The sequence below is a fragment of the Ostrinia nubilalis genome, chromosome 9 (assembly GCF_963855985.1).
Source record: "Ostrinia nubilalis chromosome 9, ilOstNubi1.1, whole genome shotgun sequence".
Lineage (NCBI taxonomy): Eukaryota > Metazoa > Arthropoda > Insecta > Lepidoptera > Crambidae > Ostrinia > Ostrinia nubilalis.
The window spans coordinates 1,232,910-1,476,702 of record NC_087096.1 but is presented as its reverse complement, the minus strand read 5'-3'; the positions used below and the strand labels follow the sequence as shown (position 1 = coordinate 1,476,702).

Sequence of the window (243,793 nt, the reverse complement as noted above, 5' to 3'; positions counted from 1 at the left end):
ATATGCACACGTCACTACTCTACTTGTGACTCTATGGTCACTCTTTTAGCCCGGTCAAGTCAGAAAATCCAGGTTATAATAATTCGCATAGAGCTGAAAATTTGTGTGAATGTTGAGAACACTATCCTAAATGAAATGTCAAAAGTACCCGACGATCCGTCATTTAAAAAAAAAGTTTTCGAAGTCCAAGTTTTTTGCATTTTTCCGTCAAACAGTAAACTTATCATAAGAAATGATAAGAAATAGTAGTAGATCATAAAATTATCTATTAAAATTGTCTTTGCCCCTTTTTCCTAAGGGTCACCGTTTATGTGGTAACGATGCAAAAAGTTGGAGAATTTGCATTCTGTTAACTACTCCACAAGTCCACAACTTCAACTCTATTGAAATAGTTTGGAATTGAATAGGATAACAAATACATCTTAAAAAAGGCCTACTGGGGAAACCTGGTAAAAAAAATGCGCCAAATAACCCTCATAGGCGTTGTGGAAACATGTGCATATAACGAGAACATCTTAACTAACTTTTTGAATCGTTCTACCTCATAATCGGTGACTCTTAGGAAAAAGGGGGTAAAGACAATTTGATTAGATAATTTTATGACCTACTAATATTTCTTGTCTATTTTTATGATAAAATTATTACTTGGCCGAAAAATGCAAAAACTTGGGACTTCGAAAACTTTTTTTTTAGATGACGGATCGTCGGGGACTTTTGACATTTCATTTAGGATGGTGTTCTCAACATTCACACAAATTTTCAGCTCTATGTGAATTATTATAACCTGGACTGTCTAACTTGGTCGGGCTAAAAGAGTGACCATAGAGTTACAAGTGGAACAGTGACGTGTGCATATAAGAGCTTTTAAATATAATCGACACGAAAACTACGAATCGTAGAAACTCACGGTGCAGTCCTTCGTCAATGTTCCACCCATTTTTCGACAATTAAAGATGACAGACGACATTGAGGTTGATCATTTTATATTCGACGTCGAAAACACATCATGATAAAATGCTGAGTCGTGGCACGAGGCGATATCACATTGGATTTATGTGTAAGACCGATATGAAGAAAACACTTTTTTGACTCTTCGGATCATCAAAATTCAGAAACGCTGACTCTTAGAAGAAAGTGTATAGACAATTTTGATAGATAATTGTATGGTCTTAAAACTTGTCATACATATTTTTGTGATAAAACTTACCGTTTGGCTGAAAATCTCAAAAACCCGTATTTTTTAAGTTTGACCTTGAATTTTTTTTTTAGCACATGTCGGATCAATGGGGACTTTTCACAGTTAATTCATAATGGTGCTCCGAACATTCGTACCAATTTTCAGCTGTATGCGAATTATTGCAGGGTTCATGTCTAATTTGACTGGACTATTATGGCTCCCCTAGAGGGTTGCACGAATATTTGGCTATTGCAGATTGTTCAGACCTCATTGGCCTTCTGCTGGCTGTTATCATTTGCGTTCTTAAAAAAGACGTTGCTATGGCGACGGCGTCTCGGCGTCATGACGACGTTTCATTTACGTCAATATCATCCAACAAGTGTTGCGTTGTAAATTATGTAAAAAATAAGGATCTGTTTCAATTAGGATATTATTTGAAAGGTACAGTGCTCTTTTCAGTTTATACTTTGTGTAGGTTCGTGACGGAGACGATTAAAGTGTAATAAAATCCATAAACATGTATTTTTTATGAATGTCTTGATATCGTTTCTTCATCATCAAACAGAATTAATATAGTTATAAGTTTATAACTGTTACTAGTGGAATATCCTAATTCTTATAAGGAAAAGTAAGAGAGATACCTGCTTAATTTGTGTTGGCCACGGATCGGCGATTGATCACGAGCATCGACCAAACTCTCCATATCGCAAAATAAGTATGAGATGTAATCACTCTTCGTATTATGATTTATGAGGAATTAAAAGTGTAATACTTAAAGCTCTAAATATGTTTTTACTCCATGCAGTACAAGAGTAGTGTAGTGATTTCGATAAAATAATCAAACGTATACCTACTCCTCTTAGATGACTAAGAAAGAAGGCGACCTCAACCCGTCTGTCCTGGATGGGAAGTGTAGGTCAAATCATCCACAAGAGAGAGTCGTGTCTCGTGTTCCTGCACTGGAGACTAATTGACCCGATGATGATGATCTGACCGTGGCGCTAGGGCAGAGCACTGGCACTGTCCCTCGCGTGTCTGTCACCAAGTCACTGGAGAAATCCTGAAATGACCCCATGATGATGATTTTTGATCGTTGCTTATTCTTATGTTTCTGTGACAGAGCATAACCCCGTCGCCTGTCTATTTCGATCTGTCACAAATTGCTTATTACAAAGTGAATGTCAAGCGGAGCCCGCAAGCATCCCAGCGGGTCTACCGGAGAGATTAATTTACCTACACTGGAAATATCCTGAAATAACCCGATGATGAATTGATCGTTGCTCAATATGGTAGCTCTCTGAGACTCTGACGACTGAGCCTGGCGTCACCTGTGTGTATTTCGGTCTGCCATTAATGATTTGATCGTTGCTCAAAATGGTAGCCCTCTAAGACTAACTGCATCTGGCGTCACCTGTGCGTATTTCGGTCTGCCATTAAATCTTTATTAGAAAGAAAAGAAAGAAAGAAAGAAACATTTATTGCCATGGACATCACAAAAGACAAAAGAGGTGAAATAAAAAAAAAGCAAATAAGACAGAGGTGACATAAAACATACAATGAATGAGCAAGTTTAGTAAACTAAGCAGTGCCACCCTGTCGCACAGCGATGCCCATCGCAATGGGACCCCACTCAGCATATGCCGTGGCCCCCGGTGAGGGAAGCCACGACGCTGGTTTTCAGTGTGCCCCATGCCGAGTGAGAGTCACGGACACTAACCTATACTGCATAAAATATACATACATATATTACAGTATAAAATGTCGAGCGGAGCCCGTAAGCGTCCGCGCGGCGGGCGCGCTGTGGACACAAGCGGCGCGGCGCCTTGCCCGCCGCGGTTCACGGGAGGCCCGCGCCGGCAGCGGCCGGTGCCGGTGCTGCGGCGAGCTGGCTACGACCACGAGTTGGATAGGGACAGCGAGATGCTGAGGGCTACGAGGAATTATTACCCTGAAGGTGGCTTTTACTTTCATCGTCATCCCGTCAGCCAATCATAGTCTATTGCTAGACGTAAGCCTCTCCTTAAGAGTGCTTTCGCCCTTCTATCTTTTCAATGATTTTATTCAAAACACTAATGCCCGTTTTAACCATCAATCCCTAATTTTTAAGTGACCCCTATGAAAACAAAATTCCTGTTATGTGTTATACCATAGGGGTCACTTAAAAATTAGGGATTGATAGTGAAAACGGGCATAAGATCCTTGTTATACAATTTATCTACCTTTTAAGCCCACTTATGTACTAAATCGTGTAGCTACGCTCTTTTGATAACTCCAACTGGCCGATGCCGGTAGTCAGGATAGTAGCCTGATTTTATCCTACAAGGAAAATAATCTGAAGATAAAATATGCTTAATTGGTCACTCCTAAATACAGTGGGTGCACTTAGATAACCACATAGTACGCATGCAAATCTATTGGATTATTTCAGGGGAGGGTGATGGCGGTTGCAGCGAGTTCCCGCCTCTGATGCAGAGAAAGTCCTGGACGCGAGGAGTGCCGTATCGCGACAGTTACGATCACTCGAAGCCGGTGGACTCAATCGGTTAGTTAGAATTCCCATTTACTTCATGATCACAGCTAAACTGATCGGTAAATATGATTTTAAGTAGCGTTGTGCTACCTTTGAAGAATATAGTATTTGCCACAGTGGATGCGTTTTACTGGCAGCGGTCAGGTCAAAGTGAACGCAGCCCGCATCATGCATGAACATCATTGTCAATCTCTACACATTTTATATTGATGCGATCTGACAGTGCGGGCACGACCCAAAATAGCAAACTGGACAGGTTGCGATTATTTGAACTGTCCGCTGTTTGCAGAACGCATCCAAATGTGGCAAATCCTTACACATTGATTTTAATTGACAGATAGCTTTTGATTTTACTTTTTAGGCCAGTCACAGTTCCTGAGAACACAGTCCTATTCCTGAGATTTAAACGACTGAGCGTTGTTTTGTATACAAACTTAAGTAATAGAAACGTATTGTATCCTCAGGAAACTGCCACACGCCCGCTACGAAAGCAATGCGAGTGCTCAACATGCCTCCAAAGAAGCGAGTGCCACCGGTACTGTACGGCCCTATAGGCCCCAACGGAGAGATGCAGTTCCCGCCACTCAAGTCCTGGGTCGAGCGCGAAAAGGAGAAGCAAGAAGCTGCCCAGAGGGAGAAAGAGAAAAACAAGCTGCAGAAAGGTAAGAATGATCTCTATTCATATCCATGTGTAGGACCAATGTCTCAACAGAAAGATTGAGTACCCTCCTCTCACATCCTGGGTCGAGCGTGAACAAGAGAAGCAGAAAGGAATCAGGGGTTACCAACCAGTGGTCCACGGAACACCGGTACCTAGTCCGCAGCAGCTAAATATATGGTCCACAAACGATTTCTTAAAGGGGGATCACTGCTTGGTGCTATGATTAATAGTTTAGTCCTGAATTTCAGAAGACTTTTGAACTTGCATCTTCTGTAAATTTTTTTTTCATTCAGATTCAGTTTTCAGTTAAGAGTGCTTTCACAGTAATTTAATATATTTTCCTCGTATATCAAGGTCCCTGCGAACAACTACGTAACAACAAAGAGGTCCCTATTCCAGAAAAGGTTGGGAACCACTGCTTTAAATAATAATCCTCCGTCGCTCTAACTAGCATTTTGCTGTAGTACATAACAAGTAATCAGATTTCAAGATTTACAGAAAGACTCGATTTTGAATAAACTCTATCATCTCCCAGCAGGTAATGTTCCCGAGATATCACAATTTGAACGTCAGATTTATTGATTTTCCGTCCGACGACGACGTCACTGTTAATGACGTCACGTCTAGAGCCGCGTCCACACGAGGCGCATGGACTCGCGAGGCATATTTGACATCTATGTCTTCTAAATTTACTAAAATAATAAATAAGATTATTTTTACATTGCTGTATTTAATTTTATCCGTTCTTCATAAATGAGTAAATAATTCTTATAGTGCCAGTCCCCCGAGATATTTCATCATGCTAGACGTTTTATACCCGTTTTCACCATCAATCCCTAATTTTTTGGTGACCCCTATGGTAACAAATAGCAGGAATTTTGTTGTCAAAGGGGTCACTTAAAAATTAGGGATTGATGGTGAAAACGGGCATTAATTTTGCCTTTAGGGTTGGTGCTTCTTGAAGATTTGGTTTCTGGAGCATACGATCGGAAGAAGGCGGCCGAAGCAGATGCGAAGCGCAGAAGAATCGAGAAGAGACGGCAGGAGAAAGCAGAGGCAGAAATCGCAGCTGAAATAGCATTGAAAAAGTAAATATTTTATTTAGGTGTATTTGGGAAACAAACAACCATTTTAATATTGGACATAAAATCTTTTAATCCATATAATGTAAGAGACAAAAGTAAAGACAAAAGTAACAAATCCAGACTCGATACCAAAAAGGATCGTCCGGAGTTTCATCGTGGAAAGGACATAATCTAGTGATCAGATGTCCGAAAATCTTATTTTTAATTTTTTTCACAGGTAACAAGTACAGAACACAATTTATTGCCTTTACACAGAACATAATATAGCCTTTTTCTATCAAAATTGCATTCCCATGAAGGTTTCACACAACGTTTTCGCCGAAAGTAGTGAAGTTATTCGCCCGCCCCTATAAGAGCAGAGTGGCGCAGTGGAAGCGTGCTGGGCCCATAACCCAGAGGTCCGTGGATCGAAACCACGCTCTGCTAGGCAAACGGCATATGTAGCTAGTTTTGGATTCCTCTAGGTACTCGTACTAGACCCAATTCAAGCTACATGCCGTTTCTTTTCGCCAATATTTCTTTATAATAAAAGGCATTAACAATTTTTTTTTTATACCACTATTGTAATTTTTTTTTTTCGAATCCGATTTAGGTGCTCGATATTTTGGAAACGAGGAATGATAATAATATGAAAAAATTGCGAATAACGCCCCCTGGAAAATTTAGTCAACTACAATTGAGAATGTTACTAGGTATGCAAAATCACTTGAAACCTATGTTACAGATAAGCTTTTACATTTACAAATACATTAGTTTTTATTTCATTCAAAAATACCCCGTAGTTATGATTTTATAGGCATTCAAAGTTCGCTTAAATATTGAGTCCCGCCGACGGTCACGTGACCCCGCATGACGTACATTCACAGTGTCCGCTCACTAGAAAACGGATATAAACATACTTAAATACCTACATTTTTTTTTTGTAAATACAAACTTATTATAGCCTGACCAGGAACATAAAAACCCTCGCCATGTTGCGGAAAACTAATGGTACTAATTTCTTTTAATGGCAACAGTAACTGAAAACTTCATTGACATGTCACCTTGCATGTCAGTCTATTGCTGTCAAAGTGTAAACAAACTTTATTTTAAATGTGCGCAATTGGTTTTATGAATTAAATTGCTAAAATATTTTTATAGTCTTGAAAGAAAAGTGGTTCACAATGTGTTAAAGTATTTGTCGAAGAGAAATACTAAGGGTTCGGACAATATTTTCATTGAATAATGTTTCCGACAAAGGTTGTCAAATTGACTGACATGTTTATCGTATAGTACAGTCCACTATGAAAATTAGCTGTGGTTTGTTTCAACTACCTATTTTAAAATTTTTTGTCACTTTCTAAGTGTTGAATTTTATGGGATTGGGAAAGAAGTACCGAGTTTGAAGCGTTCATGAGCAGACATTGCAGTTGAATATTCAAGTTCTGAATTTGATTATTGATGAATAATAAAATAAATTCTACTAGCTCGATTGATGGTTTCATTTAATTTATTTAAATCAGGTCACCTATAATACGGCACATATCTTGTAATTGTAAAGTGTTTATTTAATAAAAGTATTTTCAATTTCATTTTCATAATAATATTTTTTCGTTAATTTATGAAAATATCAAATTAGCCCGTAATCCTGAATCCTGATACATAAAGTTAGCCTATTAATTTAAGGTACGACTGTACTCAGTGTTGCACTATCAAATGCAATTGCCGCGCCTCTATGCCAGGGTTTTTATGTTCCTGGTCAGGCTATACACATATTTACACCCAGACCCATCACAGAAATTAAAATTGAACCAAACCCAAACTTAATGCGATTGTGTCGTTTTATTGCGAATTACCTTCCAGCTCCATCATTAGACCCTGATTACTATACAGTGTGAGTCACGTTAAAGTGTACATATGAAAATAGATGAAACTAGACCTATTTTTATCGACAAAAAAGAGGTCAAAATTTTTTTGAGATTTTTTTTTAATTTTTTATAGAATTTTTTTTCTTCCAATTGCTTATTGTAAAGAAAACGTAATAACTTTTAAACTAAGCGGTATTTCCTGATAAAATAAAAACAGTAATAATGCTAAATAACAGGCGATACTAAAAAAAATACACAAAATACACAAAAAAGGCCAACAAATAATAAAAAATGATACTTTTTGAAAAAAATATGCTTAAAACTTCGTATTTTTTTGGTTATTTGATAAATTTAATAAAAAAATGCCCCTATAACGGGTAGTTTTTATTACTTTGTATTATTCTCTATCGTATTATCTTTGTAAAACCAAAAATCGCATGTCTCTATCCCTATCACAACATTTGCTATGATCGTTTGAACAAAGGCCTGCCACAACATTATTCTCCACTTACAGGTAGAAACAATTTTAATTTTAACTAAAATGCTTATTTTACTTCGAAATCTTTTGTTTTTATTTGAAATCTAACTTGTCTTTATCAAAATTACAAATCTAGAGCCATTTTCAGTTGCGTTGTTAACGAAGCGTTGAATGGCGCGCCCGGAGAGGCTTAGTTCAAACGATCATTGCAAACGTTGTGATAGGGATAGAGACATGCGATTTTTGGTTTTACGAAGGTAATATGATAGAGAATAATACAAAGTAATAAAAACCACCTGTTATAAGGGCATTTTTTGGAGAAATTTATCAAATAACCAAAAAAAACACGTATTTAAAAGCAGATTTTTTTCAAAAAGTATCATTTTTTATTATTTGTTGGCCTTTTTTGTGTATTTTATGTATTTTTTTAGTATCGCCTGTTATTTAGCATTATTACTGTTTTTATTTTATCAGGAAATACCGCTTAGTTTAAAAGTTATTACGTTTTCTTTACAATAAGCAATTGGAAGAAAAAAAATTCTATAAAAAATTAAAAAAAAAATCTCAAAATATTTTTGACCTCTTTTTTGTCGATAAAAATAGGTCTAGTTTCATCTATTTTCATATGTACACTTTAACGTGACTCACACTGTATAGAATTAAAATACTCATCAATACAAAACGAACGAGCCCAAACTCGATGCATTTAAGTCGTTTTATTATAGAGTTCCTATGGTCACCTTCCAGCTCCATCATCAGATCAGCTCCATGTCATCATAATATTGCATGGTCATCCAAATCACATGTGTTTGCGAAATTTCAGCTTAATCGGTTGCCTGGAAGTGGGTCTTAATTCAGCTTGCAAGATTCCACCCATACAAATATGAGCCAGTCACTGTAATATGACGTCACGCGCATAAAATGGCGGGCCGGCCGCCGCCCGCACTTTTAAAATTCAATATCTTGGAAACTAATTGACGTATCGAAATAATTCTTTCACGTGTATTTTTTATTTTTAACAGTGAATACAGAAAGCTAAAAAACAAAATTAGTGAACATTCTTCATTGGAGCCTAAAACAGACGATCGGTTTAAGATTTTGCCCTGTAGCCTCCTTTATGAAAAAAGTGAAATAATTTTTCATTTTGTAACCAAATGGTGACTTTCTCGTCGCTAAGCGATAATGTTTTTCGTAAATTCATTTCTAATGCTTGATAGTCGTGTGAGGCATGAAATCTGTGAATTTTTTGCTTGCTTATAAGATGAAATGTTTTAGGTAAATAAAATTATATTTATCTAACGAATTCGAGTGAAGCAAACAATTTTTTTCGACGTTTCTTTTCAGCATTTACTAAAGTTTTTCAAAGCACGCAGCGCGCTGGTAGGGTGATTTATTGAATTAATTTTTTTATGGGGGCAGATGGTGCGCTTACCAATAAATCAATCAGCTATTATCTGGTTGCAGACATTTAGCCAAGCTGGAGTTTGAACTACCGAGAGACCCCGACCAACAAAAAGAGGAAATGCTGAAGACCACGGAGGAGGAGCACTACAGATACATCCACCCTAAAGACTTGGAGAGGATACAGTATTATCTGACGACGGTATAAATAAGTGCACTATTTGTTTACGAAAGACCCATTAACAGGTCTAGAAATTATAAGTTATAATTTCGCTAAAATCGAGTGGCAGCGGGCGAGGCACATAGCTCGTAGAGCTGATGGCCGCTGGGGCAGGAAAGTTCTTGAGTGGCGACCACGAGCCGGAAGACGTAGCGTGGGCAGGCCTCCCACTAGGTGGACCGACGATCTGGTGAAGGTCGCGGGAGGTGCCTGGATGCGAGCGGCGCAGGACCGGTCTTTGTGGAAATCCTTGGGGGAGGCCTTTGTCCAGCAGTGGACGTCTTTCGGCTGAAACGAACGAACGAAGCTATAATTTATAAAATTTGCAATAGGCATTATAACATTTTTCACACCCTTTGTCCGTCTTTTATGCTGAAAGAAGCAAATAAAGGAGAAATATGCAAACATTAAGCCTCCTAAACCTCTGGTAAATTAGAGAACTCTGTAATTTCATTCTTTAAACTCTAATCACTCTAATGTCATAAAAGAGTATTTGCTTGTATACTGGGGTTCCACCTGGGAGTGTAATCCAGAACCTCCCGAGTTAAGAGAGACTGATCCATGAAGTGTGCATCATCCATACATCTATTCCAGGCCCTAGTCGGCAAGCACTTGCCAGAGTACCCTCAGCACCTGTACAAGCGGGCGAAGTTGGAAGTGGACAAGCAGACGGCGGCCATCAAGAAGCGCCTCCTCATCCTGACGTATCAGGCCTGTGTGCGGCAGAGCGAAGCTGATATTAAGGAGTTCTTTCTCATGGCTATGAAGAGGTGCGTTTCTTATAATGACTGTAATTGCTATATTTCACCGGGACACCATGGCGGCGCAACCAGTCGCCGCTACCAACAAAATGTATGCAGCTTTGCGCAACCAAACGGACACCAGGTGAGTAACTCTCTATAGAGCTGTATACATTTTGTTGGTAGCCGGCGACTGGTTGCGCCGCCATGGTGTCCCGGTGAAATATAGCCCCAATGCTTTGGAGGCGTATAGGTGCTTGCGTAGACACTTGCTTAGTAAAAAGAATGTGATCAAATTGTACCCTTCTCAAAAGTTTGCTTTGATTTTCTTTAGGTTTTAGGTTTCTTTTGCTTTTTGGCCAGTCGCTTTGCTGTCCCCTGTCTAATTGTTATAGCTAACCAACACTATTGCTTGTTGCTTAGCTAGAGGTGCTCAACTTCGATCCCCCTTGACTTGCTGTTTATTATTTTTATTTATTTTTAAAAGATTATTAGCAATTTGTATAGCACAAATTACTAATAGTCCCGTTAGCCCCTCGTGGTAAGCTAAATAAGCTTGTGTTACGAGTGGGCTCACCACAATAGTCAAGCGCCGCGGCGGTGGGATTCGAACCCTCGTTCCTCGGATCTCGAGTCGGCCACTCCGACCCCTTCACCGTTCGGCTATCGTGGCTATAAAACTAGTGGCTATATATTAACTTCATGAGGTTCACCATGCCTACGGCTTTTAAAAATCCATTAATCGATAAAGCACTGCAGTGAGCGTAAGCAAATTTTTCGTGCTTCAGTATCACCGGAACAGGGGTACAGAAAGCTGTGAAATCGAAAATTTTTCTTTGTAGCAATATCGCACCTATTACAACTGTCTAAGGCCCAGAACACACGGTGAAACGCAATTGCAATGAAACTGCAACTTTTAGGTACTTTTGAGTTGCATCTAAGTTTCTGCCATAGATTCCGTTGAGAGACCACACATGACTTGGACTTGTTTTCCTTGGCTGCAAGTAAAAAAAGTTTAAAATGCGTAAGGCTAGTTTTCCGAAACTCACAACCTATGTACAACTGGTCGCGTTATGTGTGGTCTCTTAACGGAATCTATGGCAGAAACTTAGATGCAACTCAAAAGTAACTAGAAGTTGCAGTTTCGTTGCAATTGCGTTTCACCGTGTGTTCTGGGCCTAAGATGTCTAGTTTGATAGGCATGTCATTTGGTCATGTCTCCACCCTTTGACAATAGCCGTTATCCTCAGATGCCTGCTCTCCTACATCCTGGAGGACCCAGCGGAATGCGAGCGCCTCCGTATCGCGTTCTTACCAACTCTGTGGCCGGCACTATGCGTACGCGCGCCCGTAGCGTGGCACGCGGACGCTGTGCGCGCGCGCCACTCGCTGCACTACCGCTTCTACCAGGGCAACCCTGTGCTGCTCGAGCTGCGACGCATCTGGCACGACAGGTGACGAGTGTGGTCTTATTACCGTATCAGATACCCCCACTTATCAATTAATGGATCTTTCATAGACAAAAAAGTGCTTCTTCATATTTCACAATCAGTCACCGCCTGAAAATTAGTCTCTAGTGCCCGTTTTTACCATCAATCGCACATATCGCAGGTCTTTTAAAGACCTCGGAGGGCACTTAACCCTTAACCAGGCCTAAAAAATAATAATTGGTTTTAAATCATATCTTCAGCATCTTGGTTTTCAATCATACGCAGCGTGGGACGTCCACCCACAAGGTGGACCGACGACATCATAAAGGTAGCAGGAAGGCGCTGGAAGCAAGCCGCTACCAACCGGGTAACATGGAAAGCGTTGGGGGAGGCCTATGTTCAGCAGTGGACGTCCTATGGCTGAGATGATGATCATGATGATGATGAATCATATCTTCATAGCATCAGGTTCAAATTGACGTGGTCTCTGTGGATACCAGAGCCTGGTTAATGATTAAGTTTATAAACATATACTTTCATCAGCCTTCTATCAGCGAATCACATGACGTATAGTGACTACACCCCTTTTCCTAGAAAACTCGCTCTATCATAGATCACATGGTCACAATTCAGATGATAAGATTGTGATCAGAAGCAAACCTATTCAATATAAACAAATTCATATTATCTTACACGCACACAATTAAAAAAAAAATTAACTTTTCTCTGCGAATTTACTACTTTTGCTGTCTAGTTCAATTTGGTATCAGATGTTTCAACTTCAGTGAAGCTGGACTTGTTCTCCAGTTTATAGTAAAGTCTGTCGCCCGTATTCACAAACATTACTATGAGGTCTCAAATTGCGCGTGGACGCACGGGGTGACACACGGACCAATCACAGAGCTCTATTCAACGCGTTCAATGCGTTTGATTTGCTGCTTCACTTAAGCAAGCATCGTTTGTGTATACGGGCGTGTGGCAACTTCCTCACATAATCCCCCATCATTCTCACACAGGTACCAAAACATGTTAATCTGCGACATGAACAAGATGCAAGAGCACACACCATTCCCGCAATACATCCCGGAGTTCACGGAGCGGCTCAACAAGCTGTGTGCCGAGACTCGCGCCGAACTCCTGGACAACTGGCTCATAGACGTGGCAGATACCATGATCAAGATGAGGCATCATTGGTCGATATATGTCGCGAAGAAGAAGAAGGAGTCTACGTTTCAGGTGGAAGCTTTCTTCAGGCAAGTCTGCACAAGTTTTTCTTTTTAAAATTGTTTTGCTGGCCAGCTTTTGATCTTAGCATTGGTCAAGGAAGCATATTAAAACTAAAATAGGTAGCTACATTAGTTAAAAATTAATTGACAAAAACGTACTCTTGCAGATCTATCCATGCACTTATGTCGAGGCAAGTGCGAGACTTGGTGGAACGAAGCGTGTATCATTTTGCAGAATATTTCAAGTACTATTGGGTAAGGGTTGTTATTTTACTTGTGATCTTTTGTCCAGTAGTGGCTTTAATTTTAAATCTTATTTTTGGTCGAGTAAAGGCACAAATTCATTCGACTAAATGTGGCATGGCCTTCCAAGTTGCTATTCCGCCTTTTTTTTTTTTATTTTTTTTTTTATGTGATAGGAGGCAAACGAGCAAACGGATCACCTGATGGTAAGTGACTACCGTCGCCCATAGACACCCGCAGACCCAGGGGCGTTACAGGTGCGTTGCCGGCCTTTAAGGTAAAGATACGCTCTCCTCTTGAAAGCTTGCAGGTCGTATCCGTCCGGAAACACCGCAGACGACAGTCCATTCCACAGTTTGGTTGTACGGGGCAGAAAGTTTCTAGAGAAACGTACTGTTGTGGACTGCCAACCATCTAAGTGATGGGGGTGGAAGTGCTGTCGGGTAGATCGGTGGCGAAAAGTGGCGGCAGGAATAAGTCCGGATAATTCTTCGGAGCACTCCCCGTGATACATGCGATAGAATATGCACAGTGAGGATACATCTCTACGCAGCGCCAAGGGGTCAAGCCGATCCGAAATGTCCTGGCAGTCAACGATTCGAGCTGCTCTCCGTTCAATGCGGTCCAGAGGGAGAAGCTGGTACTGGGGCGCACCTGCCCAAAGATGAGAACAGTATTCCATATGAGGCCGAACCTGCGCCTTGTAAAGTTGCAGACGATGGGCTGGAGTGAAATACCGTCTCGATCTATTGAGCACACCAAGCTTCTTCGAGGCTAATTTAGCCTTACCCTCTAAATGACCACGGAACTGGACTTCGCTCGATATGTCGACACCAAGGATTCCGATATTGGCTGAGGCAGTTAGGGGAGTGCTCTCGAAACAGCGGGATACGACAAACGGCAACTTTTTGGCGGTGAACGCGCAAACTTGTGTCTTTGTAGGGTTAAATTGGACCAAATTGCGTCGACCCCAGTCTGAGACCTCCTTCAAGGAGGTTTCAATGTCGGACACAAGTTTGTTACGGCTCTCAATGACGTTCTCCCGAGAGATATTTGCGCGGCCGGTATAAGCGGCATCAACCGTGCTGTCGTCCGCATAGCAATGAATGCCGCTAATTTGCAGCATATCATTGATATGCAGAAGGAAGAGCGTAGGCGATAGCACACAGCCTTGGGGGACACCAGCATTCACAGACATAGAGTCTGAGCATTTACTGTCGACAACGACCTTAATGCTTCTGTCTGCTAAAAAGCTGGCGACCCATCCGCATAATTTCTCGGGAAGCCCATAGGAAGGGAGCTTCGAAAGAAGCGCTTTGTGCCAAACCCGATCGAAGGCCTTCGCCATATCCAAACTGACCGCCAATGCTTCCCCCTTAGTCTCGATCGCCTGTGCCCAACAATGTGTCAAGTAGACCAGAAGATCACCAGCCGAGCGACCTCCACGGAAACCGTACTGTCGGTCACTTAGCAACTGGTGGGCCTCTAGGTACCGAAGGAGCTGGCTGTTGATAATGGATTCCATTATCTTCGAGAACAAGGAGGTGATTGCTATCGGCCTATAGTTGGACGGATTTGAGCGGTCACCTTTTTTAGGGATCGGGTGCACCAAAGCTGTCCTCCATGAGGTCGGGACTATGCCAGAGAGGTAGGAGAGCCGAAAAAGGCGCGTTAAAACCGGTGCTAACTCTGGAGCGCACGTCCTCAGCACGATAGGAGGGATTCCATCGGGCCCACTCGACCTATGGATATCCAGGGAAAATAGAGCCAGGCGTACTGAGCTTTGGTGGAACCGGATATCCGGCATACAGCTCTCACACCTTGGTATAATCGGTGGCTCATGTCCCCCGTCATCCAGTGTCGAGTTGGACGCAAAGAGTTTGCCCAGAAGATCGGCTTTCTCCTTTGCATCGTGGGCCAACGAACCGTTTCCCATGTGCAGGGGTGGAAATGATGGCGTGCAGAAATTTCCTTGGATAGCTTTGGCAAGAGACCAGAACGCACGAGTTCCAGAAGGAAGACGCTCTAGCTTCCCACCAATTCTACCAATGTGCTCCGACTTCGCCCTTGCAATGACTCTTTTGAAAGACCTAGAGGCAAAGTTAAACTCCTTTTTTAATGCGCTGGTGTTTTCATCCCGTAGCCTCGCTGCATTTGCCCAGGCTTGGTAGGATTCCTGCTTCCGGCGTAAAACCTTTTTGCAGGATTGACTAAACCAAGGCTGAGATTTGCCACCAATGGGAACAACAGAAGACGGTATGAAAAGTTCCATACCCTGCAGCACCACATCAGCAACAAGATCAGCAACGACGCTGGGATCATCCTGCGTGAAGCAAACCTGCCTCCAGGGGTAAGATGCGAAGAAGGACCGCATCTCATCCCAGTCTGCTGACCTGTAGTGCCACACGCGGCGACTGCATGCAACTCGTGGTCGCGGCGAGCACGTGAGTGGCACCGTACTCCGGATAAGGCAATGGTCCGAGGAGCCCAGAGGGGCGCCAACGGATAGCTGATAGCCATCCGGATGGGAAGTCAGCAGAAGGTCTAACAGTGAAGGTTCTTGGCTCTCTACATCTGGGATTCGCGTGGGCGTAGTAACCAGTTGTGTCAAGCCATATGCGAAGGCGAAGTCGTGAACAGATCTCCCTGCATGATCGGTTTTGCTCGATCCGAGCCATTCGGTGTGATGGGCGTTGAAATCGCCAAGTATCACGATCTCTGCAGAGGGGATCTGCTGCTGCACTGATTCTGCAGCCATTTGGACGTGCTCAATGAGTCGGTCAGTTTCGGCATCACCGCTATGGGACCTATAGAGGCAGGCGTAGACGCGGGGGTGGTCATCGCTGTCTACGCGGAGCCATAAGGTGGAGAGGTCCCTGCTTTCGAGGTGGCTGAGGCGTCGAGAACTGATATTGCCCCCTACGTACACGCACACCCCGGCCCTAGGCACAAAGGCATGTTCCAGTTTATACCCAGGGTAGGAGAGATAAGATGTGTCCGCAGGAGACGATATCTGAGTCTCGGTTAAGAAAAGCAAGGCCGGCTTTGCTGTCTCAAGGTGGTGGTGAACAGCATTGAGGTTAGAGTGTAAGCCCCTGATATTGCAAAAGTCCACGGCCAGCGTGGCAGGGGGTGCCATGGTAAATTTGCTCTTGCCCCAGGTGTTGAGCGCGGTTTTGCCCTCCCCAGAGTACGAGGGGCGGCCTGGGCATCCACGCTCAGGTGTGTTGTGTCCTGAGCATGGATGTCCAGGGAGGGATTCTCCAACGCTAACGCAGCTGGTACTGGGGTAAAATAGTTTTTAACTGCGCTATCATTAGGAGGTGGGGAGGGGGGGGGGGGGGGGGGTTGGGCCTCCGGTACCCTCACTCACTCGGCGAAACACAACACAAGTGCTGCTTCACGCCGGTTTTCTGTGAGGCCGTGGTATCACTCCGGTCGAGCCGGCCCATTCGTGCCGAAGCATGGCTCTCCCACGGTAAAAACCGCCTCTATCTAGATCGCCTGCACCTGTATTTGATACATTATTTGACGGTATATTGTTTTAAATTTTCATAATCACTATAACCGTCTCCGTGACCATGGCGCTTGCAACAGTGCCGAAATATCGAAACTCAAAATTATGGTACATGGTAGCAATCCCGTCAGTAATAAAATCATTATTTGACGGTGTACCCCCTAGCATGGCCGTAGCTAGGGGGGGGCATTGTGGGGCAATGCCCTACCTTGAAACCACAATGCCCTACCTTAAAAATATCTAAAACTAAGATAAATTATTATAATTAAATTGTTTGTTCATAGTTTGAGAAAAAAAATGTAGCGATAGGTATCTAAGTTTGCAACAAAATTTATAATGTGATGGTAAGACTCTTGTATTGGTTCAAACTAAAGCCGATGAAACGGAACGCACCAATGACAAATGTCATGATGACATTTTGCTGAATAAAAACAAAACGTCAAAACAAAAACAACCTCAAATGGATATTGTTTATATTTTATTGAATTTCAGGTGTTTTATCAGTGAATGCAAAAAAAAGTGTTACATTCTTTGTTCTGTGTATAGATGGCATTCGAAGCGCCATCTCATGAAGCGATGGGTTTATACAAAGAATTAGAATAGGGCTATAGTTATTATTCTAAGGGTTTATAGGCCTTTTCATCACAATTTTTTTTGTGCGCATACGTTAGCATCAGCCATTTTTTTCGTACTGTTTTTTGTAAACAACCATGCTAAAGTGCCCGCTACACGCGAAAATATTAATTCAAGTCGATTAATTGTAAAAACATAGAAAAAGAAATAAAGTAGTAAGTCAAAATAACCGTTTTTTTATAATCCATTATAATAATTTTGTCAGTACCTATGTTATAGTGATACACAATACAAATCATTCAAAACTAATACATACTGATTTAACAATTTTCATCTTATATAAAACTCTATATATTTCTATATAAGTGATTCTATATATTTTTTATATAAGTAAATCTATAGAAATATTTTTACTCGATTATTCATAATTGCATAATTTTTTTATAATTATATTATCTCGTATTAAACGTTTTATTTATGATAAAAGCTACTAAATATATTTACATTTGTCTAATTATTAATGTCATTTGTAGCCTCAAAATATTAATGACTTAATTTATTAATTACTTCCATAGTAATACTTAAGTTAACTAAAATATATTTTCAATTACAGAAGAATAAATGAATTGACATTATTAATTAGAATAAAAGTGAAAAAGTTATTTTTTTTTATAAGTTTTTAGATTAAACTTTCGATGACTAACCTCTCAATCAGCTAATTTTTTTTCCCTTTTTGCGGACGCCCATGACATTTTAGCCACCTTTTCAATTGTTTACAATTGTCAACAGTTGAAGATTCAACTGAATTATGTCCCTTTCACGTAGGAGTCTGAAAGGGACACCGTCTTATCTAAGAGCGAGAAGGCAAGATCTGGATCGTGATCCAGATTGAGCGTGTACTGGGCGCCAATATCTGTGTGATGCAGAGGGAATCCCCGTACCATAGACTGCAATATGGGCTATATTGCAATCTATGGTACGGGGAATCCCCTTTTAAACCTGACCTAAAGATTGATTATGATTGTTTGTAGTTTGGTTAAGTGAAGTGTACGGTGAAGAGTGCTTTAGACAAAAATCGATACAATTGTTATTTGTATTGCTATAAATTGAAGATTCATTTATTTCGCGATGGATATGTTACGGTTAATGTGATAAATTGAAAATTATTAATAATAACCGGTTATTATGAATAATTACCGACAGTCGCGGTAAAAGTGATAAATTAATCACATTTAACAGTGATTATTTAATAACTCGACCTTAGTACTAACAAATTTCATAAAAGAGAACAACATCTTGTGTACGTGCTCGTGTACAGCCAAACTTTTGAACGTTTTGATATCATATATTAATATAATTTGGCATAATGAGTTTGGAATGTTTTTTGCATAATATTACCTTTCCATGATGCCTATAACTTATTGTTTTGATTTAAAGTGAAAAATAGGTTAAGGTGCGGCGGGGGTGGCCCTTGGGCCACCCCTAAGCCGCCTATTTAGTTTTATACACACATAAATGACCTCATATTAATCACATTTACCAAATCATGCGGTAATTATTCATAATAACCGGCGATTATTCATAATTTTCACATTTATCACTTTGACCGTAACAGATATACGGGCTTTCTTTGGAAAAAAACGAAGACTTGAGGAGCAAATTGACCACGAAAAACCTAACTGTTCAAAACAGGTGGAAGCACCAAATACAATCGCTACTCCTAGTTCCGTAGCAACAGGTAACGTTAGCTATGGTATTCCGTCTGATATTGCACAAATCGGAGAACCAATAGAACAAGTTGTTTTAGACACATATCCAAAACAACACAACAGGGCCTTTGTTTCCGATTGGTTCAAGCGTTATAAATGGTTGCAGTATTCTGTCGAGAAAGATGCTGCTTTTTGCTATCCATGCCAGCAATTTTTACCTCATGGAAGCAAACAGACTTCGTACACTTCCACAGGATTTAGAAACTGGAAAAATGCCACTGATTCTAAAACTGGTTTTCCAAAACATGAAAAATCAATTTCTCATATTCAAGCTATGTCGATGTGGCAGGAGAAATTACAAAGAATATCTACATCTAGCAGTGTTGAAACGTTAATAAATCAAAAAGTATTAGAAAATATAGGTATTATGTAAAGTCTATCATGGAAGTAATACAATTTCTAATTGTCAACGAATTAGCTTTGCGTGGAAATTATATTTTGGAAGAAGAAAAAGAACAAGGATTATTTCAGAATTTATTTGAATACACATGTATGAAAGATCCAAATTTGAACGAGGTTCTCACTCATATACCACAAAACGCAACATATCGTTCACCCGAAATTCAAAATTAAATAATTCAAGCAATGGTTCAAGCGGTACGAAGTTCCATTGTCAAAGATATTAATGAATCTGACGTGAAATGGTTTACTCTAATGGAAGATGGGACGAGAGATAAAAATAACCGCGAAAATATTGCATTAGCAATACGCTACGTCAAGGATGGTGTCGTCAATGAGTCGTTGCTGATGGTTAAGACTACTGAAAATCTTGATGCAGCCACTTTCACGGAATTAACGTTAAATACTCTCACGGAAAATAACATTGACCCCTCTTGTATGCTTAGCCAATGCTATGATGGCGCAAGTGTAATGAGTGGGAAAGTTTCAGGAGTTGCGACTAGAATAGAAAATAAATTGGGCCGAAAAATTCCTTACGTCCACTGCTATAACCATCGCTTGCACTTAATAGTCATCAGGACTATCTCAGAAATGACTTTTATTCGTTTATTTTTTGACCAATGCATCATGTTACATGAATTCTTTCATCATGGCAAAATAGCTGCCTTATATGATGGAAAAAGGATTGGCCGACTCCTCGAACAACGCTGGTCTGGACATTTAGCAGTTACAAAAGTTGTATACGATAATTATTCATCGATTTTGCAGACTTTGAAAGAAATTAAAAATGGCAGATTCAACGGTGATGACGTCGCCAAGAGTATAGGTATTAAAAAAGTCATGCTTGATCTGGAATTCCGAATAGCCATGGTTGTGGCCAAAAAAATCTTATCCACGCTACAACCTGCAGACGCAGCTTTGCAAGCCCGAAGCGCAGGATTAAAAGATGCCATAACAATCATAAAGTGTGTCAAAGATGAAATTATTAAATTAAGATCAAATCAAATGTATAATCAAATTCTGGAAGAAGCTAAGTCTTTAACAAGCAATGACTGCGGCGAATCTGAAAATAGGACACAGACCTCGAAGAGGCAAGTAAAAAAACCAAATCGGATGGATGACTATTTGACGTACACCCCCTGTTCCTCCGCCAGACAAAATATAGATGAGAACGACGAGCCATTTAAGTCTGAGTATTTCGAAACGTTGGACATTTTAATTGCTGAATTACAAAGAAGGTTTTCGGACAACGATGATTTAATTAATTCGATTGCAAGTCTTGATGAGTTGGATGTAGATAAAATGGTTCCACTGAAAAATTTGGGTAAGTTTAAAAAAAAAAAATAATTCAAAAAAATTGTCATGTTCAATTTACAATTTTAACAAATTTTTCAGGTCTGAAAATTCCATCAAGAGAAGAGGCTAGTGTGGTTAAAGCTTACTTGAGTCGTAACGAGGATATAATGGAAAATACATTGCAAGTTTTGTACAGGCAACGAGAGGCGTTCAAAGATACATATGAACTTTTTGCGTCTGTGGCGACCATAGGATGTAGCACTGCAGTGTGTGAATCTACGTTTTCAACTTTAACTGCAATCAATAGGCCTCAAAGCACAGTAGATAAATCAAACAGTACGGAAGCTTCATACAAACGCTCGAAATCAGACTCACGCACACAGACGCACGCTTTACACGAGCTCTAAGCGGACCTCGCAGTCCATCCGTCGCGAGTGTCGCGCGCGTTGTGTTTTTAATAATAATTTTAGTGCATGCACTGTCCGCTGTATTTTTAAAAACATGCCACGAGTGTATTGCGTAGTATACGGCTGCTTGAACTCGGCATCTTCAAAACTAGAACTTTCATTTTTTAAACTTCGTATTAATTCTGAATTGTAAAAATGATTAAATATTACTTTTTAAATAAAGTGCTTACATCTAATTTAGTAATAGTTCTTTTAAATTACGTAATTACGCTTTTTAACAATTTATGTGTTCTATTTGATAAAGTAATTTGCTCCGCGCGCTTTTGTACTAAGTGATGAACTGTATTTAAAATGAGGTAATAGCTATGTGAAAGTAAGTATCCGGTATTTTATTTATGAGAATAGAATATCTTCTACCGGCCTCTAATAGTACTTAATCAATTTATTCGATTATGTATTCGATCATTATAGAACCTAATTAACGTTTTATTTTTTTGTTAACTACTTAGTCAATTTATTTATTCCATTAGGTATTTGATAATTAAAAAACCTAAATAAACGTTTTAATAAATAAGTAAGTCAGAGCCTTATTAATTTTATAAAGATTAAGAGTGCCAACCCTAACACTCAGTTGAAGTGTAGGTATTTAACTCGCCGAAAGGGCTAAGTTTCCGTACTGCTTTAGCTCATATATCTACTGTGCTCAAAGGCTGTCAATGGGTCACGAGAGAATGGCTGGTATGGTATTTCTGGCCTTTGAAAAAAAAAGAACAAAATCAGTTGATCTGAACGAAGTTCTTCGCATTTTTAATAACATGGCGAATCGTAGAATTCAGCTGTTTTAAATGTTTTTTATTATTATGTTAGTTAATTATTATAATAAGTACGCAAAAACAATGTGATCTTAATGATATTTTTGGTCGTTTCTATTTACTCGTATCACCCCACCCAATAATTAATTATTACCTCACTCTCACTCAGACGTGGATCTCTACATCCAAATCTGGAAGTTCAACCATCTTATTCACTTGTTCTTCATCATTGAGGATTTAATAGTTCTTAGATCCATGCTCATGCACTGTCACAGTAATTATTTGTCTACGAATAACTATTCACATGATGGTGATATACATGGTGATTGATTTAGGAGCCCGTGTTTCGACGGCAGATCAAGATAATTTTTTTACTTCCGCCCTACCTGTAACTAATGCTGCCCTACCTCAAATTCGACCCTAGCTACGGCCCTGCCCCCTAGTCAATAGCTTGTATCCTGTAGCCACTAAACTCTAGCCCCTCACTTTACTAATCCCATCTCTCGCTCCCACGACTGCAACTTCTTTAAAGCCAGGATTCAGTTTAGCCTCCAATCAAACTGAACTGGAGACGGGAACATTGTTTTAAAGGAGAATGCCCAAAAGTGGTATCGCTCGAAATCTAATTGTACATTGAGGGTACCACACCGTAAATTCCTTTTTTCATTTGTAATGATTTGCGAAAGTAGTAAGAAATTGTAAAACCTCCGGAATAAAATCCGATTTTAATAAAAAGTATTGTAACAATGAGCTGCAATCAGCAACACCTATCACCGAGCAACGACACTACGTAGTTCGCACGGTTGTCAATAGATGGCGCTGTTCGTAGTTAGCTCGCGATATCATTTGATTTTTTCCTGTCCTTATGTAGTCAGGGCTAACCACAAATCCTTTTCCCCTTGCAAAATGGTATAAATAACATTGGTATGCACGCAAGATTATTTTGTGTTTATATCTGATCCTTATCAAATAACGCTAGCTTTGGCGTAGCTAGGGTTTTTTTTAGGCAGGGTAACTATCCACAAATATAAAACAAGTATTCTAAGGTAAAACCTGTAGCTATGCCAATGGACACCATTCATTTCACTTAAACCAAAATTACGTCAAAGTCCGGAGTTTTATAAAAAAAAAATAACTGTGCCAAATAGTCCTGTATGCATACTATAAATTAAGCTTTATTCGATTAATGTACAATGAATTTGATAGCGATACCAACTCCCATAGTCACTTGGGCATTCTCCTTTCATGGTTACTAAGATTTTTTTTTCCTTTTATTCTATCTGCGATCAGCTATCAGCCTTTATCAGATTGGATGAATTTGTGAGTGTGACAGTTCTGGTTCTGCACATCCCATGATGTGTGTCACCTCGATTCCTTTACAATAACTCTTCAGATCGATGCTATTCGCTTTCTCCTGAGCCTGAATGTAGAGTTCTCAGAATTTAGAAGGGATGCAGTAAGTACATTTTCTTGACGCTGAAGTCTTTGTTTGTAAGCTTTACAGGACTTTTCTACAATCTCTTTGACGTTTGGTAACTCCAGGTCACTAAGATAATAATTATTATTTACGGAAATAATATCGGAAACTCAAAATTAAGGTACATGGTAGCAATCCCGTAAATATTAATTATTATGGAAAAGGGAACGTCTTAAATTTGCTATAGTAAGAATAAGAATAAGAAAAAACTTTATTTGACACAAAAAGAAAAAAAAAAGAAAAAACAGAACAAAGGGACTTAAAACTATACACGCATATTTTTGTGCCAAAAAGGCGCCCGCTCAGCATTAATCGAGCCACGCGTGCCCCGACGCTGGTTTTCAGCGGGCGCCTCTCCAACCAACATTATAAATTAAAAAAAAAACAGTGTTTTATATTTTCTTTTTCATTTGTCGTTAGGACGGCAACAACTACAGCGGCACATACCGCGACTACATGTTCATCAAGCGGCCGCTGCTTCGCATCCGCGTGGTGGGCGCGCCTGGCTCCACCAGCATCGGCTTCGAGCCCACGCTGGAGCAGGTCCGGCAGCAGATCGTCAAGTGGGTGCACGCCATCATCAACGTCAACTACCAGCTGCCGAGCGTCGACAGCGTCATGTACCCGAGTGAGTGGTATATTTGTGACGAGCCGAAATAGATACGCGCCATGGAAAAGTCTTATCGACGATTTTGGAAAACAATTGTAGGGGCTTATCGTGCGTCGGTAAAACGCCATGGTAAGTTTATCGGGGCGCGCATATTAGGCCTAAAAACCACAAGTACCGCAATTACAAAAGTTCATCAAGCGGCCAATGCTTGATATTAACCTTTTATATTCGCGTGCGTAGGTGTTGTAATTCGCATCTCTCATTCATGGCACTTTAGCGTGGACACAACTTAATATTAAGCAGATGGAAGAGGCATCATCATCATCATCATCATCATCTCAGCCATAGGACGTCCACTGCTGAACATAGGCCTCCCCCAATGCTTTCCATGTTACCCTGTTGGTAGCGGCCTGCAACCAACGCGTCTGCTACCACCTTCTGGGTGGATGGCACACGCTGCGTTTTCCGGTGAAAATTGCATGATATTAACCTTTTATATGTGTGTAGGTGTTGCACCTCTCATATTGAGCAGATGGATAAGGCAACATCATTTTCCTACTCATTGCTATGCTCTAGTGGTTCACAGCTGGACGTTAACCTTCACAATTTGTAAATTACAAAGCACGATCTTCCATTGTATCATCAAGTTGCTAATTAAAATTACGTCTCTCTTATTGCATCCAGATGTGGTACGACCGCAGCCGTACCTATCAGCAGTGTTCCCTGACGAAACCTATATGCTGGACGTCGTAAACGAATGCATCAAGCACTTCGGCTCCAACCGCGCCGGGCCCGCGCGCTACCTGTCCTGCTTCCAGGACTACTACTATATCCTGGATGGCACTGCGCATCAGGATCTGCTGGCGTTCTTTGCGCAGGACCCCGCGCCGTACCTCAAGGTACTCACGTACTACTTAAAGTGTTTCATCAACATCATTTCAGCCATAGGACGTCTACTGCTAAACATAGGCTTCCCCCAATGATTTCCACAAGCGCCTTCCTGATACCTTCATGAAATCGTCGGTTCACATTGTGGGTGAACGAACTACGCTGCGCTTTCCGGTACGTGGCCTTCACTCCAGAGCCTTTCTGTTCCATCGGCCGTTGAAATTGTTTGAAGACCTCGCAAAATTCATTAAATTCTGCTGAGCAAATAACATGTCGTAGCTTGGGGACCTCACAAAATCCATGATCTAAAGCCCGGTCGCCGAGCACGTAGAATTTCGTCCAATGACCCCAAGCTACCCATGTTGCTGTCGCGCTCACACACTCACTGCAGCCGCCCGTCGCATAGTCGCGACAACAATAAGGATGGGTAGCTTGGGGTCATTGGACGAAATTCTACGTGCTCGGCGACTGGACTATAGAATGAATCATTTATTCCGACTATCACACGATCTACTTGGCACCGAATCCGCGAAGCACTTAGCGCAGTACAATGTGGACGTACCCCATGTGATCAGAGCGTAGTGGATCATCCAGTATGGATTTCGGGTCATGAAAAGTGCGATGTTTAATTTAATTTAGTTTTATTCAGAAAACAAACAGCTTACAAATTCATAAATTGCATAGTTACACTCCTTGCCAAAATTTTATTGTAAGTACAAGGTCTCAAATTACTTGCAATCCTTGACGTATGCTGAAACGGAAAACCTGCTTCAACCAATTAGGTAACTGTAATATGGGCAGATGGTTCATTACTAACACACACGCACACTCACTCACATACACCTACACTCACATACACTCACACTTACATACACCTACACTCACATACACCTACACTCACATACACTCACACTCTCATTACACTCACTCTCACATCACTTACGCTTCTCCTTATACACACTCTCTTTCAATACTCTTCTAGTTTTTTGTCTAGTTTTAAAATAACTTTAATAAATTCTATGTGCTCCGGCCATTATCGAGAGAGAAGTGTACTGGCGCTCTGTAGTACAGGCTTCTCGCCTAGTTCAGACTCCAGTTCTCTCACAATCTTACCCTGTTCAATTAGTACATAGCAATTTGTGTTTTACTGTATTATTGGAATGTGAAAGAAAGAAATAAATGCTTATTTTATTATAGTTACAGTGCAGTTGGTTAAAGTTATGTTTTCACAAGCTATGGTCACATTCTTCCAGGACTTTTCCGCCCGCATCTACATGTACGAAGAGCTCCGCGACGAGATCCTGTTCCTTCGGCGGGACATCCCGCTCAATATGGTCATGCTGGACTGCGGGCCCATCAACGACACCATGTGGGGCGTGGTGGACGGGCTGCGCAGCCACATCGTCGACCACTTCATCGCCGTCAACCGCAAGTGGAACCGCGCGTGAGTACACTCGCACTGCTTTTATTTATTTATTTATTTAAGGATAGTACAGAGCACAATATCAATCTGTAATAACAATGTTTTTTAGTATGTTATATAGTTTTGCATGACAAGCATCGTCTTAAATGGCAGATGGTCAAGCACAAGATGCAAATTCTTCACAGGGTGAAAGTAATCGCTATGTTCGTGCATGTACCTCTTTTTCTAAATAGAAGACCATCAAATGACCCGAAAAACGTAGTGTAGGCAGACCTCCCTCTTGGTGGACTGACATCTAGTGAAGGTCGCGGGAAGCATCTGAATGCGGGTAGCGTAGGACGGGTTCGTTGCGGAAATCTTTGAGGAGAGGCCTTTACGCCAGCACTAGACGTCATGTGTTTGAAAGGATGTAGATATCCCAGTGTTTACATTATGCCACTGTCATCTGTACGTCAAACTAAACGCGGTGGCCTCTTATATGGTATGTAATAGATTTAGCAACTAAAATGACGTATAGTCTCATGTACTGTCTTCTGTACATTGTTGCACACGATAACCGAACGGTGAAGGGGTCGAACTGGCTGACTCCGACATCCGAGGAAAGCGGGCTCGAACCCTGCCGCCGCCTAGCCTATTCGTAACACAAGCATATTTATCTTAGTACGAGGGGCTACCAGGACAATTATGTACTAATATTCTTAAAAAAAAAAGTAAAGTATCAATAACTAATGTTCTCATCAGCATCTGCAACGTTTACGAGGAGATGGCGGCGCGCTCGTCCGAGAGCCCGGAGACGACGGCGCAGCTGGTGGAGCTGGTCAACTACATCCAGGACTGCCGCGACTGCGCCATGTTCGACCTCAAGGAGAAGTCGCGCACCACCGCCGAGTACGTGATATTCCTGATGCAGCACGCGCATTTGAACTGTGAGTATGTGTATTATGGTCGTCAGCATCTACAGCTGGTGGAGCTGGTCAACTACATCCAGGACTGCCGCGACTGCGCCATGTACGACCTCAAGGAGAAGTCGCGCACCACCGCCGAGTATGTGATATTCCTGATGCAGCACGCGCATTTGAACTGTGAGTTTGTAAAGCCATAATATCAACCAGCCCCCCTAGACAAGAGGCAAAACGTGATGTCGAAAGGCCGTTTTTTGTATGGAGTTACATCGCTTCGTGAACGGCTTCGATTTTTGATTCGATCAAAAGGTGCCACTTGTCTCTAGACCTACTGAACTGGGGAGTGTAGGACAAATCCTCGGTTTTGATTTAGAGAGGGTCGTGGGATCTAAAGATCCCCATAGAAAGTCTTGGAGCTTGGGACCAGTCCCTATGCTTTGAGGCGATCTCGCGCTCGTCCAAGAGCCCGGAGACGACGGCGCAGCTGGTGGAGCTGGTCAACTACATCCAGGACTGCCGCGACTGCGCCATGTTTGACCTGAAAGAGAAGTCGCGCACCACCGCCAAGTATGTGATATTCCTGATGCAGCACGCGCATTTGAACTGTGAGTTTGTAAAGCCATAATATCAACCAGCCCCCCTAGACAAGAGTAAACGTGACAGTTGTAATGTCAAAAGGCCGTTTTTTGTATGGAGTTATATCGCTTCGTGAACGGCTTCGATTTTTGATTCGATCAAAAGGTGCCACTTGTCTCTAGACCTACTGAACTGGGGAGTGTAGGGCAAATCTTCCGTTTTGTCTTAGAGAGGGTCGTGGAGGGTCTGAAGTTCCCTCATGGAAAGACTTGGAACTTGGGACCAGTGCCCATGCAAAGGCATGTGTTAGCGACCCCGCACACTAATCAGCGTATGAATACTCTTGGCTGCCTAGTTCGCGGGCTCCCTTTTATGTTGGATTGGCTGCGGTAGTCAGGCTGCCTAGTGAGCGGGAGGCCTTAATGCCTGAATGTCACGTTGATCTCATGTACACCATCAAGTCGCAGATTAGGCACTCAGCATAATAGTAAACGAGCCACACAAGTGTTTCGCTGATAAGCTACGCACTTAAATCTTGATTGGTCTTGGTCAGTTTTGTGAATCATACTATGCATTTCTTTCTTCTAGTAAATCTCCCTTCTAGTCATTCAGAAAACCTTACCTAGCTGTTATTACACATCTATAAGATTAGTGTTAAAAAGTATGTTTTCAACAGTCGAAGACATAAACCTGAACACGCGCGTTTTCCTCTGGCCACTCGATATGGAGGAAACCATCGACCTGACCCTCAAAACCCTCTACACCAAGAAGACCATGGCTGAAGACAAGCTGCGCAGCCGCAAGGCGATCTTCGAGGAGAAACTGAAGCGTCATGAGAAAGACCTGGAGCTGTTCCGAAGGTTCGACCCACCACTGCTGAACCTGGATTTGTTGAGAGATGTGGTGGGAAAGGTCGATGAGATCTTCAAGAATTTGATGGTGAGTTTGGCTGTGCTTATTTATTAAGATTTTTATGTATGTGTCACGAACTGGACATAATTTTTGTACAGAAACACTTATGCCCGTTTTCACCTTCAATCCCTAATTTTTAAGTGACCCCTATGGTAACACATAACAAGCATTTTGTTTTCATGGGGGTCACTTAAAAATTAGGGATTGAACGGGCATTAGAGTATTTCAGAAGTTTTCGCACTATAAGGCCAGGAACGCACTATGCGGTTGGCCGGGGTGCGGTCAGCCGTCCGGTTAACCGCAGTCAAAAATGTGTATTGAAAATTTGTTTTTATGCGCACTATCATGCGTCTGTTTCAATACATATTTTTAGCGGACGGCTGACCGCATTCCTGCTGGTCGTTACAGACCTAAGATATGCTTTTTTATTAACAAAAACGCTGGTTTTCTGTAATAATAATTGGTATTAAATCCGCTATTTGTATTGCAATCATCGATATCTCGGCCACAAGACGTTTACTTTTAACTTATGCCTCCCTCAATGATTTCCAGATTGGCCGTTTGATAGCGTCATTTTGATTATTGGTATATTATTACAATAAAATGCAATGCATATGCATACGCTATGCCTTAACACGAGGCTATAGAGAAATTAAACTACTCTTAGGAAGACAAATACGAAGCGGACGACATAATCAACGAGGAGCAGCTGCTGGATCAAGAGCTTTCGGTGTACTTCAGCCTGCAGACCATGCTGGCTGGCATCGACCCCTTCCACAAGCTCTGGCACACCTCCTTCGACTTCTACGACGGCTACGAGAAATGGTAACCGATCCTTTGGCTCCGAAGGACACTGTCGGGTTTTAGTGGATAGCTCCCGACTTTCTGGAGGGGAGAGTCCCACAATGCGGTCAAGCTGTAAATTCTGGCTACACAGGAATTGCAGCGGTGGGAATGGAACGTGGAAATAGTCCAGTAACCGATGATGTTGACTTACAAACGAGATGTGCTTAGGAAATAGAGCAATTCGAAATACTAAAACATTTTAGTAAACACTTCAATTTGACTTGTTCTGCAAACTTCAACCCCTTCTTATTTCCACCGTGTAAGTGGCATTCATTTATTTTAGTGACTTTCAGCTTAACTTCGCCTACGAAGCACGTATGTAGTTTATTGAAATCTTCATTAATTGAGTCATCTGCGTGCTCATCTAGATTACATTGCAGTTTTTATCCGGGAGCAACAAAGGTCTAAGTTTATTCCTTCACCTTCCTTCTTTTATTTGGTGATTGTAACAAGTTTGTAACCAGGTACCACGGCCCATTCCTGGGTCTGGACGCGGAGCAGATCGCCGAGGACGTGGAGGCGTGGTGGAAGCTTTTGTACAAGCTGGGCAAGCAGCTGTTTGAATACCCTGGAGCCAAGCGTATCGCTGATATGGTGCGCAACAAGCTGGAGAAGTTTAAAGTGCTGCTGCCGGTGCTGTGCGCTATATGTAACAAGGTAAGTGAACCTTCTTTTGATGATTGCATAGTTAGAGTAGGCGCACACCGTTGATTTTTGGTTGGCCGATAGTTGTGCCCGATTTCAAATTGTATGAAGAATCGGCCAAATCGAATCGGCGTAGTGTGCGCACTCCCATACATGCCCATACTGATCAACAGCCCGACTAAACTATCGGCCGACGAAAAATCAACGGTGTGCGCCTACTCTTACTGTTTACTGACTGCTTATCGTGCCTAAGGGCCCTCGCCCGCGGCAACTTTTTACATAACGACAGCATCGCTACTAACAAGCGTTAGTCGCATTTGCAACGCACTACGGAAGTGTTGCCAACGCGCTACTAACGCGCTAAAACAGTGCAAAACATCGCCGTGGGCGTGGGCCCTAAGATAGTTTAGAATCACTTCTTATTAAATTAAACAGACCATCAGTCACAGGACGTCCACTGCTGAATTCCCCATTGATTTCCAGATTCTCCGCTTGGTAGCGGTCTGCATCCAGCGCTTTGCTTTCAGAATTCCATTTTATTGTAATCAAGATGAATAGCATTTTCAAGATGCACCAAAACTACTTCTTTATACCACTTGCTTTGTGCGTATGAAAGATACTTAAGTGTTATTGGTCCGAGGTCGTATAACCTGGCGTATAATCCCATTTTGGAATTGCCAGAATCCGTATTTCATTATTATAACATGACCTCTAACATGGCCACCATTACCGGCAAATATGCGAACTTGAGCCACTTTTTTGACTACTGAGACTAAGGCTGGGTTGCACCATCTTACTTTAACTTTGACAAACGTCAAAAATCTGTCAAACTCCATACAAAAAACGCCGGTTATCGTCATATTTACGGTCAAAGTTAGGTGGTGCAACAGCCTATGTCAATAAGAGTTTGAAAGCTTCGACTGAGATGCTACGACACCATGCTGAGTGGATACCTTTTCAGTATCATTGTAATTACCTTCTCATTAAATAAAGTATCATTGTAATTACCTTCTCATTAAATAATGTTAAGTACCTATTGTAAGTGTATTGTCGATGATACTGAATAAACATTTTTCTTTCTTTTCTTTCTTAATTCATAGGGCATGCGTGACCGCCACTGGGCCAAGATCAGCGAATTAGTGGGCGTGGAGGTAGCACACGGTCCCGAAGCCACTCTAGCTGACATGGTGGAACAAGGCGTGCACGTGTACGCGTCGCAGTTGGAGGAAATCGAGCAGTACGCCTCCAAAGAGTACTCGCTCGAGCGCGCGCTTAATAAGATGAAGGAGGAGTGGTGCGGCGTCAAGTTCGAGGTCGTGCCCTACAGGTAACTGCAAACCAGTGGCCTAATTCACGCAACAAAACTTCAACGACATGCAAGCGATTTGATCGCTGGAGTCACTTTTCGTATTCACGTGTTAATCGCCCAATTTTTTGAGTCGATTTGAACGATCTATTGAGTCATTGTTCTATTGAAATGACACGTGAATACGGATTTAGGACTATACACAGTACGATCGGCAGTGGAACATCTAATACACCTTCCAATGATGTTATACTGACATCTTTACTTTCAACCAAAAGTCGGCCACTCTGGATAATGGTATGCTTGAGGGATTTCCACAACAAATGATCCAGCGCTGCCCGCCTCCAGGATCTTCCCACGATCTTCTTCAGATCGCTGGTCTAACGAGTGGCTAGGGTCCGCGCCGTGATAAAATCTTATCAATGATTGTAACCGTCAAATGTATGGGCTTATCGCGTAAGATCGTTAAAATGCCTTTATAAACGTTTATCATGGCGCCTAGGCCTACAGGTCTTTGTTAAGACTCAAGAACTTCTGTCCCAACAGCCATCAGTTATACGACCTGTGTACCATTAAAGTTTGGCAGTTCAGCGGGCTATTTCCGTTACATTGGTTCTTGTACAGGTCTCTTACACAGTAAGTTAGAACTAGCACGTAATTAATGATTTTAATATAATGAAATAGAAAATATCTGACAATTATCTGGTTTCTTCTACCAGAGACACGGGCGTGGGCATCCTGACGGGGCTGGACGACATCCAGCAGCAGCTGGACGACCATATCCTCAAGTCGCAGACCATGCGCGGCTCGCCCTACGTCAAGGCTTTCGAGGCAGACATGGTGGCCTGGGAGGAGAAGCTGATCAGCATGCAGGATATCCTGGACCAGTGGCTGCAGGTCTTTGTCTTATCAAATAGGAATACGGGACTATTCCCACCTCTCTTTTCCAACCACTGCAGCTCCTGTGTAGCCAGGATCTACAGCTTGACCGCCAATAAAAACCCAACCAGTGAAGGTCAAGTTTGTCATCAAATAGGAATGACGAAATTAATGGACTCCCCATACTAGTCTTTCAAGTGTTGTCGTCTGCCCAGAAAATGTTGACACTGCGCGAGCGCTGGCAAGACGTCGTTCGAAAGATGCTAGTGTGGGAGTTTGATGTATTTTATGCATATTATACGTGACCAAATATTTTTAACGCAGTCTACAAGCGCGACGTCTCCGTGTTTTTGACAAACAATGCTTGCGTTGCGCACGCGACGCTACGTGTCACTGATGAATATGACACGTAGCGAGCATGAGTAAAATGAGCTTGTTTATTTTCTCTACCGACGAGAGTGTCGTTCCCACAGAGGAACAGGTAGAGTCTACCTGTTCCTCTGTGGGAACGACACTCTCGTCGCCAGTTTCGTGCCCACAGACTCACTGTCACAGAGTCAATTCAATCAAAATTTTATCAAAACTTCTTCGCTCGTGTGCCGCAGTGCCAAGCGACATGGATGTACCTGGAGCCGATATTCTCTTCCGAGGACATCATGCGTCAGATGCCGACCGAGGCGCGCAACTTCCGCGACGTGGACAAGGAGTGGCGAAGCATCATGGGCGCGACCCAGAAGGAGCCGCTGGTGCTGCCCGCCACCGACTACCCGGGGCTGCTGAGGAAGCTGCGCTACAACAACGCGCTGCTCGACGACATCCAGCGCGGGCTCAACGACTACCTCGAGAAGAAGCGGCTGTTCTTCCCCAGGTCAGTCGCTCCAGGAGTGGCAGCATCATGGCGCGACCCAGAAGGAGCCGCTGGTGCTGCCCGCCACCGACTACCCGGGGCTGCTGAAGAAGCTGCGCTACAACAACGCGCTGCTCGACGACATCCAGCGCGGGCTCAACGACTACCTCGAGAAGAAGAGGCTGTTCTTCCCCAGGTCAGTCGCTCCAGGAGTGGCAGCATCATGGCGCCACGCAGAAGGAGCCGCTGGTGCTGCACACCTCGAGAAGAAGCGGCTGTTCTTCCCCAGGTCAGTCGCTCCAGGAGTGGCAGCATCATGGCGCGACCCAGAAGGAGCCGCTCGTGCTTTACACCTCGAGAAGAAGCGGCTGTTCTTTCCCAGGTCAGTCGCTCCAGGAGTGGCAGCATCATGGCGCGACCCAGAAGGAGCCGCTGGTGCTGCCCGCCACCGACTACCCGGGGCTGCTGAAGAAGCTGCGCTACAACAACGCGCTGCTCGACGACATCCAGCGCGGGCTCAACGACTACCTCGAGAAGAAACGGCTGTTCTTCCCCAGGTCAGTCGCTCCAGGAGTGGCAGCATCATGGCGCGACCCAGAAGGAGCCGCTGGTGCTGCACACCTCGAGAAGAAGCGGCTGTTCTTCCCCAGGTCAGTCGCTCCAGGAGTGGCAGCATCATGGCGCGACCCAGAAGGAGCCGCTGGTGCTGCCCGCCACCGACTACCCGGGGCTGCTGAAGAAGCTGCGCTACAACAACGCGCTGCTCGACGACATCCAGCGCGGGCTCAACGACTACCTCGAGAAGAAACGGCTGTTCTTCCCCAGGTCAGTCGCTCCAGGAGTGGCAGCATCATGGCGCGACCCAGAAGGAGCCGCTGGTGCTGCACACCTCGAGAAGAAGCGGCTGTTCTTCCCCAGGTCAGTCGCTCCAGGAGTGGCAGCATCATGGCGCGACCCAGAAGGAGCCGCTGGTGCTGCCCGCCACCGACTACCCGGGGCTGCTGAAGAAGCTGCGCTACAACAACGCGCTGCTCGACGACATCCAGCGCGGGCTCAACGACTACCTCGAGAAGAAACGGCTGTTCTTCCCCAGGTCAGTCGCTCCAGGAGTGGCAGCATCATGGCGCGACCCAGAAGGAGCCGCTGGTGCTGCACACCTCGAGAAGAAGCGGCTGTTCTTCCCCAGGTCAGTCGCTCCAGGAGTGGCAGCATCATGGCGCGACCCAGAAGGAGCCGCTGGTGCTGCCCGCCACCGACTACCCGGGGCTGCTGAAGAAGCTGCGCTACAACAACGCGCTGCTCGACGACATCCAGCGCGGGCTCAACGACTACCTCGAGAAGAAGAGGCTGTTCTTCCCCAGGTCAGTCGCTCCAGGAGTGGCAGCATCATGGCGCCACGCAGAAGGAGCCGCTGGTGCTGCACACCTCGAGAAGAAGCGGCTGTTCTTCCCCAGGTCAGTCGCTCCAGGAGTGGCAGCATCATGGCGCGACCCAGAAGGAGCCGCTCGTGCTTTACACCTCGAGAAGAAGCGGCTGTTCTTCCCCAGGTCAGTCGCACCAGGAGTGGCAGCATCATGGCGCCACGCAGAAGGAGCCGCTGGTGCTGTACACCTCGAGAAGAAGCGGCTGTTCTTCCCCAGGTCAGTCGCTCCAGGAGTGGCAGCATCATGGCGCGACCCAGAAGGAGCCGCTCGTGCTTTACACCTCGAGAAGAAGCGGCTGTTCTTTCCCAGGTCAGTCGCTCCAGGAGTGGCAGCATCATGGCGCGACCCAGAAGGAGCCGCTGGTGCTGCCCGCCACCGACTACCCGGGGCTGCTGAAGAAGCTGCGCTACAACAACGCGCTGCTCGACGACATCCAGCGCGGGCTCAACGACTACCTCGAGAAGAAACGGCTGTTCTTCCCCAGGTCAGTCGCTCCAGGAGTGGCAGCATCATGGCGCGACCCAGAAGGAGCCGCTGGTGCTGCACACCTCGAGAAGAAGCGGCTGTTCTTCCCCAGGTCAGTCGCTCCAGGAGTGGCAGCATCATGGCGCGACCCAGAAGGAGCCGCTGGTGCTGCCCGCCACCGACTACCCGGGGCTGCTGAAGAAGCTGCGCTACAACAACGCGCTGCTCGACGACATCCAGCGCGGGCTCAACGACTACCTCGAGAAGAAACGGCTGTTCTTCCCCAGGTCAGTCGCTCCAGGAGTGGCAGCATCATGGCGCGACCCAGAAGGAGCCGCTGGTGCTGCACACCTCGAGAAGAAGCGGCTGTTCTTCCCCAGGTCAGTCGCTCCAGGAGTGGCAGCATCATGGCGCGACCCAGAAGGAGCCGCTGGTGCTGCCCGCCACCGACTACCCGGGGCTGCTGAAGAAGCTGCGCTACAACAACGCGCTGCTCGACGACATCCAGCGCGGGCTCAACGACTACCTCGAGAAGAAACGGCTGTTCTTCCCCAGGTCAGTCGCTCCAGGAGTGGCAGCATCATGGCGCGACCCAGAAGGAGCCGCTGGTGCTGCACACCTCGAGAAGAAGCGGCTGTTCTTCCCCAGGTCAGTCGCTCCAGGAGTGGCAGCATCATGGCGCGACCCAGAAGGAGCCGCTGGTGCTGCCCGCCACCGACTACCCGGGGCTGCTGAAGAAGCTGCGCTACAACAACGCGCTGCTCGACGACATCCAGCGCGGGCTCAACGACTACCGCGAGAAGAAACGGCTGTTCTTCCCCAGGTCAGGATAAAATTGTAGACATGTCTACAAGTTTAAAAGAATCATTCTGCATTCTTCTTCTTCTTCGTCGCTACAATCTTGCCAGAGTGGTCGTGGTCGTCACACCAGGTCCGGTGGCAAGTCTCACAATCCGTCGCCATTCCTCCCGCACTGCAGCTTTTCTTGTGCACTCGTGGAGTGGACCATTGAGTGCGGTTTTACATTCTGCATTACTGAAGAATAAAGCGTGACAAAGTCGACTCGAAAAACAAGGCTATGTTAGAGACTACTTAAGACGACGACAGTTTGTTTTGTTCGTTTCAGTCAAATGTTGACGTCCACTGCTGGAAAAAGGATGAAAGACTTGGACTCGCCTAAAGATTGCCTCCTGTCACATAAAAAAATGTCCAAGGATTTCCACAATACATTTTCACTTTCTTTAGTTATTTTTAATTATGTGACGCATGGTTTATGTCAAATCAAAAAGGTTCGTGAACATAAGCGCAAAATGAGTCAAAATACCCCCAACCCTTATCTGCCGATTACATTTGGACCATATTTTCTCACTCCCGGTTCTCGTATAGGTTCTTCTTCCTATCAAACGACGAGCTACTGGAGATCCTGTCGGAGACAAAGGACCCGATGAAAGTGCAACCTCACCTGAAGAAGTGCTTCGAGGGCATCTACACGCTGGAGTTCAACGCCAACAAGGAGATCGTCGGCATGGCGTCCGCTGAGGGCGAGATTGTTAAGCTGTCCACCAGCATTCAGCCGGCAGATGCCAAGGTAAAGTATTAAAGTTATGTTTATAATAGCTGTTGCGAGTGCACTTGGTTTTACTAAGGGTCGTTCCACTACCGACGCTGGTGCTACTCTCCTCAAACATATTTTTGGGGCTTGGGAGGATTCTCAGAATGCCTTAGGGGTGTTTTGCGACCTATCAAAGGCTTTCGATTGTGTTGAACATCAAACGCTAATTCGAAAACTAGAATATTACGGAGTCAGGGATTCAGCACTTTCATTAATTCTATCGTATCTCAGTGGCAGAATTCAAAGAGTAGATATAAACGGAACTATTTCATGTGGGTCACCCGTAAAAATGGGAGTTCCTCAAGGGTCCATTCTGGGTCCATTATTATTTCTCATTTATATAAATGATCTTCCATCATTTGTAAAGAACTCCTGTGAAATCGTATTATTTGCCGACGACACATCTTTGATTTTTAATATTAATAGAAACAAGGCTAACTTTGACGATGTAAATGATGCACTATCAAGAGTTCTAAGTTGGTTCACCGCAAACAATCTGCAGCTCAATGCTAAAAAAACAAAATGTATTAAATTCACTCTGCCCAACGTAAAATCTGTTGATACCCAAATAATATTGAATAATGATACAATTGAGCTTGTGGATACGACGATATTTTTGGGACTTACACTGGACTCTAAACTTCAGTGGGGACCCCATATAACAGCTCTAGCAAGTAGGCTTAGCTCAGCTGCTTTTGCAATTAAGAAAATAAGATCTCTAACTGATATTCCAACAGCTCGCTTAGTTTACTTTAGTTACTTTCATAGCCTGCTATCATATGGAATCTTACTATGGGGAAAGGCAGCTGATTTTGAAACTATATTCATCCTACAAAAAAGAGCTATTAGGTCCATTTATAAATTGAAACCAAGAGCATCCCTCAGGGAGAAGTTCAAAGAAATTGGTATTCTCACGGCCGCCTCACAATACATCTTAAATTGTATTATATTTGTTCACCAAAATATAAATAAATACTTGAAAAATAGCGACGTTCACAACTTTAACACGAGAAACAAAAATAAATTAGCTATACCTAATCTTAGACTTCAAAAAGTATATGGTACTTTTATGGGACAGAGTATTCACTATTATAACAAAGTTCCTGAAGACTATAAAAAACTACCCATTAATAAATTTAAAAGTATAGTTAAAGAACACTTACTAAAAAAAGCTTATTACACTACAAATGATTACCTTAATGATAAATTACCTTGGAAATAAGTCTCTCAGGCTCTCACAATGTACCTAATTAATTGTATAGATACATTAGTTGCCATCTCTTTCTATTGTATTATGGTGCCTTGCTTTTCTGTCTGGAGTTTTCATACCTTGTCTACTAAATAGTTTTATATCTGGCACTTAGTCAGAAGGGTATCTTGGACTTGTCATGCTCACTAAAATGTCTTTGGGGTAGTGGCGTGTGAGGCGGGTCGCTACATTCCCTACAATATGGTCGAGTGAAGCGATGGCTGGTTCACACGTCATGTCTGTGAACAGGCGCTGCCTTCGGGGACTGGTCAAGACAAGATATACCTACCTTAAATTTTTTAACATAACAATTAACAATCAACTTAGACAGTGGCACGGCACTAAATATAAGCACAGAATAATAATAAGTACTACGTACATTAGTTTTTCTTCGCGAAGGTATTCAAAAAAATGTATGCTCAATGTCATCAACAATATGGTGTAATTTAGCTTGTCTTAAGAGTCGAGCACCGTTTTGTTGACATACGTCAGTGATCGGTACTGTCTTGATGCCATAGGGCTGACTGCTACAAGAAGCTACTGTGTCGCCATCTAGCGCACCACACTTGCATTCACTGCTCTTCGCGGCAACGCGCAGCTACATGCGGCCGCCAGTTATATAGTGTAAGAGCTAGCACCTAAATATTTTATAACACACATAACTGTGACAATTTACTTCACGTGGGCGAAGCCAAAAAGCTAGTAAGAAATAAAAATTCAATTCAGTAGGTATTTCAAACCAAATTTTATTACATAAACAAACATTATACTAATTTCATTATGGGCCCTTAGTATGTGAAAACTGCAATTGACGATATTTCGCACAGTTTTCAATATTATGTATTACAGAACGTATGTGTGATGGGATGATATTTTCGAAAACACGATTAGAAAAAATTTTTCTCGAAAAAAACATTTACCACTGGATTTTTTTATAAAAGTTTAATATGACCGTGTTTTACAATAAAATTCCTATAAAATCACAAAGGTATCATGTTTGCCTCTTTGATTTCCTGGCTGTTTTAGATTTCAAAAACCTAAATATATTAATTTATTAACTTTCTGATAAAAATGTGAATGGCTCTTACGATGTCCCCCCCTTAAATCAAAATGTCTTTATTTGGTCTATATGCCCATCATCACTACGTAATAATTATAAAAAAAGTCGCTTTCCTGTCTGTCTGTCCCTATGTATGCTTAGATCTTTAAAACTATGCAACAGATTTTGATACGGTATTTAGGGTTCCGTAGCCAAATGGCAAAAACGGAACCCTTATAGATTCGTCATATAGTCTGTCTGTCCGTCCGTATGAAACAGCCATTTTTTTCCGAAACTATAAGAAAAATACTGATGAAACTTGGTATGTAGATGTATTCTGTGAACAGCATTAAGATTTTCACACAAATTAATATAGAAAAAAGCAATACATTTTGGTTTTTATTAAACCCATACGTGTGGGGTATCTATGGATAGGTCTTTAAAAATGATATTAAGGTTTCTAACATCATTTTATATGTATGTACATAACATTGTACATCATGAAAACTTCCAACGAAAATTGGTTTGAACGAGATCTTGTAAGCAGATTTTTTTAAATATTTTTGAAAAAAATTTAAAGTTTCTACTTATTTCCTCATGTACGCGTAGAGGTATTAAATTGAAATTCATTATTAAAAAAAATACGCTGAAAAGCTTTCAAACATAAAATTAAAAAATCTACTATACCTAAGTAGCATCGCATACGAAATGAAAACATAGAACGTTTTTGTGCACTTTTTAAAATGAGTTAACCAAGTATATGGCTATTAGACTTGCACACGTCCGTCCGTTTTTTGTAGAATTAATATAATTAAGTAACATTTATTTTTTGCATTCGGCTCTTGGTCTAACCCAAACGAAAAACGAACAACTAATGAACAAAGTTGATAAATTAGTAATATGTAAATAATGAATTTGTTTTACGAGCTGTCCCGGCGTACTTCGTACCGCAAATTAATATAAAGTTGTTTAAGTGATTTATAAAATCGCAATATTAATTTTTGAAAGTAGGGTCATTGTGCTGGTTTTCTATCTAACTTCGGTTTTCGTCCATTTCACTGAGCTGCCATAAACACATGCGTAAAATTTGAATGCAAAGTATTGTATTCACAGAAGGCAGTAGCCATCCCGCGCTAGTTTTGTTGCAATCTATAATGCCTAAGCAACAGTTCTACCTAAATATTGAAAACTCATAGGCTTGTGTAAGACTTATTATTTTTATTCTACATGTATCATAATATAAGCTGTATGTTTTCCTAATAAAGAAAATAAAAATAATAAATAAATGAAAATGTAATTTAAAAAGTAGTGAGTTCCAAAAAATTACGTAAATGCGCGGCCATACACCGGTCACCGGTACATTGCAGAAATCATCATCATCATCGCGCTAGAAAAGAAACGTGCTGACAGGAAAAGTTTTTGGCACGTATGTCTAATTGATAGCATTATAAACACAATTTTAAGTGTTAATTAAACTTCTTCATACAAAATTAAATCTTAGATGACTAAGGGTCATTTTTTTAAAGCATAGCTCAGGTCATATAGCAGGCAAATCAACTCGGAAAGGGATCAACAACGTATCGCCTTTTGTGACATGGAGTTAATAGTGGAGAGGAAATATAGATCTATACAAAAATTCGACAAATTAATGACAAACAGCTGTTTATCTCTTTCTAACTTACCCCTGGTGATGTATAAAAAAAAAGAAATAGATAATGTTTGGTCAGTACTCATTCTGGCAACATTTTCATGTGACGTCACTAACTACCTGACTTGTGCCGAGTAGGTACCTACATACAAGATTTAAGAAAACAACATATTTATAGTAGCTGACAACTACACGCACACACACACACACACAAATACCTGTCAGCTGATTGCCTATATTGCGGCCATGTTGTTTTCTTAAATCGTGTATGTATTTATAATGCGTGTAAGTGTGTGCGTAATGTACCGAGTACGTTTATTTTAAAGTTACGCCAAGTCCATGAGACATTGATATACGTCAGTGTTTTGCGAGCTGTCATTGCCCTTTGCGCGCTGTCATCGGCGAGGCAAGGCGTTTACGTTACGGCGCGGATTGTGTGTGCGTTGCAGTATGGACTTTAGTTGACTGCCTTTATGAGCACTCGAACGACATAAAATAATATGATACATTTATGTAAGGGTATTTTAAGATCACAAAGTTGGCAACTCCGATAGTTGGACGAAAACCAGCGCAAAGACCCTATCCTGTTTGACACCTATAATTATTGACAATAGCTGGCTCGGCGAACTTCGGCAAACTAATGTGTGACGTGAAGTGCCAAATCGCGGAAAATGTCGGAAGAAATACATGAATTTGCATGAATTATCATGAATAATAATAACCACTTATTTACCTCTCAGTGTCTTCAGGCAACTTAAAAAAGTACATTGTGTGTTTTTATTATTATTTAGGCAGTTAAATACTGCACAGTATTTTTTACACAGTATTTTTTTATTTTTTTCCATAATACAAGAGTACGCGTGCGTGTGTCAATGCTCGCTCGTATCTCGTATGTGACGCCTTGTCGAATCGCCTCCTGTAAGTAGGTGGGCTATCGTGCGTGTTTTGTTTTCGATGTGAACTCGCGGAGATGAACAGGCCTGATATAAGTATATACAATTTATTTAAAACTACCACACGGTTTTGTTATGGTGCCTTGCTTTTCTCTCTAGAGTTTTCTTGCCTGTCTCCTAAATAGTTTTATATCTGGCACTTAGCCAGAAGGATATCTTAGACTTGTCATGCTCACTAAAATGTCTCTGGGGTAGTGGCGTGTGAGGCGGGTCGTTACATTCCCTATAATATGGTCGAGTGAAGCGATGGCTGGTTCACACGTCATGTCTGTGAACAGGCGCTGCCTTCGGGGACTGGTCAAGGAAAGATATACCTGACATAAAATATATGTATCAAAACGCAACAATTAACCTAGAAATTAGCACGGCACTAAAGAAATATATTCAAAACTGCCACGCGGTCTCGTGCTAGATGGGCGTCTTAAAGGCCACCTTCTATCAACGGGAGCGCGTGGTAAGTAACTTGCTTCTGAATGTATGTAACTTCCTACTTTTTTATATTTTTTTATATTTTTAAACCGGCAGACAGTGGTGACTGAGTTTGTTGCGGCGCTTCTTCTCAGCACTTGCCAAATGTTTGTCTCGAAGCGCTGGTAGGGCAAAAAAAGAATGAGACATGTATAGGCTCCTTAAGAGCATTTGACGATTTGCAAGAACTAATTTAATTAGTCTAAACAAATAAAGATAATTTTGATTTTGATTTTTGATTTTGATTGGTTCAGTATGATTGCAAGAGCGGTCCACCATACACGGACCGCTCTTGCAATCATACTGAATTAACCGTGCTGCCAATCCAAGCAGTCAGAACTACTCGAGTGGTTAATTGTGTTCGTGGAATAGTGTAGATTTCTACATAGTCGCAGTTTGAAGTTGTCGATACTCGATACTACTGCTTCAAACTATCCGTGTAAGATTGGCCTTACTTATCATGACTAAGGGCCCTCGCTCACGGTGAGTTTTTGTAGCGATGCAGTCGATGACAGTTCGCGCGAACTGTCATGGGTCGCGTGACCTTTACGCGTTGGAGTGATTGAAGTATTAGGGCTGGCGTTTTTTTCAGCACCACATCTTGAAACTCCAGTTTGCATCTATACTCATAATATGGGATGTCTGATTCTACACTCGTGAGCAAAAATATGGAATCATCCTATTTGTTTCGAGCGATCACAAAATCTAAATGTCTAATTGAAGACAGATAATAATAAATATCCTTGGACATTTTACACTGCGCTTCTAGTCCCAAACTAAGCAAAGCTTGTACTATGGGTACTAGACAACGGATATGAATATACTTAAATTTTTTTTTTTTGTATATACATACTTATTATACATAGAAAACACCCAGTCCAATACAAAAAAATATGTTCATGCACACAAATGTTTGTACTATGCGGGAATCGAACCCGCTACCTCCGGAATAGTAGTCCGTTTCGAACCACTACAACAAACGGCCGACAAAAAGGTGATATTGTAAACTTTAAATTGATACCACAGATACATACAGAGTCATTCGTTCTTAAGATTGCTCGGTACAAATTACAAGAGGGTGGTTCCATACTTTTGCTCGTAAGTATATTTGTTTATCCAGGGCATGGTGGAGCGCTGGCTACAGCAATTAGAGCAGCAGATGATCGTGAGCCTGCGCGACGTGGCCTCAGAGGCCATTACGGCGTACCCGCTGACGCAGCGCGAAGACTGGGTGCTGGTGTGGCCCGGACAGATCGTGCAGGCCGGCTCCTGCGTGCAGTACACCACCGAGGTACGTTCATAATAGGCTAGTTTCTTAAAAAAATTTTTTAGACCGTCATGTTAAATATCAAAAAATATTGGACACGTATATTTTTATTTGTCAATCTAACAAATAATTACATAGTTATGGTGCGTTGAAGTTCCGCACGACGTCACAACGTGCGGCACTTTTATGCACGCATTGACGTCACGGGCCTCTTCTTATGAATATCTCTTATCTCTTTAAATTTTCATTAGTTTGAAAAAGTGAAAAATACGTGTAGAGTATTTTTTAATAAGTTAACTGACGGACTAATTAAAACTTGCTTTTTGACTCAGGAAACATCCCTATAAGGCCTCAGCGTAGAGTTAAGCGGGCAGCGGGGCGGGAGCGGCGGCGGCGCGGGAGCGTGGCGGGCAACGCAGACCCGTTCTCGAAACAAGCGGGCAGCTCGCGCGGCGCTTTAGCGGCGACATGTTGTGTTCGGGGTTGTGTTGTCGAGATATTTGTTTTTATTCGCAAACGAAATGTTTGAACAACGGCGACAATTTTATTTCGATTCAAATTTATTCCTAACGCTCGATTTATTGTGGGCAAAAGCGCCGCTGCCCGCTCGTTGCCCGCTCCCGCCCCGCTGCCCGCTAAACTCGAGGCTGAGGCCTAAGTGCACCACTTTCACTTTTGTCGATTATTTTGCGCTTAAAACGGCCTCTACGTGTTGGATCTGTATCCCCACGCAAGCCTTATAAAGGACCGGGCCACTTTTGACCCGTGAGCTCCAAAGCGTACAAACATAATAATAATAAAACGTTTATTTCAGACATAGATCCATAGGTGTTAGTAACATGATAATCTTAATCTAGTGTTAGTAATAAGCTAATAACAGGTAGGTAAATTTATGTAATATGCCTTCCAGTGTGACTCCTGCGCTATAGGTATTCATAGCGAATAACCGGAGCATGAAGCTGCATTAATATAAAATAAAAATTTAAATTCATAAAATTCATTTATTTTTGCAAATAGGCTTTAAAAAAGCGCTTTTACACGTCCCAATATTAACCCTACCACTGCTTCGGGACAATAAATGGGCCAGTGCTGAGAAGAAGCAGCGCAAGAAACTCAGTCACTATTGTCAGCCTCCTTTTCAAGGTTTTACAGTCTTCAAAATATACAAATTATAGTCATAAGTATTAATGCGAGCTAGGCAGTTAAACATTCCAAACATTTTTATCCTTTATATAATCATCAACTTTATAGTAGCCCTTTTTCATTAAGGTGCTTTTGATATGTGCTTTAAATTTATGAATGGGCAATTCTACAACAGTTTGTGGTAATTTATTGAAAAGTTTAATACATTTCCCCATAAATGAATTACCAATCTTGTGCAGTCTGAAATTTGGAACGGCAAGTTTATTTTTGTTTCTTGTATTGAACTTGTGTAAATCACTCTTTCTAGTAAATTGCTCTATATTTTTGCGAACATATAAAAGGTTTTCATAAATGAACTGTGAAGCTACTGTCAGTAACGATATGGTCCAAATAGTTGTTAAAATTTCTTAGCATCTAGAGTTGCTTCTCAAAATAAATTGTAAATAACTTGAAACATACAGCCGAACATAGAACCTCATCCTTTTTTGAAGTCGGTTAAAAAATGGAACTGCCTAAGGCCGGAATATAATGGTCCCAGCTTGATGAATAAGCTGTTGGGATAAGTTTATTACGTTTGAATCACAAATCAATAAACACTGATACGTCTCCGCCTTTTGATGTGATTGAATGACACAACGACGGAGCTACTCCCCAAAAAGTTATCCGAAGTTTCGGAACGTTTCCATCGTTCTCACGAGATGCCTGTATATCGCTCGATAGTGACAAATAGACCCGGAATTCAATAATAGTGTTACGTAGAAGCCCCACAAATTCTGAGGGATTTATTTATTTATACTTCAATCTTCAATGCTAAAAATATTAACATTAGGCGAATTTAATGCCATAAGGCATTCTCATCCATCAGGGATAGGTTGGTTTTCAACTTAAAATAACGAATTAAAAGTTCCATGTTAATCTTTTTACCAATTCGATTAAGTTTTTTGTTTAAAATTCATAAATTCATAAAATTCATTTATTTTTGCAAATAGGCTTTAAAAAGCGCTTTTACACGTCCCAATATTAACCCTACCACTGCTTCGGGACAATAAATGGGCCAGTGCTGAGAAGAAGCAGCGCAAGAAACTCAGTCACTATTGTTTGACAATCAGCTTCCATTTCACTCAAGAATCAGACTCAATAATTTTCTATTATGCACTACGGCTGTAGCGCCTGTAGCGTGATTTGTATCTATGCATTTTCGCAGGCCATCGAAGCGATCGAGACGCAAAGCCTGCCCGAACTCGTCGAGCGCAGCACGGCGCAGATCACGGGCCTGGTGTACCTGGTGCAGGGCGAGCTGGAGCCCGGCAACCGCATCACCGTCGAGGCGCTCATCGTGCTCGACGTGCACGGTGTGTCTTGTGTCCTTGTGATAAGGATGATTTTGCTGCAGAAAGCTGATGAAGATGGTATCTATAGCCTGGTCCGGGAGCACGTAGAATTTTGTCCAATGACCCCAAGCTACCCATCCTTATCGCTCGCGCGTAATTATGTTGCTATCAGGCTCGTACACTCACTGCGGGCGCCCGTCGCACAGTCGCGACAGTAATATAATTACGCGCGAGCGATAAGGATGGGTAGCTTGGGGTCATTGGACAAAATTCTACGTGCTCCCGGACCAGACTATAGTCTCATCCGCTGACGACTGTACGATTGAGTTGGGATTCTTCGTCCCTAAAGCTAAATTCTGCCAACGATCCGTAACTCTACACCAATAAGCGTTTATTTTGCCAGTCCAGACAATCTGGGCTTTTATTGACTCCAGTTTCTTCTCGCTTTTTTCGGCCTAATGAAACTGGTGGAGGAGTTACCTTTATAACGATTACGGTTTCGCCTGAGCATATGGAAATATGATTCGTGTCCCGAGGCAAATAACTATCGATATGTAGTTTTTAGGACGGTTTCGGCACAGGTTGGGCTTATCATCGTCAGAGGTATGTTTGCTTTGCTATATGGAATTACGTCATAATTACGTAGAACCAGGCCTGTTCATCTCCGCGAGTTTACATCGAAAACAAAACACGCACGATGGCCCACCTACAGGATACTATTCGACAAGGCCTCACATACGAGCGAACATTAACTCACGCACGCGTATTCTTGTGTATGATGGAAGAAAATAAAGAAAATGGTGTACTAAATACTGCGCAGTATTTAACTGCCTAAATAATAATAAAAACACAGAATGTACTTTTTTAAGTTGCCTCAAGACACTGAGAGGTAAATACGAGTAAGTAGTTAATATTATTCATGATAATTCATGCTAAATCATGTATTTCCTCCGCCATTTTCCGCAGTTTGACACCTCACGTCACATCATTTTACCGAAGTCAGCCCTATAGCTTCAGCGCAGTGCCGATCACTGACGTTTGTCAACAAAATGGTGCTTGACTCTTGAGACAGGCTAAATTACACCATATTGTTAGTGACATTGAGCATACATTTTTTTAAATACCTTCGCGAAGTAAAACTTCTGTACGTAGTACTTATTATTATTCTGTGGTAGAACATAGGACATGCATCGGTCCGTATCTCATGTCGCACGTCATTTCATTTTCTATTCCACCTCCAGGTCGTTCGATCCTAGAAGAGATGGTCAGCAAGAATGTACAAGACATAACGGACTTCAACTGGATCTCGCAGCTACGCTACTACTTCCGCGGTGACAAGATGTCCTGCTCCATGATCACTACCGAGGTGGAATACGGGTTCGAGTACCTGGGCAATATTGGCCGATTGGTTGCTACGCCGCTTACTGATCGCTGCTTCAGGTAACGTTGTGCGGGCTTTGATCACAATAATTTAAATGGTTAACATTCAATGGTCAAAAAAACTTATGAAGGTAGAGGGTGGTTCTGGGTAGGTACTCCTCGTTGAATACGGTTAGAGTATTTCCAATCAGTTGACGAACAAAATAACTACAAAACTTGTCTTCTGATTCATTGAAGTATTCTTTTAGCGAACTTGAAATTGTGAATTAATGGTATTAAGTATTTGTGCTCAACTGCCCTATTGACGCCAACTTGGTAAATGGAACTATCGCATTTGGCCCTCTTTTGGCTTCAGTGCCCACCAGTTGGCGCTATTTTCTTAGTCACTAGTGAGTAACAAGACTTTATTGGTCATTGTAACGTGAGTAACAAGACCTTGTTGGTCATTGTAACAAAATACCATTGGCGCATATCGGCGAGCGCAAATACAGTAGCCTTCATAATGCTGGACTCTAGGTAACATTTTGAATAAGTTTCGGATGCCGTAGAATATTTACTTTCTTATCCTACAGAACCCTAATGAGTGCTCTCAAGTTGAATCTTGGCGGCGCGCCTGAGGGCCCCGCTGGCACGGGTAAGACGGAGACCACCAAGGACCTGGCCAAGGCGGTCGCCAAGAAGTGCGTCGTCTTCAACTGCTCCGACGGCCTGGATTACAAGGCGCTTGGCAAGTTCTTCAAGGTACGACTTCTTCTTTTCGTGTCGACAACAAACCTACACAGTGTCAGCCCAAAACTCCGCCACAAGAGTGGCGTTGTCAGCAGCACTCATCAAATCCTCCTGAGTGCAGTTACTTGTAAGAAGCGGCAGAAGCCGTGAAACGAATTACTGCACCACGATTACAAACCGAAGGTACGACTGACTTAGACTATACTATAAATTAAAGTTGGCTTTTTTGGAAACTGGCTTGTTCGGGAGACTGATGCCCGTTTTCACCACCAATCTCCCAATTTTTAAGTGACCCCTTTGAAAACAAAATTCCTGCGATGTGTTACCATAGGGGTCACTTAAAACTTAGGAATTGATGGTGAAAACAGGCATTAAAGTCATAGAACTGCTATCTTGCTAGATGATTCTTGAAGACCCTCGAAAGCTGTATACCATGGCTCAGAGTAGCGGAGATATAGACTGTGGATTAGCAAGCTGAGTCACAAAGCAAGCAAAACTGACGACTGATGGGGCAGAAAGGTTTCTGGATTAGAGGTCACTTACCGGCAAGTGCAGCATAGGAGGTCCACCCTTAAGGTAGTCAAATAACCTCGTAAAGGTTACAGGAATGCGCTGAATTCAGACCGTTGTCAACTGCCCAATCTGGACATCATTGGGGGAGGCCTATGGTCAGTAGTCCATCCTGTGACTGAAATGATGATCGATGGGGCAGCGAGGTTCTGAAACGGACACCATGTACCGCAAGTGCAGCATAGGATGTCCACCCTTAAATGACTTCGTAAGGGTTGCAGGATTGCGCTGGATTCAGACCGTTGCCAACTGCCCAATCTGGACATCATTGGAGGAGGCCTATGGTCAGCTAGATGTTATGGATATCCGTAACCGTAACCGAAACTTTCGGATATCCGAAACCGTAACCGTAACCGATTCAAAAGTTTCGGATAGTTTCGGATGTATGCAGTTTAAATAGTTATATGTAAAGGCATAACAGCCTGATTTATCTTTATAATGCTATCTAGTATGAATTTTTATTTTTTATTACTTTTTATTCGATGTAAAGTGTGCGGCCATGAATGAACCGTGTTGAACAACTAGCAAATTGCATTCTAAAGCACAGATATCCGTAACCGTAACCGAAACTTTCGGATATCCGAAATTAAAAAAACATCCGTAACCGAAACCGGTATAATATTATTCATATATCCGTTACCGTATCCGTAACCGAAACTACATATCCATAACATCCCTAGATCAGTCCATCCTGTTAATGAAATGATGATTTCATTACATTTCACCAATCGCTAGGGTCTAGCCCAGTCAGGCGCGTGGGCGTGCTTCGACGAGTTCAACCGGATCGACCTGGAAGTGCTGTCGGTGGTGGCGCAGCAGATACTGTCCATCCAGCTGGCCATCCTGCGCCGCGAGAAGCGCTTCGTCTTCGAGGGCACGGAGATCAGCCTCAATCCTACTTGCTCCGTCTTTATTACTATGAATCCTGGGTGAGGAAGTTTTTCAACAAAATAACTAATGTTTTCAATGAGGGCTATTACAGTTTAGTGCTCAACAGTTGGCGCCACTGTAGAATAAGGTCATGTAAGTGCTAGTGGTAGTAGTGCGAAGACATTTGCACTCACCAGGGTGGCGCCACGGTAGAGTAGGGTCATTTCAATCGCCAGTGATGCCAACTGTTAAGTATAAAAACGATAGCCTTCATTGATTTTACTCAACTCGTTCGTTTTTAACTTTAAAAATTCATTTGTCAACTGTGGCAGGCATGTCAGGTTGGCAATGGATTTATTATAATATAATCATACTTATACCCAGTTACGCCGGACGTACGGAGCTCCCGGACAACCTCAAAGTGCTGTTCCGGACGGTGGCCATGATGGTGCCGGACTACGCCATGATCGGCGAGATCACGCTCTACTCCAACGGCTTCGTCTGCGCTGGCCCGTGAGTTGATTTTACCGTGTATACTAATTAGCTTAAAATGATTTCATTGTACTTTTATCGAGTGATCACTTTTACATTTATTGATGAAGAGGTAAAGACCTTGAATATATTGACATAAGAAATCAAATCAAAATAAGAAATTCAACTGTCAAACTGTCCTTAATTGTCCACGTTACTTGCTTCGGAAGGCACGTCAAACTATCAGTCCGCCTGATTGTCGTAACGAATCATTGGCTAAGAACAAATGCTCCAAAACTTATGATATTTGGAGACAACTATTGAATATCGCAATCATTTCCCTGTCGAGGTCTCAAAACTGTGCCAGAAGACTATTTGACTTATTTCGACCGTCATCGTGTCCCGTCCAGGCTAGCGCGCAAGATCGTGCAAGCATACAAGCTGTGCTCGGAACAGCTGTCATCTCAAAACCACTACGACTACGGCATGCGAGCCGTCAAATCCGTGCTGCTGGCCTCTGGAGCGCTCAAGAAGAACTACCCCGAGAAAGACGAGGCGCAGCTCGTGCTACGGGCCATCATCGACGTCAACATGCCCAAGTTCCTGTCGCAGGTGAGAGCTCGCAGCAGCTATTTCTAAACTATGCTATTAATCCTCCAAGGCCCGCGAATCTAGACACAATAGATAAACAATTGTTATGACATTAATGAATGCCGGCTGGGACTCAAGCGGTTAATGATGGTACGGGCTCCTTCTTCTTTGCCTGCTGGCCCATTACCATTTTATTTGAAAGAAAGAAAGAAAGATACATTTATTACAATGGACATCACACAAATACAGGCAATTACATAGACATGACAGTGGTACATAATAATGGAAGAAGAAAAAATAAAAACAAGAGTAAACTGAGCAGTGCCACCCATTCACCAACATGACCACTGCAACGGGACCCCACTCAGCATATGCCGTGGCCCACGGTGACGAAGGCCACGGCGCTGGTTTTCAGTGTGCCCCATTTGGGGTCGGCCCTCCGCGTCATGCGTCTCCAGGCGGCTCGGTCCTGGGTTGTGATGGTACGAACTCCTAAAGCCACCAAAAGTGACAAGCTGGAGCGAAGAGACGCTACGTACACGATATGCTCGGAGTAACTTTGGTACGTGACCGCTGCAAACTATAGTCTGGTCCGTGAGCACGTAGAATTTTGTCCAATGACCCCTAGCTACCCATCCTTATCGCTCGCGCGTAATTATATTGCTATCGCGCTCGCACACTCACTGCGGGCGCCCGTCGCACAGTCGCGACAGCAATATAATTACGCGCGAGCGATAAGTATGGGTAGCTAGGGGTCATTGGACAAAATTCTACGTGCTCACGGACCGGGCTTTAGCTGTGCTTAGAGCAGCTATGGCACAAACAAAACCGTTGCGTAAATGCTGTGCTCTGAGCAGCTGTGGCGCGTAAATGCTGTGACTTTGGAAGGCGCGTGGTAAAATGTAGGCAACTTGACCGCCAATAGATGTCTTGGACAAATTAAATACTGTGGAACATCACGCTCTGCAGCTTACGTGAAATATCTTAGACACATTTAAAGGTACGCCCGCTCAGAGCGAGAGCTATCAGTATATTCCGTGACTTCTAAATACTTGGCAAACATTACACTCATGAACTAGGGGCTTGGTGTGAGTTTACATCGAACGTATTCGATATCGACTGCGTAAAAAATGACTTTAAATCTATGATGGTTTTACAGCGTCCCTAGCGGAGACTTTCAAGAACTAAAATTTTCATAGGTTTTTTTGCCGTTACGTTATACGTTTGATGTAAACTCACACTAAGCCCCTTGAACTTGAAATCAAAATGACGGTTTTAAGTTTTAAAGGGTGACTTTTTCAAGCGAGAAACGTTTGAAATACCTGTTACTTTTATCCTTCAGGACGTGCCATTATTCGCGGGTATCTACTCCGATTTGTTCCCTGGGGTGGAGATCCCTCAGCCAGATCGTGCCGAGCTGCTTAAGTGCATCAATAAGGACTTGGAAAAACGCAACTTGCAGCCAACTGACTGGTACCTGGAGAAGATTATACAGGTGAGAAATAAACCTCTCAATTTACAGTGGTCAAAAATTATTGTCTGTTTCCTATTGGTCGTCTCTTGACTTGATGTTTTATTTGCAATTGCTTTAGTTACAATTTACGGATTCCGGCATATTTTCTAGAAGCGTCGTAGCGCGTATGCCATTGATTTGACGCTCAGAAACTTGCTACCGTAATTTTTCTTCTCCATCGTAGTTTTGGTTATGGCCATGCGTATATGTCCCTAAAATGGCTAGCATGGGAAGGATTGGTCAATTTCTCCATCTCCATCTGGCGAATTGGAGAGGATCTTGCTCAAGCACTGAAGATAAAATGATCAGATGATGACCAAAGAGTTCAGAGAGAGCTTCGCGTTACAGATCTACGAGATGATGCTGGTCCGCCACGGGTTCATGGTGGTAGGCCCACCCATGGGCGGCAAGACGCAGGCCTACCAGTCGCTGGCCGACTCGCTGCGCGCGCTTCAGCTGATGAAGCCGCCGCCGCGCCACAAGGAATTCGGCGCCATCTACCGCATCCTCAACCCCAAGGCCATCACCATGGGCCAGCTGTACGGCTGCTTCGACCCCGCCTCGCACGAGTGGTGAGTGGACCAGTGGCGGCCAGACGCAGGCCTCCCAGCAGCTGATGAAGCCGCCACAAGGAGTTCGCCATCTACCGCATCCTCAACCCCAAGGCCATCACCATGGGCCAGCTGTACGGCTGCTTCGACCCCGCCTCGCACGAGTGGTGAGTGGACCAGTGGCGGCCAGACGCAGGCCTCCCAGCAGCTGATGAAGCCGCCACAAGGAGTTCGCCATCTACCGCATCCTCAACCCCAAGGCCATCACCATGGGCCAGCTGTACGGCTGCTTCGACCCCGCCTCGCACGAGTGGTGAGTGGACCAGTGGCGGCCAGACGCAGGCCTCCCAGCAGCTGATGAAGCCGCCACAAGGAGTTCGCCATCTACCGCATCCTCAACCCCAAGGCCATCACCATGGGCCAGCTGTACGGCTACTTCGACCCCGCCTCGCACGAGTGGTGAGTGGACCAGTGGCGGCCAGACGCAGGCCTCCCAGCAGCTGATGAAGCCGCCACAAGGAGTTCGCCATCTACCGCATCCTCAACCCCAAGGCCATCACCATGGGCCAGCTGTACGGCTGCTTCGACCCCGCCTCGCACGAGTGGTGAGTGGACCAGTGGCGGCCAGACGCAGGCCTCCCAGCAGCTGATAAGCCGCCACAAGGAGTTCGGTGCCATCTACCGCATCCTCAACCCCAAGGCCATCACCATGGGCCAGCTGTACGGCTGCTTCGACCCCGCCTCGCACGAGTGGTGAGTGGACCAGTGGCGGCCAGACGCAGGCCTCCCAGCAGCTGATGAAGCCGCCACAAGGAGTTCGGAGCTATATACCGCATCCTCAACCCCAAGGCCATCACCATGGGCCAGCTGTACGGCTGCTTCGACCCGGCTTCACACGAGTGGTGAGTGGTCTAGTGGCGGCCAGACGCAGGCCTCCCAGCAGCTGATGAAGCCGCCACAAGGAGTTCGGCGTCATCTACCGCATCCTCAACCCGAAGGCCATCACCATGGGCCAGCTGTACGGCTGCTTCGACCCCGCCTCGCACGAGTGGTGAGTGGACCAGTGGCGGCCAGACGCAGGCCTCCCAGCAGCTGATGAAGCCGCCACAAGGAGTTCGCCATCTACCGCATCCTCAACCCCAAGGCCATCACCATGGGCCAGCTGTACGGCTGCTTCGACCCCGCCTCGCACGAGTGGTGAGTGGACCAGTGGCGGCCAGACGCAGGCCTCCCAGCAGCTGATGAAGCCGCCACAAGCAGTTCGGCGTCATCTACCGCATCCTCAACCCCAAGGCCATCACCATGGGCCAGCTGTACGGCTGCTTCGACCCCGCCTCGCACGAGTGGTGAGTGGACCAGTGGCGGCCAGACGCAGGCCTCCCAGCAGCTGATGAAGCCGCCACAAGGAGTTCGCCATCTACCGCATCCTCAACCCCAAGGCCATCACCATGGGCCAGCTGTACGGCTGCTTCGACCCCGCCTCGCACGAGTGGTGAGTGGACCAGTGGCGGCCAGACGCAGGCCTCCCAGCAGCTGATGAAGCCGCCACAAGGAGTTCGCCATCTACCGCATCCTCAACCCCAAGGCCATCACCATGGGCCAGCTGTACGGCTGCTTCGACCCCGCCTCGCACGAGTGGTGAGTGGACTATAGTCTGGTCCGTGAGCACGTAGAATTTTGTCCAATGACCCCAAGCTACCCATCCTTATCGCTCGCGCGTAATTATGTTGCTGTCGCGCTCGCACACTCACTGCGGGCGCCCGTCGCACAGTCGCGACACCAATATAATTACGCGCGAGCGATAAGGATGGGTAGCTTGGAGTCATTGGACAAAATTCTACGTGCTCACAGACCGGGCTTTAGTGGCGGCCAGACGCAGGCGCGTTCATCACTATCATTCATCATCATCGGCCAGTTGGACCAGCAGCTTGTATCTGCCTCTATGAGGTCGTCTGTCCATCATGTGGGTGGACTACACTGCGCTTGCCGGTACGTTTCCTCCACTCCGGAACCTTGCTGCTTCATCGGCCGTTAGTTCTGCGTGGTATGTGCCCTAGCCCATTGTCACTTTTGCTTACTAATCATGGCGTGCGATTATATGAACACAAAAATTCACTTTGAACTTTAGAGGCAATTTGTGTTGTAATGCGAGGTTTAGAACAGCAATAAAACTTGCAGAAGTTTTTTTTAACGGAAGCTGTAGATCTTGGCTACACAGGAGTTGCAGCAGTGGGACCGGGAGGTGGGAATAGTCCCGTTCCGCAAGCTGTTTAACACTGTGTAAATAGCTGTGACAAGCCAACTTCTGTAAGATTTACATAGTGGTGACAGCTTGCGGAAGTCAACTTCTGCAAGTTTTATTGCTCGCTTTAAGGTAGCCTTTCGAACTAAGCGTCACAGACGCTGCGTCTTTATCTTTGGTCTTGTGCCACTAACGCCGCGTCACTAACTCGCTTCGAAAGGCTACCTTTAAGACCAAAGCTCAAGACGCTGCGTCTGTGACGCTTAGTTCGAAAGGCTACCTTTAGACGTATGCCGATATGACTCCTTAGCATACCGGAGTTAAAGTTCAAAATCCATTGTTGAAATTACTTAATTTATGGTGTACAGGTCCGACGGAGTCCTAGCCATAGCCTTCCGCGAGTACGCCATGTCGATCACTCGCGACCGCAAGTGGATCCTGTTCGACGGGCCCGTGGACGCCGTGTGGATTGAGAACATGAACACCGTGCTCGACGACAACAAGAAGCTGTGCCTCATGAGCGGAGAGATCATCCAGGTGGGTCAAGGGTTCGGTTCCTGGCTGAGGCAGTCGGTTTATTGAAAAATAATGGGATTTAGGCACTGAGCAAGGTGTCCTGGTTCTTTTCTTTATTTATTTTTATATTGGGCCCGAACGAAACTGGACGATCCTATGTTCGTCATATTATGTTGATAGATCATCTCATTATCATTATCTTAACATCAACATGCGAAAGTAGGTGAGCCACGCACGATCAAAAGCTGTTTTCGTTTATTCAAACACTAGCTGTGCCCGCGACTTCGTACGCGTGAAAACCCGTTTTCGCAGCATTTTTCATTTTTGCTCTGCACCTATTAGTCGTAGCGTGATGGTATATAGCCTATAGCCTTCCTCAATAAATGGGCTATCTAACACTGAAAATTTTTTCAAATCGGACCGGTAGTTCCTGAGATTAGCGCGTTCAAGTAAACAAACAAACAAACTCTTCAGATTTATAATATTAGTGTAGATACTTATATAAACTTACATTAAATGTTGTTTTTAGATGACTAACAAGATGAACTTGATCTTCGAACCAGCGGATTTGGAGTTTGCTTCTCCGGCTACGGTGTCCAGATGTGGCATGATCTACATGGAGCCTGAACAACTAGGTATGTGAAGTCAAAATTAGTCAAATTAAATTATCGACAACATATTTTACGTATTTGAGGCGATTACCCTAACTGCAATGTTCTGATAATTCGAGAACCCTAGTTCCATTCCCGCCGTCCCGCTAACTATTGTGGTAAACCCACAAGCATACACATATTTTAGCTTATCTGGAAGGGTCAACTGGTTAAGGCTACATAATTCTACAAATACTAAAATTTTACTTGAATAATTTTCAGGCTGGCGAGCGTTCCTGGAGTCGTACAACACGCACCTGAGCAAGAAGCTGATCCCGGAGCAGTTCGAGCTGATCCAGGAGCTCATCGACTGGCTCGTGCCGCCCATCTTCGAGTTCATGCTCGTCAAGTGCCACCACTTCGTCGTGGTCGGCGAGATCCACCAGTTCTTTGTGAGTGTTGTGTGAACCTATGACCACAGAATAATAATAAGTACAGAAGGTTTTCTTCGCGAAGGTATTTAACAAAATGTATGCTCAATGTCGATAACAATATGGTGTAATTTAGCTTGTCTCAAGAATCGAACACCATTTTGTTGACAAACGTCAGTGATCAGTACTGCGCCGAAGCCATAGGGCTGACTTCGGTAAAATGATGTGTGTCGTGAGGTGCCAAACTGCGGAAAATGGCGGAGGAAATACATGAATAAGCATGAATTATATTTAGTGTTTCTATTATTATTCAGGCAGTTAAAATACTGCACAGTATTAATTACTCCACCGTTTTCACATACATAGTTTATTTTCTTTACAATGCAAATGGGTGAAGTATACACGTGCGTACGTCAATGCTCGCTCTTGAGTGTCCTGTCGATTTAATATCCCAGTAGGTTCCGTCCCGCGTGTTTTGTTTTCGATGCAAACTCGCGGAGATGAACAGGTCTGCTATGACTATGACTTAAGGAAGTTACCCCATCTGGTATCAGCTTGGTTTTGAAACTAATTTGTTATCAGCAACAGTAAATGTAGCTATTTGGTAACCTAACTAACTAACATCACAATGGCGCCACCATTATTGTCGCGTTTCTATCTGTGTTGACAAGTTGTAAAACGATCGAACGTATGTCTTTTTTACAGTCGTTCACGCGTCTGTTCACGTGCCTACTCGAAGGCGAGTCGCAGTTCAGCACAATGTGGTTGCAGTGCACCTTCGTTTTTAGCCTATTGTGGGGATTATGCGCTACACTCACAGGTAATTATTTTACAAACAATGACGATTGTATTCCATCCGAAGAAACATACAATACCATAATAATTTCGTTCGTTCTACTGGTTCTATACAAACTAAAAGACTTGGGGACAATGTTATGTACCAGTTTATTGGCATTAAAGATTAAATAAATACAGGTGACAGCCGCAAGCAATTCGACTCGTTCTTCCGCAAACTCCTGGATGGCAGCAATGCGGCCTACCCCAAGCCCAAGTCCTTCAAGCTTACCAAGAACCAGCTGTTCCAGGATAAGGACACGGTGTTCGACTACGTGTATGATAAGAGGAACAACGGCACCTGGATCCCCTGGGTCGATCTGGAGAAGGAAGTGCCTTTGGCTGCTAACGCGAAGGTAAATTATTAATTTTGTCAGTGAGAAATAATTTTAAAGTAAACTGAGACTCTGGAGTATTTTTATTCATATCTTGAATGCTAATGGCTTTAGTGATAAAAAGGTCTTAAATGAAAAACTTGTTGTCATAAAACTGATTTGAAAACTAAATAGTAATTTGTACCAACATGGAGCAATAAAGAATTGAACTTGAAACTTTAACTCTGTTTTTTCAGGCTTTTTTTTATTGAGTTCGCGAACAAGTGATGTTATTAGCCGCCTTTGCCATGCATGTCTCTATGTCTATGGTAATTGACTAACTACCTCAATATTTATGGTTGACTGAAGGTGAACGAGCTCATAATCCTGACGAATGAGAACGCGTGTCTCCGCTACTTCGTCTCCAAGATGGTGAAGTCCAAGATTCCCATCTTACTGGTGGGCCCCACCGGCACCGGCAAGTCCTCGCTCGTGCTTAACTTCCTGCTCACGCTGCCCAAGGAGAAGTACATCACCAACACCATTAACTTCAGCGCCAGGACCACGGCCAACCAGGTGGGATGGTAGAGCCTTATATTCCAGCTAGTTCTAGCCTGTATCCCCAGATAATAACAATTTTGATTTCATCATCATCATTTCAGCCATAGGACGTCCACTGCTGAACATAGGCCTCCCCTAATGCTTTCCATGTTGATCGATTGGTAGCGGCCTGCGTCCAGCGCCTCCCTGCTACCTTTACGATGTCGTCGGTCCACCTTGTAGGTGGACGCCCCACGCTGCGTTTTCCGGTACGCGGCCTCCATTCCAGAACCTTGCTGCCCCATCGGCTGTCAGTTCTGCGTACTATGTGCCCTGCCCATTGCCACTTCAGCTTGCTAATCCGTCGGGCTATGTCAGCGACTTTATTTCGTTTACGGATTTCCTCATTTCTGATTCGATCCCGCAAAGAAACAGCAAGCATAGCCCTCTCCATAGCACGCTGTGCAACTTTGAGCTTCTGTATAAGGCCTATAGTGAGAGGCCACGTTTCCGAGCCATAAGTTATCACTGGTAACACACATTGGTTGGAAGTGCTTGTACAAAAACGCAAATTTTGACATATTCATCTGAAATGTATGATAGGAACAATCACTAAGAAATAGTTTTGTTATTAATTTACATTTTATTTTACAGACCCAAGATATCATCATGTCAAAAGTAGACAGAAGACGTAAAGGCGTATTCGGACCTTCTATGGGTAAAAAGGTAAGTCCAAAAGTTCTTTTAATATATCTTAAATGTTTTCGTTCGTTCGTTTCAGCCGAAAGATGTCCACTGCTGGACAAAGGCCTCCCCCAAGGATTTCCACAGAGACCGGTCCTGCGCCGCTCGCATCCAGGCACCTCCCGCGACCTTCACCAGATCGTCGGTCTACCTAGTGGGAGGCCTGCCCACACTACGTCTTCCGGCTCGTAGTCGCCATTCAAGAACCTTCCTGCCCCAGCGGCCATCAACTCTACGAGCTATGTGCCCCGCCCACTGCCACTTGATTTTGGCGATTCTTCGGGCTATGTCAGTCACTCCGGTTCTCCTACGGATCTCCTCATTTCTGATTTGATCACGCAGGGAAACTCCGAGCATGGCACGCTCCATCGCCTTTTGGGTGACCTTGAGCCTTCTTACAAGGTTTTATGAACATTAAATTTTACCGGACGCATTATTAGTGCGCGTACATTTACGCAGCTTGTATGTGTAACATTGGCGGAACAAATAAATGTCACTTGTCAATTTTCACCTTTCTTTTGCAGTGTGTATTATTCGTGGATGATCTAAGCATGCCTCAGAAGGAGCAGTGGGGAGCGCAGCCGCCGCTGGAGCTGTTGCGGCAGTGGATCGACCATGGCCACTGGTACGACCTCAAGGAGATGGTGCGCCAGGAGGTCGTCGACGTGGTGAGCCTATAGTCCTGTACCTCTATTACGAAAAACTTTCGAGTTCGTTTCGTTGCGTATTCAAAGTGTCATCGAAAAATTTTGTATGAAAAATTAAACAGCGCCCCCTATATTATAGCCGCCCTAGGGGCCATAAAAATTTAGTATGAAAAATTAAACAGCGCCCCCTAGGGCGGCTATAATATAGGGGGCGCTGTTTAATTTTTCATACAAAATTTTTCGATGACACTTTGAATACGCAACGAAACGAACTCGAAAGTTTTTCGTAATAGAGGTACTGGTGTATCAATGTTACAACTGCTCTTGTGCTTGGCCAGATGGCTGAATTTATGAGAGATCTTTGTCATAATGTTATCTAGAGTCTAGACGAGTATAGCGTATAGCCCCAGTATTTTACGGTGGGCACACGCTCGTCATAAAGACTTTATGTGCGCCTTAACGTAGGATTGACTCGCGTGATACACGCTCCCGGGGCGCTGGGTGATATGGTGACATCCCGGCTTCAGTTTGTTTAACCGCATGATGTACCGTTATGCGACCCGCTGAAAACTAATACTCGAAACTGCGTGTAACCCATAGCGTGAATTTTTAAATTGATGCGTGCCAATGCTGCGGTCTGCTCATGGCAGGCAAAATATAACGCGTGCAAAACATGTGAATATACTTTAACTCAATCCTAAAAATGGGTCTACGCCAGACCAGCCGTGCCAAAATTCATGTAGTGTGGATCGACTTACGAGTCTCGAACGTTTTGCTTATACTCGCCCCACACTTTACACCGCGAGTAGAGCTGAGCCCCGATTACGGTAACTTTTAACGTCTCCAATCCAGACGCGCTTCATCGATTCTGCGATACGATGGGTCAAATCAGCTGACGTACGCTGTTTTGATCATTACGCTGACCAATCGTATCGCAGAATCGATGAAGCGCGTCTGGATTGGAAACGTTAAAAGTTACCGTAATCGGGGCTCTGCTCAACTTACGCTCAGTTCATGCTCGGCTAGTCTAGCATAGCCCCACGTTTAAATCAATCCTTCGCGGCAGTTGCTGGTGTCAGCCATGCTGCCTCCTGGTGGCGGCTCCAACCTGATCTCTTCGCGGCTGACGCGGCACATGCTGCTCATCACGCTGGACTCCTTCGAGGACAACACGCTCAACAAAATCTTCTGCACCATCATGGACTGGCACTTCACTAAGGGATTCACTGACACACTCATGAGGCAGAGTAAGGTAAGTTGTTTCCCGGGAAAAGATGTCTAGAACTACGTAATGTCAAGGCAATAGAGCAAGACATAAACATTTATATTTATGTTTCCTCCACACGTCTCACGTCTTTTTTTACCAGATGCAACTGGGGAATTTGACCTACACTGCCCATGGTAGACAAACGGGCTTACCTGATCTAAAGAATATCAGTTTAAGTTGATACATATCCGCTTAGATTAGTGCCTTTTTATATTCTTCCGTAAAATATCATCCGGTGCAAAATTTCAGTCCCTAGCTGTTTGCAATAGAACTTAGCGAAACATGCTGCTACGTCTCTGGTTCTAAGAAGGATATAAAACATACTTTACTTTAGCTAAATCGCATACTCCTCCCCAGACGGTGGTGTCAGCCACGATGGAAGTATACAAATCAGTAGCGTCCCAATTCCTGCCAACTCCAAGCAAGTGCCACTATCTGTTCAACTTGCGGGACTTCGCGCGAGTCATCAAGGGCATTCTGCTGGTGCCCTCCAGCCACATGAAGGAGATGAATAAGCTCGTGCTGCTGTGGATCCACGAGACCTACCGCGTGTTCTACGACCGCCTGGTGGACGACGCCGACAGGTGAGAGGGAACACAGAAGCCCACACCTGTCTGAGGCATCCTGGTGGTCCCTGCAGCCACATGAAGGAGATGAATAAACTCGTGCTGCTGTGGATCCACGAGACCTACCGCGTGTTCTACGACCGCCTGGTGGACGACGCCGACAGGTGAGAGGGAAGACACACCTTACCGAGGCATCCTGCTGGTGCCTCCAGCCACATGTAGGAGCTGAATAAACTCGTGCTGCTGTGGATCCACGAGACCTACCGCGTGTTCTACGACCGCCTGGTGGACGACGCCGACAGGTGAGAGAGATGGAATATACCATCGTCTCGGCACAAGGCAGTAGCGTCCCAATTCCTGCCAACTCCCAGCAAGTGCCACTATCTGTTCAACTTGCAGGACTTCGCGCGAGTCATCAAGGGCATCCTGCTGGTGCCCTCCAGCCACATGAAGGAGATGAATAAACTCGTGCTGCTGTGGATCCACGAGACCTACCGCGTGTTCTACGACCGCCTGGTGGACGACGCCGACAGGTGAGAGGGAACACAGAAGCGCCTCACCTGTCTTAGGGCATCCTGCTGGTGCCGTCCAGCCACATGAAGGAGATGAATAAACTCGTGCTGCTGTGGATCCACGAGACCTACCGCGTGTTCTACGACCGCCTGGTGGACGACGCCGACAGGTGAGAAGGATGGAATATACCATCGACTCAGCCATAAGGCAGTAGCGTCCCAGTTCCTCCCAACACCAAGCAAGTGCCAATACTTGTTACAACTGCAGGACTTCGCGCTCGTCATTAACTAAGAGAGAGAACACACACAGTTTCACAGTTCAGGTAAGCAAGCTGCTATTAAACGACATTAATTTGACCAAAATGTCTATCCACTATGGATAGGCATCCAGCTTTGACTATAAAAATTCATTGCAAATTGTTCAGAAAAGACATCAGCAGGCAGTTAGTCTCAGTTAGCTATTATAGAAAAGAGTTTGGAAAACGCTTTATGCGGGTAGGATGACTGTCGACAATGTAGAGATGGCACACCATTGTTTTAATAGGCTTAAACTCGCTCGTCTTAAGCCTAGGCGCAGACCATCGATTTTTCGTCGGCCGATAGTTTAGTCGGGCAGTTGATCATTATGGGCATGTATGGGAGTGCGCACACTACGCCGATTCAATTTGGCCGATTCTTCATACAATTTAAAATCGGGCACAACTATCGGCCAACTAAAAATCAATGGTGTGCGCCTACTCTTATAGAAAAGAGTTTGGAAAACACTTTTTGCGGGTAGAATGACTGTCGACAATATAGAGATGGCACACCATTGTTCTTATAGGCTTAAACTCGCTCGTCTTAATCCTTCTTAATATAAAAATCACATTTGTGTATCACAGACAAAAGCTGTTCGAAGTGGTACTGAAGGCGGTGTACGGCAACTTCCGCGTGCACATGGACCAGGTGCTGCAGGAGACGGGCTACATCCCCGAGGGCGAGAAGCTGGCCAACAAGCACGCCGCCAACATCTTCTTCGGGAACTACATGGAGCCCGACGCGGACCCCAAGGTTTATGACCAGGTCAGTGGTGTATTCGCCAAATTCTCAGCATATACTGGCCCGAGAAAATTTCCAACGACGAACTCTTGGAACGCTGCCACGAAATTCTGATAGACCAGCAGATCAAGCGTCGCAAGAGGAACTAGATCGGCCACACTCTCCGAAAGGACCTCGATCACATCCCCAAGCAGGTTCTGTATTAAAACCCCCAAGGAAAACTCAAGCGTGGTTGCCCCAGCAAACTTGGCGGCGCACTGTAGCAGACGAGGCGAAGAAAATTGGCAAGACTTGGAGCGAAAGCGATGGAGGACTGTTGTGGACGCCCTATGTCCCATCTAGGGGACATAGGACCTTAAGTCAAGTAAGTCAAGTGGTGTATTGTGTGATGAATTGGCTCTTCGAAGTGGTGCTGAAGGCAGTGTACGGCAACTTCCTTAGGCTTATGATCAGGTTAGTGGTGTGATGATGATGATGATTCATTCGACTAATTTCGGCCATCGCGAGCACTTCGACTCCTCTCTTGGCGGCGCTGGCGCTGCCAAAGATGGCTTATGTTATATATGCATACATGTATGTATACCTAGGTTAGTTGCGCGGCTGCGCCCGCGGTTTACTATGAATAAACGCCAGTGCGTTGACAGCCGTCTATAGTTTTACTCGTGCCCCTCTCGCCTCTCATACTTAACACTGGCGACGTTTCTACCCGCGTTGCAACAAAAAAAAATGTCGTTCTCAAATTTCGGTGTATTATCGGTTTTTGATCATGAAGTACATACATGGAAGACGTACAAATGTAGGTTAATGCAATTGTTTATTGCAAATGACATCGGCGTTGAGAAAGATCCAACGGGAGAGAGAAGACGGGCTATACTCCTCAGCGCACTCACGGAAGGCACGTACAAGCTCGCAGAGGATCTTGCGTTGCCCAAGGAACTTCACGAGGTGCCCTTCGAAGACATCATAAAACTACTCGACACCCACTTTACACCAAAACAAGTCGGATTCAGCGAGCGTCATCGGTTTTACGCTGCCACGCAGCAGGCCACAGAGACACCGTCGCAGTGGGCCGCCAGGTTACGTGGCCTCACTTCACATTGTGGGTTCACGAATGTTGAGGAAGTGTTGAGGGACCGGTTCATCATGGGCATGTCTGCGGGACCCGAAAAGGAAAAAATGTATGTGCAAGAGCTGGAGGGTCTGACTCTGACCAGGGCCGTGGAGCTGGCCGAGGGACTGCGGAGCGCGCGGGCCGCCGCCAGCGCCGCCGGGCCGCCGCCCGCGCCCGCCGACCAGCTGTACAGGATCGCGCGCCCCGCCGCGTCCGCGGCGCCCACCGGGCCGCGTCGTGGAGATCGTGAGAAAGTGAAGTGTTCGGTGTGCGGTTATAATAACCACAAAGCTGAAGCGTGCCGTTTCGCTAATTATTCGTGTCGAAAGTGCAATAATAAAGGTCATTTAGCGCGTATGTGCAAAAAAGTGAACTTCGTTGCTACGACCACGAGTGAGGTAAACGAGGGCGACGACGACGACGGTGAGTTATTTAATATTCGTTCCGTCAAAGGTGAGCCGTTAGTTGAGTCGGTATGCGTTAACGGGAAACAGTTACAATTTGAAATTGATAGCGGCTCGGCGGTGACTGTCATATCGGAAAGAACCTTTAGGTTACATTTTGCGAATGTACCATTGTCAAAAACAAATAAAAAACTTATAAGCTATACGGGTGAGGTGCTGGCATGTGAAGGCTGCGCGCGAATGTCTCTGCGGTGGCACGACCGTACGCGCGACATAGATGTGTACGTGGTGCGAGGCGGTGGGCCGCCGCTACTGGGGCGTGATTTTATAGCTCAGTTCAATTTACAACTTACTCCAGTACACTTTTGTGATCAAGATAGTACCACTATTAAATCATTTCAATTACGGTATCCCGAATTATTTTCTGGTAAATTAGGTAGATTTAACCTATATGAAGTAAATTTAACACTAAAAGAAGGTTCCAAACCCATATTTTGCAAAGCGCGCCCTGTGGCTTTTGCATTAAGAGATAAGGTAGAAAATGAATTAGCACGTTTAGTCGAATTGGGCGTGCTTCGGCCGGTTGATCATTCAGAGTATGCGTCACCGATCGTGCCGGTATTAAAGCGCGATGGCTCGGTGCGTATTTGTGCTGATTATTCTGTAACTATTAACAAACAATTGAACATCGATCAGTACCCGCTGCCGACAGTAAACGAGTTATTTTCTAAGCTTCATGGGGGGAATCAATTTACAAAATTGGATCTTTCCATGGCTTACAACCAATTTTGTCTTTCTATGGACTCCCAAAGGCTAACATGCATAAATACGCACCGCGGTTTGTTTGCGTATACTCGCTTGGTGTTCGGGTTAGCCAGCGCGCCGTCAATATTCCAGCGGGCCATGGAAAACTTACTTGCAGGCATAAACGGCGTGCTCGTACTGCTTGACGACGTCCTCGTGACTGGACATGACCGTTCTGAACACCTGGATAGGCTAAACCAGGTGCTATTGAGACTACAAAATGCAGGGTTAACGTTGCAACGTGAAAAATGCGATTTTTTTCAAAACGAAATTAGTTATTTAGGATATGTGATAAACAAAGAGGGATTGAAAAAATCAGCGGATAAAGTGAAAGCCATAATTAATGCAACGACTCCAAAAAACGTTAGTCAACTGCAATCGTTTTTGGGACTAGTAAATTATTACAGATGTTTTATTCCCGGCGCATCCAGTATTTTAAGCCCCTTATATGAACTGCTAAAAAAAGGCAAAAAATGGTGTTGGTCTCATAGTGAGGACGAGGCATTCAATAAAATAAAAAAAATGCTAGCGTCAGACCAAGTTTTAACACATTTTAATCCCCATGCTACAATTATTCTCACAGTGGATGCGTCCCCTAACGGTTTGGGTGCAATTTTATCACAAAAATGTGAAAGTGGCATAGAAAAACCTATTTCTTTTGCATCTCGTACACTCAATAATGCCGAACGCCGATATTCACAAATCCAGAAAGAGGCTACGGCCATTATATTTGGAGTCAGGAGATTTCATCAATATTTATACGGGCGGTCGGTACCGTTTGTTCTGCGCACTGATCACAAACCTTTACTTTCAATTTTTGGCCCACATAAAGGTATACCAGAAGTCTCTGCAAATCGTCTTCAACGATACGCTCTATTTTTAAGTGGATACAATTATAAAATTGAATATATTAAGAGTGCAGACAATACCGCTGACTATTTATCGCGCGCTAGTTTGCCAAACGTAATAGAAAACGAGTTGGCGGGAGACGCGGCAGCCCGCACACTTCGCGCAGAGGCGGACTTATGCGACCGCGCTGCTTACGTATGCTTCGTCGTGCAAGGCTCGCTCCCGATAACTATAAATGAGTTACGCGATGCAACTAATAAGGACCGTAACTTAATAAAAATAATTAAATATGTACTTAATGGTTGGCCGAAATCAGTTTCTGATATTGAATTAAAACCGTATAAGTTATGTCAACAGGAACTGTCTTATGAAAACGGGTGTCTAATGCGTGGACATAAAATAGTTATTCCTGAATCATTGCGCGGAGTAATCTTGTCAGAACTCCATAAATCACATTTAGGTATAGTGAAGACAAAAGCCGAGGCTCGAGCCCGCTTTTGGTTTCCAGGAATTGACAGTGCATTAGAACAAATGATAGGCGAGTGCGGCGTGTGCGCACAGCTGCGTGCGTCGCCGCCGCGAGCGCCCGTGTCGCCGTGGCCCTACCCCTCGCACCCGTTCCATCGCATTCATCTCGACTTTTTAGGTCCGATTAACGGCCGAACGTACCTTGTCATTATAGACGCTTACACTAAATGGCTAGAGATATACGAGATGAATGCCTGCACGACGACTAATGTAATAGACAAATTATATGAATTTATGTCTCGTTTTGGGCTACCTCACACCCTGGTAACCGATAACGGGACATCGTTTTGTGCTCAAGAGTTTAAAAAATTCTGTGAATTAAATGGAATTTCCCATATGACATCACCGCCCTACCATCCAGCCAGTAACGGTCAAGCAGAATCGTACGTAAAAATTGTCAAACGTGGAATAAAAAGTAGCTTGCAAGATAGTAACAATTTAAGGGAGAGTAGATTAAAATTGTTAAAGTATATTTTTGACTATCGCAATTCCGTCCATTCAACAACAGGAACGTCCCCGGCTCAACTAGTGTTCGGCCGTAAACTGAGGTCGCGGCTCGACCTCTTGAACCCGCGTCCGCCGCCGGAGTCGCCCTCCTCTGCCACACTCGTTGATCATGTTGTCTCCAAACAGTGTTTGCAAACTAAACTACATGGCGGTAAAAATAGAACATTTACCATAGGACAATATGTGTGGTACATGAAATTTTCAAATAATAAAAAGTTTACTTGGATGAAGGGAGTTATTGTTAAAGCTTTAGGGAAAAGGTTGTTTATGATTAAAGACTGTATAACTACAAATTTAATAAAAAAACACGCAGATCAAATATTAGATTATAAAGGCTCAAACTTTGAATCAAACGACCATTTACTAAAGGGCAGCGACGAGTGTACCTATGACCATAATAATCTGGCCGACATTATTGCAACATCACTACCTGAGCCTCAACCAGGTTCTCTAGAAGCTGACGAAATATCCAGCTACGGAGGGGAGGAAAGGGAAAGGGATGAAATAGCGACTGCATCGTTGTCCCCACCAAGCGGCTCCTATGTAAACATGGATAGAGGCGTCCGACGGCCACCAGAATCGGTTTCTCCGCCATCCTCGCCGGTCGATACAGAAGTGCCGAGTGGCTCGTTTGTGACCATGAACAGAGGCGTCCGACGACCACCGGAATCGGATGACGATGATTTTTATGATGTTGCAGAAGTCGAGGAAGCGTTACCCAGAATCGAAGAGAGGTCAAAACGCGCTCGCCCTGTTGTAGACTATAAGCGTTTCTTTTAATGTTATCATACTTGTTGGGGGAAAAATGTTATATATGCATACATGTATGTATACCTAGGTTAGTTGCGCGGCTGCGCCCGCGGTTTACTATGAATAAACGCCAGTGCGTTGACAGCCGTCTATAGTTTTACTCGTGCCCCTCTCGCCTCTCATACTTAACAGCTTACGTAGCCGATCTTCGCGGCAAACCATCTGAGCACGCCGCCATCATAATTACAGTGAATGGCGACAGATACTAAGGTTTATGGTGTATTGTGTGATGGATTGGCTCCTCGAAGTGGTGCTGAAGGCGGTGTACGGCAACTTCCGCGTGCACATGGACCAGGTGCTGCAGGAGACGGGCTACATCCCCGAGGGCGAGAAGCTGGCCAACAAGCACGCCGCCAACATCTTCTTCGGGAACTACATGGAGCCCGACGCCGACCCCAAGGTTTATGACCAGGTCAGTGAGTGAGGGCATTGCATGATATTGTTTTTTCCCATTTTGCACACATTAATATTTTGTGAGTCGCTTTTGTATATCTTTTCTTAGCATAGGCGCAGACCACCGACTTTAGTTGGTCGATAGTTGGCCCCGATTCTGATTTGTATGACGAATCTGCCGATACCATCTGTGTAATGTGCGCACGTTCTTACATCTCCATACTGATTATACGACATACTACAACCCGACCCAACTATTGGCCAACTAAAAGTTGGTGGTCTGCGCCTAGGCATAAATCTATACAGGGTGTCCCGTAATGTAACGTCAAGCCGGAACTGGGTGTTGAGGCAAGTTGTGCTGGTTATCAGAAAAATATAAAAAAAAATCTATGTGGCATATTTAAAAAATAATAGGCATTTAAAAAAAATCAAAAAATTCTACTCCAGGTGACGGTCCTTTTGCTCGTGTTGCCACAAATCTTCACTTTTTCCAAATTTTTTTTTTGTTATGTAACCCTGAATAATGCTTCTCTAAATTTTTATCAAAATTACAAAACCAGCTGCTCCAGCTTGGACGAAAAAAATACATTATTCCCCAAAAAAATTTCAAAATAAAAATTTTGCCTAGTTTAAACTGACTGTACTAAAAAAAAAATTGTACTACGCGAGTATGGCAAGTGACGTCATAATTTGGCGCATTTAGTAAGGATTCCAAAATGGTATAACACTTGGTAAATTCTTGCTGTAATTGTCCACAATTTTTGGTTTTTTGGAAATAATCCCATTTTTAACTTTATCTACCTTGGTTAAAAATTATTATTCTAATGAAACCAAAATTCAAGTTTCTGTGACTGACTACCGTACAGTCAGTCACAGAAACTTTTGTCACCATGACAGTAATTAGTAGTTGACATACTGTGACAAAAGTCACCCGTGCGCGCGCGCCTTTACTACCTGCCCTGCCTGCACTTGTACTTGGTAACAGGGATAATAAGGATATGAAGTTTCGGTTATGCATACGGTTACGGATATTAGAATAATATTATGCCGGTTTCGGTTACGGTCACGGATATGAAATCCTTTCAGATTATCCGAAAGTCTCGGATAATTTCGGTTACGGAATTATTAGAATTTCAAAAATGTAGGTATAATACAAATAGCAAGATGCTGCGTGAGCGTGACCCACATAGCTACTTTATGTACCAACTAAGACGACACCTATGTATGATAAAGGTAAAACAGGCTGGCATATTAGATGGTGCCAGCGAATGCCAGACAAGTTGGTAACAAATATTAAGATTTAAGGTAAAATTCCAAGACGGGCCGCAGACCGCAAACTGCAACCGCAAACTGCAAAACTATGAAATCGGCAGCGCGGCATTGCAGCTGCGGCGTGTATACTGCAAATTTCATAGAGTTTTGCAGTTTGGCCTTTATCCGAAACTATCCGTAACTTTTGAATCAGTTTCGGTTACGGTTATGGACATTTTTTTATTTCGGATATCCGATAGTTTCGGTTACGGTTACGCATATCCATAACATCCCTGCTTGGTAAGATGGCCCTCTCCGTCCCGCTCATACCTTTTAAAATGGCTTCTCCACCTCACTTAAGCCAGAAACTTAAATTTTGGGCACATTAGAATAATATTTTTAACCAAGTTAACGGGATTATTTCCAATAAACAAAAATTGTCGACAATTACAGCAAGATTTTACAAAGTGTTATACCATTTTGGAATCCTTACTAAATGCGCCAAATTATGACGTCACTTGCTACACTCGCGTAGTACATTTTTTTTTCAGTACAGTCAGTTTAAACTAGGCAAAATTTTTATTTTGATATTTTTTTTTGGGAATAATGTATTTTTTCATCCAAGTTGGAGCAGCTGGTTTTGTAATTTTGATAACAATTTAGAGAGGCATTATTCAGGGTTACATAACAAAAAAAAAATTTGGAAAAAGTGAAGATTTGTGGCAACACGAGTAAAAGGACCGTCACCTGGAGTAGAATTTTTTGATTTTTTTTAAATGCCTATTATTTTTAAAATATGCCACATAGATTTTTTTTTATATTTTTCTGATAACCAGCACAACTTGCCTCAACACCCAGTTCCGGCTTGACGTTACATTACGGGACACCCTGTATAGTTAGATTTCTGATTAGGTTAGTGTATTGTGTAATCAGGCAGGGCTACCGTATTTGAGCTCATTTACTGTCGCCGCTGGCGCTGGGCTTAGTGATAAGAGTGCATTGTTCACTAGGGGTGACTTCCCTAAAAAAACTGGAAAATTGGATAGGAACAGGACCTTACCAGCACCAAGTGGTGAGAACTGGAAGAGAGTGCTTTGTGAGGCAAACAACAATATCATTTTTAGGATAAAGTTCCATTTTAACAAGTCTTTTCTTTTCTTCTCTTCTCCTGCACTGACATTACCTACCTTTCAGAGACCCACTGTTAGGTCTCTTCTCACAGTCAGAGGACTTGCCTTTCTATCCCAAATATAGATCACCGGCCAATCTGGATGTCACTGGGTGAGGCCTATGGTCTGCAGTGGGTGTACTCTGAAATGATGACGATGATTATGCCCACAGGTGATGGACCTGGACGACATGGCGGTGAAGATGGAGTACTACCTTGAAGAATACAACGTTGTGTCGTCGTCGCCCATGGCTCTCGTCATGTTCCGATACGCGCTCGACCACATCTCACGCTGCACGCGCGTGCTACTTCAGGATAACGGTACTGTCTAACTAATGGCCTGATTACCAAACACCAATATACATTCTCGTTACCACAAAGGTGTCCCAAAAACTCTTTGAAGTTCCCACATCAGACAAACACATTATAGCGCCTGTCTTGACATATCTTATAAACTTATCGTTTGAAACAGGTCTCTTTCCTAACGCACTAAAGTTATCTCTAATTAAACCCATTTATAAAAAGAGTGACAAAACGAACTTGGGAAATTATAGACCCATAGCATTGATACCTATAATTTCCAAAGTGTTTGAAAAAGCAATGCAAAAGAGGATAATGAACTTTTGTAAGAAATTCAATATAATAACTCATGAACAATTTGGATTTCAACAGGGCAAATCCACCACGCTAGCTTGCTTTAACCTTGTTCATAAAATTGCTTCTGCTCTTGATCGAAAACATCACTCAACTGTACTCTTTTTAGATATGTCGAAGGCTTTTGACTGTGTAGCCCACAATATCCTCTTAGCCAAATTAGAAAAATATGGAATACGTGGGAAAGCACTATCTTGGCTTGAATCATACTTGGAGGATAGATCTCAATGTGTAGAAATAAATAGGGAAGACAATAACAATATTGTGACAACACACCGCTCTAATTATAAAATAAATGGAATAGGAGTACCCCAAGGTAGCGTACTGGGACCCACTCTCTTCCTTTTATACATAAATGACTTGCCTAAATTTACGAACCATAACTGTATAATGTTTGCTGACGATATATCTATAATAATTGACTCTAATCTTAGTAACCTTGACAACTATGAATCTGACATCAATAATACAATTAAACATATAATAGAATATCTTGACATGAATAATCTTAAAGTTAATTTATGTAAAACCAAATATGTGCAATTTAATGTAAAAGGACGCAAGGAAATTGACCTTAAGCTAAGACATGATGATCTTAGTATTACAAAATCAAATATCATGACATTCCTAGGTATAGAATTAAACGAAAGCTTAAACTTTAAAAATCATATTGACAAAGTCTGTAACAAGGTAAATAGATTTGCTTACGTCCTTCGCCGCTTGACATATAAGACAACACTGAGCATTACGCTATCAGCTTACTACGCCTATGTGGTATCTACCATTAACTACGGACTCTTAATTTGGGGAAACGGTACAGATGTCCAGAGAGTATTCATTGCACAGAAAAAATGTATTAGAGCTATCTGTCGCAGAGGACCCTCTGACTCTTGTAGGCCTCTATTCATTAAACTGCGAATTCTTACCGTCCCTAGCATGTACATTCTAGAGAGCTTCAAGTTTGTTATAAAGCATCCTCACCTATTTTTAAGGGCAAGGGATATATACCCAAGAAATACTAGATTTCCAAGCAGACTTGTAATAAATTTTTCTCCAAAAACCTCGCTATACAAAAAAAGCTGCTACAGTATGTGCATAAAAATTTATAATAAAATCCCAGAGATATTTAAGACAGGGTCAACTAATGCAATGATACGAAATCTCAAAAATTGGCTGATAGACTGCTGTATCTACAACATTAATGACTTTTTTAATGACCATTTTGCATGCTAAAAATGTTAGCAGAATAGTAAGCACTGTGTAAATTATATTATAAGACCTCATATGTAAAATACCTATTCTATGCAATAAATCTTTGAATTTGAATTTGAATTTGATAAGTCGAATCAGTAAGACAACAAACGAACCTGCCTAGGTGATTTTTATTAAATTTTGGCCTGAAAAGACCCGGATCATAATTAATATTATTCAAAGGCCAGCAATTTTACAAAAAGACATAGTTGATGATTCCGTTCTAACGAGGGCATAAGATTGGCACTAAGATTTTGACCCATTTAGCACAAAGCAAATGACGAAAGAAGAGTGAAAGAAGCTCATACTAATCGCAAATATTTTTAGGAAATTTGCTACTGGTCGGTGTTGGTGGCAGCGGCAGGAGCAGTGCGGTCAAACTGGCCGCCAGTATTCTGGAAATGAATGTCATTCAGGTAAGCTGGTTTGATTATCTCAATAATCTATGTTTGGACGAAGAGATGTCTCAATGGATACACACATATTGATGAAGTATCACATATTTACTGTAGATTATAGAGCAGTAAAGTTACACCCACTTCTTACTCTCTTATAAAGTTGTTAATTTTAACTTTCATACTGTTAAAACTACTAGTTTTCGTTTACTAATTTCGTTACTAGTAGTTACTAGTTTAGGTTTTGTTATCTTTCTCTTGCACCAAAACTTTATCATGAAAACCTGTTTTGTGAATGTGTTATAGCATCAGCACCTAGACGTGGGCATTGCAGGGCCTTTCTAGGGTCTTTGTAGAAATCTCTGGTAGAGGTATTTGTCCAGCAGTGGACGTTCTTTGGTTGAAACTAAAATCAAAAATATAGCACCAGTATTCTGATGATGAACACCTCTGTCCATCAGATCGAGATCTCCCGCGTGTACGGGCAAAACGAGTGGCGCGACGACATCCGCAAGCTGCTCATGAAGGCAGGCATCATCGGCAAGCCGCTCGTCTTCCTCTTCGCCGACAACCAGGTCAGATCATATCTACGACTAGCCCGCCGTTTTACCCCCTTAGGGGTGGAGTTTCGTAAAATCCTTTCTTAGCGGATGCCTACTTCATAACATCTACCTGCATGCCAAATTTCAACCCGATCCGTCCAGTGGTTTGGGCTGTGCGTTGTTAGATCACTATGTCAGTCAGTCAGTCAGTCACCTTTGAGTTTTATCATATCTATGATAGCATTCCCACAATATTGAATACAGACAGTGCCTAAATGAGTAGTTTCTCGGGGAAGCGGAGTGAGAGAGGTGTGACATGTGATGTAACAGAGCAGTCAGATATGTATATCGATGTCTGAAGCACAAGTCTCGCTGACGTTGAGAGCCTACGCTAAAACTTCCGCAGGCGCTCACACGCGTATCTATATCGACACGAAAATAGTGTATGAAGCCCAGTGTGGGGTGGATGCGGGCGACGAGTTTTTACATATGGTGGGGCGTGGTCGCACGCCACGGCTGTGTTTATAATAGGTGCTGTTTACAATAGGTGAGCGTACTATCGGCAACAGTGTTAACTGCCCATTGCCAGTCATGTCATCTCGTTCTATCGCAAAGAATCACCATTTGATTAGAGCGAGAACAAAAACGGAAATGGATAGTTAACAGTTTGGCCGTGTGTACATGACGTACTGGCACCCGTCCGTGCTAGCTCCGTGTACCCACGTAAGTTTTAGAGTAGGCACTACAAGTATGTCAGCTATGCGCTACACATGTATTGATATTTCAGCTCATAGACAACACCATAGCTTTCCCATAACTAATTATTACTGGCAGATAATGTACGAGGGCATGGTGGAAGACATCAACATGCTGCTGAACACGGGCGATATCCCTAACCTGTACGGCATGGACGAGAAGGTCGAGATTCTGGACAAGATGCAGACCGCCGTGAGAGAGGCTGTAAGGACTTTGAAATTCTGCAGTACCTAAATGGATAGATATACAGGGTGGAAACGATAAGTGATCTCACTCGATTATTTCTAAACTATACAAGATATCCAAAAACTGGTTACTGATCCTGAAAGTGCTTTATGAGCTCTATCCAACGGTACCAATAATATAGGTTACCAAATAAACTGGATCTATCCGAAAATTCAATGTTTCCGGCTTCCATACATTTAGTAAAACCACATAATATTAAAAACTATACAAGATATCCAAAAACTGGTTACTGATCCTGAAAGTGCTTCACGAGCTCTATCCAACGGTACCAATAATAGGTTACAAAATAAACTGGATCTATCCGAAAATGCAATGTTTCCAGCTTCCATACATTTAGTACTGCCACAGTCATGGCACTCATGTCTTGATAATATTATAGCAAGTAAAGCCTAAAACCAATGTTTTTCATGAATAATTTTAAATAAGAATGCAATTTGGAGTTCAATGTAAGTGTTTATTATTGAATAAAAAAAATTAACACTTCTAACATTGTGTGGCTGGCATACATTTAGTATGGAGCCTGAAAACATTGAATTTTCGGATAGATCCAGTTAATTCTGTAACATATTACTGATACCGTTTGAAAGAGCTCGTAAAGCACTTTTATTATCAATAACCAGTTTTTCGATATCTTGTATAGTTTAGAAATAATCGAGTGAGATCACTCATCGTTTCCACCCTGTAGATAGTTATAATGTAGATATTCTTAGGCTGAGTTGCACCATCTTACTTTGAGCGTAACTATAACGATAACCGGTGTTTTTTGTATGGAGTTTGACAGATTTTTCACGTTTGTCATAGTTAAAGTAAGATTGTGCAACCCAGCCTTAGTCTTTATTGCACAAAAGTTGCAATTCGGTTGATTAAAATATTATTATTCGGCATGTGACGATACACAGCATCTGGTGAGAGATGCGTCTACTTCCGGTGTAGTTTTTTACCATTTTATACCTTAAATGACGTCATTTCCGTAATTAATTAATAGGAATTGATTATTATGTGCATACACCTGTGAAGAGAGGTAAGACAGATTATTTTACAAATCGCAAATACATTCGCTAATACTTTTATTATACCACGTTGCTTGTGTGGGGGATCTGACACAAAGCTTGGTTAATTAGTTTCGCTACCAAGGTTGTCCAGTAGAAGTGTGACAACATGAGAAATTTCTTGGATAAGTAAGCAGATGCTCTGTAATGAAAGTCATAAAACCAATCAATACGTTTATGTCTGATCGCCATCGCGCTCGCGGACTGAACGCGTTGCTTTGGTCGAACTTTACTTTTCGCCAATTAGGCTTTTAAAAAGCCTATTTTGTGCTTCATTGATACTGTATTCAATAACCTAATTTGAACAATGTTTTTTCCAACGCTTACCATTGGTCCTCATCTGAAACGTAAGTACCATCTTTACCACATTTTTTCTCACCAAACTACTCCGAATCTACACCTTATTATGGCCATTCCAGGGCAAGAAAATGGAGACGACCCCGCTAGCTATGTTCGGGTTCTACGTAGACCGCGTCAAGGCCAATCTGCGCATCGTCATGGCCATGTCGCCCATTGGAGACTCCTTCCGCAATAGGCTGAGGATGTTCCCCTCGCTGATTAATTGCTGCACTATTGATTGGTGAGTTTATTCAAGTTCTTATAAGATTTTAAACTTTCGTTCCATTTCAACTTACTATTTTAGTAAGACACGGGCCTTAACGTCAAGCCGTGAGTACATAATGTAACTCATTAATAAACGTCGCGTTAAGACCCGTGTCTTACTATTTTAGTCAAGTTCTTGTTTGACAAATTAAAGAAGTGGTATCCAGGGGGAGAGGGAAAGTGTAGGACCGCGGGTCTCTCTTATTTTGTGTAATGTGACATTAAGTTTTAATTCAGATACATATTTATTTATTTTTTTGTATTGTGGATACTGTTAGTTTAAATAACAGTAATGCTCGAAGTTTCCCTGCGTGATCGAATCAGAAATTAGGAGATTCGTAGGAGAACCAGAGTGACTGACATAGCCCGCAGAATCGCTAAAATCAAGTGGCAGTGGGCGGGGCACATAGCTCGTAGAGCTGACGGCCGCTGGAACAGGAAAGTTCTTGAGTGGCGACCACGAGCCGGAAGACGTAGCGTGGGCAGGCCTCCCACTAGGTGGACCAACGATCTGGTGAAGGTCGCGGGATGCGAGCGACGCAGGACCGGTTTTTGTGGAAATCCTTGGGGGAGGCATTTGTCCAGCAGTGGACGTCTTTCGTATGTATCGAACGATTGTAGGAATTACTGTCCGCTCGCCTGCAGAATCACCAAACAAAGTGGCAGTGGGCGAGGCACATTGGTAGCTTACAGTGATAGAAATGATGGCTCTTGAGCTAAATAAGTTCTCGAGTGGCGACCACGGACTGGAAGAGGTAGAGTGAAGTGAGTGTGGGTGAAAGCGTAAGACCAGTGGCCTAATTCACGTATTTTGACAGTTAAGATCTCGCTGACGTTCAGAAGTCGTCCCATTGAAAAACAATTATAAATCCGTATTCACAAGGGTCATTGTGATAGAACGATTATTCGATAGGATCGCAACTCAGTGTATTGTTGTCGTTTAAGGTTTGGTACGTCGTCCCATTAAAAAACAGTTCTAAACCCTTATTCACAAGGATCATTTTGATAGAGCGATTACTCGATAGGATCGCAACTCAGTGTTTTGTTGTCGTTGAAGTTTTGTTACGTGAATAAGGCCAATTGTTGTATATGGAAGTCCTTAGGGAGACCTTAGTTCACCCATGGACGTTCTTTGGTTAAAATGAATGTACAGACGACGGCACGTCAACGTAACCACTGCGGGTTCTTGTGCAGTTGTATTAGGGGTGAGTTTGCAACAAAAATGGGTAACCTGATGTGCTGTCGTGTGTACTTTTCGCTTAGGTTCACGGCGTGGCCGGCAGAGGCGCTGGAGCGTGTGGCATCCATGTTCATCGCCAAAATGGAGAACGTAGAGGAAGAGCTGTGCACGGCCTGCGTCGAGATGTGCCAGCTTTTCCACATCAGCGTCGTGGCGCTCAGCGACAGGTAGATCTAGTTAAAGTCATTTTTTTTTATTTGCATAGACCAGTGTTTTTCGACCGTGGGTCGCAACCCCCCAGGGGGTCGCTGAGCCTCTATAGGGGGGTCGCGAGAGGTCGCAAAGACTACCTCAGTAAAAAAAACAGTAAAGTAAAAATAAAGGTACAAGTTTTGAAATGGGATGTTTTTCCCCACTTCCGTGATAATTCTAAGACAACTTAACCGAAAAGCAGGAGGGGGGTAAAAAAATGGGTCACGTCATATGGGTACGTTCCCTTGCCACATGCCTTTGAAGTCTTGTCATACTATCTTATTACGACAGACAGAATACGGTTGACAAATTCAAAGGTAGAATGACATTTTCATACTTTTTATGTTTACTTTGTAGATTCTACTCGGATCAAAAGCGTAAAGTGTACGTGACGCCCACCAGTTACCTGGAACTCATCAAAGCTTTCCAGAGCCTCTACGCTTTGAAAGTGGACCAGATTACCAAATCGAGGATCAGGTAAGTAGTCCCAATTAGTACTAGGGTTATAAAAGTCATAATATCATCACTTACCATCAGGTGAGATACAGGCCAAGAGCTTCCTCGTTGTGGATAAAAAAATATTATACATGAAATCCATTCTGCTTATTGATAAAACTACGCAGTATACCTGGTTTTCCTGGTAAACACTTCTAGCTAATTTCGGGAATCAAAATAATTGGTAAACATCACAACAAACCAAAGTATCCACAGTATAGGTGGCGCAGTAAGAGTTGAAGCGATCAACACAAGCAAAGATTTGTATCTGTATACGCTTTTCGCGCTGACGTCTCGCGTATTCTGACTGATTTTTGTGTTCTATTTAAGTATGTATTCGCCTCAACTTTCGTTGCGCGACCTATAAATTGGTAATTTAAGGTAATCTTGTAATTTATTGTGTTCCAGATACGAAACAGGTCTAGAACAGCTGGACTTCGCGGCAGGACAGGTGGCGGTGATGCAACAGAACCTGCGCGACCTCCAGCCTCTTCTGGTGGAGACCTCGGACAAAACCGAGAAGCTCATGATCAAGATCGAACAGGACACCGTCGTGGTGGAGAAGCAGAAAGAGGTAGGAAGTTCCCCAGGGAACAATTAACCAAACTAAGGTCCAGAACACACGGTGAAACGCAATTGCAACGAAACTGCAACTTCTAGATAAATAAATAAATATCTTTGGACAATCTCACACAGCGCCATCTAGCCCCAAAGTAAGCAATTAATATGCTTGTGTTATGGGTGCTAGCTTAACGGATATACTACTTATACAGGGTGTTAGGTAAATGGGTATACGAGCCGACACTAGCCCATGTTAACATGGTCATATAAATGGTATGGTGAAGTCAGAAAATTTATATCTTCATTTTAATTATTTTAATTTTCATACAAATCGGATTTTAAAAAATATTTTGTATGAAAATTAAAAAAATTTAAATGATGATATCGAATTTCTGACTTCACCATACCATTTATATGACCGTGTTAACATGGGCTAGTGTCGGCTCATATACCCATTTACCTAACACCCTGTATACTTTAATTAAAATTCATCATTTCAATTTCTGCCCGGCCGGGAATCGAACCCGGGACCTCTCGGCATAGTAGTCCGTTCTGAACCACTACACCAAACGGCCGACAATATACAGTGTGTCCGGGCTTGTAGTGATCAAACTTTAAGGGCGTAATCTATGGACAATTTTATCGATGAAAATACTTCAAATTTGGGGCTTGACCCATTTCTCGCAAAATTACGAGGATTTAAGTTTTTAATTTTTAGTTTTCACCTCTTCCTTCAAAAACAAGTGAAAGCGTGGGTAGCTTAACACTAATAAGCAAAAATTTTATATCATGCGATAGCCAATAAAATTATCTATTAGCAGAAGTAGAAAACAGATACAAGTTTCATACATTTTAAGGGAGTAAGAATGGATTTAATTAGAAAAAAACATGTCTTTTTTCACTTCTTTTTCAGTTATTTTCCAACACAAGAAAAACCAGGTCGTTAAGGTATGTTTTATTTGCATTGTATTATTAGTATTTGAGCTATTCTACAAAACGAATGTAAATTTATTAGTCTACGTCTATTAGTTTCGACGTAATTGTTGAACAAAGATACCCCTTCCCAGCGGTTTCCATAGTAATCAGAATAGGTTGTGTGATTCTTTCAGGCAGTGCATTTTCGCATGTCGCGTGCGCTATGGAAACCGCTGGGAAGGGATATCATTGTTCAACAATTACATCGAAACTAAAAGACGTAGACTAATAAATTTACATTCGTTTTGTAGAATAGCTCAAATACTAATAATACAATGCAAATAAAACATACCTTAACGACCTGGTTTTTCTTGTGTTGGAAAATAACTGAAAAAGAAGTGAAAAAAGACATGTTTTTTTCTAATTAAATCCATTCTTACTCCCTTAAAATGTATGAAACTTGTATCTGTTTTCTACTTCTGCTAATAGATAATTTTATTGGCTATCGCATGATATAAAATTTTTGCTTATTAGTGTTAAGCTACCCACGCTTTCACTTGTTTTTGAAGGAAGAGGTGAAAACTAAAAATTAAAAACTTAAATCCTCGTAACTTTGCGAGAAATGGGTCAAGCCCCAAATTTGAATTATTTTCATCGATAAAATTGTCCATAGATTACGCCCTTAAAGTTTGATCACTACAAGCCCGGACACACTGTATAGATACTTTTGAGTTGCATCTAAGTTTCTGCCATAGATTCCGTTGAGAGACCACACATGGCGCGACCATTTCAAACCGGTTTCAAACTGGTCTCTCTCTCAAAAGTAACTAGAAGTTGCAGTTTCGTTGCAATGAGGGTTTTCGCGAATGAAAAATCCGCCAGATGGCAATACGTAGACGCGAAGTCCAAATGCTGCATGATTGGTTATTTTTGACATGACATTGACAGATATGTCAAAATCCACCAATCACGCAGCTGTCAGACCCCACATCCACGTCCCGCCATCTAGCGGATCTTTCATTCGTGAAAACCCTCTTTGCGTTTCACCGTGTGTTCTGGGCCTAATACTTCACAAGTTAGTTTATAAATTGTCCAAATGTAAACTCATCTTTTTGGCACTTTACTTTTTGATTGCTTCGGAAGGTACCCATAGAGTGACGATTCGAAAACCGTCTGAGGAAATAGTCCTATGACAATTTAGCGACCATTTTTTAAATCCTGAAAGCAATGATAAAGTTGTATTGACTACTTTAAAAGCTCTGACTTCTCCTCCTCTCCGTATCTTTTTTACACCTGCAACTTGAAAGGTTCTTTTACATAATAATTAAATGTAGTTCCTTCTAATCATTAAGGTATTGCTATCTTCCCCCAACATTAACAGATCGTAGGTGCCGACGAAGCCCTAGCGAACGAGGCTGCAGCCGCAGCTCAAGCCATTAAGGACGACTGCGAGTCGGACCTGGCTGAAGCAGTGCCAGCGCTGGAAGCCGCTTTATCAGCGCTGAACACGCTGAAGCCTGCTGATATTACGCTTGTTAAGTCCATGAAGAATCCCCCAGCTGGTGTCAAGCTGGTGATGGAAGCTGTGTGCGTCATGAAGTCTATTAAGGGGGATAGAAAGATGGATGCCAACGGTAAGTTATGTTGTGCGTCCAATGTGCTTTTGAAGCCGCTACGCCCACGCTCAAAACGCTTGCTAGCTAACAAATACCTCGTCAAGCCTATGAAATGGTAAAACTCCAGAAGAGCAAATGGACTAAGGGGCTGGAAGATGAACAGTAATGCTAATCAAAGACCAATGACAGGTCGCGCGACCTATGACAGTTTACGCGACCTGTCATTTCCCTATGAGTGAGCCGGCGATGGCGATCTGCACGCGTTGGTGTGGTTGAAGCTTAATTTGTTTATTTTTATTTTATTTGTTTAACAATGTACCTAAAGCCTGGTCCGTGAGCACGTAGAATCCCGTCCAATGACCCCAAGCTACCCATCCTTATCGCTCGCGCGTAATTATATTGCTGTCGCGACTGTGCGACGCGCGCCCGCAGTGAGTGTGCGAGCGCGACAGCAACATAATTACGTCCGAGCGACAAGGATGGGCAGCTTGGGGTCATTGGACAAAATTCTACGTGCTCACGGACCAGGTTTTAATAATAATAGTAATTTCAAAGTACTTCAGACACGATATGATAAAGTTAACTTCTTGAATAGTAACTTCTTGCTGGTTGTTTGTTCTAAAACTTCAATAAACATCTACAGGCAAGCCCTACGAAGACTTCTGGGGCCCGTCGCAAAAGATGCTGGGCGACATGAAGTTCCTGGAGAGCCTGAAGAACTACGACAAGGACAACATACCGACGGCCGTCATGAAGAAGATCAGGGACAAGTGAGATATAATGTTGATAACATTTACAGTGGACACGCACTAGCCACGTGAAATTAGCACCACCGACCATCCCCATTCCTCCTGAGGATGCCATCAGGACATCAGGCGTTCCAAATCCCTAGCTAGCGTGGAAATTATAGGTTAGTGATGACTTGATGATGCTGATAAATGCCTTGGTTTGAGCAATTTTGCCTATCACACCTCGAACTTTATCTTTTTTTCTTAATTTACTAGTTTTAAGTTATGCTTCAGATTTTATACGTGTAGCTTACACTTGGATAAACACATTCTAGTCCTAAACCCACAGGATCTAAGAAATCCAGTGACTGTGACTAATCATTCTTAGAGCCAAAGCATACGATACGATGCCGGAGCGGTGTCGCTGCGTCGCCGTAAGGTGGCGGTTCGCATCGCGACAGAGACAGGAGACCGAGACGCGAGACCGAGACGCGAGACCGAGACGGGAGACCGCGAACGTTACTTGACTTTAGACAATTTATAAGCGACAGTTCGCAAGCGAGACAGAGACAGACAGGTCTCTGCCTTAGTCAAGTAACGGTCGCGGTCCCCCGTCTCGGTCTCGCGTCCCGGTCTCCTGTCTCTGTCACGATGCAAACCGCCACTTTTACATAGAAATATCTGAGGCGGGCACACAAGCCGTGCTGCGCCGCGCTGCTCGATATGGTGAAATCTTTGCGGTGCGGCGCCGCAACGCATCGTGTGCTTTGGCTCTTACTGATTCGTTAAATACAGATACATCCCGGACCGCGAGTTTGACCCGGTGGTGATAGCCAAGGTGTCGTCAGCCTGCGAAGGGTTGTGCCGATGGGTGCGCGCCATGGACGTCTACGACCGAGTCATCAAGGTCCAGTTTACAATGAGACTTTATTGTTACTCCTTTGGGAAGTAGGCAGCATTGGAAAATTCCATATGTAGCATAAAATAGCTGCAAGTATATTTGTTTATTTATTAGAAAAAGTACACCAACACTCCAACAGCAGTACCTCTAGCATGAAAAACTTTCGATTTCGAATCGTTTGCGTATTCGAATCGCCATCAAAAGATTTAGTAATGAAACTTAAACAGAGCTCCTCTGAAAGTGACTTAAAGTGAACTCAATGTGATAAATGGTAGCACAAAACTAATTTTGACAGTCAAAATTGTCACGTTATCGTTGAATTCGAAGGTTGAGTATCGAATTTTATCGAATACGCAAACGATTCGAAGACGAAAGTTGTTCATGCTAGAGGTACAGCACACATAAGACATTCGTTGTATATGTTACTGTAAAAGCTCGAACTACGGTTAATCTTAAGATTTAAGTGTAAGTCTTAGGATTTACCGACATGAGTTGGTAAATGTAAGTATTTCTGAAAATACGACGACTTTTTCGAGCATTTACCATTTGAATTCAGTATATGCTAGGTTTTACCTCTGTCAGCTGGTAGATGTTGGTTTTAGGAATAAAACAATGAGTAATTCTTAATTACTTACTTTCATCAACTATTAGACAAAACAGGTACACAGTATTATAAAGGTATCATAATATGATAGTAATAAGTACAAACTAATACCAACTTATTTCAATTATTTGCAATCATTTCTTTTTCTTGTGTGTTGGTGTTCACATTTTTACGTTTCCCGTTTTTATTCCTTCTGACTCATTACCAACGATGTTGTTTTCGTAAAAGTTTACAGAACTTTTAATTAATAAGATTATAACAGAAATGATAATACCATGGAGTCCATGGGATTATCATTTTTGTTATTTCGTCCATGGCATGGACGAAATGTGAAGTGGAAAAAATCGGAACTATAATAACCCAGCATTGATAGTAGCGCATACCTGTAAATATCATAATTATCTAGCCTATCTAGGACACTGAAATTTTGTACTGCATGCATCCTACTAATATTATAATCGCGAAAGTTTGTGTGGATCAGTTCAGTAGTTTTTGCTTGAAAAGAGTAACAAACAGTTACTCTTTTCAAGCAAAAACTACTGAACTGATTTAGATGAAACTTTACAGTATTATTTTATATGACATGATCTTACGTTGCTAAAGAAAAAACAAGGCAGTGGCATCATGGTTTGTTTAATTGTATTAAAATGAAAAGTGATGCCGTGGTCTTTCTTTTTAGTTCTTAAATTATTCGTATATTAAACAATACAAAAAGGCTGCGCTCGTGTAATGCGTAGATAAGACCGATTGTTACCTGTCAAAAACGCTTGTTTTGTTTTTCAACATTTACCGTGCCATTAATGTAAATCCTAAGATTTACCAACGAAATGGTGGTAAGAGTTCGAATCGTAAACCTTTTGGGACATTTACCATTAGGAATTGGTAGATCTTAGGTTTTACTGGAATATCTTAGGATTTACTGCAATTCGAGCTTTTACAGTAACATATACATTATCAGGGTTTATCAATTAACCGAAGACCAGCTTATTTTGAGTGTAGTAAATCTAAATTTTGGTAGTAAGTTATGAAACAGTCTTAGAGGATCCACGCTTACTTATCAAACATGTTCATTCTTAAAAATCTTAAATTATAGGATTGCAGTAAAATTGTTGATACGATAACCTTGGGAAGTGAGTTTCTTACCTTACTATTCCACAATGAACGGTCCTGCGCTGCCCGCATCCAGGCTCCTCCCGCGAGAAAACCTTTGTCCAGCAGTGGACGTCATTTGGCTGAAACGAACGAACGAACCGTACTATAGTCTGGTCCGTGAGCACGTAGAATCAAAATCAAAATCAAAAATATTTATTCAGTTTAGACCACAAGTGGCACTTATGAACGTCAATAGAAAATAATAAAAAAGAAAAGGTAGCCCTTATGGGGCACTTTACATGTCTCCTTATCTTTTGGGCCCTACCAGCGCTTCGAATTCGAATTTTGTCCAATGACCCCAAGCTACCCATCCTTATCGCTCGCGCGTAATTATGTTGCTATCGCGCTCGCACACTCACTGCGGGTGCCAGTCGCACAGTCGCGACAGCAATATAATTACGCGCGAGCGATAAGGATGGGTAGCTAGGGGTCATTGGACAAAATTCTACGTGCTCACGGACCGGGCTTTAGTCTCATGACAATCCACCAAATTACTTGGTTCAATCCTTGCCACCTGATCATTTACGATTCGTTTCCGTGCAGGTGGTGGCGCCGAAGAAGGCTGCCCTAGGCGAAGCAGAGGCCGAGCTCCAGATGCAGATGAACACGCTCAACGAGAAACGCGCCCAGTTGCAGAGTGTCTTGGACAAACTGCAGGCAAGTTGCAGTCTAAAAAATATCTTAAACTAGCTGACCCGGCGAACTTTGTTCCGCATTAATGGCATTACATAGTTGTCATTTGCGTTTTGTTATTCCAAGTCTGATTCTTTTTTGTTATACCACGTTTTATAGTGACTGACGTTTCATGTCAAGTCACACGGGAATGCTGTCGAACAGGATAAAAAGTATCCTATGTCCTTCTCCTGGCTCTAAACTACCTCCCTGACAATTTTCAGCTAAATCGGTTCAGCCGTTCTTGAGTTATAAGTGGAGTAACTAACACGACTTTTTTTTATATATAGATTAATAAATGGAATTGTTGACTGTCCACATCTTCTATCTAAACTCAATCTTAAAGTTCCCTTCAAATATCCTAGATATCCAATCAAAATCCTGTGTCCGCCCTTCAGAAAAACGGTATCTGGATCCTACTCCCCAATATCTAGACTCTGTAAATTGTATAATGAGTACAGCACTGAACTAGACTTATTTGGCATGTCGATTAATAAATTTAGGCGTCAAGCACACTTATTAGATTAGTAGATCAATGTCTACAGGAACATACCTACTATTACTTTCATTATGCATGCTGTGTTTGCCCATTTTATATATTGTACAATTAGAAATTAAGCTAGAATTTAGTAATATAATACAAGTATTATTGTACAATTGTTGGCAGACCAATAAAATAAATAGATAAATAAAAAGTTGATAACAAAGACTGGCAGGCAAGTTACAGGTCCAGGTTGCCCACAGATAACGGCACAAGCCACTGTGACAGCTTATGCACTTTGTAATAGGTGATATTTTGTAACAGAGCATAATTTCGAATTTTTACCATACCATACAATTTTCTGTTCATAATTAAAATAATTTAAGATTTCATGGTTTTCCTTTAATTTGAGTTATCAAGTTTGTTAGAGAGATTTCATCCTTATACTTAACCCTAACGATCGATGCAATAAAAATACAGAGTATCATTTTTAACAGATTTTAGTTGGTTTGATTCCCGGGTGTGGCAAGCAAATTTTTGGAAATCTTTGAATACAGTTCTATTTCTTTTCAAAAATAAAAGAATGTTTTCTTTGAGAAAAAAAATCTATCTACAAATACAATATTAAGAGTACTTTCCCTCCAGGTGGCATCACAAAATTCCACCCTGTATACCTATCGATAAAACGTGATGGGCGGGTACAGCATTCGCGCTGTTGTCACGCGGCGACTGGTGGTATATTTGAAGCCGCCCTAAAGCGAAGGCGTGCAAACGTTTCTACTTATTTGCACAACATAATACACAATTTATTTATTTAAAGACTTTATTGCACACACAACAATGTTCTGTACAAAAAGGCGAGCTTAATGCCATACGTTATTCTCTACCAGCTGACCTTGAGCAAAACAGAGATATTGAGTAGGCGGTGCTAAAAAGCTACAAAAATGTACACAATATAATACATAAAATATTATAATATATATTTATACAAAATATATACATAAATACATACATATAATTTATATAAAATGGATGACGAGAGGTAAGGGAGGATAGGAGAGGATAAGGGAGAAAAGGAGAGAATAAGGGCACAATATGGTCCTGCAGTGGAGACTAAATGATCTGATAATGATGGTAACACTCTTCTTAGGCCCTGAACGACGAGTTCGCCGAAATGACGCGCAAGAAGAAAGGTCTAGAAGACGAGATCGACCTGTGCTCGACCAAGTTATCGCGCGCTGAACAGCTCATCGGCGGGCTGGGCGGCGAGAAGGCGCGCTGGACCGACCTGGCGCACCAGCTCGAGGAACTGCTAGGGAATATTATAGGTGGGTTCCGTACACTAAAGCCTTGGGCAGACCAAACGCGGGGCAGTAGCAGCACAGTTTGAATGCGGGCCCGCGCAAGTTGTAATACATGAAACTCTTTGAAGTGTGTCACACCAAATTTGAACGCGGGCCCGCGCTCCAACCGCGCCGCACTGCAACTGCCGAAATACAAACGAGGCGGCGCGGGTGCAGGACAGAAGCGGCGCGAGCGCGGGCCCGCGCTGTTGTATTACTATGGCGGCCATATTAGCATGACACAGCGGACGCAGGGCGGCGGCAGCGCGTCGAAAGCGGTTTTCGAATATTTAAATTTTTGACAACCGCCCGCGTTTCAACTGCTTTGAAACTGCGCTGCTTTCAGTGTGCCTCAGCCGCGCTGCAACTGACCCGCACTGCTTCTGACCCGCGTTTGGTCTGTGGAAGCCTTAAGGGTGCCAAAACGTGCCAGTTGGGAACCTATTAATAACTTATACAGGGTGTCCCAAAAAGTAGCGTCAAGCCGAAGCCCAGAGGTAAAGCATCACTAGGGCTACCGAAATCACCGCTACTTTTGATACTTTTCGAGTTATGTTTTTTTTTACAAGAATAGGATTTTGGTTTACATTCGTGTTATGGATGTAAATACTTATGAATCAGATAGGCCTAGTATTCATCTAATAATTATAAAAAAATCAGGCATGTACCTTGTCTATTCACGCCACAGTGACCAAAATAGTGCCTAAGCACAGAAATTTACAACAATCATAACTCGAAAACTATCAAAAATCGCGGAACATACATGGGGGTGATTCGGATAGCCCTAGCGATGCTCTATCTCTGGACTTCGGCTTAACATATTTTTTGGGACACCCTGTATACTAGGTCTCACGCAAAGTATACGATTAAGAGCGTCAAACACTTCAAAACCTAAAATGACTAACTACACTAGCGTCTTCCTAGCGTTGCGGTCTCGCGAGCGCGCGCGCATTTTCGATGCGGCGTCGTTACAACTTTTTTTTCAGACAAGTAACGAAACCTCTTCACCCATCTATGCAATCCTACGCTAGGCAGCAACTCAGCGTTGGCATTACGGCGCTGCTGCTTAGGCGTTCGAAAGACGCTAGTTTGAGGAGGCCTGATTGAAAACATTCATTTTCTTTCTTCAGGAGACGTGCTTCTGTCAGCCGGGTTCATTGCATACCTCGGACCATATACCGTCAACTATAGACGGGAGATCGTGCAAATCTGGAATACGCGCACAATTGAATTACGTAAGTAAATGTATTTAATTTTATCAAGCACGTGCAAATTTTTCATGGTTCGGACTTCACTCCAGAGTGCCTTGACTAATGCCCGTTTTCACCATCAATCCCTAATTTTTAAGTGACCCCTATGGGACAAACTTGACCTTCATTGGTTGGGTTTTTATTGGCGGTCAAGCTGTAAATCCTGGCTACACAGGAGTTGCAGTGGTGGGAAATAAAGGTGGGAATAGTCCCGTATGGTAACACATAACAAGAATTTTGTTTACATAGGAGTCAAAATTATGGATTGATGGTGAAAACGGGCATAAGAAGAGGAGAAATTAATTTAATTTGAACTATGTCTCCAGAGATTCCGTGCTCCGAATCATTCTCTCTGATGACTACACTCGGCGAGCCGGTGGTGATCCGAGCGTGGAACATCGCGGGACTGCCCGTGGACGCCTTCTCCATCGAGAACGGCATCATCGTGGAGAAGTCTCGCCGCTGGCCGCTCATGATCGACCCACAAGGTATCGCGTCAGATAATCATCATCATCATCCTCTCTGATGACTAAAGCCTGGTCCGTGAGCACGTAGAATCCCGTCCACTGACCCCAAGCTACCCATCCCTATCGCTCGCGACTGTGCGACGGGCGCTCGCAGTGAGTGTGCGAGCGCGACAGCAACATAATTACGCGCGTGTGATAGGGATGGGTAGCTTGGGGTCATTGGACGGGATTCTACGTGCTCACGGACCAGGCTTTACACTGGGTGAGCCGGTGGTGATCCGAGCGTGGAACATCACGGGACTGCCTGTGAACGGCATCATCGTGGAGAAATCGCGCCGCTGGCCGCTCATGATCGACCCGCAAGGTATAGCCTCAGATAATCATCATCATCATTCTCGCTGATGACTAAAGCCTGGTCCGTGAGCACGTAGAATCCCGTCCAATGACCCCAAGCTACCCATCCCTATCGCTCGCGCGTAATTATGTTGCTGTCGCGACTGTGCGACGGGCGCCCGCAGTGAGTGTGCGAGCGCGACAGCAACATAATTACGCGCCGCAAGGTACACACCGTCAATAGGGTACCCATCTCTAACGATCCCGTGTTCAGAGACGTTCTTGCTCGTAACGATGTCAGGACGGCTGCACCAAAACGCTGCTTACGTAGTTTCGGGTCTGTCTGTCACTGTCGCTCATGCTGCATCTCGATTTGCGTGAGATGGATGGCAACATTTGTAACTTCGGATAACGTTTTTTCAGAGTAACCCCGCCTAGCGTTTTCATTAAGCCGATAGGAAACATGTCACATTCTTATCTAGCCTTGGCATTGAATCATCCAGTGCCTTTTTTATTTCTACCAAATGCCGTCCACTGCTGTATAAAGGCCTTCCACAGATTTCCAGAACTCAATACTCAATAGTTTATTGCTTCCATAATGTTTACAAAAGGTAAGATACAATTATGGACCCTGTCGGGCACTGCATTTTAGGAGAGAACTTCTGGTTCTGCGCTGCCCGCATCCAGGTGCCTTCAAAGACTTTTACTAGATCGTTGCCATTTAGCTTATTACATTTTAGTCTTCCGAATAACTGAAAGTTCATTTCCTGCTTCCAGAACAAGCGAACAAATGGATAAAGAACATGGAGCGGGAGAACCAGCTGAAGGTCATCAAGTTAACCGACCCCAACTACGTGCGGGTCCTGGAGAACTCCATCCAGATGGGATTCCCCGTCATCATGGAAAACATTCGCGAGCAACTGGACGCGGTGTTGGAGCCCGTTCTACTTAGGAACGTGTTCAGGTGCGTTCTCTGCCAGTCACACTATGAGCCGAAGCTCTCCATCCAATGGTGTGGTGGTATCACGAAAAATTGACCCGGACATTTCTACCCTGATAACTCAATCTCATGTCAACTCAACCCTTTTTTTTTCATCAGGAAATGCATGAAATTGCATACCCACTGGCCCAGGGGAACCAGTGGGTTATGTAAGGCTCTCCCTGCTAGATGGGCAGGGCCTACTCACTAAAACCTGACGGTGTCCTCCCGAAGTCTTTGGGACGGTGCTGCGAGTTATTGTCCGAGCTAGACGGCCTAGACATTCTTTCGCGGCTCCGCCCCAGACTGTGGCTGGCTCTGTTTGAGCAAGCGACGACTGGCTTCAGGGGAGTAGTACCTCCCCTGGTCTTCGCTAACGGTGCGCGTGAACACATGCGCGCGCCGCCGCCACGGGGTCAACTCAACCCTATGACAACTGAACTGAACTGAACCCAACAACTCGGCCCAGACAATTCGACCCCGATAACTGAACTCGTGGAAACTTGACCCCGACAACTCATCCCTAGGAAATCACTACCCTGATGAGTTATCGGAGTAGTGATTTCCTATTTCGACTCACAAAAACTTGTATCAATAAAATATCAATATGAATGTCATGGTCATATGCGATTTGTGAGTCAGGCGAGCTCTTCATATAACCGCTTGGCTGCAGGTCGGGAGGCATCGACTGCTTGAAGCTGGGCGACAACATCCTGGAGTACAACCACAACTTCCGCTTCTACATCACCACCAGGCTCAGCAACCCGCATTACTTGCCAGAAATCGCTGTCAAAGTAAGTTCCATTCATGCTCATAAAAGTCTACTTCTAGGGTTGTTGCACTTGTTGCCCACAACAGCCCGTCTTATGAAACGACGCTCTAAGCTCTATTCAAACCTAAGTGTGGATTTAAGCATAGAAATGCACGTTCCAAATATACATACACCAGGAGGGGCTCCTGTTTCTGTAGTGGAGACTGAATGCGCCTGAATTATGATGCTGATCATTTTCAACAGTCAATATCTTTATTGCATTCCATTCCATCCATAGAGATAATAGAGAGATGCCAACTAATGCACTGAGTTCGAAACTCAGTGTCGCATTAGAAATTCATACACACAAAGTAATCAAAATATGTGCTCATTATCAACTGACTGCGGTATCAATACTCAACGTTCGAATAGTTAGTACTACGTAAGCAATGTAAAATGTTTACATTATGACGTCGTTGCTGTCATCATTGCTTTCACGAGCAATGTGTTCTGTTTTTGAGCATATTGCTGCGACACCGGCCCCGCCCCCTTATCACATCTCCATTTAGTTTCTGTGATCTGTGATTCCATCCCATCTTTATTGCCAGGTGACGATGCTGAACTTCATGATCACGCCGCAAGGGCTGCAGGACCAGCTGCTCGGCATCGTGGTGGCGCAGGACCGGCCCGAGCTCGAGCTCAAGAAGAACCAGCTCATCGTCGAGGGTGCTAATAACAAGCGCACGCTCAAGGAGATCGAGGACAAGATATTGGAGGTATAAACAGGCCTGTCGATCTCCGCGAGCTTGCATCGAAAACAAAACACGCGCGACTACCCCTCCTGAGATACCTAATCAACAGGACTATCACAAGCGAGTATTGACACACGCACGTGTATTCTTCACCAATTTGCATTGTAAAGACAAGAAACTATATGTAAAAACGGTGGTTTAATTAATAGGTACTGTGCAGTATTTTTTAACTGCCTAAATAATAATAGAAACACAAAATATAATTCATGCTTATTCATGTATTTCCACCGCCATTTTTCGCAGTTTGGCACTTCACGTCACACATCGTTTTACCGAAGTCAGCCTTATGACTTCGGCGCAGTACCGATCACTGAAGTTTGTCAACAAAATGGTGCTCGACTCTTGTGACCAGCTAAATTACACCATATTGTTATAGACATAGAGCATACATTTTTTTAAATACCTTCGCGAAGAAAAACTTCTGTACGTAGTACTTATTATTATTCTGTGGTATAAATTCCATCATGTTGACCAGCAGTTTTATAGTTGATTTTAAACCTTATGTTTGAAGTTTAAGGTTCAAGAAAAAAAATTTATGGAGTCGTTTTGTGTTAGGCCCAGAACACACGGTGAAACGCAATTGCAACGAAACTGCAACTTCTAGTTACTTTTGAGTTGCATCTAAGTTTCTGCCATAGATTCCGTTGAGAGACCACACATGACGCCACCAGTTTGAAACCGGTTTGCAGTTTCGTTGCAATGAAGAATGTTCACTAATTTTGTTTTTTAGCTTTCTGTATTCTCTGTTAAAAATAAAAAATACGCGTGAAAGAATTATTTCGATACGTCAATTAGTTTCCAAGATATTGAATTTTAAAAGTGCGGGCGGCGCACAGTGGTCTGAGAATGAAGCTCCCATACCATAGAAACTTAATGTCAGAAATTAATAAATAAAAATATGTATTGTGTTTAGTATACCTCCCTTTGTTTTACTAATATAGTATGAAGAGTGTGAGTAGCTCCATGTGTGAGAAAAAAAATATTTTTATTTTTTTTGTATGGAAAAAAACACTTAAAGTGGATTTTTTTTAAACTGAATAGAACTGAAGGGCTGGTACTCACATGAACTATTGCACCATACATGGCGACCAAGATGACATACAATTCTTGTGCCGTTGGTTGCCGCTTTGCATGTAGCAAGCTTTGGAAATTTTGAATTTTCGGTAGGTGATCTTTCAAGTCTTTGATGTTATTTTATGAAGTTATTCACCGCTTTCAATACGAGAATAGTATATAAATTAATACTCATATAACTAGGAATATACTAGGGGCATTTTTAAATAATTTTTATTTTGAAAATATAAAAAAAATAAAAGTTTAATCATTGAATGAAGCAACCAACCAGTTGGTAACTGACATTGTTATTAGTTACTAACCTGCTAATGACGTTTTAATGAAAATAATAGAAATCAATATTGATTAAATAAACAACTTAAAAAATCGAACTGCGTAATAGGCTAATAGAATTACATTTGAAATCGGAAATAATTCCTACAAAAGATTTTATTGTTTTAATGGCTTCATTTGTTACCCATTAAGACTATCCTAAGTTTTCGACTTCGACGGAGTTGTGCTTAAGTGGTGGGGCCCCCCGAAAGGGGCGTTTTTTCGGTTTTACGGTTATATCGCGTAAAGGACTTACCCTTTCGAAAACTGGTCTTCATGACAGTTGAAGGGCATTTAATCCTGCATTGAATGAGACCAAATTCATATGTTTTGGACAAACCGTTCTCGTGCTTATCTTCGAAAAAGTACAAAATGTACGTATATACAGGGTGGAAACGATAAGTGATCTCACTCGATTATTTCTAAACTTCACAAGATATCCAAAACCTGGTTACTGATCCTGAAAGTGCTTTACGAGCTCTATCCAACGGTACCAATAATAGGCTACAAAATAAACTGGATCTATCCGAAAATTCAATGTTTCCGGCTTCCATACATTTAGTAAAACCACATAATATTAAAAACTATACAAGATATCCAAAAACTGGTTACTGATCCTGAAAGTGCTTCACGAGCTCTATCCAACGGTACTAATAATAGGTTACAAAATAAACTGGATCTATCCGAAAATTCAATGTTTCCAGCTTCCATACATTTAGTACTGCCACAGTCATGGCACTCATGTCTTGATAGTATTATAGCAAGTATAGCCTAAAATCAATATTTTCCACGAATAATTTTAAATAAGAATGCAATTTGGAGTTCAATTTAAGTGTTTATAATTGAATTAAAAAAATTAACACTTCTAAAATTGTGTGGTTGGCATACATTTAGTATGGAGCCTGAAAACATTGAATTTTCGGATAGATCCAGTTAATTCTGTAACCTACAATAGATACCGTTTGAAAAGAGCTCGTGAAGCACTTTCAGGATCAATAATCAGTTTTTCGATATCTTGTATAGTTTAGAAATAATCGAGTGAGATCACTTATCGTTTCCACCCTGTATAATTAATGACCCTCTCTACTTCCAATGGCTCGTCACTCGCAGGCTCTCCGACTCAACCAGTTTAACCCTGTCAAGGCTTAAGAGCTGCATGCACCTATCCTTGTTCGTCCCAGCCGTTCTTTAACTGCGGTTACTGCACCTCTTCCTTGCACTCTCCTGAACGACTCTGTGTTACCAGGCATTGATTAGGCAACGTATCGAATGGCTGAGACGAACAAGGATAGGCGCATCCAGCTCGTAAGCCTTGACAGGGTTAAACTGGTTGAGGCGGTCCTTTTCAAAACTTGGACGTGGAGAGGATCATAAATATACGTACATTTTGTACTTTGTCGAAGATAAGCACGAGAACGGTTTGTCCAAAACATATGAATTTGGTCTTATTCAATGCAGGATTAAATGCCCTTCAACCGTCATGAAGACCAGTTTTCGATAGGGTAAGTCCTTTACGCGATATAACCGTAAAACCGAAAAAACGCCCCTTTCGGGGGCCCCCACCACTTAAGCACAACTCCGTCGAAGTCGAAAACTTAGGATAGTCTTAATGGGTAACAAATGAAACCATTAAAACAATAAAATCTTTTGTAGGAATTATTTCCGATTTCAAATGTAATTCTATTGGCCTATTAGGCAGTTCGATTTTTTAAGTTGTTTATTTAATCAATATTAATTTCTATTAATTTCATTAAAACGTCATTACCAGGTTAGTAACTAATAACAATGTCAGTTACCAACTGGTTGGTTACTTCATTCAATGATTAAACTTTTTTTTTTATATTTTCAAAATAAAAATTATTTAAAAATACCCCTAGTATATTCCTAGTTATATGAGTATTAATTTACATACTATTCTCGTATTGAAAGCGGTAAATAACTTCATAAAATAACATCAAAGGCTTGAAAGATCACCTACCGAAAATTCAAAATTTCCAAAGCTTGCTACATGCAAAGCGGCAACCAACGGCACAAGAATTGTGTGTCATCTTGATCGCCGTGTATGGTGCAATAGCTCATGTGAGTACCAGCCCTTCAGTTCTATTCAGTTTAAAAAAAATCCACTTTGAGTGTTTTTTTCCATACAAAAAAAATAAAATTATTTTTTTTCTCACACATGGAGCTACTCATACTCTTCATACTATATTAGTAAAACAAAGGGAGGTATACTAAACACAATACATATTTTTATTTATTGATTTCTGACATTAAGTTTCTATGGTATGGGAGCTTCATTTTCAGACCACTGTGCGGCGGCCGGCCCGCCATTGTATGCGCGTGACGTCATATTACAACGACTGGCTCATATTTGTATGGGTGGAATCTTGCAAACTGAATTAAGACCCACTTCCAGGCAACCGATTAAGCTGAAATTTCGCAAACACATGTGATTTGGATGACCATGCAATATTATGATGACATGGAGCTGATCTGATGATGGAGCTGGAAGGTGGCCATAGGAACTCTATAATAAAACGACTTAAATGCATCGAGTTTGGGCTCGTTCGTTTTGTATTGATGAGTATTTTAATTCTATATAGTAATCGGGGTCTAATGATGGAGCTGGAAGGTAATTCGCAATAAAACGACACAATCGCATCAAGTTTGGGTTTGGTTCAATTTTAATTTCTGTGATGGGTCTGGGTGTTAATATGTATAATAAGTTTGTATTTACAAAAAAAAAATTATTTAAGTATGTTTATATCCGTTTTCTAGTGAGCGGACGCTGTGAATGTACGTCACACGGGGTCACGTGACCGTCGGCGGGACTCAATATTTAAGCGAACTTTGAATGCCTATAAAATCATAACTACTGGGTATTTTTGAATGAAATAAAAACTAATGTATTTGTAAATGTAAAAGCTTAACTGTAACATAGGTTTCAAGTGATTTTGCATACCTAGTAACATTCTCAATTGCGTTTCACCGTGTGTTCTGGGCCTTAGGTTCACATTAACGTGCTAGTATTTTTCACATCCGAAACCATAAGAAATGAGGGAAAAAATGTTGTTAGTCGTCAGTCATTATTATAAGATCGTTTAATCCACGAAGACGCGCCCCACCACTTTTTGGTCAATCCGAGCGTCATTATTGTAGTGTGCGTGTGCACTCATGGATAATTATCACGCACACTACAATAATGACGCTCGGATTGCTCGGATCAAACTCTCCGAACCCCGCGCTTCCCTCAACCAAAAAGTGGTGAAACGATCTATACTCAACCTTTACTAATTTCAGTAGTGACCATATTGTAGACTCTGACTACACAGTTGCTGTGGTGGAGATTAGTCTCATAGAAGAGGGGGGTTTTAGATTACATCATTTATTAATATTGAATACCGTTTCTTCAAATAGTAGAAATCTGTCGAAAACCTATGGCAGTTAGCATCAAACTCTTATCAGAACTCTTTTATCACCAATCCTTACTTTCCTTTGAAACAAATATTCTTCATCCAGGTGCTATCATCAGCCGGCAACATCCTAGAGGACGAATCTGCCAACCAGATCCTATCCTCATCTAAAGTCCTCTCGATCGAGATCGAAGCGAAGCAGGCGTCTGCAGCGGTGACTGAGAGAGAGATCGACGAGGCGCGGCTCCTTTATGTGCCTGTCTCCAAGCACAGCTCCGTGTTGTTTTTCTGTATATCAGACCTGGCTGCCATCGATCCTATGTACCAGTACTCGCTCAACTGGTGAGAAATAAACGTCATATACATTTAGAGCTTACGCTAAAACTTCGCGGGTGCACGAAGCGGGTGCCCACCTATTTATGTACGCTCGCGGCGTCCACCCGCTCCCCGCCGCGCGTGTGCAATACCACGGTAATAATATCATACAGTATTGTAACTTCACATAAACCGACGAAACGCGAGCTTTCCTTCGAATTTCAAATCTCGGGACGAGGTTGAGATGAAAAAGTTAGGGGTTTCGCGAATGTGCCGAACGGACGTCGATGGCCTAGTGTTGAAAATGACTAAGGACTGACCCGCCTGAAATTAAAGTAACAGGTCATTAAGTACCTACTCATTATGATTAGTAGATTCAAAATTATTTTAGTATATTTTTTTAAATTAAATCTACTAATCACAAAACAACACGCATTTTTATCCTATTCCATTCACAAAGTATTTTGTTTGTCTAAATAAAAAAAAATTACAATCACAAAACTAGACAGAAATTCTAAGTAGGCAGATGTAATTAGAATGGGTACTGTAGGTGAGCAGCCCTATCGCATGTTGTCATACAGTGACGTACCGCGGGGCTGTTGACATTTATTTCAAAAATATGGCCGAGTTGGAATACTGTATAGATAGTATTACCGTGGCAATACTATTTTTCCATTCAGACACGCGTGCGGGCGCTCACGTGAGTTAGCGGTGGCCCTAACACACATAACAGTATCATAAAAAGGAGAAACTCAAGAGGACATCGATTCCCCCAACCAGATTCTGTCTTAATTGAAATACAACCAGTATTTGTCCATAAAGTCGAGGAATCTTTGCATTGAAAAATCATTTTTAAGTTGATGAATGATAACCATAATAGTTTTTGCAATTCACGAAGGCGAGTGAGCTTTACATGTGTGGTGGCTCACAACTGTTAGTTTTTCAAACATTTTGACAGACATTACATGACATTACACTATCGTTATGTGCATGTACACGTACACACACAAGTAAAGCTCACTCGCCTTCGTGAGTTGCAAGAACTATACAAAAATAGATGTAATGGAAGCCGCTGCCAACCGGTCAATCTGGGGGAGGCCTATGTTCAGTAGGGGAAGTCCTATGGCTGAAATGAAACAAGTTGTAAATCAAGTTATATTCGTTCGCAGGTTCATAAACCTGTACAACCAGGCCATCATCAACTCGCCGAAGAGCGATGATCTAGACGAGAGACTTTCGGGGCTCAACGCGTTCTTCACTCGCAGCATCTACGAGAATGTCTGCCGCAGCCTGTTCGAGAAGGACAAGCTGATATTCTCGCTCGTTCTGACGCTGGGAATACTGAGAGCTAAGGTTTGTGTTTAGAGCGACGACTGGACGAGAGACTGGCGGGGCTCACGCGTTCTTCACTCGCCGCATCTACGAGAACGTCTGCCGCAGCCTGTTCGAGAAGGACAAGCTGATATTCTCGCTCGTTCTGACGCTGGGAATACTGAGAGCTAAGGTTTGTGTTTAGAGCGACGACTGGACGAGAGACTGGCGGGGCTCACGCGTTCTTCACTCGCCGCATCTACGAGAACGTCTGCCGCAGCCTGTTCGAGAAGGACAAGCTGATATTCTCGCTCGTTCTGACGCTGGGCATACTCCGGGCCAAGGTTTGACAGGATTATCAATTGTCTAACCTTTAGATGCAACATGGGCAGACTTCCCTCTCAGAGAACTTATGATTAGTGATACGGAAAGCACCTAGATGCTGACAGGACAGTCATGTCCTTGTGAAAATACTTAGGCCTCCCCTAAGGAGTGGACCCTTTTTCAAGCAGTGGACGTCCTTTGGCTGAATCGTTGATGATGAAACTTAAGACGTTCACTTTTTCTCTAATGTGTGGGTTACTACCTACTACAACACTTGGGCTCCGAACCCTGATTTATTTGACTTTATGAAGCTGCTGTTTAGGTGTTGTATATCTTCTAGGCAGCCTCTGGATGCACCTTTAAGTTATCATATTAATATGATCTTATCTGGATTGTAGCAAAACGCAAGCTTACTCATTTAACCCCCATCTTCCATTACCAGGGCGCGATAGACGATGAGATGGTGGGCTTCCTTCTGACGGGCGGCGTGGCTCTGGAGAACCCTTACGAGAACCCCGCACCCACCTGGCTGACTGAGAAGGCATGGTCCGAGATCGTGCGCTCCAGTAACCTTGCCGGGTAAATAAATAAATAAAATCCCACCCTTAGTCAGGTTACGTCAGGATACAGTCACGCGTCCGCCCGCGGCGGATGGTACGGGCGCAGGTCACAAGCTAGGTGTTGCTTTGTCTAGTGCAGTGGTTCTTAACCTTTAGTCACGAGGGACCGTTTTACCAAATTTTTGTCTTGTCAGGGACCACTTTTTTTTTTCAAAATCCTATGAAAGGGGAGGTCGATTTGTCGCCCACTGTGCGCCGTTTGCATTGTGTTGACTCGACTCATCACATCACGTCATTTGTTTATTACGATGTCTTCGTGGACCACTTGGAATGCCTCCAGGGACCACCAGCGGTCCGCGGACCACCGGTTAAGAATCACTGGTCTAGTGAAAACTCCCGCGAGTAACACCCGTGCTGATTTACAATCCAAACAGGTTATCCACGTGCTTACGAGGCGCGTGTACCACCCGCGTGGACGATCTACGTGATTCTGAAACCTCCCTTACAGTGTGGATTCTAGAGACTATATTTTTTACCTACAACTGGCAATCTTTTAGTCTGCATCTCATTTGATGGAAAGAGATGATCAGGCTGGAAGTGGAAGATAGCTTCACCCGGAACCCGTAATCACAGAGAAACTGGCTATCTTACTTTCAACCGCCTCAAACTGCCTGTTACGGCAGCAGGGTTAGATGGTAACTAGCCAGGCAGACTCAGAACAAGCAATACCATCAACTAAAAAGAACACGTAATTTTGTCCCCACTGAGAATTGAACCCGGAACCTCTGTAATCCAACTACATATTAGGGAAACTGAATTAGAACACATGTTTTGGCAGCCTTCGCGGCTTCAAGGAGAATTTCGAGCGCAACGTAAAGGGCTGGAAGGACTTCTACGACTTGTCTGCGCCGCATGAGAACACGCTGCCACCGCCATACGAAAACATCAAGGGTATTCCCAAACTCATCATACTGAGGTCAGTCTTTGATATCTTGCTTTAACTAGAAGAATTTAAGATAAGCTTCCATTACTACACAATGTTTATTGTTCCATAATGTTTAATGGCGTACCTATTTGCCACAATAATCTTAGCCATATAACATGCACACAGCTTTGCTTCGGTTCAATTTATGCACAACCATAAAATCTAATGCTTAATTCATTTCATTTTGCGGATGTTATATTTACAGTGCGAATGAAGTCAGGAAACATATACGCTTATTTAGAGGAGCATAGTGCAATGAATAACCTTAATAGCTACTTTATTTGTACTCGCAAGTTAGCGCCACTACCGAGTAATGTTCTGTCACTCGCCACTGGCGTCAATTTACTGAGTTCCTCCTGGTCTTGCTGCTTCAGCGCAGTGCACATCAGAATTTAGCATCACTGTCACTATTGTCAGTATTGTCAGGCCAGTTCATCTCCGCGAGTTTACATCGAAAACAAAACACGCACGATGGCCCACCTACAGGATACTATTCGACAAGGCCTCACATACGAGCGAACATTGACTTACGCACGCGTATTCTTGTGTATGATGGAAGAAAATAAAGAAAATGGTGTACTAAAAACTGTGCAGTATTTAACTGCCTAAATAATAATAAAAACACAAAATGTACTTTTTTAAGTTGCCTAAAGACACTGAGAGGTAAATGAGTAGTTAATATTATTCATGATAATTCATGCTAAATCATGTATTTCCTCCGCCATTTTCCGCAGTTTGGCACCTCACGTCACATCATTTTACCGAAGTCAGCCCTATAGCTTCGGCGCAGTGCCGATCACTGACGTTTGTCAACAAAATGGTGCTTGACTCTTGAGACAGGCTAAATTACACCATATTGTTAATGACATTGAGCATACATTTTTTTAAATACCTTCGCGAAGTAAAACTTCTGTACGTAGTACTTATTATTATTCTGTGGTATTGTCACTAGCGAGTGAGGGAACCTTACTCGCTAGATAGCGCTATACCCTAGCCCTCGTTGATTTTAAACGTTTTATCAGATGTATCCGCCCGGACAAGCTGATTCCGCTCGTACAACAATACGTGGTCGAGGAAATGGGTCGGGTGTACATCGAACCGCCGCCATTCGACCTGGAGAAGTCGTATAATGACAGCAACTGCTGCTCGCCGCTCATCTTCATTCTGTCGGCTGGCTCCGACCCCATGTCGGGGCTCGTCAAGTTCTCCATGGAGAAGAAGGTCGTCAGCTTCGAGACCATCTCGCTGGGACAGGGGCAGGTGTGAACTACTGCTGATTTCTTAAATCATAAAGCAAAAGATTTTGAGCTGGAGGAGTATTAAAAAGATCGCTGCTCGCCATTGATCCTTTTCCTGTTAGCTGACCCCAATAACATGATAAGAAGTTCTCCGTGGTCCCTAGCTTACGGATCATATCTTTGCGATGAGAATGGTTAAGCTAAGGGATAATCATTTATCATTGGGGCGAGACTAGATTAGATTTTTTTTTAATCGTTGCACGGCTTTTTCGCTCTCTTATAAGCTCGATAGGTCCTCCTCTTCGTCGTATTTGATTGATGCCACAAACTTAAGAGAATAAAACATTTAGAGCTAAAGAGATAACTACAGGGTGTTAGGTAAATGGGTATATGAGCCGACACTAGCCCATGTTAACAAGGGCATATAAATGGTATGGTGAAGTCAGAAATTTGATATCATATTTTTTTTTTTTTAATTTTCATATAAAATAAATTTTATAAAATGCGATTTGCATGAAAATTAAAATAATTAAAATGAAGATATCAATTTTCTGACTTCACCATACCATTTATATGCCTATGTTAACATGGGCTTCTGTCGGCTCATATATCCATTTACCTAACACCCTGTATACAGACTTATCAAGATAGTCTCTTATGAAGAGAGAGATCATAAGCAGTTTGGCCAAAAAAAAACTAAAACCCAACTACGACAAAAAACGACGCTGAAAAGTATAAAACAAGATTTTCAGAATACTGAACTGAACAAAGTTGCTAATGTAGTTGCATAGTAATTTTCATGTTTGGAAAGGCGTAGTCACACGTTGTCAAAGTGCTACGGTATATGTAACGTGTGACTACGCCTTTCCAAACATGAAAATTACTATGCAAGTACACATGAACATACATACATACATACATACATAGCCTGTCAAAATCATAACCCTCCTTTTGCTTTGCCGTAGTCGGGTAAAAATATGCTTCTTTTCCTAATGCTCAAAATCTTCATGTAAAATATCTCTTGTACTACCCCAGGGTCCCATAGCAGCGAACATGATAAACCAAGCCATCCAGACGGGCGGCTGGGTGGTGCTGCAGAACTGCCACGTCATGGATTCTTGGATGGGCGAGTTGGAGCGCATCTGCGCCGAGGTCATCGTCCCCCAGGCCACGCACCACAGCTTCCGATGCTGGCTGACGTCGTACCCTAGTCGGGCGTTCCCTGTCACTGTGCTCCAGAACGGTCAGTACCATAGAGATATAGAGAGATGCCAACTAATGCACTGAGTTCGAAACTCAGTGTCGCATTAGAAATTCACACACTCAAAGAAATCAATATGTGCTCATTATCCCCTGCGGTATCAGTACTTAACGTTCGAATAATCTTTAGTACTACGCATGCAATGTAAACTGTGCTGTCATCATTGCTGTCACGAGCAATGTGTTCTGTTTTTGGGCATATTGCTGCGACACCGGCCCCGCCCCCTTGTCACATCTCCCTTTAGTTTCTGTGATCTGTGGTCAGTACCTATGAACCAATGTCAGTGTTTCAGCCCAAGCCAGATCATTTTGCTACAGCAACACGTCTACACCTGCTATTACATACTATCAACAATTGACGAGACGTCCTCGCCCTTATTCTTGTTTCGTTTGTTTTGCGATAGATATGACGTAGTTCATAATACAAGCACCACAGCTTCCGGTGCTGGCTGACGTCATACCCTAGTCGGGCGTTCCCTGTCACTGTGCTGCAGAACGGTCAGTACCTATGAACCAGTGTGTGTTTCAGCCCAAGCCAGATCATTTTACAACACGTCTAAAGCCTGGTCCGTGAGCGAGTAGAATTTTGTCCAATGACCCCAAGCTACCCATCCTTATCGCTCACGCGTAAATATGTTGCTGTCGCACTCGCACACTCACTGCGGGCGCCCGTCGCACAGTCGCAACAGCAATATAATTACGCGCGAGCGATAAGGATGGGTAGCTTGGGGTCATTGGACAAAATTCTACGTGCTCACGGACCAGGCTTTACATTTGCTATTACATACTATCTACGATTGCCGAGACGTGCCTCCTTTCTATATTTAGTTTGTTTTGCGATAGACATGTCGTAGTTCTAATACACGCACCACGGCTTTCGTTACTGGCTGACGTCGTACCCTAGTCGGGCGTTCCCTGTTACTGTGCTGCAGAACGGTCAGTACCATAGAGATACAGAGAGATGCCAACTAATGCGCTGAGTTCGAAACTCAGTGTCGCATTAGAAATTCACACACACAAAGAAATCAAAATGTATGCTCATTATCTACTGCGGTATCAGTACTCAACGTTCGAATAATCTTTATAGTCCAGTCAATAAAGCATTATAGATGGAAAACCGTGGAACACAATTTCTGACTTCGGGACTTTATTTAGACTAGTTAGGAGGTGAACATAGCAAAAGTCCCCGCCCTTAGCCCTTGAGCCGGCGGGGAGAGGGGGGTTTAAAGGTACTACTTTTCGGTTTTTCGCTTAATCCTCGGAAACTATGCGTCCTAGTGACATAACTACTATGAACCAAAAAAAGCATATCTGGGGGCACGGCAGTGCCCCCGACAAGTCGAGCGCGAAGCAAACACTGCCGTACCATCCTTTACTGGAACCATTTCGCCGCATTTTTAGGCCTCTATTTGAAAACCTCTGGATAAGACCAGAACGCTGAAATTTTCGTTATCTAGTAAGCTATAATCACATACTTAAAATCCGAAATTTCAAGTCCGTAGGTCATTTAGTTTCAAAGTTAAGCGAAAGCAAAATTTCGCATTTATGACACTCACTCACTCACTGATGATCATCAAAATAGAATTAGTACTTCCCATATACTCAGAGAGCTGAAATTTGGTACAGAGTTAGGGTTTAATGACTACATAAAGGGAAAACTATAAAAACTAGGAAAATCGAAGATCTGGAGTAACACCACATTCATAATCAATACTACTAGCGCCACACACCGGCACCGTGGTGTTCGCCTATACCGCTCACCGCTAGATGGCGCTAGCACTTTGAGCGTCATTTTTCTGCACCGCGGTGTCCAGATTTTTTTCCTTTCTAGATCGCCCCGACGATTAAGTTGAATGTTGTGTAAATATTTGAATTTCGTTGATTTCGTTTATTATATGGTGAGGTTGGCTAAGGTTAAGTTATTAAAACAACTTCTGCTTTGTTGTCCATTTTAAAAGTCGTTTAGTTTATTTGTGTTTAATATCATAAAAAAATGTCGATAATTTTAAAAGAAAAGACGACGACGTTAAATAATTATGCCACTTACTACAAAAAGAAGTGAAATCCCACCAAAAACATTCTGTAAAAAACTAGCCAAGTCTCGATGGAGCTGCTTGTTTATCTCTAAAAAGTAATGAAATCTAGACAAATTCGTGCCAAGTCTATGGTTCCTTACTGCAATTTCTTTATTATTATAGTTAATGTTTTGTGACTTGGCCGTTGAACAATCTTTATAAGATAATAATCATACATAAAGTATTATTGAAATACGCAGCTTTATCAAGCCTACTTGACTGGTTATTGAATCAACGTTTTCAATGTGGCAATTTTCCATCGTCAATGGGTTGCGGTTCTGGCGACAGATTGGTGCAATGGTGTCATGGAGCACCTGGTTTTGTACCCTTCAACGGCCAAGTCACACAACACTAACTAGAATAATAAAGAAATTGCAGTAAGGAACCATAGACTTGGCACGACTTTGTCTAGATTTCATTACTTTTTAGAGATAAACAAGCAGCTCCATCGAGACTTGGCTAGTTTTTTACAGAATGTTTTTGGTGGGATTCAATTTGCTACAGGTGAGATAGTCAAGTTTTTCTATATCTTTTATAGTTTTCACGGCATCTGCTCTAGAAGGTCTGTAATATTGGAAATTTATTTTTTGTCTTACATGTTCCCATCAGGAGCAAATCGACTAAATCAACATTAAGCAAACATTTTACACATGCGGAAGCATGTTAAGCCTAGATCCAGGGAGGGGACTGCACCGTGCGTATATTAAGGGGGTTTAAGGGCGGGGACTTTTGCTATGTTCACCTCCTAACTAGTCTAAATAAAGTCCCGAGGTCAGAAATTGTGTTCCACGGATTTCTCTCTACACCGTCGTTAAGGCATTCATTGACTGGACTATTAGTACTACGCATGCAATGTAAACTGTTTACATTATGACGTCGCTGCTGTCATCATTGCTTTTACGAGAAATGTGTTCTGTTTTTGGGCATATTGCTGCGATACCGGCCCCGCCCCCTTGTCACATCTCCCTTTAGTTTCTGTGATCTGTGGTCAGTACCTATGAACCAGTGTCAGTGTTTCAGCCCAAGCCATTTTGCTACAGCAACACGTCTACACTTGCTATTACATACTATCAACAATTGAAGAGACGTCCTCGCCCTTATTCTTGTTTCGTTTGTTTTGCGATAGATATGACGTACTTCATAAAATACACGCACCACAGCTTCCGGTGCTGGCTGACGTCATACCCTAGTCGGGCGTTCCCTGTCACTGTGCTGCAGAACAGTATGAGTCAGAATGATCTGATGTTGTCAACTATTCTAGACATTAATACGTCATTAACGCAGACAAAATTAGAAAACTAGAATTTAGGTACATTTTGGACCTATATTCGGCCGAACGTTCGTATTAAATTGAACCTACATTTGGTGCATTTCTAGAATAAATCAGCATTCGTTAAGGGTGGGGATGATGCTCACCAAGTTTAACACTGTGACATCTTATTTTGTTGCAATAAGTGTCATAACAATAATGTGCTGCTGTCGATTTGACTCTCGACCTAGGGACAAGTAGGGACCTTCACTGGCAGGGTTATTTTGTATTGGCGTTTTGGAACGAAACGGGAGTAGTGCCGGTCTACCCAGTTAGTGTTTTAAAATGTTCCTATTCCTCAGGTGTAAAAATGACGAACGAAGCGCCGAAAGGCCTCAAGAACAACATCTACCGCTCGTACATATCCGACCCAATCTGCGACCCGGAGTTCTATATCTCGTGCCCGCGGACGGAGGAATGGCGGCGGCTGCTGTTCGCGCTGTGCTTCTTTCACGGCATCGTACAAGTTCGTATAGTACAAGCTTTGCTTAGTTTGGGACTAGAAGCGCAGTGTAAAATGTCTAAGGATATTTATTTATCGTGCAGGAGCGCCGCGCCTTCGGCCCACTGGGATGGAATATACAGTACGAGTTCAATGAGAGTGATCTGCGCATCTGTATTATGCAGCTGCAGGTACACTAAACCTTTTCTTTTGTAAACATGCAGATTGGTATTGAAGTATACCGGTGAAAGGGAACACGTCTATTGTGTGGTTTATTTTAGACTGGTGTTACAATTCGACACCTTTCTTATATTACAGGTACTTCTTACGTCTCAGACTGTATCAGCCACAGGACGTCACTGCTGAACATAGGCCTCCCCCAATGATTTCCAAATTGGCCGTTTGATAACGTCCTACATGCAGAGCCTTCCTACAACCTTTCTGAGGTCATCTGTCCACATTGTGGTTGGATGGGGGGGTGGCCCTATCACCTCCCTCTTGTCTAACTTATGAAAAAAGACTGATTCAGGGGGAATTGAACCCACAACTTTTCGCTTGCTCGATAAAAAATAAAAAATTCATATAATTAATTTATTTTTGCAAATAGGCTTTTAAAAAGCGCTTTTACACGTCCCAATATTAACCCTACCACTGCGTCGGGACAATAAATGGGCCAGTGCACAGTGTGTTATGGGACTGTATAATCGGACATTCTCATTGATTTGATGAAACGTATAGAGCTCAGTTATACAAACATGATAGTAAAACTCCCGTTTGAAAATTCCAAGTAGTTTTCGCGGTATAAAAATTCAAAGTTACCTATTTTTTTACTTCAATATTATGAAAAAATATTCTCACTCGTTAACTAATAACATTTAATTCAGAATTGTTATAATACTTCATAGAGCTCTTAAAACTACACGTAATAAGCGTATTAAGTGCTTCGTAAACGCATTCAGTTAATTAGGAAAAATGATTTTAGTGATTTTTGTTTTTATTTTTTTTCTCAATTACTCCTTAATATATGCAAACATTTTTAATTGCAAGATATAGTCTGATATTTAATCTAATTGTATTAATAAAATCAGCTTTAAACTCCGTGATATATTTGAGAAAAAACATAAAACGTCTTAATAAAATTTTTACGCGTCTAGGGTCGACAATTTTGGAAGGAATAATTCATGTCTAAAAAGTTTCAAATCCCGCCTGTTATGTGCATAGTGTTGAAGGTTCTAAAAAGTCACATTCACATTATTTTTAACCGACTTCAAAAAAAGGAGGAGGTTCTCAAGTCGAGTCTTTTTTCTTTTTTAACACTCTTATATTAACTTAAGTTGTATGTAAGTAACTAACTAAAAAAGTATGTAAACAAATCTAGGAAGTCGAATTTAGCCTACCTTTAATAATTTTCTCATCGATTTGAAACCTATGTAAATCGAATGTCAATACAATAATTTGGTACAATCGAGCTGATGATATTTAAACATCCAAAAGAAATATTGCTATTAAAAAGTGATGGGAAATTTACAATTCTAAATGGCGCATATTTTCAATTTGATTTTCCTCAAATATATCACGGAATTTAAAGCTGATTTTTTTTATACAATTAGATTAAATATCAGACTATATCTTGCAATTAAAAATGTTTGCATATATTAAGGTATAATTGACAAAAAAAATAAAAACAAAAATCACTAAAATCATTTTTCCTAATTAACTGAATGCGTTTACGAAGCACTTAATACGCTTATTACGTGTAGTTTTAAGAGCTCTATGAAGTATTATAACAATTCTGAATTAAATGTTATTAGTTAACGAGTGAGAATATTTTTGCATAATTTTGAAGTAAAAAAATAGGTAACTTTGAATTTTTATACCGCGAAAACTACTTGGAATTTTCAAACGGGAGTTTTACTATCATGTTTGTATAACTGAGCTCTATACGGTTCATCAAATAAATGAGAATGTCCGATTATACAGTCTCATAACATACTGTGCAGTGCTGAGAAGAAGCAGCGCAAGAAACTCAGTCGCAAGATGACTGCTCTTATAAATCAAAGTGTTATAAGTTTAGCATTTTAGATGAAAAAATGCTGTACGAGAGATGTGTGTCATTTCGCTTGCAGCTGGCAACAAATGATCAATGTATCATATCCCACAGATGTTCCTGACCGAATACGCCGAGACTCCTTTCGACGCGCTCAACTACCTAGCGGGAGAATGCAACTACGGCGGCCGCGTGACCGACGACAAGGACCGGCGGCTCATCATGTCGCTGCTGTCCATCTTCTACAACGATGAGGTCACCACCGACCCCGAGTGAGTGACTGACATGAGGAACGTGGGACTTTTGTCGATATAGAATACAAAGCAATAAAAAACTAAAAAAGCCTCGCCAAACGAAACGCGTTGCCTGCGCGTGTCAAAATTGTACGGATCATGGTTCGTAAAAGTAACATATCGTAAGAGGGCGAGTGCTAGCAGTACCCATCGCTTTAAACTACTTTAAAGCATTGACGCGCGCCAGTAACCCGTTCTGTTTTTACAGCCTTTACATTAAGTAAAGCTGAGCGTAAACGGGACACCGACCGACAGCTACTAGAGGCTGCTGATAAGCTCTCTCGAATTCTTAATTTCTAACACGTAATTTAGTGGTGGTGTACTTGTAACTCAATCTCCATGACAATATGTCACCGGTAGCGGCTAATGACCACCCTTTACAGTCACTAACCACCTAGCTAGGTTTAATTTGCTCAGACCACCAAGGAATATCGCGATCACGATATCCGCCACTCACTGCAATCACTGTGGACCTAAGTAAGACCCTTTTGTCTCATACCAATGTTGTACCCTGTGTAACTTGTAAATGTTACCTGTTTTTAGACAAAAAAAATACTTTTTATTCTGTGACTGTTGTCGGTGGCGTAGCTGTCTATGGTTACATAGAAAGAAAGAAAGAAGAAAGAAAGAAAATACATTTATTTGGCACACTAGAACAACAAATTACATAATATTAATACGATAAAAAAAAAATTTAAAAATTATGCCAAATAGGCTTCCACTCAGCATAATGCTGCAGTGCGTAGCACTCAGATCATAGAAGGGAATAGATGTGAAACGGGGGCGTGGCGCGTGTCTCCGCGATATGCCCAGAAACGAACATCGGCCGCGTAGCTAGGTTAGTCGCGATTCAGTCGTACTAAGGAAATGTTCTCCGATATTTTGGATAATGCGTCGTTACGTGCAATAAAACAAGTGAAACGAAGAACTACAGGAACAATGGAGTCATTTACTACATGTAAGTATTGCAAATCCATTGGTATTTTGCTTATAAATAAAAAAAACTAAACATTTTTACGAACGAATTCAGTGCCGTAACAGTTACTGCGATATCGAAATCAGTGGTGATAAAAATTCTAACACACTTGTACATTGACGATTTAGTTAGCAACCACTTTATGTCATGCTCAACTACTGCGCAATGTATTTAATTTCTTCCGATATCCACTGTCGTGTGAAAATACACAGTACGGCCGCATGTGCCGGTCGTAACATAGTGCCGTGCTCGTGTTCTAATGCGGTTTCCTATTATCGATAAATAGAAGTAAATTATAATTTTCTATTTTGTAATTTTAAATAAAAAAATGATGTGTTACTTGCGATTATAAGATTTTACAAAAAAAAAATATTAACAGTAGAAGTAATTAGTAACTGTCAACTATGTAATTACTATAAGAGCTAGTTGAAAGCCTAATATAGGCATTATTTTTGATAAACATATGCGGTACGCAGATCGCCATAATTAAAAAGTAAATGCGTGATAGTAGTTAATAATAACGTATAATAATAAAAAGGTTTTCATACATAAGCATTTTGTGAAATCAGTTTCGAGCCTTGCCCCTAGCGATTTAAAGTATCGATATCTTGTCGACTCCATTTTATCTTTGTTCTCTCACTAGCGTTTTCTTAGTGTGCGTCACGTCACGCGGCCATTGATTGGCCAGAAGGCATGCCTTCTGGCCAATCACAGCACTTTTAAGCCGGTTGCACATGTTGTCGTAGACTCTCAGTCGCTTTGTTTTTACACAGTTGAATGTGTGTGTGGGAGCTGTGGTGGGGGAAATGTGGGGACACTGGTTCTCGTTGTAGTTACGCGCGACTTCATATCTATTCTCTTTCTATGATCTGAGGCGTAGCACCACGACGCTGGTTTTCAGTGGTCGCCTGATTGTAGTGGTGGAGAGGAGCAGGTAAACATTAAAAAAAAAAAACAAGACGCAACTGAGCAACGATGACACATACACATTTTGGCATAAGTTTAAGTAAGGCAGAAACAATAAACATGACAATGATAATAAGAAGAACAAGGCACAAGATCAGATACCAACAGTAGATACGTGCAAACAGTCCTCAAAATTGTTACGTGCAAAACTACATCAGTTTTTGACGCTCAAGAAGATAAGCCTTGAATCTGGTTTTAAAAGCATATCCTGTCAGATTCAAGGCTTATCTTCTTGAGCGTCAAAAACTGATGTAGTTTTGCACGTAACAATTTTGAGGAGACATACAGATAAACTACACTGAAATGTCCCACCGACGACATTGACAGAAGGGCGCCACCATCTTCGTTCAACTACCTGGTTTCCACCGTGGCAAAAGTCGGAACCAGCGATCCGCTATTGATGGTGCCATGGTGGTCCGGGGCCCCTCTGTCAGTGCCAAAAAAGGATATTTCAGTGTTGTTCATCTACACTCAACATCAAATAAACCGCACCTTCCGCGACGCGAACTTTAAAGATTTTCTTCTGACACAATTATAGTACCCCAACAATATTGGTGTTATTTGAAAGCCCAAAATATCCTTAAAGAAAAATACATTTCATTTCTAAATAAATGATTAACATATACCATAAATATGACTTGAAAATAGACCCCACTTTGGGCTCACCTCTTGGATCAATTAGACCAATTTTTATGGTTATAAAACCAAATAAAGATCTCACGTGTCCTCTTTAACAGATGGATAGCGATTAATCCCAACTTAACAGTTTTATAGTCATAAAAATGGCTATAGCGTAACTACCTATTTTTTGAAGAAGTGACTCTGGATCCTTGTAAAGACACATTTTTGGGGTAAAAACCTTTCCTTTAATGAAATGAAGTTTAGACCTAGGCTTTCAAATGGTATCAATGTTGGTGGGAAGTGGGGATGCATACGTTTGATAAGTGCTTGTCGCGGGAGGTGCGATTTATTTGATGCCGAGTGTATAACCGTCTCCTACCTTTCAGCTACTCGTTCTCCCCGAGCGGCGACTACCGCATGCCGCCCAGCATGGACTACAACTCGGTGCTGGAGCACATCCGTGCGCTGCCCATGCTGGCCAAGCCCGAAGTCTTCGGTCTACACGAGAACGCAGACATCACCAAGGACAACAAGGAGACCGTCGCGGTGAGAACATGTTCATTAGTGTGCTTTGGAAAGAGACGTGAGAGGGATTCTGTGGAACGGTGTAGCTCTCTAGCCCAAGTCTTCAGCCTGCATGAAAATGCGGACATCACCAGGAGACTGTCGCGGTGAGGACAATTGTTCATTGAAAGTGTACTTTGGAAAGAGATGTGAGAGAGATTCTGTAGAACGGTGTAGTTTTTCTTTCTCACTATCTCTAGCCCGAGGTCTTCGGTCTGCACGAGAACGCGGACATCACCAAGGACAACAAGGAGACCGTCGCGGTGAGAACATGTTCATTAGTGTGTTTTGGAAAGAGACGTGAGAGAGATTCTGTGGAACGGTGTAGTTTTTCTTTCTCACTCTCTCTAGCCCGAGGTCTTCAGCCTGCATGAAAATGCGGACATGACCAAGGAGACTGTCACGGTGAGGACATTATTGTTCATTGAAAGTGTGCTTTGGAAAGAGATGAGAGACCTTTTTTTTCTCACTCATTCTATCTACGAGTAGCGATGCTGTGAAATAGTCCAGTCTTTTCTTCCTCACACACTCTATTTACGAGTATAAGCCCGAGGTGTTCGGCCTGCACGAGAACGCAGACATCACCAAGGACAACAAGGAGACCGTCGCGGTAAGAACATGTTCATTAGTGTGTTTTGGAAAGAGATGTGAGGGATTCTGTGGAACGGTGTAGCTCTCTAGCCCGAGGTCTTCAGCCTGCATGAAAATGCGGACATCACCAAGGAGACTGTCGCGGTGAGGACATTATTTTTCATTGAAAGTGTGTGAGTCGAGACCTCAGCTACCTGCAGCCCGACATGAAGCGACGCGACGTGATGTGACCAGCTGCCTATGCTGGCCAAGCCCGAGGTGTTCGGCCTGCACGAGAACGCGGACATCACCAAGGACAACAAGGAGACCGTCGCGGTTGAGGACAATATTGTTTGGTCAATGAAAATGAGCAGGGAAGTGACAAAAAAAGAGTGGTGATGAACGACCTGTACAACAGTGTAGCTATATCTTTCTCTCTGTCTGAAACAGACCGTCATGATGAGGATGTTTGTTTAACGAAAGGGAAAAGTATCATGTGAGAAGAGATTGAGTGAGAGTGAAAGGATGTGGTGTTTTCTTTAGGGGGCGTCCATAAATTACGTGAGACTTTTAGGGGGGGGAGGAGGTCAACGAAAACCTCACTAAATCTCACGTGGGGGAGAGGGGGGGTCTCGGAAAATATCACGTAATTTTTCCCGCAAGAGTTAGAGTAAAATTGCCAGAAAATTGGGTTATTGAAGTAAAAAAAAATATTTTTTTTGTGATGATAATGACAATTTATTCTAAACCGTCTAATCAAATTAAACTAAAAATGCCTCCATCTGCATTTGTGAACACTAAAGATGCAGAATAAATGTCGAAATTAAGAAAATTCGAAATTAAAAAAAAAACGTCATCGGCATCGCTGTTGCGTAAAAAATTGGCCAAATGCGTGTCATGCCACGCGCAGTGTAGGGTTCCGTAGTTGTCTGTCGTTACCACAATATATTTCAGAAGCAAGCAATTACTTCATCTAAAGTCACTGTTCATATTTTCTTCTAAGGAATTTTTACTGGTTAAGAAATTGTATAATATATGAGTCAAATGACTATTACTCTTAAACTAAGTAATGTATCTTAACCGTTATAGTTTTCCTTGAAAAAAATCATCCCCACTTTACATGCAGGGGAGCTACCCTAGAATATTTTTTTTCTAAATTTTATTTTACCGTTTTGTCGGCATGATTAATATACATACATACCTTCACAAAATTACAGCTCCCCAGTGCCAATAGTTTCCAAGCGAAACCTCGGACAGACAGACAGACATATCGAAACTATAAGGGTTCCTTGTCAGGACTACGGAACCCTAAAAAATGACATTACATACGTATGAAAACATTATTGTATTCGTAGTTAAAGTAACCAATAGTCAAATTTGACAGATGTCAAATGACAAGTGGTTGCTTGTCTTACTAAACGACGGGAAGCTACGGAACCCTGCACTGCGCGTGGCACGACACTGGGTTACTGATTTTTTCATATAAATCTAATAGACTCGAAGCATAGACATTGAAAATAGGCATTTTTATTAAATATCACGTGAGATTAGGGGGGTGGGGGAGGGGGTCAGGCAAAATCTCACCAAGGGGGGCGGGGGGGTTGAAAAATGGCCAAAATTGTCTCACGTAATTTATGGACGCCCCCTTATCTCTATACTCCATATTATAACTTTTTTTGACGTAATGTGAACTTGCAAACAAAAATCCGTGCTCTTTGACTACCGTATTCCCGCTCACTAGTAGTAGGCGCCACTAGCGAATAACTGTCGTTTCAACACAGCATTCACCAGTTGGCGCCACTATCTTAGTCAAATCTTTCCACAAACCACACATCTGGTCTCACCTCTACCTTGCAGCTATGACGCTCTCGGCAAATCTCATTTCGCCTTTCTAAAAACGGCTCTTTCGTTTCCCGCAGCTGCTATTCGGCTGCCTGCTAACACAGACATCGTTCATTTCCGGCGGTGGCGGCGAAGGCGGCGACGGCGGCGGCGGCGTGGTGGAGCTGACCAAAGACATGATGGCGCGCCTGCCGCGCCAGTATGACGTGCTCGAGGTCTCGCTTAAATACCCCGTGCAGTATTATAACAGCATGAATACTGTGCTCAAGCAGGTATGTACGGACTATCAATGTCTGTTGGGAGTTCATCATCATCATCATTTCAGATTAGGACGTCCACTGCTGAACATAGGCCTCCCCCAATGCTTTCCATGTTGATCGATTGGTAGCGGCCTGCGTCCAGCGCTTCCCTGCTATCTTTACGATGTCGTCGGTCCACCTTGAAGGTGTACGTCCCACGCTGCGTTTTCCGGTACGCCTCCACTCCAGAACCTTGCTGCCCCATCGGTCGTCAGTCCTGCGTTCTATGTGCCCTGCCCATTGCCACTTCAGCTTGCTAATCCGTCGGGATATGACAGTTTTTTTAGGGTAGCTGCCAAAGCCACAATGACCCAAACTTCATAATTCACCAACATTATATCCTATATTGGGAGCATTCGCTGACAAACTTTCAGCTTTTATAAAATGACGTAGGTCTGGCGTTCACTAGCTCTTAGTTTACAATCAGTGGCCCGTTTTTACCAGAGCCTAACGCGAATTCATAAGCTTGTAGACATCCGACTTGGAGATAATCGTTTTACAGTTAATGGTAGGGCGGCACTATTGGTGGTGCAAGAGGGATTTAAAAATACCCTTTGCACCACCAGTGGTGCAGGCCGGTGGTGCAAAGGGTACAAAAGGGACACATCAACCAATCACCGAGCTCTATCCAACGCTGTGCCTTCGATTTGTTAATTCACTTAAGCAAGTATCGTTTGTGAATACTCTTGTTACTGTCCTTTTAATCTGATTCTATCACCTGCTCCTCCCAGGAGTTGATCCGGTATAACCGCCTACTCTCAGTGGTGGCTCGCACATTACACGGCGTGCATTTAGCGGCGCAAGGCCTGGCCATCATGAGCGCGGAACTGGAGCAGTGCAACAACGCCTTCGTCAAGGGCATCGTGCCCGGCGTATGGATGTCCAAGTCCTACCCCTCTATGAAGCCGTTGGGATCCTACGTGGCGGACTTCCTGTCCAGGTCGGTGTGATGATGATGTATACAGTCTATTCCTCTTTGATCACTCAGGAGATCCATAGATAAGAAGGATCCATAGATCCAGGTGAGACTCATAGATAGAAGTCCTCTTTGAGATCACCTAGGTCATTTGTTCCCAGTGGGTTCCCAGGGGGGGCAAAGACCTTTAAAGGGGGGTGCGGGCCATCTGCTATAGTCTGGTCCGGGAGCACGTAGAATTTTGTCCAATGACCCCAAGCTACCCATACCCATCCTTATCGCTCGCGCGTAATTATATTGCTGTCGCGAATGTGGGACGGGCGCCCGCAGTGAGTGTGCGAGCGTGACAGCAACATAATTACGCGTGAGCGATAAAGATGGGTAGCTTGGGGTCATTGCTACGTGCTCCTGGACCAGACTATAGAAACCTGCGACCGCTGAGAGAATGCATTCCAGACTGCTCGATACGACCAATAAATAATCTTGACTGAAGGAGGGGGGGGCGCGGAATTTTTTGCATGGTCGAAAGGGGGCGCGTCTCAAATAAGTTTGGGAACTAATGACCTAGGTGATCTTATCCATAGGTGATCAAAGGACACCCAAATTGTCGCCTGGAGTCCACTTTGATCACAGAGTATACGATATTTAGCAATTAAGACTTTTAGTGCAGTTTTTTTACATTATAAACCCCGATACTCACCGTATTATCACGTAACTAGCGAGAACTGCACGAAATTATTCACAAAACTATATCAATCATACAGCAATTAGTATGACACGAATATTATGTAGGTACACTACCAGGTCTAACAATAGTTTAGTTATATTGCGTTTCAGTTATTACGAAATAATAACTATTATTCACTCGGCCCCCGACATCAAATATTTACTCAACACACGCAAGTAGGAAGAAATAAAAGAAATCATCAAATTGAAAACCAGTTTACTATCACAACACAGTAACTACTCAGCATGTGGTCACATACTTGTATACTATAAATAAGTTTTGTACTCAGTCTGTTCTTGTACTGTAAAACCGTCGTAAGCTACATTGCGCCCCGCACGATACAAATGTCTAACACTACGCAGCTCAGACAGTAAAAGGAAAACAGATAAATATTACAGTCGAAGTTAATACTAATACAATTCCACCCCCCGACCGCCAGGAAATTTCACATCCTCAACCCCAATGGACCCCAAAATTGACCTCAGTATCAAATAGGCCACGTCAGTCTAAATAACAACTATAACAATAAAATATAAATCTGTGCAGCGAAAAAATGTGCGATAATACAAACGGCATACTAAAATCTGTACAGTGGCTCACTCGAGGAACTGAAAATATAGCACGGATGAATACTGACATGTTTGTTGACACATTCGAAGTCTACAACTAGTGGTTCGCGCGCGTTTTATAACGCTCAACCCTCGGCGTTCTTGGCCAGGTCTAGAAGTTTGTTCATGAGCTCCCCGCCGAAGGACTCGCGGTACTTCTGGCTGATGCTGTTCAGCAATGCGTAGGGAGTCTCGTAGTTCATATTCTCAATTGTAGAGAGAGCGGTGTCGTCATATTTTCTGCCGACAACTCTGAAGCCCGCCGCCGACATTTCGATGCAGTACTCTGTATTCTCCAGGGTTGTCAGGTTGATGAAGATGCGCTGGTTGGAGCTTTTCAGCTGCGGCGAGATGTTGGCTGCCTTCACGTGCTTGCGGATGTCGCTGATGGCCGACTCAGCCTCCGCGGGCCACGTCTCCTTGCCCAGCACTTGTCCTTGCTCGGACATTGTTCCCTGGAAAAGACAAATATTCTCATAGACTATCGTCGCATCTTTTCATAGCAATATAATTAAGGGCTATATTTCACCGGGACACCATGGCGGCGCAACCAGTTGCCGGCTACCAACAAAATGTATACAGCTCTATAGAGAGTTACTCACCTGGTGTCCGTTTGGTTGCGCAAAGCTGTAAACATTTTGTTGGTAGCGGCGACTGGTTGCGCCGCCATGGTGTCCCGGTGAAATATAGCCCTAAGGGTTGCAGCGAATAAAAGTTTATCTTTCAAGTTGAAAAAAATTCAAATAATCGCCTCTTTCTGAAAGAAACTAGGTATTTGCTCAGTATTAACTAAGACGGTAATTTGCAAGTTAAATATTAATTAATTGCCATTAGGCAAACGTGTATTATTATACACTTAAAGAATGATTTATTACACCTTCTAATATCTTCAGATATTTCGTGTAAGTCATAGTTTGAACCCTAAGTTAGAGAAATTATTTTTTACATATCATGCCACAATTCGAAACCTAGCTGATGTAGGTCCTCTAGCCTAGTTTAGCATTCGCGATAGTAGCGAGAAGATAATAACGAAAATATTATTTCTAGACTGAAATTCCTGCAAGACTGGATAGACGAGGGCCCGCCCATGGTGTTCTGGATTTCGGGTTTCTACTTCACGCAGTCGTTCCTGACAGGTGTACTTCAGAACTACTCGCGGCACAACAAGATTCCCATCGACCAAGTGCACTTCGAATTCACCCTTACCAGCATGGAGGCTGAGTGCGAGGAGGAGCCTGAATTCGGGGTCTATTGCAAGGTAATACCAGGCCTGTTCATCTCCGCGAGTTTACATCGAAAACAAAACACGCACGATGGCCCACCTACAGGATACTATTCGACAAGGCCTCACATACGAGCGAACTTTGACTCACGCACGCACGCGTATTCTTGTGTATGATGGAAGAAAATAAAGAAAATGGTGTACCAAATACTGTGCAGTATTTCACTGCCTAAATAATAATAAAAACACAGAATGTACTTTTTAAGTTGCCTCAGGACACTGAGAGATAAATAAGTAGTTAATATTATTCATGATAATTCATGCTAAATCATGTATTTCCTCCGCCATTTTCCGCAGTTTGGCACCTCACGTCACATCATTTTACCGAAGTCAGCCCTATAGCTTCGGCGCAGTGCCGATCACTGACGTTTGTCAACTAAATGGTGCTTGACTCTTGAGACAGGCTAAATTACACCATATTGTTAATGACATTGAGCATACATTTTTTTAAATACCTTCGCGAAGTAAAACTTCTGTACGTAGTACTTATTATTATTCTGTGGTAATATGGTGAAGCCGTGTGGTTCCGGCAAATTAGAATAGTCAAGATTCTCTCTCTCACTCTTAAGTCGAACTAAGGTACAGTCAGCATCAATCAAATATTTCGTGACGCTCAAAGTGGCCAAAAATTTACAACACAACCTTATTCCAAATGTCACAAAGACGTGTTACGAACTTAGTGGCTAATTTGGGTGTCAAGAACTATTTGTCGCCGACTGTAAGGGAGGTCAGCGTGGCGAGTGAAGGACAAATCCTCAATCTTGTCGGCTACCTGCCAGCGACATAGCATTTAGCGTAGGTTTAGTAGGTTTACACTCTAAGCCAACGATTTGTCTCTGGCAAATTAGAGGGTCGTACTCCTGTAGTAAAGACTAGATGACCTGGATGATGAATGTGGTTAATAAAGAGATAGATTTATTGTATGGAAGATGGTACATCAAATCACACAATTGTCACTCATGTGGATAAACAGGTGCTATTTTATAGATAGTAGTGTATAGGCGTATATGCAATCGATTGTACACCATAGTACAAATTACAGGAAATACACGAGGGGACTTCGTGTTCAACAGATATCGTGCAATGTAATCACTAAATATTAAAGCCAAATTCACAGTTGGGCGTTAAACATGGTGTTATTTGGTTCGTAAAACAATATGAATATTAATAACATTTGGGATAAACACTTGAGGGAAGTTTGTTATGGATTATTATAATCTACTAGACTGAAATGGTAATGAAGAGGAATATTCTGAATCTGATTAATAATATTACGAAAACAATAGTCTGCTCAGCTTACACACAAAATCAACTCAAACTTATATCGATGACTTCGATATAATGAGTGACGTATCCTAATCCACCTTCATAAAATCAATATTCATGTTTTATCAGAAGAACTCTCGTTATTTTTGCTAATGGAAGGTGACGTAATATTGATAAAACTAGCAGTGCCGTAACTAGGGCGGTGCCAGCGGTGCCCAGGCACAGGGCGCAGACCCTGGAGGGGCGCAGAAATGACCAGACCAGTATCTAGTTTTGTTTCATGCATGGTAGTTAGTAGGTACATTTTGTTTTATTGCGAATATGGTGTAGACGCGCCCTCTGTACTATCTATATCTATATGGCATTTTTCAAGCGATCTTGAAACAACAACACTTGTAAAGGTGGTTTTATATTTGTCTGATGTGTCGTGACGTGACGACGCGTCAGAACGGTATCGGTTTCATACATTTAGTACTAGCTGGTGCCCGCGACTTCGTCTGCGCAGGATTACTATTTCGAACAATATGTTTATAAATTGTAGCCTATGTGTTATTCTGATGTATAAGCTATATTATTGTAAAGTTTGATTAAAATCCATTCAGTAGTTTTTGCGTGAAAGAGTAACAAACATCCATCCATCATCCATACAAACTTTCGCGTTTATAATATTAGTAGGATGGTAACGTTCACACTAGTGCGTAACGTGTTGTGTTGTGATGGCTTGGCAGATAGCCGCAGTGTTGCCAGAAGGTTACTTTTGTAACCTTTTAGGTTACTTTTGAACTGCATTGGTTACTTTTAGGTTACACTAATGAAAAGGTCACTTTTAGGTGATTTTTCAGAAATTGTAGAATTAACTTTTACAGGTTATTCAGTAAATAATATTAATAGTGACAATTTAAAAATTATGTCATAAACTGCATTTAAACATGAATTTGATTTAGTATGTGTTATAAATAATGAGTTTTAGCCAATGTTTTTCGATAGTGAAACGCAAATCCATGAAATGTTTTTATACGACCGGTCACTTTTCGGTCTTCATGGAATGGTCAAAATTTCGAATTTAGGTAAATGATTGATGATCAATTGCAATCCATGAACAACCTTACACAATCGCTCACCCCCCCCCCCCCCCGTAGAAGGTTACTTTTTATTCAAAAAAGTTTCACTTTTTTATGCACATTTGTCCACTTTATTGTCAGAGACTGGTTAGAGCATTTTTCAAGGGCGCAGTTTTGAAAGCTCGCACCGGGCGCATAAAAGGCTAGTTACGGCACTGAAAACTAGGTTTCGGATTACTGGTAGTGGACGCAAACAATCTAAGGCCGACAAATTTATTCACCACAGTAGACCATGAGATCAGATATTAGCATTTCTTTCTACATGTCTACAAAACAAAGCGTAAAGCATTATTTTAGATATACAGGGTGTTAGGTAAATGGGTATATGAGCCGACACTAGCCCATGTTAACATGTTGTAAATGGTATGGTGACGTCAGAAAATTAATATCTTCATTTTAATTATTTAAATTTTCATACAAATCGGATTTTATAAGATTTATTTTGTATGAAAATAAAAAAAATTAAAGTGATGATATCAAATGTCTGACTTCACCATACCATTGATATGCCCATGTTAACATGGGCTAGTGTCGGCTCATATACCCATTTACCTAACACCCTGTATAGCTATTTGATTTTGTTTAGTTATATAACGCGGACAGATTTCATCTCTAACTCGACGTCATAAAGTTAGTTTTCCTAAAAAGGGATATCACGTCGCATTCTCACGGTAGGCATAAATATGTCCATAGTTATTTTTAACAGTTTTATTGATGTATTGAATCGCAAGCAGCAGTCGCAGCCGGTGGATAGGCAAGGCCAAGAGCACAGCGTGTTTGTGTGGGTGAGTTACGAGGGCTCGTGTGCGTGAGATACAGTTTGCTTGTTTGGTAACCCCACTGTGTGAATTTACTTTATTTTTGTATATTTTTCAGTTGTGCATGATTTGAATAGGAGATATAAATTATTATTGTCAAAAAGTAGCAGCACAGCACATAAATCTATTTCATCATTTAATTAAATCACAATGTTTGAAAAAGACACAATAACACTACATAGTTTATGCATGGGTAAATAAGGTAATCAACACGTTGATTCTCACTCAGGTGGTCTCAGAATCTGGCCCCAGTATTGTGAATAGCTGTAGTTCTTTGTTTTTTTTTTTTCTAATTATTTGTTTCTTTTTATCACCTATAATTTGATTTTGTGGAGGTTTTGTGGAGTTAAATTAGGTAAAAATATGTAACTCATAACTTTCTAGGGTAATTGTAAAAAATAATAATTTTATTATTTTTATCAGGGTCTATTCCTGGAAGGCGCCCGATGGAACCGTGAGACCATGCAGCTGGACGAGTCCTATCCCAAAATCCTGTTCGACACCATCCCAATAATTTGGTTCCAGCCAGCCCTCATAGCGGAGTTCAACCCGCCTCCATGCTACTTCTGTCCCATTTACAAGACGAGCGAACGAAAGGGAGTGTTGGCCACAACTGGTCATTCGAGCAACTTTGTCATGTACATAACCCTCAATTCTGAAGTCCCTCAGAAACATTGGATCAACAGAGGAGTTGCTAGTCTGACACAGCTTGATGATTAATCTCCCTTTATTTTTAGATAATTTCGGTGTTAATTATATTTAATTATCTTTTTAATATGTGGACCTTTCAATGTCTGTGATAGTTGTCTAGTCGCAAATAAAGATTATTGTCTTAAATTGAGTTTTATTATTATTGTTTATAATTTAGGACTGAAAATATTTCAAAGTAAACATGTTGCCAGAAGTAATATTCTAGGAAAGTTGAAATAACCTTAGAAGATTAATATAGATGTCACAAATATTGATACAGATTCATTGTACTTTTATTCAAAGAATACATTATTTATTTGCAACTTCAGAGCCAAATTACAAGAAGTAATTTTCCAACTAGAGGGAATTTATTAAAAAAATTCTGTTTATTGTAAATAAAGATTCAAATTATAACGATATTCAAAATGAAGACTCAGAAAGTGGTATGACATGGGTATTTGAGTACCTCCTAAGTCCTAGGTAATGTTTTCGGCTTTTACCCGTGGTCCCCCCAACATGTCCCCCTGGTGGGTCCACGGGTATTTTTTTTTACCCGTTGTCCCACCGTTCTGAACAGTGTTTGCCAGTGGGTCTACGGGTAATTTATTTTAACCGTGTTCCCACCGCACTAAGTGTGTGATGTGAAGATATTATAAAGATATTATGGTGCCGTACCTACCTATAATTATTTTCTATATTAATTATAGATTTTTTTATAATATAATAGATACCTAGGTGACAAGCAGGAGATAGAGGAGAGTGGAAACAGTTGGAGGAGGCTTTTGCCAAAAAAGGCACACAGACAAGTGTCAATTAGAATAATATTAAACTCAATCAATTTTAAACTCTGTATGTCTGAATAAAGGCTTATATTATTATTATTATTATAGGTGACAAGCAATGTTTGCGACTTAGTGCAGTGGGACCATGGTTAAAATAAATTACCCGTAGACCCACTGGCAAACACAGTTCAGAACGGTGGGACAACGGGTAAAAAAAATTACCCGTGGACCCACCAGGGGGACATGTTGGGGGGACCACGGGTAAAAGCCGAATGTTTTACATACTAGAGGGAAATATTTTTTGAAGACAATGATGCAGTGATAGACAATTAATAAATATTCTGTCGGTTACAATACAATTACACATTCAATATTATATTTTTTTAGTAATTCAGTATATTTGTGAACTAAAGTTTGAAATTTTGGAAGTAAATTAATTCACAATAAAATAAAAAGGCACTATTAAGTATACAGGTTAATTAATAAAGTCTAGACTCAAGATAGATAGTAAGTGCAGGAAAAGTGAGGCAACTTTTAGGGGACCATTCTGGTCCTACCAACATGAGTGCTAAAGGACCTCACACAATAGTTGGTTTATGTAATATTTATTAACTTCATTAATTGTCCAAATAAATAGGAATATGAAATAGAAATCCATGGACTTGTAAAATAGTTTGTCAGCTTGTGCTTGTTATTATTATTCTGTCTAATGGCTTCAATGGTGCGACTTGTGCTTGTTACTGTTAGGATATAGAATTTTATCATGAGATGACATGTTGCTGGCAGGTTTTATTTTAAAAGTAAACAGCAATAGAATAAAGTTTGAAAATAATGACAGGTGTAGAAAAGCGAGAAAATGTGACATTGTATCTGTGTATTATTGAATTTCGATAGATTCAGTTGTAAAGGTTTTAATATTTAATATGTAATAGATTTTGATAATATTTTAATAATAAAGTGTGAAGTATTGAAGTGGCGTTATTATGATTGAATAAGAAGAACCTCCCAGGAGTTGTGTGGAGAGGCACACTCCTCGAACAGGTTATGGGCCCAGCGTACGAACCCAGAGGGCTGTAAGAATTATCTCTTGAATAAGAAGAATGAAAGTGAAAGATCTATCCTGATTTTGTTTTTGGAAAATTTTAAAACAACAATATGTCGGAAGAAAATTTTAAATTATCAACGTTATCAAAAGGAGAAGACTATACAAACTGGAAGAAGAAATTGATATTGTTATTGACAGCGAAAGATATAGATTGTGTTTTGGAAGATAATGCTGAGAGCAAAAAGGATTTTAATAGAAAAGATGCAAAAGCAAGATACATTATAATAAGCTCATTATGTGATAAATTTGTTGTTTATGCATTGAATTGCAATACAACAAAAGAAATTTTACAAAAATTTGACACATTATTTCTAGGACATGAAGATACACAGATTTGCCAACTTTTGGAACAATTTTACAAATTCAAATTTTCAAATTCGGATTTGATGATTGACGTAGCAGAAATTGAAAATCAAGCAATAAAATTAAGAAATTTGGGTTACAGCATAGACGAGAAACAAATCATGATTAAAATTTTATCAAGCTTACCAGAAAAATTTGCCTTTTTTAGAACTGCGTGGGAGTCAACCCAAACTTCGGAAAAATCACTAATAAATCTACTATCAAGAATAAATCTAGAACTTACTATGCGAAAAGAAAATCAAAATCTAAATTTGGAAAAACCCGAAATGACGCCGTCTACGTCAGCAATAGAAACAAATGACAACGCATTTGTAGTCAAGAGTTGTTTTCAATGTGGCAAGAAAGGACACATTGCCAAGTATTGTCGGCAGAATATGAATGCAAATCGTGGATGGAAAAATAATAACCTGCAATGCTTCAGATGTCTGAAGTTCGGACACAAACATACGGAGTGCAGTCAACAAACGAACTGTATGTACTGCAAGCATAATTCCCACTACACGAAATTCTGTCTACAGCAACATCAGCATGTGAGTAATTTCATTCCTTTAAAAACAACTGTGGAGTTCATCCTGGATTCAGGAACTAGTAGTCATATTGTTACATCTGAAAACTATCTGAATGACAAAGAAAACATAAATTATAGAATTATGACTGCTGATGGAAACATACATCCAGTTAACACCATGGGAAATATTTATACAGACAATATTAATTTTAAGAATGTTTTATGTGTACCCCAACTTAAAAAGAATTTATTATCTGTGTCTAAATTAGCTGATGATAATTATATTGTTAAATTTTACAGAAATAAATGCCAAATCATGGATCAGAACTCTGAGTGTAAGCAGACAGGAGTTCGCAGAGAGGATGGCCTTTATTATGTGAAACTGCCAATGGACATGTCAAAGTCAGTCGTGCATTCGAGGTCAGACAAAACATTCCTTATTAAAGGCTTCTGGCATCGTGCATTAGGTCATGTACCTATAAACAAGACTAAAGACCTTGTTTTAGGTATAGATAGAAACTTAGTAGATGACGTAGACATCTGCGAAGTCTGCATACAATCTAAGCTTTGTAGAAAACCTTTTAAAACTGTTAGATATAGAGCTACTAAACCTTTAGAAATTATTCACAGTGATATTTGTGGTCCTATTGAAAAGGAAACATGGGATGGCTACAAATATTTTATTACATTTTTAGATGATTATACACTATTTGTTAAAGTATTTCTTCTTAAAAACAAGAACGAAGCTTTTTCTAAAATTTTAAACTTTATCAATTTGGCGGAAAATCATTTTAACACAACAGTTAAAACATTCAGATGTGATAATGGTGGAGAATACACCAGTAACCAATTTAAAACTTATTGTATTTCCAAAGGTATTAATATTGATTATACAATTCCGTATACTCCTCAACTGAATGGTAAAGCTGAACGGTTAAATAGGTCCTTAATGGAACGAACAAGAGCTTTACTCTTTGATATGCAGCTACCACATGAACTATGGGGTGAAGCGGTTTTAACTTCTGCTTATTTATTAAACAGATGTTCAAACACAGTAAACATTAAAACACCGGCGGAGATGTGGTTTAATAGAATACCAAATTTAAAACACTTAAATATTTTCGGATCATTAACATATTTTAAAAATAATTTTCAGTTAAATAAACTTGACTCAAGAAGCAGTAAAGGGCTTTTAGTAGGTTATACTAATAACGGATATAAAATATGGGATCCTTTACATTTTAAAATTTATTATTCAAGAGATGTAACGTTTAATAATAGTAAGAGTGATGTTAGTGAGTTTTTAAAAACGTGTTATAGGGAAGTGAGACTAAGTGATTTAAATAATTTATTTAAAGAAATTAGTGTTGATATTAGTGATGAAGTTATTGATGGTGATATTAATGGTGATATTAATGGTGATATTAATGGTGATATTAATAGTGATATTAATGGTGATATTTGTGATGAAGTTATAAGCGGTGGTGTTGGTAATGAAGAAGTTAATGAAGATATTAGAAATGGTGTTGAAGATAATGGTGTTTATGAAGAAAGAGTTACTGATGTTTTTGAAGATAGAGTTGAAGATGTTGAATTTGATGGTGGAAATACTGAGAATATTGAAGATTGTATTGAAGAAAATACAAATTTGAGAGGGGAGGTTAGAGAAGATTCAGCTGTTGAAGACAGTGATGGTTTAAGGATTTTACCAAATAGAGAGAGGAGATTACCTTCTAGGCTAATGGATTATGATTTAGAGAGTTCGTTTTTAACTTTTACGGAAGTTTTGAGTAGTGTTGATAAAGATTTATGGAAGAAAGCAATTGATGAAGAAAAAGAATCTTTAGAGAAGAATAAAACATGGGAAATTGTAGAAAGGCAGGAAGCAGGAAATAGAAAAATAATATCAAGTAAATGGATTTTTACAATAAAGCCTGGTGGAAGATATAAGGCTAGATTAGTGGCAAGAGGTTTTTTACAAAAGTATAACATTGATTATAAAGAAACATATAGTCCAGTGGTAAACACAACAAGTGTTAGATTGTTGTTGGCTATTGCAGCTCAACAAGGGTTTAAAATAAAGCAGTTCGACGTGAAAACAGCATTTTTATATGGGGAATTAAATGAAGATATTTTTATGGAGATACCCTTAGGATACAACATAAAGGACAAAGAAAATAAGGTGTGTAAATTAAAGAAAAGTTTGTACGGGTTGAAGCAAGCGCCACTTATGTGGAATAAGAGGTTGACGGAATTTTTGAAGAAATTGGGATTGATACAAATGAAATCAGATCCATGTGTGTTTCATAATAAAAATAAAAATATATACTTAGCAATTTACGTAGATGATGGTATTTTAATTGGTAAGGATGAAATATGTTTAAATAAAATAATAAATCAATTAGAAACGGAATTTGAAATGCGAAAATTTGATAAAACTGAAAAGTTTATAGGTTTTGATGTGTTAATTGAAGAAAATTTTATAAAAATTTTTCAGGAAAGTTATATAAATCAACTTTTAGATAAATTTAAATACAAAAGCTTAAAAGATAGTAGTCATCCAGATATTTTGATAGATACACATCAAGAGGGGAAAGGTGGTGATGATGATGTGCATCGTTATAGGCAATTAATCGGCTCGTTGTTGTATTTAGTGAACAAAACAAGATTAGATCTGTCGTTTCATGTTGGTTATTGTAGTAGACATCAGGAACATCCTAATTTGAATGATTTTGCAAATATTAAAAACATTTTTAGATATATTAAAAATACAGTTAGCAGTGGTATAAAATATGTTCGTGGTAGCGATCTAAGTTTAAAAGCATATTGTGATGCAGACTTTGCAGGTGATCCTGATACTAGGAAGAGCACGACTGGTTTTGTAGTGTTTTATGGTGGTGGTCCAATTCACTGGTGTTCTCGCAAACAGTCAGTAACTGCTTTGTCTAGTACTGAGGCTGAATATATATCTGCAGCCGAATGTATAAAAGATCTGCTTTACATTCAGAGTCTGATTCATGAGTTGACAGGCGAGTTACCAAAAACACAATTGTTTGTTGATAATCAATCAGCAATAGTTTTGATTAAAAACGGAATCTTAAATAGGAGGAGCAAGCACATTGATGTGAAATACCATTTTATTAAGGAGAAATTAGATAAAAATTTATTAGAAATTTATTATTGTCCTACTAAAGACAATTTGGCTGATATTTTAACTAAACCACTGGATAGAACAAAGTTTTTGAGACTTAGACAATGTATAGTGAGTGATACATAGTGGACATTTGTGATGTGACGTATTATGTAGGTTTATTAGAATATAAGGTTTTTGGGAGTTAACTTGAAATTTTAATTTTAAGTTAGTTATGTAAGGTGTTTAGGTTAATTAATTCAAAAGTATTTGTTGTATGGTTGTATTGGGTAAGTTAGTTAAGTTGGGTTTTAAGGAGTAGATAGGTAGTTGTTATGATTATATAAAGATAAAATTCAGAGGGGATGTTAGGATATAGAATTTTATCATGAGATGACATGTTGCTGGCAGGTTTTATTTTAAAAGTAAACAGCAATAGAATAAAGTTTGAAAATAATGACAGGTGTAGAAAAGCGAGAAAATGTGACATTGTATCTGTGTATTATTGAATTTCGATAGATTCAGTTGTAAAGGTTTTAATATTTAATATGTAATAGATTTTGATAATATTTTAATAATAAAGTGTGAAGTATTGAAGTGGCGTTATTATGATTGAATAAGAAGAACCTCCCAGGAGTTGTGTGGAGAGGCACACTCCTCGAACAGTTACAACATACAAAATCTTGTTTGTATTATATTAATACAGATTATAGACAGTTCATTTAAATACGGCGTTTTAATTATTATTTAAAATAATAACTTTTTAGTTACAGTTTAAAATTGGCGCGAGTAATCATTCACTTACCTTTTGATTCCTAATGCCTACTAATGAATTGATATGGCGTTTAAAAAAATCACTATCAAAATGTACACACGACCAAATGGAATTATATCTTCTAAATTAAATTTATCAACCATAGATTCTCATTTTTACAAAAACCAGACACATTTCACATTTTCTGACAAATTGCTCTCCCGTGACGTCAGCCAAAAAAACAAAATAGTGTTGTATATCAACAACGCACCATAAGCAAAACTAAAATCGTTCTCAGATTTTATCGATTACGTTATATCCATAGACAACGTTAGTAATAAATAATGAAATAAAAAAAATATTAAAAAATAACATTAAAATTTAATTTCTTATTTTATTTAATTTTATTTTTATCCGATCCTTTGCAATTTTTTTTCCCTTTTCCCTTTTTTGCTTTCCTATACGTTTCCCTACAAACCTCGTCGTGACTAGAGATGGGTTTCCACCCGGGTAAAAACCCACATGAGGGTAAAAACCCAATAAAAACCCGTTTCATTCCACCCGTGGGTGTTTACACCGGGTGAAAACAAATAATTTTATAATTATTTCAATTGGTATCTTTTCTTTATTTTTATTGAATTTTTCTCTTTTAAGTTTATTGATTAATAAGTAATAAGTCAAATTTAACACTAATATGCATTTATATCGTGGCCAAATCGTAAAATTGATCACGTTATGATGATGTGACCAATTATTTTATAAAATGGTGTTATTTCAAGAATCGTTGAACCGATTTAGAAGAAATTTAGTAGGAACACAATAATTTGTGATCATGGCAAGAACATGGAGGGGGGGGGGGGGTGATGCCAAAGATGCCAAACTGTCTCTTTGATGACATTACGGTATAAAGTTACAAATAACAACACCAACTACAAAGTACTTCTGCTTAAAAACTTGAAATCGAACCGCCCGCGCCCTTCCGTCACTGTAACGCATTGTAACGTTTTTCAAGACCTCCTCTCCCTCCAGATTGCATTACGTAACACTAGAACGCCCCCTTAGCAACAAATACAACTTCTCACTTAAAAAAAAACGCTATTTTTGTTTTCACCCACCCGAATGGGTGATAATGGGTAAAAACCGGGTTTTTACCCAAATCACCCAGTTTTAACCCAATCAGGTGAAATGGGTTTTTACCCACTACCCATCTCTAGTCGTGACAAGCATGCATGCCATCAAAGAAAAATAAAAAGTCACATAGCTTGATGTATAATTTTGTTCATTCACCAAACAATTTTTTAAAATCTTAATGTACAACTACACAATCAACAAAAACATGGCAACATTCGGGCGGTACTCCAGCGAAAAGTTTTTAAAAATATTCAACAAAAACACATGCTCAAAACTCTGTTTTTGAAACATGTTTCTTTACATGCGCCGTCTATACCTCTCGTGGCTTATGTAGACAAAACAAAGGTTCTCTAGAAAACAAAATGAGTTTGGAAATTCAATTTTAATGATTTAAAATTTAAAATAGTAAGACACAAGCAATACAAGCCGTGAGTACATAATGTTACATTATGTAATAAACGTCGCGTTAAGACCCGTTTCTTACTATTTTAGTTGAAATGGAACGCGAACGTTTAAAATCTTAAATTTTAAATTTGACGACAAGAAAAAAAAGCGTCGCTTTCACGTTAGACCCTGTTTACAGCAGATATTTTATGAAGAACTAAAAGTAGAAGATCAATTTGATAATTTGGTAGTGGTAGATAATCAAATTCAAATTCAAATATTTTATTTAGTACATAGGCACTTTCCAGGGCACTTATACACGTCCCAAATATAGCTTGCCCTACCACCACTTCGGGACAACATTATATGGGCTGGTGCTGAGAAGAAGTGGCGGAAGAAACTCAGTCTGTACTCAAATCTGTACTTGCACTAAACCACCAAAACAACTACGTAATAACCAGAGCCCCGATTACGGTAACTTTTAACGTCTACAATCCAGACACGCTTCTCGATTCTGCGATACGATTGGTCAAAACAGCTGACGTACGCTGTTGAACGACCAATCGTATCGCAGAATCGAGAAGCGTGTCTGGATTGGTGACGTTAAATATTACTGTAATCGGGGCTCAGGGCGTCAAAACAAAAAACAAACTATACTTAATTAACCGACTGAGCGAGAGGACCGCCCCCACCGCCCCCCCCTTACGCCGCTACTGCCTAGCCCCTAACCCACGCGGGGTTATTTTGTGTATACGTATTTTCCACCTGACATGAAAATCAAAAACATTTTTGATGAAAACAAAAATGTGTAGTGAAACAATGTTTTTGGTTAAACAATTTTGTTGAATGTTGAGATGTTTTTATTGATTGTCTAAGGAAAAGGAAAAAGGATGGTTATTGTTGATTGTGTATGGTCATCAACACCTGCTGCTGGAGACCCGCGATTCCTCATAAAGAGAGTTATTCTAAATTACCAGCCAAACCTCTTTCAATAATCTATAAAACAGCCAGTACAAAATTTTAATCGATTCCGAATGGTCAACATTGAGCACATCACTAACTCTGCGCTCCATTACACGATAGAAGAGTTTCATCGACGAAATAAATTTAATATTCAATTGTTAATTTGAACCATTTTAAGCATAAAAATAGCATATAAGTAGAAGTTTTAAAGAAAAATATACATAAACATTATTTTAAATGTCGGAATAACATATAATTTAATTTTTCAACAGTGTTCTGTTTGCAAATTTGCTTGTAACGGAGTGCAGCATGATTTGATTTGTTGTTAGGCTGTGTAGATGGCGCACCGAACTTGTAAACTGCGTATGCCGAACTGACGTTTTTGGTTATTTTTGTTCTCGCCTCGTGTTTACTTTAGTGTCTAATTTCGGTCCAATTGCGAAAATTCAGTTGTGCAACACCCGAAAGGTTAATATTTCGCTCGTAGACGGCATCATCGTGCTGAATAGTATCGATCCGTAGTTCCGGAGTAGGTATATGTATACAGTTTTATCACGTGGTGGTGTGGTGGTTTATATAATTCTTGTTTACCGCACAAGTCGGAACTTTGCGCATGTGCGTCCCGTCAGTAACCTCAAATTGTAGAGTAGGCACGGATTCGGCAGGCTCCGGATATCCGGGTCGCGACGCGAAGTCGGCGGTTCTCGCGGCGGGTTTGTGATGTGCCCTCGTGCAAGTCGTACACGCCCCGTGAGCGGACAGCGTTGGTGATACGGCACTCGCGCGGCTGTCATGGCCCAGACTCAGTTCACGCGGAGCTCCGAGAGCGACGCATGGGCGCTCCTGTCGCTGAAGTCGGCGCCGCCGTCGCCGTCCAAGGTGCAGTGGGCGCAGGAGCCGGCGCCGATCGCCATCGCGCGGCTGGACGGCCGGGACTTCGAGTTCATCATCCGCCAGAAGCGCGTGGTGATCGGGCGCAACTCGAGCCGGGGGCAGGTGGACGTCAACATGGGCCACTCGAGCTTCATCTCGCGGCGCCACCTGGAGCTGTTCTACGACCACCCCGAGTTCTACCTGACTTGCAACAGCAAGAACGGCGTGCTGGTTGACGGCGTGTTCCAGCGGAAGGGCTCGGCCGCGATGCTGCTGCCTAAGAGGTGAGTGCGTCACTTGATAAGGGCTGCGGCCGTTACTCTATTTACATGCGCTCATTAGCTTTATGTTTGTAAACAAACTTTTTTGTTTACAATCTACCCACCTGTAGTTTTTAAAAACTATTGGGAAATGTTAATGCTCTGTTGACACATATGGTTCACCTTCTTTTAGAATCCACATTGATGCTTTGTTTGATAAACATTATGTGGAAATATGTTTATTGCTCCATCAGTACCTGGAATAGCTCATTTATCTCCTTTAATTTGCATGTTTTGAATGTTGGATATTTATTATGTTCTATTTGTTTACAAGTTATCATTAGTCAACAACTACCCTTATCTCTGTTATAAAGAGTGTACACAAATATTGATAGTGGCCGTACATCACTTTTATACGTATTAATTATTGCAATGGAGGATAGAAACATATGAACTTCTTATTTGCAAGATAACAGAGTCCAAAACAAATCTGCCATTCAACGTAGTGGATGATGCAACACTTAGAAATAGCACTCATTGAAGATTATAAATATTTATTTGCAAGTCATTGCCACATACTCTTTTGATATAATATTTGCATGGTTTCAAATTAGATTTTTCAACTTTTCATGCTTTTCAAATGGGCTGTAAAATCAAATTTTCTGTTTTGATTTTAATGATTACCCACCTACCTTTTTATGCTGGTGAGTAGGTACTTACAAAACATTTACTCTTTTATTTCCAATTTTAAGAATATTTTTTTCAAATACACCAATCTTGTAGCGAACTATCCTCAAGTTTAGAAATATTGTTGCATGGCAACACATAAGCTGCTAAGCTTAGGCTATAATTATTATTTTGCTTTATTACTATAATTAATGTAGGAAAATAACTTAATTTTATAGATATGTCCTTGTATGCACTTATTAGGTATTATGTTTTGCAAAACAGTGCAACTAGTCGAGTAGTAGAACTTAGAACTGACAAATTCAATTATTATAATTTAACCGATATTAATAATTAAATTAAAGTATTTAATTATTACAGTTTTGAACACAATTTAGTACCTTCCTATTCATGTTAATTAATCTCTGTGTATTGTTTGGAAGAGGTTGCTTTCCATTCATAACACAACCTGGATTGTGGCTATGCCTTGTTTTTTTTCCTCGTTACGTTTATTTCATACCATTACAATAATCTTGATCTTTGATCCATTATAACCTGAATGAACTGTAACTAATATTGACAATGTTTAGTATAAAAGAGTAAATATTTACTCGTACACTACTATATTGGGTCATTCAACCATTTGAATGGTGCAATTATATGTATTGCAATTAAGTTTATATTGAACAGTTTTCCTACTATGTACACATTCTTGTGAACATACAATTATTGGTGATATTGTGTCATTGAAAGAGGATTGACCTTTACTTGAATTTATTAAAAAAAAAGATTACTTAGTTACTAGTCCATAATGCTAACATTGAACAACTATCAATCGATCAATGTGAGAAGCATTGGGGGAGGCCTATGTTCAGCAGTGGACGTCCTATGGCTGAAATGATGATGACGAATGCTAACATTTGAAAAGAATTGGATTTTCTAGTTGTAAAGAATAATAAGATCTGGCACATGGCTATTTAAAATTTTCCTTTTTCTCATACTAACACAAGCAAGCACTGCTATTATGTGAATAACTTACTAGCAATTTATGATGCAAATGGGTAAATCCGCGAAACAGTAAAAAACTTATGTTCCGATCGATAAAAAAAAAACTGTTGTAGTTCTGGTAAATTAAACTTCTGAATAACGATTCATACAAGTTTCCACATAAGGTGCCATGATCCATATTGATTAAATACTTCAAGTTATTTCGATAATCAAGAAAACACGCACTAAACGTCATTACCATCACAGTAAAAATACTGACCTTTGCCGTTGTCTTTTAATTTTTTTTACTTTACCTATACACAGACCAGATTTTGATTATAAATTTAAAATGTACATATTTACCGTGACAAAATAACAAAATTATATTGAAATCGTATTAGCCAATAAAATGGAATCATGAATTGAAATATTGTCACGAGAAATCGTCATAGCCATCGCGGCAGCATCAAAGGTTCTTTAATGCGGCTGCGACGCGACTTATCCCCGCTTGTGTCCGCGCGTCCCACTCTTCAATTCGTTGCTCGTAACAGAACAGAATGCACGTAAAATTTACGCAGCTCCGAGACTTTTTAAACTCCGAAAACGAGAGACACTCGCAGTTTGTCATCGGCTCGCGTCATTCCCATTTTGTGCGATTTGGTAAGTTTTATATATCGATATTTTTCTAATAATTAGCACTTTGTAGCATGTGATTACAATAAAAAAATGGCGATATTGAGGTGTCCCAATAGTGGTGACAATTATTTTTATATAATTTTAAAATCGTTTTCGTCATTACCATTAACATCATTACCATATCATTTAGGCTTATGGTGATGACACTTTGTATATGGTAATGATGACTATGAATGGTTTCCTAAAAGAACAATGGGACAAAACGTCCCCAGAACTGTAGCACTTTAATACCTACCTTATAATATGATAGTACATGATAATACTATAATTTTATTATAATATGACAGCTCAAGTGTGACATACATGTCTCAGAAAAAAGTTATATCTAAAATAAGAATCCATAAGCAACCCTGAAAAAATACATACAAAATCACTTTTGACCGACTTCAATGGGTATCACGACAGCTTGACCCCGGGACAATTCGACTCCTGTGACAACTCGACCCCTGCGACAACTCAAACCCTGCGACAACTTGATTTTTTTCAACACTCAACACTTTTGACTTACTTCAAATGGTTTCACGACTGCTGGACCATACGACAGCTGAACCCTACGACCACTCGAACCCTCCGACAACTTGACCCCTGCGACAACTCGATTAAATTACTTTTGACCTACTTCAAACGGTATCACGACTGCTTGAGCGTTAAGAAAACTCGACCTGGACACCTCGATCCTTGCGACAAGTCGATCTCTATTACAACTCGACCCCTGTGACAAGTCGAACACTGCGACACGTCAACCCCTGCGACTACTCTGAGCATTTATTCTAGATTCTGTTCAGGCATTGATTGATGGAGCTAAATGGTTTACAATAAGTATCATAGTTGTCATCGGGGTCGAACTGTCGTAGGTTCCCTACGACAGTTCGACAACTGGACCCCTGTGACAACTCGACCCCTGCGATAACAAGATTAAATTAATTTTAACCTACTTTAAACGAAGCTCGACCCTACAAAAACTTGACCCGGACAACTCGACCCCTACGACAAGTCCAAAATATTCAACTATGATACTTATTGTAAACCATTTAGCTCCATCAATCAATGCCTGAACTGTATCTACAATAAATGCTCAGAGTAGTCGCAGGGGTTGACGTGTCACAGTGTTCGACTTGTCACAGGGTCACAAGTACAAGTTGTCGGAGGCGAACCCTCCGACAACTTGTACTAGTGGTCGTAGGGTTAAGCAGTCGTAGGGTCCAGCCACTAGCGGCGTAAGGGGGGGGGGGCGGTCCGCCCCGGGTGCCACTCATCAGGGGGTGACAAAAGTCACGCAGATTAGTACTCACTGGCGCTAGTATAACGAGGATATGCCATGATTGGGGGGGGGGGGGGGGGTGTTGCGATTAGTATCATATAGCTCATTCGAACTAACACCTTTCATTCATTCAATCGGTAACCCAAAAGAGGGGGTGCACCAGACCATTTTGGGGTGTCTTACCTCCCCACTATATGTATACCCAACTTACTTACATTAAGGACTTATGACGGGGGATGCTGTGCTGTGCTATGCCCCGGGTGCCAACCCATGCTACGCCGCCACTGTCCAGCAGTCGTGAAACCATTATTTTGAAGTAAGTTAAAAGTGTTGAGTGTTGAAAAAAATCAAGTTGTCGCAGGGTTTGAGTTGTAGCAGGGGTCGAGTTGTCACAGGGGTCGAATTGTCCCGGGGTCAAGCTGTCGTGCCCTTTGAAGTTGGTCAAAAGTGATTTTGTATGTATTTTTTCAGGGTTGCTTATGAATTTTTATTTTTGATATAACTTTTCTGAGACATGTCACACTTGAGCTGTCATATAATAAAATTATAGTATTCAATTCAATTTATTCATTTAAAGATAACAATGATCCACATGGTTAGTAAATGGGTGCCTTATACAACTATGTTAGTAATTTACTTATTATAACATACCACTAATTATCCAACCCGTTCGGTAAGAAGTAGCCGAGGGAAATGTCGGATAATAGGAGAGTCGTACCTCTCCGCCACGGTCTTCAGGATACTGTTGGGGCTCGCCCGTATCCTACTGAGCAACGAGGCAGTCTTCTTGCATAGGACAGCAAAGAAGCCGTCAGTATGCGACTGAGCAAACATTTCCGAAGCACTGCAGAAGCGAGGCAAGCCCAACAGCACCCTGAAACCGTTGTTATATTGGACCCGAAGGACGCCAAGCGATTTCTGCGAGTACGTGGTCCATAGGTTTCCCGTGATAGACTCTGACAGTATGCTTTAAACAGAGTGTTCTTGACATGGTCATTACATCGGGCAAACCTGCGAGCCAACATATTACACCTTACTGCCAGCGCCCTTCGTTCCCTCTCGATATCAACATGATCTTTAAGGTCATCAGTAACGTAGTGTCCGAGATATTTAAATTTAGTGGCTCTGTTTAACTTTACCCCATTAAGCAAGAGGTCGGGTACCACGTTTGGACATTTACTGGCGGCCTTAAATACCATGTATTCGCTCTTCTTCACATTATACAAATAAGCCATGGCATTTAGCATACGCTTCACACACACCCACCATCTTTCTGAGAGCCCCCATTGTTGGCGCCAGCAGTACCATATCATCAGCGTAGCTTATGTTGTTGATACAAACACCATCTACCCAGCATCCGATACGCATACTGCTAAGGGCAACAATGAGGTCATTTACGTATAGGTTGAAAAGCCTGGGAGACGTCAGCCCACCCTGTCTCACCCCGCACTGCAACCCATACTCCTCAGAAAAAACGTTAGCCCATCTTACGCTGTTAATCTGGTTAGCATACTAATAATGGAATATTTGTGATACTTCTGACGGGACGCCCTGCCTCCTCATCTTATCCCAAAGGATGTCATAAGACACAAGATCGAACGCCTTGGAGAGGTCGAGGAAGCATGCGTAAATGGAAGTCCCCTGATCCGTGTAGTACCTGACAGTGTGCTTAAGACTAAGGATGGCGCTCTCGGTCGACAGTCCAGGCTTAAACCCGAATTGAGCATTATGTGATTTTAAATATTTATCTAGTAGAGAGTCAAGCACACTGTCAAGGACCTTTGCCGTGATTGTAGCTAGAGAGATCGGTCGGGTATTAGCATGGTCTATCATACAAGGTAGGTATTAAAGTGCTACAGTTCTGGGGACGTTTTGTCCCATTGTTCTTTAAGCTTTGTTTTTAAATGAGAAGGTTTTTTATTAGTTTACGAAAAGACGTTTTTTTATTCATTTCTTGTATGTTGACTATTGTGTAAGTCTAAGTAAGAGTACCTAGGCATATTTTTCAATCAAAATCCTCATTGGTGTAAATATGTATTTTTTCTGATTCTGAATAATATTAGGAACGTAAAAAAAATTTAACTAATGTCCGTATTGTTCCAAATTCAATAAATTCATTAAAATATTGAATACATTTATTTTTATTCCAACACATTCTTTAATAGGTACGTGCTTAGCTAGGAAAATAACATAGATAAAATTGGTGTTTAGCTAAACAATTATATTTAAATTTTAGTTTTTAAGTAATTTTAATTTAATGTATTACTATAAAATATATTTCGTCATCACCATTAACATAAGATCATTACCATTTTAATAAAATCATTACCATTAGGAAAACGTCATTACCATTTTGTGAAAAAATATTTGGACGCTTGTTACTTCTAAAATCACGATTGAATCTAAGGGCCTCACACTGATCTAAAAAGCTTATTGCTTAACCTTTCAGTTTAAGCTAGTTTGCACGCATCCCTGTTAAGTTTTTCAAAAAACGTAAAATAAATCCCGCGGAATAAAATCGGCGGATCTACCCAAATATACTCTTTCATAACTATTATTATTATCATGCATGGCTTGTTGATCTTGAAGTTGCCATTTACCTGTTTATAAAACATATACCCCCCACCCCCCTTGTTTGCTAGATAAACATTTAGGTCTGCAACCAGTTATACTTAACACTACATTGTAATACACAAGTGTTTGTACCTAGCACTTGTTTGTATTAGTCATAGGGCTGTCAAATTACAGATGTCCAATTTGTGACATGAGAATGTGACCTGTCAACATCTTTCAAGCTGTCTCAAAACAGTCACAATGTTTGCTTATTGCAAACGGATGATTCATGTTTTTGTTATGTATGGGTGTGTAGTTATTAATATCATCTAATATTACTACCCAAAGATTTAAAGTTTCTTATAAGATAGTTAATTATTAATATTTTGTTTTGAATCATCATTGTCACTATAATAATAACAATCAATAATGGACTCTCAAAAAGGCACATGATAGTAGATTATTACCAATTTAATGTGATAATTAACACAATTTAGTTTTGTATTTGCTTCCTTGTTTATTGCCCAAATTGATGATAAAAATAGATCTATCTTTGAAACTCACTGCTCAGGCCCAAAATTACCTACATGGTGTGGTAAATAATTTTTCATGCAATATTTTTTTATGATGGCAACCCTAAGCACAAAGTTTGTATGACCATGTTTAGTGTTTGAATCTGTGTCACACATGTCCCACTCGCATATCGTGCCTCCTGCGACCTTGCGTGTGCCTTCTGTGTTCATGCACCCTATTGCAATCAAAACTGCATGTTATTGCAATGGAAATCCAATAGGATTTAAATTTCTATAAAATTATTTATGAAATTAACAATCAACTGTTACTAATTCCTCTTAAAATCAATGGAATTGCTATTCTACCTGAAAATCAACCACAGTAAAATGTAAAACAGCATAGTAGTATTTATAACAACCATAATAATACGATTTTATAGAACTTTTTCCTTACTTTTTCCCTTAAGGTAACTTCTCACCGAAATACCAATTGGTGATGTGTAAACAAATGCGTCAAACTTACGCTAATGTTAAGTGAAACCTACTGCATACCTACTACAACATTTTTGGTACTTATGATTGTATAAAATACTATTTTTATAGAATTTTCTTCAATAAGACTCGATTCTTTGCCCAAACAGGAAAAGTCAATCACAATGCTATTGCAAGTGCATGACAGGTGTGTCGTGGAGAAGTGAAAGTGCATTACTAAGCACTGGTTAAATAACGCTCAGTAGTTTTCCTGCTATATGAGTGTTTATTCCTTATTGTTTTGTTTGATGTATCACTTATTGATTAGTCCAGCATTGATTAATTAATGTGATTAACCTCATCAAGTTTGATTTATTTCAGTATTTGTTGATTTTCTCTACTGCCTCGGTTTTTTTGATAGTGATCCAATTTAGATTAATTAATACAAATCAAGCTCTCTTTGTGTTAAATGTCTAATTAGAAACTTGCCATACTCAATATTTTATGATTTATTTGTTCTTTGAATATGCTTTACAAATTGCAAAATTCGTATACCACACCAGTTCTGCGTACTATGTGCTCTGCCCATTGCCACTTCAGCTTGCTAATCCGTTGGGCAATGTCAGCGACTTTAGTTCTTTTACTGATCTCCTCATTTCTGATTCGATCTCGTAAAGAAACACCGAGCATAGTCCTCTCCATAGCACGTGACCAACACAAATATATTTTTGAAGTACCGCATGTAGTTATAGCACTTTTAGTAATCCCACTAGCATGTGGCGAAGTGCAAACACTATAAATAATGGGTGGATTCATTCAGGCCATTATAAATAGTTACAAGGTAATCGTAGAAGTCTAGTACTAGCACTAGTCGGTGTTTACTCCGCCGCGTGACGAATGTTTGTTTGTGCGTCTGTTGCGTAACGAGCTGATGGTATACGGCCGTGTATTGCGTGCGGAAACGCCTCGTCTGTTTTGACGCGACATTTTAAACATCAATACGCTGCACTACTGCTGGTAAGATAGCCAGTTCCTTTGTGGTTGAGGATACCGGGCAAAGCTCCACCTCGACCTTCAGTTTCCACCTTCGGTCTGATCATCACTTCCCATCAGGTGAGATGCAGGCCAAGAGCTTCCTCTTCGAGGATAAAAAAAATCGCTGATCATGTCAAATAACATATTTTTGGTGGCTTTCAAGGTATTTATTTATTTTGAAGTGTCTTTATCTTAGCAAATGATCCACTTTTCCTAGAAGCCTTTTTCTTATTTGCCAGATAACTTCGATATCATGATAAAACTGTTTCATTTCGTATGTTTTCAATAGTGTCGTAAACAGGAAAATTGCTCTTAACATTGCTAGATAATTCCTTTGTCATGAGATTTTTCTACAGGCCCTTTGCCAAATCTTTAGCTGGCGTTTCTCATGACAAACATTTTGCGCTGCAATAATGTTGAGGGCGTTGCTCGGCAAACTCCCTAGCCGTGTGTCACCGCGGCGACACACGGGGGCAACTGCCAACGATGCGCGTTGCGCAATGCGCCGCTATGTTGGTAAACACATGTTTTGCTATTGAATAGATAATAACTAGTTATTAATCTACAACTGGGAGGGTAATGAAAATGTAATTAAAGCGTTGTTTACATTCGAGACAGCTTTCATTGAAAAGTTATTTACGTTCACTGTGTTGACTTGTTTTGTTTATCACCGGCCTATTATTGATTGGGAAATTGTTGTTGTTGTGAAGCAGAACTAAATCTCTCTGATTCCTTCGAGCTTTATTGGTTTATAGGACTACGCCAACTCGTAGTTTCATTTCTCAATGTTATTGATTGTAACAGGACGCCTTGTAACCTCAGGGGTTATAGAAATCTCTTGCCGTGTGGGCTTTAATAACTGAGTCATCACATCTAATCGGATAGTTGGAGTCGCTCGATTTAAGAGATTCAATTCTTGTACCTTTGCCATTTGTCATATCTTTAGTCCATCAACGTCTGCTGACGTGCCTGCACTATTTAATATCTGTTGGGAATGCCATATTGATCCACGACGACAATGCATCCAGGGATCGCGCGGCTGGCATCTTACGCTGCACTGGACGTTGCAGCAGCCTTTAGAATTAAAAACCCCCCGCAGAAGCGGCCATGTTTTATCTGTCGAGTTGATCTAATCTATTCTAGTTTTAACTGGTTGCGTTTTAGAAGTCGTCAAGATATCTATAGATCCTTGCTTGCGATACAGGAGTTTCAAGAGGCGGGTTTAGTCATATCATCATCATTTCAGCCATAGGACGTCCACTGCTGAGCATAGGCCTCCCCCAATGTTTTCCATGTTGATCGATTGGTAGCGGCCTGCGTCCAGCACTTCCCTGCTACCTTTATGATGTCGGTAAACCTTGTGGGTCATATTCATATTAATGAATGTAAAATTACTTGCCGCTTTTGGCCATATACTTCAAGCTCGGACACACCCAAAAATTTATCTTTGTAGAAGGCCATATTATCTTCGCGGTTAATTTTAGCTTTGATTCATAGTTCATACCCACTCGTTGTTTTTTGCACAAACAAAGGTAAACTTGTCTACTCATTGTGACGGTGTCATTGTTCGCGTTCATTTTCCATTCGAATGAAATTGTGTTCATGATAACAAAGTAATTAATCGATTAGGACTTCAAACAAGTAATGATAAAACTAAAGAAGATTATTGGTAACAGACATGTAGACATTTTTTAATTATTGCATCATCAGGCCATCTCAGGGAATCACTCGAGACAATCATCGTGTGCGTCATTATATGCACAAAATTTTGCATAAAGTGACTTAATGCATTGAATGAAGATCCTTAACTTAATAACTGGAACTTGGAAACTACATAAGAGCCGTGATGTGAGGTACAAGGCGGATGTCTTTCTAAGCGCGTGATTGACTAATAAAATGCTATTTCAAGCAAAATAAAATAACACATAAAAGTAAGCCACTACCATTGATATTACAATTTTTGTAGGCATTCCTCCTTACATTTGAACTTCCTCGTTTACTAATACTAACTCACAATCATCTAAAATTATCCACTACTCTAGTATTGTTGCCGATTCTATTTGTTTTGACGGCTCCTCTAATCGCCAGCGCATAAATTCGAAGGTTACAACGAAATGCGGCGACTGCCAAGCAATATTGGCGATCATAACGCACATATCCGCGACAGTTAGGTCCGATTTGCGTTGCCGGTGTTATCTAACGCTATTTATACTTCGGATACAGGTTTGGCGACCTACTACATGTGATAATGCAGTGCTCGTCTAGCTAGGGCATTGCTTCTTGAAGTGGGTTATGTATTTAAAGTGCAGCAGTGCTCCAACAATTTCTACATTGAAATCCTGGTAATGACATCTTTTCGTCTGTAAAATTAGAATGCCCCTAGAGAAATTACTTCACTAACATTTTCTTTTTGTAACATTTTGTCAATATTTGACATAAAACATTATATGAATGTCCATTATTCTATCAAGTACTCCAATCTTCTATTATGCAGGAGCTTTTTGGACTACCAATTAAGTGTTTTATTAGTTAACATCTTGCGTTATCTACAGGCATACCAACAAGTTAACAAACCACTCCTGTTGTTCTAGCGTTTATTATGCTACTAAAAACCCACAAAGATCCCGTCAGAATGATAAATACGGTGTCATGGTGTCGCCTTTTATAGCCCCAGCGAAAAACTCTTGCCCATAACGTGGGAACTTAGCTTGAAAATAAACAAAACAGTCTGATTTTAATTGTTAACTTCTATTAATAGAGTTGTTCACATGGTTGTAAAGTCAATCAAGTTAAACACTTTAATGTAGTTAAAATAGGTGCGATTATGCAACAAAAAAGTATAATCGGATGCGCTCCCGATTGTACCGCGGTTGTTGCCTTGGCGATATTAGCACGCGAATTTATCATCGGTCCTTATCGGCTTTCATAAATTAGACAAGGTGCAAGAATGTTTGAGCGAGATAAGCCCCTGATACAACTCACTACCGATAAAGCTAACGTGACAGAATGCTGTCTGGAAAGTAAGACGACAGTAAACAATAAATCTTTCCAGATGATATGATAAAGTGGCCCCAAAAAACTAGAACGCTTCACAAAAATTCGTGGATGTTACACATTACCTAGCATTTTTTTTTAGGTGTTTCAATAATAAAACACTATTTGCTGGGTAAGCACTCTCTAAGCTTGTACAGATGGTATGGATGGCAAAAAAGCCAATTCTTTTTTGCTTTTTAGAATAAATATTCTACAGCTCAAATGCAACAACTTACCTCAAGAGAAGGAAGTTCAAATCATTAAAAAAATACCTTTCTCAAATTGACATATTTTATTTTTGACAATTTGGATTCTGTATCTGTAGAATAGTGTTGCACTGCATTTGAGCATTTTTCATTAACCCATACCATTCTTAAAGCAACACCCTGTATACACTGCACTCTCCTGTATGATAGTAGAAAGAGTTGTCCTCATTTCTTCGATCCCTCACCTCATTGGTGTATCGTCAAGTTCCATCAATGAAAACATAAACAATGCCTCTTGCTAATCGTAATGAAGTGGTTTGCTAATGCCGACTTCTCTTCACACATTAGTTCACAACTGACGTGTCTATGACTGGGTTTTCTCACGTTTGGTGAAGTCTAAGGTATTATGAAAGAATACTCAAAACCTAAGCTTCAATTAGACCAATTACAGGCTTTGATTTTATGGTTGTGGCGATGTTATCCTACTCCTACTAATATTAAAAAGCGAAAGTGAAAGTTTGTGTTGCTAGTGAATGTTAACATGTTTGTTACTCTTTCACGTAATAACTATGGATTTTGATGAAACTTCACAGTATTATTGTTTGACGATCAATTGAATTTCACGCGGATGAAGCCGCGGGCAAAAGCTAGTTGTACATAACGTTTTGTGTGAACAGCGTTTCTTTAACCAACCACTTAAAGTACCCATTAAACCTCACGACTCTATTGAGTTAATTACACATTCTAAATTTACCTGTACCCAGTCTCTGCATCAAAGGCGAATTAGCTGCTATCTAAAATTGTATCACAAATTACTTGTTTACCAGTCGCCGTATCCTTGTTTGAGCGCAAGTGTGCACGAGTAGGGATGCAACGATATAACGAATAATATGCATAAAATATATCGATAAGTAATGATTATTTTAGCGAATTTTGGTGATTGCCGCAACGTAAAAATAATCGTATCATCGTACTGCAATCGCAAAGTAATCGAGTGATGTCGTGTGACTCGATTCGATAATTAATTAATTCCGATAAAACTGATATTTTGATAAATTTATAGCTAGTCGGAATGTGGATCGAAATAATTTTGTAGCGGTAAACGTCATTCTATATTATTGATTTTCTTATTGATTTGCAAATAATATTTTTTATTGTGCTTCTATCAAAGTAATGTTCGTTATTCCATTGTGCTAAATAGTACTAGTGGCGCCCTCTTTGTCAATGTTTTGTCTTTGTCAATGTTATGTTTTTGTTTTGTTTTGTATAATGTTATTTTTTTATTTTTATTTATAATGTTGGTTGGAGAGGCGCCCGCTGAAAACCAGCGTCGGGGCACGCGTGCATGCACGCGTGGCTCGATTAATGCTGAGCGGGCACCTTTTTGGCACAAAAATATGCGTGTATAGTTTTAAGTCCCTTTGTTCTGTTTTTTATTTTTTTCCTTTTTTGTGTCAAATAAAGTTTTTCTTATCTTATCTTATCTTATCTTATTATAATTATGTCGAAAAGGTTCAAAATATCGTTTTCCAAATACTTTATTTTTGGGGAACCATTCGGATCCAGAACTTTTCTGTTTTACATTTTGATTTGTAAACAACATTCTTCGTTATTTTTGTTGTTGGTTTGAACAAGTTTGGAATTATCGATATTTTCATTTTATTTTCTTTCTTTTCTCTTTATTTTTTAAATCAGTCTACAGTCGATCCTCGATATCTCGACCGATGGATAATTTAAGTTAAATAAAACTGTCGATATTATCGATATCGACATTTTCAGGTCTTAGATTTTTTTTTCAACTGGCATCCCTATGCACGAGTGCGATGCACCGCGCAACGCGACACGACACGACCTCAGTGCAGTAGGTATTATAGGTGCGTGGGCGCACTCTACACTGTCTGGCTGACTTATTGTCGCAGGTGTTTTAGTTTGTTCAAATTCTTGCGCATGACTACTGACTGGCATTTTCTTCACTCCATCTTAGCTTTTTTTGTAACCAACTATCTTTTGCCCTCGGCTTCGCTCCTATATCTTATCCATTCATATTCTATCTATAGACATATTATAATATAGAATTCTAATGGTGAAATATTTTTTAAATCGGTCCAGTATTTTTTTGGAGCCTATTCAATACAAACAATCAAAATCTTTCCTATTTATAAATTAGTGTAGAATTTACACTGATTTGTCCCTATTTTTCATTTTGAATGATTTGTTTATTTTCATTCCGTCACCGGTAGTTATACGACATAATTGATACCACTATATCCAGGCTGATGTCATTTATTACTATGTATCCGAGATTACAGAACGCATGCTAATGTCGGCACATAAATTGAGGTGAGCCGCGTCCACACTGCAGTGATATCGATATGATTTAGGCACTAGATTATCCACATTATCCGTATCCGTATATTACATAATTAATTGCAAGTTATGGAATTATCTTGCATCTAAAGGCCTCAATCTACTTAGGTCCCATTTGTTTAAACTTATAGCGACTATGTTTGCACCATATTTTTTAAGACGAGTGAAACATGCTAAAGCTTTTCAGAGTTTTGAGTATTGAGAATTTGAGACGCACTTATTAATGGTGTCCTGATTGGCCGATTTTTAGTTGACTAATCACATCTTTCATTGAATACCTGAGTGTCATTTTATATGAGACGAAGACTATCCTAAAATATTTTCTCTAAAAATAGTCCCATGTGATCGAAACTTTACAGCGAAAGAAACAGAAACGCGATGGAACGGCCGCGGCCGCGGCTGAAATATTTAGAAAAGCCGCTACGCGCTCGCTTTGTTTATTTACCCGTCGTAAATGCGCTCTTGAACTAGATACCTATCGATTCCGTATATACCAAAGCCCGTGTAATACAAACGACAGTACATAAGACTAATTTTGTTGCAAATTCGCCTCTAATACTACTGCTTAAGACCCTACAGCTTGACGTGTCGCCGTCTACATTAATAGGCTTCAGCCATTCTTATTTACGCCTACAATGTTGACACGTTGGAATGTTTATTTTTACAATATTTCTTCAGTTTTGTAATTTTGTTGTTTCTCTTGAAAAGTGACATCAACTTCAGAATTTGTGGATGTCAGAATTGCAGTTATTTTCTTTGTTTATCATAATATCTTGGGCTAGATCAGTGTTGACATCTGTTTAGTTTTTTGATGATGTTTGTGAGGGCATTCAGTATCCCTGCACTATTGTAATAAACATATTTTTTTGTTTTAATTGACGGAAACCTCATTATATTTTCTTTATCAATAGATAGTACGTACGGTGTATTTATTTATAAATATATTTTGTGGTAACAGAATACACTTTCTCAGAAAAATGCGGTATTTTCAACCGACTTCAAAAAAGGAGGAGGTTCTCAATTCGACCCGTATGTTTTTTTTATTTTTTTTTTTTATTCGTAAGTCAGTGCTTCGACATGCGTCTTTCTTTTTATCAAGGTTTCTTGCGTGACGTACGTATCTGGCTTTACCTTTCAGGATTTCCTTAATTTCGTCATTTAATCTATTTTGAGCAACGAGGTTTTATGTGAACAGGCTGATTTTTGTAATAACATTTCTGAAGTCCACTGGCACTGTACTATTTACATTAACTCGGGCTGCCGAAAAAAAAAATTTTCTTACACTTCAACAAGTGTGAGAACATTTTTTTCAACCAACGAATTTTTTTCGAGCCAACGCTCGTTGTATCGAAAATTATGTGCAAAAATTAAAAATAAATTGCAGAACTCGGGCCGCTGTAATTGCTGCTGTATGTCCTACTTTAATGTAAACTTCGGGAGCGTTAATCGCATCAAGCGGCGCACGCGCATCTCACGCAAACAATACGATTGTTTACGATATCGAGTGCACTTACCTTTTGTACATTATTAATCATGAAAACACACATTGACTTTCAGGCGTATGCGAAGATTAGAACGAAGTTTCATTACTTTTTAACCCTTTAACGGACAGTCAACTTCAAAATTTTGGTTTTTGGTCCATAAGACGAGGTTCTAAGGTTCTAAAGACGTAACTTTATTGCGATTGTCTTGCTGTTATAGGGATTCTTGCATAACAATAACGGTCCTTTCATGAACATCTGAAGTGAATCGATTTACGCGACACGAGCCAGCTTCAAACACCGAACCGTGACCGAGTTAACGGCACGGTAGACTTCGAACATACGCCACCTGACAGACAAAGCCTAATTAACCGTGCCAGACGCGACACTAGCGCCGCCGGGTACGTTGACCGAAAATGGTAAACACAACTGTACTAAGAAATTCCGACAACTGTGTCATATACGTGTATCGCTCGATAAGTATTCACACTTTCTAACGTTATTTTTTACTGTGACGTTCGGTTTTACTCTATCCATCAAATGATTCCCTTCTGCAAATTACCTTCTAGCACATTCAGAATTTCAGAAGTTGCTCACCTAAATATGATCATAGTTTTAGTATTGTATTACTTGAAAGAATTAGAATGCTGACCTACTTCTCATTAATATTGATTTTTTTAAACAACGTGAAGTATAAACAACATCCCTAACCTAAACACCTACCGATCCATCGAGATTTTTGTAAATAATACTGATCTACAAAATATTTTCTGCATGAAGATTGAAGAAAATACTTAGCTTACAGTCAGTGTTCACGTGTTACCTACTAAACGTACGAAAATATTTTGATAAACGTCGGTCGACTGATTGCAAGCATAATTACGTCGATAAGACGCCGACTTCAATTCAAACGATTCGTATTTTAGCTGTTCTGTTTACTATGATAATAATAACTGCAACTTTGTAAACAACGATAAAATGTATGATAATAATTCTCTTAGTACGATGAATGTATCCAATTAATGCTTAGATAAGGAGAACCGAATGTTTATATTGTGAGTTTTTGTGCACTAGATTACGAGTGGTCTTTTTAAATGCCCTCTCACCTTCTTCTTTTATTTTTGCAATAGTCATTGCAAAAACCAAGTCTGGTTTTTAGAACCGGGATTTCGCCAATGTCATGTAATCAGCTTTGACAAAGTTACTTTGTAACTTTTCGTTTGACAGTCATCATCATCATCATTTCAGCTATAGGACGTCCACTGCTGAACATATGCCTCCCCCAATGACATTCATATCGCGACTCTTGAGTCGTCTTCCATCTTCCGTATGGTAACAGGACCTGACATTTTGAACTGGATTCTAAACCTACATTGTCGCCAGTACATCAGCAATTAAACGCGTGGAACTATCTGCAGACTATTTTTTCTCCGGTCGAGCTGCGCGCTGGCATGTTGCATTGCCAAAAATACAGCGCCGTCGGCGGGGGGCAGACGACCTATTTCTGCGCGACTCCGATTTGTTTACAAAGGGATCGTCACAAAGGATTGTTCGTCCTTCCTCCAAGAGGGATCGGAACTTCTTTGAAGTTGATATTCTCTACAAATGCTTCGCACGTTAACTTTAGTCACAAAATATTTTCCCAAGCAAAGCTAACCCAACCAAACGTAATAAAAAACTGCCCAAATAATGCATCGATTTGTGTTTAAACTTTTAAATAACGACAAAAGATATCGCACGTGTTTATTCCAAGCTCGACATGTTTATGGAATATTCTGGAAAAACCGAAATACGGAATTCTATAAACGGTATTTGCCATTCGTTAGCAAATCAAATAGCTTGTTGTTGCAAAACAAACCCACGTCACCCGATTTGTATCTTCATTTGTATTTCGCGACAATACTGGGGTTTTACGAGGCCCCGTGTCTCGTGTTAATGAAACTGACGAACGCCGATTACATTATTTCATCCGACATTCGGGCCCGAAATATTAATGACATAATTGGTGTGAACTGGTTTGGTGACCTTTGTCTATTTCTGACGCAAAGTGCACGTGTTTAATACAATAAAAACGTTTTACATAGTAATAATTCTAAACCTACTGAAAAAAAAGCAATGCGTGTAACTTTCAGCGTTTTTTCCCCGCCGCGTTTTTCCATCTGGCGTATTTTTCCCGCCGTGTTTTGCTTGTCCGGCGTCTTTTCACGCGGTATTCGCGAATGACGGGGTCACTGATCCCCTGAGACAACATGACGCCACGCGGCCCACGTTAATGCTGCCGTCCGATCACTATAACGCCGTTAAGTGCAAAAACCACTTTCGGAGAAAAACGAGTTTAAAGATCACGAATTAAAAAAAAATCGCTGTTTCAAAAGTAAAAGAGTAATTTGTAATTTAAATACATCATTTTAAAGGTATTTTTAAGAGCTACAATTGACACAAACTCTCACGACGCTACATATTATAGATTTTGAAATATTTTAATTTATACATTTTAACTCAGTATTATTGAAATAATATCTCAAAGTATACACAACTAAAACGCCGGTATGGCTACCTTAACGGCGTTTAAGTTTTGGATCTTGAATAACTTTGATACATTTGTAAAATGAGTTTCTAACTAATAATTCTGCTAAACTTTAATGCCGTTAAATAGTTTAACGACGTTTTAGCTCGGTAAAACTATTATTTTTTAACGTGAAAATACTTGCCTTAAATGCAGCTAATGTTAGCTAACGTCATTTAAGTCTAGTATTAACACATAAATTACGAAACTATTGGTATGCCTGTTTGATTCGTTTTGATTACAAGACTAAAATGCAGTTAAAAACAAAACTTTTCACCATAACGGCATTTAAGCTAAGTACCAGCTACTTAATAGTTCAGAAAATAAAGAAAATTGCATTTATGTCAAAAATAACAAAACCTGTTTTAGTGTTGAAAATTTATATTGATTTAAAAAAAATCAAGTCTTTACTATTTTTAGCATTCGTTGATATCAATCATACGTTTTATTATGATAATTTTTTAAATTTACCACTTTAAAAAAGTAGATACTCATAAAAGACAACACAAAAAATTAAATCTTTACATTTTCATTATTTGAGATCAATTAAAACCAACTATTGAAAGTTCTCAAATTTAGCAGTATGACAATAATAAAAATAATAAGTGAAGACACTTTATTACCAATGCCGCAATATATTTATATTATTTTGCCTGTTTACTGAAACAGGTTACAACTACAATATTTTGTAGTTAATAAAAATTGAGATCTATTTATTTAATTCAATAATAATGTACAACGCGGCAAGCCTTACCTAATAAATTAACTTTACGCTGCTTATAATAATCACCTAGTTAGTGGGAATGGTGAGAATCATGTTTATCAAATGGAAATAAACTACAATTCTTAAATAAAATAGTATCAAATTAAGTCGACATATAAGTGGTTCACGGTAATATTCTCAATATAACTACACCTTTACTAAATTTATTTTTTTCTTCGTGAAATGTTGTTTTAATGACAGAAATGTCTTTTTACACGTAATTACATAATGTTACTGTCCATTTGTTCGTTTTTTGACATTAAGGGCATATTTCACAATCGCTTAATAAGGGCCTGTTTCACGACTTCTGAATAAGTTGTGGATAGCCTATGTGACGGATCATTTGACACATTTTTATAGAAAATACGTGCTAGCTAGATTGACCCGACACTTGCCGAATATATCCCGTATATTAGTCTGTTGTACGAGATTAGAATGGTTCTCAAATAGCTAAAAATCAACAAGGCACCTGGTGATGATGTAATCACAGCTGAGCTTCTGAAAGCAGGCGGAACGCCGGTACAAGGCTTTTCAGAAGCTGTTTGATTCCGTCATCCTCAAGGGAAAAACGCCTACGGCATTGCAAAGAAGTATGGTGGTACTCCTCTTCAAAAAAGGTTTGTATAAAAACGTCATAATGTCAGTCCGTCTCCAGGATTAGGTCTCGAAATCTATCTATTTGCAGCGAGGGGTGAGACAGGAAGACGTAATATCTCCGAAACTGTTTACCACCGCCCTGGAAGATGTTTTCAAGCTTCTGGGCTGGAGAGGATTTAGAATAAATATCAACGGCGAGTTCATCACCCACCTTCGATTTGCAGACGATATCGTAGTTGTGGCAGATCTAGGCACAATGCTCGATGGCCTCAGTAGAGCCAAGTGGGTCTCAAAATGAACATGGACAAAAATCATGTCAAATGTCCGTGTTGTACCCACTCCTCTGAAAGTTGGAGACTACACTCGAAGTTGTTGACAATTATGTATACCTGAGATAAACCATCCAGTTAGGTAGGTCCAACTTTGAGAGAGACGTCGATCGTCGAATCCAGCTCGGCTGGGCAGCGTTCGGGAAGCTTCGCGATATTTTCACGTCCGAAATACCGCAGTGTCTTAAGACAAAAGTCTGTGACCAGTGTGTGTTGCCAGTGATACGGATTTGAGATGTGGTCGCTTACTATGGGCCTCATAAAAAGGCTCAAGGTCACCCAAAGGGCAATGGAGCGTGCTATGCCAAGCATAGTTTCCCTGCGTGCTCGAATCAGAAATGTGGAGATCCGTAGAAAAACCAAAGTGACCGACATAACCCGCAGAATTGCTAAAATCAAGTGGCAGAGCTGAATATGGCCGATGGGGTAGAAAAATTCTCGAGTGGCGACCACGAGCCTGAAGACGTAGTGTGGGCAGGCAGGCCCCTTACTAGATGGATCGACGATCTGGTAAAGGTCAGAAGAGGTGCCTGGATGCGGGAGGCGCAGGACCGATCGTTGTGGAAATCCTTGAGGAGACCTTTGTCCAGCCGTTGAACGACATTTGCCTGAAACAAACGAACGTTATGTCTTCTTTTAACATAGAAGATGTAAAACAAAATGAACAAGTAAAATGATCGAACACGTCCAGGCTTCTTTTACTAATTTTTAAAATTAGAAAACAAAACGCAACGTGTTCTTATCATTTAAAACTCAGAGGCACACTGATGCTCAATTACCGCGCTGCCGTGTCCTAAAGTTGCAGTGCGCATTAGCCACGAAAATAGTGACAAGACAGCAATATCTCACTAATACGTTTCATACCTTGTTTATAACGACTAGTCTTAGATAATAAAACATAGAAACATTGCACATCACATATTAATAAACAACAAAAATAAAATTAAAACTAAATTTATTTTGTTGAGAACGCTAGGAATATTTCCGGGAGCGTTATCAGCGGCACATCAGTAACTCTGACTGAGCTGAGTGATCGACGCACGCAACGACGCTTAGAACACTTCATTCAACTTTTTGAACATAGCCGCATTATAGTTTAGGAATGTAGGTTAACGGCATTTAAGTCTTGTAAAAATGTAAAAAACACATAGATTGTTACATTTGGTTAGCCTTAATGGTGAATTTACTAGTGCAATTTTAATAAATAAATTCATGTAATACAAAGCTATAATGCCGTTATTGGACCTTTGTTGCGTTTAAGTCTAATAATTTTACTTAACGGCGTTTTAGTCTTGAGGAGTCTATTAAAGCTTTGCAAAGAGCAGCTTAGCAATATTGTCGTTAAAGTACCTTAACGGCTGTATTGACTAGAAATTGTAAATAACGGCAATAAAGCTTTGTAATTTTTCTTAAATTTTTAATTCTAATAACAATTAAAGACGCTTAACCGCGTTTAAGCTTAGAAATGTAATGTAACTGCATTTTAGTTATGTAATCTTGCAGAGGCGAAGCAGTTAGCGGCTTTCTTATTTTTTTTATCTCAGGAACTAAACAAGATATAAAAATTTCGATAATAGTGCTAGATTAAGCATTTTTTTCTGATTCGGATGGTATTCAAAAGTCAAAATTGACCAATTGTGGGTTAACGGCATTATAGTGATTGGACGGCAGAATGGGCCTCCGCTATGGGATAGCACCGTTTGTGCTTTCGTGCAGTCATTCGTCGAAACAGCCCAGTTAGGTGTCTAACTGCTTGCGAGATTGGAATTACCACTTTTGAAGTACCTAGTTTGCTGCTTGGAATTACTTGGGAAGTCACGTTGCTATGTCAGTAACACACAGTAGTTCGTTTTGACTAAGTACTCAAATTTTTTAATAAAATTAACCAAAACGATGTAAAAAATACACATGAATATTCCGAGTTTGCCCTCATGCAAATTTTACATGTGCTGATACAAATATTGTCGCCTGGTTAGAGGATGTGGTTAAAAACAGTAAAAAAACGGCTTGCGTGTTTACCGAAACCTTTATTTTACATCGTGTTTGCGAAGCATCCTGTCGCCTCGCTCAATCAGGCGGCCCGCCGAAGTAGATCATGTATTACCATATTCGTGCCGCGCTTACTCTTAAATCTTCCGCTGTAAGTTCGGTTTTCTCTCGACAAAGAATTCGCTCTTTGCAAAGGTAAACTCACGCAGGCTGATTTTGTCTCTTGTGCGTTGCATCGTAAAGTTGCGTTTTGGCTGGGGCGGCCCGCTTGGCAACAGATCCTATTATCAATCTCGGTCTGTCTGGGATATGACTGCCGGCCGAGTTTTCTCAGCCTTCGAGGCTGGGCTGGTCGTTTTGTAGCCTTTTCGGTGCTTTGGACGTTCGGTTGACGACTTTACGGTCATTGCTTTGACACAATTTATGAAACGGTAATTTTTCTGTTCAAACAATGGGTTTGTTTACTCACACGTCACGTAATTAATTGCATTGAAATGTCTTTTGCCTGCTGCAACTTCGGATTTCGGTTTTTTTTTCACAATTTCATGGAAAACATACACTTATCAGTAATTTCGGAGAGTTGCTGGAGCAGACACTTCGATTTTATTTATTTGTGCAGATTAACGTGTTCATTTTCAGCGTCGAATTGCGAAATTCGCTGCGTCCATTGCGTTCGTTGTATCGGTGAAGCTGAATTGATCTCGTTAATGACTACGAATTGTTTTTGTCGTCAGTGGATTTGTAAGCGTTTTTTATCGGAAACTGAATGTATGGGTTTATTGGTTATGTTTTGGTGACTAGTGTAGAGAAAAAATATTGTTGTGACTTAATGATTATTAAGCTTTCAACCAGGGATGGCAATGGCTAGTTTTTTACTTACATTGGTCGACTGGACATCAGTCAAATAATCTGCCATTCTTTTACATTCAACAAATCTAGTAGGTACATTAGTTTTTAGCAAATTAACAAGTTATCCATTCACAGTGTCATGATCATGATTAAGTCCAAGTATTCCAACGATTGATTATTCATCTTACATTTTGATTTAGTCACGATTATGAATAACTATGAATAATTTTGCCAATTTTTTTTAAAGAATAAAGTTGGTTTTGCTAACCCTTGTTATGAATTGTGTGTGACGCATGGGATAATACCATATCTTTGTTATCTATTGTAGAATGTAGATATTTGTCAATAATCTACAACTGCACGTAAGAGTGTTATCAGCAGTTGTAATTTTGTTTTTTTGACAAAATCAAAGTCCGCATTTAGACTGTCTTGTTGGTACGCGCGTCGTCATGGTGGACATGGAAACTTTATACATTATGTATTTAGTGAGTTTTACTTAAATGTCAGAATAATATAAACAAAACCTGCTTCCTACTTATTCATATCATCGGCATTTCAATTTTATGTCCAATTTGTGGTTGGGCTACGATCAATTCTGTATTTTGAGCTTTCGAGCTTTAAAATCCGAAACACGGTCTGTAGGGCCAAAATCAGCCTTCTTTCCATAATCCTAGATTTTATTTTATTATCACTATGTATCTTTTTTGACATTTGAATCCCAAGTTGCACATTTTGATTTTGAGTGCCCTTGACGGTTACAATGCCCCTATAACAGAGTTGAACACCTTTTGATGATAAAGAAAAGAAACCGTTTCGAAGAGGCCTTATATCTGCTAAAATTGAAACAGTTGTAACGAATTTCGCGACAGTATTGCGTCATGCAGCCGGCGTTCATTACAAATTCAAAAGATCAAAAAAGCGTGCTTGATAACAAAACGGTCCCCATGTCTGAAATAAAACCCCATGATTACGTGACGGGTTGGAGGGGTAGCCACGTTTTTAATGGGGTGAAAACAAGAATTTAAGAAGTGGTAGAACTTTCCTCCCTTGAATAACGGATTCTAATTTGATAATTTAAATTATGATACGCTTATTATTTGATATTTTCATTTGAAATCACCTAATAGTTCTCCTAATTTTTCCGCCACAATACCATTGGTTATAGTAGATAAGGTGGACCGATGACATAAAGGTAGCAGGAAGGCGCTGGATGCAGGCCGCTGCCAATCGGGCGATGTATAAATCATTGGGGTCTCCCCCAATGGCACTGGACGTCTTATGGCTGAAATGATGTTGATAGCAAATAAGAAACTTTATGGAGAGACAGAAATGGTCAGAAACACATGCCAGAAACTGTCGTTTTATTCACGTCATTTGTAGGTGAATCAGTAGATGGATGATGCTCTATGCCACCTGTGGTTAGGCACTTTTTGACCGTTTGAGGCAATTTCGCCAAATTGCCAGCCAAGGCCCCGCCAGGACAGCCAGGCGCGCTGAGTCACGCCAGTGACGTCATCAGATAGAATACTCTTGTAGTAGTTTTTATGGGCGGCCTTCCGTCCATTCATGCGTCATTGATAGGGTTGGTGGTGATATCTTTGTGATTGAAATTTTAATTGAATTTCTGAATCAATCCCAATCCCAACTATATAATATTATAAATGCGAAAGTAACTCTGTCTGTCTGTCTGTCTGTCTGTCTGTCTGTCTGTTACGCTTTCCCGCTTAAACCTCGCAACCGATTTTGATGAAATTTGGCATAGAGATAGTTTGAGTCCCGGGAAAGAACATAGGATAGTTTTTATCCCGGTTTTTGAAACAGGGACGCGCGCGATAAAGTTTTTCTGTGACAGACAAAATTCCACGCGGGCGAAGCCGCGGGCGGAAAGCTAGTTAATAATAAAAGAATCCTGTTAAATACTTTTTAAAGATCATTATCTCAAACTCTTGAATTAATTAAACCTGTTGTCTTCAATTTTCAATTAACCTGTACAACTTTTGGTTCTGTAAAGTGACAGCCCTAAACAAACATGGCGCGATATTGTGTGCAAATATTGTCCGTCGGGCCGTGTGTTCGGGAAGCGGGATCGCATGGAATCAAAATGGCGTCGTGTTTGGTGCCGGTCGCCTGGTAATTATCGGGCCACCTCGGTCGGTTCGGTCCCTTATTAATATTCGTGCGTGTACACTTCATTTTTACTAATTAGACAGGTATTGGATTCAGAAACGGGACATGCATTTGTAGGGAAGTAGCAGACTGTTCTGGTTTCGCTCTGATGCATTTTTCAAATGTTGTGTGCATTTACGTTGCAGATATTATTTACACTTCATGTTGGAATTTCAATGAAAGTTTCAGATTTTTCAATCTATTAGTTTTTTTTTGTTTTCGCATTTTATAATGGTGTAGGTTTTCCTCATTGAATATGGAAAAGTCCTGGAAACTGAAAAATATCATGACAGTTACTAAAATTATTTCATGCATGAAAATTTTCATTTCAAGACATTGTGAAAAATATAATTTTCACTTCGGATCGTATACAGCTGAAGTTTTGGTTGCCAAATTGCTATTCACACCTATTAAATGCGTATGATAGCAAGATCTATCTTGATGTGCTCTACCAGAATGTAAAAAACTGAAAAGCCAGAAAATAATTCAGGCCTGTCCAACTGACCTAACTGTTTTGTAGTCTGTGACGCCTTATTAGGTTTGCCGCTCTAACAGTTTAATTTTATCGCTCGTCTTTATGAATATTAAGTTAAAAAGAAACAGTTTGTACACTGGAGCATGACCTTGAATATTTTATCAGAAACCATTTTGAATTTAAAAATGGTTGGTCTCGGTGTCCTAAAATCGAGGGAGCTTTTCGTTCAATGACTCACCGGTCAAGTTGAGGCTAAGTGAATGCAAATTTTTTGACTTTTTTTTTGTTGGTGTGCTTTCCACTAACATTTTCTCCTAAATACTTTCAAAATACGAATCCTTTCAGAATACCACCCTGTAAAGCCATTCCCAAGCATAGATAGAGTCCATATAGCGAAAACTAGACATTATTTTCACGACCTTAGCAAACTCCTGAAAGAAAAAAGTACCAAAGTCAATTAAGCGACATCTCGCGGCTGTCTTTGTTCCCTTTGAGCACCCCGTCGGTTAGGCGGCACCTCGTAAGTGCCTCCTGCCCCTCAAAGAGGCTCGGGGGAACGTATTTCCCACTTGCGGCTATTCGCATCCCCTGATTATGTAGAGTCAATAGAACGAAGGTGATTCATGCTGTCGTTACTTTGGGAGTTAATTTTTTTTCTATCTTTACAAAATAATATGAGTGGGCAGTTTTTAACAGTATAAATCCTACATAGAGTTTGTTTTTCTTACTGTTTTTGACAAATAAACCTTTGAACTTGAACTAAGTCTACTTCTCTTGATTTTCCTTATTATGCTGGCAACCTTATTTATACTGTCACGTCTGTTGACAACATGAACTTTCTATTAAAGTAAATAAGTTTCAAATATGAAACCCTTTGAGCTTAGAGATTTTGTAAAAATAATATTCTGTTTTCTATTTTGTCGGTATTTGCGTAACTTTCACAACAAAAAAAAAACTATGGTCGAAGAATTTTTAATATAGCTTACTCATTTAATGCTAGCACGCGGCTGCTATATTAAGAACACGCTACAAAAAGTAATTCAAGTTTGCACACCGAAAAATCTATTTTGAATTGGATTAGCATATTCACATTCGGATATCTAAAAATAATTACGCCCACAGGAAATGTACTAATTAGTGCGGCAGTTTATCAAGAGTTTATTATTAAGTGGCCCATCTAATTATATTTCGTGTATTTGTATTTAATTTAGGCCCGTGGCACACCATTTCTTCCCTTATCAGTTCACATAGTAAAGGCTATCAAAATCCGGACAAGCCGGACATGGTTCTGACAGCCGGTCACCTTATGTGATGTGACTGTGTGTGAGGTTAGAATAAATTAATTAAAGAATGATCGATTATTCCACAGATTACACATTCTTTATTCCATTTCCTAGCAATAAAATTGCTTTAATTTATGCCAATTAAGAGCTTGTTTGTGCACTTTTATATATTGCAAAATCATGTGATAGTTACTCTTCTTGAATTTCCCAGTTTTTTTCGACTGTCCCTGTATGTAAATCCATCAAAAATCGTCGGCATGCGTTGCGCCTACGTCGTTGCAGTAGGCGTCGCTAGTGAGCACCACGCCGGTGACGTCATTAATATTCATATAGCGTCGCGAAAATAGCAGTGACGTCAGCACCACACGTTTTCGTTAACATATTTAAACAAAAATGAAAATTTTCACGTTGAGCATGACTGGTAAATCTGTACTCCTGCTGTGCAGTGATTTTTAAAATGAAGCATTAATTAAATGTCATAAAATAAAGGTTTAATTTGGCTGTTACGATAGCAATCAAAATGAAGTTTCTATAATTAGGCCAGTAGAATTAAACACAAAAATTGATTAAATCGGAAATAATTCCTACAAAAGATTTTTTTGCTTTAATGGCTTCATTGGTTGCCCATTAAGACTCTCCTAAGTTTTCGACTTCGACGGAGTTGTGCTTAAGTGGTGGGGGCCTCCGAAAGCGGCGTTTTTTCGGTTTTCCGGTTATACCGCGTAAAGGACTTACCCTATCGAAAAGTGGTCTTCATGACGGTTAAAGGGCACTTAATCCTGCATTGAATAAGACCAAATTCATATGTTTTGGACAAACCGTTCTCGCGCTAAAGTTCGGCAAAGTAGAAAATATAAGTATAATTAATGACCCTCTCCACGTCCAATGGCTTGTTACCCACATGCTTCCAAGCCTTGTAAAGGGTCGCCTTAACCAGTGTAACCCTAACAAGGCTCACGAGTTTGATTCGCTTATCCTTGTTCGTCCCAGCCGTTCCTTAACTGCGGTTGCTGCACCTCTTCCTGACACTCTCCTGAACGACTCTGTGTTACCTAATATGGCTGCCTCTCTTCCATGTACCCTCCTGTACGATTGCATTGCTTAGCTATATGCCAGGTCCAAGGTTCGACGCCACAAAATCAACTTTGTACGCGTGAATATAGTTTAAATACTATTTTCCGTGCTTGCAACATTTTTCTTTACTGCTTCGCCTCTATTAGTCGTAGAGTGATTGTATATATCCTATAGCCTTTCTCAATGTATGAGCTATTCAACACAAAAATAATGATTTCAATCAAACTAGTAATTCTTAAGATTAGCGTGTTCAAACAAACAAACAAAAAGCTCTTCAGCGTTTTAATATGAACTTGTTGTTGTTGATTTTTGGCGTCGAACCTTAGACCAGGCATACGGCTAGGCAACGTAGTCATGCAGGAGGATACAAGGAAGAGGGGCAGCCACAGTAGGTAACACAGAGTCGTTCAGGTGAGTGCCAGGAAGAGGTGCAGCAACCGCAGTTAAGGAACGGCTGGGACGAACAAGGATAGGCGCATCAAGCTCGTAAGCCTTGATAGGGTTACACTGGTTGAGGTGGCCCTTTTCAAGACTTGGAAGCCTGTGGGTAACAAACCATTGGACGTGGAGAGGGTCATTAACTATACGTATATTTTCTACTTTGCCGAACTTTAGCGCGAGAACGGTTTGTCCAAAACATATGAATTTGGTCTTATTCAATGCAGGATTAAGTGCCCTTCAACCGTCATGAAGACCACTTTTTGATAGGGTAAGTCCTTTACGCGGTATAACCGGAAAACCGAAAAAATGCCTCTTTCGGGGGCCCCCACCACTTAAGCACAACTCCGTCGAAGTTGAAAACTTAGGAGAGTCTTAATGGGCAACCAATGAAGCCATTAAAACAATAAAATCTTTTGTAGGAATTATTTCCGATTTAAAAGCTAATTCTACTGGACTAAATATACTGTAACATAATTACGTAGTAGATCAAATAATGCAAAACAATTCAAAAATAGAAAAACATGTAGGTAAGAGTCAAATAATAAAAGGAAAATACTTAAAATAGTTATAGTAAGTACGCTTATCTTCCAGTTTCTTGCTTTTCTAACATTATAATTATAGTGATTATTTTGAAAAATTACAAGTAATTGTCTATCCATAACGAGAATTTAGTACAAGCAATTAATTTGTAATGGAGGACGTCCATCATCAGTATAATATCTTCATTTATTCATTATCGAGGATTCGGGGCAAACGCGCCCCTTGTCGAAACCACCCTTGCTTAGGACAGATCGAGGTCAAGTGCGAGCCCTTCAACGAAAAAGGGAAACCTATTAATTTTGACGTTGTCGGTGTTTTGGACGGCCATTTCATCCATCCATCTAATTTTAAAATCATTGAGAAATGTAGTATAGAATCTCGTGTCCGTATTTACGTTAGTGTGGCAGAGTAATAACAAAACAACAGGGCGAACATTCATCGATCGACATTTTCGTTCAAGAATGTTATTTTGATTAAAGAAGTTCTCTACCGAGATGGTGGTAGTAGTCAAATCACGATCGGATGATAGAATGTCAGAGAAAATGAGGAAAACCCTAAAAAATTAGGCATGTCAGACGACAGAACAACAACAGGTTAAACATAGAGGTATCAATGTCAATGCAAAAAAAGTCTAATACAACAACAATGTTAACAGCATTGTTGTGTTCCGGCAGTTAGAGGTAAGATAGCCAGTTCCTCCGTGGTTGAGGATTCCGGGTGAAGCTCGCTTCCACCTTCGGCCTGATCGTCACTTACCATCAGGTGAGATACAGGCCAAGAGCTTCCTCGTTGTGGATAAAAAAAAAATGTACAGTCGATTGTACAATATGTTTTTATATCTTCACCACTTTTTTTCTTCTCGGATTCATCAGACTGTATATTTCCACAGTGATCAAACCGATTAGAGCTCACCTTGTTTGTTCCTAAGTCACACATTATCCAACGTGGCGTCACTGTTGTCGCATTAACGTCTGTCTTGCGAATATATTAACGAGTTTCCGCTCCACTTGCCACTTGATTAGATTCATTTAGATGTGCCCCATTGTGCGTGTACTACATCCATTCACAAAGGATGGCGCCGGTGTGCGTGGCCGCGTATGTAGGTGCCCATACAATTCCTTTGTGATAATTCTAGAATCTAGGACACACACGAGTCCATATTATAGTTGTCAAAGACATCCAGGGTATGAAAAGGCGGCCAGCCCAGTCTTGATGGCATCGACCTACTCCTAACAGCCCCGCAAAAACCTCTAGTAGCCAATTTCCATCAAATATTTCCAATATGATGCGTGTTAAGTAACTACCATTATTTTGACAAAAATAAAATATGTACTCCCTTTTGGTCTGGTCTGGTATGAAGTAAGTCATTTATGAAAAAATAAATACATTTTTAAGTCATACGAGTATTGTAGGGAGAAGGGTTTTGTGCGTACACCGTATAAATAAAGCATTACTTCCTTTCTGGAGCGTTTAATTTGCGTGTATAATGTATCGGCGTCAACGTTTTTGCGTCATGGGCCGCATATGTCGTTTAATATCGAGGGCGCCACAACATGCTGATCGAGGAAGGGACACAAAACTGCTTACCTGAAGGTTAGCTCCCTAATACCATTGAGATTATCCATGCCACCACTGAAACCACCAAAATAAAATGTATTTATAAGCATATGCCGAATCGGCGAATCAACAACGCTTTTCTGGGGGTCAGAGAATAAGGAAACCATTTCAAAAACTTCTCATTAGAAATGTATTTATTTATATCACTCTCGTCTTGCTTTATGTATCTTATGGCTTGGTCTTGTCACATTCGCAGTTTCATTGTTACAAGTTCTAATATTGTCAAGTCATCAGGTCCACGAGTCGTGACGTTGCAGCCGCGTCACGATCGCGTAGCCGCGTGTTTGCAGCCGTTAGTCTAAGCTCCTAATCTCAATTTGTCATCGCCGTATGCAGTCTTTGTGCTATATTTGCTCGGCCACCGTCGCTCATGACGTTATCTTTCTGTGTCACGTTTGATTTCGGGGATACGAATAGATTCAGTATGAAACAAAGCTTGATTCAAACTTAGGTGAATTTAAATTGAAGTCTGGGATTGTTTGAATGAAAATCAATAACAAGCTTGAATTTATTTTACTACTCAAATGCATTAACTTTTTCCAAAAGAGTTATTTTATCCCTCAAATCTTCCAAAAGTTTCGTTCGTTCGTTCGTTTCAGCCAAATGACGTCCACTGCTGGACAAAGGCCTCCCCCAAGGTTTTCCACAATGCCAAAAGTTTACCTTTGTAATACCATCATCAGAGACGTCTCTTTTTTGAGAATTTGTATATTGTTCCTGTAGTAAGGGATTCGTTTGATCATCCAATATGGGTTACCCTGTAGAATACCTGTACATCTTTTTTGTTCGCTTAAAAAAATATATTTTGCGCATATTTTTGGCCACGTCTCTAATTTTAGGGTAAAATAAAATAGAGTAAGCTTGGAACATTCTAGAGGCGATCTTGTACCCTCATTACCGGGTCTCCCGGCTGACGCGATCGGGTGAAGGCCAGGCGCTGACGTGACCTATCGTATTATACTAAATGGTAGGGTCGCCATGTTGTATCGAGTAAAAAGTTGGCGAAAACGAATTAGTACCAGGCCTGGCTCACTTCGCGCGGTACATCCGATAATTACCTACAGCGAAGCGCCCCGCCGGCGGGTATTATATTAGTCGAGTGTCACGCGCGCGCCCGTCAGGACGCTGGCGTGCGTTGTAGTACGTACCTAATTCTATGATCGAAGTATTATGTAAAAATGGACATAAAGAGAAAGAAATATTGTGCGGCGTTCGGGTGTTTAAATTCGAAAAGAAATCTACCGGATTTATCTTTTTTTTCGCTTCCCAAAGATGCTGAAAGGTATGTTTGCCATGTAGGTAATCAATAATTCTTAGGATAGTATAGGAACCTAACCTACCATGACTACTGCTCAGAATGCGTTCGTTCGTTTCAGCCAAATGACGTCCACTGCTGGACAAAGGCCTTTCCCAAGGTTTTCCATAATGAATGCGTACTTACCTACCTACATACGTACCTCATTACATAAATAAGTAGATTAATTATTTTTTCACTAGACAGCAACCCTAACAGCGTAAGAAGAAGTCAGAGGCACGCGATAGAAAGAGACAAAACTTGTAGGTGAATAAAATTGTAGGTACGTAGTGCTGTGCGAGCTGAATTCCACTGTATCGCGTCGTAGCAAGACTCGCATTTATTTAAATCGTCTTGCGGAGTAATCCTTCTGTACCTGTACTATTACTTATTCTGTGTTAGTACTCATGATGACTCCATTTCCGAATTGTGCCAAGTTATTTAGAAGTTTTCATAGCGGTCATTAGCAATCATGTTTTCGTGTCCTTGGTTCATCATCATCATCATTTCAGCTATAGGACGTCCACTGCTGAACAGGCCTCCCCCAATGCTTTCCATGTTTATCGATTGGTAGCGGCCTGCGTCCAGCGCTTCCCTGCTACCTTTACGATGTCGGTACACTTGTAGGTGGACGTCTCACGTGTCCTTGGTTGCTTGTTCTAAATTGATTTACCAACTTGAAATCTGTTAATGACTCGACATTATTCGGGTTGATTTTGATTGCAGGCAAAAAGTGAAGTCTCAGATTTTGTCTACGGACTCAGTTTGACCCAGGCACATAAAGCAGCGGCTTTTTACAGACATGATTACAGACATTACCCATGTCTGTAAAAAGAAACAGATAACATGTGAATTCATTTATCCTTTCACACAACAGCATAAAAGGCACTGTAAAGATCCGCATCACCTAAAAATGTCACACCTTAGAGATAACTGACAGTAACCAGTCAGATTGAGTGTCACGGTTTTACTAAGAATATCCAGTCAGTGTCATGGTCACCCCACAGAGAGGTAAACCTGCGTTAGCATCAGGCGCGTCTACGCGTAGTCCCTAGATCTTTTTGTCACGAACTTCTTGTGTGTTATTCGTGTTAGATGAGGAAATTTAATTTAGCTTTCTTGGATTTTTGTACGTTTCGTCACTCACAGCCTAAGTTTCCAGGCAACTAAAGTACAATTTGCGTTAGAAGCCACGGCCAAATGTAATGCTACAGAGAGTGTATTTACATCAACAAAGATATATCTATTTTCTGTTTCTCGTATGTTCCATTTGCTCTCGAAGACACTTAAATTAATTTATTAGAAATCTTTATGGGCAGATAAACAAAGATTGTTCGCTGAATATCTTGTTTCAGCAATATTGTGGCAATACTCACTCACAAAGGCTATAAAGTTTCACCAAAGACAACAACAAGCTTGACCTTTCCGGTCAAACGCCGTGTTTATATCGTATCGGGCAAGTCTGAATGATAAATACGTATTCGCGATAAAAACTGCGCGTATAGCGCCATTTTTATTAATGGCGCATGTTTGTGCGCACGTGCGCGTCACGTTCTCGTGGTCTGACTTGGATGGGTGACCGGTGGATGTCAATAATTACAATAAAGCAGGTGTCTTGGGCCTTCAAAAATTGTTCGTATGTCTTTCCAGCCTTGTCATGGTTATTCACCATTTTAAACTGAATTCTGACAAGATCTTTCTAATCGCGTCGATTCTGGTTGACATCATGTTGTTTCCGTATCACAGAATTTGCTTAAAACTCCGTCAACCGGCTTTGAATTGTGGACGTGACCGATGTCAAGTAAATCGTTTAGTATCAGAAGATTCCTACCCGTTTAAAGAGAAATCCTGCCTTTGTGCAGGCTTTTTGAACCATGGTGTACGTGTAACGCAGGCAAGGATTTTCCTTTGAATCGATCGCACGCTTTCTTCCTTATTAATATTGCAGAGGACATAGCTTTTATTACATCTCGTATCCCATTTCATTTATTCCCTCTTCATGCCTCCGAGCAAATTGGATTGAATCAGAGATGGCGCTGCTGTCACGTTTAGATCGCGCTCCGTATATTTACTATTTTAAAAATACTAAACATAGTTCTTTCTCGTCGAAAATGGTATACATTTAAAGAAGCGGATAATATACAGTGGTGAAAGTGTTATCTAAGTAAAATATAAAGAAACAAATGTGTTAAAAGTAAAATTGTGAACGAACAAAAAGTGCTTCCTACATAATGTAAACAAACAAACAAATACTTGAACATAATAAATCCTCTCAGTGAATTTCGAAAAACAGTGAAACAAAACTATAATAGTGCCTTTTATCAATATTAGAACTAAATATATCATCTTAATTGTGTTATACCCACCCACTAGTGAAAAACAAGTGTGCAAAAGCAACGTAATGAATCACACAATAACGAACACTACCATTTGAACGTATTGCAAGATTTTAAGTCAAGCGAAATTTCGAAGCTTACGTCATTAAACACTTGGCTAACACGGCGGTGGACTGGGCTACAGACGACAAGTCCCCGGTTCAAATCTCACATTGCAAGAAATTTTTGGTTGTTGTTTATGTTTTTATTTTGGTACAAAAATGTCCACCACAAAGTATCAATGTTCCGGTTGTCCAAATATTATATCGAACAGAGATTATTTGATATGTAAACTTTGTAAAAATAAATACGACCTAGACTGTGCAAATGTTACTTACAAATTGTTTACATTGATGTCAAAGGAAGGCAAGTTAAATTGGAAATGCATTGAATGCGTAAGTAAACAACCAAGAACGGACAACACCAATACTCCAATTAGAACCATGCTTTTAAGACGAGATAGTCCAATGAATATTACAGGACCAGACCAACCAGACTATGATTTTGACAATGACTCGCAAATAAGCAACGTCACGATACGTAAGAAAAAGTCAAACCTTATGGATCCAATAGAATTATTGGAAGAAGCTGTCGATCAAAGCAGTACTAGTTATCCTGAGTTATCAATCGACAGTAGTGAACTTCATGAACTTCGAAAGCATGTACAACAACTTCAAAAGGATCTCGACCTTGCGAATGAAAACATAAAAAGACTAAGTACGGAAAACACTCTTCTTAAAACCACAATTATGAATCTAGAAACAAGACAAAACACAAAGAGTACAAATGAGTCAATTACCAAGAAAGACGAACTACAGCATAATAAAACTCGTAGTAATAAGTCGTCTAACAAAAAAAATATAAAAACGAATCCTACAGCAATGGAACAATCTGTGGTAACTGAATTCGTGCAAACACAGAAAGAAGACAAAGGGATCAAATGTTTTCAAAACCGGCTTGCTAAGAAGAAGATCTGTATTGTTAATAGTAATAATAGAAATAACATTTTGAAATTTTCCGAAAATCATTTTCCCGATACCTGTACCGAAGTTTGTCATTACTTGTACACAAATGCTAGTATTCTCAATATGTTAAGTGTATTAGAACCAAAGTTAAAACATTTTACACATAACGATTATTGTATTGTGTTCATTGGGGAAAATGATTTTAAAACTACACACGACTATACGAAACTGATAAAAGAAATGAGAGTACACTTATCAAAAGTGCAACATACAAATGTTATCCTTTGTTTGCCAATGTATAAGTTTAAATCTCACGCAAATTTGTATAATATGCGAATTGAAATATTTAATAATATGCTTCATCTCGATAATGAAACGCACCAATATGCGTATCTTTTAGACAGTAATAGACATTTGAAATATTCGTATGAGACATTCAAGTATAATGGTTTGGTGAACAACGCAGGAATGAATATTGTATTTAATGACTTATGTAAACTAATAGATGATATTGATTTTGACATTGAACTCAACTACCCAATAGATGACCCTAATTTAGAAATAAATGACTCACCAAACTTTTTTCGCTAATAATTCTAATTATGATGATAATTACACTAAAACGAAATGCAATAACTTCAACATTCTGCACCAGAATGTGGCCGGTTTTCTGAATAAGCGTGATCTGTTGGCAATATGGCTTGATAACTTTAGTAATGATAATGTATTTTTTGATGTTATTTGTTTAAGCGAAACCTTTATAAAAAGGGGGGAAGAAAAAAACGCTTACCTCAAAGGTTATTGTCTTGCTAGTTATTATTCGAGGCAAAAACAAAGACGAGGAGGAGTTGGCATATTTCTAAAAGTAGGTATACCGTATAAAGAAATAACCTTACCCAACAACCTAACAGCTGAATTTGAGTTTGAATGTTGTGGTATCGAATTACCAAAATTGAACTGCATTATAATTTGCTTATATCGAATACCCAACAGTAACCTACATCTGTTCTTTGACAAACTAAAAATACTCTTACACAAACTGTATAATAAGAAAAACATGGCAGATAAAAAAGTTATTATATTAGGGGATTTTAATATTGATGTCCTACAGAATAGTAATCACGCTACTGAACTGATACGTACACTTGAGGCTTACAATCTTAAATTGCACATTGATAAACCAACAAGAATAAAAAACTGTATAGACAACATTGCAAGTAATATACCAGATGCTAAAGGAGATGTTCACGACCTGGGTATCTCGGACCATACAGCTCAATCTTTAACTTTTACAGTAGAAAAAAAAGTAATCCAAGTCACAACTTATACTAGAACCAAGAGAGATTTTAGTGCGGAAAATCGAACGAAATTTAAAGAATGTTTATCATCTCTATCGTGGCACTCAGTGTATAATGCGGCCAATATAAATACAGCTTATGATGAATTTTTAGAGATAATTTCGTTGTTCTTTGAACTATGTTTTCCTAAAATAGAAATTAAAATAAAATTAAGGAAAAATCGAGCCGTCTGGATTACAAAGGGTTTAAAAATATCTTGCAGAACAAACAGACGCCTTCGCTATAACTATTACCATAAAAAAACTGTTGACTATAAAAATAAATTTATACAATACAATAAAACGTTAAAAAGGTGTATTAATTACTCTATACAATCACAAAATAAAGAACATCTTAAAAAATCTAAAAATAAGTGCAAAGCTGCTTGGAATATAATTAAACATGACGAAAACTACTTAAATTATAATATTGACGAAATAAAAAATATGGATAAACTAATTAATGACCCTGAAGAAATTGCAATTTTATTTAATGACACTTTTATTGACATGAATAATAAATCGAAATCTAATTCCTTTAATTTTTGTGACAGTTGTAAGATCTCAGATTCTATTCATAGCTGCATATTCCTTAATCCTTGTTGTGAAAGTGAAGTATTTAATTTAACAAAATCTTTGAATAATACAGCATCTGTAGGTGTTGATGAGATTACGACGGAATTGGTTAAATCGTGTATAACCGAACTTACTCCAATATTAACCCATTTAATAAATATGTCATTCGAAGAAGGAACATTTCCAAACGCCTTAAAATTATCGGTTGTCAAACCTATACACAAAAAAGGAGACAAGGCAGAAGTAGGTAATTACCGTCCTATAACTTTGATCCCGATATTTAGTAAAATATTTGAGAAAGCTATGTATAAAAGACTTTCACTGTTTTTACAAAAGCACCACGTCATAAAAGATAATCAAAATGGTTTTCAAAAAGGTAAATCAACAACCTTAGCTGCATTTAATTTGATCAAAACTATTACGGAAACAATTGATAAAGGAGATCATGTAGCGGTGGTACTGTTTGATATGACCAAAGCCTTTGATTATGTCTGCCATGAGAGACTTCTGCGGAAATGCGAGTCTTATGGCCTGAGAGGTCGTGCTCTGCAATGGCTAAGTAGTTACCTAGATGACCGACGACAGTATGTCGAAATATCCAAAGTCGATCAAAAATCTAAAAAACTAAAATACTTTAGATCATGTCCAAAGATAAATTCATACGGTGTACCTCAAGGAAGCATTTTAGGGCCACTTCTGTTTCTAATTTACATTAATGACCTGCCTAATGTAACTGAATTTCAAACAATATTATTTGCTGATGACATTTCGATTGTTATCACTTGCAATGACATTATTAATTATGAATTTGACATTAACAATACGGTAGACAAAGTTGCAAAATGGCTCAGTTGTAATAACCTCTTTATTAATGTATCCAAGACTAAATTTATGCAATTCCATAACACGAAAAAAGTGCCTCCAAATATAAATCTATTCTGTGGAGGAGAAAGAGTTGAGAGGTCCTCATGCGCTTTGTTTTTAGGACTAACCTTAGATTCTAATTGCTCATGGAAATTGCAGGTAGAACAGTTGTGTACTAAAATAAATCGTTTTGTCTATGTTTTATATAGAATCAGAAAAACGAATAATCTAAAACTTTCCCTTCTTGCCTATCATGGATACGTTGCGTCGGTGCTACGTTATGGTATAGTAGTCTGGGGAAATTCAAGTGAAATCGAATCCTTGTTCATTATCCAAAAAAAATGCATTCGTGCAATGTGCAATTTAGACTCGTTGGACTCGTGTAAGCCCTGGTTCAGAAAGCTGAACCTATTAACTCTGCCATGCCTATACATTTATGAATTGGGATTATTTGTAAAAAAACATTCCTATTTTTTCACGACATATAGTCATAATAACCTATATAGTAGAAGACATCCTAACAGGCTTAAATTTCCGGCTATAAAGTCTACCCTTTACAGTAAAAACTGTTTTATAATGGCCATTAAAGTTTTTAATAAAATTCCAGACTCTATCACTGACTTGCATGTAAACCAATTTAAAAAATGTCTTTATGAATGGTTAGTTGATAAATGTTTTTATACTGTCAAAGAATTTCTGAGTGATTGATTTGTGTACCTATAATGACTTCAATTTTTTAATTAATTTATTATTGTTATTAATATGTAGATTCTAATTTTGTAAAATTTGCATGCCTACCCTGGACAAAACATGTTGGACTTGACATTTTCTATCGACCATTTTGTTACCATGTTTCTGAGCAAATAAATGATTTATTATTTATTATTATTATTTATTATTATAAATAGCGCATAAATAAATAAAGGCAATGTGTCCCGGAATGCAGATATGGCGAACAAACAGGTTACGTAAGACGATGTAAACAGCCAGACGTGTAAACATTCCTGTGGGAAGGGGTGGGGGCATTTGGCATTTACATGGACATGGTTATGCAGAATGCTACTAAAGTTGGACGTTTCCAGACTGTTCCCGGGGATTAAGCAGTCTAATTCTAGAGTGAGGACGCGCCAGATTCGCCCTTCAGGACGCGAAAGCGATGTAAGTCAAAATATACGGAATACCCTGTCTGTGGTATGGGGTAATTAAACAATACACTAAAATTTGAACAGCCTAAGTACAACGATTTTCACATCATGGTGCGAATTTGGTGGAAGAACGTGACGTAAGTCGAGTGAGTCGCCCCATGGCTCGAATAACAAGTCGTGCCTAGGCGACTGTTATTGTTTTAGAAGGACCTTTGAGTTTATGGCGGTCAAATTTTACCGGTTTGCAACAGATTTTAAGTTGTCTTGTTTCTCGGTACCCAAATTAAAAGCTACAGAATTAATTAGAGTCGTAAAATTTTCCATCTCTGAAGCGGTGAATACATTATTTAGTTTCTATTTACTTCTAACTCTAAGTAACTTCGTTGCGAAGAAGCTGTTGATCTACATGTAGAAGTAGGAACGAAAGTTGGAAATTAAACACTTAATTTTACTGTAATGGTAGAATTAATATGTATTTATGGGCAATAAGTAAACAAAGATAATAATGTGGACTTTAACACGTGATAAAAATAACAAGACACAATTTGCAGAAGATCTGCACCAATTGTAAAGGAAATACAATGCCACATCACATGCGAATTGCAATTCTAATGCTTCATAAACACGTCTTCATTTCCTTTGCAAAACAACTTCCATTCGCAGCGAAAAAACTAAATTCATATGCTGATATGAATCAACAATGCGGCACTTCGAGACTTGTTGACATCTACCGAAACCAGACGAAAATATAGCCTTGCCCGAACAAAACGGCCGTAAAATTGAAGACACGAATTTGCATGCCCTTGATGTATTGTGCTGTAATAAACCTCGTTTAAACCCGAAGGAGAGCGTTGCGGCAGTTTGAAATGCTCAACCGGTTCATATCTTGTCCCCTTTCGCTATAAACTTTGATTTAGTACACACTTACAAATGTACGCGCGCATTATTCGGATGCCGGCTGTGCTATAATGGACTATTACGAGGGTTGCGTTCCCGAAATTGGGAATTAAAACATCTTTTATCAACTGTGGATTTTTTATGAGAGATCTACTAAAAGTACCAGGACGACGTCTTCGCCTACACACATAACTCAATCGATTTTGACTTAGTTGCCGTTTTGTATAGTTTATTGGACTTCCTTACTCTTCCTTCGTCCGTCGAACTGCTGGCGACCGCACATTTGCATGACACCCCTCCTTCTCCAAAGGAATTATGTCAAAATTGTTCACGCAGTGCCCGCGTGCCATTTAGCTGTGTCAAATGGCTCGTGGCGTGGTTTTCCATTGTTTTTCCTACTATTTTACCTACAGCAATCAGTTTGAATGTAAACAAACCGCTTAAAGCAGGCATCCTGAACTTTCCGTTGTTGTTGAGGCATTTGATAAGGTTTTCTAGAGATAAACAATCAGGATATATTATTCTTAAGATTTTTCAGCGTCGTTTCATAATGTATTTATGTTTGTGTGTGTGTATAACACTAATTACATAATCGTTTTAGTTCATCCCTTTATAAATTCCTGAAATACCAACAATAAGCTAGTGCGTGCGGTCTATACATACACAGGGTGGCTGGCACCACCAGCCCCAGCCACAGCCAATTTCGAACCTTATGCCTTCAAGAACAAACGCGCGTGTATCCTTCGAAGGTCGGCCGTGTAGCCGGGTGGCGCGACCTTGGAGGCCGTCGACCTCCGTGACGTCAGCCCCCTGTTGCTAAGCCAGCTTCGACTCACCCTGGCCCTTCAGCGGATCGCGTATATACCTTTTAGGCAAGAGTTCCAACAATATTTGGGGAATAAGCCCTTTTCGGGAAGTGGGTAGAACGTTGAACCTTTTCCTTGTTATTATATTATTAGTCACACCTTTTACGACACCAGAAATATGGGAAATGGGAATTGTGGTTTGTTTACAACGCATTGTTTGGGATTATAATTGCTACACCCATTATTACATTAAGTATTCAATGAACAATTCGTAGTAACGAGTGTTTTGTTTACATTCTATTTATTCATAATGATCAACAAAGCAGTTTGATCCTAGTAGTTATGTTTAGTACTTGACATCGTTAAGTGCCTTACTTTTTAATGCGATCAACTATTATATTAATTGTTATGTTTCGGTATAATGTTCTTGTTATAGATTGTACCCGAGAATCAATAACGTTATGATATTGTTGATAATAGAGCTTTAATTTTCAGTTCTCGACGTTTCTAAATTTACTCATCAATCAATTTCTTTAGAAATGCTTGGAACGTGCCGAAAAAACGTTTCAACGCTATATTTTCCCCTTTTATGAGAAAAGTAAGAATTCCACGAAAACCTCCACGTTAAACGTGATCACAGACGAAGTAAACAATCTTTTTTATTATAATAACATTTTGTGACAGCATTAGATTCTTTACAACAAAGAAGTCTGCTACTACGACGCAAATTGTGTGAACTTCTTAATGGTTTAACCACAGAATAATAATAAGTACTACGTACAGAAGTTTTTCTTCGCGAAGGTATTCAAAAAAATGTATGCTCAATGTCATCAACAATATGGTGTAATTTAGCTTGTCTTAAGAGTCGAGCACCGTTTTGTTGACATACGTCAGTGATCGGTACTGTCTTGATGCCATAGGGCTGACTGCTACAAGAAGCTACTGTGTCGCCATCTAGCGCACCACACTTGCATTCACTGCTCTTCGCGGCAACGCGCAGCTACATGCGGCCGCCAGTTATATAGTGTAAGAGCTAGCACCTAAATATTTTATAACACACATAACTGTGTCAATTTATTTCACGTAGGCGAAGCCAAAAAGCTAGTAAGAAATAAAAATTCAATTCAGTAGGTATTTCAAACCAAATTTTATTACATAAACAAACATTATACTAATTTCATTATGGGCCCTTAGTATGTGAAAACTGCAATTGACGATATTTCGCACTGTTTTCAATATTATGTATTACAGAACGTATGTGTGATGGGATGATATTTTCGAAAACACGATTAGAAAAAAAATTTCTCGAAAAAAAAACATTTACCTCTGGATTTTTTTATAAAAGTTTAATATGACCGACCGTGTTTTACAATAAAATTCCTATAAAATCACAAAGGTATCATGTTTGCCTTTTGATTTCCTGGCTGTTTTAGATTTCAAAAACCTAAATATATTAATTCATTAACTTTCTGATAAAAATGTGAATGGCTCTTACAATGTCCCCCCCTTAAATCAAAATGTCTTTATTTGGTCTATATGCCCATCATCACTACGTAATAATTATAAAAAAAAAGTCGCTTTCCTGTCTGTCTGTCCCTATGTATGCTTAGATCTTTAAAACTATGCAACAGATTTTGATACGGTATTTAGGGTTCCGTAGCCAAATGGCAAAAACGGAACCCTTATAGATTCGTCATATAGTCTGTCTGAACATAGAACGTTTTTGTGCACTTTTTAAAATGAGTTAACCAAGTATATGGCTATTAGACTTGCACACGTCCGTCCGTTTTTTGTAGGATTAATATAATTAAGTAACATTTATTTTTTGCATTCGGCTCTTGGTCTAACCCAAACGAAACACGAACAACTAATGAACTAACAATGAACAAAGTTGATAAATTAGTAATATGTAAATAATGAATTTGTTTTACGAGCTGTCCCGGCGTACTTCGTACCGCAAATTAATATAAAGTTGTTTAAGTGATTTATAAAATCGCAATATTAATTTTTGAAAGTAGGGTCATTGTGCTGGTTTTCTATCTAACTTCGGTTTTCGTCCATTTCACTGAGCTGCCATAAACACATGCGTAAAATTTGAATACAAAGTATTGTATTCACAGAAGGCAGTAGCCATCCCGCGCTAGTTTTGTTGCAATCTATAATGCCTAAGCAACAGTTCTACCTAAATGAAAATGTAATTTAAAAAGTAGTGAGTTCCAAAAAATTACGTAAATGCGCGGCCATACACCGGTCACCGGTACATTGCAGAAATCATCGCGCTAGAAAAAAAACGTGCTGACAGGAAAAGTTTTTGGCACGTATGTCTAATTGATAGCATTATAAACACAATTTTAAGTGTTTATTAAACTTCTTCATACAAAATTAAATCTTAGATGACTAAGGGTCATTTTTTTAAAGCATAGCTCAGGTCATATAGCAGGCAAATCAACTCGGAAAGGGATCAACAACGTATCGCCTTTTGTGGCATGGAGGTAATAGTGGAGAGGAAATATAGATCTATACAAAAATTCGACAAATTAATGACAAACAGCTGTTTATCTCTTTCTAACTTACCCCTGGTGATGTATAAAAAAAAGAAATAGATAATGTTTGGTCAGTACTCATTCTGGCAACATTTTCATGTGACGTCACTAACTACCTGACTTGAGCCGAGTACCTACATACAAGATTTAAGAAAACAACATATTTATAGGCAATCAGCTGACAACTACACGCACACACACACACACACAAATACCTGTCAGCTGATTACCTATAGGTATTGCAGCCATGTTGTTTTCTTAAATCGTGTATGTATTTATAATGCGTGTAAATGTGTGCGTAATGTACCGAGTACGTTTATTTTAAAGTTACGCCAAGTCCATGAGACATTGATATACGTCAGTGTTTTGCGAGCTGTCATTGCCCTTCGCGCACTGTCATCGGCGAGGCAAGGCGTTTACGTAACGGTGCGGATTGTGTGTGCGTTGCAGTATGGACTTTAGTTGACTGCCTTTATAAGCACTCGAACGACATAAAATAATATGATACATTTATGTAAGGGTATTTTAAGATCACAAAGTTGGCAACTCCGATAGTTGGACGAAAACCAGCGCAAAGACCCTATCCTGTTTGACACCTATAATAATTGACAATAGCTGGCTCGGCGAACTTCGGCAAACTAATGTGTGACGTGAAGTGCCAAATCGCGGAAAATGTCGGAAGAAATACATGAATTTGCATGAATTACCATGAATAACAATAACCACTTATTTACCTCTCAGTGTCTTCAGGCAACTTAAAAAAAGTACATTGTGTGTTTTTATTATTATTTAGGCAGTTAAATACTGCACAGTATTTTTTACACAGTATTTTTTTATTTTTTTCCATAATACAAGAGTACGCGTGCGTGTGTCAATGCTCGCTCGTATCTCGTATGTGACGCCTTGTCGAATCGCCTCCTGTAGGTGGGCTATCGTGCGTGTTTTGTTTTCGATGTGAACTCGCGGAGATGAACAGGCCTGGTTTAACTAATTAACTGTATTTTTTGTTTCAGGTAAATCAATAGCCACATACATAATATAACGAGGCTTAAGGACCAGTTAAGGTAGTACACTTAATTTACCCTATTGAAATTCTTTTGTGTATTCCGAATACAATGTTACCTAAAGTAGGGTACAATTGGGTTATGATTGGCATCTTTTTGCGCGGTCAATTTAGGAGTGAAGAGATCGGCCGATCAAAGAAGTGTCTGGAATGGGCTTGTCGCGTATCGCAATAAATCAATAAAGTCTAGGGCTGTATTTTTGAAGGATTTCGAGCGTTGTCTAGCTCTGTCTGCGAGAGACAGTCGCTTTTTCAACAGCAGGATCCAAGAGACACAGCAAAATACTTTCTAGTGGGGCTGATAAGCTCTAGCGCCGGCTTAAACCCTGGTGCAGGTTCTACACACAGATGTCTCAAGTCCTACGAGATGCCAAATAAGGCTATTACAGACATTGGTGTGTAGCTCAGTAAAAGACGACGAAAAAAGAGTTCCCAAGAAACTTGAAGGTCAAAACGCTGCCTCTGTACTTCGCTTCGCATTCTGGGATTCGGAGCGGGTCAACTCCAGCATTCAGCAAACAGTACACTTGTGCTAACTCCAAAATAGAAATACCTATTTGGCAAAAGGGCACGGCCATTCCCGCCGTAAATGTTACGGGCGAATATTTTGGGCAAACTACACGGACTAATAGACGACATCGCGTCAACAGAGCCAGCCTTTTGACCCATTTCTATTCTTGCGGTGCTATTGTTAGTCTAATAACTCGCCTATTCCGTTTTGGGGATGAAACATTGTACTATTACGGGTAATTTGATTGAATGCTCCGCCTACTGACATTTTGAACGCTCTAACAATTAGTCGGGCTATTATTCTAATTGTATGGCGTTATTGACCTATCAGTCAATTAGCTGAATGAAACGTAGCTGTTTAATTAAGTAGTACAGTTACGCATGAATGCTTTTGAGAATAATGTCCTAAAATTCTATAGCATCAAGCTTATGGCTTTCAATAGTAGGTTACGGCCGTGTTTTGGACGAAGTTTTACGGCCAAACAAAAGTTGCAAAACAAAATGGAATGACAACGTTGTGTCAGAATAATGACGCGACACGCGCCGCTGTAAAATTCAATAACCGCTCCCCCAGGGCTGTCAGTCCGACGCGACCCTGGCTAGATGTGTCGGAAGAACTGTCGGGCAGAGATTAAAAGATAACGAACAGATAAATCCGAGTTGTCAAAAAGTGGCAGGCGGGATTTGCTCTGTTAATTTATAGCAAACGAGCATATTTGCATTCTACCCAATAATGATAAAGAATGATGTTTTACAACATGACGGGGAGTACCAATATTTGCTTTTCATTATACATTTGTCGACCATGATGCCCAATTCATAGTTCTTCCATCTGTATTTTAGATCAAGCCGAAGTTTAATAGAAACGCGCTAGCTGTAAGACATCCTTTGGAAAATCCAATAACCAATAATTATCTTGCCAGGCTACAGAAAAAACATGAATCCCTAGAAATGAGATGTTTCAGAGAATTTGTCATACAGATTCAAGCTCAGGGGCAGAATACTAACTTCGCCAAGTATTTACCGGACGCGAGACGTTAGTTTCTCACGAAGGATTTTTCTCCGAATATAATTTTCGAAAAATGTCCTAAAAATCTTAAAAATCTTATTATAGACTTGGTTTTTGGCTTATACGCCAAGTATTCACAGTAGTACATTTGAAATTGCCAACTTAAGGAAGATTAAGCATCAACGTCACAATGTGGCGTAAGATGCTTATCTCTGTGAGAAGACTTAATCAAAATGAGGCTACACGTGGCACGACAGCCCTACCCCGCTCCCCCCACCCCGCGGCGCGAAACTGTTTACACTGCCTGTAACATAATGCTCTTCAAATAACACGTCCCCGCGGCTTCTGCGACCAAATACAGTTTAGTTGCTGTTCTGTGAGGTACAGCTTTTGTTACTGTGGCTTTTTATGTAAATTGTTACCTGCTTACCTTCAATAATATGGGTATTCCGTCGGTATTGGTGTGACGAAGAGAGTATGACGGAGTAGCTTCTGCGACCAAATACAGTTTATTTGCTGTTCTGAGAGATACAGCTTTTGTTACTGTGGCTTTTTATGTAAATTGTTACCTACTACCTTCAATAATGGCTATTCCGTCGGTATTGGTGTGACGAAGAGAGTATGACGGAGTAGCTTCTGCGACCAAATACAGTTTAGTTGCTGTTCTGTGAGATACAGCTTTTGTTACTGTGGCTTTTTATGTAAATTGTTACCTGCTTACCTTCAATAATATGGGTCGGTATTGGTGTGACGAAGAGTATGATGGAGTAATAAAAGAAGTTCATAGTTCCAATGCTGATCACGTAACACCCCTATGCCTTCTTGCCCTGTATTTGTTGGAGACCTTTTATATTCTAAAATGGTATTAACTACTTATTTGGGTCTCGATTCATTTTGGTGCGGGTCATCCACGAGAAGTCTAAGGCACTTTTCAAACTATAATTTTGTTTTCGGAAACCACTACCTTTTCTAAGTTTGGCTTCTATGTTGGTTGTTTGTATTACTTTAAAATTGGTGATTGTATGTAGGGCCTAGTGTAGCAGTGTTATTTTTACATGACTTTTCTAAGATTGAACTTGATCTTCATCGACGTTGGTAGAGTATCATTAGTAGCTATTAAGGAGTTACATTTTGTGGAAATTCCCGTTGAATCTCCCAGGATATGAGCAACCCTGCGTACGATATAATAAAATTATTACTGAACATTAAAGTTTAGAACATTGAATACCGTACGGACGTAATCCGCTTCCAAGTTACGTCATAATACCACTAAACTCCAGCTCTTCCAGCGAGCCTTCATGGCTGTAGGAACTGCTAAGTAGGGCATACTTAGCGTACAGTACACAGATGGCTTCAAATTCTTCAACTCGACTTGAAAGCTGTTCTCGGAATATTAATTAGTCTTCAATAGATGCAGATATAGCTTTACTTTAAAGAGAAGCAACTGACGACTATAATTTTTTTAAGGACTGATTTTTCAATCTTCAGACATCGGAGAATTAACTTGTTATTTTGACATATTTTCCATACTGAAAATGTCAATGCACCAAACTTATTCTTCAGTTAAATGTTATCCGACGATTCAAAATTCAGCCGTAAAATGAAAAGTCTGTTCCTGAGACTGAATCTGACTGAATCAAGGTCAACAAATACGGATCAGAAATTAACTATTGTGTGATTACTTACGTTACGTAACAACATGTAAACTTGCTGTTATGATTAACGTGAGTTAATTAATATCCTAAAATAACTGAGTCCGGGCTTCCCTACCTGACTGAAGCTCAGCTCCGAGCTTGAAGTGTTTTGTATAGACCCAGCAAAGGGCATGGGGTGAAGGACACGTTTCGTCCGTCGATCGATACGACGCAGCCAAACCATACACGAACATGTTCCTTATTCTCACACCGGCAAGAAGCATTTTCCCAATCGACGCCAAACGATGCGCAAGTTACGGGATTCTGCTCTGTATATTGTAGGGATACGGAGTATATTCGGCTGGCTGACTCCTGGTGACCTGTTGGTTGTGTTTCGTAGACGCATCATCAGTTTTTCAGAGCCTTGGAATTCGCATTGTGTCAGTCATGAATTGTTTTGACGGAGTCGGGCTTTCAAATTAAATGTACAAGCAATATTTTTGTAAAACAGTAATTTTTCATGATAATGGTGAAATCGTATCGTCATCAACACCTTATTCTTGGTTTAGTAGTCATAGTCAAGAAGTAGAGCCCTTTGAATCTGCAGGTCCAGGATTCCAATCCTACACACACTAGTTTGAAAAAAAAAAACGCTAGTTAGGACACTCACTTTCCGAAAAAAAAAAACAAGTGATTCTGTGTCTCAGAAGGTTAACGTTAAAGATAGTCCAAATGAAGCCTGAAAAGTGCCTGTTGCAGCCCATATATTAATTATTCCATCCTAATATTGTTGATACCTCAGTTGTTAATCTTCACACAGAGGTATAAGATTATAAATAATCATACTAATCTTGCGACAGTAACAATAATACCCCCTTATAGATTACGCCTTTACATGTGGATCCTCCCACATAGATATTCGTTTGTCACGAGTATCCTTCCCACTCCCTCGGGAGATGTATATTACCGAGATAAAAAGCCTATTACAACGGGGAATTGTCTATCTTTTATTTGTAAAAGATTCCTCAGATTCGGCAGTTGTACAGATTCGTCCATTACAGGCACATAAGCTAAAATATTTGTGTGTAATATGTAGGATATCGACATAACTATTGAGTAATACGTATGTAATATCGGTCGCCGCAAAGTATGAATATTAGACTAGATTCTACTCGCGGCTTCTGTTGCTTGCTTCACAAGAAGTCTTAATAACCCCAAAGAGATGGATTTTAGGTCGATAAATGACGCTACAACAACAATCAGTCTTCCCTGAATTCCCCTTAAGATTTATTGTTTCCAAACTGCGTCCATTCCAAATATCAAAATTGATTCAATGGCTTAGGTGTGGAAATATAACAGACGGAGCAGCCTTCGCGTTTATATTAACGTGCTGAATAAAAGTGTGATTATTTAAACAAGACTCTGACACAATCCAAAAAGCTGATTACTATCAGCCCAAAGTTCCTCGATTGTGGCGAGTGTCGTGTCTGACATACAAACATGGAGTTCCGACGCTTTATCCATAGTTTTGTCACTGAAACTGTTTCAGAACACCTCGACAAGCGAGTCTAAACCGTACTCGGTTGGGGCAGAGTGCTATTTGGTTTCGGGGTTTCTGTAGACTTATTTACATCGCGAATGCTGTTATAACGCTAAGTGATTGATGTAGTTGCCAGTATTTTGTTCTCTATTGATTGGCAGGTGAACTGAGCTTTTTTGCTGTTTGTTTTGAAAATGTTTTAACCGACTGCAGTAAAGTGGTGCATCCGTTACCGCTGATCAATTTGGTTGGAGCTGCGAGATCTGAAACTCTCCTCTTCGGCTTCTGAAAGTGATATTGACATTACTAAATTAATTGACATATTTGTCAGCTGTTAAAACACGATTCTCTTAATTCTTTTTCTCTCTCTCGCACTACTTTGTCAACTTAATTTGGTACTTTTAAGGTTGCATCAAGAACCCTAAAATAGTTTTAGGGTGGGTTGCACCATCTTACTTTAACTTTGACAAACGTCAAACTCCATACAAAAAACACCGGTTATCGTCATAGTTACGGTCAAAGGTAGGTGGTGCAACTCAGCCTTAGTTTTAGCTCAGTAAGTCAGTAGTAACTGAGCTTGGATTTTTTTTTGCAAAACCCCTCGTGGCTTGCGCTTCAAGGTATTCGAGATTATAGACATGACGTGTCTTGCATCTTTGTTTTGTCAAAATCTTTCTCTCTCCTTGAAACAATTATAAAGAAATGTAAACAATCTCTATTTAATAGCATAGCGGATTGTTCTCAATTGATCCATCAGTTTGGGGTCGCCGGTTCAACTGGCCGCTATAAGGACGTTGTGTCGTGAGTCGTGACATCAATTCGATATGACATGTCGTTAATTTTACAACGATAACGGGTCCACAACAGTTTAATTATAATCAATTTGTAACTCTAGATCTAGAAATATCTTACCTTTGGAATTACTTCAGAAATATGTAGAGTACAGACAAATTAATAGTCAAATCATAGTTTCTTTTAAATATACTTTTATGGTTTCTTCTTGAAACTATTTTCTTTTTATCAGGTTATCTTAATGAGTAAATTAGTATCCCTATTTGGCAGATACATTGTAGCCTGCAACTTAGTTTTTGTAACTGCCATATAAATAATGTACTATCGCCAGAACATAAGAATTTTGTAGCAAAATCACATTTATTCCAGATTTCCAACTCTATAAAATGCTAGAACATTTAGCTTGATGTACCGTCATGTCATCCAGATAGGCGAGCTTATGATATTAATACACAAGTAATATTACGTTTTAAAAGTGCTTTTTTAAAGCCTATTTGCAAAAATAAATGAGTTTCATGAGTTTTTTCTTTTTCTTTTAAATTTTAATGGCATCAAATCCATCCAATGCATACTCTTTGCTTTCAATTCAGGAATCTTCCTCAGACCATGTCTCGTAGAATTGAAAAGGGGTATCAAAGCTCGCATGGAAAAGGCTTGCTAGCTCTATAGAAAATTACTCTACCCTACACAACCACACGAGTAGTTTTCTATCAACCCTTCAGCGGTTTTTGCGGCATCCTCATTAGTGAGCTCCCGGACGGCGCGTCCGGCGTCCGGTATCCGGACAGGCTCCCGCAGATAGCTAGAACATTATTAAAGGAGGCTAGTGAGGTCTGCACTTTGCGGAATAGGTTCTTCATTTTGTTGGTCATATACGAGTCTAAAGCTCTGTGATATAGGTTCTTCATAAAGTTAGTTTTATAGCTTTCACCATGTACTGTTGACAGTACATTTAGACTCCACATTTTTGCTGCAAAATGGCTAAAGATGGATGGAAAATGGAAATCGATGAAAAGTTTATTTCGATTCGAAATAGTGAAACAGACTTTTCATGGTTTCCATACCGCAGTCACATAGTTGCTTAATTATTAGTATGTTGTTTAATTTTATAACTGGGAATTAATGAAGTATCATTAAAGTGTTTATGGTGTCTTTTTTCCAAAAGAATTGATATCATTATGTCATGTAGTGAGGTGGTTCAAGCTTTCATTGGTATAGAAATTTTTATTGTATTAAATGAACTTGTTTTCATAGATATGAAAAGTTTGTTTACCTTTAAAGAAGCTAGACGTGTTCATTTTAAAATATTAAATCAACTTTCGTTGGTTTCGTAAGGGCAAAATTGTATAAGTTTTGCAGCTCCCCGTTACAACTTTGACGGACCTCACGAAGACACACTCAAAACTCGATTCTCACTTAAGCTTTAGATTCTGTTCTGTCAACCAATCCTAAGTCCTCTTAGAGACTGACTTAAGTCAGAGTTAAGTTTTCAGAGGTGCTTAGAAGTTAACGATGAATCTACACTTACTGTTAGGAGCAAAACATGTGATTAGTGTAATATTAATTTCTTTTCCACAACGAGCTCTTGGCCTGTACTGTATCTCACCTGATGGTAAGTGACGATCAGGCCGAAGGTGGAAGCGAGCTTCACCCGGAATCCTCAACCACGGAGGAACTGGCTATCTTACCTCTAACTGCCGGAATACAACAATGCTGTTAACATTGTTGTTATGGCGACAGACTTAGGTAAGATGGAAAAATTGAAAATCAACCAATCCCAATGAATTTGAGTCAATTTAATTTTAAGCTTCGTTTCATAATGAACCTAATTGGAAAATAAACTGGAACTTACCCCTTTATTCCAAAAAGTTACACTCTAGTTGAACTCTAGTTTAAATTGACATAGTATAGAAATGTAATTTTAAACCAGTGTTCATCCTAGTTTTAACTTTTTTGTAACAAGGCTCATAGAGGCTATAGATAAGGTATATCAAAGTCTGTAAGAAATATTCATCAAAGTATCTCTCCGCCCCTCCCAGACAGATAACACAAATACACCTATTCCCAGCACAAATATCCCATCTTGTTTGCCCACGTACTATCGATCGGTAGGTATAGTTGGCGCCTAGGCAACCAGTCTATGGGGGGCGCCTAGTGCTTCTGCGAAATGCCTGATTACCCCGCGTGTCTATTTAAAAACGTTTATACCTCTGCAGTAGCGTTAGTGGAAAACGGCAGGTTTTTCGCTGGAAACAGTTATTTATTTATTTATTTGCTTGTCACCATGGTAAATACAGGTGGTTAAATACAATTTAAGTACTTTGTTGCACACATGACACCCCAGTAGGCTGTTTATTGTGTGGGGTAGGGTTATAATGTACCCAATAATTTACACTGGTATACTTAATAGTTGATTCTCCTGCATATTAACGCTTGTTCATATCAACCCTTACTTTGTATCTGCCGTAGTTTTTTTACCCACCATCGAGAACAAGTATCTGAATTTTAAAATTCTCCCAAGTCTCTACTTAGATCGATAATGGGGACAAAATCTGTGACTGTGAGCTTTACACTAAATCCCGATTATTTTGACCTTTCATCCTGAAATTTGACACACAGCACAGGACTTGTATTGTAATAGTTAGTATCATGTTATGCAGGTGGCAATGCCCGTTTGTAATACTAAACAAAGCTGGCAATATTTTCACAACCATGTTTACTAGCGGTTGTTCAGTGTCACCGCTCCACAGTGTTTTCACATTGTCAGAAATACCGCAGTATACAATTGGTGCACTGGTATCTCTGTGAGAGATCTTCAACTGCAATCAACTACAATGTGGCGTGAATTGTCGATTCGAGTGCGCTTGCACATGCATATTAAAGCTGTGTTGTTAATTGTAGTTGTTATAATAACTGTTCGTGACTGTTAGGCATATTTGTCTTTGTTTGGCGTTCGAACTCTGGATTCTGATCTGATCTGGCTAATAAGGAAAATTTTAAGCTGCTGCCTTAATTATAATGAAGAACATATGATCTAGATCTTGTACTTATTTTTTATTGTTTAGTAGGTAGATAGATACTATGTTATATTTTGAGGTAGGTAGTAGAGGTAGAGACTGACAAATTCCAATCCGCTGATTTCATTATGACTTCTTTCGTTTGCCAAGTTTTGGATCCTGCCTAATTATGCAATGCACGCCCAGACGTGAATAAGGCTAAGAAATGAGGAAAAACCGCAGAATGTTGTTTGTAAACACATTCTAGCAAATTTTTGTAACATGCGCTAATCGTTAAAGTCTTCATTTATTGTCATTGCTCTATGTATAATTGGATTTTGAAACCTATTTCTAACAAATTAGGTTTGATTACCGACTTCCAGTAGGACATTAAGGAAATAGGCACGCGATTCTAGTCGCTAATGTGTTTCTTCGAATCCCGCTTTTACTACGGGATCGATAACAACTGCGAAGGGTGATTTTATTACATCGGGCTGAGTATGATGAGTTGGTTATACAAACGATACCAAGTAGAAATTCCAGTGCAATAAACCAAATTGACTGATGGATGTTGATCATTAGTGTTTTATTTTTTACTTGAAATTAATCTACCGGTCTCACCCGGAGTTGAGGGTGTCTTTGGGCGCGGTAATAATCACTTACCATCAAGTGATCCGTTTGCCTTTTGTCTCCTATCTTGACTTGAAATCTCTCCTGATACTGATTATAGGGTAAAAATGGAATACGCTTATTCGTTTATTGGCTATTCACACGTATTAAACATACAGGTTTACAGGAGTACGGAAAAATAGACTATGAGACTGTTATAGTAAGTTTAATTCCTTTACCAGTAGACCGGTTGTAGGTGACTCGACAATATTTTGTATAATTGATTTTTTGTTTTTATCTAAACTTAATTTTTTGTTCTGAAATGAATATAGTTCCAGTTTTATCCCAGTTTCCCTGAAAATTTAATCCAATTAAGCTTTTAGTTTGTAACTTAGTAAAGGAGGACGTTTACTGCATTTCAGCGTTTAATTTGTACGTGCGACCGTAAAATGTTGGTAAACTGCAACAGGGGTGAGCACATTTCATCTAGTTTTGTTGTGCCAATGTAATGTAAAGTAGAATGTATTAATGTGTAATCATTACATTTTGGGAAATAATTAATTATCACATCTTGCCAAGCCAATATCAATGAACTTAGTGAACTTACATTAATAGGAAGCTGCCAAATTGCAGCAATTTATGGAAATGCTTCCGATCGATGCAACATGTAGACTAAACAGCTATTAGGCAATTAGTGTTAGAGCAGTTTTTTTAATAATGTCATTATCTGAATTACTTGGAAATACAGATTTTTTCATGTTTTTTGGCCCCGCCTTTCTGAAAAGTTTTCCCATCCCTGGAGTAACAAACTGTACACATTACAAGTTGTTGGCTGGAGCGCCGCTCGGCGCTGCCAACTCCCGGGTCTTGCTGGTGTCTGACGCTATTCATGTTACGCGTCACCGCTGTGGGAGAGGTGTGTATAAGTATATTACATTCGGGCATATTGAAGATTAGGCGCATCTACTTCAAAGTTAAAAAGATTCACTTATTTATTATTGACCCCGGTCGACCAAAGTTTTCCCATCCCTGGACTAACAAACTGTACACATACAAGTTGTTGGCTGGAGCGCCGCTCGGCGCTGCCAACTCCGAGTCTTGCTGGTGTCTGACGCTATTCATGTTACGCGTCACCCCTGTGGGAGAGGTGTGTAAAGGTACATCCACATTACGGCTGCGAAAGATTGACTTATTTTTGAACCCAGACGACAATTAAATTTTCCCATCCCTGGACTAACTGTACACATACAAGTTGTTGGCCGGCGCGCCGCTCGGCGCTGCCAACTCGGAGTCTTGCTGGTGTCTGACGCTATTCATGTGACGTTGCTATTCACGTGACGCGTCACCCCTGTGGGAGAGGTGTGTATAAGTATAGGTACATCCACATTACGGGCACATTGGTGATTAGGCGCATCTACTTCAAAATGAGAAAGATTCACTTATTTTTGACCCCTGACGACAAGTTTTCCCATCTCTGGACCAAACTAACATACACATACAAGTTGTTGGCTGGAGCGCCGCTCGACGCTGCCAACTCCGAGTCTTGCTGGTGTCTGACGCTATTCATGTTACGCGTCACCCCGAGGTATATTCACATTACGGGTAGATTGGAGATTAGGCGCATCTACTTCAAAATGAGAAAGATTCACTTATTTTTCACCCCTGACGATAAAAATTTGCCCATCCCTGGACTAAACTAACTGTACACATACAAGGAGTATTGCTGGTGTCTGACGCTATTCATGTTACGCGTCACCCCTGTGGGAGAGGTGTGTAAAGGTACATTCACATTACGGCTGCATTGAAGTTTAGGCATCAAAGCAAAGGTTCATATTCACGTTGTGGCGTACGAGATGTGTGTGAAACACGAGCATCACCCGCGTAGCAATTGAATATTAACACATACAACATAGCTCTATAAATAGGTATATTCACATTACGGCTGCATTGAAGTTTAGGCATCAAAGGTTCATATTCACTTTGCGGTGTACGAGATTTGTGTGAAACACGAGCATCACCCGCGTACCAATTTAATATTAATACATAGCTCTCTAACGAAATTCGTGAATTCGTGATTGAGATACAGACAACGGGAATATCAAGCCAAGCACTGCGCCCTCTTTATCTGATATGCTGTCGTCTGTACATGGTAGAATTACCTTTGGTATTGACAATTACAATGTGAACCTACCTTAATCGTTACTAAGGTAATGAATCTAATTTTATTTGGTAGTGTGTTTTTATTGACAACAGTATGTTACTGACGACTTTAAGAATGTTTTAATGAAGCCTTTTCGGATAGGATTCCTATAGGAATTGTCGAATTTCACAAGCAATTCTTGAAGCAACAATGACGTTATACTAGCTGGGTATAACAATTTACGAACAATGTAAACCATCCATTTTACTTCCTTAGAAATTACATTGTATCAAAATTGGACGTATTCGGCGTTTAATAAGTGTCTTAGAATACATTGTTACAAGAAATTCAGAGTGGGGAATACCTGTTATTGTAAACAAACATACATGTTACATTATATTAAATGGGCTACTATTATATTGTGCCATTTATATAAAACTTCCCAAGCGTAAATAAACTGTACCTTATGCAACTTCTTAAGTTATTTACTAGAGTTTCAAAGTGTTTAATAATGAATTGTTATAATTGCGCACTATAAATTATTTCTGTAGCCAGCTAGCCAGACTTACGTTGGGAAACTTCACAAATGTCGGCTTCCTTTTCACTCCAGTCTATATTTGGCCCGGAGCCGTTTCCGAGGCTTCTTATTTTGAGTACAATGTATTATTTTTGTTCTTTTCATTCACATAAAGTTTGCTTCGTACGTCATCGGTCACACGGTTGAGGGGGCGCAGAAGTTTCTCAACACGCCTTGGTAGCTTTTGTTTATGAAGCCCGGGATTCAATTCCCCAATGAGCCTTTTTTTATACATCACAGTATTTCTGATTCTTAGTTAGTTGGAGGCTCAAATGAAAACATGGCTCCAAAAGAAATATGATTCCGAGATTTAGAGGGCACGTATCGTGTATTAACTTAGGGTCAAATTCAAATAAGAACGACGTAGGTACATATTTAAACCACGAAATGAAATCAAAACATTGCGATATTTTTTAACTTCGGCATTCTTTAAGATTATGACATGACATGACATTATTAAGATGATTTTATTAATTGACCAACAATGCAATTTACTAAACTTAACACATAAAATACTATTATTTTCATGATGAAAAATCCTGTTTTCATCTTGAAAAGCAGAACATTTTAAAATCGAAGTGTAGTTATAAAATGTGGAAATTTCCACCCTACTACACTCAGGAGCTGCACAGCAAAATACCTCTTCTGAAATCGGATTAAAGTTTCAGGGCGGGGGTCGATTCTCGTGCAATAGTTATCATTTAGAAATATTTACGAAATACAATAGTTTCTTGCGCTGGTTCTTCTCAGCACTGGCCCATTTATTGTCCCGAAGCAGTGGTAGAGTCAATACTGGTACGTGTAAGTGCTTTTTAAAAGCCTACTTGCAAAAATAAAATGAGTATTAAGAAATGGACAATAACTTCGGATTCATACAGAGTAGCTAGGATTTGTTTCTTAGGTGACATAATAATATGAATTACTTAGTTGAGTAAATGCCGGGAAAGTCATCAATAACAAAGGTCGACTCATCACTGTCGACCTTTTGAATCTACTCCTATTTGACTACTTTGAAAAGAAGGTTTGGTGCTTTTGGACTAAATTATTAGTTATACAAAAGTGTAACTTGCGAACTAAGTGTTACATAAAACAATACTGGTAACAGTTAATTTTACCTGAATTTTGGTCACTTCAAATAGTTTCAGTATTTTGTACACAATTTTATACTTTCTTATCCAAAGTTGTACAGTTGATGTAAAAAATCATCATCATTTCAGCCACAGCACTTGAAAAGCAGCGAGCTTTTGAAGAACGAATAGAATTTATTTTCTATTTCGAAATTGTTTCTATTGCTCGAGGAGTCGAGAATAGTCCCCTTGGAGTGGCTGTCGCCGGCAACCGTTTGATTCGATATAGAAAACTTGCGAGCGCCCGACCTTTGTCGACGAACCATTATTGTGTAGCCAGGGTATCAATTACGCTGTAGATAAAGACCTGCGTGATAACGCGGGTCGATTTTCATATTTCTTTGATGCAATATGATCTTCGGTTCATGTTAAAGTTTTCTAGTTTTCCTTTACGAGTAAAAGAGTGTGATATTTAAGCCTTGAGGTTTTTAAGGGTTTTGTGATGTTGATACATTTGTACTTGTAAGTAGTACAGCGCAGCGTAGGACGTCCATCGACAAGGTGGACTGACGAGTGACGACCTCATAAATGCAGACCGCTACCAACCGGTCATTATGGAAGTCATTTGGGGGATTGGGGGAGGAGGAATTCACATGCCAGCAGCGCTGGTGAGATAAGCTACACCTCTCTTTAACTTAAGACCACATTTTTTGTACCACTTTATCTCTGTGAATAAATAATCTTTGAATCTTTGAGGCCTATGTTCAGAAATGATGATGATGATGAACTTTATAACTTTTTTACGAAAGTTAGCACAAGTTATTTTCGAACTAATAAGACTTAGTTGCGTTCTATTTCAGTCGCTTACTAAAAAGCACGTGAGTTTTCCAATTTCCCAAGCCTGAATGTATCTACATGTCAACTAGTCGCTATTAATACCCATTTCTCCCTGCCAATGTTTATTGCCAATACCGCCGACTCGCGACATCGCATAGCGTGCGTGCCGGCCGGCGTCTGATCGCGTAATGGATGCATTTGGAGCGTCGCCATGGCAACGGGCGGCCACAGACGGTCGCTGCGTCTGGTCCCAGCATCAATAAAGCGCTACTCGGCGGCTTAAAGCTGAACTGGAATTTTATTGATATGTTTCTGCAGGGACAGTTCCCATTTTGTCTTCTTTATATCATGCACTGACATCATTACCGAGGTAGTCGTCGTCGTCGTCGTTTCAGCCGAAAGACGTCCACTGCTGGACAAAGGCCTCCCCCAAGGATTTCCACAAAGACCGGTCCTGCGCCGCTTGCATCCAGGTACTTCCCGCGACCTTCACCAGATCGTCGGTCCACCTAGTGGGAGGCCTGCCCACGCTACGTCTTCCAGCTCGTGGTCGCCACTCAAGAACTTTCCTGCCCCAGCGGCAACTAAAATTGTAACGCTAGGAGCAGACATTTTTAAAAAAGGTAGCTCTTGGATATGCTTGTACTAACTTCTAAAGCATGGTACTTGTCATATTTTCTTATGGAATTTGTAGGCTGATAAATCAAGTGAATTACTAAGCTCGGGTGGGGTACACAAAGTAATTTGTCCCATTGGAATTGATGTTGAAATCAGGACTACGCATATAAGTATTTCTTAGGCCTCCTAAAAGTGAAAAATAAGGGAAAGACCTTGATTTTTTACCGAGTCGAACCTTTTCATTTCAGGCGTAGGCGTCTGAAGGGATCAATTTTACTTGGAAAATTGAAGAATTGGCAAAAAACTCGTAGTACCTAAATGTATTTTTTCCATCTAATCTATCAATATTTTTTGCGTTAGTTGAAAATAGAAAGAATGAAATATTTGATGTGTACCATCGGGGTTTAAAACCGTTTTTTTACAGTTTCGTTCACAGAAACGTCCCTGTTGTTTTTCCTTAGGACTTGTCGGTATTATGTCGTACTTTCTTATTGAATTTACTGCAGTGCAGGCCGTTGAATTAGTTTCCATGAATTGTTGGAACATGAATTTGTACAATCGATGTGTAGGTCGATGAACCGGTGCCTTTGCCCATTGGCAACGTGTTGGGTGCCAAGTTTCATTTTGGTTTATATAAAAAACTTGTTACAAACGTGGCCGAAATTCGTGGCTTTCGTTCAGGGTAAATTAAGTTAGATTGCAATCAAATCTGTGCGAAGTTTTTAGGTTACAATGCTGATAACGAATGAGTTTAATAAATTCCGCAAAACATAGAATAATCTTCCAATTAAACTTAGATTTTCTGCGCGTCCAAAATAACCATTGTAATGTGTGTTCCTTTATGTTCAAACTTCATATTAATTAATTAAATACATTTTTAACGTTTCCTCTTTCTCAATTCCAGATGCACGCTCAGATTCCCTTCCACAAACATCCGGCTGGAGTTCCAGTCTCTGGTAGAGGAGAGCGGGGCGGGGGGCAGCTCTGGCGCGCCCCTCGTGCCGCTCCGAATCGCGATACCCATGGAAAATGACGCGCGAAGCCCGGCTCCTTCACCCACTGGTAAGGACGAAGTGTTTTAGTCTTGGAGCGCCTTTCACAAATGTCTGGCTGGAGTCACAGTCGCTGGTAGAGGAAAGCTCCACTCCTCCTTCGCCCACTGGTAAGAACGAAGTGTTTTAGTCTTGAAGCCCCTTCCACTGACATTCGGCTGGAGTCACAGTCTGGTAAAGGAGAGCGAGGGCTCGTGGTGTTGCGCATCGTGATACCCATGGAGAATGACGCGCGAAGCCCGGCTGCTTCGCCCACTGGTAAGGACGAAGTGTTTTAGTCTTGGAGCCCCTTCCACTGACATTCGGCTGGAGTCACAGTCGCTGGTAGAGGAGAGTGGGGCCTCGTGCTACTGCGCATCGCAATACCCATGGAGAATGACGCGCGAAGCCCGGCTCCTTCGCCCACTGGTAAGAATACAGGGAAACCTATTAAAGCTAGGGTTTGACGAATGCTTGAGACAAAACGCCTATAGTGATGTCCCGCGTTCCCGACTCATATGGCTATCGAGGGCAACGTCAGGTTTTTAGTGGGTAGCCCTTCTGGCAGGGAGAACCCCACATAACCCACTAGCTGCCCCCGCGGCTGGTGGGTCTACAAATTAATGTATTTTCCTGATGATAAAAAAAGGGTTTTAGTTGGTCTTGGAGCGCCTTCCACAAATTTCTGGCTGGAGTCACAGTCGCTGGTAGAGGAAATCTCCACTCCGCATCGCGATACCAGTGGAGAATGACACGCGAAGCCCGGCTCCTTCGCCCACTGGTAAGAATGAAGAGTTTTAGTCTTGGAGCCCCTTCCACTGACATTCGGCTGGAGTCACAGTCTGGTAAAGGAGAGCGAGGGCTCGTGGTGCTGCGCATCGCCATACCCATGGAGAATGACGCGCGAAGCCCGGCTCCTTCGCCCACTGGTAAGAACGAAGTGTTTTAGTCTTGGAGCGCCTTCCACTGACATTGACTGGAGTCACAGTCGCTGGTAAAGGAGAGCGGGGCCTCGTGCCGCTCCGAATCGCGATACCCAAGGAGAATGACGCGCGAAGCCCGGCTCCTTCGCGCACTGGTAAGGACGAAGTGTTTAGTCTTGAAGCCCCTTCCACTGACATTCGGCTGGAGTCAGCCCGGCTCCTTCGCCTACTGGTATGAACTACAGAGAAACTTATTAAATCTAGGGTTTTAGGACGTTTGCCTTGGGAAGCAATTTTGGTTCTTCGATCCTCCACATAGTAAATTGTCCTTTTATTTACAAAGAACAGCCCGGTGTGGTGATTATGTAACAGTTATTGCCTTATGGAAATTTTGAAAGCCAATTTGCCATCCGATTGTAGCTGAACTCAGTATTATTGTTTTAATTTGTTATGCATTCAGTCTAAAGCGAGTAGAGCCACCTTTTCGAACACCCTGTCTAACTTACTGCTATCAATGTTCCAGGCACAATAAGCGCAGCGAACAGCTGCCCGACTTCACCGCGGGGCGCGGGCTCCTCAGGCCGGCGGCACGCCGACCTCGGGCTTGTGGCTCAATACGCTGCCCTTGCGGATCACCAGCGGCCCAACAGCAATGGCACTGCGGTAAGCACCTTTTTATCCCAGGAAAATGGCCTATTCATGCTCATGGTCTGCCGCGGGGGGTTTACAGGTTATATGGGGCAAGAACCCACTCAAAACCTGAAGCCGCATATGGATACCTCCTGGATATCTCTGCCGCAATAGCAGTCAGCGCCTTGGACGGCCGAGACGTCTTCCGGGGACATCCAGCCCTAAACGGTAGGACTGCCAGGACACCTGCCCACGTGAAAAGCTAGAAGTAACAGCATTCTTTGCCGCTATGTAAAACTTCACAAGTATGTACAGGTTATGTGTATAAATGTCAGTTCAGGAGTCTACTCCGAACTATCTTCTTAGGCTTAGTCAAGCCAAGAAATAGGAGTCCTGTCCCATAAGTGATGAATTCCAAAGACAAGCTATGACGTCCCTTTTTTCTTAGAGTAAGTGGGGTTTCAAGGGCAATATTATGTTGTTCTTTAAGTTGTATCTTGGAAAATATGTCAACTGCCCAATTGTTTGTGTTTTACTTAGCTTTTCAACAACCTCCTACCCATTTTCAGGTGTCATCAACAACTTCAGAATACAGCAGCCGCGACGTGCGCGATTCCCGCGACGCCCGCGATTCCCGCGACGCCCGCGACGACGCCAAGCCGCCATACTCCTACGCGCAACTCATCGTGCAAGCGGTGGCTTCGGCTGCCGACAAACAGCTGACGCTCAGCGGCATCTATAGCTACATTACCAAGCATTACCCGTACTACCGCACGGCTGACAAGGGCTGGCAGAACTCCATACGGCATAACCTGTCGCTCAACAGGTGCGTGATCTACAAACTTATCTGTACTGTATTAATGCGAATTCCAGGCAGCCTCTATGTTCCACAAATCTTACAACACTTAGGCCCAGAACAGACGGTGAAACGCAACTGCAACGAAACTGCAACTTTTTGATGATTCTAATGAATGAAACTGAAACTGAAAGTTTCAAACTGGAAACTGGTCGCGTCATGTGTGGTCTCTGAACGGACGCTATGGCAGAAACTTAGATGCAACTCAAAAGTAACTAGCAGTTGCAGTTTCGTTGCAGTTGCGTTTCACCGTCTGTCCTGGCCTAAGGCCTCTGAGGCATTAGGTAAACAGACTTATAGGCAAACTCGCTCCACCATAGATCATATCGAGAGGTGCAGATGCTGCACTTCTCGCTTGAGATTGTAATCAAAAGCAACTCCATATACTACATAAAATCTTCATACCCAAACGCTTGAATCAATTTTCATGAATTCTCGTGTAGAGATAAATGGGATCTGAGTTAAAGGTTCCTTTTTGTCGCAAAAAAGGTTGCTTTTTGTCACAAACACATATTTTATACAGGTAAATTCGTGCCTTGTATGGTTGTCCCTAAAAACTAGTCTCAAATGAAGATTACCTTCTCAGTATTAATCTGAACGGTTGTTTATCCGCAGATACTTCATCAAAGTGCCGCGCAGCCAAGAAGAGCCGGGCAAAGGCAGCTTCTGGCGCATCGACCCGCAGAGCGAAGGCAAGCTCATCGAGCTGGCCTTCCGTCCGCGCCGCCCGCGAGGCGTCCAGTTCCGCGCGCCCTTCGGACTTTCCTCCAGGTTAGTGGTTCTAGCTTCCAGAAGCTTCCAGAACTTTCCAGAGGCTTCCAGAAGCTTCCAGAAACTTCCAGAGACTTCCAGAGGCTCGCAGAGCGAGGGCAAGTTCATCGAGCTGGCCTTCCGTCCGCGCCGCCCGCGAGGCGTCCAGTTCCGCGCGCCCTTTGGACTTTCCTCCAGGTCAGTGGTTCTAGCTTCCAGAAGCTTCCAGAGGTTTTCAGAAGCTTCCAGAGGCTTCCAGAGGCTTCCAGAAGCTTCCAGAAGCTTCCAGAGACTTCCAGAGGCTCGCAGAGCGAGGGCAAGCTCATCGAGCTGGCCTTCCGTCCGCGCCGCCCGCGAGGCGTGCAGTTCCGCGCGCCCTTTGGACTCTCCTCCAGGTTAGTGGTTCTAGCTTCCAGAAGTCCAGAACCTTCCAGAGGCTTCCAGAACCTTTCAGAGGCTTTCAGAGGCTTTCAGAACCTTCCAGAGGCTGCCAGAACCTTTCAGAGGCTTTCAAAACCTTCCAGAGGCTTCCAGAACTTTCCAGATGCTTCCAGAACCTTCCAGAGTCTTCCAGAACCTTTCAGAGGCTTCCAGAACCTTCCAGAATCTTCCAGAGGCTTCTAGAACCTTTCAGAGGCTTCCAGAACCTTCCAGAAGCTTCTAGAACCTTCCAGAGGCTTCAAGAACTTTCCAGAGGTTTCCAGAAGCTGCCAGAGGCTTCCAGAGGCTCGCAGCTGGCGCATCGACCCGCAGAGCAAGGGCAAGGTCCTCCGTGACTACTCAACCTTCACTGCTTGGGTTTTATTGGAGGCTCAAGCTATAGATCCTGGCTATACAGGAGTTGCAGTGGTGGAAAGGTGTGGTGGGATTAGTCCCGAATCTCATCGAGCATCGCACAGGTGGGCATAAATATCCCCCATGCAACGTCTCCGAGACCAGCTCTGAACTTGCACCGCAATATAGCGAGACTTTAATAAATCTCAATGCTACATCTTTTTTTATAATGCACTCTGCCAAGCGGTGGTGCTAGCACTTTCTACCATAAATAGCATTTAATTGTTATCGGGATTGTTGAAGGAAAATATAGCTAATGATTAATTTATGGTTGTGTTGCAGGAGCGCGCCGACGTCGCCGTCGCAGGTGGGCGTGTCAGGACTGGTGACACCAGAGGAGCTGTCCCGCGAGCCCACGCCCGACCTGCTGTCCGCCGACGACCACGAGCAGCAGGTAACCACAAGACGGACCGACGACCGTAGACAGGTGGCGTGTCGGGGCTGGTGACACCAGAGGAGCTGTCCCGCGAGCCCACGCCCGACCTGCTGTCCGCCGACGACCACGAGCAGCAGGTAACCACAAGACGGACCGACGACCGTAGACAGGTGGCGTGTCGGGGCTGGTGACACCAGAGGAGCTGTCCCGCGAGCCCACGCCCGACCTGCTGTCCGCCGACGACCACGAGCAGCAGGTAACCACAAGACGGACCGACGACCGTAGACAGGTGGCGTGTCGGGGCTGGTGACACCAGAGGAGCTGTCCCGCGAGCCCACGCCCGACCTGCTGTCCGCCGACGACCACGAGCAGCAGGTAACCACAAGACGGACCGACGACCGTAGGCAGGTGGCGTGTCGGGGCTGGTGACACCAGAGGAGCTGTCCCGCGAGCCCACGCCCGACCTGCTGTCCGCCGACGACCACGAGCAGCAGGTAACCACAAGACGGACCGACGACCGTAGACAGGTGGCGTGTCGGGGCTGGTGACACCAGAGGAGCTGTCCCGCGAGCCCACGCCCGACCTGCTGTCCGCCGACGACCACGAGCAGCAGGTAACCACAAGACGGACCGACGACCGTAGACAGGTGGCGTGTCGGGGCTGGTGACACCAGAGGAGCTCTCCCGCGAGCCCACGCCCGACCTGCTGTCCGCCGACGACCACGAGCAGCAGGTAACCACAAGACGGACCGACGACCGTAGACAGGTGGCGTGTCGGGGCTGGTGACACCAGAGGAGCTGTCCCGCGAGCCCACGCCCGACCTGCTGTCCGCCGACGACCACGAGCAGCAGGTAACCACAAGACGGACCGACGACTGTAGACAGGTGGGCGTGTCGGGGCTGGTGCGTCAGGCGTCCAGAGTCCAGACTCCGTAGGCCTCTAAAGCCCGGTCGCCGAGCACGTAATTATGAGCACAACAGCAACATAATTACGTGCGAGGAATAGGATGGGTAGCTTGGGGTCATTGGACGAAATTCTACGTGCTTCGCGACCGGACTATAGTATAAATATCTCAGGCCGGTTGTGTTATACTTCGCCTAAGTACTTCTGGATGAAAACTACGTTGTTTATCATTTTCGCGCTGCTTATTTTGAGCCCTTATACAATGTGAAAGTATATTTATTTACGTGTTGTTCTTCCAGGCGGGCCAACAACGGCTGGGCGGCGCGCAGTCGCAGTATTTGTTCCCGCACGTCAGCCAGAGTGCGCCGGGATCGCCAGGTACCTAACAAGTTTCACAAACAAACTTAGATAAATTAACACAAAGTGTATACGATACAAAGGTCCAGTATTCCTAGAATTAACTACTTTCTTCTTCGAATCGTTTGCGTATTCGACAAAATTCGATACTCAACCTTCGAATTAAACGATAACGTGACAATTTTGGTTCTCAAAATAAGTTTCTTGTAACCATTTTTAATACTAAGTTCACTTTACGACACGTTCACAAGGGCGCTGTTGTAGTTTTCGTACTAAATCTTTTGATGGCAATTCGAATACGCAAACGATTCGATCTCGAAAGTTTTTCGTGCTACTACAGAATATATTACAAACATGCACACGCATGCGTCGGCAGCGTACCTTTGCAGTGACACAGTATGCCGCGAAACGAATGAACACACACATTAGTAGTTCGCTTCCTCAGTAGCAAGATGGCGAAATGAACGCCGAGATGTGTTTTGAAATGGATTCACAGAGGAGGCGTACTAGTAGCGACAAATCTGAAGATGTGATTTCAATTACAAATTGTGTATCTCGCTCGCGCGTAATTATGTTGCTGTCGCGCTCGCACACTCACTGCGGGCGCGCGTCGCACAGTCGCGACAGCAATATAATTACGCGCGAACGATAAGGGTAGCTTGGGGTCATTGGACAAAATTCTACGTGCTCACGGACCAGGCTTTAGCTGTTCTTAATGAGAGCTTCTTCCTCAGGTCACGGGCTGTCGTACACGCCGAGCGGCAGCGGGCTGGTGGTGGCGGGCCACCAGATCACCGTCGTCACCAACGGCGCCGGCGGCGAGCGCGAGGGTGAGACCACCTTGTTGTTGTTGTTGCTGAGAACAAACCATCTTTGTCACGCGCAGACTTACGCCCGTATTCACAAACGATGCTTGCTTAAGTGACGCAGCAAATGGAACAGCGTTGAATAGAACTCTGTGATTGGCTCGTGTCTCAGACCTCATAGTAATATTTGTGAAACCGGGCGTTAGTCAAACGATGCTTGCTTAAGTGTTAGTGAAGCAGCAAATTGAACGCACAGCGTTGAATAAAGCTCTGTGATTGGCTCGTGTCTCAGACCTCATAGTAATATTTGTGAAACCGGGCGTTAGTCAAACGATGCTTGCTTAAGTGTTAGTGAAGCAGCAAATTGAACGCACAGCGTTGAATAAAGCTCTGTGGTTGGCTCGTGTCTGAGACATAGTAATGTTTGTGTATTCGGGCGTTAGGCTCCGAGCAAATGGGCCATCGGTGACTTGTCCACTCGCTATTCAGTGTCCTCGACACGTCACCGGAGGCGCCTGCTCGATAAAGTACGTAGTTTTTAGCGGCCACGTAATTAGTGGCAGCAACACAGTGGAATGACCTGACGCGTCAGTCACCGGTCAATGGCCCGTTTACGCGAATGTTTACTGACATGACATACACGACACATTGTGTCGTGTTCACGTGTTTTACACCTAGGCGCCAGCAATCTTTGTATTGTGTTCCTAAAAATTGAAATTCCTAATAATAGTTGTTTTGTAACCATTATCTTATACGATCGTCTGTCCACAGAGAAATATGTTGTCGGCACGACGACGGGAGGAAACCTGGTGTCCATCCAGGAGGAGGAGGTGCCCTCGGGCGTGGTCATCCACCAGCACTCGCCCTACTATGCGTGAGTCAACACAGCAAACTACCTTATTACCATGGTCACACGGTTCCAGGGTACTCGTCCCTATTAGAGCGATTTAGGCGCTTTTCAAAAGCTAAATGCAGCGACCACACATTCCACACCGCACACTAAGAGCGCTTTTAACATTATAGGATGTGAAGGCATGTATCCGCAGCCACATAGTATGAAATTTTCGGCAGCGCGTCAGTCGCGCGTTTGACGCGTCTAAATGTGAAAGCGCTCTAAAACGCCAAACGCAGCGGTCGCTTTTCAGAGGCTCGACGCAAGGACACAATGACTAAAATGCGCGATTTCGAATCCACGTATGTACGTTTAAAGTCGCGAAACCGTGATGCTTCATCAGTACAGTCGCAAGTCACCTATCGCCGATGCTGTTAAAAATAGCACGAGTGTGCTATGGCCGATTGAGTCCCAGACGGCATTAATTAATGTCATAACAATTGATTATCTATTGTGTCTAGATTCGCGGAGCTTGAAGGATTAAACAAAAGGCACAGTTAAGCTAACTCTTTAGGCGAGCGCACAAGGTTCTTGCCACGCGTTAGAGCGTGCGCGCACGGGTTACTTTTGTCACTGTGACAGTATGTTTCTCCATAAAAACAAGTACAACGTTGACTCTCTTTTTCTCTTCATAAAAGTGTAAAAGAGAAAGACATACTGTCACGGCTTTATGCTTCGAAGTTGATCGTGTTTGTGTGCAGGGGCAACTACGGCGGCGGCGCCGGTGACTGCGGCGCGCTGGGCGGCGAGCTCGTGATCGAGGAGGCGCCGCTCGAGCCGCCGGTCAAGCGCCACAGGCACCACAACGTAAGTAGAGAGAATACACAAGAGGCCGAAAGGCGTGCTAGCAGAGTAAATACAAATGAGTAGGTCATCTTCATAGAAACGCCGAGCCCGGTTTGTATGTTAGCGTGGATTAGCGGTGAGGTGCGCTGAATTTTGTCAGCGTGTGCGTGCGCGCCGCATACGTATTCTTCTCGATGGCTGCTCAATTTTATCGTCACTACCAGCGTGAGACCTAGTGAGAACCAGTAGCCATGCGACGCGTACTCCAGTGATTCTGAAACTTTATTGGCATGTGGACATTTGAAATAAGAACATTATTAGAGTAATCACCCATTGTTTTTGTATTGAGATTTTTAGCTTGAGCGTTGATTGATTTCTAATTAAGCCTTTTTTCATAGCCTTAAATTCGTATTTAAGTAGAAGATGGGTACGCTCAAGCTAAAAATCTCGACTCAGACCTTAAATACATACTCGAACACTAAACTCCTCCATTACCTTGCAGATGTCCGACCTAGAAGACCGGCGCGCATATTGACAGAACGCGCGGGCCACGCGTGACGCGCCTCCCGCGCCGCCGCACACGCGGCCCGCGCGCGTCACGCGCGTAGCACTCGCGCGACGCGCCACGCGCGCCTCGAGGTAAACGCGCAAGCTTTGCATCCCATGTTTCTGCGATTTTAGAACACTATTAGTTGCTATTTACGATGTTTATTGATATGTTTCGAACTCCTATGTTCTTCTGATTAATTTCGTTGCGGGTCCAATGACAGTTCAAGTTTCCCCTGGGGCAAAGTTGACCATAATTAATTGGGTTTTTTTTATGGCGGTCAAGCTGTAGATCCTGGCTACACAGGAGTTGCAGTGGTGGGTACGAGAGGTGGGAATAGTCCCGTTGATATGTCTCTCACCTACACTACTTGACTTGATCGAAGTAGATAGTGTGGGCCTCCGCTACACTACTCGCGAAGTTGATCGATGTAATGTGGGCACGCACTTCACTTCGCTTCGAGCAACTTCGCCTCGCCCGACTTCCGATTGTTGTCGGTAATGTAGCCGAGTCAAAGGGCTGAAGTTTGAACACGAAGTGTCTGATTACGCTACTCGGTTAATTCGGTACTTCGTCGATGCGTCGAAGTGAGTAAGCGAAAGTAGTGTAGCGTAGGCATAACAAGTTTTCTGTAATTTTGTAAAAGTAGGCTTTGACTTGACTGTGTAGAAATAAACAATAGACATAATTTAGAGTCATCAATACAAAATATAAGAATTTTACCTTCTGAAAAGATACATCGAAAGTACAACGCTAAATTATTTTCTGCAACAAAAGTCATTGTTACTTTATTGATACTAAAAGTACCATAAATGCGGTGTAAGTAGACGGTGGAATTTTTATTCGCGGACACGGGAAATAAAATGGCTCTATCAAATGGATTGATTAATATTGTTCTAATACGACGCGTACTTTCCATCGTCTGCTTAGTCCGTTCCTATCTTGAAAGATAAGGCAAGGCCACAGTGTATGCCTATTTATGACAAAGGACACTTGAATCGTTGGTTTCAACTCCATCAGCGTGGTTGGTGTGGCATTAGCCTTACTATAACAAATTGTCGAACCGGTATAAGTGATTGGGCTGTCGTTTTGGTTGTAGTACTTATAATTAAAATTTTACCAACTGAACCAATTGAAATTCATCAACCAATCTCGGCAGTCTGATCATTTGAACTAGAGGCTTGGATGAAATTTAAATGTATTTCTCATTTACTCACTCTATCACATCGATAGATTAAAATGTTTTGTAGTATTTGTTTCATGAATTGATTATTAAATGGTATATTCATAATCATGCATGTAAACATAAAGATATTTTATATTGCTATTTGTAACTGTAACCTTACGACAGTACACGAATTATGAAAATAAGCTAGTGCATGCTTAAAACTTCCTCATATCTGCAGTCAGGCAATATACCTACTTTAATTATCTGTTATTAGCATGCTTTTTCTTTTTTAATGAACATGTTGATTACACAAGTCTTTGATTTACTTGGTTTGTTCTATCATAAGCATATTCGAAGTAGCATTAACTATTGACACCTCAAATATAAAAGTAAATCGCAGAAACATGGGGTCTCTTGTAGGGAAGTGTAAAATCTTAGCAATAATTCGTTAGGAGTGATTTGGACAAGTGAAAACATTGGTGAGACGGCTCGCGAGAGCTCGGCGGGTGACGAGTTAGACCTTAACGTGCTAAGAATAAAGTGTTGTTTCGAGTGGTACCTTTTAAGTTTTATGATAAGTAATGCAGTAGGATATATACTTTTCGTTTTTAGTTTTTTAAACTCACACGAGCTTTAAGGGCCCGGGATACCCGAGTCCTTAGTCCCGAGTCGGGAGTGCGCGTTGAACTGACACGTTTGACGTCGAAACGTCACTTTGACAGATTGAGTTTTTAATCGTACGCTTGCAGACTATGTATGGCCAGCTTCAAAAATACAACCGATTGTAACCCTTTAGATGTATTCGCTAAGTATGAAATTAATTAAACAAAGTTAACTTTTTTAACAGGAATTTTTGAAGCTGGCGCTAACATTTCGATAATGAATTAATAAGTGCAATGAATAAAATGTAATTTAAGTTTAGTTAAAATAAAAATATGTAACCTATCATTGTTACTTATTTACACTACTTAAATGACAGAACTCACTAGTTGTACGCTGCGGGTTCATGATGCGTGTCTTTTGTATTCTGTGGCCGACCACAGACTAATGAACTTATAGGTAGACCAAAAAGTTGATTGAAAAAGTTTGATTTTTGCTGTTGTTGACGAAGTAGAATAACGTCTACGATATCTGAAGTGAACATAATTACATTTTTTTATGTAACAGTTGTTTTTTTCTTGGAAATAAATTACAATACAACAGTTATCTTTGAAAAGTCATTTGTTTGATAAATAGATGTCGGTGGAACTTCCGAAATTATAAATTACATGAAAATTTCTATTTTCTTAATAAAACTTCGGATTGAGTCCTGCTAAAGGCAGATAATCCGTTTAAGGTCCAAAAATAATGAAAATTTTAACTTCCTTGTCCGATTAATTTTCAATGAAACGGCGTACTGAATTAATATTATTTGAAACGTAGCTTCATTCATATTCCATTTAATTAAAATTTAATAAATTGTAAAATTACCCATTTGTTAGTGAATAACTTATGTGGTTATTCGGTATTGTTTCAAGATGCGTTTGTTGGAATGCATTGAACGAATTTATATCGGAGTACAACATAATTTACCATATTACCCTTTGGATCGACCATTTATAGGAAAATTTACATTTAATCTAAATATATCACACTGTTGATGTTGTTTGACTCTCATTTTCTTTAGAACAGTAGAAGTGTTAGTTCTAAAATTAATAACAAAATTAATCAAAATAAAATATAATTCGGTACTTATGTAACTGTTGAAAGATTCGAGAGAATTTGAAATTTAAGTTACTGAATTCAAAAGTAAGTATGGCCTCTAATATCAATGATATCTGTACACAGACATAGTATTTGTAGCTTTCCTATTAGTTGCCGTGAAACATGCTTACATATTTATTCCCATTGTTACCCGTAAAGTTCCCGGAAAAAAATCCAGGTCGGGAATATTCCTGTAATATTTTCATTGAGTAAACTGGAAATATATTTGGGAAATGCATCGTCCATTAATTTTGTGAGAGCAACATTAATATCGTCAAATTTGAATATAAAACTAGCGATTTATATTTTGTTTATAGTCTTGAGTTGTTTTTCATAATAGAAAAGTAGAAGTTTCGTTTTAAAACAATAGTTCCTTTATTTTGCCACGTGAACCTTAATATAGTTAGATATTCGTATTGGTGTATATTAAGGATATTAATTACGTTATACATTGTCTCAGGACCGTTTAAAGATTTTTCATAACAAGTGTATATCGTATCCCTAATATGGACTAAAGAATTAGAAATAATGCTCAATATAAATGCTGCCTGCACTCGTGTAAAACTTCTTTTCGATTTTCTTGTGGTAAAGATAATAAACAACTTATGTCATTACACTGTGCCTACCAAAACAAAAGTCCAAGGACAAATTGGTCAATAATTTTCGTTACTTAACACAATATTTTTTTTATAGAATTCGAGACCATCAATAAATACTTTTATTAATAGCTTGACGTAAGTACAAAGTGCTTTATTGATGCCTAAAAACAATACACGTCACTGATTTAAAAATATTATCGTAGAGTCAGCAACCAAAGTATTCTAAACGTTTGTTCAACACTAAAATATTTTGACAGTGTATCCAATTTATTGTATTTGTAAGTGCTGTGTGTCAGTAAACAATGATTTTAAGAGTTTATGGCCCATCAGTCGACACTACAAAAGTAATTTTCAACACCAACTGGGTGAAACTACAGACAGTGTGTTTAGGCGTTCATATTTACGTACCAATAACCGTCACGCGCAGTTTGGGCCACACGTAAAATGTTACGGCGGCCAATATGGCGGGAGCGAATCGCTTGGTCGAGAGAAATACATAAAATACCGCGTAACGGACCGTATCTTATTATGTTACATAAATATTGTCAACATAAGACGTTATGATGTTAAAGTAAAGATTACATAATGATATAGGTACTTGCGTATTTTTTATTGGCACTCATCAAGATAAATTTAAGCCTGATTGGTGTTAGTATTGAAGTTCAACCAATCCCAGTCTTGAGTCTGAATTAAGTTTCATTTCAAGCATAGTTTCATAATAAAGTACCGATGCTAGATAGATGGTTTTCGATGAAATACCGTTCGTTTTTGTTTCGATACATCTAAAGTTGTAATGATCATTGCCACAAGAAAGTCGGTAATAAAAAAAGTTATTTTTGTAACCAATATTTAAGCAACCAAGACACCAATTTAATAATAGTAATAGTAAATAAATAGGAAGTTGATGCACCGCGATTTTTTGTTCTTAGTTAGGGTGGGTGCACCAGTCCCACACCAGGAACCAGTAGTACACCATTTCTAATTTCACATCAAAATATTAACAATCTGTCGAATTTCCCGCCACTTTTGTTACGTTTGGTAGCACTGCCGTACTTCTACCAATCATTAGTCTAAATGAAAGCGACAAACACGACTTGGTACGATCTGGTCAACCTTAGGCACATTGCGACTTTCCACATTGATTGTTAAATAAAAATAAACCTTACAGCTATTAAGAAAATTGGAATAAGCTACTTGATTCTATGATAGACAAGGAGTAGTTAATTCTTTTTTTTGCAATGATTGTTGTAATAATTGAGTCACAATATCAAAATTACTTTTAAAATATCGCTTATTTACTGGTACACCCACCCTACGTTAAAATACTTTTTCTGAAGAAAACTTTTTTAACTCACATTGATAATTTTGTCTCAATATACCTAGGCACCGTTCGTTAAATTTCAGCTTAGTAATACATCTCTATTACAGTTGTGTTATAGGGTTTCCGCAATGCAAGTAGGATAAATTGTCTATTGAAAAGTCACTGTAGCACCTATAACATAGCTTTAAATAAATTCGTTTTAAAATACATTGAAACTTACCCTTCTCCCAATTACCTGGATACGTTTTAGTATCCTTAGTATCCGACAAAAATACAAAACTTAAAGCACCCTTACCAACAACTGTGAGAGATGTCCCAATCTTATGTTGCAACAATTTGTTGTTGTCGAAATGTATCACATTAAATTCGATGTCAATGCGCCTTTAATTTTGCAAAGTGTAAACACGCCTTAAATATATCAACATTAGTTAGTAAGTTGGATTTTAAGCTTTATTTATGCAATGATAATAAAATATGTCGATCAAATTCGTTTAGCACGAGATTCGCTGGTTTACCAAACATGATAGGTGACTAACCTCGAATAATTACCGCACGGTGCGATTGTATTTAGTGTACAATTAATAATATATGTGTAATTCTCAATATTCTTATTACCATGTCTGTATTATCTATTGTATCACCGTTATGTATGGGAAACTGCAAGTATATAATGTATAAGAGATGTAAAATTGCAGTAGTATAAATTGTATAAAAGTTGAATAGTTAGGAATAGTGAAAAGACATGTTTGATAAGCGAGCGAAAATAGCTGTTTTAAACCCTTGTGATTTAGTTTAGAGCTCCTGTCACTTAACGTTAATAACTCGGTTTAGGTGTACAAAAATATTATAATATCTATAAAACAATAATAATTAAAATTGTAAACTAATATATCGTGTAGTACCGCTATACAATATGGTAGATAGTCCAGTGACCACGACGACGCACTTAGTATGTATTTTAGCATTTAAATATTATATTTGTGAATTATGTTTAGTGAGAGGCTTCTTTTAAATGAAACGTATCGGTTGGTCTGTGAGTTGCCCCATTATGTCTGTCTTGTCGCTGTGAAGTTAGAAGACGATTGTTCAAGCAATAAATAGAAACGCAAGAATCTAGTGAGAAAATGTGCCTACACACATCTTTGAAAAGTTTGTACGTTTTTAGTTAACCAATTAGATTTGAAATCAATGACCACATTCATTTGTTTTAGTAACTGGCAAATGTGACGTCATTGATAGTACTTCCATTCAAAAAGGCGTAACGTAGGCGTAGCGTAAGCGTTTTTTGGCTGTGCTCAAACGAATTAAATCAATTGTTGGCGTCAATCGTCTTAGTTGCAATACAATATCTTCTCATCCCTTAAGTGTTACACACGCCAATGTACTTGTTCCAAATTAATAACAAAGCATGACACAGCAAAAACAATAATATTTCGTTGAAACGTCAAAGCTTTTCTCGTTAACGCGCCGACTAAAATATTAGCACAACGTCTTCGAATTCCCACAGTGTTTATACATTGACAGCTGTTGCGCTCGCAAATAATTTACATTCAATTTTGGTTCGGAACTACCTTCAAAGCGTTAAGAGTATAAATACAACAATTAATTTGCACAAGCCACAATGGCTGCTCAAGCAATGACGTCATAATGGGGCACTTTAAAGGAATGTGCAAGTGGAGAGTATGGTATCTACTTCGATTCGGGAACGAGAATGATTATATTAGATTATAAGGCATTTAAAATGCTAATAGGTACTTTGTGTCTAAATAATGTAAACTAGTTTGTACGCGATACATAATTATATATATAATTTTTGTTGTGTATATGGCATACTATATAAAATAGAATGCAGGAAATGTTCCCATTCCGAGAGATATTGGTTGTTCCGGATATCCGTGTCTGATTATTTGACAAATTTTAAGAAATAAACGTATTTTATCTCCTTTAGCGGTTGGTTTCATTTCGCACCTTTCTTCAGTCTACCTTTTCTTTTTTACAGGAGTGAAGAAATGCTATAATATACAGGGTGTTAGGTAAATGGGTATATGAGCCGACACTAGCCCATGTTAACATGGTCATATAAATGGTATAGTGAAGTCAGAAAATTGATATCTTCATTTTAATTATTTTAATTTTCATGCAAAATAAATTTTATAAAATCCGATTTGTATGAAAAATAAAATAATTAAAATGAAGATATCAATTTTCTGACTTCACCATACCATTTATATGACCATGTTAACATGGGCTAGTGTCGGCTCATATACCCATTTACCTAACACCCTGTAGAGCTGGACATTTTATTTTTAGGTTATTCCACCAAAAACATGTTCATGTAAAATTTTACCAAGACGTGACCATAATGGCTCGCATTGTGAAAAAGTTATAAGATCTCATGTAGAGTCAAGCTTCTAACTCTACAAGCTTAAACAAAATCTACACCTTAGTCAAAATAAAAATATGTGGTAATTCAGTTTAGTTAGTGATTTCTATTTATTACATCATGAACATGTAATGTAAACCTATGTACCTACGTAGAGTCCAAAATGATTTATTTAAATAGGTACTGAGTTACACCAGCAAGAGATGATCAGTGTTTGAATAAATAAAAAATGACAACATTTCAACAAGTCTAAGGCTGAGTTGCACCATCTAACTTTAACCGTAACTATAACGATAACCGGTGTTTTTGTATGGAGTTTGACAGATTTTTGACGTTTGTCAAAGTCAAAGTAAGATGGTGCAACCCAGCCTAAGAAAATTCAAGGTAAACAAACATTTTCACTCTCTTAATGCTTTGATGACGGATATTGTCATATTTACAAACGAATGGCTCAACAACGCGAACAACTTTTGCATTGTTGTATCAACTTATTTGTGCCGAAATTTCCTAACAATGTTGGAACGAATCAAAATTGTTCAGTTTCAATAATAAAGTAATAAATGATATAATTATTTCGTTATAACTGATCCGGGAAGTTCTGATAAAGTTTCTGTCTAAACAACTGACGGACGGATACAAGTTTTAACTCGTTAGCCGCTGTGCCCATTAAACCTGAGTAGGGTAAGGTGGGGCACAATGTTACACGGGGTACAACAATGTTACAATGCATATTTCTCCGTCCCTTTTTTATAGTTATATGATGTTCAGTGGCTCAGTTCAGCAGCTCTTATGAGCTTGACAAACGTGTATACCAACATCATACACCCCACCTTACCCTACACAAGTCGTGTCTAGGAATTATGCATAGCTGGGCACCGTTAATCAAATAGTTAACTTCGTTAATCGTTAAACCGTTAATAAAAAAATTAACTTCGTTAAACGTTAAAACGTTACATTTCGCAAGATTTAACGCAAGTTAACGTTAATCGTTAATCCGTTAACACAAGATAATAAAACGAAAAAAAAAATTGTATGCAAAGTTCAAATACCCTTTTTTCAATTCTAAATGATCCCAACTCTCCTTCATATCTTAAGTCTCAGTTTAATCTTCTCAGCTCTACGCACTCACGTCAGCTCCGCTCCTCCAACAAGTCCGTTCTTTCCACCCCTCTTCACCGAACTGGTTTTCTCTCCGACTCCTTCCGACTCCAGGCTATAAGGCTCTGGAACTCTCTGCCTGTAGAGACCGGGCAAGCGTCGAGTAAGTTTTCTTTTAAAAAAACAGTCCATAACCATTTCCTCCAAATGATCTCATCTTCATGAATTGTAATTTCAGTTTAACCCAATCATCTATTTTATGTATGTATTTATTTATTGTATATTTTATATATTATTTATGTATGTATAATGTATGTAGCATTATTTGTTTTTTGTTTTTCTTTCCTGCACTAGAAGTACCGCCAAACAAAGGATGATGGGCACAAATGTATGGAAAGTGGTACCCGCTCCAATAGCCATAACCAATATATATTTCAAAAGGCCTTTTGATGTAGAAAAATGTCTGCTATGGGGCCAGTTCTAATTCACGTTTTGAAAGCAGTAATTCCACTAAGTATTATATGTAAGTATAACACAATCATCCATGTATACGAGTATGTACTATGACTAGAATCTATTAATATAACTAAAATAAACATTGAAAAGGAAAGGATTATACCTACGATGAACTACCCAAGCCATTAGCCCTTTATTCGCTTTCATCATCATCATCATGTTCATTTTAGCCATAGGACGTCTAGTTGAACATAGGCCTCCCCCAATGATTTCCACAATGGCCGGTTGGTGGCGGCCTGCATCCAGCGCCTTCCCGCTACCTTTATGAGGTCGTCGGTCCATCTTGTGGGTGGACTTATTGGGTCTTGTGGGTTTATTCGCTTTAGCAACCCATAATAAAACCCTTAAGAAGTAATAAAACTCCAACACCTTTATTAATAAAAGTTACACCCTAGTTGAACTTCTGGCTTAAATTGTCATTTGGTATGGAAATGTCATTTTAGTCCAAGGTTCATCCTAGGTATAACTTTTTATTAATAAGGGGGTAACTAGTAGTACTTCAAATAAAAACATTTATTTCACAAGAGTTAAGGAAGGATGCTGGAGCAGTAAACCCTTCATGCCTCGCATAACCTAAGTACCATACGATGAACACGTATGATATTTCGGTTACACAAAAAGTATGTTTATCTTCGAACGCAACCAGATCTGAGGCTGGTGGCCATAGTAAATGTTGTTCGTCTTGGTAAGACCTTTCAAATGACACTACAAACATAACTATTGGAGCCGGGTACCATTTTGCAAAAAAGTATGTTTATCTTCGAACACAACCAGATCTGAGGCTGGTGGCCATAGTAAAAGTTATTCGTCTTGGTAAGACCTTTCAAACGACACTAGAAGCATATCTATTGGAGCCGGGTACCATTTTGCCCATTGTCCTTTCTTTTCTGCTCAACCCAAAGGTAAACTGGTCGAGAATGCTTTAGTGCATTAAGTTCGCCTTATGTACAAATTTATTTTGGCATTAAAGTTTAAATTAATAAATAATTTCGAAAGCTTGTATCGCGCATGGAATTTATTCCTCTTTTATGTTTGCGCTACAAGCTTTCGAAATTATTTGAACCTTGCATAAGTACAATTATTTTTTTCGTTTTAGTACAACTGCATTTCAGAATAAAAGCTTGTTTTTAAAAAAGTTTTGTAATTATTATAATTATATTTTACACTTTTTAGTAGTATTTCAATCTCAGAGCCTTGGTTCAATTACAATACAATTTAGCACTAAAGTGCTCGAAAAGACAAATCCAGCAAACCCAAACTCGATAAGTTTCCACCACATTTCGTTTAGCAATTCCTATGGTTACCTCCTGACTCCATCATTAGGACCCTGGACATCATCTAGTACTAAAGTGCTCGAAAAGACAAATACTTACAACGAACCCAAATTCGATGCGATGCCGCCGTTTCATTTAGGAGTTCCTATGGCCACCTCAAGACTCCATTATCAGACCAGTTCAATGGTACCTTATCATTGCATTGTCATCGTACTTACATAAGTATACCAAATTTCAGCTCAAACGGTTGAAGAAAACTGGTCTTAAATTCAGTTGCAAGAGTTGTCACACACATACTAACAAGTGTCGTTATCGTTAGTGATCGGGTGGAAGCCCAAACGTACTTGTCAGAACGCGTTTTACTATCGTTTTTCAGCGTGCCTGCTGTATCTTTTTGGTAAATAGTAGGTACTGGATTAACGATTAACGGACTTAAGATAATTTAACGGAAGTTAACGAGTCCGTTAACATTTTTTAAAGTTAACTTAAAAGTTAATCCGTTAACAGAAATGTTAACTTCGTTAATTAACGATTAACGGATTAACGAGTTAATGCCCAGCTATGGAATTATGTAATTATTAATCCTCGTATTCACTTGGATTGTGGAGTGGCACAGGTTGCCAATCTACATATTTTTAAATACCTCGCAGACTACATACTTTTAGTCGGCCGATAGTTTGGTCGGCTTCCAATTTGTATGGGGAATCGGCCGATACTAAATCGGTGTAATGTGCATTGTCATACTGATTACAGCGACCGACAAAAAGTATAGCCTGGGTGTCTTACGGTGATTCCTGAGTTCTCTATTGAACGCCATTACATTCTCGGCTATTATTTGAGTCAGTGTCTGTCTATGTCTATCACTGTACCTATCGCGTCTCTATCAAGCGACATTTACGGAAGGACTATAGGTGTACCAGAATCTCATGGCAAACAAAAATATTGGAAAAGTGTGTTTTTCATATGGCAATTGTCTATGGTTTAATTGTCACCTGTCAAAGAAAATTATGAAATCTGTCAGCCGCTGCAAAAATTTTGTAATATCTTCTTGACTATTTTGTTATTTTTGTGAAAAAGTCGAAAAAGCTCAAGCAAGTCATATTGTTTTCAATGTGAATTGTAAAATAAGGCATAATTCAAGTCATTCTTTGATTCTAAAACTCGTCGTCGAGTTGACAGTAAGTTGGACTGAAATGTTTTGATTCATTTAGTTTATTACCCAACCACGTCACAAGGAGGGTTATGTTTTTTATATTATTCTTTATAGCTACTTTATCGGGGTTTTCAGGTATATCTCACAAATCGGTGCAGAGGAATGGTCAAAATGTTATGACCATGTAAAGAAAATTGAAAAAGATTTTATCTCTTTATCTTGATCATCTACTGAAGAACAAGAAATTGCAAGTGGAGTTCTTAAATTCGTTTTCTAGTTCTGAATGAAGTGATAAGTTAAAAGTATGATGCATAATAAAATGAGTTACTTAAAGTAATAATACGGTTTATTTATTTTTCAAGACATTTTCCTATGTTAAAAACCCGATGTATAACAACATTCTTCATACACATACCTACCTAAAATGTATATTCGTACTTCATGTTCATTAATATTAAAGTCATAAAAGTAAAAAATTAAACAGTATCAAGATCGTTTATTCCAATTTCCCCAGTATTGCTCTCAACAAAGTTTATTTTCCCTATTTGCCATGAGATTCTGGTACACCTATACCTACGTCGCCCTATGTCTCACATGTCGCTCGACAAGTCACATAATTGAGGCGTGACTTATAAATCCAGAAACACGCGCTACATATTATTTTATGACATCATATTGCTAGAGGTCCAGAACATTGGAACATGACTTAAAAGTCGGTTATAATAGAACTTTCTGGTTCGTCTGCAATCATTATATTGTTGGGTTGCTAAGGAGCACCACCTAACTTTAACGATAAATTGGTGTTTATTGAGTTTGGCAGATTTTTGACGATTGTTAAAGTAAGATGCAATGCAAGAGCAACCTAGGGTTAGACTTTACTGTTGGCTTAACCAACACATCTATGAGTCCTAAGCCCAGTGGCGGCGTAGCATGGCTTGGCACCCGGGGCGATCACCTCCCCCCCCCCCCCCCCCCATGCTCGGGACTATGGCACCCCAGAATGGTGGCCCCAGGGTCGGACTGGGCCGGAAGGGCCCGGGTGGCTGATCGCAATCCCGAGGCCCGAGACAATACTAAAATAAAGTAAAATAATAAGTAGCTATTTACTAATAACATTTTTTTTAAAAGAGGAGAACTTTCAGCTAAGCAGTTAATGACTCGATCGTAAAAGCTGCTGTTTTCGTCATCCTTGATTAGATCCGATTCTGTATTTAATACAGTGTGAGTCACGATAAAGTGCACATATGAAATTAGGTGAAACTAGATCTATTTTTATCGACAAAAAAGAGGTCAAATTTTTTTTGAGATTTTTTTTTTATTTTTTATAGATTTTTTTTTCTTCCAATTACCTACTTTTTTGTAAAGAAAACGTAATAACTTTATAACTAAGAGGTATATCCTGATAAAATAAAAACATGAATAATGCTAAATAACAGACGATACAGATTTTTTATTTTTTGCTTATAACTTCTTTAATCTTTATTTTAAAGCAAATACACTCGCGAGCAAAAGTATGAAATCACTTACATGAAGTTGTTTCCACGCGATCTTGTGAACTAACGAATTTGTTAGTAACAAAAAAAGTGGCACCATTTTAAAGATTAAGCTTTTTACTTTAAATTGATACCAAATAAATTTAAATCACACCGGTATTTAAAAAGATATACCGGCTGATGTGAAGAAGTAAGAAAAAAGACATGTATCAACTGTTTGATACGTCGCGAGTTGCGGCCTATTTACCCCGTATAAAAGCACGTGTTTTCGATTTTTGTTTTTACACGTTGATTCATACACATCTCCGCTTCTTTTGACACTTTACCTGGGATTCTACAACTACAGAAGCAGCACAAATCGTTGCACTATTGCAAGAAGGGCTCAGCCAGCGGGCTGTCGCACGTCAGCTCCACATAAGCCAGTCCTGGGTTTCGAAAGTTTTAAGACGCATTCGGGAGACTGGTGGCTGTATCCCGAGACCAAGTTCTGAACATTGCCGGTGCACATCGCAGAGGGATGACCGTTTTTTCATGTGAACCTCTCTATGAAATCGTCATTTGACTGGTATCGACGTCCAGCAAGAGCTCAGAAATGTTCGTAGGATAGCTGTTAAATTCAAATTCAAAATCTTTATTGCATTCTATGTTGTACATAAGGTCTTAAACAATATATTGTAGTCTCAAACATAGACCCGGTTTGGGCACAGCAACATTGTGTTTTACAAACATTTATTTATTAATTCGGCATGCATATTAGTGTTAGTAATTTCAGAAATATTGGAAAATCTTAATTTTAACTGGAAGTAGGTATTTGATGTCATAATTTTAAAGATGTCAAGTTCACGATGTCAATTTACAATGTCAATATTTTATATAATAATAGGTATGTTCAATATAACAGAATTTACGTGGAAGTTTGCTAAAATTATACAATTTTGAGTACACAGTAATACACTTAATAATAATATTCATGTCTAAAACAAAGATAATAAAAATATAAATTAAAAATAATTGCATAATGTCATGGAATTGTAGTATAATAATGTCAATAATAAAAATTAATGAAAATTGTATAAATTGTATAAATTGGGTAGATACCACTATGTCAAAGTTTATCTTTAAAATAATCTTCCAATTTATAATAGCATTTTTCTAATAGCAAATTTTTTAGGAGGAGTTCAAATTTTTTATCATTGATTTCTGCCTTTATATTTTGTGACAAGTGATTGTAAATTTTAATCGACATGACGTTTGGGCTCTGACTATGTAAATGTAGTTTAGATTCCGGGATAGTCAGTTTATGTTTATCACGTGGAACGTATCGGCGATGTGGTTGGTCTATTACTTTTGTCGTAAACTTTGGATACTTTCGTACGAACTTACACTGCTCTAAGATGTACGAGTATATCGACGCTAATGTTAGTATTTTATACTCCTTGAAGTAAGGTTCACAACTCACACGGTCTTTGATGTTTGCAATGACTCGGATGCATTTTTTTTGTAGGATAAAGAGGTCGTTTACTTCGGTACTATTTCCCCACAGTATAATTCCGTAGCGAAGCCACCCGTATGCGTAGGCGTAGTAAGCTGATAAGGCCGTCTTTATATCAGTTGTTTTTTTTAGCTCTTTTAGTCCGTAGATAAAAGATGATAATTTTGAATGCAGTTTTTTTACATGTTCTTTCCAATTTATGTGCGAGTCAATATTCAAACCTAAAAAGTTGAAAGTGCTTACCATTTCAATTTTCAAATCTTTGTAAATAAAGTTAATTGGCAATTCCTTTTTTTGATAAGGTCTACGAGTTACGGTTAGCGAGTAGACAGTTCGTCTAAGATATAAGCAATAGAATTTGATTCCAAAAAGGCCTGCCATAGGCTCGAAACTGACGGCAGGTCACCGACAAGCACGCTTTCAATTAGCTCGCACTTATTTTGATGGGAAGGCGAGTAATGGAGGCGAGTTTTGTTGAAAGTTGAATGCAGACTGTGTTTGCAATGCAGAAGTCGAAGAGGTCGGGTCTATAGGCGGCCTGGGGAGCGATTTGTGCAGTGCTGGTTCGCTGAAACAGTGGCTTATGGGGGTGGCTTGCTCGACTTCCCATCGAGATGTGTACGAGCAAATTGGAAGCGTGCTTATCGGTGACTTGCCGTTAGTTTCGAGCCTGTGGCAGGCCTTTTTGGAGTCAAATTCTATTGCTTATATCTTAGACGAACTGTCCACTCGCTAACAGCTATCCTACGAACATTTCTGAGCTCTTGTTGGACGTCGATACCAGTCAAATGACGATTTCATAGAGAGGTTAACATGAAAAAACGGTCATCCCTCTGCGATGTGTACCGGCGCTGTTCAGAACTTGGTCTCGGGATAAAGCTACCAGTTTCCTGAAAGCGTCTTAACACTTTCGAAACCCAGGACTGGCTTATGTGGAACTGACGTGCGACAGCCCGCTGGCTGAGCCCTTCTTGCAATAGTGCAACGATTTGTGCTGCTTCTGAAGGTGTAGAATCCCAGGTAAAGTGTCAAAAGAAGCGGAGATGTGTATGGATCAACGTGTAAAAACAAAAATCGAAAACACGTGCTTTTATACGGGGTAAATAGGCCGCAACTCGAGACGTATCAAACAGTTGATACATGTATTTTTCCTTACTTCTTCACTTCAACCGGTATATCTTTTTAAATACTGGTGTGATTTAAATGAATTTGGCAATTTAAAGCTAAAAGTTTAATCTTTAAAATGGTGCTATTTTTTTGTTACTAACAAAATGTTAGTACACAAGATCGCGTGGAAACAACTTCATGTAAGTGATTCCATACTTTTGCTCGAGAGTGTAGTTATATTTACATATTTGTAGGCAAAGCAATTTTCTACAAATTATGACTGTACAATTTTTTTGTACGACGCATAGTTTCCGAGACATGCACGCTGGCAACCGTAGCACAGGAGCCACGCTGCGCGGGCCCCCTGTGCTACGGTTGCCGCATGCCCCGCAACCCAGGCCGTGGGGGGCCCGCGCAGGCTGGGGCCCGGCTGGCAAATGCCACCCCGACTGTATGGCCAGTCCGACGCTGGGTGGCCCCCAGAATTTTCGGGTTACCGATCCGAAGATGAAAGATGTACGAATCAGCTATAATGATACCAATCGTACTCCCCCCCCGTATCATGATCTTTGTCATGCAGATGCACCAGTGAGTACTAATCTGCGCGACTTTTGTCACCCCCTGATGCTTGCCCCTTACGCCGCTTACTCTTAGTTCGGGTAGTCGGATATTAATGAAGTTCGGTATCGGGTATAAATAAAGCAATATATTGTTGCCCAGGTAAGTTTCAGTGTGCGGGTATTCGCTGAAAATAATTAAGTTATACGCGTCTGATTCTCGCTTATACCGTCTACTCTTATGTAAGTAAATAACGGAATTTTCAATAGGTATTCTAAACTAGCGGCATCCCGCGACTTCGTACGCGTGGATCCCGTTTTACCCCTTTTGGGGTGGAGTTTCGTTAAATCCGTTCTTAGTGAGTTCTTGAAGGAAACCCCTATGCAAAATTTAAAACTCGTAGCACTTGTTTCTGAAATTTCGTGATGAGTCAGTTAGTCAGTCAGTGACCTTTCGCTTTTTATCGCTTTAGTATAGATGTTCGAGATAACAATACATTTAAGGGCTGATTTTTCAATCGTCAGATACCATTTATCTGAAGAATAAACTTGTCATTTTGACATATTTCCCATACTGAAACTATCAAAGTGCCAAACTTATTCTTCAGTTAAAAGTTATCCGACGGTTGAAAAATCAGCCCTTATTCGAATTTTTGTAACGAATGTTTCGGTGATGAAAAGAGGCAATTTAAAAAAATACTTAAGGTTAGACCAGACCAACGCGTGCAGCCGGCGTGCACGATGACGATGGCGATGGCGACCAGACAGAGTTTATGAATTTGTAGCGATGTGTTCACATCAACGCGTCCTGTCATTGGTCGCGGCGATCTATGCAGCGTCTGCACGCAGCGATCAGCGGGTCTAGTCAAAACGCACTTTAAAATCGCAAACCCATCGCAAACCAGTCGCAAACAAATAAACAAATCGCAAAAGAGGTCGATAACAAAAAAGGCTTAGTCAAACGGCAAAAAATCGAATCGCAAAGCCCTACCTATCGATAATCGAAAGACTGGTTTGAAATTTCCCATACAAAGGCTTAGCCAACATGCATTTAAGACTCAATCAAAATCGAATCGAATCGCAACACCCGCCATTTTCATTGCGATTACTAAAACCCCGGTGATAAGCTTGGATTCGATCGAAAACCAATAGGGTGAGTTGCACCACCTAACTTTAAACGTAACTATGACGTTAACCGGTGTTTTTTGTATGGAGTTGGACAGATTTTAGACGTTTGTCAAAGTTAAACTAAGATGGTGCAACCCACCCTAAGGCTGTTTTGACAAATCCGTATCGCGATGTCGTTTTGACAGCTAGTTTGACAGCGAAGCATAGACGTAAACAGAGAGCAGAAAGAAGGAAGAAACTAATTTAAAAAAAAAAAAGCTAGAAAAAGTAAAAACAATCGCAAAGTCATAGACATTTTTTAACTTTTATTCGATTTTGAATGAACTTTTATATCGCCGCGTCGTTGGTGGTTCAATGTGCATTTTGGCTGCCATTTTCCGATCGAATCGAATCACTGGTGACGCGGCGACTGACATTAGTGAAAACTTCACATTGGTTTGCGATGGCATTTTGACTAGACCCACAGCAATCATCGCGACATTTGTCACTGTGACGTTTCTGTTTCTTAAAATCGATGTAATAAATAGTAAGTAGGATCTGTTAAAAAGTTTTTACACAATTAAAAATGAATTAATCATAACATACCACTAGTCTGACCTACTTGAATAATAAAAAAGGTTTTAGAATAAAGTATCAATATCAGAATTTATTTTTATGTAATAAACAAATTATTCTAGTTTTCTCGAGAACCTGCTTCTTCAACTTCATAAATAAAATTGGGATATTATCTATCTGCAGAACAAAATAATTGAGAATGTATATGTCTGCAGCTTTCTCAAAGGCCCTAGAGCAATTTTAAGTATGCCATAAATAAAAACCTAATTAGAGTCATCAAACGTCTCAGTCATTAATTTAGTGCCACTAGAAACACCTAGTTGATCAAAACTGCCCCCCTAGACAAAACGCACTTTTTGATCGAATCGAAAATCGAATCCGTCAAAACTCCATACAAAAAAGGGGCTTTTCGACCACTTTTCGACTGCTTTGCGATTATAATTTGCACTTTGTCTAGACCCACTGGGTTTTTTGGGTTATTATTAAAGACAAAAAAGATATTTGGACTATTATGTACTCTGTGGTTTGGGTGCATAATGTAATTTCCTTTGCCTTAAAAAAAGTAAATGTCAAGATGACTGTTGCACCAAAAATTAAAATGAAAATTGATTTTGATAGATGTTGTGTTGAGTTCTGTGTAGTTTTGTGCGATTTAACGATAAGAACGACAATGGTAAAAGGAAATGGGGGCAAATTTTTTCCCTCAAGGAAAAAGATGAATTGGTTATAATCTTACTTGCCAACAAGGATACTGTACGAGCACGTCAGCATCGACCGCGACCTACAACATGCTAGCCGACTGGCCTATGAACCCTGAACGAACGTGCACCGTAGGCACTCTACACCGACGGCACATTGGACTGGACACATTGTGTACATTATGTAAATCTTGTATATAGCAATAGCATAACAGTAATAAACCAGATATCAACCGTCCGCGTTGTGTTTCATTTCCCCCACTGAGGCCAAGAAAGCCTTAGTGCAGTCCTCCTTCCTATCAAACCTTTCTTTAAATCTAATTAAAAGGTATTGTTAGGGCTCTAGGGACTACAAACGAAGCCAGAAATATAGCTTGGTTATGAGTAACCAATACCTACTACCTATACCGCATGTAATCCTGTCTCATTCTATAATATATGGCCGCCTGAATAAACTTGAGTGAAAAAGTGTTTCCACTGTCTCAATTGCATCAAAAGCTCCAAACAAATCATTTAATTCAGTTTCCATTTTGCCGAATAGGCGTGATTGACAATATGCGTGACAGTTGTGGTGACAGTGACAACCTGCACGCGCAGTGATCGCCATCGCGGTCGCGGCAGTGTGAAACAACTTTTGCACGCGCAGTGGTCGCCATCGCCATCGCCATCGCTGCACGCGTTGGTTTGTCCGAACCTTTAGGGTGAGTTGCACCACCTAATTTTAACGGTAACTATGACGATAACCGATGCATTTTGTATGGAGTTTGACAGATTTTTGACGTTTGTTAAAGTTAAAGTAAGATGGTGCAACCCACCCTTATAGTGCAAATTTTTAAAGGCTCTTAAAAAGTCCCAGTGCACAAAAATGCTTACATAATTGTTTTTCTTGGTCCTTCCCCTACTTTAAAGTAAATAAAATAAATGCACGTGAAACACAATGCTGTACTGTACCTAGTTTGAATTATACCTTAGTTCTTTAAAAATTTCCCTAAATGTAAACAAATATGGCCAACTGACATTGACGAATTTTTAGTCTATGTCAGTTGATCTACTTACTAGTGATGCGACAAAATCTCTCGTTAATCGCAATTCTGTAAATGTCATTTACGGACTGCAACAGACGATTATTAGATTTTCAAAGATCGTTCTGATTGATGTTGAGATCAGTAATGTGATCGTCAAAAGTGGGATAGTGGGTCTAGACAAAGTGCACAATAAAATCGTAAACCAGTCGAAAAGTGGTCGAATGGCCTTTTTTATGTGACACTCGTCTGTATAATAAAGCTGAATTCAAAGACTTCTTCGCAAAGTGTGTTGTTGCATTTAATGAAGAAAAAATACATTGTTCAATATAACCTCGTTTATATTTTATTTTAAATTAATATTATCAAAGTAATTGGTAAAAAAAATCTAATAAGGATTTTCTCAAACGACAACACTTAAGTCATTTGTCAGTTTGTCGGTGATTAATTTGTCACAACTTTCAAAATATAAAAACGGCTATTCAAAGATTTTCGTGTTAATCTTTATCTATTGTGATAATAATGTTTTATCATCCTGTTGGAGATATTGTCTAGTGTGATTGTGAGATACAGACTCAGTAGTGCTCTAGTAGGTATTTAAGTTTGGAGACAGTGACTTTTTATCTAGTGTTTTAGTTTAAGTCACGAGACATCATATTTAATAAAGAGAATAATGTGTTTCTAATTGTTTTGAGTATCATTTTCTTGATCTTATTGACGGGCTTAGTTACCTCTGAAAAGTTTTTGCATTAATTTAAAATAATGGTAGAACATAAAATCAATGACATAATATTACGTCAATGATTTTATGTCATGATAATAACATAGCCTAAAATACGTAGCCTTAAGCACAGATTAAATACCGCCTTAGTACCAAAGTCACTCACTAGATGGCGTTAAGAAAAGTCCAGTTTTTTTTAGGGAGTCGCCGTTCTTCTCGTCAGAGTAAATATATTCTTTGATTTTAACATGTAGCACAAATTTTCGAGCCGACGATATCGTGGTCATGGCAGAATCGCTGGAGGACCTCGGCACCATGCTCGAAGACCTTAATCGAGTTTCCCAACAGGTAGGCCTTCGGATGAACATGGACAAAACGAAGCTTATGTCGAACGTCCATGTTGCGCCCTACCCGGTGTCGGTTGGGAACTCGATTCTTGAGATTGTTGACAAGTAGGTATGTCTACCTCGGACAAACGATCCAGCTAGGTAGGTCCAATTTCGAGAAGGAGGTCAAACGTCGAATCCAACTCGGCTGGGCAGTGTTCGGGAAACTACGCAACATCTTTTCGTCCAAAATACCACAGTGCCTGAAGACGAAAGTCTACAAGCAATGTGTGTTACCTGTGATGACTTATGGCTCGGAAACGTGGCCCCTCACTATAGGCCTTATACAGAAGCTCAAAGTTGCACAGCGTGCTATGGAGAGGGCTATGCTCGGTGTTTCTTTACACTCAGAATCAGAAATGAGGAGATCCGTAAACGAACTAAAGTCGCTGATATAGCCCGACGGATCAGCAAGCTGAAGTGGCAGTGGGCAGGGCACATAGTACGCAGAACTAACGGCCGATGGGGCAGCAAGGTTCTGGAATGGAGGCCACGTACCGGAAAACGCAGCGTGGGACGTCCACCCACAAGGTGGACCGACGACCTGATAAGGGTAGCAGGAAGGCGCTGGATGCAGGCCGCTACCAACCGTGCGATGTGGAAGTCATTGGGGGAGGCCTATGTTCAGCAGTGGACGTCCTGTGGCTGAAATGATGATGATGATGACAAATTTTCACCATCCAAATATTTTGTTAAAATATTTTGTTTTCAATGTTAGATTTCATATTATTTTGTTTCATCATGAGAATAAAGTTGTTTTCATGAGCTGACTAAAAACTTGAGACTTCTGTCACGGCTCCGGCACTGCGGGGCGAGGCGGCCCGCGGGCTGAGGAGCAGGTGGCTGGAAGCGAGGTGCCGCGGCTGAGGCTGGCCGGTTCGCCGGCCAGCAAGCCGAAGACGCGGTGTCGAGCGAAAGCCATCTGCGACGAATAGCACGCGAGGGACCGCCAGAGCCTACGCGCTTCTAAATTACACTCTAGGGGTAGGGCAGACAAGACTACGTGGAGTCGGTTTTACGGCGATTCGTTTTTGTCACTAAAGTCATTTATAAGTCAAGCTAAAAAAGAACATTCTAAAAGTTATATCTATCAGAAATTATATCAATTAAAGTCGTTATAACAAATAATATTTATTTTATGTAATGGTTATATGAAATTTTATTTATATTAAACAAAATTACATCAAATGAGTCTTAGATTAAGTAAGGTTTATATCAAATTTCTTTATGCGTTTTGATTGGTATCTGAAATGACATTATTAGAAATGATTTATTAAATGAAGTAAACATTATATGTTAAAAAATTATATCAAGTGTTATTATAACATACGTTTATTATACAATATGAACGTTATTGAAATGAATTTATATCATATAAACTTATATAAACTGTCACGCACCCGTAATTGTGTGCACAAGTGTTTGTTTACATCGATGGAAATTTCTAAAGAATTAGGGATTACGTTCGAATTAAAAGTCATGCTATGACGTCAGTTGAATTACGTTCGAATTAATATTCAGTTATGCTATGCCGTCAGCAATGATAAGTATCACTTTGATCCGCCGAAGGTATCTGATTCGATTCCAATCGCTAAATTGAGGGTAACTTCAGTCGCTGTGTACGGTCGAGCGAGTCACGCGTGAGGGTATGTCAAGAATCTCTGCCTCTCCATCTTTGAGACCCTTATCACGAATTCAGGCAGATGTCTATATAAAACTAAGATATTTTAGTAGCACGTGTAGGTAGTGTAAGATTTAAATTGAAGGCACATCAAACTTAACACAGTGGCATCTTATGTAAACGCAATAAAATAGGTTTTGTAACTTTAACAATTACTTTATCTTTGTCTAATTATTATTAGGTACCAAGAGACTGAGGTTTTGTGGGGTTTGTTGGTGTACCACGAATATTCCTTGTTATTTGACAACGGAACCCTAAGGCCCAGAACAGACAGTGAAACGCAACTGCAACGAAACTGCAACTTTCTGATGATTCTGATGAATGAAACTGAAACTGAAAGTTTCAAACTGGTCGCGTCATGTGTGGTCTCTCAACGGACGCTATGGCAGAAACTTAGATGCAATTCAAAAGTAACTAGCAGTAAATTGTTGCAGTTTCGTTGCAGTTGCGTTTCACCGTCTGTTCTGGGCCTAAATGTAATTAACAAAGTCTACAACAATTTATAGAACGTAAAGTTTTTGTGTCTCGACAAAAACAAGATTGAACTTTACTTGTACCCATGGATAACAGCACTTTGAGCTAAACACAGTGGCTTCTTATCTCGTTGTAACACAGGCTATTTTGCAACAGAAATGTATAGTCTTATATGCTGTTGACTACATCGGTCTCGAAGCAATATTTCTTCAACGATATTTCTTGTTCGAAGGCATGTAGGTACCATTACTTATCTTCTACAAACTTAGCAGAAAACGGCGCTAATAAGAAATCTAGGAAACAATTTGTTATGTTCAACGTAAGATAAATGGGATATCAAGCCGTTTTATAAATTGATAGCTTAACTAAACGGACAGCGGAATATCGACAATCCTTTTAAACTACCTAGTCTAGCCATCGTAAACGGACAGCGGAATATCGACAATCCTTTTACTAATTAGGCCAGTAGAATTAAACACAAAAATTGATTAAATCGGAAATAATTCCTACAAACGATTTTTTTGCTTTAATGGCTTCATTGGTTGCCCATTAAGACTCTCCTAAGTTTTCGACTTCGACGGAGTTGTGCTTAAGTGGTGGGGGCCCCGAAAGCGGCGTTTTTTCGGTTTTCCGGTTATACCGCGTAAAGGACTTACCCTATCGAAAAGTGGTCTTCATGACGGTTAAAGGGCACTTAATCCTGCATTGAATAAGACTAAATTCATATGTTTTGGACAAACCGTTCTCGCGCTAAAGTTCGGCAAAGTAGAAAATATACGTATAATTAATGACCCTCTCCACGTCCAATGGCTTGTTACCCACATGCTTCCAAGCCTTGTAAAGGGTCGCCTTAATCAGTGTAACCCTAACAAGGCTCACGAGTTTAATTCGCTTATCCTTGTTCGTCCCAGCCGTTCCTTAACTGCGGTTGCTGCACCTCTTCCTGACACTCTCCTGAACGACTCTGTGTTACCTAATGTGGCTGCCTCTCTTCCTTGTACCCTCCTGTACGATTGCATTGCTTAGCTATATGCCTGGTCCAAGGTTCGACGCCACAAAATCAACTTTGTACGCGTGAAAATAGTTTAAATACTATTTTCCGTGCTTGCAACATTTTTCTTTACTGCTTCGCCTCTATTAGTCGTAGAGTGATTGTATATATCCTATAGCCTTCCTCAATGTATGAGCTATTCAACACAAAAATAATGATTTCAATCAAACTAGTAATTCTTAAGATTAGCGCGTTCAAACAAACAAACAAAAAACTCTTCAGCGTTTTAATATGAACTTGTTGTTGTTGATTTTTGGCGTCGAACCTTAGACCAGCCATACGGCTAGGCAATGTAGTCATGCAGGAGGATACAAGGAAGAGGGGCAGCCACAGTAGGTAACACAGAGTCGTTCAGGTGAGTGCCAGGAAGAGGTGCAGCAACCGCAGTTAAGGAACGGCTGGGACGAACAAGGATAGGCGCATCAAGCTCGTAAGCCTTGATAGGGTTACACTGGTTGAGGTGACCCTTTTCAAGACTTGGAAGCCTGTGGGTAACAAACCATTGGACGTGGAGAGGGTCATTAATTATACGTATATTTTCTACTTTGCCGAACATTAGCTCGAGAACGGTTTGTTCAAAACATATGAATTTGGTCTTATTCAATGCAGGATTAAGTGCCCTTCAACCGTCATGAAGACCACTTTTTGATAGGCTAAGTCCTTTACGCGGTATAACCGGAAAACCGAAAAAATGCCTCTTTCGGGGGCCCCCACCACTTAAGCACAACTCCGTCGAAGTCGAAAACTTAGGAGAGTCTTAATGGGCAACCAATGAAGCCATTAAAACAATAAAATCTTTTGTAGGAATTATTTCCGATTTAAAAGCTAATTCTACTGGACTAAATACCTAGACTAGCCATAGTTTCACTTTGCGAATATTTTGAAAGAAAGAGAAAGAGCAAACGTTTACTTATCTGTTCTATTCTAATATTATAAAGCTGAAGAGTTTGTTTGTTTTCCGGAACGCGCTTGCAATATTATTTTTGTGTTGGATAGCCCATTTATTGAGGAAGGCTTTAGGCTATAATATAACATCATTCTACAGCCAATAGGGGCGGAACAGTAAAGAAAAATGATGCAAAAAACGGGAAATATTATTATTAAAACTATTTTCACGCGTACAAAGTTGCGTTCGGGCACATCTAGTTTGTTATGTGAGTATTTCTCAAAATAAATGTACGTAACGAAATGGTAGTAACGAAATAGTAAGGCCATAAGGCTTGTTATACATTGGCGAAATATTTTGAATGCTCTTAATTTATTCAATTCGAAATATTTGTGAGTATGCACCCAAATACGGGGTAAAATTAAGGGGTTAGAAATAAAATAAGGGAGTAATCATTCATACTATTTTAATAAAATTATTTTTGTTCCATTATGTTTATCCATTTTGAGTCGTTCTCTGTAAGCTTTTTGCCTTTCGGCATTGGTTTTTGGCGGCATTCCTAACAAAAGATGTAATCACATAAAACGTAATCTAAATGATTTGATTATTTTTTGCTGGTGGCACTTCTGTAAAGCAGATAGTATCAAATCCTTTTGTTATTGACGCTCTATATTTTTTTTAAATAAATTAAGTAGTGAATATTACTATGCTTAGTCAGGTAATAACAATATACACTCAGCATTATGTTGTACTTTTTCGTTACGTAACGAAATTCGTAAAAAACGTTACGAAATATTAGACAAAATGAGATCAGAAACAAGTATTTTTTTGATAAAAGCTGTTACAGCAAATATAAAAGCTTAATAAATGTTCGTACCACACGTATTACAAAAAATGATTAAATGAAGACTTACCGTTCTATACAAAATCGCTGATTTTACGGTGCAGTCCTGTTGTCCCCCCTGCTTGGCCCCCCTGGGGGAGCCAACAGGATTTCGAAATCCTGTTGTCCCCCCTGGCTAGGGGAGACAACAGGACTGGATTTTTAATCAATAATTTGAGGACTGTTGTCCCCTCTGGAAAACATTATTTAAAAGCCATATATTTTATAACATAATTTGTGAAATACTGAAGTAGGTACTTGACTGAATGCCAAATTCACAAACTGAAAACCTAAACATTTGTTAAATAATAATTACCATTTTGATAACGAAAAAAATAAGGTGTTGGTGCCGGTACTGACAACTACAAACTTGAAATTTGGCAGGTCGGTTCCATAGGGTATAGACATCTGCCAAAAACGGATTTTATTTATCTATTTATTTAAGGATAGGAAATAATACGAAGCATATAATAGGATTTGACTAAATTCCACGCTTAAGGGGGTAAAACGGACTCCACGCGTACGAAGTTGCTAGTTGAATTTGAATCACTGAGCAATTAATTTGTTGAATATTATGATTAACTTGAAATTATGCAGTTTTAGCGTCCTACCTACTAATATTATAAATGCGAAAATTTGTGAGTATGGAATAGTTGTAGATGTTTGATACTTTTTCACGTAAAAACTACTAAACGGATTTTTAGTCAACTTTTACAGAAGACAATGTTTTTTATACATGAGAATAGCATACACTTACTTAGTTTTTGCCTACGGCTTTGTCCGCGTAAAATTTTGTCTGTCACAGATAAAGATATAAGGTGCATTCCTGTTTAAAAAACCGGGACAAAAACTGTCCGACGTCCTTTCCCGGGACTCAAAACTATCTGTTTACCAAATATAAAAATCGGTTCAATGGTTTATGCGTGAATTCGTAACAGACAGACATATAATGTTACTTTCGCATTTACTCATATAATATTATTTAGTAGGGATAATTCATAACGATTTGTTAAAAGCAAGTAAAGCAGATTTTGGAATAGTCAGAAATATTACCGGTACCAACAAAATTTTTTTCGTTAACAAAATGTTAATTATTATTTGACATACGTTAAGGTATTTAGTTTGGCAATATGGCATTTAGTCAGGTACCTACTCCAGTGATTCTTAAATGTTACAATATATGGCTTCTAAATACCCAATGTTTGCCAGGGGGGACAACAGTCCTAAAATTATTTATTGAAAATCTAGTCCTGTTGTCTCCCCTAGCCAGAGGGGACAACAGGATTTCGAAATCCTGTTGGCTCCCCCAGGGGGGCCAAGCAGGAGGGCCAAGCAGGGGGGACAACAGGACTGCACCGATTTTACTTCCTGTTACGAAAAAGTAATCCCACAAAGCACACACGTTTTCACTGATTTTTGCGATAGATGCTCAGATCATAGTATGATCTGAGGATAGATGTAATGGCGGAGACGTCAGGCCAACAGCCATTCAGAGTGCAGCTATTGTTGTCCGTGTAAAAAAAATACGGAATTGTTCAGAAACCATGGGAAAGTAGAAATAAATCGTAACTAAAGAGTAAATAACGAAATAGTAAATGAGAGCGACACATTTTGTTTTTTTGCTTTAAATTGCCAATTCATTATGACACCCCATTGAAAATCAATTTGATACAGAAACTGCGATTACTGTAGAACGATAATACAAAGAAATTTACAATAATTTAGTTACGTATCGCATTTTATGAAACAAAAACACATGAAAAACGTAGGGTGGCAAACAGGTTTTTGTATGAAAGGTAAAAAAGGACTATTTTTAAAATATCTAAATATTTGGTAATAAGTAGGATTATAGCTATAATTCTTCGTTATCTTAAAGATTAATATTCATCCTTCAAAATTGTGTGTGTGTTTTTTTTGTGTGATGATTTATTAATATAAAACTTTTGTACTGTTTCAAAGCACACTTTTTTTTTCAAGATGTACATTTATTTTGAGAAATACTCATGTACTAAATTAATGACGAAAAAATAAAACAGAACTTAATATTTTAAAAAGATAATAAAATTAAATTAATATACATTAGATCCTATAATAGTACGACTTCCATTGTGTTCAAAGCAGATCGTTGAGCTTACCGACTGATAAAAGAGCTTCCGCGTTATAACGATGTCTTGAAATTAGGGATGTTATGGATATGTAGTTTCGGTTATGGATACGGTTACGGATATAGGAATAATATACCGGTTTCGGTTAAGAATATTTTTTTATTTCGGATATTCGAAAGTTACGGTTACGGATACTGTGCTTTAAAATGCAATTTGCAATAGTTGTCCAACACGGTTCATTCATGGCCGCACACTTTACATCGAATAAAGAGTAATTAAAAAATAAAAATCGATACTAAGTAGATGGCATTATAAAGGTAAATCAGACATTACAAAAGCCTTTACATATTATTATAATGCTATACAAAAAACAATTTAAACTGCCTACATCCGAAACTATCCGAAACTTTTGAATCGGTTAGGTACGGTTACGGTTTCGGATATTTTTTTATTTCGGATATCCGAAAGTTTTGGTTACGGTTACGGATATCCATAACATCCCTGCTTGAAATTCACAGAAGCTCCTTTACAAATGGCGGCTCCACACAAAGCTGCCGCAGATAGCATAGTTACTAAGTACTGTACCGTAATTATTCGGAGAAAGCTCTAAAGACTCTCGCAATGGAAATTCGGTTGTCTGTCTGTGAATATCGCATTAATTCCAGCTGACATCAATAAGTTTGCACTCTTTCAAGAAGGAGATTTGCGACTTAGTAGGTAAATGAAAACACACATACACACACACACACACAAAACACACACACACACACACACACACACACACAACCTTTTTTGCCCCTTTGACTGTTTTTTACGAGATTGTAATAATACAGTGTGAGTCACGTTAAAGTGTACATATGAAAATAGATGAAACTAGACCTATTTTTATCGACAAAAAAGAGGTCAAAAAATTTTTGAGATTTTTTTTTAATTTTTTATAGAATTTCTTTTCTTCCAATTACTTATTGTACAGAAAACGTAATAACTTTTAAACTAAGCGGTATATACTGATAAAATAAAAACAGTAATAATGCTAAATATCAGGCGATACTAAACAAATACACAAAATACACAAAAAAGGCCAACAAATAATAAAACATGATACTTTTTGAAAAAAATCTGCTTTTAAATTCGTGTTTTTTTGGTTATTTGATAAATTTCTCCAAAAAATGCCCCTATAACCGGTGGTTTTTATTACTTTGTATTATTTTCTATCGTATTACCTTCGTAAAACCAAAAATCGCATGTCTGTATCCCTATCACAACGTTTGCAATGATCGTTTGAACTAAGCCTCTCCGAGCGCGCCATTCAACGCTTCGTTAACAACGAAACTGAAAATGACTCTAGATTTGTAATTTTGATAAAGACAAGTTAGATTTCAAATAAAAACAAAAGATTTCGAAGTAAAATTAGCATTTTAGTTAAAATTAAAATTGTATCTACCTGTAGCGGAGAATAATGTTGTGACAGGCCTTTGTTCAAACGATCATAGCAAATGTTGTGATAGGGATAAAGACATGCAATTTTTGGTTTTACAAAGATAATACGATAGAAAATAATAAAAAGTAATAAAAACCACCTGTTATAGGGGCATTTTTTGGAGAAATTTATTAAATAACCAAAAAAATACAAATTTTTTATTATTTGTTGGCCTTTTTTGTGTATTTTATGTATTTTTTTAGTATCGCCTATTATTTAGCATTATTACTGTTTTTATTTTATCAGGATATACCGCTTACTTTAAAAGTTATTACGTTTTCTTTACAATAAGTAATTGGAAGAAAAAAAATCTATAAAAAATAAAAAAAAATAAAAAAATTTTTGACCTCTTTTTTGTCGATAAAAATAGGTCTAGTTTCATCTATTTTCATATGTACACTTTAACGTGACTCACACTGTATAGAATCCATTATTGGCTGCAAGAATAAAAATACCTGTTTGTATTATTATTATAAAGAGCTGTGGTTTTCTGAATAAAGAAAAATAAAATAAAAATAAGTTGAACGTACCAGTAATTTCAGAACAAATGCGGAAAGGTCCTGTGTATGTGTGAAGGAATTTAGGAAGGAATTTATTTGGATGAAGCAAAGTTCATTATCAAATACCATTTCATCCCAAGACCCGATTTCCAGGTAAGGTATGGCGTTCGAAGTTGTCAAGAATGTCTTGTAGGTATTAGGTATGTGTTGGGAAAGTTGCATCATACCTATCTCTCCGCCACTGCTACGATACAATTTCTGAGAAGCAGGTATTCAATATTGATGATGAAAGAACTGGCGTTCCATAGATGTGTCACCGGAAAATAACAAGATCCGCAAGTTTATCAATTTTCTTCGAAATTTATAAACTTTTGTAGGATTCTAAACGAGAAATAAAGGTGACAGATGCCCTTTTGAATAAAAATGAACAATATGACTTAATCTTTCTCAGTTTCTCTACAACTACTTGGTAGTCAGTCTGCGAGCAATGGAAATCGATGGCTAGGATAAAATTCAGAACTAGGTCATTCGGCAAAGGCTAAATGGAAATATACTGAACATCAAATAAACCGCACCTTCCGCGACGCAAACTTTAACGATTTTCTTCTGACACAATCATGGTGCCCCAACAATATTGGTGTTATTTGAAAGCCCAATAAATATCCTTAAAGAAAAACACATTTAATTTCTTAATAAATGAATAACATATACCATAAATGTGACTTGAAAAAATACCTCACTTTGGGCCCACCTATGGGATCAATTAGACCAATTTTTATGGTTATAAAACCAAATAATGATTTCACGTGTACAAATACAAATAATGATTTAACAGATGGATAGCAATTAAACCCAACTTAACAGTTTTATAGCCATAAAAGTTGGCGCTAGCGTAACTACCTATTTTTTGAAGAAGTGATTCTGGATCCTTCTAAAGATACATTTTTGGGGTAAGAACCTTTCCTTTAATGAAATGAAGGTTAGAACTAGGCTTTTTAATGGTACCAATATTGGTGGGAAGTGGGGATGCATACGTTTGAAAATGCTTGTCGCGGGAGGTGCGATTTATTTGACGTCGAGTGTAGTTTAAAAGCAAGATAAAGTGAGCAGAACCGATTTAAAGGTAAAGCCCGGTCTGTGAGCACGTCTCGCGACTGTGCGACGGGCGCCCGCAGTGAGTGTGCGAGCGCGACAGCAACATAATTACGCGCGAGCGATAAGGATGGGTAGCTTGGGGTCATTGGACAAAATTCTACGTGCTCGCAGACCAGACTATAGAACCAGTTCTTGAATCGAGACGATGTCTTGGCAACATAAGGAAGGAGCTTAGACTACTCAGGTACTAATTCTTCTTCTTGTCATGTCGACAGCAAACCTACACAGTGTCGCCCCAAAAGTCCGCTACAAGAGTGGCGTCGTCAGTAGCTAATTAACTGGATGGACCGACGAATATAAGATGGCTGGGCAAGCCCAGTACAGCAGTTGAAGCTGAAATCGTGATATGTATAGCGTGTCATTTAATAAATCTGTACTATCTATACTAATATTATAAATGCGAAAGTAACTGTATGTCTGTCTTGCTTTCACGCCTAAACCACTGAACCGATTTTGATGAAATTTGGCATAGAGATAGTTTGAGTCCCAGGAAAGGACATAGGATAGTTTTTATCCCAGTTCTTGAAACAGGGACGCGCGCGATAAAGGTTTTCTGTGACAGACACGATTCCACGCGGGCGAAGCCGCTGGTGGAAAGTTAGTAATACAATAAAACTTGGAGTAGCTCTACCAAAAGTCTACTACACCTATTTCTATTCTGACGGTACTAGGGTGCAAGAAAAACTTGGAAAAGTAATCTGGGTCAATTGGTAAGACGAGTGTAGAAGATTAATCGCGATATTTGCGATAGACCGGGTAACGCAGCCCCCGAGTATTCGCCTTGTGGCCAATTAGGCAACTTCAAAGTTACGGACAGAAAACCAATCTAATTTTGTTATACTTAAGGTTGGGTTACACCGTCTTACTTTAACTTTAACAAACGTAAAAATCTGTCATACTATAAAAAAAGCACCGGTTATCGTCATTTACCGTTAAAGTTAGGTGGTGCAACTCAGCCTTAATGAATTATCTGTACTGTCTGTACCTCACCTAAGTAACCATATTTTTTACTAACTAGTTTCGTGATTATATTGCAATTTCCAAACATTTTCAGGGTTCCGTAGCCAAATGGCAAAAAACGAAACTCTTATAGATGCGTCATGTCTGTCTGTCTCTCCGTCCGTATGTCACAGCCTCAGATCATAGAAGGGAATAGATGTGAAACGGGGGCGTGGCGCGTGTCTTCGCGATATGCCCAGAAACGAACATCGCCCGCGACGCCGCCAGGTTAATCGCGATTCAGTCGTACTGAGGAAATGTTCTCCGATATTGTTGGATAATGCGTCGTAACGTGCAATAACATAAGTGAAACGTAGAACTACAGGAACAATGAAGTCATTTACCACATGTAAGTATTGCAAATCCATTGGTATTTTGCTTATAAATAAAAAAAACTAAACATTTTTACGAACGAATTCAGTGCCGTGACATTTACTGCGATATCGAAATTAGTGGTGATAAAAATTCAAACACGTTGTACATTCACGATTTAGTTAGCAACCACTTTATGTCATGCGTAACTACTGCGCAATGTATTTTATTTCTTCCGATATCCACTGACGCGTGAAAATACACTGTACGGCCGCATGTGCCGGTCGTAACATAGTGCAGGGCTCGTGTTCTAATACGGTTTCCTATTATCGATAAATAGAAGTAAATTATTATTTTCTATTTTCTAATTTTGAATGAAAAAATCATGAGTTGCTTGCGATTTTTAAGTTTTTACAAAAACAATAACAATAGTAGAAGGGATTAGTAACTGTCAACTATGTAATTACTATAAGAGCTAGTTGAAAGCCTAATATAGGCATTATTTTTGATAAACATAGGCGGTACGAATTTCGCCATAATTAAAAAGTTAATGCGCGATAGTAGTTAATAATAATTACAGTGATCCTGTTATTATTATTAAAGTAAATAATAATATATTACCAATATTGTAAATACTGGTAAAAATCGCAAGTACCTACTTAACCCATGACTTTTCATACAAACTTTGTCAGTCTATAACTTCTATACTCCATCGATAACGACATTGAGCTTTGGTTGGGGTAAATTAATATAAGGTAACTTCATTTAGTCCCAATAATTGATTCTGAGTTTTTCGTCCATACAAAATGGAACTGACTCCTTTATGCAAAAATCGTTAAAGAACATAATAATAACGTATAATAATAAAAAGGTTTTCATACAAGCATTTTTTAAACCAATTTCGAGCCTTGCCCCCAGGATTTAAAGTATCGATATCTTATCGACTCCATTTTATCTTTCTTCTCTCTAATTGCTTTTTTCAAAGTGTGCGTCACGTCACGCGGCCATTGATTGGCCATAAGGCACGCCTTCTGGCCAATCACAGCACTTTTAAGCCGGTTGCACATGTTGCCGTAGACTCTCAGTCGCTTTGTTTTTACACAGTTGAATGTGTGTGTGGGAGCTGTGGTGGGGGAAATGTGGGGACACTGGTTCTCGTTGTAGTTACGCGCGACTTCATATCTATTCTCTTTCTATGATCTGAGGTCACAGCCATTTTTTTCCGAAACTATAAGAGCTATACTGTTGAAACTTGGTAGGTAGATGTATTCTGTGAACCGCATTAAGATTTTGATGCAAAAATAAAAAAATAATAATAAATATTGGGGGCTCCCCATACTTAGAACTGAAACTCAAAAATTTTTTTTTCATCAAACATACGTGTGGGGTGGGGTATCTATGGATAGGTCTTCAAAAATGATATCGAGGTTTCTAAAATATTTTTTTCTAAACCGAATAGTTTGCGTGACAGACGCTTCCAAAGTGGAAAAAGTTGCCCCCCCCCCCCTCTAACTTCTAAAATAAGAAAATAAAAAATCTAAAAAAAACATATGATGTACATTACTATAAAAACTACCAACGAAAATTGATTTGAACGAGATCTAGTTAATGTTTCATGGAGTAAAGGACTGTATAGTGTAGATACATAGGACTAGGTAGGTGTATTTCACATTAAAAACTTATGAATCATTATGACAGTATTTTTTGGTAAGTAGGTACGTAAAATGTATCTGTAGTAAATACGTAATATTTTTACCTTAATAATTCCTACGTTCACAAACAAATCCCGGTGAAATAAAATAATATTTTATGAGGAAGATTGTTGCAACTTAATATTTTGTGTAAACTTGTTTGTATTGTTTGTTAGCTTTGTACTTATTGTTCTTTTTTAACAAGCTTTTATTTAGTTTCATCTGTTTTGAAGTATGCCCATTAAATAACGTAACTTTATTTAAATAAATGAAAATTTTAAGGCTGGGTTGCACCATCTTACTTTAACTTTGACAAACGTCAGAAATCTGTCAACTCCATACAAAAAACACCGGTTATCGTATCGTTATAGTGACGCGACGGTCAAAGTTAGGTGGTGCAACTCATCCCTGTCTAAAATTGACTTAAGTAATCCTTAAGAAAATGGAGACTTTTCTTTCAGAATGGTAGTTATGTCGCAGGCAAATTGTATGATTCCGCATTTTACAAACGGCGTCGTCAGTTTACAAACGCTCGCTGTTCTGTGAAATGCCGAAGGCAAATTGGCGACTCGTTCAATTGATAAAATTTCGACTATGATTTTTGCAATAGGGTGACCATCATAAAACACATGTTGGATAAATCGGACCTTAATTTAGGTAGATACATACAGTAGTAAATAAATAGAAATACTAATAACAAGTACTGTCGACTGTGTTTGTAACTGCATGTTCTTTATCAGCAATGGACTTTACATCAACACGCTTATTATAATGCCATCTGCGCATAATGTTCATATTCTTTATCGACCACGATAATGACAATAATAAAAATGGGTATGATAATGACATTACCTGATTAAGCTATCGCCTATCTACCTATGATCATAAACAAACATAAGGATAATATTCTGTATGTAGGTACTTAGGTACCTATGCTAAATATTTATTTGCGTCTGTTTCATCGTGACCTTCCTTAGATAACACGGCTTACCTAATGAAATTGCGCCGTGCGAAGCGTCGTTCGTTTAATAGGTGTAATGTCGGTAGGTAATCGTTTGTCAAAGTAGTATTAATTAAATATACAAATCGTTTTACCTGAAGCCCATCCTTCAACGCAGAGGGTGGAGAAAAATGCTACGTTAGGCGATTCGAGTATATTTGCAGTTCCTTCCAGGTTTCCTCGGGAAACAGCCACGCTTTCTCCCGTCAAGGAAGAGTTATCCACCTTTCAATGTAATAAAGCAAGGTACTTGATATGCCTATATTGGGCATATGTAAGTAGTATTCTAAGAGTGAACGGAATATATTTAAATACGAGGTTCTTAATTAACAAGTTTTGTTATCGTATTTGTGTGTCTTAAGTAGAATGTGCAATAAGTAGTTAATATAGTTATAGCCCCTAAGTACATTCTTGTCTGTTTACCAAGAATTGATGCAATAGATTAACTTACTTTGAACCCTTTGCTATCAATAATGCGGATGTCTGCTGGGACCACGTCTCCAGCCTTCACATGAACGATGTCGCCTCTCACAAGATTTCGGACAAGCGTATTGGAGTTCAGAACCCCATTTCGAACGCAAGATGCATACTCCGGTATCATGCTATTGAAAGTCTTCATTATCTGTGAATCATCATCATCATCATCTCAGCCATAGGACGTCCACTGCTGAACATAGGCCTCCCCCAGTGCTGTGAATGTTTTATTAGTATTGTCATTATAGGCAGGTATCACTGTGATACGATGGGAGATTCCATAAGTACCTACTTAATTGTATCAGAAACGAACGAGTGTCTGTGTAAGTAGTTAGGGAAAGCCTTAGTCCAGCCGAAAACTTACCTTCGTACTCTTAAAACTTTGGTAAAAACTGAAGAGTCCGCAAACAACATCAACTCCAATGAGCACACATCCCAAATACAAGTTGTCTTTGCTAGCATTGGCCTTCGTAGACGTTTCTATCAGATATGCAAGGAGGCACAACAGTGCGCCAAACCATATTAGAACGGAAAACCCTAAAACAAACGTCTAATAAGTTATTACGAGCATGCTCGACATCAGTAGACATTGGTATTTGGTAAACATCATCTTTTTAAGATGTTAATGTAGAGCGCTACCCCTTTATAGGCTGAAAAATTCTAGCGACCATTTTAATCTTGGACCATAGGTACACTAGACAGGCAAAAAGCATGCAAGCAAGCCCATCCTCCTCACTGAAATTGTGATTTTATTATAGTTAGTGTAGTTCCTTGCCTTTTTCCTTTTGCCCGCGATCCCCTAGCTAGTAAGACTTCGCGACCCTCTAAGAATAAACTCTGTGTACTTACCTGTACATAAAGACAAAAATAAGACTCGTGGCCATCCGTCTTGCGTTGCTGGCGTGAGGCAGTTATGCCCATAGTACAGCAGCCCTTGCACTTGATAGTCCTCGAACGGGATCAGTTCCGAGAATTTCGTAAACATCCTCTAAATAAAAATAGATTGAAATTAATATGTACTTAGAAAGATTTTCCATCATATTGATGATCCAGGGTGGAGAGCCCATGATTCTGAATCTTGCGAAATTAATGTGATTTTACGAAAGGTAGAGACTGGAATTTACTTAGTGGTAAAAGATGTATGTCCGTTTGGATCTCCTTTTTCAGTACACTCAACCGAGTGCTACTAAGGTCTCGAGACCTCAATCCCTTAGGATTATTGGGTCGAAATAAATCAGATATGGATGAAAAGCTCGAGCTTTTGGAGTTCATTTTTAAGAGGGCTTATGAATTGGAGTAGAGTAAAATTGACGGTGTTTAATCGGGAAGGTCATGCGTAATTAAAAAAAATTAGAAACTAAAAAGTAAGGTTAAAATGTGTTATTGAAACTTAAGCAGATGTAAATGAGGTACGAGTACTTACTTGAGTTAACTAAAATAAGTTTTAAGAGAGTTCTGTTAACTTGCAAGTAGATGGCATGGACTAATAAAATTGTCACAATTGATTGATCCATGTTGTTGGTCACTAAAATTGTCTGTTACTCTACTTTAATTTGTTTGGGTGAGTAGCTTGAGGGATTGTTGTAGTCAGGACGCGGCGGCAAGAGGGACTTTGAGCGTAAACAAGTACTTTAGTTGCAAGTAAGTATGTTACTACTACTAGCGTACCTACCTACTAGGTATAACTTACTTAGTTCATAGAAGTCAAATTTCTAATGTGTGGATTTTGCAATGATAAAGATGTGTTGTTGGTAGACCTTTGTGAATATAATAAAATAAAATGAAATGAACCTATTTCCTACACACCGCAATTTAAGTAGCCCATTTAAACTTTAATTAAAGCAAAATTAAGCAAGTTTTATATTAATAAAAATATTTTTATTTTTATTCTCTCAGAAATAATAATACCATGATATTTCATTCACACCCTATTACAATGTCTTTCAAAGTTTACTTTTTCCTATTTTTTTAAGTGGATGCATATCATTTACACTCTTTATCATTTATCTCTAGCAGATGGTCTTTTATTTGACCCCTTATCAGCTTTTTACTTTCAATCAAAGATTCTCTTTTCATGTTAGTCACTTCAATTATTTTGTCCCAAACTTTGTGCTGCAATTCTTCAGGTTTGTAGAGCTCATTAACAAAACCACATTGTAAAGCTTCAATAGCAGGCATTTTGTAATTAAATAGTAACATTTCCAGTGCCTGAGAACAAAGAAAAGTACATAAAACACCAAATATTTATATTACACATAAAATTAATACTTATAAAAGTTGTTTTACCTTTCTTTCTCCCATTATCCTTGAAAATGTAAATGATGAACATCCTTCTGCAACTATACCCAGTTTTGTAAATGGAGTATAAAAGTAAGACTGAAAAAACATAATTTATGGTTACATACTTAGGTACTGCACACTTTTCAGATCTGTCAGTGATTTTTAGATCATTTACTCTCACCTAACTGCTCATTTAACAATACTTAACATTTTCTGAAGCAAACACTAAATCACAAAGTGGTAAGGTTGTGGCTGCTATGCCAATGGCAGGCCCATTAACAATTGCAACAAGCATTTTTGGAAATTCAATAAAGGCTCTGATGAAGTCTCGTAATACGGGATAAAGATCGTAAACTCCTTCATAGTTGAATGCCGCTGTGAGGTCATTGCCACTGCTCGGGGGGGGGGGGGGGGGGGGGGGGAGCGATTGTGTAAGGTTGTTCATGGATGGAAAATGAATACAATTGATCATCAAATCGTTTACCTAAATTCGAAATTTTGACCATTCCATGAAGACCGAAAAGCGTATAAAACCGTTTCATGGATTTGCGTTTCATTATCAAAAAACATTCGCTAAAACTCATTTTCTTTAACAAATAATAAATCAAATTCATGTTTAAATGCAGTTTATGACATAATTTATAAATTGTCACTATTATTATTTTTTACTGAATAACCTGTAAAAAGTTAATTCTACAATTTCTGAAAAATCACCTAAAAGTAACCTTTTCATTAGTGTAACCTAAAAGTAACCAATGCAGTTCAAAAGTAACCTAAAAGGTTACAAAAGTAACCTTCTGGCAACACTGGGCCTGGCCGACTTTGTAGGCAGCACCGTTGATTTTATTAGGTGGGCTGGTCAATGTGTTCCCCGATTCAAAAAAATCTAATAATGACTTTTCTCAAAGGACAACACTTGAGTCATTTGTCAGTTTGTCGGTGAATAATTTGTCACAACCAAAGTCACAACTTTCAAAATAAAAAAACGGCTAGGTCAAAGATTTTCGTGATAATCTTTATCTATTGTGTTAATAACATTTTATCATCCTGTTGAAGATATTGTCTAGTGTGATTGTGAGATACAGACTCAGTAGTGCTCTAGCATTAAGTTTGGAGACAGTGACTTTTTATCTTGTGTTTTAGTTTAAGTCACGAGACATCATATTTAATAAAGAGAATAATGTGTTTCTAATTGTTTGAGTATCATTTTCTAGATCATATTGACGGGCTTAGTTACCTCTGAAAAGTTTGTGCATTGATTAAAAATAATGGTAGAACATAAAATCAATGACATAATAATATCAATGACATAGAACAGCAAGCGTTTGTGAACTGACGACGCCGTTTGTAAAATGCGAAATCATACAATTTGCCTGCGACAGTTGTCTATATCTCAGAATAGATAAATAATTGGTCTATCTATACTCTTTACTAACATTAATGGAATGAACCTAGCTAATTAATTGTTAGACAAGCCGATTGATGGTTTGTGATTGTCTAACGAACACTCCGAGCGCTTCCGGATCTATCAATTTGGATCTACATTAGGCGAAGTGCACGACGTGGATGAAATGTTAACATGAAGAATACGCGCAGCTAGGGTTGCTAGATAAAAAATATAAAGGCTGATTTACACGTATTAAGTAGTTAACTAAATTTTAAGTGATTAAATTGCATGTAAACAGAACTTGCAACTTAAAATTTAGTTGACAACTAAATTTTCACTTGCAACTTGCTACTAAATTCTGTGTTTACATGCAATTAATCACTTAAAATTAAGATAAAATTTAGTTACCTACTTAACTACATAATACGTGTAAATCAGCCTTTACGCCCGTACTCACATACATTACTATAAGGTCTCACAGTGCGAGCTGGACGTACAGAGTGACACACGAACCAATCACAGAGCTCTATTCCACGCTGTGCGTTCGATTTGTTGCTTCACTCAAGCAAGCATCGTTTGGAAATACGGGCGTAAATCTTCATTAGTAGGCTTTCAGGACACTTTATAGATCGAATAATCCGAATATTTTTAGAGAAAGATATATGTATTATTTCGAGATTTTGGAACTTTGGTCGGGAGAAACAATAGTGACAAAATATTAAATACCTCCTCCTTTTTTGAAGTCGGTTACAACAACAACATTTAACATTATTGTTACAAGCGCCAATGTGGCACTAAAATGAAGTTAACTTTCGGGTTATTTTGTATTCTGGCGGGAGTTGGGAGGACATACAAAAAATCGGGAGAATCCCGCCAAATTCCGATCATCTGACAACCCTAAGACAGAAGGAGGGCTAATGAAGAAATCGAGTGGGATGTGCAGCGCATTCGTTAATAATAATAAATTGGCAGACCGAATGTAAAGGTATTTTTTTAATCCCTCACATATCTAGAGATTTTTCGTTGATGATTCTCTGGGTAATTTATAAATAAACTAACGGCCGCCCGCGACTTCGTACGCGTGGATTCCGTTTTACCCCCTTAGGGGTGGAGTTTCGTAAAATCCTTTCTTAGCGGATGCCTACGTCCTAACATATACCTGCATGCCAAATTTCAGCTTGATCCATCCAGTGGTTTGGGCTGTGCGTTGATAGATGACTATGTCAGTCAGTCAGTCAGTCAGTCACCTTTTTATTTAGAAGCTAAGTAGAGTTTGTCAAACTCCAAAGTCACGGGCAGAAGCTAGTGGTGGATAAATGAATGTAATTTCACAAAGGACGGAACTTACCTGATATGGGTCTATCTATTTTTAAATCTGTCACAAAATCACGATAAAGAATGCAAGGTTGAATAGCCGCCTGCAACACACGGTCCAATATACTATGTACATTGTGCTAGGTTTCGCGCACTGCAGTCTCTAGTTAATTTACGCCCATATTCATGTTGCAGTTAAAACTCATAATCGGCCAAAACCACTTTTGACTGTGTAGTATGCGCGTCACGACGCACGCACACACTCACGTCCCATAGGTAGTATATAAGGTTATGCACTTTTAATAAATGAGCTCTTAATATGCAGTCAGTCTACTTATTTAATCGTTCCAACTCCCAACGTTGCATGGCGACCCTGCCAGTGCTGCTCACGCAGCGCTGAGCATATGGTTTAGGAAAATAAAGTACTCGTATTAATTTATAATATAATGTGAAACTTATAGTGTAAAATGAAGTGAACTATCAGAAATGGACTAAGTAGTTAAATCAGGAATTAAAACAAATCTTCAATAAAAATAACGAACTACAAATATGTACGCAAAATAGTAATATCAAGTGCCAAAAATCAAGAAATTCCTGATGAAGACGTTAGAAGACAACGGACCGAGGTGATGAAGAACTGAATGAGCTGGGTGCCGGGCGATGATGGAGCCAGATGAGGTCAACAGCAGTTAGCAGGGTGCCGGGAGTTTTCGAGTCGGAAGTGGTTGCAGCCGGGAGAACCTATATCATGATAAGTCCCCGTGCCGAAGTCCCCTTTTGCCCCATGAAGAAAAGTCCTCTTGTCCTCTTCAAAATTAGGTCATCATTCTACGGTAAAATATTTTTGTCATTCATTAAGTATTATCATTTAAATTCTGGAGAATAATTTAATTTTTGACTGTTAATTTATGGGTTTAATTTGAAATATGAATTAATATTTTTTTTTCTGATTTGGTAACGTTTAGCAAAGAAATTAATGTACTTTTGTGAACAAATATTTTTATTATAAAAAATTGCAATGCATTTAAGATATGTTATGGAAATAAATAAGGGAATTCGATATTTTTATTGAAGATGTAAAATGTTTATTATGTTTAAGTTAAAATTATTAATAATAACGTTTGTTGACGACATAATAATGTAATACTGAATATGAAAATACTGAATAATTCGCATAATATTTTATTTGCAGAAGTTAAATATGAGTAATTTTTTTTTCTAACAGGAATTAACCAATTTAAGTATTTTTAGTTTTTACACAATCACACCAGTGATATTTTACAGCCTCATTTTGTTACATTTTATTTGACTAGGATTTATTTACATTAATATTATTACTAAACTTTGTATTTTAAAATATTTGAATTTCTAAAAGTAGGTCAATGATTTTGTTACTCAGTCATGTCATTGCACTCGACGCATACCACTTATTACAAATCAGCAAAACGTGATTTAACATCACACACGTTATGATGACATGTAGGTATTTTCTAGCGTATCGACACAATACTTCGTTGTAATTAAGATCTTTACATTTTAAACAATAATTGTATTTGGTATGCAAGTAAATATTTTAAATTTGTGTCATATTTGTAAACTTTTAAGACCACCAAGATCACATCTCTAATATGGGTCTTAAACAAAATCATTAATTAGCATTAACATAACACAACTAATTAAAATATTTATGTAATGACGAAATAATAAAGTAATTTATATCATTTAAAACGTAATACTTATAGATTTTGATGATTGATATGATGAAAAATATTTTGCAGTGTAGGTAAAATATCACTTGGCTGACTTATAGATTGCTGATTTATTTGGGTCAACAAACAATAGATATTGCACAATGATTAACTGTAATTGAAAGTTTTTGACTATGAACGTAAATTATTTTACACAAATTCTATTTGTTTGTTTTAATTATGATTTTATTACAGTATATTCAGTACTTATGTAACTTTAGAAATTATTTAGAAAAATGACTTTGAAATTATGTATATTATGAAAAATATGATTACACGGATAAGACGATAATAGGAATAATTTTGATTTTATGACAGAATATAATTTATACATTGTATAAGTAAAGAAAATTATAAGGAGGAATATTGTGAGTTAGAAAACTGTAGGCATAGGAATGTACGTTAATATTATTAAATGATGAAGGCTATGAGATAAAGGTTTGTTGTAATAAGGCAGGTTTTGGTTTGAAATTAAGATAGGCAAAGTTATAAAATAGTTTGATATTGTTTGTAAAGATGAGCTAAAAGTTAGGCATGCATTAATTGCACAGGATACTTTTAATTATTTTGGACTGATCACCCAAAAGTTTTAAGATATTCTTGTGCATTGATTGCGTAGGTTTGTGAGATTGTAAAGTATTTTGTTAGATATTGAATGAATATTGAAATATTATATGAATATTATGTAAACATGGTACTAAATAATATTAAGGGGAATTATCCTTCGTTCGATCATGGTGCATACTAGATATCTCTGTGAGAATAGTTGGAGACATAAATAAGTCTTAATTAAAATCATCCCTTAATTTAAATGATTATTATAAATAAATAAATATTATTATAAGTGCGCGCACATTTTATAAAAGTACCATGATGAAATGATAAAATGAATAATAAGTCGACTATAAATAAATGAAAATAATGACTTGTAGTTGTAGTAGATCTCCTAACTATTAAAACATGAGGGTGGCCACCTCATAAGAATTGTTGATGTACCTACTTATCTCGGAAATGGAAAATTGAATGGATATGACTTCTAGGTACTAGTACGAAATATTTGGATGTGACTTTATTTTTATAACGTAAAATTGATATTTATTGATATAGTTGTCAACAACACGTTTAGATTAAGATTTTTTAATTTTTTTTTCAATTCTTATTGTTCTGGTTATTTGACACCACAAATTTACATCTTTTTGTTTGTCGAATTTTACTCAATCTTACGAATTATTGGAGAATGGTGTCAAGTACCCAATATTGTACAATCTCATTTTTTTTCATTCACTTTGTAAAAAAAATAATAAAAAAACGGGGGAGGTGTAGTATGCGCGTCACGACGCACGCACACACTCACGTCCCATAGGTAGTATACATATATTATGCACTCTTAATAAATGAGCTCTTAATATGCAGTCAGTCTACTTATTTAATCGTTCCAACTCCCAACGTTGCAAGTCTAGGGTTGCCAGGTCCAAAATCACAAAAGCCGGACTCTGTGCTTCATTTGGCCGGACATTTTACCCTAAAAGCCGGACATGTGACGAGGTCATGCTCACGAGTGAGTACTGTCATCGTATCATCGGTTGCCCAACATAACATCCTGATGCGTGCGCTTCATATTATTCTGTGGCTCGACTTTCGCCTGGCGCAGCAGGCCAAATAAAAAGCCTAACAAAAGCCGGACAGGCCGGACAAGACAATATTTGGCCGGACAACCCCGTAAAAAGCCAAACATGTCCGGCTAAAGCCGGACGCCTGGCAACCCTAAAGTTGCAACTGCAAAAATCAGTCGAAAGTGGTTTTGACTGATGTTATTGGTCAATATCACTTTTGACTAATTTTTCCAGTCAAAAGTGGTTTTGACCAAGAGCGTTAGTCAATCAAAACCACTTTTAACGCTGTGAGTTCGATTTTCTGCTTCACTTATGGAAGTATCGTTGTGAATACGGGCGTAAATGTAAGTAATAGGTACTTACCTACACACGCCACACTTGTTAGTTTTGGGTGTAGCTTGTTTAATAAAATTGAACAAAATAAAATAATGTATGATGGTTCAGCCCTTATTGAAAAAAGCTGGCAATTTCAACGAAAACTTATAAGAAAACCTAGCTCTTGATACGAACAATATTAAAAAGCTTCCAATGGTATTTTTTAACAATAGAATGTAAAAGATTGGGTTCTCAAGACAATGTTT

The 243,793-nt window shown here is 40.2% G+C and overlaps 4 protein-coding genes and 1 non-coding gene across 5 annotated transcripts; 3 read left to right on the top strand and 2 right to left on the bottom strand.

Annotated features, from left to right (window-relative positions):
• Positions 1–5,807: 5,807 nt before the first annotated feature.
• Trnam-cau (transfer RNA methionine (anticodon CAU)) lies at positions 5,808–5,879 on the top strand. The gene has a single exon. It is a non-coding gene; the product is annotated as a tRNA-Met (tRNA).
• A 4,081-nt stretch (positions 5,880–9,960) lies between these two features.
• Positions 9,961–121,787, top strand: LOC135074791 (dynein axonemal heavy chain 3). The gene is made up of 72 exons (XM_063969171.1): positions 9,961–10,169; positions 11,390–11,593; positions 12,586–12,822; positions 12,963–13,050; positions 23,709–23,916; positions 24,583–24,797; positions 26,040–26,230; positions 26,951–27,135; positions 28,364–28,626; positions 29,267–29,424; positions 29,910–30,102; positions 31,191–31,417; positions 32,116–32,293; positions 32,881–33,143; positions 36,398–36,599; positions 43,101–43,271; positions 45,595–45,742; positions 46,963–47,161; positions 47,674–47,842; positions 49,136–49,329; positions 49,655–49,783; positions 50,152–50,353; positions 51,675–51,827; positions 52,194–52,417; positions 55,007–55,175; positions 55,684–55,789; positions 56,027–56,196; positions 56,881–56,995; positions 57,151–57,365; positions 57,693–57,899; positions 58,518–58,589; positions 59,132–59,275; positions 60,321–60,506; positions 60,879–61,105; positions 61,162–61,251; positions 61,459–61,620; positions 61,680–61,769; positions 62,481–62,665; positions 63,533–63,558; positions 70,666–70,783; positions 72,695–72,783; positions 73,224–73,337; positions 74,139–74,264; positions 75,775–75,935; positions 77,222–77,365; positions 77,748–77,867; positions 78,294–78,459; positions 80,743–80,995; positions 81,621–81,747; positions 82,501–82,612; positions 84,906–85,019; positions 86,666–86,843; positions 87,989–88,093; positions 88,435–88,596; positions 89,686–89,872; positions 90,561–90,681; positions 91,247–91,414; positions 96,353–96,588; positions 97,731–97,914; positions 98,061–98,216; positions 98,639–98,775; positions 99,595–99,732; positions 100,764–101,001; positions 102,015–102,222; positions 105,926–106,089; positions 106,170–106,256; positions 108,227–108,384; positions 111,355–111,514; positions 114,022–114,216; positions 114,975–115,183; positions 117,542–117,752; positions 121,405–121,787. Exons 1-72 carry the CDS (start codon positions 9,961–9,963, stop codon positions 121,699–121,701), a joined length of 12,117 nt encoding a protein of 4,038 aa, XP_063825241.1. The 3' UTR covers positions 121,702–121,787.
• Positions 116,086–128,572, bottom strand: LOC135074377 (GSK3-beta interaction protein-like). The gene is made up of 2 exons (XM_063968645.1): positions 128,365–128,572; positions 116,086–116,949 (listed from the first exon to the last, which is right to left on the bottom strand). Exon 2 carries the CDS (start codon positions 116,941–116,943, stop codon positions 116,581–116,583), a length of 363 nt encoding a protein of 120 aa, XP_063824715.1. The 5' UTR covers positions 116,944–116,949; positions 128,365–128,572; the 3' UTR covers positions 116,086–116,580.
• A 2,481-nt stretch (positions 128,573–131,053) lies between these two features.
• On the top strand, positions 131,054–206,543 carry LOC135074362 (forkhead box protein K1-like). The gene is made up of 12 exons (XM_063968621.1): positions 131,054–131,948; positions 190,979–191,136; positions 192,552–192,691; positions 193,228–193,484; positions 194,130–194,285; positions 195,381–195,492; positions 195,609–195,611; positions 196,677–196,755; positions 197,469–197,564; positions 198,312–198,414; positions 199,134–199,239; positions 199,721–206,543. Exons 1-12 carry the CDS (start codon positions 131,584–131,586, stop codon positions 199,751–199,753), a joined length of 1,608 nt encoding a protein of 535 aa, XP_063824691.1. The 5' UTR covers positions 131,054–131,583; the 3' UTR covers positions 199,754–206,543.
• A 30,305-nt stretch (positions 206,544–236,848) lies between these two features.
• On the bottom strand, positions 236,849–237,595 carry LOC135074790 (enoyl-CoA delta isomerase 3, peroxisomal-like). The gene is made up of 3 exons (XM_063969170.1): positions 237,359–237,595; positions 237,157–237,246; positions 236,849–237,078 (listed from the first exon to the last, which is right to left on the bottom strand). The coding sequence occupies exons 1-3, from the start codon at positions 237,593–237,595 to the stop codon at positions 236,854–236,856; spliced, it is 552 nt and encodes a 183-aa protein (XP_063825240.1). The 3' UTR covers positions 236,849–236,853.
• Positions 237,596–243,793: the final 6,198 nt, after the last annotated feature.

Bases quoted from the DNA above. Each gene is read 5' to 3' on its own strand.
- LOC135074791 (XM_063969171.1), top strand. From the start codon at position 9,961: ATGAAGTGTGCATCATCCATACATCTATTCCAGGCCCTAGTCGGCAAG. The intron at 12,823-12,962 runs GCAAGTCTGCAC...GTACTCTTGCAG, and splicing joins CAGGTGGAAGCTTTCTTCAG to ATCTATCCATGCACTTATGT. The intron at 85,020-86,665 runs GCAAGTTGCAGT...CACTCTTCTTAG, and splicing joins GTGTCTTGGACAAACTGCAG to GCCCTGAACGACGAGTTCGC.
- LOC135074377 (XM_063968645.1), bottom strand. From the start codon at position 116,943: ATGTCCGAGCAAGGACAAGTGCTGGGCAAGGAGACGTGGCCCGCGGAG.
- LOC135074362 (XM_063968621.1), top strand. From the start codon at position 131,584: ATGGCCCAGACTCAGTTCACGCGGAGCTCCGAGAGCGACGCATGGGCG. The intron at 191,137-192,551 runs GTAAGGACGAAG...TCAATGTTCCAG, and splicing joins CCCGGCTCCTTCACCCACTG to GCACAATAAGCGCAGCGAAC. The intron at 198,415-199,133 runs GTGAGTCAACAC...GTTTGTGTGCAG, and splicing joins CAGCACTCGCCCTACTATGC to GGGCAACTACGGCGGCGGCG.
- LOC135074790 (XM_063969170.1), bottom strand. From the start codon at position 237,595: ATGAACAACCTTACACAATCGCTCCCCCCCCCCCCCCCCCCCCCCCCG. The intron at 237,247-237,358 runs GTTAAGTATTGT...ATGTTTTTTCAG, and splicing joins TAGTGTTTGCTTCAGAAAAT to TCTTACTTTTATACTCCATT. The intron at 237,079-237,156 runs GTAAAACAACTT...CTTTGTTCTCAG, and splicing joins GGATAATGGGAGAAAGAAAG to GCACTGGAAATGTTACTATT.